Source organism: Chionomys nivalis, chromosome X (genome assembly GCF_950005125.1).
Source record: "Chionomys nivalis chromosome X, mChiNiv1.1, whole genome shotgun sequence".
Lineage (NCBI taxonomy): Eukaryota > Metazoa > Chordata > Mammalia > Rodentia > Cricetidae > Chionomys > Chionomys nivalis.
In genome coordinates this window covers 37105148-37393505 of record NC_080112.1, presented here as the reverse complement: position 1 = coordinate 37393505, position 288358 = coordinate 37105148, and the positions used below count along the sequence as shown (strand labels likewise).

The following is a 288358-nucleotide window of genomic DNA, read 5'->3' as shown; positions in this document are numbered from 1 at the left end:
TCTAACTTTTGGGGAGTATTATTTCTCTCAGATATTTGTCACAATGAGAGAAAGGTAACTAGCACAAATATAAGGGGATGGCACAGGAAGTCTCTTTGTGGTCATGCCACAGTGTCTTAATGCAAATATGGTTGCATGAACATACACTGTGCATTATATTCTTGAAATAAACACATGCAAAAAATGGTGAAATCCCAATCATATCTGCAATGTCAGGTTTTGATTTTATAGTATGTTCATGTGAACATGTGGAAAGCTGGCTGCACAGGGCCAATTTATAGCATTTGTCTTCACTCTATAGTATTTGTGTTACTACTTTCTGAGATAAAATGTTAAAAACCAAATTAATGAGAAATTGGTGAAGTAGATGAAAAATAGAGAGGCCAAAAGAATAATCTTTTATATAGACTTACTTAACCTAGGCTTTGTTTGCATGGAAGTTGTCAAGGACTTAGGTGGTAAGGATTCTGATACAGAGGTAGGGACAATACCCTGACTGGAGTGTGTTTGAGACAAACCAGTAGAGGAAGCAGGAACAATGATTATAGTGTGGAATAGTGAAGGTGTGCTTTGTAAGAAGCACAACGAAATAAAGTAAAACAAAACAAAAAAAAACAGTTAATAATTTTCATCCCTGTTTCCATGTTCCAAGTTTCGTGTGTAAATTGTTCATTGTCATTAAATGCCTGATTAACTTTACTAGCAGTCTCTGCTGTTGTAAAATATGTTGTTCTTTCCTGCTTTGTTTTGTAGTTCTGAATTATGTCACTCTGGGGGCCTCTAAGGAATAAACTATGCTACTTGTTAATAACCAGGGTGGCAAGGGGCTGTATTTGAAGATAAGATGGAAAAATAGTGCTGCTGATTAATTAATAATGTGACACATCTGGATGTTTTCAGCTCCTAGATTCTAGTGATGATACTATCTCCTTGACTACTAGCAGTTGTTCATACCTAAAAAACAAAAACAGAGTCTTGCAGAAGCTTTGATATAGTACATAGAACATTGTCTTTTTTTCTGCAACAAGCAAGCAAAAAGCCTCACTTTTATGGTTTTTCCCATAACAGAATTTGTTATAGACAGATAAGTTAAAAATGAAAGCCTTCTAAAAGATACAATTTAGAGATTTATGTGTCACTTTCAGATGTAGAATTAACTAAGATCCTAAGTATAGCATCTGTGTTAGAAGAAAATAATCAAAATAAAAAATCATAAGCAAGAAATCATATTTAAGCTGTCTATGATATCATTATCTAATCAGGATCTGGAGACAACTTCATCTCATTGTTAAAATAAATGGAGTTAATAAATACCTAAAACCTTACTGTTAAGGAAGAAGTCAGCACCAATCCATATTATTCATTCATTCATTAATTCATATATTCATCAATTATGTGCACCTAGTATGCTAGACACTGGAGATATAAGTATGAATAAAGTGTGCCATCCTCATAGAGTTTGGAGTCTAGATGAAAAACATACAAGCAATTAGAAAACAAGATAGTAATTATTCCCATTTTTGTGGTGCTGGTATCAAACCCAGGACCTCTCAATGCACTGTACCACTGAAAAATATATCACCCTTCATTTTGTTATTAGTAATATTTACTTTGTGATGTTCACAGTTGATCTCAGCACAGTCATACATCAGCTGAAAAGTTTCTGTATCCCGATAAACCTCTCTGCCAATGCAATAATCGGAATCAGAACAAATCAAACTGAATTAGAAAAAGGCCAGGTTAAATGGATACCAGTGCTCCCAGATGGCTTTCCAGTCCCCCAGAGAGGATCCAGGGGAGACTGGAAAACCACATGTTTGTTCTCTGGGGGGCAGTTTAAATATTCTGTGGGTGTTTATCTCTGGTAAGGGGGTCATCATTTGGCGGGCTTTCTTGGGGGCAAAGTCTAGACTGAGGCAACTCCCAGACTACACCTCTTACTACTGTTGCTTTGGTGATTCAGTTTTGAAATTAATTTTTGGAAAGGATGTCATTGTTCAAACCATAGCACCCAACCAGTAAAACCGTAACTAAAAATAAGAATGCTAAAATCAAGAGGCTAGAGAGATGGCTTGTGAGCCTCCTTCCTCCGAGATTGGGATCTTTGGCCGTCCGTTCGAGAGGGGAGAGGGAGCAGAAGCAGGGAACAGTGTTCAGAAGGCTGTGAGCACGATGGAGTTCTGGGAGTCTGCTTCAGTGTTACAGTTCAACTTTATTCCAGAGTGAGGGTAAATATACAATAGGGAAACTGCAGCTGGGGAATCATCACCTCATTTGCGTTTGTCGGCAAAGTTTTATCATACAGATGGAGCACACCTAGTTACCATATGTGGCAGCATGGTCCTACCATACAGCTGGGAGCACAAAACCTAATTATCATATAGGCAGCAGGGGAGAGCATCTACAGGGATCTATGTCAAAGGCCTTGCTTGAGGTAATCAGGCATCCAGGCTTAGGGACAGCTTCCAGATAAGGTCAGACTTCTGAGCCTAGAGACATTATCCAAGTAGGGAGAGGGAGCCTTGTTGGAAATGGAGTCCTCCATTTTGCTGTCTGGACCTTAAAGAGCTGTCTGGACATGATACAACCTTAAGTGTAGTGTACTCCAAAAACGACTCAGCAGTCAAAAGTGTGCACCGCTATTATAGGACTGAAGTTTGCTTCCCAGTATCCATATTGGGATGCTCACAACCCACAATGGTCTGTAACTCCAGTTCCATGTGATCCAATACCTCCTTTTGGCTTCCACAAGCACTGTCACTCATGTACCCATACACAGACATACATATACACATAATTAAAAATGAAACAAAATCTTTTAAAAAGTCAAAATTCTAACATAGAATGAGAAATTTTCTACAACCTTGGTAGATAAGACTTTGCAATACTAAAAAATTCAAAGTTTTAGTATAGATGTGGTATTCGTGGATGTTTAGGATGTGTTTGGTGGTTCATGCTTGTAATATTAGCACCTGGGAAAGATGGAGGAAGGGAGGGAGGGAGGAGTAGGAAGATCAGGTAGGTTTGAAGCAAGCCTGGGCTACATGACATCCTGTTTCAAAAAGAACTACAAGCTTGCAACATTCAAATTTAAAGGTGAGTAAGATTATAAGTGAAACCAGAAGCCACATTTAAACAAACAGATTCCAAAACTGATATGAGAACAGTCTGAAGTATACAAAAGCAAAGATAGAGAGCCAGAATAAAATATTAAAGCATAAAACTTTACGAATGGAACGAGCTACTCACATACTAGTGAGGAGGCAGACCAATATACAAGAAGAGAAAGCCCAGAAATGGACACTGATGTAGAATTAAGTCTCTGGGGAAAATATGAAGTTGGTAGGTTCCAATCATGGAAAGGAACAATGAGAATGACTCACCCTAGCTACAAGCAACAAGAGTGTTCATTTTCTAGAGCATTCAAAATCATGATAGGGCGGGGAGATGACTCAATGGGTAAAAACATATGTTTTACAAGCCCGATGACTTGAATGCAATCTCTAGAATCCACAGTGAAAAACGAAAACTGACTCCTGAAGTTGTCCTCTGATCTCTATATATACACCATGGCACACAAATGCACCATGCCACACACACTGATAATAATAAAAAAATTTAAGTCAACAATAAGCAGTGTTTGGTGATGCACATCTATATATCCATAAGAATGTAACATCTACTAAATCAGCATGACTTTTACTCCATCCTGCATTAGTAATGTTAAACAATACCAATGATATATTCCCTCCAACTTCAGCTGTTTGGTGGACTGTCCAGATCATTCTTTGCATTACTACTTGAGTGGAATATTTAATATAGCATATTGGGCAAGTGGATAGTACCAAAGAAAAAGACAAACAATTTTGAATAGACACCTCAGAAACATCTCAACTTTACCTTGAGCCAAGGCAGTTGGAGTTGTCATAGGTAAGAAGACAAAACTCATATATGACTTTGGTCTTGTCCCAGGTTGCACACTTCTTAATTTGCAAGTACTATCAAGTTTACAGCAAGAAAGTGTACGATAGGTATAAATGTTTTTGTTGGCATTATATATGACTATTCTCTGAGCCAAACTGTCACCATCTTCAGGAGTGTGACTGGGCCTACTCACCAAAGATCACCACAGCTGGTTTTAATGATTGTTAATGTTACCTTTTGGAAGGAGGGGGCTTGGAGAGACCTGAGACCCTCACCTGAGTACCCAGTCACTCCTCCCTACAACTATATACAACTCTGCCCTAATTGCATGTCATATGAGAGAAGCTAGAAAGGGCTAGAGGATATAGGTGGGGGAAAATGAAGGGTGATGGAGGAAGGTCATTGGTTAAAAATAAAGAAACTGCTTGTCCCTCATAGGTTAGAACATAGGTGGGTGGAATAAACAGAACAGAATGCGGGGAGGAAGAGGAAGTGAGCTCAGACACCATTTCCTCTCCTCTCTGGGGCAGATGCCATGCCAGTGTGCTCCAGAGTAGATGCGATGAAGCTCCGACCCAGGATGGACGTAGGCTAGAATCTTCCTGGTAAGCGCACCTTAAGGTGCTACACACATGAATAGAAATGGGCCAGGCAGTGTTTAAAAGAATACAGTTTCCGTGTAATTATTTCGGGTATAAAGCTAGCCGTACAGGTGGCCAGGAGCCGGGCAGGACGAAAAGCAGGCCCGCAACTCCCACTACAGAGGGGAGGGGAATCCATATACAAGGCATGGGTGAATCATTATCCATGCTGGATTTAGACCTTCCAGTGTGCTTTCTTTAAGTCACCCATGCTTCTTCCACAAACCCCTCTCTCACTGCTTTGTAAGTAAGCCTAATAAATTTGCTGCTTTCCTAGAGTGAACTTTGGTGGAATCATACATACCTTGGTTTGTTATTGGGCTAAGGTGAAGGCTAAATTAAAAGGAAAAAAGGAGACAGCAAGCTTAGTACCAGCACTTCTCTCTCTGACAAGTTGTCTCATACTTCTACTGTCTCATCCACCATGATGGATTGTGTCACTTCATAAATTGTGAGTCAAAAATAAATTCTTCAATTAAGTTGCTTCTGTCATGTGCTTTGTCATAGCAATGAGAAAATAAACCAATATAACCACCTTCAAAAATAGTATTTCTAATGCCACTGATCTTGGATGTCTGTCAGAACATGACATGGAAAAATAAATTTAAAGTGAAGTGGAAAGACAAAGGATAACCCCAAGGGAAAGATAAAGGAAATATGTAAATATATAAAGATGAGTTACAAATACCAGATTCTATTCCTTTACTTTCCAATACCAAGGCTTGTTGCTTCTGGGTTTTCACTGTTGTTGTTTGTTATTTTGTTTCATTTTTAATTTTTCCGATTCACAAATTCATTTAGTCCATTTTGCTAGTTAGCTGATGCTGTGACAAATACATACAATAAAGGGATTGGAAAGGAGGATGGGTTTGTTCAGTCCATGGTCACTATAGCCTGTTGCTTTAGGCCCGTGGTAGCAGTGAATCGTGATGGGAGTGCGTGGTAGATAGTGATTAGGAAGCAAAAGAGGGGCATAAGAGGGAGCCCCAGTTTTTTTTCACAATGACTTAACTTCCTCTGAGAGGGTCACATTCCTTAAGGGTTCTACTATGCCCCAAGAGCATCACAGACTGTTGATCATGCATTTAATAAATGGTTTACAGGGGACCTTCCAAATTCAAGCCATAATATCGATAAGTCCTCAAAACTGCTTTTTAAAAATAAGATTTCACTATGTAGTCCTGGCTGGCCTGGAATTTGCTATGTAGATTAAGCTGGCCTCAGACTGAGAGAGATCAACCCACTGTATTGCTCATGGATGTCCTGGGTGGTATAAGAAGGCGGGTTGAGCAAGCCATGGGAAGCATGCTATTAGGCAGCACTCCTCCGCGGTCTCTGCCTCAGTTCCATCTTTCAGGTGCCTTCCTTGCTTGAGATTCTGCCTCAGTTTCCCCTGAGAATGGACTATGATTTGGACCTGTAAGTCAATAAATCCTTTCCTCTTCATTGGTCATGGTCTTTATCATAGCAAATGAAAGCAAAATATTAAGATTATTCATCTTGACTATAACATAACTAATATCATAAAGCTAATGAAAAGTAATATATATTATATATACTAATATATGTATATACTCATAAATATATACTCTTTTTTTGTTTTTTCTTTTTATTTATTTATTTATTAAAGATTTCTGCCTCCTCCCCACCACCACCTCCCATTTCCCTCCCCCAATCAAGTCCCCCTCCCTCGTCAGTCCTAACAGCAATCAGGGTTCCCTGCCCTGTGGGAAGTCCAAAGACCATCCACCTCCATCCCGGTCTAGTAAGAGGAGTATCCAAACTGCCTAGGCTCCCACAAAGCTAGTACGTGCAGTAGGATCAAAAACCTATTGCCATTGTTCTTGAGTTCTCAGTAAGTCCTCATTGTCCACTATGTTCAGCGAGTCCAGATTTATCCCATGCTTTTTGCTGACCGAGGTCAGCTGGCCTTGGTGAGTTCCCGATAGAACATCCCCATTTTCTCAGTGTGTGGGTGCACCCCTCTCGGTCCTGAGTTCCTTGCTCATGCTCTCTCTCCTTCTGCTCCTGATTTGGACCTTGAGATTTCAGTCCGGTGCTCCAATGTGGGTCTTTGTATCTGTCTCCTTTAATCAGCCTTTCAGGAGGATGCCTATATGTTTTTCTTTGGGTTCACCTTCTTATTTAGCTTCTCTAGGATCACGAATTCTAGGGTCAATGTCCTTTATTTATGGCGAGAAACCAAATATGAGTGAGTACATCCCATGTTCCTCTTTTTGGGTCTGGCTTACCTCACTCAGGATAGTGTTTTCTATTTCCGTCCATTTGCATGCAAAATTCAAGAAGTCATTGTTTTTTACTGCTGAGTAGTACTCTAATATGTATATATTCCGTACTTTCTTCATCCATTCTTCCATTGAAGGGCATCTAGGTTGTTTCCAGGTTCTGGCTATTACAAACAATGCTGCTATGAACATAGTTGAGCATATACTTTTGTTGTATGATAAGGCATCTCTTGGGTATATTCCCAAGAGTGGTATTGCTGGGTCCAGAGGTAGGTTGATCCCGAATTTTCTGAGGAACCGCCACACTGCTTTCCAAAGTGGTTGCACAAGTTTGCATTCCCACCAGCAATGGATGAGTGTACCCCTTTCCCCACAACCTATCCAGCAAAGGCTATCATGGGTGCTTTTTATTTTAGCCATTCTGACAGGTGTAAGATGGTATCTTAAAGTTGTCTTAATTTGCATTTCCCAGATGGCTAAGGAAGTTGAGCATGACCTTAAGTGTTTTTTGGCCATTTGAAATTCTTCTGTTGAGAATTCTCTGTTCAGCTCAGTGCCCCATTTTATAATTGGGTTGATTAGCCTTTTACGGTCTAGTTTCTTGAGTTCTTTATATATTTTGGAGATCAGACCTTTGTCAGTTGCGGGGTTGGTGAAGATCTTCTCCCAGTCAGTGGGTTCCCTTTTTGTCTTAGTGACAGTGTCCTTTGCTTTACAGAAGCTTCTCAGTCTCAGGAGGTCCCATTTATTCAATGATGCCCTTACTGTCTGTGCTGCTGGGGTTATACGTAAGAAGTGGTCTCCTGTGCCCATGTGTTGTAAAGTACTTCCCACTTTCCCTTCTATCAGGTTCAGTGTGTTCAGACTGATATTGAGGTCTTTAATCCATTTGGACTTGAGTTTTGTGCATGGTGATAGATATGGATCTATTTTCATTCTTCTACAGATTGACATCCAGTTTTGCCAGCACAGTTTGTTGAAGATGCTCTCTTTTTTCCATTGTATACTTTTAGCTCCTTTGTCGAAAATCAGGTGTTCATAGGTTTGTGGGTTAAAGTCGGGGTCTTCTATTCGATTCCATTGGTCGACTTCTCTGTTTTTATGCCAGTACCAAGCTGTGTTCAATACTGTAGCTCTGTAATAGAGTTTGAAGTCAGGGATGGTAGTGCCTCCAGACAGTCCTTTACTGTATAAGATTGTTTTGGCTATCCTGGGTTTTTTGTTTTTCCATATAAACTTGATTATTGTCTTCTCCATATCTGTGAAGAATTTTGATGGGGATTGCATTGAATCTATAGATTGCTTTTAGTAGAATTGCCATTTTTACTATATTGATTCTCCCAATCCAAGAGCAAGAGAGATCCTTCCATTTTCTGGTGTCCTCTTCAATTTCTTTCTTCAAAGACTTAAAGTTCTTTTCAAATAGATCTTTCACTTCCTTGGTCAGAGTTACCCCAAGATATTTTATGCTATTTGTGGCTATCGTGAAAGGTGATGCTTCTCTGATTTTCCTCTCTGCTTCCTTATCCTTAGTGTATAGGAAGGCAACTGATTTTTTTGAGTTGATCTTGTTTCCTGCCACATTACTAAAGGTGATTATGAGCTGCAGGAGTTCTTTGGTAGAGTTTTTGGCGTTGCTTATGTATACTATCATATCATCAGCAAATAACGAAAGCTTAACTTCTTCCTTTCCAATACGAATCCCCTTGATCCCCTTATGTTGTCTTATTGCTATTGCTAGAACTTCAAGCCCTATATTGAAGAAGTATGGATAGAGTGGACATCCTTGTCGTGTTCCTGATTTTAGTGGGATGGCCTTGAGTTTTTCTCCTTTTAATTTAATGTTAGCTGTTGGCTTGCTGTAAATAGCTTTTATTACATTTATGTGTGACCCTTGTATCCCTAATCTCTCCAAGACCTTTATCATAAAGGGGTGTTGAATTTTGTCGAATGCTTTTTCAGCATCTAATGAAATGATCATATGGTTTTTTTCTTTCAGTTTATTTATATGGTGGATTACATTGATAGATTTGCGTATGTTGAACCAGCCCTGCCTCTCTGGGATGAAGCCTACTTGATCATAATGGATAATTTTTCTAATGTGTTCTTGGATTCGGTTTGCCAGTATTTTATTGAGAATTTTTACGTCGATATTCATGAGTGAGATAGGCCTGTAATTCTCTTTCTTGGTTGGGTCTTTGTGTGGTTTTGGTGTCAGGGTAACTGTAGCTTCATAAAAGGAATTTGGCAATGACTCTTCTGTTTCTATATTGTGAAATACCTTAAGGAGTATAGGTATTAGCTCTTCTTGGAAGTTTTGGTAGAATTCTGCATTGAAACTATCTGGTCCTGGGCTTTTTTTTGGAAGGGAGATTTTTGATAACAGTTTCTAGTTCTTCGCGACTAACAGGTCTATTTAGATCGTTTACCTGGTCTTGGTTTAGGTTTGGTATATGGTACTTATCTAAAAAAGTGTCCATTTCTTTTGCATTTTCCAGTTTTGTGGCATACAGGCTCTTGTAGTAAGATCTAATAATTTGCTGAATTTCCTCTGTGTCTGTGGTTATGTCCCCCTTTTCATTTCTGATCTTATTTATTTGTGTGTTCTCTCTCTGTTGTTTAATTAGTTTGGATAGGGGTATGTCGATCTTGTTGATTTTCTTCAAGAACCAACTTTTTGTTTCATTAATTCTTTGGACTGTTTTCTGTGTTTCTATTTTGTTGATTTCTGCCCTCAGTTTGATTATTTCCAGTCTTCTACTCCTCCTGGGCGCATCTGCTTCTTTTTTTTCTAGAGCTTTCAGGTGTGCTGTTAAGTCCCCAATGTATGCTTTCTCCGTTTTCTTTAAGTGGGCACTTAGTGCTATGAACTTTCCTCTTAGCACTGTTTTCATCGTGTCCCATAGGTTTGAGCATGTTGTCTCTTTATTTTCATTAAATTCAAGGAAGACTTTAATTTCTTTCTTAATTTCTTCCTTGACCCAGGTGTGGTTCAGTAGTTGACTGTTCAGTTTCCATGAGTTTGTCGGCTTTCTGGGGGTAGCATTGTTGTTGCCTTCTAACTTTAATCCGTGGTAATCTGATAAGACAGAGGAGGACACTGATATTTTTTTGTATCTGTGGAGGTTTCCTTTGTTTCCAAGTATGTGGTCAATTTTTGAGAAGGTTCCATGAGCTGCAGAGAAGAAGGTATATTCTTTCCTATTTGGGTGGAGTGTTCTATAGATGTCTGTTAAGTCCATTTGCTTCATTACCTCCAATAATTCTTTTAATTCTGTATTTGGTTTCTGTCTGATTGACTTGTCCATTGGTGAGAGAAGTTGAAGTCTCCCACTACTAGTGTGTGTGGTTTGATGTCTGCCTTGAGTTCTAGTAATATTTCTTTTACATAAGTGGGTGCTTTTATATTAGGGGCGTAGATATTCAGGATTGAGACTTCATCCTGATGGATTGTTCCTGTTATGTGTATAAAGTGTCCATCTCGATCTCTTCTGATTGATTTTAGTTTGAAGTCAGTTTTGTTAGAAATTAGTATGGCCACGCTTGCTTTTTTCTTAGGACCATTTGCTTGAAAAACCTTTTCCCAACCCTTTACTCTGAGTAGATGCCTGTCTTTGTGGTTTAGATGTGTTTCTTGCAAACAGCAGAATGTTGGATCCTGTTTTTGTATCCAATGTCTTAGCCTGTGCCTTTTTATAGGTGAATTGAGACCATTAATATTAAGTGATATTACTGACCAGTGGTTGTTTACTCTGGCTATTCTTCTTGTTTTTGGTAGTAGAGTTTGTGTGTCTCCCTTCTTTGAGTTGTGCTGTTGAAGGGTCGCTAGATACCTGAGTTATTGTAGGCAGTGTTGGCAATGTTGGATTCCTTGGGTTGTGATTTTCCTTCTATTACTTTCTGTAGGGCTGGATTTGTGGCTACGTATTGTTTAAATTTGTTCTTATCCTGGAATGTCTTGTTTTCTCCATTGATAGTGAACGATAGCTTGGCTGGGTATAGTAGTTTGGGTTTGCATCCATGGTCTCTTAGTTTCTGCAGTACCTCTATCCAGGACCTTCTGGCTTTCATGGTTTCCATAGAGAAGTCAGGTGTAAGTCTGATCAGTTTACCTTTATAAGTTATTTGGCCTTTTTCCTTTGCAGCTTTTAATATTCTTTCTTTAACCTGTATATTTTGTGTTTTGATTATTATATGGAGAGGGAATGTTTTTCTTTGATCCAGTCTGTTTGGTTTTCTGTATGCTTCTTGAATATTCAAAGGAATATCTTTCTTTATGTTGGGAAAGTTTTCTTCTATAATTTTGTTAAAAATATTTTCTGGGCCGGGCGATGGTGGCGCACGCCTTTAATCCCAGCACTCGGGAGGCAGAGGCCGGCGGATCTCTGTGAGTTCGAGTCCAGCCTGGTCTACAGAGCTAGTTCCAGGACAGGCTCCAAAGCCACAGAGAAACCCTGTCTCGAAAAACCAAAAAAAAAAAAATTTTTTTTCTAGGCCTTTGAGGTGTGTCTCTTCTTCTTCTATCCCTATTATTCTTAGGTTTGGTCTTTTTATTGTGTCCCATATTTCCTGAATGTTTTGTGATGAGAATTTGTTGGCTTTGCTGTTTTCTTTGTTTAGTGCATTTATTTTCTCTATGGTGTCCTCAGAATCTGAGAGTCTTTCTTCTATCTCTTGTATTCTATTGATTATGCTTGTTTCTGTAGACTCTGCTCTGATGGAGGAAGGTCACTGGCTAATAAAGAAACTGCCTTGGCCCATTTGATTGGCCAGCCTTTAGGTGGGTGGAGTAAACAGAACAGAATGCTGGGAGGAAGAGGAAGTGAGCTCAGATGCAGGCCAGCTCCTCTCGGAGCCAGACGCCATGCAGCTGTTCTTCAGAGCAGATGCAATGAAGCTCCAACCCAGGATGGACATAGGCTAGAATCTTCCCGGTAAGTGCACCTTGGGGTGTTACATACATGAATAGAAATGGGACAAGCAGTGTTTAAATGAATACAATTTGTATTTTGTTATTTTGGGGCATAAGCTTGCCAGGCAGCCATGAGCTGGGCTGTGGGAAGAGGCCTGCAGCTCCCCACTATAGATGGCACCAACGTGTTTATAACTGAATCCACAGAAACCCTGAGAAAGCTTGGGAAAGAATAAAGTAAAGCATGTTTTCTTGGTAGCAACAATTTCTTGGGTCTGCTCTGCTTGCTAGAGGCAAGCAAGCACTCTCATCTAAGAGAGACTTCCTGACTCAGTTTTAGCTGCAAAACCCTGCAGCTATTTAAGAGGTCCTGACACGAAACACTTAAATGGTGTTGATGAAAAGCTGACTGAATGCTTGTTTGTTTTCGGCCGTAGGAAAAAAAAAAGTTGTGCTGTTTTAAAATGCTGACTTTCTGGGTCTGTCCTGCCAGGGCAAACTCTGACTCTTTCAGGCAGACAGTCTGGTCTGACTGAGTGTGATCTATGAGCAGAATGCTGCAGCTTACTTGCTGGCAGGGACTTTGAAACACCATAGAGTTGTGGCAATAAAGATGGCTACAGCCAGTACCTCAGCCATGAGGCTGGAAAGCTAAGGAATGGGCTGGATCCAGCCGCCAAAGCCATGGCTTTAATCCTACCTATATTGCTTGGTAAATTAAAAACTCATGTGGTCAGAAAAACAGAGAGAGATACAGTAAAGAGAGCGGAGCGTCAAAAACAAAGAAAACCTTTAAATGATTTGCAGTGTGTTTAAAAATATATGTAGGCTAAAAGTTAAAGTTTTTAAAATAAAAAAAATAAGAAAGAAAGAAAGTAGTTGGGTGTGATAGTACACACCTTTAATCCCAACACTTTGGAGGCAGAGGGAGATTGACCTCTGTGACTTCAAGTTGTGGTAGCACACGCCTTTAATCCCAATGCCTGGGAGGCAGAGACAGATGGATCTCTGAGAGTTCAAGGACAGCCTGGTGTAAAGAGTTATTCCAGGACGACGATATACCGAAAATATAAAATAAAAGTAAAAGTAAACGAAATAGAGGTTAAAATAAAGCCGCACAAAGATGGAAAATACAATGAGAATCTTGATACTATACGCTATTATGCTCTGTTTGAATTGTTTGAATGCTGAGGAAGGAGCAACAGCTGCTAAAAGATATTTGTTCATAAATGTTGCTGAACTAATCCAACATAGATATTTTGAAAATACCTTGACTTCAGAATTTGGATCTAAGGATATGATACTTTGGAAAAGAGATTCTTCTTTTGTTTTCACAGATGATGACACCCTGCGGATTGCTTCCATCCCAATATGGTATGATAGACCATGCCCTCCTGAAAGGTTGCTGTGAACACCTTCAAAAAATTACTTCACTCGACTGCTGACTGAGATGAACCTAGCAGACAGGCTATCCCATAAAAGACCTGAATAACAGCGCCCCCATTCAGCAGGAAGCAGTTTGGAGAGAAATAACTGCACCCATATTCCCAAATATTGTTTATAAATGTTCTTTTACATTTAAAGGGGGATATGATATAGATATGAATAATTTGCAACAGTATGGATTTGACTTTATTGATATAAATTTATGGTCAATTTTGTTATATGTATTTCTGATCTTGATTAAGGTATTGTGATTGTGTAGTTCAAATAAAAATGTAATGTATATAGGTTGTTAATAGATAATCATCTATAATAGTCAAGTTTGTATTCATGTTAGTTAGATTTTCTAGATGTGCATGGATATATTTCAGATAGGCATTCATCATATCTTTCAAAGGCTAGAGAATATGGCATTTTAAATGTTTTAATAACGTATGGCTTTTTTCATGAGAATGAGACATGTCTGCTCCTGGCAGCACCAATCTACTTCAAGAGGAAGATGAGCATCGAAGAGGATCCTTATGGAGTTTGATAGCCATTTGGGCAAGAAACTGCTCTTGCCTGGACTATTGCATAAACTGGACACAAAGAACCTGCAGAGAGAGGACTGCTGAACTTGCCTAAAGGTGAGATGATCTTTCGGGGTTCCTGATTCATGAAGGAGTCTGCGAGACATTCTGCAGGATACAGCAGATAGTGACTGAACTTCCTTTGAAATTTCCTGCTTCATGGAAATGTCTCTGGATACTATGGACCTGTAGGCCAAAGATTGACGCCCCAACGGTACAGAGGAACTTTGGGTGACTGTCCAGGCAGTGAGATGTCTCTGATTTCTAGAGTTTTGTAAGTTGCTTACTTCTCATTTACTTAGGTAATATTATATCCTTCTGGAGTCTTTGATGGAGTCGAAGAATAGATAGATAGTTATAGCTGTTTTCCTTTGTTATGATAAAAGATAAAATAGATGTAAATATTGTAACTGTAATTCTTGCTTGATAACTGTTTTGTTATATGTAATTTTGCTATGTTAAAGTGAATGCCTTTCCTTTTTGTTTAAACAGAAAAAGGGGAAATGATGGAGGAAGGTCATTGGCTAATAAAGAAACTGCCTTGGCCCATTTGATTGGCCAGCCTTTAGGTGGGTGGAGTAAACAGAACAGAATGTTGGGAGGAAGAGGAAGTGAGCTCAGATGCAGGCCAGCTCCTCTCGGAGCCAGACGCCATGCAGCTGCTCTTCAGGGCAGATGCGATGAAGCTCCGACCCAGGATGGACATAGGCTAGAATCTTCCTGGTAAGCGCACCTTGGGGTGCTACATACATGAATAGAAATGGGCCAAGCAGTGTTTAAATGAATACAATTTGTATGTTGTTATTTTGGGGCATAAGCTAGCCAGGCGACCAGGAGCTGGGGCGGCAGGAACACAGCCCGCAGCTCCCACTACACTGCTCATTGACCTAGACTTTCCATATCCAGCTGGTCATCAGTTTGTGTTTTCTTGCTTCCATTTCAGTTTTCAATTCTTGAACTGTTTCCATTACCTGTTTGATCTTTTTTTTCTTGGTTTCCCAGGGTATCATGTACGTATTTACTCATTTCTTCAAACTTTTTGTTATACTTCTCATCCATTTCTATAAGGGCGTTTTTTACATGTTGTGTAAGGGACTCTATTGCTTTCATAAAGTCAATTTTTTCCACTTCTTCTGTGTTAGGGTGTTCAAGTCCTTGTGTTGTAAGATCATTGGGTTCTGGTGTTTTCATGTTGTTTTTCAGATTGTTGGGTGAATTCTTGCCTTGGCGCCTGCCCATCTCCTCCTATCGATGCTATCTAATGGGTCTTTTAAAACTGAATCAGATTTCCCTGCTGGCCAGGGGCTTACAAAATGCCCTCACTCCATTTCCTGTCTCCTGTCGCGGGCCAAGATCCCGCTCACCACTCAGAAGGGTCTTCAGGAACAGGACCCGGCTCCCCATTTGCCAGAGACCTCGCCAACAAAAGGTTTACCTCTTTGATTTAATTGTAGTGGGACGATCTGCTCTTGGAATTGCGTGCTGGTTCCTGCTGCTTGGCTGTCTGCGCCCGCGCCTGTCCCTGCCCTTTGCTGTTTTCTTTGATCAGTCCGTTTATTTTCTCTATGTTGTCTTCAGAATCTGAGATTCTTTCTTCTATCTCTTGTATTGAATTGATTATGCTTGTTTCTGTAGTCTCTGCTTGTTGACCTAGATTTTCCATATCCAGCTGGTCCTCAGTTTGTGTTTTCTTCCTTGCTTCCATTTCAGTTTTCAATTCTTGGACTGTTTCCATTACCTGTTTGATCGTTTTTCTTGGTTTCCCAGGGTATCATGTACGTACTCATTTCTTCAAAGTTTTTGTTATACTTCTCATCCATTTCTATGAGGGCGTTTTTTACATGTTGTTTAAGGGACTCTATTGCTTTCTTAAAGTCAGTTTTTTCCTCTTCTTCTGTGTTAGGGTGTTCAAGTCCTTGTGTTGTAAGATTATTGGGTTCTGGTGTTTTCATGTTGTTTTTCAGATTGTTGGGTGAATTCTTGCCTTGGCGCCTGCCCATCTCCTCCTATCGATGCTATCTAATGGGTTTGATTTAATTGTAGTGGGGCGATCTGCTCTCAGTGTGGGCTTCACTGTTTCATGCTTGTACTATCCCGCATCTGCCGAGTCTGCTCGCTGGTGTCTCCGCCGCTTGGCTTGCCCACCGTTGCCTCTGCCACCTGGGCCTGCCTGCCTGTCCGTGCCTCCGCCACCTGGGCCTCTGAGCAGCTGCAGCTCCCCTCCGAGGTCTCGCGTTCTCCGGAGTGTCTTCTCCCGCGGTTCTCGAGGCGTGGGTGCCCTTGCTGCACCCTGCGCTGAGCTGGAGCCTCCACTCCTGCGGGCTACCTGTAACTGATCTTTCCATTTTCTGATGTCTTAAATTTCTTTCTTAAATTTTAAAGTTCATACCATACAAGTTTTTTCATTTGTGTGGTTAGAGTTACTCCAAGATATTTTATGGTATTTATGGCTATTGTAAAGGATGATGCCTCTCATTTATCATATGTATAGAAGAGGTGGATTTTGGGTTGTTTTCAGTTTCTGTTTATGACAAAATAATTCTACTGTAATCACAATTGAGCACATGTCCTTATGGTATGGCTGAGCATCTTTTGTGTATAGGCCCAAAAGGGGTATTTTTACAGGGATAATACAGAATCTCAGAGTTTTAAATTTGCATTTCTCTAATGGTTAAAAATGTTATGCTGAATTTACAAATGGCTCTTCCAATGGCTCTTCCATGGTTACTAATGAAAAGGAATTGTGGAGCATGATATGGCTCCTTGAAAACAACTTAAGAGGATAAAATTTGCAAACAGATCTGCTGCAGACAGATCTGGCATGCTGGTACCAAGGTGACCTTTGCTAAAGCTAGGTGAAAAATAGCCCTTGCAATGAATTATGAAAAGACCCAACATATATGGGGTCGAGGATGTGTTTGTTCTTTTTTCACAGAAAGAAAATAAAGCTAGGTGAGATGACTGCATGTACAGTAAAGGAATAGCAGACCTGATGACATCGTAGCTGCAAATGCCCCCATAGAGGAGTTGGAGAAAGAGTCCATGTGGTCCAGTCTTCCCTGCCCCCACAGAGATGAGTGCCTGGTTGCAGGACCTGCTACTGACACTCTACATTGCGGGGTGCCATGCTGCACTGAGGAACAGATGCTGAGCCGCTTCCAGACACTTGGGACACACACAGACCCAGAGGCCCTGCTGAGATGACCTGACTGCAATGACTACAATTTTCTGCAGTTTGAATCCTGTTTGCTTTTGAGCTGATATGCAGACTGAACATCTGACTGTTTTAAGCTTTAACACACAGAATTCATTAAACTATTGAACCTAAGAAATAAGACTTAAGCTTTCCCTCAGGGAAAGAAAGACTCAAAATAAGAAGTGACTGAAACCCCTCGTCACTTAAGAAGGAGGCAACCTAAGGATTTAATGGCTGCTCAGAGACTGGAACTGGTATTTGATAACAGCAATGTCATTGTACTCTTAATGGTATTGACCTGGTATTTGTAACTGCATGTAAGATGTTGAGAAAAGTTGGTATTGACCAATAATGCTGAGAATTATGGTATTGACCTGATAATGTCTGAAACTGCTTATAAGATGTTGAGAAAGGTTTGACACACCCTGTAAATGTTTGTGTTTAATGCATATGTTAAGAATTTTAGACTTGGATACAATGTAAGAAATTTAAGAGGTGCTCTAACCTAGCTGAAGAAGCATTCTCAACTCACTTTAAATAGGAGAATATAGTCTTTAGGGGCATGGTTATTCATAAAACATTATAATTTATCCTGACAAGAAAGTATGGCTCAGAGACATAGAGCCCAAAGGTATCTCTCTCTTTTAATCTCTTTTCTTTACAGAGATCAGCAGTCAATGATGGGTTTGAAGCTTCTTCTTCCCAGATGCCTAAGGCAAGAGCTTGCATATATAAATGCCTATTCCAGAGATGGGAAAATTTGGGTGAATGGAGAAGTCTTTGCCCAAGCCAGGCTTGATCATCTGTCCTGTTGCAGAAGCACAGGTTTTTATTAAAATTAATAAGAGAGAGTGGATTGTAGGCCCATATTTCTATATGGTACGGCAGCCAGCCTCTAAGGATCACATAACTTTCCAGACAAAGGGTCAGGATGTTGTTTTGCTCCTCTGTAATTTGGAGGATGCCTGAATAGAGTTGCTAATTCAGCCTACATGACAAAGATAGCATACTGACCAGGAAGACGATCTAGCAATCACAAGTAGAGGTGGATGTGACTAAAAGCAATTCACCTGGTTACCTAGGAAACAGAATGCTAATGTATTTTCCCCTCAGTTTGCGTTTTGGTATAAAGGCTGTTTGGAGAATAAACAAGAGAAAATTCTTCAGGCTGTGAACTCAGGATTTCATGAGGGATCACTGAGAATCTCCCTCCCGATAAAGCCATGTAAGTTATGTCTTTATTCCTGTGCCTCCACGCCAGTCCAAAGAGAGATAGTTTATACTGGGGTCTGGTTCAGAAAAATAATTTATGGTCTGGGCTAGCACCAGACCCTGACACAGACCTTCAATGACAACGTCATTTATTCGTACTTTTTTTTAAACATTACCTTTTTTTATTTTTTAAATATTTATTTATTATGTATACAATATTCTGTCTTGTTTGTCTGCCTGCAGGCCAGAAGAGGGCATCAGATCTCATTTCAGATGGTTGTGAGCCACCATGTGGTTGCTGGGAATTGAACTCAGGACCTCTGGAACAGCAGTCAGTGCTCTTAACCTCTGAGCCATCTCTCCAGCCCCCTATTCGTACTTTTAATTTTGGTCTTTGTTCATTTATAGATGTTTGCCAAAACACTCACTTTATGGTTTCTTCTGATTGTTTTGTTCTCTCTTCTATTATACAGAACAGTATGGTTTCTTACTATAGGCATTAGGTTCTTTCATTGCTCTGGGAATGAGTTTATTCTATGACTGAACTGGATTTGGAATAGGGGCCTGTGAGAGACCATTCACAGAGTTTCCCAGTGGGAAATGATTACTTTGAACATTCCTCATTGTCCTCTATTCATTAGTCCACTGCCTGCCTTTGCCATATTTTCTGCATAATCCAGAAGGGAGGAGTGTCCTGAATGAATTATTCTTAGAAAAAACATTGTTTCTAGGAATTTCCTGTCTACAGTCCCTTTTAAGATAATCTTGTCTGCCACAATTATAACAATTGACATTTCAATTTTTCCTTAAGCCTCTAAAAATTACCTCTCCTATCCATGCATTATCATGGTCATGAGATTCAACATTAATTATATTTTAGATTCATTCTTCCAAAGTTGCTAGCCTTGCCTTAACAGCCTGATTATCCTTTTGCACACAGAATTTTCATTTTCAAAAGTCAGAGATTCAATTATTATTTCTCTAGCTTCTGAAGTTGCTATCATTCTTTTTACTGTTGAGATCAATCATTGTAATAAATCCATAAAGGCTTCATTTGGGTCCTGTATAACTTTAGTATATGACTCAATTTTCTTTCCTATTTCTCCATTTCTATCCCAAACACTCAGAACTGCTGGGCAGCATAAATGCAGGGTGTGGTCATCATATACAGTCTGCCTTTCTATATTAGCATAGTCTCCTCTAAGAATTTGGTCTTGGGAGATTTCCCTATCTCTAGCTTTACTCTCTTGTTCAATAATTTTAGCCTCTTCTCTGAATCAGGTACCCCATTACCCCATTGTAATTGTGGATCAGGCTCTAAAACACCTTTAACCAACTCTGTCCTTCATTAAGGATAATTCTATTACAAACTTACCACGAGTTTAACTTTTTTTTTTTTTTTTGCTTCACAAAAGCTGAATCCATGCCATATGAGACTATTGCTTCCTTGAATCTCCTTAAATTTTACTTTGGCACAGGAGTCCATTTAGCTGCAACAGAGCCTCTGCCATTTGACAATTCCTGTAAGGTTACTGGAAATATTAAGGATAGTTATCCAAAAGACTCTTCCTCTCTGTTCTCATAATGCAACACTGAAATTGGTTAAATTAAATTTCTCTGGAATTGAATATCTCTGTGATCTGCTTTTCTAAGTTCTGTATCTTAGCACTCATATTAACCAACTTTTTAGTGATAAAACAAAAATGATAAAATTGATAGTTTATAATTGACATTACATAAATCCCATCTAAATTAGATATCCTCTCATTTCATCATTCCATTTTCAAACTGTTAACATATTATCATATAGAGACCCAAATCCCTTCATTGTAATGTGTTCAGAAAAATCAGGTGTGTTGGGGGACTACCTGAAGTCAGAACCAGCCAGTCTAGGGTGGATGAGTCCTGTGCCATTTGGAGTCCAGGTGCTTCTGGAGTTTGGGTAGCAGCTGAAAACTGTTTCAGAGCGGCTACAACAGGAATATCCTAAACTTGATCAGAGGCTTGGGGAAGAAAGAAAAGAAAACCTAACCAGGTGTGGCTAGAGCCCCATGTGCATCTCTGGCCTGTGGCAGTGTCTAAAATGCTACAGGCAAATGTCTTTTCATGAATTCGTACCCCAAATGTTGGGCACCTAATGTAGCATGAATAATAAAAGCCCAGAGACAGATATTAGGGTTCAACCCGAAGATCAGAAAAGCAAAGCAATCTAGCCACTGGAGAGTTCTTACCTCTATGAAATCTTCAGACTGAAAGCCATTTCCTCTCTCATCCTGCCTTATATTTCTCTCTAGTGCTATAATTAGAGTTGTGCACCACCACCACCAGGCCTCTATGACGACTGACTAGTGTGGCTGCTGGGATTAAAGGTGTGTGCCACCCCTGCCTGGTTTGTGTGGCTGACTAACGAGGCTGCTTTGCACTGACCTTCAGGCAAGCTTTATTTATTAAAACACAAATAGTATATCACTATACTTTGTTTTATTGTCTTTTTGTATTGTTCTCTTTGTTTCTATTTTATTGATTTCAGCTCTCAGTTTTATTATTTCTTGCTGTCTACTCCTTCTGGGTGAGTTTGTTTCTTTTTGTTTTAGAGGTTTAGGGTGTGCTGTTAAGTTGCTACTTAGTATCAGATTTCTCCAATTTTTTTTTATGAAGGTACACAGTTCTGTGAACTTTCCTCTTAGCACTGCTTTCATTGTGCGCCTTAAGTTTGGGTATACTGTGCTTTCATTTTCATTAAATTCTAGGAAGTCTTTCATTACTTTTTTTTATTCAGTGACCCAGTGTTTATTCAGTTGAGAATTGTTCAGTTTTCATGAGTTTTGCAGGCTTTCCATTGTTTCTGTTGTTGAAATCCAGCTTTAATCCATGGTGGTCTGACAGGATACAGGGGATTACCTCAATTTTCTTGTATCTGTGGAGAGTTGCTTTGTGCCTGAGTTTGTGGTCAACTTTGTAGAAAGTTCTGTAAGGTACTGAAAAGAAAGTATATTCTTTTGTATTTAGCTAGAATGTTCTGTAGTTATCTGCTAGGTCCATTTGTTTCACAACACCTGTTTATTCCATTATTTTTCTGTTTAGTTTCTGTCTGGGTGCCCTGTCAATTGGTGAGGGTGTGGTATTGAAGTCTCCCACTCAGTGTTGAGGTGGATGTGCGATTTAAGCTTTAGTAATGTTTCTCTTACAAATGTAGGTGCCCTTGCATTTGGGGCATAGATGTTATGAGTTGAAAGATTATCTGTGTGGACTTTTTCCTTTTATAAGTGTGAAACATCCTTCCCTACCTCTTGTTTTGATGTCTGTTTTATTAACTATTAGAATGGCCACACTAGCTTGTTATGTTCATTTGCTTGGAAAGTCTTTTCCCCACCATTTACTCTGAGGTAATGTCTGTCTTTGGTGCTCTGGTGTGTTTCTTGTATGTAGCATAAAGATGGATCCTGTTTTTGCATCCATTCTGTTACTTTGTCTTTTCATGGGGAAATTGACTCCTCTGATATTGAGATATATCATGACCAATGATTGTTAATTCCTGTTATTTTATTGGTGTTCTTGGTGTTGATGGTGGTGGTGGTGGTGTGTGTATGTGTGTTTTCTTTTTTTGGTTTAGCTGGTCTGAGATTATTTCCTATATTTTCAGGGGTATAGTTAACCTCCTTTGGTTGGATTTTTCCTTCTAGTAGCTTCTCTAGGTATAGATTTGTGGATGAATATTGATCAACAAATTTGACTTTGTCATGAAATAACTTGTTTTCTCCATCTATGGTGATTGAAAGCTTTGCTGGGTATAACAGTCTGGGCTGGCATCCATGGTCTCTTAGTCTGCAAGATTTCTGCCAGGCTCTTCTTCATTGAAAAGTTGGGTGTAATTCTAATAGGTCTGCCTTTATATATTACTTTGTCTTTTTCCTTTGCAGCTTTTAATATTCTTTCTTTGTTCTGTATATTTAGTGTTTTGATTATTTTGTGCCAAGGGGATTTTCTCTTCTGTTCCAATTTATATGCTGTTCTGTGTGCTTCTTTTACCTTTATAGGCATCTCCTTCTTTAGGTTAGGAAATTTTTCTTCTATGATTTTGCTGAAAATATTTTCTGAACCTTTGAGCTGAGATTCTTCTTCCCCTATTTCTATTATTCTTAGGTTTGATTTTTTTCATAGTGTCCCAGATTTCCTGGATGTTTTGTGTTATGAAGTTTTTTTAGATTTAACATTTTCTTTGACCAATGTAACTATTTCTTCTATTGTATCTTCAACACCTGGGATCTTATCTCCCATCTCTTGTTTTTCTGTTTGTGATTCTTGTGTCTGTAGTTCCTGTTCACTTACCTAAATTTTCTATTTCCAGAATTCCCTCAGTTTGTGTTTTCTTTATTGCTTCTATTTCTATTTTCAGTTCTTGAGTAGTTTTATTTGTTTTCTTCAACTGTTAGTTTTTTCTTGGCGTCCTTTAAGGGATTTATTAATCTTCTCCAGTTTTTTTGTCTTTTCCTGGATTTCTTTAAGGAATTTACTAATTTCCTCTTTAAGGACTTCTATCATCTTCATAATGTTGGTTTTAATGTCTTTTTATTGTGCTTCACCTGTGTTGGGTTTGCTGTAGTAGGGTTGCTGAGCTCTGGTGGCACAATTTTGTATTGGCTGTTATTGATTGTGTTCTTACATTGGTGTCTAGGCATCTAGATTTGGAGTGATTATAGGTCTAGGTACCAATTTCTGAGTTTGTTCTTGTTGGATGGGTGTTTTCTTCCTTGGTTTTTGTTTCCCCTCTGGTCTTTTGGCCAGAGTGGCCTGTGATTGAGACCCAAGTTGGGTGGAGACCCAAGTTGGGGGCTGGACTTCTAATAACCAGTGTGGCCTGTGGCAGAAAAGGATCTATTGTTCAGTGTTGTGATCTTTTGGTCAGAGTTCTGGAGGCCAGTCTAGCCTATTTTTCAGCTGGAAGTCCTCTGATTGAGTTGGGGGCAGGGATATGGTGATGGGGAGGAGTGGAATGATTGGGGGTAGGCTGGGTGGTCACTGAGTGAGGCTAGTTCAAGGGCAGGTGGCCTAGCTTGAGTTCTGGTGGCCGGTGCATCCTCTCATTGGGGGGGAATGCTTTTGCTGAAGTTGGGGGAAGGATTCTGTGGCAAGGGAGAGAAGGTAGTTTGGGGTTGTCTGGGCAGTCACTGAGAGAGTAGGGGCAGTCCAAGGAAAGGCAGTCTACCTGGAGGTCTGCAGGCTGGCTGGCATCTCATCCTGAAGGGTGCCTTCACTGCATTTGGGGGCTAGGATGTGGTGACAAGGAGAGGAGGATCCATTGGGAGTAGGCTCGGTGAGCACTGATAGAGTGAGGGCTGTTTGCTTGCAAGGTGCTTACCTGTGATTCTGGCTACTGTTGTGGCCTCTGGTGGAACGGGGGCTTTCAAGGGAGTTATGGGTAAGTATATGGTGATGAGAGAGTTTGGGCTGTTGAGGGTGGGCTTGGTGGATACTGGAGTTGGAGCAGGCTACCTTTAGAGGGCATACCAGGGTACTGGAGACCAGAATGATCTCTGGTAGAGCAGGGGTCTTCTGTCAAACTGTCTTGCTTCTTGAGAAGATGATTCTGTATTTATACCCTAGTTAACACATCCATGAATTTTCCCTATGGACTGTTTGACCTAGCCCTGCCATCAACAAAAAGTGGTGCACTGCAGTGGGACCTCTGCATGCAAGCCCAAAACTAGAGGAGGCAGAAAGGACTTTAAGTATTCAATATCTATATTTTGATTAATGTAGTGAGATAGGGATGGGCAGATAGAAAGAATAGCATGAACTATTTGTAAAATCTTAAATGAGAGTCTTGTATTCCTAATAAACTATTCTATTCTTGATTTTAAAATATTTTGTTAATAAGGGCATTATCTCAAGCATTGGCTGAAATATTTTACAATCACTTTAAGAAAATTAAATAAGAATCTGGAGACTTTTTTTAGATTCTTTTATTTATTTATTTATTAAAAATTTCCACCTCCTCCCCTCCTCCCATTTCTCTCCCCCTTCCCCCTCCCCCTCCCTCTCCAGTTCAAAGAGCAGTCAGGGTTCCCTGCCCTGTGTGAAGTCCATCCAGGTCTAGGAAGGTGAGCATCCAGGTCTAGGAAGGTGAGCATCCAAACAGACTAGGCTTCCATAAAGCCAGTACATGCAGTAGGATCAAAACCCAGTGCCATTGTCCTTGGCTTCTCAGTCAGCCCTCCTTGTCTGATACATTCAGAGAGTCCGGTTTGATCACATGCTCCATTAGTCCCAGTCCAGCTTGCTTTGGAGGAGGACATGAGCAAGGAAGTCAGGACTGCAAGGGGTGTGCCCACCCACTGAGACCATGGGGCGATTCTGGAGACTTTTAAAAAATGACACACAGAGGAAGTTCAGTGTGTACAATGAGACACATAAAACACAACTAAAAGTATCTGGAAGTGACTTTGCTTTTGTTCTAGAGTGCCTCAAATGAGACTGTATTTTACAGTTGAGTCAAAAGGGGATCTTGGTTTTTGGAAATACAATAAAGAGTGAATAGCTCTGACTTGTGGATGATAAGACAGTTGAAGAAAAAAATCTTTCATTTTATACTTTAAAGTACTTGTTATTTAATTTGTTACAGGTTATAGGGATACTTTAGTACTAAATATAAAAGATATTAAAACTCTTTCCCTTTCTTAGTACTGCTCTGAATTGTAACAATACATATTTACCTACATAGACCAGGAAAGTGAATTTTGATAGCAATGGATATAAGAAGGGGTACAGAATATATGCTATAAAAAGCAAATGATAATCTGAATTCGAGACCAGCCTGGTCTACAAGAGCTAGTTTCAGGACAGGCCCCAAAGCTACAGAGAAACCCTGTCTTGAAAAACCAAAAGCAAATGATAATTAAAATGTCATAAATTCTAAATAAAGTAGATGATCAGTTGTCCATATGACATATGTTAGAAAAATGTAAGATGGCACAAATAACTCCCAATTAAATTGTGATATGCAACAGAGAATCCTGCTGAGCTGGCCAGAGGGTTAACTAGCAACCTAGGTTAGCCATGAACCCCCATGGGTCATATCTAGCCTAGCTCCTGAGTCAGCACTCTAATCCATGCTTTGTGTTACAGATACCTTTGGCTGCCCTATGTGAATCTTGCCTGGGAGTTTCCCATGGATACAAAGCCAATGCAAACCTTGGTTAAGAGAGAGCCTGGAAAACTGTGATACCTCATAAATCAGATATTTGCACTTAGCATTGTATTTTTGGAAGCTTCAGTCAGTTTTTTTGAGATATGGAAATCTACTAGCTAAAGTTTAAACATAGAAAAAATAAAAATAACAAGGGAGCAATTTTCAAGGGAGCATGTCTGAACCAGAGACCTCTGTGGGACCAGGCACAAGCCAGGAACTTCTGTAGCAGCAGGCCTGAGCCAGCGACCTTCACAGGAGCAGGTACAAAGTAGTGACCACTGAGGGAACAGGCCCTAGTATGAGACCTCTGTGAAACTGGGCCCAAGCCAGGGACCTCCACAGAAACAGGCCTGACTGAGCAAGCTACATCTATAAGAACAGGCCTGAATGACCTCTGGGATTGCAGAGCAACCCACAGAAGCACCGAGCAAGGTTCAAGAACACCAAGTAACCTCTGGGTTGACTGGAACCACGACCTTGACTGTACCATGAGGAGCAACCATCTGAGCCTTGGATTCACTGGCACCTGGAAGACTGTTTATCAAAGACACAGACCCAACTACACCAATCAGAGGAAAAGATGGTTAGTCAAGGTAAGAACACACTCAATGCCACAAAGAGCAACACAACACCAACAAAAACTAGTGACTCTAAAACAGCAAGTCTTGAACACCCCAATATAGATGAAGTAGAAGAAAATGACCTAAAAAAAATAACTTTAGGAAAATGTTTGAGGACCTTAAAGAGGAAATGAAAACTTCCCTCAAAAAAAAAAAATGGAGATAAAGACAATCAAAAATTTGGAAGAAATCAACAAATCCCTCAAAGAAAATCAAGAAAAAGCAGCAAACAGATGAAAGAAACTATTCAAGACTTGAAAACTGAAATAGAGACAATAAAGAAAACAAAAACCAAGGGAATTATGGAAATGGGAAATATAAGAAAACAATAAAGAACCACAAATGCAAGCATAAGCAGCAGAATGTAAGAGATGGAAGAGAGAATCTTAAATTCTAAAGATACACTAGAGGAAATAGACTAATCGGTCAAAGAAAACATTAAACCTAACAAAGGCTTAACCCAAAATATCCAGGAAATATAGAACACCATGAAAAGACCAAACCTAAGAATAATAGGAATAGAGGAAGTCCAACTCAAAAGCATAGAAAATATATTCGACAAAATCATAGAAGAAAACTTTCTCAACCTAAAAAGAGATACAAAAAGCTTACAGAACATCAAATAGACAGGATTAAAAAAAAGTCCCCTTGCCACATAATAATCAAAACACTAAACATACAGAATAAAGAAAGAATATTGAGAACTGCAAAGGAGAAAGGCCAAGTAACATATAAAGGCAGACCTATCAGAAATTATACCTTACTTCTCAATGAAGTCAGGAAACAGTGAAAACCAGAAGGTTCTGGTCAGGCATTATGCAGACACTAAGAGACCAGGGATGCCAACCCAGACTACTATATCCAGCAAAACTTTCAATCACCATAGATGGACAAAATAAGATATTACATGACAGAACCAGATTTAACCAATACCTAGCCACAAACCCAGCCCTACACAAAGTACTAGAAGGAAAACTCTACCCCAGGAAAGTTGGCTACATCCACAAAAACACAGACAGTAGATGATCACACACCAGCAAATCCCAAAGAAGGGAAAAATACACACAATAATATCACCAACAATGAAAACTAAAATAATAAGAACTAGTAATCACTGGTCATTAATATCCCTTAATATAAATGGACTCAACTCACCTATAAAAAGACACAGGCTAAGCTGGGCAGTGGTGGCGCATGCCTTTAATCCCAGCACTTGGGAGGCAGAGGCAGGCGGATCTCTGTGAGTTTGAGACCAGCCTGGTCTACAAGAGCTAGCTCCAGGACAGGCTCCAAAACCACAGAGAAACCCTGTCTCAAAAAAAAAAAAGACACAGGCTAGCAGATTGGATATGAAAACAGAATCCATCCTTCTGCTGCATTCAAGAAACACACTGTTTAGTTGGGGGACTACACTCCAGCCCCCTGACATCCATCATAAAATGTTGGGTGGAAAGTTCCATTTCAAAGTGTGCTCCCCTGGGAGTGGCCTTGGTCCAAACTCCACCTCTGATAAAGTCCACCAAATGGTGACCCCTCCCCAGGGAGGGTCAAGACCATTCCCACAGGCTATGTAAACTGCCTCCCAGAGAATAAACACATGGTCTACCCTTTTCCCTCTCTAGTGGTCATTCCAGTTCTCTTTCCCCCACTCCATGTTTTCTCAGGGATCATGCAGGAGCGCTGGCAGCCATGAAACCTGGGCATCTTTTAATTTGACCTGATTTGGTCTGATTGGGATTATTGTGTCTGCAGAGAGCTTGTTGGTTGGAAAATACTTAACACATACTTTAACCTCAAAGACAGACATTGCCTCAGAGTAAAGGGTTGGGAAAAATTTTCCAATCAAATGGACCTAAAAATAACAAGCTGGTGTAGCTATTCTAATATCTAACAAAATAGACTTCAAACTAAAATCAATCAGAAGAGATAACAAACGAACATTTCATATTAATCACAGGGGAAATCCATCAAGATGAAGTCTCAATCCTGAACACCTATGTGTTTCAGGAGGTCCTTCCGCTCCTTCAGACAATAACCGCTGAGATACCAGCCCATTGGGGCGTGGTCTCTCTCTTTAAAAAAGCGACCACTTCCTTCCTCGCTCTCTCTTACTTCCTGCTCTGCTTCCGGCGACTAGACTTCCTTCCTGATTGCGCAGAGGGCTGTTGTCTGGGACCATGATTTGTAAGTTTTTCCCCTTTAAATAAATAACCATTCTATTAATCATAATTCCAAACTGGTGTGGGATTGTTTGTGACTTACGCCTTCTCCTTCATCTGGTGCCCAACGTTTGGTTTTAGGACCTCTCCTTTCTCCGCTCGGCTGCCTGCTGCCAGTTTGGCTTGGCGCGAGCCTTCCCTCCCTCAGCCACACGGCCTGTGCCTTGCGACCTGTGCCTTGTGCGTGGAGCCAGCAGTTTAACATAAATTATCACGCAGTGGCTTTTCTTGCTGCAGTTCTTTATATACCCTTTAGATACCTCAGATTGACTTCAAGTCCCTACGCACCCTATCGTTTGCCTCTCCACGTGGATTTAAACTCCACAGGCCCACGTAGTCTCTGCCCACGTAGTTTGCTCTTTTCTGAGTCGTTTTTAAATCTCCCTTGCAAGCACAGCGCTTGAGTGGCGCGAACCAGAGTGCAAGCAGCTGCCGAAAGCTGCAACCCCTCGGGGCGACTCTGTCACGTGGAGGCTTAACCTCTTAATATAGTTACAGATTACAATATGCAGAAAGAGTTATCTTGCTTATTGAAACCACTGAATTTATACCAGATGACACAGAGTTGACTTCATTGTTTATCCAGGTACAAGACATAATCAGGAACAGGCTTTGTCCCATAACACACATCCGGTCCCATACAGGTCTGCCTGGGCCTCTAGCACAAGGCAACGCTGAGATTGATCAATTATTGATTGGAAGTGTGTTGCAGGCCTCAGAATTTCATAAAAAGCATCATGTCAATAGTAAAGGCCTAAAGAAAGAATTTTTTTCCATTACATGGCAACAAGCTAAGGACATTATGAAGAGATGTCCTACTTGTTCTTTCTATAATCAAACACCGTTGCCTGCAGGGAGTAACCCAAAGGGTACTAAGAGAAATGAAATCTGGCAGACGGATATGTTCCACTTTATGGAATTTGGTAAATTAAAATATGTACACCACACCATAGACACGTATTCAGGTTTTCAATGGGCTACTGCCCTGAGCTCAGAAAAGGCTGATTCAGTAATCACACATCTATTGGAAGTTATGGCCATCATGGGTATACCTGCACAAATAAAGACAGACAATGGTCCAGCATATGTATCTAAGAAAATGAAACGCTTTTTGCTTATTATTATATAAAACACATTACAGGTATACCAAATAATCCTACAGGTCAGGCAGTTACAGAAAGATCAAATCATACTATAAAGGATATGCTGAACAAACAGAAAGGGACCGAAATACCCCCAGAAATAGATTACATAATGCTTAATTAACCTTGAATTTTCTTAACGCTAATGAGAAAGGAATGACAGTGGCAGAAAGACATTGGATAATGGAAAAGTCTGCTGAACTACATCAACTGATTTATTTCAAAGATGTGCTGACCTCTCAATGGAAGCCAGGAGATGTGTTACGTTGGGGAAGGGGTTTTGCTCTTCTTTCCACAGGAGAAGAAAAATTGTGAATACCATCAAAATTAATAAAGTTTCGATTTGAAGAGGAGAAACCTCTTGGAAAGGAGAAATGACAGCTCATCCACAATGATGATATTCATACAGGTGGTAAGAAAAACATATAGAATGGGGGCAGGGTTCTTTTCTTATCTCTGCAGGAAAACACTCCTCTTCAAAAAATTCAAGCGACCCTGGATATTTGAATACTGACAGATGGAAACTCTTTACAACCCAATAAGAATCGGCAAGAAAATCAAATAGGTTCCGTAAGTAATATTATTCTACTCTTATCTTTAAATATGTATTAATGTGCATTTATTTATTAATATATAGAGCTGGTTTTGAAGTTGGACACTGGCTCAGTCCCTCTCCAATTCCAAGCCTGTTGGTAAGAAAAAAAATTCAGAGTTTCTGGAGTTTCTGTCTCATGTCAAGAGCCATGATATGGGACAGAAAGAAATGATGAGTTTAGAAAACATCTTTGCTTTTCTTCATATCTATCATACCTTTCATTGAATATATCTATCATGCCTTTCATTGAATATATGTATGTGTATATATGTCTATATGATTAATGTTTAAGTTTTTCACAATGAACAATGAGTTTTTCCTGAAGTGACATTTGAAGTTTCCAGGAAGAATATGGGGCCCCATAACAACAACTCCACCTGGTTGATATGACGTCATGATACTGATAACGCTACTACAAGACCTGTTTTGGGTACCAGCTGCCCAAGACGGTTCCAACTTGGTTAGCTGAAATGGTGCACATCTTGTACAACATTCTGGCCAGACCTCCACAAAATACTCAGAGACTATTTGCAATTTTAAAAGACATTGATCTTGAAATTTAACCATCATTTTACTTTCATAGGATCCCCCAGAAAGAACGTCGCCCCCATGACAGCTGGAAGTAATTCTAGAGGACGACGTCCCCTCTCCCAGTAAAGTTTGCCCTTGGTTTTAGGGACATCATTTAGGGGTTGATTATAATTAGTATACGGTTGAGGATTGGGGGAGGAATTTTATAAGCTCAGGGATCATTTGAAAACAAAAAGAGGGATAATGGGATGATGGTATAATAGATTGGTACTTGTTGGTACTTGTGAGTTATTGTTTTGAGACAAATTTATTGGTATCGATTCTTATATATTGATCAAAGTTAAATTATATTGACTATTATATGCATGCATACTTCTACCTCTGTTTAAAACATTTTTTATGTATTGATATATACATTGTATTGATATTGTATATTTACCATATTGCAGTGTACACTTCTACCTCTGATTAAGATACTTATGATATTGTATATTTACCATATTGCAGTGTACATTTCTACCTCTGATTAAGATACTTACATTGTCTGTGTATTGATATATATTTACCATACTGCAATGTATATTTGTACATTGTTTATATTTGGAGGTCATTGTCCTCATTTGTTTAACAGTGGTTTATTGTCTTAGTCTTTAAGTTAGATAGGTATTAAGAATTATATAGACCAATAGTATTCTGAGTTTGTCATTTATAATTAGACTAATGAGGTTCTTTAGATACATAGAGATTATACTCAGTATAGATAGGTAATCTTCAAACTCTTCAAAAAGCTTTAGAAAATGGCCTTTAATCTAACTAAGAGTTTTGTGGTAGTGAGACACAAATTGCTCCTGGCAACACTGCTCTGTTCCCGAGAGAATGTTGAACACCAAAGACCCTCCACCTGGAGCCTTTCTTCTTGGCTGAACTGGCCTTTGGGCCAAGAAATGCCCATACCTCAACCACTGATAGAGATACAGAGTATCCATAAATGGAAAAAACAGGACTGTAATATCCTGCCAAGACAGGGTAAGATAGTTTTGACAAGTTTATTTTTTTTTTATTGAAAAAAAATTTTTTTCCCACTTCCTCCTCACCTCCCATTTCCCTCCCCTTCCTCCTGCCCCTCTCCCCCTCCCCCCACTCCTCTTCTCCTCCCTCTCCAGTCCCAAGAGCAGTCAGGGTTCCCTGCCCTGTGGAAAGTCCAAGGTCCACCCCCCTCCATCCAGGTCTAGGAAGGTGACCATCCAAACTGTCTAGGCTCCCACAAAGCCAGAACATGAAGTAGGATCAAAACCCTGTGCCATTCTCCTTGGCCTCTCGTCAGCTCTCATTGTCCTCCATGTTCAGAGAGTCCGGTTTTATCCCATGCTTTTTCAGTCGCAGTCCAGCTGGCCTTGGTGAGCTCCCAATAGATCGGCCCCACTGTCTCAGTGGGTGGGTATACCCCTCATGGTCCTGACTTCCTTGTTCATGTTCTCCCTCCTTCTGCTCCTCATTAGAACCTTGGGAGCTCAGTCCGGTGCTCCAGTGTGGGTCTCTGTCTCTATCTCCATCCATTGCTAGATGAAGTTTCTATGGTGATATGCAAGATATTCATCAGTATGGTTATAGGATAGGTTCATTTCAGGTTCCCTATCCTCAGGTGCCCCAAGGAACTAACTGGGGACATTGCCCTGGGCACCTGGTAGCCATTCCACGTTCAAGTCTCTTGCCAACCCTTAGGTGGCTCCCTTAACTAAGATATGAGTTTCCCTGCTCCCCTATCCAACCTTCCTTTATCCCCAATCACCCCGATTTCCCCAGTTCCCCTCATCCTCTCATTCACACTTTTCTCTCCCCATCTCCCCTCACCCCCATCCCACTCCACCCCCAAGATTCCAATTTTTTGCCCGGCAATCTTGTCTATTTCCCATAGCTGGGAGGATAACTATATGTTTTTCCTGGGTTTACCCTCTTGTTTAGCTTCTTTAGGATCACAAATTATAGACTCAGTGGCCCCTATCCATGGCTAGAAACCAATTATGAATGAGTACATCCCATGATCTTATTTTTGGGTCTGGGTTACCTCACTCAGGATAGTATTTTCTATTTCCATCCATTTGCATGCAAAATTCGAGAAGTCATTTTTTTTTTTTACCACAGAGTAGTACTCTAATGTGTATATATTCCACACTTTCTTCATCCATTCTTCCATTGAAGGACATCTAGGTTGCTTCCAGGTTCTGCCTATTACAAATAATGCTGCTATGAACATAGTTGAACAAATGCTTTTGTCATATGATAGGGCATCTCTTGGGTATATTCCCAAGAGTGGTATTGCTGGGTCCAGGGGTAGGTTGATCCCAATTTATCTGAGAAACCGCCACACTGATTTCCAAAGTGGTTGCACAAGTTTGCATTCCCACCAGCAATGGATGAGTGTACCCCTTTCTCCACAACCTCTCCAGCAAAGGCTATCCTTGGTGTTTTTGATTTTAGCCATTCTGACAGGTGTAAGATGATATCTCAAAGTTGTTTTGATTTGCATTTCTCTGATCGCTAAGGAGGTTGAGCATGACCTTAAGTATCTTTTGGCCATTTGAACTTCTTCTGTTGGGAATTCTCTGTTCAGTTCAGTGCCCCATTTTTAATTGGGTTAATTATCATTTTAAAGTCTAGTTTCTTGAGTTCTTTATCTATTTTGGAGATCAGACCTTTGTCTGTTGCGGGGTTGGTGAAGATCTTCTCCCAGTCAGTAGGCTGCCTTTTTGTCTTAATGACAGTGTCCTTTGCTTTACAGAAGCTTCTCAGTTTCAGGAGGTCCCATTTATTCAATGTTGCCCTTAATGTCTGTGCTGCTGGGGTTATACATAGGAAGCGATCTCCTGTGCCCATATGTTGTAGGGTACTTCGAATTTTCTCTTCTATCAGGTTCAGTGTGTTCAGATTGATATTGAGGTCTTTGATCCATTTGGACTTGAGTTTTGTGCATGGTGATAGATATGGGTCTATTTTCATTCTTCTACAGGTTGACATCCAATTGTCCCAGCACCATTTGTTGAAGATGCTTTCTTTCTTCCATTGTATACTTTTAGCTCCTTTATCGAAAATCAGTTGTTCATAGGTTTGTGGGTTAAAATCCGGGTCTTCTATACAATTCCATTGGTCGACTTCTCTGTTTTTATTCCAGTACCATGCTGTTTTCATTACTGTAGCTCTGTAATAGAGTTTGAAATCAGGGATGGTAATGCCTCCAGAAGTTCCTTTATTGTATAAGATTGTTTTGGCTATCCTGGGTTTTTTGTTTTTCCATATAAAGTTGATTATTGTCCTCTCAAGATCTGTGAAGAATTTTGATGGGACCTTGATGGGGATTGCATTGAATCTATAGATTGCCTTTGGTAGAATTGCCATTTTTACTATGTTGATCCTCCCAATCCAAGAGCAAGGGAGATCCTTCCATTTTCTGGTATCCTCTTCAATTTCTTTCTACAATGTCTTAAAGTTCTTGTCAAATAGATCTTTCACTTCCTTGGTTAGAGTTACCCCAAGATATTTTATGCTGTTTGTGGCTATCATGAAAGGTTATGATTCTCTTATTTCCCTCTCTGCTTCCATATCCTTTGTGTATAAGAGGGCAACTGATTTTTTGGAGTTGATCTTGTATCCTGCCACATTACTAAAGGTGTTTATTAACTGTAGGAGTTCTTTGGTGGAGTTTTTGGGGTCGCTTATGTACACTATCATATCATCTGCAAATAATGCAAGTTTAACTTCTTCCTTTCCAATTTGAATCCCCTTTATCCCCTTATGTTGTCTTATTGCTATTGCTAAAACTTCAAGAACTATATTGAAGAGGTATGGAGAGAGTGGACAACCTTGGCGTGTTCCTGATTTTAGTGGGATGGCTTTAAGTTTCTCTTCGTTTAATTTGATATTAGCTGTCGACTTGCTGTAGATAGCTTTAATTATATTTAGGTATGACCCTTGTATCCCTAATCTCTCCAAGACTTTTATCATAAAGGGATGTTGAATTTTGTCAAATGCTTTTTCAGCATCTAATGAGACGATCATATGTTTTTTTTCTTTCAGTTTATTAATATGATGGATTACATTGATAGATTTGCGTATGTTAAACCAGCCCTGCATCTCTGGGATGAAGCCTACTTGATCATAATGGATAATTTTTCTAATGTGTTCTTGGATTCGGTTTGCCAGTATTTTGTTGAGGATTTTTGCGTCGATGTTCATGAGTGAGACTGGCCTGTAATTTTCTTTCTTGGTTGGGTCTTTGTGTGGTTTTGGTATCAGAGTTACTGTAGCTTCATAAAAGGAATTTGGCAATGACTCTTCTGTTTCTATATTGTGAAATACATTAAGGAGTATAGGTATTAGGTCTTCTTGGAAGTTCTGGTAGAATTCTGCATTGAAACCATCTGGTCCTGGACTTTTTTTGGAAGGGAGGTTTTTGATAACAGCTTCTAATTATTCGCGACTCACAGGTCTATTTAGGTTGTTCACCTGGTCCTGGTTTAACTTTGGTATATGGTATTTATCTAAAAATTGTCCATTTCTTTTACATTTTCCAGTTTTGTGGCATACAGGCTTTTGTAGTAAGATCTAATGATTCTCTGAATTTCCTCTGTGTCTGTAGTTATGTCCCCCTTTTCATTTCTGATCTTATTAATTTGCAAATTCTCTCTCTGCCGTTTGATTAGTTTGGATAGGGGTTTATCAATTTTGTTGATTTTCTCCAGGAACCAGCTTTTTGTTTCATTGATTCTTTCAATTGTTTTCTGTGTTTCTATTTTGTTGATTTCAGCCCTCAGTTTGATTATTTCCATTCTTCTACTCATTCCAGGTGAGTCTGCTTCTTTTTTTTCTAGAGCTTTCAGGTGGGCTGTTAAGTCTCCAATGTGTGCTTTCTCTGTTTTCTTTAAGTGGGCACTTAGTGCTATGAACTTTCCTCTCAGGACTGCTTTCATAGTGTCCCATAGGTTTGAGTATGTTGTTTTTTTATTTTCATTGACTTCAAGGAAGACTTTAATTTCTTTCTTTATTTCTTCCTTAATCCAGGTAAGGTTCAGTAATTGACTTCAGTTTCCATGAGTTTGTAGGCTTTCTGGGGGTAGCATTGTTGTTGAATTCTAGCTTTAATCCATGGTGATCTGATAAGATACAGGTGGTTATTAATATTTTTTTGTACCTGTGGATGTTTGCTTTGTTACCGAGTATGTGGTCAATTTTTGAGAAGGTTCCATGAGCTGCAGAGAAGAAGGTATATTCTTTCCTATTTGGGTGGAATATTCTATAGATGTCTGTTAAGTCCATTTGATTCATTACCTCCATTAATTCTCTTATTTCTCTGTTAGGTTTCTGTCTAATTGACCTGTCCATTGGTGAGAGAGGAGTATTAAAGTCTCCTACTATTAATGTGTGCGGTTTGATGGCTGCCTTGAGTTTTAGAAATGTTTCTTTTACGTACGTGGGTGCTTTTGTATTAGGGGCATAGATATTCAAGATTGAGACTTCATCCTGATGAATTGTTCCTGTTATGAGTAGAAAATGTCCCTCTCCATCTCTTCTGATTGATTTAAGTTTGAAGTCAACTTTGTTAGAAATTAGTATGGCCACACCTGCTTGTTTCTTAGGTCCATTTACTTGATAACCTTATCCCAACCCTTTACTCTGAGTATGTGCCTGTCTTTGTGGTTGAGGTGTGTTTCTTGTAAACAGCAGAATGTTGGATCCTATTTTCATATCCAATCTCTTAGTCTGTGCCTTTTTATAGGTGAGTTGAGTCCATTGACATTAAGTGATATTAATGACCAGTGGTTGTTAACTCTGGTCACTCTTTTAGTAGTAGAGTTTGTGTGTTTCCCTTCTTTGAGTTGTGCTGGTGAAGGGTCTCTAGATGTCTGAGTTATTGTGGTCATTGTTGGACTCCTTGGTTAGTGATTTTCCTTCTATTACTTTTTGTAAGGCTGGATTTGTGGCTATATATTGTTTAAATTTGTTTTTATCCTGGAATATTTTGTTTTCTCCATTTGTAGTGAACGAAAGCTTGGCTGGGTATAGTAGTCTGGGCTTGCATCCGTGGTCTCTTAGTTTCTACAGTACCTCCATCCAGGACCTTCTGGCTTTCATGGTTTCCATAGAGAAGTCAGGTGTAAGTCTGATAGGTTTACCTTTATAAGTAACTTAGCCTTTTTCCTTTGCTTCTCTTAATATTTTTTCTTTATTCTGTATGTTTTGTGTTTTGATTATTATATGGCAAGGGGATTTTTTTTTGATCCAGCCTATTCGGTGTTCTGTAAGCTTCTTGAAACTTCATAGGTATATCTTTCTTTAGGTTGGGAAAGTTTTCTTCTATAATTTTATTACATATATTTTCTGGACCATTGAGCTGCGCTTCTTCTCATTCTTCTATTCCTATTATTCTTAGGTTTGGTCTTTTTATTGTGTCCCTTATTTCCTGAATGTTTTGTGATGAGAATTTGTTGGCCTTGCTGTTTTCTTTGATCAGAGAGTTTATTTTCTCTATGGTATCTTCAGAATCTGAGATTCTTTCTTCTATCTCTTGTATTCTGCTGGTTATGCTTGATTCTGTAGTCTCTATTTGTTTACCTAGATTTACCCTGTCCAGCCGGCCTTCTGTTTGTGTTTTCTTCTTTGCCTCCATTTCAGTTTTCAAGTCTTGAACTGTTTCCATTATCTGTTTGATTGTTTTTCCTTGGTTTCCTAGGGTATCATTCACTGATTTACTCAATTCTTCAAACTTTCTGTTATTCTTCTCATCCATTTCTATAAGGGCATTTTTTACATGCTGTTTAAGGGCGTCAATCACTTTCATAAAGTCAATTTTTTCTACTTCTTCATGATTAAGGTGTTCATGTCCTCCTGTTGTGAGGTCGCTGGGTTCTGGTGGTTTCATATTGTTTTTCAGATTGTTGGGTGAATTCTTGTATTGGCGCCTGCCCATCTCTTCCTCTGAATGCTCCCCTATGGATCTTCTTTTACCGGATCAGGTCTCCTTGCCTACTGATGTACCTTCCCAGTGATGGCACTCCCCAGTGACGGCTCTCCTGGTGCTCCAGTGATGTCTCTCCTGGTACCAATATCAGATCTCCGTGCCCACTGATGGCTCTCCTGGTGCCGAGATCAGATCTCCGTGCAGGTTGGGTAGTTTGTAAACAAAGCACCTACCTTGCTTGGTGCAGGCAGGCCAGTGAAACAAAAGAAGTCTCGCCTGCCTACTTGCCCTGAGGATTCGCCCCCAGCGCCCAGACAGACTGAGCTGGATGGTGTTATGTGCCCAAAGAGGAAAGGGTGCAGAAGGAAGAAGGGTTTTGGATGCAAGCTGGGTGGGATAGGAAGAGAGAGGCAGTATGCGGGGAGTAGAGTCCCTGCAGGAAGCCCAGGAAGTATAGGGTGGGGGATGAGGGACTTCAGAGTTCCCTGTCCAGGGCTGCTGCCGCGGGTCACAAACTCACCCCACTGATGGCTCTCCTGGTGCCGAGATCAGATCTCCGTGCAGGTTGGGGAGTTCGTAAACAAAGCGCCTACCTTGCTTGGTGCAGGCAGGCCAGTGAAACAAAGTAAGTCTCGCCTGCCTACTTGCCCTGAGGATTTGCCCCCAGCGCCCAGACAGACTGAGCTGGATGGTTTTATGTGCCCAAAGAGGAAAGGGGGCAGAAGGAAGAAGGGTTCTGGATGCAAGCTGGGTGGGAAAGGAAGCTTGACAAGTTTCTTGCCTTTGAAAATGGTATGTCAGTTATGTTAGACCTTAGCCAAAGTTGGTTGCTTCAACGCTGCAAACGTGACCTTGGGTGATTGCCCAGTTGTCTCTGTGATTTGTTGCATGTTTTGGAAGTTGTTTGATTGCACTTCCTAATTACCCAGGTAACATTATTTCCCTTCTCAGATCTTCAATGGGGTTGAAGACTATATAAATGTAGTTACTTTTCTCTCATGACTTGGCCAAGTTATTTATTATACAAGACCTAAGCTAGTTAGAATAGGATATTTGTACTTATTGTATATAATTTCGTAGTAGGTTTAGAACTCTCTTACTTAAACAAAAGGGGGAGGTGTTGCGGGAGGTCCTTCTGTTCCTCCAGCCAATAGCCGCTGAGATACCAGCCCATTGGGGCATGGTCTCTCTCTTTAAAAAAGCGGCCACTTCCCTCCTCACTCTCTCTTACTTCCTGCTCCGCTTCTGGTGACTAGTCTCCCTTCCTGATTGTGCAGAGGGCTGTTGTCTGGGACGGTGATCTGTAAGTTTTTTCCCTTTTAAATAAATAAACATTCTATTAATCATAATTCCAAACTGGTGTGGAATTGCTTGTGACTTACACCTTTGCCTTCACCTATATCTGAAATACAAGGGCACCATTATAAGTAAAAGAAACCCGACTAAAGCTTAAATCACACGTTAATCCCCACACACTAATAGTGGGAGACTTCAACACCCTACTCTCACCACTGGACAGGTCTAACAGATAGAAAATTAACAGAGAAATAAGGAAACTAACAGATGTTATGATTCAAATGGACTTAACAGATATATATAGAATATTCCATCCAAACATAAAAGAATATACCTTCTCAGCACATCATGGAACCTTCTCAAAAATTGACCACATACTTGGTAACAAAGAAAACCTCAACATATACAAAAAATTGAAATAACCCCATGATCATATTGGATCACCATGGCTTAAAATTAGAATTCAACAGCAACACTAATTTCAGAAAGCCCACAAACACATGGAAATTAAACAATGTTCACCTGAATCGTCAATGGGTCAATGAAGAAATAAAGGAAGAAATAAAAGACTTTCTAAAATTCAATGAAAATGACCACACAACATACCCAAATTTATGGGACACAATGAAAGCAGTGTTAAGAGGAAATTCATAGCACTAAATGCCTACATGAAGAAGTTGGTAAAATCCCACACTAGCGAGTTAACAGAATACCTGAAAACTCTAGAACAAAAAGAAGAAAACTCACCCAGAAGGACTAGATGGCAGGAAATAATCAAATTGAGATCTGAAATAAAATAGAAACAAAGAAAACAATACAAAGAATCAATGAAACAAAGAGTTGTTTCTTTGAGAAAAATCAATGAGATAGAAAAACTTTTATCCAAACTAAACAGAAGGCAGAGAGAGAATATCCAAATTAACAAAATCAGGAATGAAAACCGTGACAGAACAACAGACACGGAAGAAATCATTAGGTCATATTTCAAAAATATGTACTCCACAAAATTGGAAAACTTAAAGGAAATGGACAACTTTCTCGATAAATATTACTTACCAAAATTAAATCAAGACCAGATAAGCAAATTAAATAGACTTATAACTGCTAAAGAAATAGAAACAATCATCAAAAGTCTTCCAACCAAAAAAGTCCAAAGATAGATGGTTTCAGCTCAGAATTCTACAAGATTTTCAAAGAACTAATACCAATACTTCTCAAATTGTTCCACCCAATAGAAACAGAGGGAACATTGTCAAACTCTTTTTATGAAACTAGAATTACCCTGATACCCAAACCACACAAAGACATTACTAAGGAAGAAAATTACAGACCAATCTCACCCATGTACATTGATGCAAAGATACTCAATAAAATACTGGCAAATGAAATCCAAGAACACATCAGAAAAATCATCCACCATGACCAAAAAGCTTCATTGCAAAGATGCAGGGATGGTTAACATAAGAAATTCTGTCAATGTAGTCCACCATATAAACAAACCGAAAAAAAAAAAGAATGCATGATCATCTCATTAGATGCTGAAAAAGCTTTCGACAAAATACAACATCATGATAAAGGTTTGGAGAGAGCAGGTATACAAGTAATATACCTAATCATAATAAAGGCAATATACAGCCAACAGCCAACATCAAACCAAATGGAGAGAAACTCAAAGCGGTCTCACTGAATTCAAGACAAGGGTGTCCACTCTTTACATATCTGTTCAATATAGTACTTGAGGTTCTAGCTAGAGCAATAAAACAACAAAAGGAGATCAAAGGGATAACAAAACAAAAAAGAAGTCAAATTGTTCGCTGATGATATGATAGGTTACATAAGTAATTTTACCAAGGAACTTCTACAACTCATAAATACCTTTAGTAATGTGGCAGGATACCAGATTAACTAAAAAAAAAAACAAAACAAATCAGTAGCCCTCCTTTACATAGATGATAAATGAGCTGAGAAAGAAATCAGAGAAACATCACCCTTCACAATAGCCACAAATAGCATAAAATATCTCAGAGTAACTCTAACCAAACATGTGGAAGACATGTATGACAAGAAATTTAAATCTTCGAAGAAAGAAGTTGAAGAAGACACCAGAAAGTGGAAAGATTTCCCATGCTCTTGGATTGGTAGAACTAACATATTAAAAGTGGCAATCTTACCAAAAGCAATCTGCAGATTCAATGCAATGCCTATCAGAATCTCAGCAAAATTCTTCACAGACCTCTTAACATACTCAACTTTATATGGAAAAGCAAAAACCCAGGATAGTCAAAACAATCCTATACAATAAAGGAACTTCTGGAGGCATCACAATCCCTGACTTCAAACTCTGCTACAGAACTACAGTTTTTAAAACAGCCTGGTATTGGCATAAAAACAGACAGGAGGACCAATGGAATGGAATCTAAGACCCAGATATCAATCCACATACCTATGAACACCTATTTTTTGACAAAGAAGCAAAAAATATAAAATGTAAAAAAGAAAGCATATTCAACAAATGGTACCAGCATAACTGCATATCAACATGTAGAAGAATGGAAATAGATCCACATCTATCACCATGCACAAAATTCAAGTCCAAATGGATCAAAGACTCAACATACTGAACCTCATAGAAGAGAAAGTGGGAAGTACACTTGAATGTATTGGCACAGGAGACCACTTCCTAAATATAACCCCAGTAGCACAGACACCGAGAGAAACAATTAATAAATGGAACCTCCTGAAACTTAAAAGCTTCTGTAAAGCAAAGGACGTGGTCAACAAGACAAAATGACAGCCTACAATGGAGAAAGGTCTTCACAAACTCCACATCAGACATAGGGCTGAACTCCAGAATATACAAAGAACTCAAGAAACTGGTCATCAAAAGAACACATAATTCAATAAAATAATGGAGTACAGACCTAAACAGAGAACTCTCAAAAGAGGAATCTAAAATGGCTGAAAGACACTTAAGGAAATGTTCAATATCCTTAGTCATCAGAGAAATGCAAATCAAAACAATTCTGAGATTCCATCTTATACCTCTACAAATGGCCAAGATCAAAAACACTGATGACAACTTATGCTGGAGAGGATATGGAGTAAAGGGAACACTTCTGCATTGCTCGTGGGAGTGCAAACTGGTACAGCTTCTTTGGAAATCATTATGGTGATTTCTCAGAAAATTAGGAAACAATCTACCTCAAGACCCAGCAATACCACTTTTGGGTATATATCCAAAGTATGCTCAATCATACCACAAGGACATGTGCTCAACTATGTTCATAGCATATTTATTTATCATAGACAGAGCCTGTAAACAACCTAAATGCCTCTCAACCAAGGAATGGATAAGGAAAATGTGGCACATTTACACAGTGGAGTATTATACAGCAGAAAAAAATAATGGCATCTTGAAATTTGTGGGCAAATGGATGGATCTAGAAAATATCATATTGAGTAAGGTAGCTCAGACACAGAAAGACAATTATCACATGTACTCACTCATAAGTGGCTTTTAGACATAAAGCAAAGAAAAACCAGCCTACAATTCACAATCCCAGAGAACCTAGACAACAATGAGTACCCTAAGGGAGACTTATATAGATGTATTCTATATGGGAAGTAGAAAAATACAAGATGTCCTGAGTAAATTGGGAGCATGGGGATCATGCAAGAGGGAAGAAGGGGGGGGCTAGAAAAGAGGGGAGAACAATTAAAAGAACAATTAAAAAAACAAAAAATAAAAATGCCTAGAGACAAAGGGAAAAGCACTTCAGTTCACAGAGGCTACCCCACCCCCATGACCTAAAGTATAAATTAATTCTCAAGGTGTTTCTGTGTCTCATTTCACGAATCAGCGTGAACCCACACACTGGTGGGTGGCCGTGTTACCTGAGACACCTGGTTTAGAGGAAAGAGGCAATCCCAACTATGAACCTCTCTCTCCTCTTTATGGCTCCAGCCTGTGGCCTTCTAGTGCACTACATTGTGACCTTGTTAACATCTCAGCTCTTTTATCACTTATAGATCCTTTTATCTGCCTTCAATTTTCTCTGGTCAGAATACCCAAAGCAGTTGTAGACTTTCTTGTTAAATTCTGTGTAAATTAGTCCCTCCCTGCTTTGTCACAGAGCTTCCTGCCCCGTTCTTGGTTTTCCATTAGAGAAAAGCAGGCCTCTGACCACCATCCTAGGATTCATGCTTGTGCATTTCATTATGTCCTGCTGCTTATGTGTGAATTTTAGGCTTCAGTTTTCCTCTTTACTACTTCCTGCCACACTTCATGCTTACTGAAGTCAGGGCACATCAGTAAAGAATTTCTTAAGGCCGTTACTATCTATTTAAACCAACCCCAAATTGGAAACTACGTAAGAGTGTAATCAAAGAGAGGATTTGACCTATAACTACAGTTAGATCAATTTAACACATGTGCTGATTCATATTACCACCGTCACAATTACGATACATAACAGGTCCACCCCCACCTTCCTTGACTCATATGTCCTAATTATACCTGAAAGATTTTTAGCAGGTCTCATTGCAGGTGGGGTACCGTGGGTAGGAAACAGAATTAGCCATGCAGAGAGAGCTTGGGGAGGATGAAATTTTATTTAGGAAGAGGGTATTGGGAGGGTTTGGGAGGATATCGGGGAGGAAGGGAGAGGTACAGAGTCAGAGAAAGAGAGAGGGAGAGAGACAGAGAGGGAGAAGGAGAGAGAAGAGGAGTGGGGAGAGACAGAGTGCTGCCTCTTCTGAAGAACAGCAGAGTGAGAGAGAGGAAGGGGGCTGAGGCAAACTTGCCTTCGTGGGGAGAGAGAGAAAGAGAGAGAGAGAGAGAGAGAGAGAGAGAGAGAGAGAGAGAGAGAGAGAGAGAGAGAGAGACTGAAGACTAGGCAAAGCTTGTCTCTTAGAGGGACAGGGTACTGGCTGACAGGGAGGGCCAGCATAATCATAACATTGCCCTCCCTCCTTTTCCATTGACTTTCTAGAAACTACTGGTCTGTTCAACAGAATAATAGTTTTGATTTTCAAGATTGTCTTCCTATTGGGGATGTCAAAGAGAAAAGAAGCAATGAATATGATCAAAGTATGTTATATTCACATATGGAAATGTCATAATGAAACACATTTCTTTGTTTAATGAATATACTACAGTAGAATTCATTTAATATATGACCCCCTAAAAGAATCTTTTGAGCAGGGTTTGGTGGCACACATCTCAGCACTTGGGAAGCAGAGGAAGGTTGATCTCTATGAGTTTCAGGATACCAAGAGCTACATCATGAGACCCTGCCTCAAAAACAAAACAAAACAACAGCAACAACAAAAACGATTTTTTGTTTCTGGGTATGGTAGTGCACACTTAATCAGCACTTGAGAGGCAGAGGCAGGCAGATCTCTGTAAATTCGAAGTTGTTTTGGTTTGCATAGTGAGACTCTGGGATCAAATGGAAAAGAAAAAAAATATTCTTTTGCAAAAGCTGAACATGAGGGCTCATGGTTGTAATTACAGTCCTTCCTTGAAACCCTGACAGTGATACCCTTAAAAAGTAAGTAGAAAAATATTCAAGTTTGATGCAGTCAAATCATCAACATTTGTGTTGGATAATTGTGCTTTTGGAGTCTTGTTTATGCACTCTCTGAGTAGCCCCAAGTTAGGCAGCTTTTTTTTTTTTTTTGTCTAAAAGTTTTACGGGTTTCCATGTTAGATTTAGATCTATAATCCACTGAAATTGAGTTTTGAATAAGGTATAAAGTTCAGCTCAAGGTATAGTCCTTTCTCATAGTTCCAAATACACTGATTTGATTATCTTATACATTATTGCTTTAACACTACTTTTAGAGTGAGTCTTAAATTGGTAGTTGTATTTTTTTTCAAAATTGTTTTGGCTGGTCTAGTTGCTTTAACTTTCCTAGTCATTTAAAATTTCCCTGTTATAGTTACCAAAAATTTACTGGACATTTTATTGGGGTTGCATTATGTATGTACATAACTGTGGGAGAGAATTCCTGTCTCTACTAACTTTAGTTTTCCAATCCATTAACAAGGCATGTTTATTTATTTAAGCATCCTTTGATTTATGTAATTAGTGTTTTATAGCTTTCAGCATATAGATACTAAACATCTTTATCTAAGAGCTTTCTTCCATTTTCTAATGTGAATGGTATGTTTGAAAACTTTTATCTCTAATTATGCATTGCTTGGATTTGGAAATATTACTAGATTTCACATCAACCTTATGTCCTGAGATATTACTGAACTTAAATATTTGCTTCTTGGATTACTTGGGGTTTTCTAAAAAAAAATATTATCTGATAAGAAGAAAAATTCAAGTATCCATTAAAAATCTCTTCATTTTTTTCCTTACTCTTACTTCTATTTTTGGTTCTGTCTTGCCAATGAATCATTGAAATATCTATGTACAAGTTTTGATATATCTTTTTGCCCTTTGCTTCCTTTTATCTTGCCTTACTGCACTGATTAGGATTACAGTATAATCCTGAACATGAGTGGTGATGTGGACTTTCTTGAATTTTTCATGATCTTATGGGAAAAGATTTCATATTTTTCACCTTAAGAATGATGCTGTGTTTTAAGCATGTTATCTATCTGTGCTGTTTTGCTGAATGTTGTCATCATGAGTGGATATTGAATTTTGCCAAACATCTTTTTACATCAGTGAAGATATGATAGTGTAGCTTTTCTTCTTTAGACATTTAATATGCTAGACTGTATTGCTTGATTTTCTCATGGTGAGTCAGTCCTGAAACCCCTAAAAGGAAGAACACCCACTTGGCCACAGTATATGCTTCTTTTTATTTATTACTAGATACAATTTGTTAAGATTTTGTTGAGATTTTTTGTGTTCATGAGAGATATTGTGCCCTACACCTTTATTTTCTTCAGCTCTCCGATTTTGGTATCAGGGTAATGCTGACCTCAAAATGAGAAGTGTTTACCTTTTGCTTTCTAGAAGAGATTATATCATCTTGGTATCATTTCTTCACCTTGAAAGTTATTATGATGGACACATTTCTTTGTAAAGATAGTCCTTTGATCACATTAAAATGTTTTACACTTCTTATGACCTGATTAATTTCTAATGAGAAACCCATAGGCATTTAAATTATTACTCTATACATAGCATTAATTTTTTTTTGAAGAGGCCCTTAAACTGGCAGGTTCATGTCTCTTGCTCAGTTTGGAATAATTTTAGTTATTACGTATTCACATATTTTTTCCTCAACATTATTTACTCGCTCCTTCAGCATCTCTAGAAACAAAATGTTAGGTTTTATTGTATCATCCTACAGATTATTGTAGCTCTGTATATTTTTTCTCACCTTTTCCCTCTCTATTGTTCAACTTAGCTAATTTCTATTGATCTATCCTTAAATTTATTGTCGCTTTCAAATCCACTCTTCTATTGTACCCTGCAAGTTTCTGTTACTGTATTTTTCAGTCTTACAATTTCAATTTTCTATTACTTCTTACTTCTCTGCTGAAACTTTTCTTTTTGGTTTTTCAAAACAAAGGTTTCTGTGTGTATCCTTGGCTGTCCTTGGACTCATATGTAGATCAAGCTGGCCATGAAATCACAGAGATCCGTCTGCTTTTGCCTTCTGAGTGCTGGGATTAAAGGTGTGCGCCACCACTGCCTGGTTTTTGTTAAAACTTCTAATGTTTACATTCATTTAAAGATCATTTGTCACCGGGCGGTAGTGGCACAGGCCTTTAGTTCCAACACTTACAAGTCAGAGGCAGGCTGAATCCTTGTGAGTTCGAGACCAGCCTGGTCTACAGAGTAGGTTCCAGGACAGCCAAGGCTACACAGAGAAACCTTGTCTCAAAATTTTGTTATGTAGAAATATTTACACTTTTGTTTTAACTTGTAATCAACATGGTTTGGTTTAGAACACAAATTCTGACCTGCAGTGTATGGATTATAGTGCCAAAGCTAATTCAAGTTTTGAAAATTATGCAGGACTCTCATATCTGTCTTGTATTTTTGTTTGTTTGGTTGGATTTTTTGAGTTAGTGTCTCATTGTGTAACCCAGCCTGACCAGGAAATTGCTATTAACCTAGGCAAGTCTTAATCTCAGTATCCTCCTGCCTCAGTCTCCTAAATGTTGTGATCACACACATATTATATTTTAATCAGCAGCTTGTCTACAATCAGGAGGTTTCTTAATTATCATAGTCTTTTGTATGCTGTTCCGTGTTCATTTAGGTTGGAGTGAATTTAGGAATTCATAAACAACATTTTTCTTTTGAGATTCTTCTCCATGGTCTCCCTGGTAATCTGGAATTCCTTGGAGTGCCTTTATTGGGTTCTTAGAGAGAAATCTACATATTTACTTTTCTCTACTAGTAACTTCTTGTAACTTTGTCTGACACTAAGCAGTAGAAGAAAGGACAGATGAAGAGGGAGGGAAGGGGGAGAGTGGGGAGGAGGAAGACACAACCACACACAGACACATATACACATAGAGAGACAGAGATGGAGACAGAGACAGAGAGACACACAGAGAGACAGAGATAGAGAAACACACAGAGACAAAGAGACACACAGAGAGACAGAGATGGAGGAACACACGGAGACAGAGAGACACACAGAGAGACAGACATAGAGAAATGAATACGAACCATTGGGGAACAGCCCCCAGTGTCTTGGGATCACAGCCACTCTAGGCAGAGAGAAAGACAGTCCCCACTCCTGTCAGTCTGAGTCCATGAGGGTACGGCATTTTTTTTAAACCAATGCAGCTGCCACAGTACAGGAAAAAACAAAGGAAAAAATTAAATGGTATTTCTTCTATGTTCTTTGAACGTTAGGAGACCTATTTCCCCCTCTTTCTGGAGTTCTTTTTGTCCATGTCTATTCACCTTTCTAGGTTTGCTTGAGTCTGGTATTGAGTTGGCTTCAACTCCAGTGTTCTTCATGAAGTTACCTGTTGTCTTCATTTCAGAATGTTTAAATGGCTTCACTATGCGTTCTGCTCAGGTGTTTTGGGCTGCGGTGGATCTTGCTTTGTTGCCCAGGCTAGCCTTGAAATTCCTGATTCAATTCTTCTCACCTCAGCCTCTCGAGTAAGCTGGGATTTATAGAGGTGTGCCACCACACCCAGAGAGAATCACACAGTTGAGTGTATTAATCTGTGTTAATTGGAATCAGAATCTCTGGGTTGAATAAGATAGATTGCATATATAAATATGTATAACTAATGGAGTCTTTGGTGTATATGTGTGAATATCAGGTGAGTTTTTTCATGTTCTTCCTGAGGCAATCACTTTATGTAATGATTAATCTTTTGGTTGTCTATTGCTTTGGAAGAAGCTGTCTTCAAATAGTAAGGTCTATGAAAATAGCACCAATCATTTCATTATCTCGGTTTCAGGCATTGCCTAGGCTCAGCTAGATGGTTCTTATTTGCAGTTTCTTTTGTATTTATGGTGGAGTAGGAAAAGATCCTGGCTAAAATCAAGATGAAGAGATTCCATGATGTGAAGAGGCACTAAGTAGTCTTGGCTAAATGCTCACCTAGAGGAGGGTGGTGGTGTTCTGAACAAATTTCCTATCTTCTTCAGCAAATCCTCTTGCTGCAAACTCCTCTGGAGGAGAGAGCATGGGCAGTTGGTGGGGATAGAGATTCAGTAAATGTGAATAGAGTGCTCGACAACAGGCAGTGACTGATGTGTTCAGCTTTCTTTTCTTTCTTGACTAGAAAAACAAGGTGGGTTGAAAACGCTGGTTATTAGGATTTCTTCTGAAGACCTTTTCATAATTCTGCGTTGGGCTTGACCCTAATGTTTAACTAAAGACTCATCTGTTTTCTGAGTTAACAGGAAGATAACATTAAAAGTATCATCATGATAATTGCCCCTCCCACCCTCCTTAGGGCTGACCACTGGTCACTCTTCTACTCAGAATGGCAAGAGTTCTTAGTTCCCTCCAATTCAACCCTCTTTCCCGCAAGGAATTAGTTGAAGTCTAATGATGGAGTTATTTATTTCATCGCGCTCACCGATTGCCATTACCTATCCTTATTTGAATAATGCCTGGAAGACTCTGGGGGAGTCCCTATACTCTGAAAGGTGACAAAAAGGGGCATCTCTCTCTCTCTCTCTCTCTCTCTCTCTCTCTCTCTCTCTCTCTCTCTCTGTGTGTGTGTGTGTGTGTGTGTGTGTGTGTGTGAACAGTAATATGGTTTTGTAACTCCTGGGAGGCCCCACTTTGCTGGGCTCACAGAGGCCACACCCTCGCGTAACACCAAACTCCTAGCGGTGGCGCTAGGAACAGGACTGGAGATCTTGCAGCGAGTCAGTCCTAGCTGATGTTTCTTGCCAGGAGCAAATGACCTCTGCAGTCCCTTTTAGATAGCGTGAGGGCTACTACCCAGAAACTGGTTAGCAGACCCCAGACGGTCTGACCAGGTACTCCTGGACAGGATGGTCAGCGCGGCGCCACCAAAGGGATGGCTGCCCTCCTGGCGAAGGAGGATAGAGCCCGCCCCACCCGGACAGCCGGGTGGCCGTGCTCTAGGCCAGGGCGGGGGTGAGGTGGGGGAGGAGGGGAGACGACGACAACAACGACGAACAGGTGCGCGGGCGGGGGGCGGTGCTTGGGGATCCTGCGCACTGCGAGCGCCCCTCCCCCGCAGCTTGGCGCAGCCCTGGCCGGCGCTAGCGGCAGGAGGAGGAGCTGCGGCTGTAGCCACGGGCTAGGTCGGCACCGCGGGAAGCTGCCGACGACTGCGCGGGCTGTTGCTGGTCCCTGCGTGAAAGAGGCGCGGGCAGCCCCGGAGTCATGGAGCCTAGTGACTCGGCGCACCCCGGTCCTGGGAGGGCTGTTTGGACGCTGGCGCCGCGGCTGCTGCTGCTGCCACTGTTGCCAGTGCTGCTGGGTCGGGGGCTGCGGCTCGGGGCCGCGGCCTCCTCCTCTGGGGCGGCGGCTAAGGACAGCAGCGCCATGGAGGAGCTCGCCACCGAGAAGGAGGCGGAGGAAAGCCACCGGCAGGACAGTGTGAGCCTGCTCACCTTCATCCTGCTGCTCACCCTCACCATCCTCACCATCTGGCTCTTCAAGCACCGCCGGGTGCGCTTCCTGCACGAGACCGGGCTGGCCATGATCTATGGTGAGTTCCCTGCCACTGCCCGGCCAACATCCCTTGGGCGGCCGGCTGTGCTCCTCCGGGTTGCCGCACAGTTCTCCGGCTTCACTTCCCGAGGAGTTTCTTCTTTTACGTTTCCAGCTGAGACGCTGTGGCTTTCCAAGGTCAACTGTCTGCATTTTTATGACTTTGTGCTATGCTTAAAAGCATTTTTGTCCCATTTCAACGTTTCTTTACCAGGAACCAAGATGAAAGACACAGAGGAGATCTCTTAGCCCCTCTGCTTGATTATGTCTCTGTTGTGCCCCTCTCCATCAGCCTTGACCCCCTTTCCTACCCCAATTTAGATCTGTAGAGGACACAGGGGTAGGAGGTGGGTGATTTCTCAGGGAGCTGTGCCGCGCCAGGGGACAAGCCACAGAGGGGTGAGAAAGAGGTCTGAATCTAAGTCTTGACTTTGGGCTGCCCATGACTGTCATTCCAGGTAGGGGCTCACTTCTGAGGGCTGTGTTCCTTTTATCTCTTGTCAATAATGTCCGAGGAGGAATGAAAGGTGAGTGTGGTCTAGGACTCATTGTAGTGACACCACTATGTCAGGCCTAACTATTGAGACAGGAATCCTTAATGTCCCTTGGGAAGTTATACCTATTTCCTTGCTTTCTGCAAGCCAAGGGTAGCTCTTCTACCCCTAAATTGGTAACAAGGAGCAACTTTGAAGAAACATTTCTGAGTGTATGGAGGGAAAAGTGATGGTTTTGATTCTTTTGTTAAGGATGGGCTGATATCACTTTCCTTTCTGGATTGAATAGTACACAGCATGTTGCGTGGACAGGGTTATGACGTGGATAATAACAGTCACAATCTGAGTCATCCTTTTTTCTCTCTGTGCCTCCTGTCATTCTCTCCTTACTCCCACCCCAGTCACTCCAAACTGGAGCCAAGCATTCTTTTTAAACTTAATTCAGGGCTGTGAAAGCCCCAAACCAGCATTCTCCAATGAAATAAAAGAGCCCCCCTTCAGAACTGTCTCCCAAGCCAGAGCATTATTCTTCATCACAGTATACTCCAGTTTTTACCCAGGGATCCCTGACAGAATAGAAATTAATCTTTAATTTCTTAACTTTAAATGTGTGAATTACCCTTGGTCCTGGGCCTTTTAGGTCTCATGGTTCTTGGTTAGTTATTAATAACCAGGGCTTATAGCTACCAAACCCTTTCAAACAAATTGTATAAGGGACTAGTTGGGAGTCTTTCAGTTTGGAAGTAGTGACCTAAACAGATTTTGAAACCATAAAATCAAAAATCTAGGTGATTATGGGAAATCACAAGTCTCAGGCCAGACTTTGACCTCCATACTTGATCAAGGAGCCTCTGTGGTTTGTTTTAGTTGGTAACAAATGAATGACATGAAGAAAGCATGTAAACCGAGATGTTTCCTGGGCAGATAGTGAATGAGGAATTGAAATATGCTGCCATCTTAGATGATTGCCTCAGAGCCATGTTGGAAATGAAGGACTGCCTTTGTATGTTTATACAAAGCTATGAGCATATGTTTATCTTATAGGTCTCAGAACCAACTCCTTAAAGAACAGTGAGAAATAGGTAGTACATTTGACAGACTCATAAATGCAAGCTCAAAGACAGAAAATAAATGGGGATAAAAATATGTGTTCTGAGGATTATTCTATGTTCATAGAATTCAGTAATTTTTATCTTTGGATTTTGTTCGAGACAGGGTCTTGCAGAGTAGCCTAGACTGTCCTGAAATTCACTGTATAGCCTTGTTTGGCCTTGAATTTAGAGCAGTCCTCCTGCCTCAGCCTTCTGAGTACTGGGATTACGTGCATGAGCTACCACACCCAGCTCCAGTCATCTTTATCATAAGGCTTAAAAACAACAATAGGCTTTTCTTGCACTGATATATACTTCAGAAAGTCACCTCACTTTTTCAGTAATTGGGACCACATGCCAGTGTGCTCTTTCATTTTGTGGATAGTCATGTTATAAATCTCATGATATACCTGTGTAATTTTGTTCTATGTCTTTGGGTCTTCTTGCTGCTTTTAAATGTATTGAGAAATTTATTTTGTCAAAGTGTGATTTCCTGGGTTATGTCAAATATTAATATGTTGATTTGGGTTGTTTGTAACTGTGAGAAAACATTTCTTTCCAGGACATTTGATCTTCTGTTTCAATTCTTGATCAAAATCTGAATTCTAATTTTAATTGATTACTAAATTTTCCACTATGTACTTAAGATTATTGGAGTAATAAGGCAGGAGACTCTGACTCTGCAGATGTGCCTTAGTGTACATACATGAACACACCTGTGCACACACATGCATCTGCCCACAGACAAAGAAATCTGATTTTATTTCTCAGTATCCGTAGAGGAATTGAGTAGTTGTCCTCTTGTCTATGAATAATAAAGGTCAGGGAGGCTTAGGGATATACTTGTTGAGGATCTGCTCTGTTCTGGGTATGTATATTAATTTCTGGAAGCTACAATTTAACTTTAGAAATTTTTTTATGAATAAATTTTTATGAATTAAAATGTTCAATTTTGAAATCCAAAACCCTTCAAGTTTTTGAAAGTCTCTTTCCTGTCATCTATTTTATTGGCATATATTCATTGTATATATTACTGGTTTTCTTAAGAACATTTGACACAAGTAATTAATGTTTTTTGACAGTGTTTTCCTCATACCCTGCTATCTTCTACTTTTTTCTCCTCCTGCTGTTTCCCTTTCTTCCCCCAGAGCAGTGGTTCTCAGCCTTCCTAATGCTGTGACCCTTTAATACAGTTCCTCACATTGTGGTGACCCCCACCCCAAAATGCTACTTCATAACTGTAATTTTGCTATTGTTATGAATTCTAATGTAAGTAGTTTTGGAGACAGAGGTTTGCCAAAGGGATCACAGGTCACATCTTGAGAACCACTGTTTTAGACATTCAAGCTTCTATTTTCATATCATGAGTTTTTGTTATATCTATAAAGTCTGGGATTCACAAATGAGAGAAAATATGCAATATTTGTCTTCTTGAGTCTTACTTAATTTACTTATTGTGATAATCTGCTACTGCACACATTTTCCTGCAAACCACATAATTTCATTATTTATGGATGAGTAAAATTCCATTGTGTATATATAGCACATTTTCTTTATCCACTTTTTCTGATGACAGACACCTAAGTTGGTTCCATAGTTTAGCTGTTGTGAGTCCTGCTGCAGTAAGCATGAATGTGCAGGGATCTCTTGTCTTGGAGTCCTTTGAGTTTCCCACCTTTTTCCATTGAACTGATATTTAATCTGAGAGGAATAGCTTTAGTATTAAACAAATAAACTAGTATAGTTATAGATATCTATGTAATGGACTATTCATTGGTTTCCTTAGGGGACAGAACCTTGGTAGCTGTGACTTTTGAGTGGAAGGGAGATGTCATTATGTACTTATTTGTGCATTTTGGTTTTTGAACTGTAGAAGTGTAATTACCCAGTAGCATGTCTATGCCTCCTTTCTGTATCAGTTGTGATGTGTGTGCTTCTTAAATCACTGAATGTGACACCCACTTCTCCCTATTTATATCATGGTATGTCATCCCATTGTCCCCAGGGAGTAGTTATTTTGTTGGGAATTTACACTAATAGATCTTGTAGTAGTAAGTATTTTTTTTCGGTACAAAGGACCTAAAGACAGTAAGAGATATATTGTGAATGTTTAGTATTTGTAGTAAAAGACAAGTACTAAGGATAGTGCATTCATCCCTGACAAGAGGCCAAGGTGCTACTAGGCACAGTATTCCCAGACCTGACTTTCTAGGGAGTTTGAAAGCAGTCCCCAGACCTTAACATGCCAGCTGTAGATATCTGTGTGAAGCATTAGCATGGCACCAGTCTAACCTGTTCCATTAGACTAGGGAGCTTCCAGTTGTCTCTGTAGGTGATTAAGCACCATCCTGAAGTTACAGGGTCCTGCATGTCTGCACAGCCAAAATAACAAATTTTTGAGGCAGGGGAAGATGGCATAAATAGCCTGTCAGTTAATTGTGGTTCTCATGTTTACAGTAGTTCTACTTCCTCTATAGTGTTTTTGTGACAAATGACATGTATCCAAAATAATATCTCTAGACTACACTAGCCTGCCACCTGCTTCTTAATTCTCCTTTTTCCATGTCTGCCAGCTTTCTGAAGACTTATTGGTCAGCCATTGCAAAGTTTTTTGGGTTGTGGGTTCCTTGCTGCCGCTCTGTTGATGACTGTAGCTAGATTGCTAAGCACAGCCTGAGAGTAGACCTTCCAGACAAAGTATGAAAGGATCAAATATGATGTAGGAACTTACATTTGGGCATCTGTGTTGGTGAGATTCTCATTGCTTTGACCAAATACCAGAGAGAAACAACTTAAGGGAGAAGGATTGGTTTTATCTCCATGATTTCAGCCTGTCACAGTGTGGAGGGCTTAGTGGAGCACAGGGGTTTTCGTTATGTTGCCCAGGAAGCAGAGAGTGTGCCTGCTGCATTGGCTACTTCTCCCTCCCCCCTTTTTATTTAATCCAGTTCCCCATCCATGGAATAGTGTTGCCTACTTTCAGAGAAAGTCTTTCTTAGATTATCCTCTCTGGAAACACCTTCACAGATACATCCAAAGGTACATTTCAGTATTCTAGGTGCTTCTCTGTCCAGTCATATGATTGATCATAGTTAACCCCCCTTTACAAGTTTATTGGTTGAGCCACAGTACACAAACACATCTCTTTCATTCATAACATTGCACCACTAAAGGCTCATAACTCATATTGTAAAATAGTTTTAGTCCATCTCCAAAACCCCCAGTCTCAATAGTTCCAGTACTGCTTAAATGTTCAAGTCCAAAATTTCCTCTGAACAATGAAATCAACTCTTAGCTGTGAGCCCCTGTAGAATAATGGCACAGAGGAGATTTCCTATTCTAAAAAGGAGGATAGGGAAATAGAAAAGAAGGATCAGACAAGAGCAAGACTGAAACCCTGCAGGGAAACCCTTGAGCTTTATGTCTAGCACCTGTGACATGTGGTGATGTGGCATGTGTTGTGGTGTGACATGAGGTAGGAGGGGTTGGTAGCCCTACCCCTATAGCCTTGCTGGTTGTATAGCACATGGATTTTCTCTTGAGCTGGCTGTGCTTCCTGCTTCCAACCTACCTAGTCATCTCCAATATTCTGGGCTCTGCATTGCAACTTTTATTTAATTCTCACAATTTCATACATTGCCCTCTTGAGGGCTGCCTGCTGCACATTACTGAGCTTCCCAGGTATTCCTTTGAAGTCTGGGAGGAAGCTTCAATGACTCTGAAGCTCATTCCACTTACATACAAAACTAGAAAAGTGACAAACTCCCTTTGAGACTCCAATTTGGGAGCGGGTTTGGTCAATTCCAAAGATACCCTCTGTATTTTTTTCTCATTTTTTTGTTACAAAATACGTGGAGTCTTTGAAATCATTGAGTTTCATGTTGGGCTTGGATTGCATACTTGTGTACTCTTTATGAGAGTGATGCAAGTTTTCTATTTGCTGCTGAACCTAATTGTAATGTTTATGTCAAGCTTTTAGTGTTACTTGAATTTAAATGGGAAACATGGGGTGTTTTGAGGAGCTGATGCAAATGTTCATAGCTACCATGCATATGGTACTTCTTGGAGTTCTACTGGAAAATGAAGAGTAGACAGGAGTCCACAGAAATAGTTTGAGGAAGGCTTCAGGTTTTAAGCTCCACTTAAAGCACATTTGGTAACTGTTTTAGGCATCTGACAACTACCTGCATATTAGGTGAAAAGATCTAGAATTAAGACACAATTTTACTCATGGCTGTGACTTATTACAGTGAAAGGGGACACAGAAGGATCAGCAAGGGAAAGACTCATAATGAGTGGAGTCTGGAAGAGTTTAGTTTGAGCTTCTTAAGTACTTCCATAGGGGAGTTGAGTGTGAGTTTGTAACTCCAGCTGTACAGGACAAGCTTCATCCTCTGGCAACACACACTCACATTTCTGCTTAGGTAGGCTCTCTTGAGCCCTGCAGCAGAGGAGGTCTAATTCAGGATCGTGTACATTCTAGGCAGGTACCCTACAATTGAGCCCTCTCTCTGAAATGGCACTCAGGTGGAAAACAGGTATTTACTATATATTGCATTTGTGAAAACAATCTTCCTAGGACAGTATAACAGAATTTAGTGTTACTGGCACACAAATCACGTTGTCTATCAACCAGCAGCATAGAGAACATTTCAAAGACACATTTTCAGGAACTATTGTAAGGATTGCTCATATAAAGTAGTCCCTTCCAGGGCTAGCAACATCAGGCCTGTTGTATGAACTTTTTTCCTGTAGACTAAGGTGATGTCAGCTGACTGTTGTTAGATTTTTGTGTTTATGAGACTGCCTTAGTTTTATACCTATGCCCTCTTTATTTGTTATTGTTTTTTAGTTTTTAATTTTATTTTAAAAGTCATCATAAAGAAAATGAACTTTTTTACATGCAGTTTTATGAATTTCAACATACATATAGATATGTGTAACCACAACTATAACAAAGATCACACAAGGCTAGTTCCGTCACCCTTTAAAAAAACCGTATTAAACTGGACTGATGGCTCAGTCGTTAAGAGCATTTGCTGATCTCCCAGTGGACTTGAGTGTGGGTGTCAGCATCTACATCTAATAGCTGACAACTGCCTATAACTCTACTCTCTTCTGATACCCCCAACATGTGATATTCTCTCTCTCTCTCTCTCTCTCTCTCTCTCTCTCTCTCTCTCCCTCTCCCTCTCCCTCTCCCTCTCCCTCCCTCCCTCCCTCCCTCCCTCCCTCCCTCCCTCCCTCCCTCCCTCTCTCTGTCTCACACACACACACACACACACACACACACACACACGCAAATTACAAGGAAACTGTCATACTATGGGTTCAATCAGACTATCATAGGTGTGCTGTTTATCACTTTAGTGTTGTGTTTTCAAGTGTAATATGTAAATGGAGCCAAATAGTATATAATGTTTAGGGATTAATATTGTCAGTGTAATGCCTTTGAGAATCACTCTTCTGTATGATTCTCTAATAAATGAATATTTATTGTCTAAATTTGTTTTTATTTATTGGAGTATTTGTTGTCTAAAATTGACAAAAGGATTAATTATTTTATAAAATGAGTATTATTGCCTAAAATACATTATGGGATTGTCTTTGGTGAATATACCACAGTTGAAGGATGCTGGGATTATTTTCAATCTGGAATGGTTATGACTAGGGCTACTATATTAGTTTTTGTATGAATGAATGTAAGTTTTCATTTTTATAGTAAGTTATGAAGAACGAAGTTGCTGGGCAGTAGATTAATCATTGGTTTCATTTCACATGAAAACTGCCAAACTGTTTACTAGAGCAGCTGTACAGCTCACCTAGCACCACCACACCCAGCTTAACCATGTCCATTTTTAGAGCTAAACTTTTCTTGGTTTAATGGTAGAATTGTCTGACAGATGTCTAAAAAGCTATAGTTGACTAAACCCAGGTTTAAAAGATTGTCTCTTGTTTTCATCTAAATATTTTATACCTTTGCATCTAGATCTAGAATTTGTTTTCAGTTAGTTTTTGTAGATGGTATGACATTTTGGTTTAGATTCAAGTTTTTTTTTTTGTGTAAGGACATTCAGTTGTTTCAGTAATTTTGTTGAAAGTTGCTGTTTCTATTGAGTTACATTTGCATCGTTGTCAAAAATCAATTACCTGTAGTTATGTAGCTCTGCCTCTGAATTGTTCGTTATAGATCTACTAATCTTTGTATTTGTCTTTGCCAGTACTGCAGTTTTTTTTACTGCTGGTTTATAATGGGTCTTCCAATTGGACAGTGTGAGTCTTTATTCTTTCTTTGTAAGATTGCTTGAGCTGTTCCAGTTCTTTGACCTTTCCACGTCAATTTCAGAGTCAGCTTATTTCTCTCTGTAAAATGTCTTGGTGGTGTTTTGATTGACATAGTCAATTGGTACTTAATTTGAGGAGAATGATCATTATAGACACATCTCTTCACTTACTTAGGGTTTCTGTAGCATTGGGGTTTCATCTCAACATTGTTTTCTAGGGTTTTTTTTTTTTTTTTTTTTTTCCTGGAACTAGCTCTGTAGACCAGACTGGCCTCAAATGTTTTCTAGTTTTAAATGTACAGGTCTTCATGTATTTGGTGAACTGATATCCTTAAGTATTTTAGCTGGCATTACAATTGTTTTTTTATGATTTTTAATTTCCAGTTCTTTGTTGCAAATATATAAAAATATAATAGATTTTTGCACCTAAATCATATATCCTGTAGTGTTGCTAAATTCATATTTTAATTTCAGTAGCTTTTTGATTATTCTATCAGATTTTATATGTATTCAATCATATTGTGAGTACTGATAGTTTTATTTCTCTCTAATCTGCAGGGTATTTCTTTTGCTTTCTTTTTTTTTTTTCTTTTCTATGCAGTCCTAGCTAGCCTAGAACTCAGTCTGTAGACCAGGCTAGCTTCAAACTCATAGAGATCTGCCTGTGTCTGCCTCCCATGTGCTGTGATTAAAGGTGGCATTTCTTTTTTGTTGCCTGGCTGTGCCAGGTAGAACATTTTATTACAATAGTAGAGCTGGTGTGGTAAGTCTTTTCTTGAACTATTAATGTTAACTGTGTATTTTTACAAGTGTTTATCAAATAGAGGAAACACCTTTCTATTTCTACACTGCTGAGAGGGTTAGCAGGAGTGACTGTGAGAGACTTTCAAGTGCCCCTCATGTGTTTGTTGGGATGGTTGTGTATTTTTCATTTCCTGGTTATGAATACAGTATAGTATATACTTTTGAATAGCAAACTTTGGATTCCTGGTATAAACTCCACTTGGTTATGATGTACCACTCTTTTAATACATTATAGAAATGGTTTGTTAAAATTTTGGTTAGAATTTTCATGCTTATGAATGATAGGGTCTGCTTTGGTGTGTTGGGGTAACATTAGCTTTATAGAATGAATTGAGTAGTCTTTCCTGCTTTTATTTGCTTGTTTGTATATTTTAGTACAGTGTCTAAATATGTAGCCCAGACTGGGCTCAAAGTTGTGATTTTCCTGCCATAGCCTTCCAAGCGCTAAAATTATAGGCATGTGCCACCTTGCCTGGCCTGTGTTTCATTTTGAGCTGTGTCTATTGCTTTGCCCTCCAGTTAAAGTTTTTTTTTTCCTGTAACTTGATTTGCCATGAGTGTAATCCAGTATGTTATTTTATTTCTTAAAATTCTTGTCCTTATACTCTGAAGTTCCATTTAGCTCTTATATCTCTGTTTAACTTTTTGAATATATGGGATATCTTATGTTTTTAAATACCTGTCTTTGCTTTGTGCTTCTAGCATTTGGGTCAGTTTCACTTGACTATTTTTGTAGGTTTTATTTTCCTCCCTTTTTACATGCCCAGCAGTCTTCAAGAGTTTTTCTTCGTTGGACACTTCGTCATTTTTTGGCATCTATAAATTGCTAGGTGCAGTACATTTGCTTGGAAATGATTTGATCTTTTATGACTTGTTAGGTGTGTCTGAAACAATCATTGCTCACAGGCTGTTAACCCTCACTTCTGAGGCAAGACCATGTTCCTTCTGTTGTACAGGGCCTTGTAAATCAAACATCATTCCAGTTTGTTTGGTTAGAGCCACTCTTGCTGGGTGTATTGTCCTCTTTACATTCGTTTTGCTCTCCCCTCTTATATGCATGTGAGAATCTGCCTTTAATACTTGAAGGAAAGCCCCTCTGTGGATTTCCAGAATTCTGTCCTTGTTTAGCTAGATTAAATTTCTCTGTCAAGTGACATTTAGGTGATTTTGTGTCTGTACTCTTGAGTTTCTTGACTTGGGCAGCTGTCAGGCTTCACTTACTCCCCCTCTCTTTGTCCTGTGACCCTCAAACTCAATACAGTAGGCTGGGAAGTCGCAGAATTTGCCTCATATTTCCATCTCCCAGGGATCGTTGACATCCACTACTTGATGGTTACTGTTTTGAAAACCACCACGTTATATATTTTGTGTAAAAAGGTATAAACCCTGTTCCATTTTCTATCTTGTCTGGAAGTAGAAGCTTTTGTTTATAAAGAAATTTTGATCTCTCAGTGAATTGTGCACTTTTTATGTATGTTTATGTGGTTAGATATGATTATGTATTTACAGACACACGTGAAGCAGGCTTACCATGAACTGTCTTTTTCTAGTCTACGACTCTTTTGGCTACATTTTAGCTCTGAGAGAACTAGAGAAAGAAAAGATGGCTTTCATTCAGAGGTAGGCTATGAACTAGCCACAATCATTCTCTTCAGTAGTATGAATAAAAGAATTGTTTTTTTTTTTTTTTTCAATGGCAGTACTGTGCAGATTGTATATGATGGCATGGAAGAGAGATAGACAAGGTGGTAATAGTGTGATGACTTTTTTTTTTTCAAGACAAGTTTTCTCTGTGTAGCCCTGGCTGTCCTGGAACTCACTCTGTAGACCAGGCTGACCTCAAACTCGCAGAGAAACTGTGGTGATTTTCTAGTACAGAGTAATTTGGTAGAGGTCTGATGTGGCTGATGAAGACCTATCAGTCTAGCCAGGAGAAAACCAGCAGGTAGTTTAGTAGGAGGCAACTGTTAGATAAAAAATCAGAAGAATAATGATGCCAGTTAGACTGTTGAAGCAACTTAGAGATGACTACCAACCCCCGTACTAACACCAAAACAAGGTAGTTGTTTTTATTAGAACTCAGGGATAAGGCCTCTTGTGAGGACCTGGAACACTAAGAAGACATCTAGGAAAGCATGGGACCTGGAGAGAGGACTGTGTTGTGAGAGCTTCAGCTATGAGAATATGTAGCCAGGGAGTGTGAGAGCAAGACAGATGTGGAGACTGACAGAGAGGGAGAGAGAATGGAGAGACAGAGGAAGAATTACCTGCCTTGGCTTCTCCTTCCCTACCACCTTCTAGTGTCTTACTCGTGCCTCTCATTGAATGCATATAGGCAGCCACTTGGAAGGGGACCTTAAAACGTACTGTCCCCCTGCCGTTTCTCCTTGCAACATGTAGCAGAGCAAGAAAAGGCAGAAAACTGGCTGAGTCCCTTAAGTTCAAGGAGTATAAAATCCACTCTCAAGGGCTTCGTCTGCTGTGCCGTAGATGCAGTGTCTAGATATGACTAGAAGAGAGGAGAAAAGTTGTATGATCCAGGTCAGGAAGCATTATCCGTATTAGCAAACTTGGAAGAAAGGAATTTGGGTGCTGAGGCACTAGCTGCAGCTACTCTAGAAGTTTCTGTAAAAGGTGAAGTGAGGTAATTATAAGAAACATCTGTTTGGGTTTAATATGTTGAATCCATGCATTAAAGAAAATTCACATGAGAGGCTGGGAATATGTCTTAGTCATAGAGCATGCATGTAAAGCTCTGGGTTTGATTCCCAATACCACAAAAAGAAACAAAAATTCTCACCTGAGTTATTTTTGTAAACTTACCTACCAATGGTATATTTTTTGAAATTTGGGGAGAGAATGTGGTGGTAGATAGGACAGAAGGAAGGACCTTTTATAATATAACTAACCATACATGCAGTTTCACGTTCATATTAATCTGAAGAAGCAGAATGATAGCCATTTTTGTTACAATGGCTTTTTGTCATGGAGCCATGTTAACAGTGATATCCTGGTACTTCCAAATTACGAAATTACTCTGCTGGATGAACTCAGTCAGGGAGACTGCATGGGGGAAGGTACTAATCCCTTGGAATTGGTGTTATTTGCTTTTATAATGATGACTTCACATTTCTGCAGTACAGGGACTGCTAGAAGATTCCCTGGTTAAAGCTGAGTTTCTGTGAGAGGCATCTCCAGGGGATAAGGGCTGCTTAGTCTCTGCTATTCTTAGGTTTCCCTATTGCTATGGAGGACCTGACTGGGACAGTGATGCACTTCACGATGTTAAGGTACAGGGTTCGACCATTTTGTCCCCCTAAGATGCCAAATGGAAATCAAGAATTTTGTGTATTGCAACAGTATATAAGTTAATAAAATAAATGTTGTCTTTAATTGCAACTGGAACTGATCAGAATCCTTTATTAGATATTAATACTATTGGGCTTTCCAAATTTTTAATGTCTGTCTGATTAGCAGAGCATTTAGTGAATTGTTATTTTGTACAATTTACTTATTACACTCTTTCATATTGCAAATATCCAACCTTTATGAGGAAACCTTATTGAGAAAACCTTATGAGAGACTGTGGATGTGGCTTAGCCATATAGCATTTGTCATATATGTAAGGTGTAAATATGTATATGAACATACATACACACATATGTATTTGAAACTAATATACAGAAATCTGGTTGTGGCTCAGAGAGAGATACAGCTAGAAGCTGCTGGATAAGTAGCAAATTAAAGACTTTCTTGAATCCAAGCAGAAACTGGGTGAGAGACACAGGTGGCACATCAGCATTTGCTTACCCAGGGCAGACCCTGCTGAAAGCTGGGTAAACCATTAAGAAGGTTGAAGCAGGATTTTAAGGGCTTGCCAGAGATTGGGGGTGCAGAGATTCTCGTTCTTGTGCAAGCTTTTCATCTAGGATTCCCACCAGGTGCTTTTAATGAAGGTCAGAGAGAACTCTGAGAAAGTTTGCCTACAGTAGTAGGGGGACAGCAAACACTGCCAAAATCTGCTCAGGTGTCTCTCCAGCCCATCCCTGCTAGCTCCCAAGAATGAAAAGTCTTAATCCTTGGGACAGGAAAATATGGAGGGTTTTGGTGGAAACCCACTGACCACAGGGCAGTACAATAAGTGCAATACTTTCTGCCTGACTCATCATTGCACGTGGGGGATCAAGGACATGTGTGTTGTGGGTTACCAGCCCAAGACCCAGATTCCATATCTGCCTAATGTTGAGAATTTATCAGAACGTCAGAGAATCCCCTCACCACCTATTACCAAGCTAACAAACATCAAATAATAACAATAATGGAATTCAGGTGGCTGCAGGAGAGAGCTGGGCAACAGCGCACAGATTTCAGAGTCAAGGGGAGATTCAAAGTCAAGGGAGGGAAAGAAGACACTGAGAAAAGTCTTGTGGCAATTTATCCTACTTCATAAAGATGAGGCATTTGAAAGTGCCTGTACTCTGAATGTAACCATGGAAACCAAGGCTTTCAAAATCAGCCTACACCCTAATTGTATTAACAGAAAGATCAACAACAAAAAGATAGTCTGACAGTGTTAAAATAGTCATTATAGGTTCATAATGTGTGGGTGCCTCTAAATAATATATTGTTTAGTTTTGCCTAAACAATTTTTTTTAAAAAAATTTTGCCTTCCTTGAGTCTTTATTGCAATATTTTTCTTTTGGGTTGAGGTTTTGCTATGTTGTCCAGGCTATCTCTGAACTCCTGGGCTCAACTGATCCTTCTGCTTTAGACTTCTGAATAGCTGGAAGAACAGGCACGTGACAGGACTTTTTTTTTAATGTTATTTTAAAAATAGATAATACATTCACATGATCCTCATGTAAAATAAATTCTCTTTATATCTGCTTGACACTGTCATTGGCTTCTTGTTCCAGTGGGTTTGTGGTTTTGTTTTTCATAAATGCTAGCAAATAAACACATAAGTGCTAATTTCCACTTATTATGTTACAAAAGGCTGATGGCCCTGCACGCTAATGTGTTTTTTCATTTAAGTTGTTCTGGTGTTGTCCTATTTCATCCAAGGAGTTGTTTCTCATCATTCTTTAAAGTTTCACGATTTTCTGTGTGGATGAACTACAAAGGAGTCCTCTGTTGGTGGCCACTAGGGTTGTTTCTGGTGTTACAGTAAACAATACCTTGTGGATAACCTCAAGGTTGTTATTTGTGTTCAGGTGTATCATGTGGTAGAGGTCTAGACCTGAGATTATTGTATTGAAGGAGTAATGGCTTATAATTTGGAATAAATATGGTATATTCTTCTCATTTTAGACTGGGTATTTAGACTCTCACTAACAGCTATGCTGTCAAACTTTGGGATGTTTTTGTTATCATGAGAGAATAGTATCATCCTGTTAGAATTTGCTTTTCTTTTATTAGTAAGAATGGATTTTTTTTTTAAGTTTACAGGTGATTCATATATTTTTCCTGTCAATTGCTTATAGTTTTTCTAGTTTTCATATGGGCTTTTTCTTTATTCTAATAGCTTTTTCTGTGTATCAGGGAGGTTAACTCTATCCATTATGAGTTACACCTTCTCTTCAGTTGGAACCCTGTCCACACACTGTTTATGTGTTCTGCTCTGTTGTTATCAGATTGTTACATTTTTATGTTTTAAATGATGTCTAGACTTTGTCATTAGATATTCTCCCACATGGTTACTCTTTGTTCTAACAGAGTAGCTAAAAAGTTCAGGTTGGCCCCACTAAAACAGCTATGTGCATTTCTAGGCTTCCCATCCTGGTCTGTTGCTGTCTAATATCACAATAGTTACTGTTGAGACCCTTAGATTGCATATTAAATGTGCTTGGGCCAGTGCCCTTTTCTTGCCCTTCTCCCCCCCGCCCCCCCCCCCCCGCCTGCATTTTCCTGGTTTTTGTTTGTTTGGTTTGGCATGTGACTCTAGAATCAGTTTGCCTACCTCCTGGCTAAACATGTTTGGCATTTTTATTAGAAGAGCAGTGGATTTCTGAGGCAACATGGGCGGTATCATTTTTATGATTCTTTCTAGTCAGGGACCTTCTATGCCTTCTTTTGCTCTATGCTTGAATTTTCTTAAGTTTTGCACATTTCTCAAGTTTATTCATAGATATTTTGTATTTTTGTTACACTTATGTTTTTTATATTGGATTACTTTATTTCTGACACTTATAATTTTGATATTTATAAATGAGATCTCATCCGTTATCCTTTATTTATTGGGAGAGACAGGGTCTCATATATCTCTGTCTTGTGCATCTGAGGATAACCTTGAACTTCTGATTCTTTGGCCTCCACTTCTGGAATTACAGGTGGATGTGAGCCCCCTCTGGTTTATTCAGTACTGGGGATCAAACCCACACATGCTAAGAGAACTGAAACATACTAGCTCTACCAAGTGATCTACATCTCCAGCACATCCACAACCCCTTTAAACTGTATGACTATTCTGAATTTTTTTTGTAAAAGTTGATCTGAGTCTGCAGATTATGTGAAGGCATGTGGAAGGTCCTGGGTTCCATCCCTAGCATCCCAGAACAATTAAGAATGTAAAATGAAAAGACAAGGAAATGGATTTGGGTTTTGAGTTGAGAACAAGTCTTTGAAAACAGGGAAGGCTAAACCAAAGTATATCTTGATAGTCAATTGGTGGAGACTTGCCAAGCATTACTTAGAGCTTGAAAAGATTGATAGCTTGGTCACTGAATAACTTTGTTAGCTACATGTTGAATGGCAACATTAAAAATCAATATTTGATCAAGATCAAACCAAAATATCATCAACAGAAGGAATCTCTGAATTAAAAAATCAGAAATTTTATTGAGATCCACTATTATTACATTAAAATGTTAATCATGTTTTGAAGTTTGAAATTACAGAGTAAATTGCAAGTTCTCAGAATCATATTCTGTTAGATTGCATAAGTGTGATACTAAAGAGGGAGCAAGCACTTTGTGTTGTGTTGTAATTTTATAAATGCTAACATTACAAATGCACCAAACCCTTCTGATGAAATCAGATTTAAGTTAAAATATTATATACATTATCTTCTAGTTTTAGATATTTGTCAACTTATCCAGATACACTGTTTTCCTTAAGTTCTTTAACTACCAAGCTCTCAACTCATTAATTCATCCAACAGATATCTACTGTTTAATTATTTTTTACTGTATTCTTTAAAAAAACTTATTTATTTATTTTTTGTGTGTATGTGTGTATATACTTGCTTCTGTATATTTATAAATGTATGTGTGTAGGCACATGTGCCATGGTACTTATGGAAGTTATAAGACAACTTGCAGTCATAGGTCATGTTCTTTATTTCCTTTCACCATTTGGCTTCTGGAAATTAAAATAGGTAGACCCCTTACCAGCTGAACAATCTTGCTGGTCTTCAATATATTCTTTTTAAAAAGACATGTTTATCAAGGAAGCAAGCGCCACAGGAACGGGAGTAGATTTACATCAGAGACATTGGCAGACCAGGATTGAGCCAGCGACCTGGGCCAGAGCAGACTTGAGACAGCGAACTCCACAGGAACAGGTACAGGGGAGCAACCACTGAGTGAGTGAGCCAGAGCCAGAGACCACTGAGGGTCCGGACATGAATCTGGGACCTTCAAGGGACTAGACCTAAGCCAGGACCCCTGTGTGTCTGGGTATGAGTCCAGGACTTCTGAGGAACTAGGCTTTAGTTGGGTCTGCCATGGGTCTGGGCATAAATCTGGGACCTCAGAGGGAGTAGGCAGAATACAGAGATCTATGCTGGTTAAGGCATGAGTCTGGGACCTCAGAGGGAGTAGGCTTGAGCCAGGACCTCTGTGCGTCCAGGCGTTGGTCTGATACATCAAAGGGAATAGGCAGGAACCAGAAACCTCTGTGGGTTCGAGCATGAGTCTGGGACCTCTGAGGGAGTAAACCTGAGCCAGTTCCTCTGTTCCTCTGTGGGTCTGGGTGACCCCAAACCAGGGAACTCCAAGGGAGTAGACCAGAGCCAGAAACTTTTGCAGGACCAACTCCAAGCCAGGGACCTCTGCCAGAGTGGATACAGACCAGGATTTACAGAAACAGGTCAAAGCCAACAACCTAGGCTAGAGCAGGCCTGAGACAGCAAACTCCAAGGGAGTGGAGCAAAGCCCAGGAGCGCTGAGCGGCCTACAGGAACACAGAGTGACCAAAGAGGTAACTAGAACCTTGGCACTAACTGTACAATGAAGAGCCTTGGATTCACTGGAACCCATAAGATTAATCAACAGAATTTCAGACAGCCCCAACCATACCTACTAGAGGAAAAGATGAGTAGAAAAGGTAAGAACACACGCAACACCACAAAGAGCAACATGACATCAGTAAAACCTAAAGACCCTACAACAGCAAGACTTGAACAACCAAATATAGATGAAGCAGAAGAAAATGACTTAAGAAATAACTTTAGGAGAATGTTTGAAACTTTTAAAGAGAAAATGAGAAATTCCCTCAAAGAAATGGAGGAAAAGGCAAACAAAAAATTGGAAGACATCAGCAAATCCCTTAAAGAAAACCAAGAAAAAGAAATCAAACGTATGAAAGAAACTATTCAAGACTTGAAGACTGAAATAGAGACAATAAAGAAAACACAAGCCGAGAATATTATAGAAATAGAAGTCATGAGAAAATGATCAGGAACCCAAAATGCAAGCCTGAACAGCAGAATACAAGAGATGGAAGAGAAAATATCAAGCGCTGAAGATACAATAAAGGAAATAGACTCGTCAGTCAAAGAAAACATTAAATCTAACAAAAACTTAACCCAAAATATCCAGGAAATATGGGACACCATGTAAAGACCAAACCTAAGAATAATAGTGATAGAAGAAGAAGGAGTTCGACACAAAAACACAGAAAATATATTTAACAAAATCATAGAACAAAACTTTCCCAAGCTAAAGAAAGATATGCCTATGAATACACAAGCTTACAGAGCACCAAATAGACTGGATCCAAACAAAAGTCCCCTCACCACATAATAATCAAAACACTAAACATTAAGAGTAAAGAAAGAATATTAAGAGCTGCAAAGGAAAAAGGCCAAGTAACATATAAAGGCAGACATATCAGAATTACACCTGACTTTTCATTGGAGACAATAAAAGCCAGAAGGTCATGGTCAAGCATTATGCAGACATTAAGGGACCATGGATGCCAACCCAGACTACTATACCCAGCAAAACTGTCAGTCACCATAGAAGGACAAAACAAGTATTCCATGACAAAGCCAGATTTAACCAATACCTAGTCACAAACCCAGCCCTACACAAAATATTAGAAGAAAACTCCAACTCAAGGAAGTTGGCTATACCAACAAAAACACAAAATGGTCTCATAGCAGCAAATCCTAAAGAAAGGAAAAACTCACAAATTAACATCACCAACAATGAAAACTAAATTAACAGGAGATAGCAATCACTGGTCATTAATATATCTTAATATAAATTTTCATTAATATCTCTTAATATAAATGGTCTCAACTCACCTATAAAAAGGCACAGGCTATCAGATTGGATGTGAAAACAGAATCCATCCTTCTTCTGCATACAAGAAACACACCTTAACCTCAAAGACAGACATTGTCTCAGAGTAAAGAATTGGGAAAACATATACCAATCAAATGGACGTGATGTGGGAGTGTCATCTATCAATCTGTTGCTTTCATTGGTTAATTAATAAACTGCTTGGCCTTTGATAGGCCAGTTCTTAGGTGGGTGGAGTAGACAGAACAGAATTCTGGGAGAAAGAAAGCCGAGTCAGGCAGACACCATGCCTCTCCTCTCCAAGATGGATGCATGTTAAGATCCTTCCCGGTAAGGCACCACCTTGTGGTGCTACACAGATTATTAGAAATGGGTTAATCAAGATGTGAGAATTAGCCAGTAAGAGGCTGAAACTAATGGGCCAAGCAGTGTTTAAAAGAATACAGTTTCTGTCTAATTATATCAGGGCATAAGCTAGCCAGGCGGCCGGGAGCTGGGGCGGCAGGAACGCAGCCCGCCGCTCATACTACATGGACCTAAGAAACAAGTGGGTGTAGCTATCCTAATATTAACAAAGGAGTCTTCAAACTAAAATCAATCAAAAGAGACAAAGACGGACATTTCATATTAGTCACAGGAAATTCCATCTAGAGGAAATCTCAATACTGACCATCTATTCCCCAAATACAAGGGCACCCTCATATGTAAAAGAAACACTTCCAAAGCATAAATCATACATCAAACCCCACACACTAGTAGTGGGAGACTTCAACACTCCCCTCTCACCACTGGACAGGTCAGACAAAAAATGAACAGAGAAATAAGGGAAGTAACAGATGTTATGACTCAAATGGACTTAACAGACATCTATAGAATATTCCATCTAAACAGAAAAGAATATACCTTCTTCTCAGCACCTCATGGAACCTTCTCAAAAACTGACCACATACTCGGTAACAAAACAAACCTCAGCAAATAAAAACATATTGGAATAACCCAATGTACCTTATCAGATCACAATGGTTTAAAACTAGAAGTCAACAGTAATACTAATTCCAGAAAACCCACAAACACATGAAAATTAAACAGTGCTCACCTGAATCATCAATGGGTCAAGGAAGAAATAAAGGAAGAAATAAAAGACTTCCTAAAATTCAATGGAAATGACCACACTACATATCCAAATTTATGGGACAGAATGAAAGCAGTGTTAAGAGGAAAGTTCATAGCACTAAATGCCTACATAAAGAAGCTGGAAAAATCCCACACTAGTGAATTAGCAGAACATTTGAAAACTTTAGGACAAAAAGAAGGAAACTCACCTAAGAGAGCTAGAGGGTAGGAAATAATCAAATTGAGAGCTGAAATCAACAAAATAGAAACAAAGAAAACAATACAAAGATTCAATGAGACAAAGATTTGGTTCTTTGAGAAAAATCACAATTGACAAACCATTATCCAAACTAACCAAAAGGCAGAAAGAGAATATACAAATTAACAAAATCAGAAGTGAAAAGGGGGACAAAACAACAGACATGGAGGAAATACAGAGAATCATCAGGTCATATTTCAAAAAATTGTACTCCACAAAATTGGAAAACTTAAAGGAAATGGACAACTTTCTGAATAAATACCACTTACCAAAATAAATCAAAACCATATATACAAATTAAACAGACCTATAACTGCTGAAGAAATAGAAACAGTCATCAAAACTCTCCCAAAGAAAAAAAGCCCAGGACCAGATGGTTTCAGCTCAGAATTCTACAAGAATTTCAAAGAAGAACTAATACCAATACTCCTCAAATTATTCCACATAATAGAAATGGAAGGAACTTTGCCAAACTCTTTTTATGAGGCTACAATTACCCTCATACCCCAAAACATAAAGACATTACTAAGAAAAAGAATTACAGACCAATCTCACTCATGAACATTGATGCTAAAATACTGGCAAATCGAATCCAAGAACACATCAGAACCATTATCCACTATGATCAAGTCGGCTTCATCCCAGAGATGCAGGGATGGTTCAACATACGATAATGTGCCAACGTAATCCATTATATAAAAAACCTGAAAAATAAATTTACATGATCATCTTATTAGATGTCCAAAAAGCTTTCGACAAAATACAACATTCCTTCATGATAAAGGTCTTGGAGAGAGCAGGAATACAATGAACATACCTAAACATAGTAAAGGCAATATACAGCAAGTCAACAGCCAACATCAAACTAAATGGAGAGAAACTCCCAGTGATCCCACTGAAATCAGGAACAAAACAAGGTTGTTCACTCTCCCCATATCTATTTAATATAGTTCTTGAGGACCTAGCTAGGGCAATAAGACACCAAGAGGAGATCAAGGGTATATAAATCAGAAAAGAAGAAGTCAACATCTCACTGTTTGCTGATGATAAGATAGTTTACATGAGCAATCCCAAAATTTCTACCAAGGACCTTATACTATTCATAAACACTTTTCGTAATGTAGCAGGATAGATGATTAACTCAAAATTACCAGTAGCCCTCCTGTACATAGATGATAAAATGACTGGGAAAGAAATCAGAGAAACAACTCCCTTTACAATAGCCACAAGTAGCATAAAATATCTCAGAGTAACTCTAACCAAACATGTAGAAGACATGCATGACAAGAACGTTAAATCTTTAAGAAAGAATTTGAAGAAGACATCATAAAGTGGAAAGATCTCCCATGCTCTTGGCTAGGTAGAATTAATATAGTAAAAATGGCAGTCTTACCAAAAGCAATCTACAGATTCAATGCAATGCCCATCAAAATCCCAAGCAAAATTTATCACAGACCTCGAAAGAACGGTACTCAACTTCATATGGAAAAGAAAAAAAACCCAGGATAGCCAAAATAATCATGTACAATAAAAGAACTTCTGGAAGCATCACAATCTCTGACCTCAAACTCTACTACAGAGCTACAGTACTGAAAACAGCCTGGTATTGGTATAAAAACAGACAGGAGGACCAATGGAACTAAATAGAAGACCAGAATATTAATCCACAAACCTTCAAACACCTAATTTTTGACAAAGAAGTAAAAAAAATCAAATGGAAAAAAGAAAGCATATTTAACAAATGGTGCTGGCATAACTGGATATCAACACATAGAAGAATGAAAATAGACCCATATCTTTCACCATGCACAATACTCAAGTTCAAATGGATCAATGATCTCAATATAAAGCCAACCACAAAGAACCTTATAGAAGGGAAAGTGGGAAATACACTGAATGCATTGACGCAGGAGACTGAGCCCAACAACACAGACAGTGAGAGAAACAATTACTAAATGGGACCTCCTAAAACTGAAAAGCTTTTGGAAAGCAAAGGACACGGTCATCAAGAATGGGAAAAGATCTTCACTTACCCCACATCAGACAGAGGTCTGATCTTCAATATGCAAAAACTCAAGAAATTGGTCATCAAAAGAACACATAATCCAATAAAAACAATGGACTACAGACCTAGACAGAGAACTTTCAACAGAGGAATCTAAAATGGTTGAAAGACACTTAAGGAAAAGTTCAGCATCCTTAGTCATCAGAAAAATGCAAATCAAGACAACTCTGAGATTCCATCTTACACCTGTAAGGATGGCCAAGATCAAAAACACTGATGACAACTTATGCTGGAGAGGTTGTATGGTAATGGGAACATTTCTACATTGCTGGTGGGAATGCAAGCTGGTACAGCCCCTTTGGATGTCAGTGTGGTGATTTCTCAGAAAATTAGAAACAACCTTCCTCAAGACCCACTTTTGGGTATATATCCAAAGGATGCTCAATCGTGCCACAAGGACATGTGTTCAGCTATGTTCATAGCAGCATTGTTTGTCATAGCCAGAACCTGGAAACAACCTAAATGCCCCTTGACCGAAGAATGGATAAGGAAAATGTACATTTACACAGTGGAGTACTACACAGCAGAAAAAACTAACGACATCTTGAATTTTGCAGGCAAATGGATGGAGCTAGAAAATATCATTTTGAGTGAGGTAACCCAGACACAGAAAGACAATTATCACATGTACTCACTCATAGGTGGTTTTTAAACATAAAGCAAAGAAAACCAGCCTACAAACCACAATTCCAGAGATCTTAGACAACAATTAGGACACTAAGAGAGTCTTACATAGACCTAATCTACATAGGAAGTAGAAAAAGACAAGATCTCCTGAGTAAATTGGGAGCATGGGGACCTTCGAGGAGGTTTGAGGGGGGGGAGGAGAGAGGCAGGGAGGGGAACAGAGAAAAATGTAGAGCTCAATAAAAATCAATTTAAAAAGGTTTAAAAAGCCAAAAATTAAAAATAAAAAATAGTTTAAAATAAAGCCATGTAAAGATTTAAAAAATACACAGAGAGTGTTGTCTTTAAATTGTTTGATGGCTGAAGGAGTAAAAGCTACTAAAAGACATTTGATTATAAATGCTGCTGGATTAATCTAACATGTATATTTTGAAAATGCCTTGACTTCAACATTTAAGTCAAAATGTATGTTACTTTGGAGAAGAGATTTTGCTTTTGTTTCCACAGGAAATGAGAGGCTGTGGATTTATTCTGGGTTAAGAAAAATCAGGTTTGATCAAGGAAGACCCCCCCTCTGAAGAATCTCCAATAGAAGCAGATGGTCCTCTATTGGAGTTTCCTCTGAGTTCTACATCCAGAACAGTTTCAAATTGCTGGCTGAGATGATCAAGCCTCACAGAATTTTCCAGTCAGGACTTGACCATAATTCAAAATTTTCTTTAGGTCCCCATAAAATTATTAGTGCCCCCAATCAGCAGGAAGTATCCTGGAAAACTCTGTCCACATTCCCCGCCCCCCCCCCAAAAAATGGATTAAGGATGTTTGCCTTTCTTTAGAATTTTGGTTACAAATTGTTGTAGATAATGGTCAGGAGAAAAGCTAACCAAAGGAGATTCAATTCAGAGTTCTTGTTTTGCAAAAACGCGGGGAGGGTGCTATGAGAGAGTCAGTTTTCTTGCTCCAGTGAATGGCCCCACATCCACACCGATATGGGCAGCAATAATTAGACTCAGTTTTTAAAAACTGACTTTATTTTCTTAAGGGGGAAAAAAGAAATAACATAAAGTAGGTAGGAAGTTGTAGTGAGGATTTAGGAGGAGTGGAAGGGGAAGAGTAGGGAGTAAATATCAAAATACATTGTGTGCGTGAATAAAATTCTAAAAGAATAAAAATATTCTATTTTAAAAGAAGTACCTATTTCTTTAGAGATTTTTATAAATATAACTCAGCAATCTGTAGTTTTAAAAAGCACTTTCTGAACTCCACCTAATATTTGGCTGTGGGTCTGCATCTGTTTCCATCAAGTGCTGGATGATGCCTCTGATGACAGTTGGGCTAGGCAACAATCTGGTCCCAGGAGATGGCCAGTTTAGGCTACATATCCATTATTGCTAGAAGTCTTAACTGGGGTCCTCCTTATAGATTCCTGGGAGATTCGCTTGCACCAGGTTTTTACCTGACCCTAAAATATCTCCCCTTCCAGTAGTCTCTGGGGAATTCTGCAGAAGAGGGGGAGAAAATATTGTAGGAGTCAGAAAGTGTAGACGGATTTTTCTTTGGGCTGTCAACTCACCAAAAAAAAAATGACACAGAGACTTATTAATTGATTATAAAAGCTTGGTCGAGGCCAGCCTGATCTACAGAGTGAGTTCCAGAACAGCCAAGTAGTTTCACTGAGAAACCCTGTCTTGGGAAACCAAAAAATTAAAAAAGCTTGGCCTATACCTTAGGCTTATTCCCCTAGGTTTTCTAATAACCCATTTATATTAATCTATGTTTTATCTCACGTCTTTTTACCTTTCTTCCACCTTGCACCTCCTGTTTCCCCTCGGTGTCCTCTGGCATCTCTCTCACACCTAGATTCATTTTTTTTCATTTCCTCTCTCTCTTCCTAGAAGTCCCACCTAAGCTCTTCCTGCCTAGCTATTGGTCATTCAGTTCTTTATTAAACCAATCAGAAGGTACTTTGGCAAAGACACATCATCACAGTATACAAAATGATTATTTCAAAGCAAGAATGATCAAGGACACCAAGAAAACCCACAGAATCAATTAACCTGGGCTCATAGGGGCCCACAGAGACTGAACGGAAAACCATAAACCCTCCACGGGACTGACCTAGGTACTCTGAATATATGTTACAATTATGTAGCTTGGTTCTCTTGTGGGACTTCTAACAGTGGGAAAGGGACTGTCTCTGACTCTTTTATTGGCTTTTTGGACCTTCTCAGACTGGGTCACATTGCCCAGTCTTAATGCATGGGAAGGTGCTTAGTCTTACTGCAACTTTTTTTAATATTTATTTATTTATTATTTAGACAATATTCTGTCTTATGTATGCCTGCAGGCCAGAAGAGGGCACCAGACCCCATTACAGATGGTTGTGAGCCACCGTGTGGTTGCTGGGAATTGAACTCAGGACCTTTGGAAGAGCAGGCAATACTCTTAACCTCTGAGCCATCTCTCCAGCCCCTTACTGCAACTTGATATGCCATGTTTTGTTGATACTCATGAGAGACTCATCCTTTCCTGAACAGAAACAGAAGATTATGGGGTGGGAACGGGTGATGGGCTGGGGGTAGAGGAGGGAGTGGAAACTGTGGTCAGAATGTAAAATAAATAAATAAATTTATTTTTTTTTAAAGTACATTCTTACAGGTATGGTAGAGCACACCTTTAATCCCAGCATTCAGGAGGCAGACAGATAGATGTCTATGAGTAGGCTAGCCTGGTCTACAAAGTGGGTACCACATCAGTTAAGTTTATAAGTCTCAAAACAAAAACATAACAAAGAAAACCAGTTTCTAAGATAATCTAGATAATATGGCTATTTGCAAAAAGAAAAAGAATTAAAAGGGGTTAGCAAAAAAAAATTTAGTTGCTTGAATTATTCTAAGGTTATTAGTAAAACCTAAAATTCTGTGTAGCAAGGAAAAAAACCTTTCATCAATGTCATTTATGCTGTGTTACACATAAAGAATTGAAGTATTAAAGTAACAAAATAAGAACTGGGTGTTTAAATAACACTAAATTGTTGATCTGAGAATTACAATGCGACAAAATGAGTCCTTACTTGTGGCTGCAGGCCATTGTAACACTGGGTTTATAATATACTACCTGCTTTATGCTAGTTCAGTTACAGGTTCAAAACACAGGCACTTTCTTAATTAGCAGGTAATATTCTGTCATTTTCAGTCACTGCACAGATCCATTTGTCACTCACAGCTTCTGGCACAGTAGAATATGCCATGCTGCTCTACTGTGAAAAATATAATAGGAAGGAGAAAATGTGTTCTGTTTCCATAGCTTCTGTCCAACTAGCAATTATGAGGAGCTGTAATAAAATAGTAGGCTGCTTACCATGCTGACTTAAAAACCAAAGAAGTGCTATACAGCAAGGAATGACAGCCATGATGAAAAAGTAAATCACTCTACCCAGCTAGCAAAGATAGGTACAAAATAATCTCTGCATGGAGTCTTGGGTCTTAAATAAGGCCTAATTATGCACATGCCATAAGGCTCATCTTAGAGAAAGGACCATTTCCTTTCTTTTGCTATCTAACGAGCCCAGGCAGGATAGCCCAGGTACTGACAATGAGATTTCTTTTAAAATGAAGGAAAACTGTGTGATGAGGCATGTCTGTATTCACAAGAAAGGCACAAGTGCATATCCATGGATCAAGCCTAATTTCCTCCCTAAATTCATTTCCGTATGAAAAAGCAAGGGAGGAAGAAGCCTGCAGAAGCCTTTGCCAAGGATGCTGAAAGGAAGGGAAAATGTGCTTTTGGACACAAGGAGTTGGGGAAAGAACTCAGTAACAAAGAAGGTCAACAGACATGATAGGAGGTACATAAACCATAGTACAGCCCTGCCTTGTTAGAACAGGAATGTAAGGCACAGGATATTACTATCTTCCTCTAGGCTCCCCACAAGCTGAGCATTGGCACAACCCAGTGCAGCTGCAACCTGTGTGAGAGTTCCCTCATTCTCACAGTATGAGAAAGAATGGAGGAAAGTAGTTCCTGGATTCAAAAGGCTCAGAACAGAGAGTGTGAGTCAGACAGCTTTAAAGCTCTGCTTTACAATTTAATAAGCTGGGTGACCTGGGCAAACCTCTCAATGTCTCTCATTTTTCTCATCAAAAAACTAAAATGGTGTTGAGGTACTATGAGAAATTAAGGAAGTTAATAATTATAAAATTCCTAGAATAGGGTTTAGCACACCCCTTGACTTATAATAGCTCAACTTATAATATTTCTTAATAAGACCTGCAACTATCCAGGCTCAGAACCAGGGTTATGGGTTGGCCCACCCTAATATCCACCCCATCTAGAGCATGTGAAGGAACTGGTCCTACAGACCCAAAACTTCAGGATCTCCACGACACAGAGCAACACCAGGATAACCAAGAGGAGTCCCAGTGAAGGTCCAGCATCCTTAGTGTAGCAGAAACCAGAGAGGCCTCGAACCAGATCAATGAAATGACTGTCTGCAATGAGCATGTACAAGCAAACATGTATGGACTAAAGGGTATACTGCATGACTCACTGTATCACACCACAGTTTCCACAATGAAGATTCCTTCCCTCCCGCCCTTTGTTCTTTTTTCTCTTAAATTTTATTGGGGGTGGGCACCGTAAGGGCAGAGGGCAGATATGCAGGGACTGAAAATGAATGGGATCAAGACATAAAGAATAAATAAATAAAAAGGAAGTCTTTAAAAAAAATAACAGAGAAATGATGATATCCCACAGAAATTATACTTGTACTGTATTCTGAATTTGGATCATTACCCAGAGTAGCAGAACTATTCTCTCTCGGGGTACTGGGATGCACCTCCCAGTCACCTCTGAACCCATGAAGAGAACAGCTGGCATCCTAAAGTACACTAAAGGCTAAGATGGGGGTTGCAGGACATTAGGTAGATTCAATTCATTTGATGGGTTTATCAACATTTGTATTAAGAACTCTTGCATACATTTTAAAAAAAATGACAACTTGAAGAGTTCCTGGTCCTGCCTAGGCCCCTCACCTGAGATGTAATTGAAGTTCTGTCCTCCCTCCTCATCTGGATTTCCAGCAGGAGCACTGTGGCTTGCCCTCAGAGAAGATGCTCCTCATTCTCCTACTTTTTCATTGTCCTAGTCACAATTCAGATCTCTCAGCCATGACACAATCCCACTTTGTCCTGCCAGCTTTTCAGCTTAAGGAGGCATAGCAAGCAACATAGATGTGGTAATGGGGTCCAGAGGCAAACAGACTCCCAGGACACAACCAGGTTGCCGCTGGTTACATTTATTGTGCTTTGCAAAAGGATGAAAGACAGAAATAAACAAGGGATAGCAGCTACATTTCAGCGTGAGGGCTAAGCAGCTTCCCGTCTACCCTTCACTCACGTGGGTCACATATGACTGCGAGAGGACATGAAAAATGTTTGTAGGTCTTGTTAACAAACGACAACAACAACCAAAAAACCCCAAAACCCACAGTCTCTTTTCCTGCACTCTCAGACAAGCCAACTAACATGCTTCCTGACCCAGGGTAGCCCTAGACAAAAAACAAATCAGACACCAAAGCCCCAAAATACCTTAACTCTATTGATCTGTGTGTTTTGAGATCGTATTCACGTATTTCAAACTGACCTTAAATTTAGTATGCAATCAAGGGTGATCTTGAACTTCTGACCATTCTGCCTCTGACTCCCAAGTGCTGGGTATAGGCATTCATGTATCAACAGGTCTGTTCTAGACAGTGTTGGATACCAAACTAAGGGCTTTTCATAATCTAAACAAAAATCCTACCAAGTAGGTATATCACCAGCCCCAACTCCACCATTTTCAAAGAATTCAGGTGATCAAAATCATCCAAAGACAAGCCCAAAACATCCCAAGACTTCAATCATGAATGTTAATTCACGTTGTTAAGAGAATGGTGCTTCAAGCCCCAAAGGGCAACTAAAGGTCCCCACAATCCTGCCTTATCTTACATACCTGATCACCATATACCTAATTCTGGCCATATAACATCCCTTGACTTTTGGTTAACCATACACAGTTTATTCCATTTAGGATGTCACTTGTTGGTGGCAGAAATGTTTTCTTTTCTCTTTCTATCATCCAGCAATCAAGCATATTTGTTTAAATACAAAAACTGGGCAAAATATCAATTGCATCTAAGCAACCAATGAATTCATTACTATTATTCAGCTACAGTGAAGAAAAGTTGATGTGGAATGTCCTTCTGTATATGTGTTGCTTTTATTGGTTAATGAATAAAGCTGTTTAATTTTCTTAGAGACATATGCTGGAGCATTGTCTGTTTTTATTTGTGCAGGTACCCATGATGGCCATAACTAAGAAGATCAGAGATTAAAACATCCCGACCTGAGTACAAGTAATAAAAACCCAAATGTAGCATAATTAATAAAAACTCAGAGTCAGATATTGGGGTTCAACCAGAAGGTCAGAAAAGAAAACAGCCAGCCACTGGCTCTTACCTCTACCTCAGTCCCAAATGGCGATCCTGCCTCCAGGAATCTCAGGATGCGGCTGTGTCTGAGAGCTTTTTCCTCCCATTTTATAATCCTCTCTAGGGCTGGAATTAAAAGCATACACCACTACTGCCTGGTTTCTATGGCATGGCAAGCAGGTGTGGCTACTGGCTCAGTTCAGTTGTCATTTGTATATAGGAGGGATGCTTATTATTTGACTTAAGTTTGTATCCCGCTTCTTTCCTGAAGGTGTTTATCAGTAGTAGGAGTTCTCTGGTAGAATTTTTGGGGTCACTTATATATACAGTATCATATCATCTCCAAATAATCGTACTTTGATTTCTTTCTTTCGAATTTGTATCCCCTTGATCTCCTTCAGTTTTATTGCTATAACTAAAACTTCAACTACTAGATTGAATAGGTATGTAGAGAGTGGACAACCATGTCTTGGTCCTGATTTTAATAGAATTGTTTTGAGTTTCTTTCTTTTAAGTTGATTTCTATGGACTTGCTGGAAATCACCTTTATTAGGTTGAGGTATATCCATTGTTTCTCTTCAGAACTAATATGAAGGGGTGTTGGATTTTTATCAAAGTCCTTTTCTGCATCTAATGAGATAATCATATGTTTTTTGTCTTTCAGTTTGTTTCTATGGTGGATTTCATTTATCAATTTAAGTATGTTGAACCATCATCCCTGCATCTCTGGGATGAAGCCTACTTTATTGATCTTGGATTTATTTTGCAAGTATTTTATCGAGAAATTTTGCATCTATTTTCATAAGGGAAATTGGTCTGTAATTCTTTATTTATTGGGTCTTTATGTGGTTTGGGTATCAGGGTAACTGTGGCCTCATATAGCAAATTGGGCAATGTTTCTTCTGTTTCTATTTTGTTATAATTTGGGGAGTATTGGCATTATCTCTCCTTTGAAAACCTGTGCTAGAATTCTGTGCTTCAACCATCTGGCCCTAGGTGTTTGGTTTGGAGAATTTTAATGAATGCTTCTATTTCACTAGTGGCTATGGGTCTATTTAAATTGTTCATCTGATCTTGATTTAACTTTGGTAAGTGGTACCTATCAAGAAAATTATCCATTTTTTTAGATTTTCCAATTTGGTAGAGTATAGGTTTTCAAAATATATTTATGATTCTCTGGATTCCCTTAGTGTCTCTTGTTATGTTCCCTTTTTTGTTTCTAGTTTTATTAATTTGGATAGTCTCTCTTCACCTTCTAGTTAATTTGAAGAAGGGTTTGTCAATCATACTGATTTTCTCAAAGACTCAACTAGTTTCATTGATTCTTTTTATTATTTGTTTGTTTCAATTTTATTGATTTCAGCCCTGAGTTTGATTATTTCCTCTTGTCTACTCATTTTAGGTATGATTTCTTTGTTTTTGTTCTCACTTTCAGATGTTGATAGTATGAGATTGCACCATTTTTTTCTTTAAATATTTATTTATTTAATGTATATGAGTGACCTGTCTTCACAAACACCAGAAGAGGGAATCAGATCCCATTACAGATGGTTGTAAGCTACCATATGGTTGCTGGGAATTGAACTCAGGACCTCTGGAAGAACAGTCAGTGCTCTTAACAGTTGAGCCATTTCTCCAGCCCTCCTGCACCATTTGTTTTTGAAAAATATAAACACTTAGTGCTAGGAACTTGCCTTTTAGAATTGACCTCATTTCGTTCCATAGGTTTGGCTATGTTGTGTATTCATTTTCATTCAACTCTAGAAAGTCATAAATTTCTTTATTTCTCTCTTGACCCGTTTTTCATTCAGTAGAGGGTTGTTCAGTTTTCATGAGTCTGTAAGCTTTTTGTTGTTGATGTCCAGTTTTAATCCACTGTGACCAAATAGCATTTGGGATGTCACTTTGATTATCTTATATCTGTTGAGACTTGCTTTGTATCCAAGTATGTGGTCAGTGTTGGAGAAAGTTCCATGAGGTGCTGAGAAGAAAGTGCATTTTTTGTGTTTGGGTGTTCTGTAAATATCTGTCAGGTCCATTTGGTTTATAACATCCATTAGCACAAGCATTTGTCTGGTTAGTTTTTGTTGCATGACCTGTCTATTGGCAAGAGTGTGGTATTGAAGTCCCTCACTATCAGTCTGTGAGGGTCAATATGTGATTTAAACTATAGTGGTGGGTTTTTTTTAAAAATGAAATTTGGTGCCCTTGTGTTTAGTGCATAGATGTTAAAGAATTGTAATGTCCTCTTAGTGAATTTTTGCTTTAATGTGTATATAGTGATGTGGTGGTTTGAGTAAGAATGGCCCCCCCATTGGCTCATATATTTGGATGATTAGTCATCAGGGAGTGGCACTACTTGAGAAGGATTAGTAAAAATATGTCACTGGGATTGGGCTTTGTGGTTTCAAAAACCCAAGCGAGGTCCAATGTCTCTTCCTGCTGCTTGTAGATCTGGATGTAGAATACTTAGCTACCTCTCCAGCACTAAGTCTGCCTGCATGCTGCCATGCTCCCCAACATGATGATAATGGACTAAACCTCTGAAACTGTAAGGAAGCCCATTTAAATGCTTTCTTTATAAGAATTCCCTTGGCCATTGTGTCTCATCACAGCAATAGAACAGTAATTAAGACAAGTGTCCTCTATCTGTTCTGATTAGTTTTGTTTGAAGTCTTTTTTTGTTTCAGATATTAAAATGGCTATACTAGCTTGCTTCTTAGGTCCATTTGCTTAGATTTTTTTTATCCTTTTAATCTGAGGTAGTGTCTATCCTTGATGTTAATGTGTGTTTCTTGGATGCAGCAGAAGCATGGATCTTGTTTTTGTATTCATTCTATTAGTCTGTGTCTTTTAATTGGGGAATTGAGACCATTGATGTTGTGAGATATCAATGACCAATGACTATTGATTTTCTGTTATTTTGTGTTGTTGTGATGGTAGTTGTGGTAGTGGTAGTGTTGTTGTTGATGTGGTCTCTCTCTCTCTCTCTCTCTCTCTCTCTCTCTCTCTCTCTCTGTTCCTTAATTTGATGGTCTGGGATTATTTATATTTTCTCGGGTGAGGTTAGCTCTTGAGGTTGGATTTTTTTCCTAGTGCCTTCTGTAGTGCTGTATTTTATATAGATACTATGTAAATTTGTTTTTTTTTTTTTATCTTGGGATGTCTTATTTTCTCTACCTATTCTGATGGAAAGTTTTCCTGGATATAGTAATCTGGGCTGACATCTGTGGTCTCTTAGAACCTGTAGAACATCTGTCCAGGTCCTTCTGGCTTTTAGAATCTCCACTGAGAAATTGGGCGTTGTAATAAGCCTGCCTTTATATATTACTTGTTCTTTTTCCCTTGCAACTTTTAATATTCTGTCTTTGTGCTGTCCATTTAGTGTTTTGGTTATTATGTGCCAAGGGGGGGGTTTCTCTGTTTTCTAGTCCAGTCTACTTGGGGTTCTGTATGCTTCTTTTACCTTTATAGACATCTCCTTCTTTAGGTTAAGGGAATACATGATTCGTTGATAATATTTTCTGTGCCCTTGAGCTGGGTTTCTTCTCTTTCCTCTATTCCTATTATTCTTTGATTTGCTCTCTTCATGTCCTAGATTTCCTGGATGTTTGGATTTTTTGAGGTTTAACATTTTCTTTGATCAAGGTGTGTGTGTGTGTGTGTGTGTGTGTTCTATCCTGTCTTCAGTGTCTGAGATTCTTTTTTCCATCTCTTGTATTTTGTTGGTGAAGCTTGCTTCTCAGGTTCTTGTTCAAGTTCCTAACTTTTCATTTCCAGATTCCACTCAGCTTTCTTTATTGATCCGGGTTGTCCTTATTGATTCTATTTCCATTTTCAGGTCCTGAACTTTTTCAGTAATATCCTTCCACTGTTTGTGCTTTCATATATTTCTTTAAGAGATTAATTAATTTTCTCATTATGGACCTCTATCATGTTCATCAAAGCTATCTTTGGGTCTTATTCTTGTGCCTCTGCTATGTTACAATACTCAGGTCCTGCTGTGGTAGAGTTGGTGGGCTCTAGTGGAGACCTATTGCCTTGGCTGTTACTGATTGTGTTTTTATGCTGGAATCTAGGCATCTGGGTTTTGCAAAATTATAATTCTAGGTGCTGATATCTGGTCTCATCTTTGTTGAGTGGTTGTTTTGTCCTTGCTTTATGCTTCTCTGGTTCTTAGGAAAGTGTGGCAGCCATGTCTTTCCTAGTAGGAACTTCTTCTTGGATTTTGATAGCTGAACTGGGGGTTCCAGATAAAATGTCTTTCTAGGAATTGGGACCATTCACTTAGGAATGGAGATGGGCAAAGAGTGGGATGCTGGGAAATCCATAGGAGGGAGGAAAGCAAGGTATTCTATCAGGAACTGCTTAGCCCCCAGAGAATGGGAGCCAAGTGCAGAGGGGCCACAGCAGGTGGTCTGTTGTCAATCTGGGGATGAGACTGGAGAATGGATTTGGGAGAGGTAAATATCTGCACTTAGCCTACCTGCTTCATTGGCTGAAGTGGCCTGTGAGTTACCAGGAAATGCATGCTGGAGCTGGTGGCTAGGATAAAGCAATGAGTGGGTGGAGGGAAGTTAGGACGGGAAGATATGTGTGATCCACTGGAGGTGGGGGTAGAGGGGCAAGGTTGACCTCAACAGGTATTCTCTTGCAGAGATTTGGGGATTGAATTTGGAGAAAAGCCTACCTGCTTCCCTGGCTGGAGTGTGACACTTTTTATTTCTACAGACAGTGTTAGAAATCTATCTTGGTTTTGCATCTGGCCACATACTAGAAGTATACATATGTTCTACGAGATCAGGAATTTCTCTTTGTTTCTTCACTTATATATGTATCCAAACACTGGAACAGTGCCTGAGGCACAGACGGATCTTAAAACATTTGTTGACTGAATGTATTTTTATGTAATTGTGGAGGCAATGGTGAAAGCTGGGAGTTCAGATACTGGTGCGGATGGAGGTCTTTGTAGAATAGGTAGGAAAGAAGATTTTTGGAGGGAGTTCAGTCTGCCCAGATTATATCTACTAACTTGCTTTGGGGGAAGACTTGAGGTTTCTATACAGTAGACTCATGTATTATTGACAGGTGAGTTAAATTTTAGCCATAATTTACTTGCCATCTGAATATCTGCAGCTATTAGAAAGTTTGGAATTGGAAGTATGTGAAATTGGATATAAGCTCTGTTTAGAGTTTGCCAGCCATGTGATTTTTTACATAGATCATTTACTCTTCAATACCCAGTTTCCTTAACTGGAAAGTGGTGTTAGTAATCCCTACATCATGAAGTTGTAGTGAGGTTTAAGGGCTGTTATTATAAGTAGCATCCATAGTATATATAAACTGGGTGTTCGATATACTGTCCAAGATGATTTGAAACAGTATACAAATGTACTGATTCTATTTGCAGGAAAATTCTTAGAGTAATAGGAAAAAGCATGAAGCATAAAGGGTAGTATATTGGGGTAAGATACTGTAGCCATAATTTAATTTTAAAGTTTTTAAAGATTGAAGAGTCAGAAATGTTAATTTCTTTGACTAGGTCATTATGAACTGTATATACGACATCCCATAAATTTTTGCAATTCAAATAATAATTTTAAAATATGCTTAAAGAAAAAAAAACTACCAAAATGCATGTAAAAATGGGAAGGATGCTATATTTGGTTGTTCACAGTTGTGAAAAAAAAAGCCACAGAAATAGCCAGTTTCTTTCACTTCTCTAAAATGGGTTGAAATCTTGAATTAATTACAGGAGACTCAAAAAGCCTTTGACACCAAAGTACCTAATAGTGTGATCTTGTAAAATACCAAGCTACAAGGAAACTATCAAACTCTGGAAGAGTCTTGGTCCATTCCTCCTAGATGACCACTTCTTGCCAGAACTAACATGTTAACCTACATATGGACATTACCCTGGCCCCGTATAGAAACTTTCCCCCTTATTTTATACTGTACTGAGTATGAAACGTAGGGCCTTGTACATGCTAGGCAAGCTCTGTACCATTGAGCTACATCCTTAACCTGAAAAACTGGGAACACTAAGTCCTTTACTTGTTAAGGGTAAAATGAGAATACTTCTAGATAAGTCTTGTCTTGTTTTATACAACTGGTTGTTAGTGGCATTAACTTGTCCTGCTAACTGAGCTTTGTAAAATAAGACAATGTTGTTTTAGAATGTGGAATTGAGCAAACACCTACCTATTTATTTATTCTTGATGATGAGGAATGAATGACACACCATGCTTCCTCTTTGTTTCAGTTGTCAAGAAACTCAGAACACCATGCAATGTTTAATTACAATAGCAGAAACTCTAGGTGAACCACAGACTTATTTCTTCTTTTTATGTAATTCAGCATTGTTAAGTTTCTGTTTTGACCGACTTGGTGTAGAGCCTTTAAAAGCTTTGCAAAATAACAAGAGTGTACCTGAGACTGAACCATATAATTTAGCATTTAACTAATTTAACATTTTCCCTGAAGTGATTCAAACAGTCAGGAAATATATTGTGTTTAAAAGGCCCAGGTGTCTTGAAGTAGAGGCATGGTTGAATACATTGTGGTATAGTCATGCTGCACAGTTAGAATTTAAATCCTCAATTCTAAAGCAAACCTGTCACCCAAGCTCATATATGCACACAACTGAACAGCAATGCACATGCATGACTTTGTATGTCTCACCCTGAGTAAGTCTTAAAAGATTGTATTCAGCAAAAAAGGGAGATGCTGCGAAACTTGTCTAGAAAATATGATTTCCAGTAATGAAATTTTAAAAGGATAAATGGCCTCCCAGAGAAAAGGACTATTTTTTCCTTCTCTTGTAGCCAGGTATGACCATGTGACTAAGTATGACTGAGTACTGGCTAGTAAGATGTATATAGAGTAGTGTACGCAAATTGGAAGTCATGCCCTTAAAAGGAAAGAGAATGCCTTCCTTTGTCCCCTCACTTCCTTCTGCCTAAATGACAATATGTACAGACAGGGAGCTGGGGTTCATCCCAGGAATGTTTACTCCACCTTCTACATGAGGGGAAAAACCCTTTGGCCTGTTTAAGTTATTATTATTTTGGTCGTTGTTCCACAGCTACAACCTCCTAGTTTTAGAAAATATTATTTGTGTAAATTAAAACCAGGAAAGGGGACTGGGGAGATGGCTCAATCAGTAAAGTGCCTACCATGCAAGCATGAGAACCTGACTTCAGATTCCAGAACCCATATGAAAAGCCAGACAAAATGGTACATACCTGCAACCACAGCACTGGGAATGGGGAGAGGGGGATGGTAATTGGCAGGTCCCTGATGCACTTTGGACAGCCAGTATAACCAAATTCATGAGCTTCGGGTATAGTCAGACCCTGTCTCAAAAATAAATATGGAAAGTGATCAATGAGAGAGAACCGACAACTGTCTCTGGCCTCCATACTGGGGTGCACATACCTGCATACACACCGACATGCACATGTGCACACACCTATACAGTAAATGCACATGTTGCACAACCACTACAAAATATACACACCCAAATGAAAGATAAACAAGAAAATGACTTACATATTTATAGATAATCTTAGTAAATCTTAGACTAGGAATACAAACAAAATTGAAATAGTGGTTGTCTCAGAGGCAGAAGGAAAGTACTAGGGTTAGGAATGAGGAGGTGTAGTCTTCTCATTAACCCATGAGCAAGTCTGTCTTTTATGTGTGCAATGCTCAGTTGTGTTGAGTAGGCTAGTTAAGCAATGCATACCTGAGATTTTTTGTGATTTCTTTATGTGAAGCTGTTTTCAGATGGCTTTTAATAGTGACATTTACTCTGTATGAAGTGATTGGAATAGGAAAAAAAGGTCACAGTCATAGGTAGCACTATAGAGTTAGCTGTCAAATAGAACAAGGAAAATAGATATTGCAGTTGTATGTTAAGGCCTGTAGCACATGTGCTGCAAGAGGTCACACAGGCAGCATAGCACCTGCCTTGGTAGAAAATTAAAACAATGACATTGCTAGCTCAAAAGCAGAAATGTCTGGCTCGGAGGATTGGCTCGAATTAACCAGGTTCATAACCTAAGGCCAGTAGATTCATTTCTAATGAGATATTTACTGGGTAAGCCAAGCAGAATGTAGGCTTAGATGGAGCAGTGTTTTCTCTTATATATGCAAGTGGCAGGGACCCCTGTGTTGGCAATAGGCTGCTAAGAAAGAACAGAGCAAGCACAGAAGCAGTGGCTATGGTGTGCTTATACATAGAGATTAGTGGGTCGATCTCCTTGCTGTGATGGCTTTGCCCCCTTTCCACCCTTGGCCAGCCTGAGATAGTCCCTATATCTTTGGATGGATGACCTCACCCTCTGATTGTCGGTTGCTACTACTATTTCCTTGCATGCACTTCAGGTACATTCCAGGTGAGTCACCCCGTGGTTTGGGGATTCACATGCCCTTAAGAGCATACAAACAGCTAAACCCCTTCATTATGCCAATAGTTTGTCACTCACATCCAATACATGAGAAATGACTAGGAAGTGTTAAAGGAAACTTTCATTTTCTTACCTTTAAATCTGGGGGATGGATGACCCTAACTGTCCTCTCCTTTATTTCAGGTACATTCGTTAATACATTTATTACTTGTAATTCCGAATGAATTCTTCTAGTCACATAAGTGTGCTTCATCCACTCCGTGTCCCTGTGTTTAGCTAAATGTAGCTGTGCCCAAGAGGTACTCTGCTCTGATGACTTTTGGTCTCATAATTATGACCTTAGATATAATTTTTGCATAGCTGGTTTCTGATTTCTTTGTATTCAACCTTGAACTTTGACTTTGTTCTTTTACTCCTCTCTGACCATGTGTCTCATTCTTACCTTATTAATCACCACATTCCATCACTGTAATCCTGGCTCTGCATTTTGCAGCAGACCTGTCATTTTGTTATGCTACACTGCCATCCACATCCAGCCAGACCCTCCCTCCCCAGACAACATTTAACTGACGATAGTTCCCCTGAGAGCCTTGAGCATCCCACTGCTATAATACAAACTACCAGGACTGTTGATAGTCTTTTCTAGTGCTTTTTTTTCTCTCTTTGGCGCAATTGGCTGACTCTGAGTGGGCTTTAGACTGTCAGAGGATAGGAACCATTGTATAACATTTCTGGCCTGTTCCCCTTTTTGGTGCCTTGCACTTTCTTATAGAGTTATAGAGTAATTTCTCATCTATTTGTCCAATTGATGCAGGTAGAAGGCAGAAGAAAATAAAGGGGATATGGGAAGGGAAAGGAACACCCTCTTCCCTATCTGAATGAAGTCTCTCTCCGAATGAGAGTAAAGAATTCCCAAGACAACTAACAAATTTTGCTATGAATATTGCCTGTATAGAGACAATATTACCTTTCTCTAGAGTTATTTGAAATATACAATGTTTAAAAAGCAACAAATCTGCTTAAGGCCTAAGCATTCAGGACCAGGTATAGCCTTTCTCCTTTCCCAACTCTAAACTCTCAATTTTTAAAGGAATTTCACAAGACACTTCCCTTACAGTGAAAGGTAAGCCTCAATGCACTTGTGCAACCCTTGTGACCTGTGTGGCTTTATTTCGTCTGATTGTAACCCTATCCAACTCACCTTAGGTACCACTCTTTGATCTCACTTACCAAGAAAAGTTGGAAAGGGCAGAAATAAGTTCCTTAGAAACTCTTTGAACAATGTAATTTCATCTGTTGGACTACTAACATATTTAAGGGAAACTTTTTCTTGCGAAGTCCACACCCATGCTTTATGATGTACAATTCTTTCCCTCAGCGTCTCTCTTGGCAACGAAAGAAACAGCTCTTGTCCCCAGAGGAAAAAATGAGATGGTTTATTCTGGAACCCAATATGGCCTAGGAACATAGATTTATTCAAATACCATGTTCTAATGTGGTAACAATTACATGAAGTTTTTATAGTAACAGACACTTAAATCTTGAGACAAGACACCTTTTGAACGTATTGGTAGGTATATCAGGTAGGTGGGTTGCAGACCAACAGGGAAATATCAGCTATAGGTCTCAGATGCTGACAGCTTTTTTGGTTGATAGAAATGGGGGTGTGTGCCTGGTGTCCAAAGGTTGTGTCTGGTGATTACAAGGATGTTAAGTCATATCCAGAGGCAGGTAATAAATGACAAGGGGAGATAAAGATATCCCCAAATAATTTAGCTCTTGACCCACTACATTCCAATTTTCAATATCACTGAAGTTCTCATTAATTAGCCTTTGTAGTCATAGCTTCCTTGCAGGAGCTCATGTTCCCACTACTAACCTCTGTTTTAAAATCCATAGTAAATTCTTCCCCTCCACAAACACCAACTCTGCTTCATATTGTCTGTCAATCCTGAAACTCTCTTCTCTGACCAAGTTTTATCTGGGCTTTGTCTGAAGAGAAGTCTCTGTACAAAACTCCTTAGGCTGCTGCAGGTGGCAGCATAGAACTGTGTCTCTCTCTGTACCATGCCCCCCTGCCCCTGACAAAATGATGTGACAAACACTGAGTATTGTTCAAGTAATTGATGTGGGCATCTTATTTTTAAACTCACTGGAAAATGTGATTGTTAGCAGAAAATTGAATGATAAGGAGCTGAGTAGCTGGCTCATATTTGATGTTGTATCCTCTCTTTGTTTCCATTGAAACCTTTTTTCTGGCCTCTAATATTTCACTGTCCTACCTTGGCATCTCCTCCAACTCTCCTTGTGCCATTTTACCTCCTTTATTTTCATCTTTTCCTGTTTAGCTTAGATATTTTATCTGAAAAGTTTTTTTCCCTGTCAGAATATGAGGCCTGTGAAGAGAGAGAATTTGTATACGCCTTATTGACTGCTACATTCATATTTACTGTGTATATCATCTGGGGAGGTACTGGTTGCTGGGTTGTCACTAAATAGATTATTGTCACTGTCTTCGTCAATGTTCTATTTCTGGGAAGAAACATTACCACAACTACTCTTATAAAGGAAATCATTTAATTAGGGCTCGCTTACAGGTTGAGAGGCTTAGTCCATTTTTGTCATGGTAGGGAGCCTGGTGACACACAGTACTGGAGAGGGTGCTGGAGAGGCATCCCAGAGTTCTACATCTGGATCTGCAGGTAGCAGGAGGAGCCTTGCTTGGGCTTCTGAAACCTTCCTGCCCTCCAACAGTGACACACTTCCTCCCACAAGGTCACATCCCCTAATCTCTCAAGTACTGCCACTCCCTAATGACCACTTCTTCAAATATTTGAACCAATGGGGGGGTATTCCTATTTAAATCACTATAGTCACCAATCCTAGATTTCTCTATGTTCTGTTTGGAATTGTTGAATCATGTGGCTTTGAAGCCAGGGAGACATTTGTCATCTCTCTGTGAGCATAAATTTTAGTTTGGAGCTGAGCAACTGAGAGGTATGTAGAAAGAAGAAACAGACACCATAATGGATGGGCCTCTGCTTTTGGTGCTGTCATATGGCCTACCCTCTCTCAACACTTCCAGTTTGCATTTTTCTTACCTTATTTGGGTACCTTTATGTGGCAGAAATTCATATTGGCTCAGCGCCAGAGGGTTAGCAAGTAATCCTCCCTAGCCATGAACTCGCCACTGGGTTGTTCTTGGCCTAGCTCCGGGAGGCAGCTCTCAGCCTCTAATCCATCCTTTGTGTTACAGATACCTTTTGTTGCCCGATGTGAATCTTGTATCCCCATGGATATAAAGCATTTGCAAACTTGGTTTAGAGGAAACCGGGAAAACCGTGGTATCTCGTGAACCAGATATTTGCACCTGGCATTGTATTTTCGGAAACTTCATCCAGTTTGTTTTGTGATATGAAAATCTGCTAGCTAAAGTGTAAATACAGGAAAAAATAAAGATGCCAAGAATCAAAGGGAAAGGCTTCAGTTCACCGAGACTGAGCCCTCTGAGTTCATTCTCATGTGTCTCTGAGTCTTCATTTCACGGACCCATGTGAACACACACACCTGCACTGAGTTATACATGACACCCTTAAGAAGTGTGATTCATAGCTCTGTAATTCTCATTGTTGAGTGTTTCTTTTGCTGGTGTTTTATTTCTTTATGTTTTATGGTTAATATTTTTTGTTTCTTTGGTTTGATGCTGTTAGTCTCATACTGAGGAAGATGCTAGTAGATTGTGTTTGATTTTGAGGCTTCATCATGTCATTTAGACTCTGATGTATGACCATAGTTTGCTCTTCTGGCAACTGCCTTGGGTTCTAGCTCCTGAAAGACAAACCAGGTAGGCCTTGGCTTGGGCACAGTACTGAGAACAAGCTGACTGGTGAGGCTGGCTTTCTATATTGGCTGAGTGGCCATTTTGCCTTAAGGGGTCCTATACTATGACTGTGGATGTTACATGCAAGATGGTTCTATCACTCATTAATCTGTTTCTTAATTAGCTCTAAAACAGCTTTCACATCTTTTGTGGGAATTAAATTCACTCAGATGGGCGTGATTAAGGGGATCCTGCTTTGCTGCTCAGCAGTTGGGCTTTTGCTTTTGTCCTCTGGCTGTCAAGGAGTCACCAGTGTCTTTAAGCTAGAGCAGTGGTGGTTCTTTTAGAGTTACAGACATTGTGGTGGTTTTGAGGTAGACTGCTAAGCAGTGTGTGATGGATGCAGAGGGATGAAGAGACTCTGAAGAAAAGTTCCAGAGAGAATGGCTGCCAATGTGCAGAACCTTGATGGTGCCTGTGAATGTAAATGAGTTTAAGAGTGACTCACAGGGAGCTGACTGTGGCAAGGACAGGGAATGGGGAAGAGAAACAATGCTGACCTGGAGGAGTAAGAGGTACCTCTGGGACCTGTTGCGTTTGAGGTGTTAAGAGAGCTGGTGAGCAGACAATTGGACAGAGGTTCAAGAGTGATGGGTGGGGCAGGGGAATCTGTACTCACCCTCTGGTTGCTAGAATGATACCATTAAAGCGTTATACTGGTTAGGTGATGTTTATATTGGTGAGTTTCAAATTCATAAAAGTAAAGTCAATAATATAATAAATGAAACCCATGAGTTCATTACCTGTTTCATTAATCACCAACTTGTAGTCCATTTTATTTCATTTATGCCTTCCAACCAGCTTATCCCATATATGATTTTGATCCAAATCCCTCACATTATATTATTAGATTTGTAAATATTTCAGAAGACAAGGGATATTTTAATAATGCGGCTATAATAGATTATTAACTCTTAAAATCCATACTAATTTTGTGATACTTGTCAAATATACAGTGAGTTCATATTTCTCCAGTTAACTTTTTGTTTAGTTTGACTTAAGATCCAAATTAGGCCCCCCAATAACATTTGGCTGATATATCTTGATTTATCATAAATCTTTTATCGATAGGTTTGAGTAAGTAACTTTTTAGAATATTCTGAGACCTGTTGTCTGAACCTGAACCGCAGCCATCAAATGAATGAAAGAAAGCAGTCAGGATGTAGGATAATGGGGGACTCTTCAGCAGAGGAATGATTTTGACTCTCCACCCCTACACGGGATTGAAGGCGTAAGTCACAAACAATTCCACACCAGTTTGGAATTATGATTAATAGGGTGGTATTTATTTAAAGGGGAAAAAGCTTACAGATAACCGCCCAGACAACAGCCCTCTGTGCAATCAGGAAGGAGTCTAGTCGCCGGAAGTGGAACAGGAAGTAAGAGAGCCCTAGGAGGGAAGTGGCCGCTTTTTTAAAGGGAGAGAGACCACGCCCCAATGGGCTGGTATCTCAACGGCTATTGGCTGGAGGAGTGGAAGGACCTCCTGCAACACCTCCCCCTTTTGTTTAAGTAAGAGAATTCTAAACCTACTATGAAATTATATACAATAAGTACAAATACCCTATTCTAACTAGCTTAGGTCTTATATAATAAATAGCTTGGCCAAGTCATGAGTGGAAAGTAACTACATTTATATAGTCTTCAACCCCATCGAAGATCTGAGAAGGGAAATAATGTTACCTGAGTAATTAGGAAGTGCAATCAAACAACTTCCAAAACATGCAACAAATCACAGAGACAACTAGCTACCTGAGCAATCACCCAAGGTCCTGTTTGCAGCGTTGAAGCAACCAACTTTGGCTAAGGCCTAACATAACTGACATACCATTTTCAAAGGCAAGAAACTTGTCAAAACTATCTTACCCTGTCTTGGCAGGATATGACAATCCTGTTTTTTCCATTCATGGATACTCTGTATCTCTGTCAGTGGTTGAGGTATGGGCATTTCTTTGCCCAAAGGCCAGTTCAGCCAAGAAGAAAGGCTCCAGGTGGAGGGTCTTTGGTGTTCAACATTCTCTTGGGAATAGAGCGGTGTTGCCAGGACTAATTTGTATTTCACTACCACAAAACTCTGAGTTAGATTAAAGGTCATTTTCTACAGCTCTTTGAAGAGGTTGGAGATTATCTATACTGAGTATAATCTCTATGTATCTAAAGAACCTGATTAGTCTAATTATAAATGACAAACTTAGAATACTATTAATCTATATAATTCTCAATACCTATCTAACTTAAAGACTAAGACAATAAACGAGTGTGAAACAAATGAGGACAATGACCTCCAAATATAAACAATGTACAAATATACATTGCAGTATGGTAAATATATATCAATACACAAACAATATGTAAGTATCTTAATCAGAGGTAGAAATGTACACTGCAATATGGTAAATATATACAATATATCAATACAATATATGTTAATACATAAAAAATGTTTTAAACAGAGGTAGAAACATGCATGTATACAATAGTCAATATAATTTCACTTTGTATCAATATATAAGAATTGATACCAATATATTTGTCTCAAAACAATAACTCACAAGTACCAACAAGTACCAATTTATTATCCCATCATCCCATTATCCCTCTTTTTTTTAAATGATCCCTGAGCTTATAAAATTCCTCCCCCAACCCTCAACCGTATACCAATTATAATCAACCCCTAAATGATGTCCCTAATCCCAAGGGCAAACTTTACTGGGAGAGGGGACGTCGTCCTCTAGAATTACTTCCAGCTGTCATGGGGGCAACGTTCTTTCTGGGGGATCCTGTGAAAGTAAAATGATGGTTAAATTTCAAGATCAATGTCTTTTAAAATTGCAAATAGTCTCTGAGTATTTTGTGCAGGTCTGGCCAGAATATTGTATAAGATGTGCACCGTTTCAGCTAACCAAGTTGGAACTGTCTTGTACAGCTGGTACCCAAAACAGGTCTTGTAGTAGCGCTATCAGTATCATGACGTCATATCAACCAGGTGGAGTTGTTGTTATGGGGCCCCATCTTCTTCCTGGAAACTTCAAATGTCACTTCAGGAAAAACTCATCGTTCATTGTGAAAAACGTAAACATTAATCATATAGACATATGTAGAAATATATATATATTCAATGAAAGACATGATAGATATATTCAATGAAAAGTATGATAGATATGAAGAAAAGCAAAGATATTTTTTAAACTCATATTTCTTTCTGTCCCATATCATAGTTCTTGACATGAGACAGAAACTCTAGAAACTCTGGGTTTTTCTCTTACCATCAGGCTTGGAATTGGAGAGGGACTGAGCCAGAGTCCAACTTCAAAACCAGCTCTATAAATTTAGAAATATGGTTTAGTATATTTTACTTACACAACCTATTCAGTTTTCTTGATAGTTCCTATTGAGCAAGTGTTTTTCCATCTGTCAGTATCCAAACATTCCGGGTCCCTTGAATTTTTTAAAGATGAGTGTTTTCCTGTGGAGATAAGAAAGGAACCCTGCCCCCATTCTATATGTTTTTCTTACCACCTGTATGAATATGATCATTGTAGATGAGTTGTCATTTCTCCTTTCCAAGAGGTTTTTTCTCTTCAAATAGAAACTTTATTAATTTAGTTCAGCAGACTTTTCCATTATCCAATGTCTTTCTGCTGCTGTTGTTCCTTTCTCATTAGCGTTAAGAAAATTCAAGGTTAATAAAGCATTATGTAATCTATTTCTGGGGGTATTTTCGGTCCCTTTCTGTTTGTTCAGCATGTCCTTTATAGTACGATTTGATCTCTCTGTAACTGCCTGACTTGTAGGATTATTTGGTATACCTGTAATATTATAATAATCAAAAAAGCATTTCATTTTCTTAGATACATATGCTGGACCATTATCTGTCTTTATTTGTGCAGGTATACCCATGATGGCCATAACTTCCAATAAATGTGTGATTACTGAATCAGCCTTTTCTGAGCTCAGGGCAGTAGCCCATTGAAAACCTGAATACGTGTCTATGGTGTGGTGTACATATTTTAATTTACCAAATTCCATAAAGTGGAACATATCCGTCTGCCAGATTTCATTTCTCTTAGTACCCTTTGGGTTACTCCCTGCAGGCAACGGTGTTTGATTATAGAAAGAACAAGTAGGACATCTCTTCATAATGTCCTTAGCTTGTTGCCATGTAATGGAAAATTCTTTCTTTACGCCTTTACTATTGACATGACGCTTCTTATGAAATTCTGAGGCCTGCAACACGCTTCCAATTAATAATTGATCAATCTCAGTGTTACCTTGTGCTAGAGGACCAGGCAGACCTGTATGGGACCGGATGTGTGTTATGTACATCGGACAAAGCCTATTCCTGATTATGTCTTGTACCTGGATAAACAATGAAGTCAACTCTGTGTCATCTGGTATAAATTCAGCGGTTTCAATATGCAAGATAACTCTTTCTGCATATTGTGAATCTGTAACTATATTAAGAGGTTCTTTAAAATCCCTTAGCACCATAAGAATGGCATATAATTCTGCCTTCTGGACAGAATTATAAGGGCTTTGTTCCACCTTACTCAATTCATCTGACTTGTAACCTGCTTTCCCTGATTTATTTGCATCAGTATAGAACGTACGGGCTCCAGTTATTGGAGCATCACGTACAATTCTAGGAAGAATCCAAGAAGTTCTCTTTATGAGGTTAAGTCTACCACTTTTGGGACAGTTGCTATTAATTTCTCCCAAAAAATTAGCACAAGCTCTTTGCCACGGTTCATTGTCTTCCCATAAGTTTTTTATTTCTTCAGTAGTAAAAGGCACTATAATTTCTGCTGGGTCTATACCTGCTAGTTGACGAAGTCTCAGCTTACCTTTTATAATTAATTCAGAGACTTTTTCCACATAAGTTTTTAATTTTTTACTTGGTTTATTAGGTATAAATATCCACTCTAAAATAATATCTTTCCTCTGCATTAGAATCCCTGTAAGAGAAATTCTGGAAGGCAATATGACTAGGATGCAGCTAAGATTTGGGTTCACCCTATCCACATGTGCCTCCTGTAATTTTTCCTCAATCATTGTCAGTTCCTTTTCTGCTTCAGCTTTCAGTTTTCTTGGACTATTCAAGTCTTTATCACCATCTATAGTTTTGTTTAAATGAACTATTAGATTAGGTATTATCCCAACAGCTGGTCGTAGACTGGAAATGTCTCCTAACAATCTTTGGAAGTCATTAAGAGTCTTTAACTGGTCTCTCCTAGTTTGTGCCTTTTGCGTTTTAATTTTCTCTAACCCTATTCTGTAACCTAGGTAATTAATAGAATTCCCTCTTTGAATCTTTTCAGGGGCAATTTGTAATCCCCACCTAGGCAAGACTTTCTTTACTTCTTCAAACATCCTTTCTAAAGTATCTTTGTTTGAATCAGATAACAAGATGTCATCCATGTAATGATAAATTATGGACTTGGGGAATTGTTTACGAATTATTTTCAATGGCTTACTTACAAAATACAGGCACAATGTAGGACTATTGAGCATACCCTGTGGGAGGATAGTCCATTGATATCTCCTATTAGGCTGAGAATTATTATAAGTAGGCACTGTGAAGGCAAATTTTTCTCTATCCTTTTCTTGTAACGGTATAGTGAAAAAACAATCTTTCAAATCAATAACTATAAGAGGCCATCCTTTTGGTAATAGAGAAGGCAAAGGAATTCCAGATTGTAGTGGGCCCATAGGTTGAATTACCTTGTTGACAGCTCTTAAATCTGTCACCATTCTCCATTTACCAGATTTCTTTTTTACAACAAACACAAGAGAATTCCAAGGGCTGGTTGATTTTTCAATATGGTGAGCATCTAGTTGCTCTTGCACCAGCTGTTCCAATGCCTGTAATTTATCTTCAGCTAGAGGCCACTGTTTGATCCATATTGGTTTCTCAGTTAGCCATTTTAAAGGTAGGGCTGTTGGTACCTCTAAAGGTTTGGTATTTGCTGTATGTTCTTGTACAGCCTTAACGGCTGGTGACCTTTTTCCATAATACCTCATCATATCCTTCCCAGAATTATGAGTTCCTGGAACTACAGGAATGTTAATCTGGGTATTCCATTGCTGTAGCAGGTCATGGCCCCATAAATTTATTGCAATATTGGCTATATATGGCCTTAGTCTTCCTATTTGCCCTTCAGGCCCTATGCATTCAACCCATCTTGTGCTTTGTTTTACACGAGATAGGGTTCCAAGTCCCAGGAACTGAACATCTACCTCTTGAAGAGGCCAATTCGGATGCCAGGATTCTGGAGTAATGATACTTACATCCGCACCTGTGTCTAAAAAGCCTTCAATAAAAGTGCCATTTATATAGACTCTTAGCTTTGGTCTTTGATCGTTAATAGAAGTCTGCGAAAATATACGTTTACTCTGTCCTACTGGGTTTTTTGAATCATCCTCCACGCGTAATTCATCATTTAGACCAGTATTACTTTTTACAGCAGAAATTGGAGCTTTTAATTTTCTTGGTGAGGCATATTCTCCACTGTGACTGGGAATGACTGGGCCACTGTCGGTTTGGGGGCCTGAGAGACGCCCCTCGAGGAGTTTCCCGACGTATCGGGTTGCCTTATCTGTCTGTTGTTGACTTGCATTCGTTGGACCAATGTTGGCCTTTACCGCATGTCCTACATATACCTGAAGGCTGAGGTCTCCTATTTTTGTCATTTCCAGAGGAGATATTATTCCTAGAAATTCTGTGCCTGCAATCCCTTTTCAGATGTCCTAATTTACCACAATTAAAACATCTGGCAGTTTGATAACTCCTCATTGCTTTGCAAATCGCTTCTCCTACCCAAGATTCATCATTATAGCTAAATGTCTCAGTATTCATTGTATGCTGAATCCATTCATCCATAGGTGCTGATCTAGATCTTAAAGGCCCAATTATCTTTTTGCATTCTATGTTTGCATTCTCAAAAGCTAGAGATTCAAAAGAAGTAGTCGTCTAGCTTCTGGGTCTTTTACCCCTATGTCCAGAGCCTTAATTAATCTTTGCAAAAAGTCAATAAAGGGTTCTCTCTGTCTCTGCCTAATTCTGGTATATGATTCAACCCTTTTTGCTGGATCTTGTAGCCTATTCCAAGCATTTAAAGCTGCTTGGTGACATAGACACAGTACTTCATCGTCATAAAGAGCTTGGACCTGTGGATCAACATATTCTCCTGCACCAAGAATTTGATCTTGGGAAACCTCCACACCTTTTGCTCTTCCTTGCTGTTCCATATGCTTGGATTCTTCTCTGAAATAGATTGCAAACATCAAGGAAGGTCCATTATCTAAAACTGCAGACACTAACTGATGGAAATCGTGGGGGTAGCTCTAGCATTAGAAGCCCATGTCCTTGTCATTTCCTTAACATATGCAGAGTGCAAGCCAAAATTAACAATAGCTTGCTTAATTTCTTTTAGATCATTCATTGCTATTGGCATCGATCTAGCTTCTCTGACTCCCTTTGAACCTTTAGAAGTTGACGCTTTGTCAGAATGAATTACAGGGCATGTCGCTAAAACCCTGGGTAAGTCAGTTCTAATAGCTGGTGGTGGCATTGTATCCATTCCTTGTGCCTTCTTACTCTGTTCACCAGCTCCAATGATTTCTTCAATCATTTCAATTCTTTTTATTATTGTCTCTCTTAAATCCTGAATCTCCTCACCTGCATGTGTTTCTAGTGATTTCACTGAGGTATCAATTTTTTGGTCCCCATTCTGCACCTGTGATTCCAAAGCTTTTGAATCCTGAATCTCCTGACCTGCATGAGTTTCTAGTAAAGACTGTATGGTTCTTAGGAGTGCCATAATCTTCCTAAATGATAGAATATGCAAAAGAATACTGAAACCTAGTTACCAGTAAATTAAGTTATCCCCATAGTCATATAAACCTTGCATGATGTAATCTATTGTTTTGGTAACCAAAACAGTAAAATTTGTGTTGGAAACGAAAACTGCCATACTACCTATTATCCAGCAGGTGGCCCTGTTGCCAAGTCACGACGAAAACGGGGTCCTGTTTCAGTGTCCGCCTAGCATTTGTTAAAAACTGGGAAATGCAAGTTGCTCAACAAAGTAAATGTAATTAAATCAATTCTGTACACGGAACCATAAACCCAGAATCCAGGGGTAGAGAAGAGTAACCCGGAAGCCGTGTATGCCTCCACGTGATAGAGTCGTCCCGAGGGGTTGCGGGGTTGCAGCTTTCGGCAACCAGTAACCGTGTGCTCTGGTTTGTGCTGCTTAAGAGCTGCGCTTGCAAGTGAGATTTGAAAACGACTCAGAAAAGAGCAAACCACGCAGGCAGAGACTACGCGGGCCTGTGGAGTTTAAATCCACGTGGGGAGGCAGACGATAGGGTGCGTGGGGACTTGAAGTCAATCTGAGGTGTCTAAAGGGAAAATATAAAGAACTGCAGCAAGAAAAGCCACTGCATGATGATTTATGTTAAACTGCTGGCTCCACGCACAAGGCACAGGCCCCAAGGCACAGGCCGCAAGGCACAGGCCGCAAGGCACAGGACATGGCTGAGGGAGGGAGGGCTCGCTCCAAGCCGAACTGGCAGGCAGCCGAGAAGGGGAAGGAGGGGTCCTAAAACCAAACGTTCGGGCGCCAGATGAAGGCATAAGTCACTGTTGTAAAAAGAGCGGCGGGGCTGCGTCCCCGGCACCCGGCCGCCCGCATGGCTAGCTTATGCCCCGAAATAATTACACGGAAACTGTATTCTTTTAATCACTGCCTGGCCCATTATTTTCAGCCTCTTATTGGCTAGCTCTTACATATTGATCTAACCCATTTCTAATATTCTGTGTAGCACCATGAGCTGGCTTACCAGGGAAGATCTTAACCTGCGTCTGTCTGGAGTGGGAGAATCATGGCGACTCCCTGACTCTGCTTCTTTCTCCCAGCATTCTGTCTGTTTACTCCACCCACCTAAGGGCTGGCCTATAAATGGGCCAAGGCAGTTTCTTTATTAAATGAAAATAACTCCTCCATCATTTCCCCTTTTTTTTTGTTTAAACAAAAAGAAAGGCTTTAACTTTAACATAGTAAAATTACATATAACAAAATGGTTATCAAGTAAAAATTACAGTTATAATATTTATATCTATTTTATCTCTTATCATAACTAAGGAAAACTATAACTATCTATCCATTCTTTAACTCTATCAAAGACTCCAGAAGGATATAATATTACCTAAGTAAACAAGAAATCCAAAACTCTAGAAATGACAGAGACATCTCATTGTCTGGACAGTCACTCAAAGTTCCTCTGTACCTTTGGGGCATCCATCTTTAGCCTGCAGGCCCATAGTATCCAGCAGACATTTTCATCAAGCAGGAAGCAGACCATTATAGAAAGTCACAGCTGGTAAAAATATAGGAGTCAACTGATTGTGTGCTGCCCAGTCCCAGTTGATATAACTACAACGTAACTCCTGCACCTAAAGCTCAGGGAACATTGCAGAAGATGGGGAAGGAAAGACTATATGAGCCAGAGGACCATGAAGTCTATTGTGATATGATGTCATTTAGCTACAACAGGAAACTACAACAATGAAATCTCAACAACATGATTGCCTAAACAACTCCAACAATAGTTAACATCCCAACTTAAATGGGGGTAATCTCACAGGACCCCATGTTGATGAAGAGCTATAAGCAATTAACAGGTGCTGAGAGGGGAAGAATTAGCCTTCCCTAAGGATAAACCCATTGATTGAGTATCCAATGGACCAAAGAATTATTAATAGCTACATTTTTCTAAACCCCAAATATTGAACCCCAGTTTTTGGTGCTGGAGATTGAATCGAAGGCCTTGCCCATGCTTAGCATTCCCTGTATCTATGAGATGTATAGCTACAGCATCTGGCCTTTTGTAATATGAGTTCTGTATATTGTACAAAAAAGTGAGATGGGTTTACAGAAATTTCTTTATTTTGGTAATTATTGAGAAGGTGTCTTAGTTAGGTTTCTATAGCTAAGTTAAAGATCATGACCATAAGCAACTTTGGGGGAAGGAAAGGGTTTGTTTGGATTACAGATTACAGTCCTTTATGAAGGGAAGTCAAAGCAAGAACTCAAGGCAGGAACTGAAGGAGAGACCATGTAGGAATTCTGCTTACTGCTTGCTCCTCAGGTTCATGTTCTTCTACCTTCTATCTAGGACAACCTGCCTAGGGATAGCACCACCCACAGTGGATTGGGCCCTCCCACATCCATCCTTAATCAAGGTATATCCTGGAGATTTGCCTACAGGCTAATCTGATGGAGGCATTTTATCAGCTGAGGTTCCCTCTTCCCAGAGTGACTCTAGTTTGTATCAAGTTGCTAAAAATCTAATCAGGTTGAAGGGTATATATGTATTGTTTCTCAGTACTTAAAAAGTCAAACCTTAAACCTTAAAATGGCTAGCTGATAGCTACAGGAGGCCTGCCCTTTTCTAAAGAGAAACAGAGGAGGATGGGAGAGGGGAAAAGGTAATGTAGATGGGAGGTACTGGGAAGGGAGGAGTTAGAGGAAGCTGTGGTCAGGATGTAAGAATGAAAAAATAAAAAAAGAAAGCAAAAGTTCTCATTTCTAAATGTGCATAGAACTGGACTAAAAATCAAAACAAACAAACCCAAACTTACAACCCAGACCAAAACATCAAAAGCTATACGGAAGACCTTGGGGCCTGTATTCCAGCTGATTCCCTAGGTGACTCTGAATACCACAGCTTAAGACAGTATTTTTTTAAAATGTGATGCATATCTTATATATCTCTTGTAATTGTGATATGAGATCTGGATAAAATAAATGTGGGGATATTATAGCTATTCCTTAGGTGTGTAGTAAACAAAAGCAGAGGACTTCTCAGTGAACAAGCAGTTAAGGATTTATGGCTCTGTTCATGTTGGGCTTCAGAACTGATGGTTTAATGCCAAGACTGAATCTCACGCAATTCTGAAATATCAGCTGAATTTAAGGGAACTGAACAGTTTGCAGAAATTGTGTAATAAAACCACTAGTGTGTGACTCTTATTATCAGGTTAAACCTTTAAAAAATAGAATGGACAATTATTCACCATTTAAGTGGAATTTTTTGCATTGAGTATTTTGTTTTTTTTTTAATTTTTCAATATATTTTGATCTTATTCTTTCTCTTTTCTCAACTCATCCCAGATCTTCCCCACCTCCCTACCCACCCAACTTACTCTTTCTAATAACTCTTAAATGGGAATTTTTAATAATGACATTATTGGCTTCATGCAGCCCATCTTCCTTATAGTTTTTAATTCTGTGGGTTTATATTATGTATGCATATATGGTCATCATATAGGTGTGTGTACATGTACATGTGGAAGCATATGGAGACATCAGAGGTGGTTGTCGGATGTTTTTCTCAATTGCTCTCCACCTTTGAGATAGAGTCTCACTAGCTCATCAGTTGCTAGGCTGGCTGTATGGCCAGTGAGCTCCAAGGATCCAGCTGACTCTGCTTTTGTTCTCCCCTGCGTCAGTGCTGGTATTACAGGCATGTGCTGCTGTATCTGGCTTTTATATGAATGCTGGGGAGTCTAAAATCAGGTCCTCATGCTTGCACAGCAAGCACTTTACTGACTGAACCATCTCTGCAGCCCTACAGTCCTTTATTTCTTCTATAGAGAACAATCTTACTTACTGTAGGAAAACTGGTAGAGTTGCTTCTTTTCTGTTTGTTTACCAAGCTAGAGTGCTGCATGCTGATGCATCATATGGCTATATCGTTTTATTACTGACTTTTGCCTACTTGTATGTCTGTGTAAGGGTGTCAGGTCCCCTGAAACTCGAATTACAGACAGTTGTGAGCTTCCACGTGGGTGATGGGAACTGAATCCGGGTCCTCTGGAAGAGCAGTCACTGCTCTTAACCACTGAGCCATCTCTCCAGCCCTATTACTGACTTTCTGTTTTGATAAATCCATGGGACAATTTTCTAAAATAAATATCAACATTTATCGAGAATTATGCTTATTCTCAAAATACTTCTCTAGTCAAAACCTTTGAGAATGGTAAATTTTTATACAAATGTTCATTTTACTGACACTCATGAAGCTGGTGGTCAAATAAATTATGGCACCTGTCTCCTACATTGGACAGGGTGACTTCAATAAGAGATAGCATTATAGCTGCTTCTCTGGAGTAGATTTCCTACTCTGCTCCAGCCCATACATCAACTCCATTCCAAATCCCTGATTCTCTAATATGTGGTATTTTATAGCAACTGTGATAATGTAAGGGAAGTGATTCATCCAAAAGACTTGTAGAAAAGCAGCACCTGGGCAGCGGTTAGTACTTTGCAAAGGATTTTGGCACAGTGTACTCATTCTTCCAACAGCCAGATCTTAGGAGGGAATAGTGGAGGCACCTTACTTTATATGGCAGCTGAGGTGTAAGTGATGCAACACACCCAGGACTCCCGTGAAGCCCACAAAATTCTCCTTTCTGCTGCTTGGTAGAGCATGTTGTTAGGATGGGTGATCAGTAGCAACAAAATTGAACAAAACTCTTAAAAATAACTATTTAAAATATATAAAAATGGACAAATAGTCAAGTAACAAATTGGGGAACATGTATTAAAGAAAACTGCTGAACATCAACAAAGACAATGGTCGCCTGTGGCTTTTAGCCTAGAGATGACATCCATCTCCCCAGATATGTGTTCAAAAGACTTACTTTAGGCAGGTGGAGGAGACTGTGATGACTCTCAGTTACTGCTCCCCGCCCAGCCCATATCAGTGATTAGCACAGCTGTATAAATAGCAGAGTGAGTAGAAGACATTGAAGAGAACCATAGCAATCCATTCTCAAAGCCAAAGTCCTGCCAACCACCCCTAACCCTGAAAAGTGATGATTACTGCTAGAATCTATTGGGTTCTTTTTTGTTAAATTTGATGTGTGGGTTGAGCATTCCTAAACTGAAAACCTAAAATCCAGGATCTTTTGAGTTCTGATATGACAAGTAAAAAAGATTTGCATTTTGGAACATAGTAAATTTTGGATTCCAGATTAGGGATACTCAATTTGATAGAGTCTGTGCAAGAATCCCAATCAAATGACTCTGAAATCAGAAACACCTCTAGTCCCAACCATTTCAGGTAACACATTCTCAACCAATAGTTATTTCTACTCTTTTGTGTGTGTGCATGCATGATAGTACACATATAGGTGTGAGTATAGACATGTGTGCATGGTGTACACATGGATGCCAGATGGCAACCTAGGGTATAGTTCTTTGCTTTCTACCTTATCTTTGGCAAGGTCTCTTGTTTGTTGCCATGTATGCCTGGTTAGCTGGCCTGTTAGCTTCTTGGGATTTTTCTTATCTCTTGCCACCTCATTGTAAGAACACTGGATATCACTATTTTCAAATGCTTTGTGATTTGATACTTTCTTTTCTTATTATGTCAAATGAAGCTTTAGAACTCAGAATCCTTATTATACACTACACAGTAACATGGTGGTGGCCAAATCACTACCACGTAATGGTGATCCTTTACCCTCAGTAGCATGCATAAGTGATGTTCTCATTGAGTAGAGAACAGTACATTCATGTACCGGCCCTTCTTGCCTTTGATAAAGTCCCCTTTTTTTTGAGGCAGGATATATTTATGTAGATTTGGAGCCTGTCCTGGAATTCCCTCTTTAGACCAGACTGGCCTCGAACTCACAGATATTCACCTGTCTCTGCCTCCAAGTTCTGGGATTAAAGGCGTGTACCACCACTGCCAACCCACCTTATAAAGCCTTATTAATATTGGCATTTTTATAATGCAGCTGATGGATGATTGTCTAGAATTACATCTCTCCCCTGTCTACTTGTTCAACCGTTCTCTCAACAGCCTTAGTTATGAAAGAGAAACTGACTCCATACCAGTCGGGGTTGGCATCTTTATGACCCTCTGGAATTTGCAGTCACACTTGGCTCATATTCCTTTCTCATTCTACCAAAGTTTAGATGAACACATATATAAACTATCCATTCATATATATATATGTTCACAGTCCTTTGGCTATATCTTAAAATTGGAAGAGCTGCCAGTTATATACTGTAGTTAGAGTTGGGAAGTAGGTTTGTTTATACCCACAAGTTAAAATCTTGAATTTTTGTACTTTTGAGTTCACCGTTTGCTTTCAGCCACATAAAATGTCAAAGTAATTCCATCTCTATTTTATTTCTGTAAAATTTGAAATTAAATTATTTCCTGAAGTTAGTCATATGCCTGTGAAATCAGTGACCATCCATTCCTCAGCTGGTATCTGCTGTGACTCTTTTTTCACAGACATTTATTTTTTTCTGTAATCGGGAGCACTGTGCTGTTGAGCCAGTGTGATCAATACCTCTGTGGCTCTCTGCATTGTTTTTGTTTTTGTTTTGGTGTATGTACTGAACTTTTTGAGCTTTAAATAGAATTCCTTACATGTTTTTACTCTTTGCAGTCAAGGTCTTTTCAGAGTTTTATATCAGAGGATGTCTTCAGATCTGGCACATGAACTAGGATATTCATGTTGTCTCCAGATTTTTAAAAAATAATTTATTCAAACATAAAGCAACAACAAAAAGCCCTCTGCAGTCCTGATATCCTGCTTTTTCGTCAATCAGAAAATGCTCATTGTGAACTTCATATAATGGTCTGGAGTGTGATGATAGTAAATAGAAATCTGAACTGAGGATTATTCAGCGTAGCACGAGTGAGCAGTATACTCTGCGGCTTGGTTAGGTCAAGCTCTGAGCATGGGGCTAACCATTTACATTTGCTGTACTTGGCTATGCTGCTATGTTTAAACATAGTGTCATTTCTCTCACTGTTTCCCTTTATTTGTATGGGTGCATTGGGCCCAGAGCACAGTCGATAAGATTTTCTAAATTTAAGCACCAGTATTCAACATCTACTAATGAATCTAAACGTTTCCTGGAATAAAAGAATTCATATACAATTGTATGCCTCTTATTTAAAGATTTATTTTACATATATATGTATATATGTGTGTGCTTGTGTGTGTGCATATGCATCTGTGTGTGTGACATGTGTGTAAGTACTTGTGAACGCCAGAAGAGGAGGCCGCTAAATACCCTGGAGTTGAAGTTACAGGCAGTTGTGAGCTGCCTGAAGACAATATGGGTTCCAGGAGTAGTTCTTGGATCCTCTGGAAGAGTAGAATGTGCTCTTAATCACGTGACCATCTCTCTAGCCCCTAAACCTCTTTCTTTGTCAGTATTCATTGTGAGGACCTAGAAGAGAACAGTTTACTTTCTTCATCAGCTCAGCTGAGGAGGTTGATAAAGTCGAGAAGCAGTGACAAATGTAAAGCAAATTTTAATATAAGCAGTTTTTGTAAATACTATGTTTTGGTTTTTCTTTTCTTCATGAACCTGTTTAGTATAAACTGTGTGACAGGCTACTTTTTTTTTTTTTAAACAACAGAAACTAATTTCTTTCTTTCCAAAGACTGCAGTAAGTATAGGATAGAGAAGGAATGTGTAGTATTCCTATCAACACAGTCTTAATCCTACTCTTTGGGATATTAACCTAGTCTTACACTACAGGGACATTCACATCATTATTAGCTTAGTTTTTATTGCAAAATATCACCCTGTTGACCCAAAAAGGCTTCCACTCGAAGCAGAGGCTCATAACACTTGGCATAATTTTGCTGCTCCTCAATTTCTCCTTTAAGGATAGTTATTTTCCTTGCTGTACATTCTACTGCCCACTTCCATCTTCCTCCTTCGAAGCTCAGCCCCTTATGGGAGCTCCCACTCAGCGTTGATTTCCAGCATGAAAGGTACTGTTTGGTCTCTGCTCACTGCAGAGATGACTAATACATCTTTTTGGCTGTGACAGGTCACTTTTTAAGGCAATATAGACCATTGTGTATCATGATAAATGCTGAAGATCTGTCAACTGCTTTGTCAAGTAAAACGTCATCAGAACATGACTGCCTAACCAAGGACTGAAATGAGACTAAAAGACACTATAAAGATCTGGACAGTAAAGCCCTGAGAGCACCCAGCAGTCCCCACCCTCCTGCCCGCAGTTCTGCCAGCAGCCTTGGAAGGAAGTACTGTTGCTACAGCTAATCTTAGTCATTATCAACATGACCTCAACTATGAGTAATAAGACTGAGACACTCAGCCTGGCACCATGGGCACAAACTGTCACTGTAATGGAAGTTTAAAAACAATAAGATGGTTCTATATAAGAAGCATATGCTTCTGGGATGTGGCTCAGTGGGCAAAGCAAGTCTGAAGATCTAAGTTCAAATCCACAGAACCCACATGAAAGCTGATTGTGGTGGTATATCTGTAATCCCATTGCTTCTAGAGATGAGAGGTGGAGAGAACAGGTTTCCCAGAAGCTTACAGGCCAACTAGCCTGGTGAATGCAGCAACAAAAAGAAAGGTCCCATCTCAAACAAAGTAGAAGGCAAGGACTGACACCCAAAGTTGTTCTCTGATCTCCATGCATATCTCCTGTATTCTCATTCATTCTCCCCCTCTCCCTTTCTCCCTCTCTCTCCCTCCTGCCTTCTCTCACACACACAGATATATGGTTTCACCCACAGGATACTAATAGATGTAACTTGTTCACGAGATTGTCACCAAGAAGAATAACTCCCAAGGAACATCCTTACAACAAAGAAGATAGAACATTTGTGGAGTTCTGTGTTATTAAAGGAGAAAAGGGTGCACAGGCAGCAATGATACAGGACCTGGTGGAGTTCTAATGTTGGGATGATGGAGGAAGGTCATTGGTTAAAAATAAAGAAACTACTTGACTCTCATAGGTTAGAATATAGGTGGGTAGAGTAAACAGAACAGAATGCTGGGAGGAAGAGGAAGTGAGCTCAGATGCAGGGCAGCTCCTCTGAGAGACAGACGCCATGCTCTCCTCTCCAGAGCCAGACGCGATGAAGAACGCCACCAGGTCAGACATGCTGAATCTTTCCTGGTAAGCACACCTAGCGGTGCTACATACATTATTAGAAATGGGCTAGTCCAGGTGCGAGAGTTAGCTGAGAAGAGGCTAGATATAATGGGCCAAGCAGTGTTTAAAAGAATACAATTTGTGTGTTGTTATTTTGGGGCATAAGTTAGCTAGGCAACCAGGAGCTGGGGCGGCAGGAACACAGCCTGCAGCTCCCCCCAACAAATGGCGCCTGATGTGGTAGCAGCAATTTCTCGGGTCTGCTCTGCTTGCTAGAGGCAAACAAGCGCTCTCATCTAAGAGAGGCTTCCTGACTCAGCTTTAGCTGCAAAACCCTCAGCTCTTTTAAGAGGTCCTGCCATGAAACACTTAAAACGGTGTTGGTGAAAAGCTGACTGCATGCTTGTTTGTTTTCAGCCAGAGCAGGAAAAAAGTTGTGCTGTTTTAAAATGCTGGCTTTCTGGTCCGTCCTGCCAGGGCAAACTTTGACTCTTTCAAGCAGGCGATCCTGACTACGGAGCTTTTTGAGTGTTGCTTAATAACTGTTGCAGTTTGCTTGCTGGCAGGGACCTTGAAATGCCTAGAGTTGTAGCGATAAACGTGGCTACAGTCGGTACCTCAGCCACGAGGCTGGAAAGCTAAGGAATGGGCTGGATCTAGCCGTCAAAGCCATGGCTTAGTCCTACTGAGATTGCTTGATAAATTAAAGACTCATGTGGTCAGAAAAACAGAGAGAGATACAGTAAAGAGAGTGTCAAAAACAAAGAAAACTTCTAAATGGTTTGCAGTATGTTAAAAATATATGCAGCCTAAAAGTTAAAATTCTTAAAGTAAAAAAAAAAAACAAAAATAAGGAAGAAAGAGAGTAGTTGGGTGTGGTAGTACACACCTTTAATCCCAACACTTGGGAGGTAGAGGGAGATTGACCTCTGTGACTTCAAGGTGTGGTAGCACATGCCTTTAATCCCAATGCCTGGGAGGCAGAGACAGATGGATCTCTGAGAGTTCAAGGACAGCCTGGTCTACAGAGTTATTTCAGAACAAAGATATACAGAAAACCTATCTCAAAAAATAAAAATAAACAAAATAGAGTTAAAATAAAGCTGCACAAAGATGGAAAATACACAGAGAATCTTGATACTGTATGCTATTATGCTCTGTTTGAATTGTTTGAATGCTGAGGAAGGAGCAACAGATGCTAAAAGATATTTGTTTATAAATGCTGCTGAACTAATCCAAGATAGATATTTTCAAAATACCTTGACTTCAGAATTTGGATCTAAGGATATGATACTTTGGAAAAGAGTTTCTTCTTTTGTTTTCACAGATGATGAGACACTGTGGATTGCTTTTATCCCAATATGGTATGATGGACCACGTCCTCCTGAAGGGTTGCTGTGAACACCTTCAAAAAATTACTTTGCTCAACTGCCAACTGAGATGAACCTAGCAGACAGGTTATACCATGGAAGACCTGATTAACAGCGCCCCCATTCAGCAGGAAGCAGTTTGGAGAGAAAAAACTGCACCCATGTTCCCAAATATTGTTTATAAATGTTCTTTTACATTTAAAGAGGGAGATGATATAGATGTGAGTAATTTTCATTGATATGAATCTTGGTTTATTGATATAAATTTAAGGTCAATTTTGTTATATGTATATGTATTTCTGATATTGATTAAGGTATTATGATTTTGTAGCTCATGTAAAAATGTTATGTATATAAGTTGTTAATGGATAATCATCTATAATAGTCAAGTTTGTAGTCATGTTAGATTTTTCTAGATGTACATAGATATATTTTAGATAGACATTCTTCATATCTTTCAAAGACTACGGAATATGCTATTTAATGTTTTAATAACTTAAGACTTTGCATGACAATAAGGCACTCTGCTCCTGGCAGCACCAATCTACTTTAAGAGGAAGATGGGCATCGAAGAGGATCCTTATGGAGTTTGATAGCCATTTGGGCAAGAAACTGTTCTTGCCTGGACTATTGCATAAACTGGACACAGAGAACCCTCAGAGAGAGGACTGCTGAAATTGCCTAAAGGTGAGATGACCTTTTGGGGTTCCTGATTCATGAAGGAGTCTGCGAGACATTCTGCAGGACACAGCAGATAGTGACTGAACTGACTTTGAAATTTCCTGCTTCATGGAAATGTCTCTGGATACTATGGGCCTGTAGGCCGAAGATGGATGCCCCAACGGTACAGAGAAACTTTGGGTGACTGTCAAGGCAGTGAGATGTCTCTGTCATTTCTAGAGTTTAGAAGTTGCTTATTTCTTGTTTGCTTAGGTAATATTGTATCTTTCTGGAGTCTTTGATGGAGTTGAAGAATAGTTAGTTATAGTTATAGTTTTCCTTAATTATGATAACGATAAAATAGATGTAAATATTGTAATTTTTACTTGATAACTGTTTTGTTATATGTAATTTTGCTATGTTAAAGTTAAAGCCTTCCTTTTTTTGTTTAAACAGAAAAAGGGGAAATGATGGAGGAAGGTCATTGGTTAAAAATAAAGAAACTGCTTGGCCCTCATAGGTTAGAACATAGGTGGGTAGAGTAAACAGAACAGAATGCTGGGAGGAAGAGGAAGTGAGCTCAGATGCAGGGCAGCTCCTCTGAGAGACAGACGCCATGCTCTCCTCTCCAGAGCCAGACGCGATGAAGAACGCCACCAGGTCAGACATGCTGAATCTTTCCCGGTAAGCACACCTAGCGGTGCTACATACATTATTAGAAATGGGCTAGTCCAGGTGCGAGAGTTAGCCGAGAAGAGGCTAGATATAATGGGCCAAGCAGTGTTTAAAAGAATACTATTTGTGTGTTGTTATTTCGGGGCATAAGCTAGCCAGGCAACCAGGAGCTGGGGCGGCAGGAACACAGCCCACAGCTCCCCACAACATTGGGATGTAAACATGGTAACCTTGAAAGATATCATCTGTGGCATGGGACCTTCCACACAATCATCAGAAGAATGAGCAGAATAATGTAAATGGGGCTATATGACTTTTCTTCACTTTAGATAGGGCTCTGATAAAAGTCAAAGAAATAATTCGACTGGTGTAGCTTAGTGAGCCAGTGAGTTTAATTGGGGTTATTTATAGGATCATGAATGAAAGACTTGCCTATATGAGCATGGGCAACTTAGAGACAGCTGCACTGGTGAAGAAGAGCCCTTCCCTTCCAGAAAGTAACTTATTTTTGACCTAATCTTGTGAGGGTCTTGTATGAGTAATCACAGCTGCTCTGATTTCAAGATGACGATTTCCATATCACACCTAGAGGACAGAGTTTCACAGCAAAGGGATGGTTCACCGAGGACTGACTAGAAAACACTAGGACTGACTACTACATATGACATACTCTCTTCCTGTTCCATTCATAGGAGCCCTAAGTAGTTACCAGAGTTCTCAAAGCATCCTATGAGGGAGAATTGATAGAAACTGACAATTTATCCTACCTTCCTTGCTGGAACAGGAATGAAGATCAAAAATAAAAAGATGTGAGCCACAGCCATCTTTCTGTAGGTAGCTCACAACTTTACTTCCCAGCACAGAAACCCAGAAAACCTGAAGCAAGATAGCCATGACAGTGCCAGCTGAGAACATGCTCCCAAGGATGAGCAACTTCTGGCTGGCCATCTCTGCCATCATCTGATTTATCACCGGATGTGAAGAAATGAATGGAAATTCATCTATTAGAACTGGCTAGAAGACTGATACTGCCTGTTCACCAGATAACTTGAAGCATGTGCATTATGGACACCTTCGTTTTCTTTAGATATCTCTTTTTTGGTAATGATAAATATACTTTTTAAGATTAAGCCTGCCTTTTCTTATACCTTTAAGATTGTTTCACAGGTGGTCAGGATGAGATTATTAAGAACATCATTTTAAATGTGTAGCCTCAAGAAGCAGCTCCCTGGCCCCCGGATCATGACTGCTTAAGTTTACACTACAGTATTTAGCCTCTTAGTGGGTATAGTTACTTTCTCCATGATATTCAGTGCTTGGAATGATCTAAGAAAAACCATTTTGTTTCCCCTCTTCTACCTCTGGTGTGTGGCAAAGCATGTTCCATTTATAGCAACTAAAAATTCCAGTGACTTGGTCCACCTTAGCAGATGACAGCAGGGCTGGTTTGAGGGATGCGCTGGGGGAAAAAAAGGCTCAGTAGTTCTTCCTCATTCTGAAAATGTTACACTGTTTCTCCACCTCATCCTTCTCTACTAAAAGCCTCAGAAATACGACATGAAGCACAAGCAGGTATTAATTCTGTTCATGGGGTCATATTAACCACTATCCTGTTTAATCCTTCTCGTGACTGAGGGACTTAAATCAACAGTGGTATCACTTCCATACTTTCTGTTCTGCCACATGACTGGCCTTTTCAGAGTTCAGCAATGTTTTTTATTAGTGTTTAAAACTCTAGAATAGGCAATCTGGAAATCTCACTCAGCATCTGCCCAGAGGAGGTAGATGGAGAAGAGGAAGAGAGAAACCTATGTCTTTTTAAGTTAGGCATGGAAGTTGGGCAAGCAGGCACATGGCAAAATGGAGGTAGCTTCAGAGTAAAAAAGAATACCGGAGAAAGCATACTGAGACTCTGGCCAGTATCTGAAAGAGAGAAACCAAAAGGGAAAATGACTTTTCTGAATGATTCAGAAAACTGGGCAGGTTTAACACAGCTGCGCCTCTGTAAATGACTGGACAGTTAACCAGGACTGATTCTTTTTATATGTGTCACCCTATTTCAGGGCTCATTGTTGGAGTGATCCTGAGGTATGGCACCCCTGCTACCAGTGGACATGACAAGTCACTCAGCTGTACTCAGGAAGATAGAGCCTTTAGCACCTTATTAGTGAATGTCAGTGGCAAGTTCTTTGAATACACTTTGAAAGGAGAAATCAGCCCTGGCAAGATCAATAATGTGGAGCAGAATGACATGCTGCGGAAGGTGAGCTGGTACCAGACTGTCTGGGACAAAGTTACAGATTCCCTAGCTTCATCTTGACCTTTAGGAGAAAAACCCTTTCTAACTGCTGGAACTTCAGTCACATTCCTGGCTCACTGACTGCTTGAACTTATTAGTGACGGATGCCAAAGACTTAGCTAATCTTCAAAGGAAGAAAGGCTTGTTTTAGGGAGAATTTAAGTGCAAGTATTGTTTTTCAATTTTAAAAAAATCTATTTTTTTCTTTTGAGAAAGCCTCTTAAAATGTAGCTCAGGCTGATCTCAAAATCAGTCTTCCTGCCTCAGCCTCCGGAGTGCTAGAATTATAGGCATTCTTCACTATGCCTAGCTTAAACATTGTTTTTCATTTGATTATGGAGTAGCAAAAATGCTTGAAAAAAGATTATAAGCCTCTCATGTAAGTGATTTCCAGGATAGACAAGAAATCAATATTAAAAGATTTATTCATGTGGGTAGATTAATTGACTTTTATTTCAGTTAATTATTTTAAATATTTAGCCTACCCTTTGTCCCTCCTAAAAAGGTTAGCATGTTTAGAAATGCGTAGTTTCTTTGGCTGTACTATGATTAGCTCTGTAGAAGTTTCAGTGTGAATTCCTTATATCAACAACTGATTTCAGTCTCTGTAAAGTTACTGAACTTCTGTTGATGATCAGGAAGCTACTGACCTCACTGATAACTTTGTCTAGGCCACATGAAGGATTTCAGAAGACTGTTTCCTCAAAAGAGACTTAAATGTAGTAGGATTGCATTTAGAAAAGAGCACATTAATAGTCTGGAAATTAATAAAGACTCAATTGCAATTAAACCTTCATGAATATGTGATAAAAATCAAGATGTTTTTCTTTTCTGTTGAAAAACATTGGCAGCAGCTTTCTGTGAGTTCCTGAAATTGCCTCAAACTGTTAGGACTTAATATGTATTAAGCTAGAACACTGGAATCTTATTCAGAAGTGCTGGGGGAGGAAGAGATAGAGAGGAAGAACATACCAGTCAATAGGGAAATTGTGGCTTCACTGCTGTAATGATTTAACACATTGGTGACTTTTGTTTTAATCAGGCACTTTAGTCAATGGCTTTCAATGTTTAATAAATATTTTCAGTTTATCTTTATCTAAATTTTGACTTTTTTTCTTTTTAAAATTTCAGGTAACATTTGATCCAGAGGTATTTTTCAACATTCTGCTGCCTCCAATTATTTTCCATGCTGGATACAGTTTAAAAAAGGTATGAGCATTTGCTTGTAATTTCTTAAGAGTCTCAGTGTTAATTGACCTAAATAATTTTCTAGTGTTTCCCCTTAAACTCTCAGATTTCTGTGCTCTGTACCCACTCAGAGATCATAGGTGGCTTCATCATCTGTGATTCATTTCTGTTTTAAAATCTAGAGCTCTTTTATACCACCAGCAGGAATGTAACATGATATAGCCACTTTGGCAAGCAAGGTGATAGTTTCTTGTAAAACTGAAGTCCAAGTTGTTTTAAGGGAACAGCTTCACTGCTGAGGATTTCTTGAAGAGAAAGTAAACTTACATTCACACAAAAACTTATGCCACATTCTTCATACAAAACCAAAAAAAAAAAAAAAACTAAAATAAATGCCTTCCTGTGGGTAATGGTTAATTAAACTGTAGTAAATCCATACCATAGAAAAATCTTCAGCGATCACATGGAAAAAATGTTTGCTGTATAGTCAGAAAATCCACATTCAAGGTTATATGCTGTATTACTTTATGTAGCATTACAGGAATGACAAAATTATAGAACTACAGAACAAATTTGTGGTTGCCTGGGATTAGGGATGATGGTAAAGTAGAGTTTGGGGAGAGAGGTCACAAGGGATATTTTTGTAGTCATGGAATATTTCTGTATGTCCAAGGATGGGGTTCAGAGCCTTTCATACACGCTAGATGAGTGTGATGCTCCAGGTCAGTTCTGTATCTTGACTGTGGCAGTAGTTATACAATCTGCACATCTGATAAAATTACACTGATATTGTACTAATGATAGTTTCCTGGTTTTAGATACTTTCCTATAGTTACATATGTTACCATCAGTGTAGGAAAGTGGATGAAGGATACACAACCCTTTCTTTTTTTTTTTTTTTTTTTTTTTCTTTTTTTTGGATTTTTCGAGTCAGGGTTTCTCTGTGGTTTTGGTTCCTGTCCTGGAACTAGCTCTTGTAGACCAGGCTGGTCTCGAACTCACAGAGTTCCGCCTGCCTCTGCCTCCCGAGTGCTGGGATTAAAGGCGTGCGCCACCACCGCCCAGCTACAGAAACCCTTTCTATACTGTCTTTGTAACTTCAGTAAATCCATTGTTAGTTCATAAATAAAAAAAAGTTTTAAAGAACTTGACTATCCCCCTTATTGAGGATCACTGTACTTGACAGCATCTTAAACCTAAACTACTGTTTATTTGAAAAACCAAGTATGTTTACAAAACATAGGTAGATCTTTCTTTCTCTCTTACCCCATCCCTCTCTCCCTCCATCCCCCCTCTCTCTTTCTCATTGTGGGAGTATTGTGTGAAGATTACCTCCCCAAAGGCCTTCCTAGGATAATAGCCCATTTCAACTCTAAAGGAAGACTTGAGACAAACCTTCCAGGTCCAGAGAAGAGAGATCTTGGCTGACAGTAAACATAACATCTTTATGAACTAGAAAATAACTTTTAAATGAGGAAACTCTGGATAGATTAATTGGGAAAACTGTATTAGGAATATAAGAGAGGGTATCACTATAGAATATTCCGACATTCAGCTGATAATAAAGGAGTACTCAGAATAGTTTCGTGCCAGGAAATTGTATGGGGAGGGAGGAGTTAATCTCAGGTATGATTCAGGCACTGTATACCTCATTATTTTTGAGACAGGGTCTTTTATTGGCCTGAAACTCTGTAAGTAGACTAGACTGTCTGGTTAGGGAGTTCCAGGGATCTGCTTTTTTCAACCTCCTCAGTACTGGGATCACAAGTGTGCACCATCATGCCCACCTTGGTTTTTTCTTGTGTGTGTGTATGGCTGTCTGTCTGTGTCTGTTTGTCTTTGTCTCTGTGTGTGTCTGTGTGTGTGCATTTGTGTGGTGTATACATGAGTGAAATTACCTGGTGCGAGTGAGAAGGAACCACAAAACACACAACAAACTTGTTTATGAGTTTATTAGAGAGGGCGTGTACAGGCCTGGGGAATCTGTGCAGAGAGAGAAAGATGGTGAGTCCAGCTTTTTAAAAGCTGCCTAGCGCATGCGCACAGGGAATTGGCGTGACTACGTATTGTACGACAGGGCTCACACGTGCGTGCGTGCAAGGGCTTAGCTGAGCCATATGTGGATCTTGCAGGGGGCCCTTTAACATCCCTTGGGGCCATTAGGCACTTCTTTTGCCCGAGGGCTTGTCTGTACTTGCATGACCCCTAGAACTCGGAAGTATCAGCCTTATGTAGCAAACAGTATGTACTTGTTTGCTTGCATGCAGAGGCCAGAGGAGGGTGTCAAATGTTTCCTTTTGTTGCTCTCTGTCTTGTTGCATTGAGATAGGATTTTTTATTTCATGGAACCAGAAACTCACTATTTGGCTAGGGTGGCTGATCAGCAAGATCTCATGAGCTACCTGTCTTCCACCTCCCAATGCTGGGGCTACAGGAAGACACAGATTTTTTCATGTGTGCTCTAGAGATTAAAATTCAGGTACTTGTGCTAACAAAGCAAGAGACTTTACACCTGAGCCATCTCCCCCTTTTGTTTTATGTGATATCTTCCTAGCCCTTGCACTAATAAATTTGACAAGTGAAATGAACAAATTCTCAAATTAATAAAACTGACCAGAGATAATATGGAAAATTCTATATTAAACAATAAACTGAATTAATAATTAAAAACCTACTACAAACCTACCTGGCTTCATTAGTGGACTCTACCAAGCATTTAAGGAAGAAATAAAACTGTCCCTGCAGAAGCTCTTTCAGAAAATAGAAGACAGAACACTTCCCAATTCCCAAATGCCTGCTCAACAGACTATATTTATTATTACAACAAAACAACAACAACACCCCCAAAACCACGGATAGCCAAAGCAATTCCATACAATAAAGGAACTTCTGGAGGCATTATAATCCCTGACTTCAAACTCTACTACAGAGCTACAGTACTGGAAACATGTAGTGGGATGAGTATCGGGCTGCATCCTGCCTCCCGGCTAGCTTAGCCCCTGAAATAATCATATGAAAATTGTATTAATTAAATTACTGCCTGGCCCATTAGCTCTAGCCTGTTATTGGCTAACTCTCACATCTTGATTAACCCATTTCTATTAAATCTGTGTATCACCACGTGATTGTGGCTTACCTGTAAGATTCTCACCTACATCCATCTCAGGCCAGAGATTCATGGTGTCTGCCACACTTCCCTTCTTCCCAGCCTTCTGTTCTGTCTCCTCCGTCCACCTAAAGGTTGCCCTATCAAAAGGCCAAGGCAGTCTCTTTATTCAACCAATGAAAGCAATACAACAGAAGGACCTCCTACTTAAAAAAAAAAAAACAGCCTGGTATTGGCATAAAAACAGACAGGAGGACCAATGAAACCAAGTAGAAGATACAGATATCAATCCACACACCTATGAACACCTGGTTTTTGACAAAGAAGTAAAAAAAAATATAAAATGGAAAAAAGAAAGCATATTCAACAAATGGTGCTGGCATAACTGGATATCAACATGTAGAAGAATGAAAATAGATCCATATCTATCACCGAGCACAAAATTCAAGTCCAAACGGATCAAGTACCTCAACATAAAGCCAACCACACTGAACCTCACAGAGGAGAAAGTGGTAAGTATGCTTGAACACATTGGCATAGGAGATCACTACCTAAATATAACCCCCATGGCACAAACAATTAATAAATTTGGGAGAAACAATTAATAAATGGGACCTACTGAAACTGAGAAGCTTCCGTAAAGCGAAGGACAAGGTCAATAAGACAAAATGGCAGCCTACAGAATGGGAAAAAATCTTCACCAACCCCACTTAGGACAGAGGTCTGATCTCCAAAATATACAAAGAACTCAAGAAACTGGTCATCCAAAGAACAAATAATCCAATAAAAAAGTGGAGTACAGACCAAAACAGAGAACTCTCAACAGATGAATCTAAAATGGCTGAAAGACACTTAAGAAAATGTTTAGCATCCTTAGTCATCAGAGAAATGCAAATCAAGACAACTCTGAGATTCCATCTTACACTTGTAAGAATGGCCACGATCAAAAACACTGATGACAACTTATGCTGGAGAGGTTGTGGAGTAAAGGGAACACTCCTGTGTTGCTGGTAGGAATGCAAGCTGGTACAGCCCCTTTGGATGTCAGTGTGACGATTTATCAGAAAATTAGGAAACAGCCTTCCTCAAGATCCAGCAATACCACTTCTGGGTATATACCCAAAAGATGTTCAATCATACCACAAGGACATGTGCTCAACTATTTTCAAAGCAGCATTGTTAGCCGGGCGGTGGTGGTGCACGCCTTTAATCCCAGCACTCGGGAGGCAGAGGCAGGCGGATCTCTGTGAGTTCAAGGCCAGCCTGGTCTACAAAAGCTAGTTCTAGGACAGGCTCCAAAGCCACAGACAAACCCTGTCTCAAAAAAATCAAAAAAAAAAAAAGCAGCATTGTTTGTCATAGCCACAACTTGGAAACTACCTAAGTGCCCCTTGACTGAAGAATGGATAAGAAAAATGTTTTACATTTACACAATGGAGTACTTACACAGCAGAAGAAGAAACTAATGACATCTTGAAATTTGTGGGCAAATGGATGGAACTAGAAAACATCATATTGAGTGAGGTAACCCAGATCCAGAAAAACAAATACCATATGTACTCACTCATAAGTGGCTTTTAGACATAAAGCAAAGAAAACCAGCCTACAATTCACAATCCCAGAGAACCTAGACAACAATGAGGACCCTAAAAGAGACAAACAGATCTAATGTACATGGGAAGTAGAAAAAGACTCGATCTCCTGAGTAAATTGGGAGCATGGGGACCATGGGAGAGGGTTGAAGGGGAGGGGAAAGGAAAGGAGAGGAACAGAGAAAAATGTAGAGCTCAATAAAAACAATAAAAAATAATGGCTAACATTTTGATAATCTTTGTTTAATTGTGGGTGTTTGGAGGATTTTTGCTTGTCTATTCCCATTAAGTACTTCTGAATCTCAAATAGAAATTGCCTTTGCCTGTTTTTAAAAGATCTTATGAACAGGTATAACCTTCTCTTCATCAGGAGACCCCATGGACCTGATGACTTGTAAGAAGTGAGCATGTGTGCATATGTGTTTGTGGTGTTCATTTTGAAGCTAACTTTTGAAAATGCAGAACCCCATCAGAGGGATATTTAGGAGTCTGCTTTCTGCAATCAAATTAAGTAGAAAGTTTCTCAGATGATACTTTTTCATTTATTTGTTTCAGACTTTTATCTTTAATGACCTTCTAAGATCCCACTAAAGTAGGGAGTACTTGGCAGAACTGTGAAATAAGCTGGCTTTTGTCCAGTCAAAAAAATTGGTTTACATATATAAACACTCAATTCAGTTCATTATTTTTAGCCTGAATTGTTTTGTCTGAAATTCATCAGGTTCTTGGTAACTTGGTTAGTGATCAATAGTGCAAAGGATATTTTAAAACCACGCTGTTTAAGACTGAATAGCATTATTTCGGAGTGACTCCTGATATTGCTAGATGTATAAACCGTGTGACATAGTAGGTTTTAGAGGCTTTTAATGTAAAGTTTTTGCTTATATGTTTGATTTTTTATTTGGCTTGCTACCAATAATTACTATAATTTCTATTTTTTTGTTTTATTCAGAGACACTTTTTCAGAAATCTTGGATCAATTCTGGCCTACGCCTTCTTTGGGACAGCGGTTTCCTGCTTCATTATTGGGTAAGTCTTCCTTTGTGGTATAACCAGTCTAACATACTACCCAAAGGAATGAGATTCATCAATATAGTGTAGAAAGCAGTATTTTAATATTGTATGAGGATGGAAATTAGTATAGAGCATTATCCTGTGTAATATGGTAGTTGTTAGCTGCATGTGGACATTAAATTTAAATTAAGATGCTCAACATCCTTAACCATCAGAGAAATGCAAATCAAGACAACTCTGAGATTCCATCTTACACCTGTAAGAATGACCAAGATCAAAAACACTGATGACAACTTATGCTGGAGAGGTTGTGGGGAAAAGGGGACACTCCTGTGTGGCTGGTAGGAATGCAAGCTGGTACAGCCTCATTGGATGTCAGTGTGGCAATTTCTCAGAAAATTAGAAAACAACCTTCCTCAGACCCAGCAATACCATTTTTGGTATATTTCCAAAGAATACTTAATCGTGCCACAAGGACATGTGCTCAACTATGTTTATAGTAGCATTTTTTGTAATTGCCAGAACCTGGAAACAACCTAAATGCCCATCGACTGAAGAATGGATAAGGAAAATGTGGTATATCACACAATGGAGTACTGCACAGCAGAAAAAATGACATTTTGAAATTTGTGGACAAATGGATGGATCTAGAAAACATCATATTGAGTAAGGGAACAAAGATCCAGAAAGACAAATATCATATGTACTCACTCATACTTTTAGACATAAAGAAAAAAAAACAGTCTACAGTTCACAATCCCAGAGAACCTAGACAATAATTAGGAGCCTAAGAGAAACATACATGGATCTAATCTACATGGGAAGTAGAAAACGACAAGATCTCCTGAGTAAATTGGGAGCATGGGGAGGGTAGAAATGTGGCAGGAGGAAGAGAGGAGAGGAGGGGAGTAGAGAAAATATATAGCTCAATAAAACAAAAAAATTAAGAAAAATTAAAATTAACTAAAATTACTAGATCATAATTTCTTGTAGCATTCTATGATAAAAACATAGTGTCTCTTAGTCTAGGGCAGAAGCATGAAATTTACATGAACAAGGAGCATCTTTTTTTTTTAAAAATCTGTCTTTTCTCAGTTTACATGCCAAATCCATTTCCCACTCCTTCCCCTCCTCCTGCTCCTTCCACCTTCCCCCCACCCCTCGTTCCACTCCCCATTCACCCCCCAGAGAGGGTAAGGCTTCCCACGTGGAGTCAACAGAGTCTAGCACATTGATTTGAGGCAGAACCAGGGTCCTCCCCACTATATCTAGGCTGAGCAAGGTATCCCTCCAGAGAGAATAGGTTCCAAAAACCCAGAACAAGCAGTAGGGCTAAATCCTAGCCTCACTGCCAGTGGCCCCATAGTCTGCCCCAGCCATAAAACTGTCAGCCACATTCAGAGGACCTAGTTTGGTCCTATGCTGGTTCCCCCACTGTCCGGTTGGTGTTGGAAGGCTTCATTATTAGCTCAGGTAAGCTGATTCAGTGGGTATCTCCATAATGGTCTTGACCTCTTTGTTCATATTCTCACTTCTCCCACTCTTCAACTGGACTTTGGGAGCTCAGCCCAATGCTGTTGGAGCATCTTTCAATACAGAAAGTAAGCTAACGCTCAAAGGACAGACAACCATAAATATACAAGTCATGTCAAAGGAACTCAAAAGCTAACCTGAAGTTCTCACCATAGCCAGAACCCATAAGTATCTGAAACACAACAAGATAAATAACTTTCAATTAGATTATCATACAGAATATAAAATAAATATTCCTGTGTCTATACATAGAGAGATCATTTAATGAAGAAATAAACAAGAAGAGACATTTCACATGCCAAATTGTAGTTAAGTGTTATAGATACATTCCCTTCAAATGTTAGAACTTAGTCCCCTTATCCCCAGCTCTTCATTCCAACCTAGCTTTGAGTGTGGGCTGCATGTTGTGACTTCTTATGATGAGGATGGTACAGGAAGTAGGGAAAGAAGAGAGTAGCTGAAAAATAGAAAGCATGGAAGACACTGTAAGCCTTGTTGTTATTATATATCCTTGAGATTTGTAGGAAGAAGGGCACTTCGCCTCCCTGATCATTTACCCCAAACACATCAGCTTTATCTGGAAAAAAAGCCAGACAAATCTCAACTGAAGGGTACCCTGCAAACTTTCTGTCCAGCAGTGTTCAGAATTGCCAAGATCGTCAAAAACAAGCAGTGGATGAGAAACTGTCACAACCAAAAGGGGACCAGGAGATTTAATGACTAAATGTCATCTGGTAGTTTCGATGGGATCTTAGAATAGAAAGGTGATATTTTTAAAAATGTACAAGCAAATCTAAATGTAATACGGACTTTAACAAAAAAATTAGTTGGAAAACTGGTGATAAAGGCAAGGACCTTCTGTTTTATTCTTTAAAAGGATGGTCTTGAAGTCTCTCCTTAATGGGGTGACAGATCACTGAAGGACACCAGGTTCTCTGGCATGCATTAATGATGATGGGAAGCAAAATGGTGGTAAGGCTGGCAGACAGAAATGTACCATGTAGGTGTAGGTTTTTACTAAAAAGGAATGGAGAAGAAATTCTACTTTTAAGAAATATTTGAAAGGTATGAACGTGAAAACCTTTGATAAGCAGCGAAGAACAAATCATATCTGTTCCATGGAGTGGTCATGGACTGAAGTTGAACTGATTGGAGCAACACCTGGGCACACACTAGGCAAGCATTAAGTTCTAGTCAATTCTTCTCATAAGGATTCCAGTCTACAGTGCAAGCAATTCTTTCACCACTAGCCAGTCCACTGTTCTAGTCACTAAAGACATAAGGGAAGACAGTGACATTGTCTTTACTATCACACATCTTATTAAATGGTTGGCCTTGGCCTTAGTGTACGTGGAGTTAATTCTATGTTATTTTTATTCTTTTAAACCTTGCATTTGCTGTTATTATTGGTACATGCACACAGATACATATACACATGTGTAATACATGATAGGCTATTTTTCAATACTCATTACTGTTTCCGATTATAATCTGCCATGTAGGAAGTTTGCTCCAGCCAAACTGAAATATTGAACTTGGTGATCCCTGTTAGACCATGTCGCATTCTGCCCAATATGAGAGGGGCTATAGCTAGCCTGCTTCACCCAAAGAGAGCAAGAGGCCAGATATATCAGTGGGGACACTGGTGATCTACTAGGACATTTCAAGAGGGTTGTGTCTTTACCTTCTTTGCACTACTTCTTGATGGAGATATTAGTAATGTCAGTCTCTCTAGCTTCACCCAGCCCCTTAGTTTTTATGACTTGAGCTATACTATCTTATAAGTCTACATTGTAGTCATTTATTATACATTATTTGAGGCTCTACCTTCTATTCTCCTCTATCACCCAGTTGATCCTTTAACTTCATGACTCATCAAAGATCATACCTCACAGATGATATAGTTGTTAATGAGAACAACTTTTAAGAGTGAAATATTCAGAGATTGGGATGTAATTCAGTTAGTGCAGTTTACCTAAAATGCACAAAGCTTTGGGTGGTGGTGGGTTATATCTGTAATTATAGCACTTGAAAGGCAGAGGCAAGAGAATCAGTTCAGGGCCATCGTTGAGTGGATCAAAAGTTGAAGGTCATCCTCTGCTACATAGCAAGTCAAGGCTAGATTAGTCAATGCGAGACTTTCTCTCAGTGCCCCACCCCCATGCATGCACAAAAAAGCAACAATAACAAAAGAAGTATTTAGATACTTCTGCAAGATAATAACTATAAACCATTGTTAGGTGTCAAAGTTCTATTTGCCTAGGTTCCTGGTAAGTGTCCAACCATAGCAACTGCCCATACTTTCCTGAATCTCCCTTAAAGTACAATGTTCTAATATCACTCTATTACTGTTTATATGTCAGCAAAATGTTCCCCTGACACTGTTTACCTCTCATCCTACAGAAATCTTATGTATGGGGTGGTGAAACTCATGAAGATTGTGGGCCAGCTCTCTGATAAATTTTACTACACGGATTGTCTCTTTTTTGGAGCAATTATCTCTGCCACTGACCCAGGTAATTTGACATTTGGCTTGATCATTGTGTTACTATATTATGTAAATCTTATAAAGTTAAGAGCAGTTGTTGACTTTTTTACAGTAGAGAGACTGTGGCATTAAGAGATGATGGAGGAAGTGAATGGTAGTTAGATCTGGTCTACAGAGCTAGTTCCAGGACAGACTCCAAAGCTACAGAGAAACTCTGTCTCAAAACATCAGAAAAAAGAAATGGAATTAATTTATAGACCTTCTTTCCTGTACCTCAAAAACAAATAAGATAGCTTGACTCCAAGTTAGAGTATATAAAGCAGAGCAGGGGACTGGAGAGATGACTCAGTGGTTAAAAGCACTTGCTGCTTGTGTAGAGGACCCAGGTTTGATTCCCAATATTCACATGGTGGCTCACAACCATCTGTAGCCCCAGTTACAGGGAAAATACCCATACACATAAATTTTTAAAGTTTCCCAAAGTATCAGCTATTACTTTCTCTAATGCCAGCTATTACAACTGTGTTTTCCATGTCTGGGTTCAGATGCAGCTTTAAAAAAATCCACATGAATATATGTATTCACACATACATATATATTCCTAAATATAATCTTCTGGGTTCATATAATGTTACTTGTATGTACGATTTCAGGGCTGTGAAAACAGAGACCATGAATTTGAAGGAGAGTAGGGATGGATATTTGGAATGAGGAAAAGGAAGGGGGAAGTGTTGTAATTAAGTTGCAGTCTCAAAAATAAAAAAAAAAACAATTGCACATGTACTGAATGTGTAAGAGAGTTCTGTTCTTGTCTCATTCCCTAACCAATATAGTATAACAACTACTTACATAGCATTTACCTTGAATTAACTATTACAACCAGTTTAGCTATACTTTCAAATGCAACAGGGTACACATAGGTTTTATATACACTTATCATTTTATATAAGGGACTTCAACATTTATAGATTTTGGTATCTCTGTGAAGAAGTTCCTGGAACTGATTCTCTTCACATAATGAGGATTGACTGACTATACATCTTAGAAATAAATTACAGAGAAAGGGTTGGTCTAGTCCTAACAATGGAAGTATAAAAATCTTGATGTTTCTGTTCTTGCTTAGATGTGCAGAAGCATGCATGTGTAAAATACTCTCTAACATTCTGAATAGTGATAATCTTTTATTTTTATTTTTTAAAAAGAAAACAAACGATTTCCGGGAATCCACAAGGATGACCCCACCTAAGACCCTAAGCAATAGAGGAGAGGGGGCCCGAACTGGCCTTGCCCTATTGAATAGCATGGTGCTAGACAGTTGTATAGTTGAGGACTTGGTGCTATGAACAAAAATGGCCTTGAAGTTAGTACTTTGTCTTCTGCTATTATTGTGACCTCTGTTTGAGAGATATTACCTGCATGAAACTAGTATGGGGGTTAATAACTTACAATAATATAGTTTAGTTGTGTGAATTCCAAAATTAGTGATTTTAAAACTCAACAGAGCCAGTGGTGGTGGTGGTGTTTGCCTTTAATCCCAGTACTCAGGAGGCAAGTGGGGCAGGCAGATCGCTGAGTTTGAGGCCAGCTTTGTCTATAGAGCAAGTTCTAGGATGGCCAGAACTGTTACACAGAGAATAAAAAGAAAAAGAAAAAAAAAAACAAAAAAGGAAAAAAACCCTCAACTGAAAGCAAGTAACTAAGTGGGAATGTGGAGGGACAGAATAGCAGAAGTCAGTGTTGGTGGGCATAAAGGGAACTAGACCAGCTGCACTTGTTTGATTGTTTGCTTTTGGAGACAGGGTCTCTCATTGTAGCCCAGGATGGCTTAGAACTCACTTGTATAGCACAGACCGACTTCATTACTGCCTCGACCTTCTTAATGCTGGCATTACAGGTGTGAGCTAGCACATCTAGCTGTTTGCTTAATGATTAAATTTGGGAGTCTGTTCTGAGAAGTCTTGGAGATTGAAGTTTTTTGATAGTCCTGAGAATGGTTCTTTCTCAAGAAAGCCACTGAGATGTTTCTGAGCAGCAAAATACACATATTTACAACTGTAACCACTCTTTTGATAAATGCCCAACTGATGATTATGGCCCATAGAGCAAGAAGTTGGTTTTAAGGGGATGACTAGATCAGATTGGCTTTTTGTTCCTAAGTCATCAAACACAAATTCTAGTATGGAGTGGTATTGACTGGCAGGAAAAAAATAAGCTTCTTATCCTTGATTATACTGTACCTGACTTAACATATCAATCTTCGGTTTTCTCATTGAAAATGGCACCATATATGTGGGGTTACAGCCCTCTCCACTTGTGGTTGGTATCATGGGATCCATATTTCATCTTTTTAGAAGGCCATTTTACGGCCGTGCTGTGGTGGCGCACGTCTTTAATCCCAGCACTCAGGAGGCAGAGGCAGGCAGACCTCAATGAGTTCGAGGCCAGCCTGGTCTATAAGAGTTAGCTCCAGGACAGGCTCCAAAGCTACAGAGAAACCCTGTCTTGAAAAACAAACAAACAAACAAACAAAAAACAACATAAAAAGGGCCAATTTAGATTGATCTGTCATTGAGGAAAGGAAATATAGGATGCCATCTTCTAGTATATCGATAGAAAATGAGTGCTATTTCTTCTTGTGACACAGTACGAAATGATTCTCCTAGTCTTTTCCCCCCTTCGACACAGGGCTTCTCTGTAGCTTTGGAGCCTGTCCTGGAACTAGCTCTGTAGACCAGGCTGGTCTCGAACTCATTGAGGTCTGCCTGCCTCTGCCTCCCAAGTGCTGGGATTAAAGGCGTGTGACACAATGACCTGGCTTCCCCCAGTCTTAATTTGTGTGTACATGCATGTATGGAGGGAGTTGCTGAGAATCAAACTCTGAGCACACTAGGCAAGTGTCTCGCCCATTGAGATATACTACTAACTAACCCTGTTACCCTCCATTTTAATCCTGTTTCTTATGTACCCCTCAGAGTCAATCAGCATAGCAGATTTTAAAATCTCTGATCCAAATTAGTTGTCCAAAACTAATTCTCTAGTTATACCACTCAGTTGTCACCTTTTGAGATGTTTCCAGTGTGCCACCTACCTGGTCACTCTTCCTAGACCTCTTTTTTTGAGACAGGATTTCTCAATAACTGTGAAGCTAGTCCTGGAACTAGATCTTGTGGACTAGGCTGACCTCGAACTCACAGAGATCCACCTGCCTCTGCCTCCCGAGTGCTGGGATTAAAGGCGTGCGCCACCACGGCCCAGCTATTTCTCTTTATAGCTCTTGGAATTAAGTCCATTTTGTACATAGAGATATGGGTACTTTATAGTGAGCATTCACAAATATTAAATGATATTTCATAAATAAGTGATGTGTTCAAGAAAAGTCAATTGAATGAACAGATCAGGTTCTAAAGATGCTTTTCTTCTTCCTGTGTGTGCCAGCTATTCTGTGATCTGTAAAGGGTCTTGCAGTGGTGGGAAAGTCTGTTGCATACTGTATTAGTAGCTTTGCATCACTACAGGAAAATGTTGGAGACAGTAACTTAAGAAAGAGAAATGATTTTTCTTTGTTCATTTTGTTTTGTTTTGTTGTTTGTTTGTTTGTTTTTGAGACAGGGCTTCTCTGTATAGCCCAGGCTGTCCCACACTTGCTTTATAGACTAGACTGGCCTTCAACTCAGAGATCTGCCTGCCTCTGCCTCCTGAGTGCTGGGACTAAAAACATGCACCACCACCACTCACTTAAAAAACCTCACTTTGGGGGGTTTAGGTTGAAAATCAGGTATTCCACAATGGTTTGGCCATCTGATAAGTGTGTAGGATGGTGATGGTGGGGGTATATTCTTAAGTAGGTGGTAATATCTCAAGCCAAGAGCTCAGAAATGGTGAGAAACTAGGGTCCCCCAGAACAGTAATTGAAGTCCCTTCTCTCAAAGTTCCTCAGCATCACCTAATGCTGCTTCCTAGAGGACCAACCCATTTTATGTGAAAGTTTACAGGAAATTCAAATTACATCCAAAAAAAGGGCAAATCCCTTTCCCAGCCTGCTATCCCTACATCATTCTCTTTTGGATGCTGCCATCTACTGTGGATATTTCCTCACTGTTGTCTGGCATAGACTTGTACCACAAAGTTCCTGACTTGCTTTCTAAGATGATAGCAGGAATAAAGAGGAGTTAAGATTCATAACAGATCTAGGTAACTGTCCGTTGTTAATGGTATTAGACATGCTTTCATTGTCATGAGCAATTAACTATGTTTTGTTTTTACTATTGGTAATTATAACATTTTAGGCAAGTTATGTTTAAAAGTCAAAAAGGCTTTTTGAAGTTATATAATATAATCCTCCACTTAGTCAAATATGATAGTTATTTTTAACTACTCACTGATTGGTTTAAGAAACACTAGGGCATTAATAAAGAATACCTTTGAGTATGCCTATGAGGGTGTTTCCAGAGTAGATTAATGGAGGGGGTTAAGACATGACCTGAGTGTGGGTGGCATTACTCCATTGAAAAGAGACAAAATCAGCTAACACGAGTATTCATCTCTCTTTGCTTCCTGATTGTAAACACAGTATGATTAGCCATCTCATGCTCTTGGTAACATTCCTTCCCAGCAACGACAGACTATATTGATCAAACCATGGGCCAGAATAAACCTTTCCTCCCCTAAGTTGTGCTTTTCAAGTCACAGGTATGAGAAAAGTAACCAATCCACCAAATCTTTGGACTTTGCTGTGTGCTGAATTCTTTAACAGTTGATGGCTGTTGTATGTCTTCTGCTTGCCCCTTCACAATTACCTGCTGCCCTTTCCTCTTCCTCAGCCCTAGAAGCTGGCTTATATGGAACGTCAAAGGTTCCTTTGCTTTCTGATTTCCCATTGGATTTGTCTATAGTGAATGCCACTGGAAGGAGGATGGAAGTATAGGAATCCTTCAGACCAGTTGTACCTCTTCATCAGAAGTAACAGCTCCTTTCAAGGAACCCAGTCCCTACAACTCCAGATTCTTTTAACTACTCCTTGCTCTTGAGCCTTCAGACCTATGGATGTAAGTTCCCTGGTTCTGGCCTCAAGCACTGTCTTCTCCCTTCTGTTTTCCTGTACTCTTCCTACATTTTTATAAATAACCTCTTTATAAAGCTTTTTTTAAATTCTTGTTTTTTCCAGACAAGGTTTCTCTGTGTAACAGTCCTGGCTGTCCTGGAACTCCCTCTTTAGACCAGGTTGGCTTTGAACTCACAGAGCTCTGCCTACCCCTGCCTCCCAGAGTGCTGGGATTAAAGGAATGCACCACCATCTAAAGCTCTTCTTAGTTTGCTGTTTGAGTGTGCCATTTGTTTTCTTCTAAGACCCTCTCTGACTGATAGAGTCTGATGCCCAGGATCTCCTGCTCCTAGACTGCCAACTCTAGATACTGTTTATTTTTATTTGCTTCCATCAGTGTTGAGTCCCTGAATCCTCAATGTATGTGATGTGGATAGAGCCCCCCACACAACAGTCTACAGTGGACAGATGATGTAACTGAGGAATGAAGCCTCTCGTTTCATCATTGAGATTTGGTGGATTTCATTAATGAAGTATAGAGAAGCCCATGCATTGCAGAGTTTTGTTTTCTTACCCTTAAATGGTAATATTAGCCGCCTCATAAGGTTTTATATGAACTGAATTAAATTAAAAAATGCTTAACATGGTTATCTGTTTTATGGTAACTCATCAGCATTTGTGATTATCATTGTTAAATTTTCTTCAGCAGCTGGATTTTTTTTAAAAGGCAATTCTTATAGTATATACTAGTAAACTTCTAGAGTCAAAGTTTTGCATGAGGAGGCCATAAATTTAATTCATGTAATAAATTATATGGAACAAAGCTTTTTTTTTTTTTTTTGGTTTTTCAAGACAGGGTTTCTCTGTGGTTTTGGAGCCTGTCCTTGTAGACCAGGCTGGTCTCGAACTCACAGAGATTCACCTGCCTCTGCCTCCCAAGTGCTGGGATTAAAGGCATGCGCCACCACCGCCCGGCTTGGAACAAAGCTTTTTAAAAAGTCTTATCCCTAATGGTTTCCATGTTGTGTAAGCTGTCGCATCAGGCCAAATGGGAGAAGTTGACTTTGTGTCTTGAGATAGCATCAGTGTTGTAAGAATATGTCCTCTAAGAAGCATTGCTGGCAGGCATGTAGCCTGTTCCTACTAGTTTATGTCATGATAAAGAGGTTATTCTGTTATTCTTCAAATCCAAATTAGGTGTTTATCTTTTGTAAATGAATTAAAAGTTTTGAAAAAGAAAGCATGTTGGATGGAATGTTACTTCAAGATGTCCTTTAGTCCCTAACAAAAATAGAGAAAACAGGACAGCAAAAGAAAAAAACACCCATAAAGGAAATAGCAGACTATTGCAGTAGAAACAGTGAGGCTTGGATATAAAAATAGCACCTCTGCAGAGGAAAAGAAGGAGTGCTGATCATTTTGAGTGCTATGAAAGCCAGAAATTTCCCTCCAATATTTACACACTAAAGTAAGAGTCCCCACTGAGAATAAATACTGTTAGCCTGTATGGTGACACTTGAAGCTGATAGGGACATTCAATGTTCAGATTTGCTGATGAGTATACGGAGACTAAAGTAGGTCAGAGGCTGTGCGAGTGATCTGAGTTATGAGGGCTCTTAGAAACACACAGAAAATGACCATCAGATGGTGCAGTGAGTAAAGATTCTTGTACAAGTTTGGTAAATTGAGTTCCAAACCTGGAATCCGTGTAAAGGTGGGGAGAGAGAACTGACTTCATAAAATTGTGTTACAACCTCCACACATATGTGTGACACACAATAACAATTTTTTGAGACTGAGTCTTACTGTGTAGTCTTGGCCAGCCTGAAACCCATTGTATAGACCAGGTTGGCCTCTAACCCATTGAGGTCCACCTGCCTCTGCCTCTTGAGTGCTGGGATTAAAGGCATGTGACACTGTACATAACTAATAATATTTTTTTATAAAAATAAATGCCCACGAAAGATATTTCTGGAAGAATTGACCCATTCCCCAAAGAGGAACTGCTGGGGCTATTGAGTTTGATTGACAGGTCATTAAAAGAGGAAGATAGATTGAATTCTAGTTGGGGTGGGATGGAAAATGCTGGAATCAGTGGATCTCAGAAAGTATTGGGGAAATGGTCATATTTATTAGTTGTTTGTAACTGCTGTGAGAAAATTCCATAGCCGACGGTAAAATAAGGAAGACCGAGTTTATTTTCGTGTATGATCCTAGAGTGACAGAGTCTGTTGATATTGGGAATGCATGGCATGGTAGCAGGAGCAGGAAGCTGGATAATTGCATTTTCTTTCTTTTATATTTGCATGTGCACCCAGGAAGTTGGGGGGAGGGGAGAAGTGGAACAAGCCTGCAAACCTTCAAAGTTTGCTGCCCCAGTGATGTATTTCCAGCAAGGTTCCACCTGCTAAAGGTTCCATAGCCTCCCCCAAACCACCATCTGGATACCAAGTATTTAAATACACGAGCCTATGGAGGTCATTCTCATTCATTACACTGCATCAGAAAAAGGAACCCATACACTAACCTTGCCACACCTTCATTAAATATAAGCAACACTGTCAAGTTGAGGTTGAATAGCATGTAAACCTAAGGAAAAATGAAGTTATCCCCTTGAATAAGAAAACTACAGTAATGAGGTTAGACTATGAAAATATGACTCCATCCTAACGGATGCAACTTTCTTCTGATTCCAAAAGATGCTAAGGTGAATTAAGAGAGTGATAGACAACCTGTTGTAGCTTCTATCCCAGTACTTGGGAGACAGAGTCAAGTAGTTTTTTATGAGTTCAAGGTCAATCTATATAGTGAGATCCTATCTTTATTATTATTATATTATTACTACTACTACTACTACTACTAATAGCCAGGCGATAGTGGTGCACACCTTTAATCAGAGGCAGGTGGATCTCTGTGAGTTTGAGGCCAGCCTGGTCTACAGAGTGAGTTTTAGGACAGCTAGAGCTACACAGAGAAACCCTGTCTCAAAAATCCTCCCTAACAGAAAGCAATAGGCATTACAAAAGAGCTGTCTATGCCCCTGGCTTGGAAGAACTAAAGAACTAAATCATAAGGCACCTTGAGAAAAGAGCTCACAGAAGGGGATCAAGGAGGAACCTAGCAGAGAGAAAGGTTTTATTTATTTATTTATTTATTTATTTATTTATTTATTTATATTCTTTTTTTAATTAAAATTTCCACCTGCTCCCCGTTTCCCATTTCCCTCCCCCTCCTCCCACATATTGCCCCCTCCCCCCACTCCCCCATCCCCACTCCTCTTCTCCTCCCCCCACTCCATTCCCCCTCCCTCTCGATACTGAAGAGCAGTTCAGATTCCCTGCCCTGCGGGAAGACCAAGGTCTTCCCCCTTCTATCTAGGTCCAGGAAGGTGAGCGTCTAAATAGGCTAAGCTCCCACAAAGCCAGTTCATGTATCAGGATCGAAACCTAGTGCCATTGTCCTTGGCTTCTCATCAGCCTTCATTGTCCGCCATGCTCAGAGAGTCCAGTTTCAACCCATGCTTATTCAGTCCCAGTCCAGCTGGCCTTGGTGGGCTCACAATAAATCAGTTCCACTGTCACAGTGGGTGGGTGCATCCCTCGTGGTCCTGACTTCCTTGCTCATGTTCTCCCTCCTTCTGCTCTTCATTTGGACCTTAAGAGCTCAGACCGTTGCTCCAAATTGGGTCTCTGTCTCTATCTCGATCCATCGCCAGATGAAGGTTCTAAGGTGATATGCAAGATATTCATCAGTATAAGATAGAGGTTATTTTAAAGTCCATTCTCTTTAAAATGGGCAGACTGAAACGATAGTTTCAAACAGTGTGTGTTTGGGTTGTTACACTATAAAGAAAGGGGGGAAATCACTGTAAAATTCACACAATGGGTTATTTTTAGTGAAGGGGGCTTGAGATTGGGATGGGACACATGTATATGAAGGGGGCTGGCAAATTCTTGGATTGGTAAGCAAACTGACTTTTTTCTAATTACTCACTGAACTAAGCATTTGGTTTGGTGTTCTATTTCTCTAAGTAGTAGTACTTTTGGCTACAAATACCAGAAAACCTGGCTGATGCAAGCTTAAACAAAATTAGATGTTTATCTTGAATCCTACCCGTGGCCTAGTACCATGAGTTCTCTCCTAGCTGGGAGCACCTAGGACCTTCTTAATCTTTCTACTATATTACTTTGGGTTTCAGTGGTACTTCCATTGCCTTGTCGAGGTAAGCTGGATGCATGTGTCTTTCTCTATCATCTTCTGCAGATAGAGGCCAGGGATATGGTATGCAGGTCAACCCCCACAGCAAAGCAATTATCTGGTCCCAAATACGAGTAAGGCTGAAGTTGAGAAACCATGTTCTAGCAGTAAGTCTCAGTGTGTATGAACTGAGAATACTTGGGGTTCCCCAAAACCCTTTCAAGGGGCCCATCAGGTCAAAACTGATTTCATAATAACAGCAGTACCTTATTTGTCTTTTTACTCTCATCTTTCCCACATGTACAGTGGGGTCTTCCAGAGGCTGCACAAGAACATAGTATTATTATCTGTCCCTTAGATATAGAAACAGCTGTGAGAAACATCTGGTAATCCAAGAGTTTAAAGGGATACCCTTTTTCTTTCCAGATTTTTATTTCAGAAAGTGTAGTTTTTATTAAAATATTTCATGTTAGTATATAAAAGTTATTATTTAAAATGCACAAATACCTAATTTTATGCTGTATTCAATAAATATCAGTATTAGGAGCACAGGTCTTAGAATATAAAGGAGTTTAGAGGTTAAAAGTTTCAGATATTGATCCAGAGAATCATTGGTTTTTAAATGCTTCAGAAGTGTGAAAACTGGGGAAAGTGTAATTATGGCCTGAGCATGGCAGTGCATGTCTGTAATCTTAACATTCAGGGGACTGAGGCAGGAGGGTTGTAAGTTCTACGACAACCTGGGCTATATAAAAGACCCTTTCTTAGTTATTTCTTCCCTAACAAGTATAATTACAGGTGATTTGTCATGGAGAAAGCCTTTATCAGTCTATTCTACACCCTGACTCTGTGCTGAGTTCTGGGAGTACTAAGGTTAAAAAAAAAAAAAAGGATTTCTATCTTCAAAAAATTGCCAACTCACAAAAAGAGACAAATTATATAAGTGGCTCTACCCCGCCACCCCCCAATTTCTATACAAGGTATTTTCAGTATGTTGGCGTTATTAGGGCTGTGTACTTTGGCGCAGACAGCAGTGTACTTCGGTGCAGGGATCATCAGACTCAATGATCACATCAAACCTCATCTAGATTAGAAGCTTAACATTTTCCCTTTTATCATTTACTAGACAGGTATTATTAGATGGTACCAAACCACCTTGTACCATCTAATAGACAATTAGCCTCTATAAACCTGTAATCTGTAGTTTGACGGCAGAAGCCAAAACTAATTTCTATGCTTTGGGCCTCTATTTCAGTGACTGTGTTGGCAATCTTTAATGAACTGCATGCAGATGTGGATCTTTATGCTCTTCTGTTTGGAGAGAGTGTCCTGAATGATGCTGTTGCCATTGTACTGTCCTCGTAAGTAACTGGTTCTGGAGGGAGGTGGGGTAGGGGTAGGATAATGTTTCTGGCTTTGTCCCTTAGCAGCATTCAGGATGCTGGTGCCAGCATAGCATGGTGGCTGCAGCTTAAATTAAATGTAGTTGCTCCGGGCAGTGCTTGTTAGACTCCATGTTTGTTGTTATTTTCAGTTCCAGTGAGTCTCCTTATCCCTCGGGGATACAGTTTAAGACCCCTTGTGGATGCTTGAAACCATACTGAACCCTGTTGATGATTTTCACATACATACAAATACATATCTATAATAATAAAGTTCAGTATATAAATTAGACAAGTAGAAAGTTAGCAATAACTAATATTAAAGTAGAACAATTAAAATAATGTTTCAGTTGTAATAAAATTACACAACAAGCTTACTCTTTCAAAATATTATTGAACTTTTCACTAACGTAATAAATATTTTATGACATCTCTTTGGCAGATTCAAATTTTCAGCAACACTACTTTTTCTTGTTGGAAACATTATTAAGTAAAATAAAGGTTGTTTGAACATAAATGCTATAGTCTGATAATCTCAATGGTTTCTAATGGACTAATAGTCAGTTAGCATATACCACGTGGATACATTAGTGAAAGTAGTGATTCATGTCATGGACAGGATCCAGCTGAATGGTTGGAGATTTCATCATGCTGTTGAGAACAGTATATAATTTAGAACTTATAAATAGTTTATTTCTGGATTTTTCTATTTCATGTTTTTAGTTTGAGGTTGACCTCAGGTAACTAAAACCACAGAAGGTAAAATAGTGAAGGAGGGTCGGGACTGTTTAGTGAGTCGTGATGTAGAACCAGTGTGGTCATCTTTTCAAAAATAAAAACAAAAACAAAACTTTCTCTCTCTTTGTTTTTAAACTCCAGGTCTATTGTTGCCTATCAGCCAGCAGGACTAAATACCCACGCTTTTGACGCTGCTGCCTTTTTTAAGTCAGTTGGCATTTTTCTAGGTATATTTAGTGGCTCTTTTACGATGGGAGCTGTAACTGGTGTTGTGACTGCTTTAATATCCTTTTAAAAAAAGTTTTGGTCCCTGCCTGGCTACACATACATGATATTGTGTTTGCAAAGAGAAAGTTCTCAGTTCCTCCTTTCAGCTCAGAATCTTAAATTGATTGTTCTCCTGAGATGTGGTACTTCCTCATCTGGGTCAGGCACAGTGATTGGGCCCCTAAGTAATAATCTGAGAAAAACACTGGGAAATTGGACTCTGAGAATTACAAAAGAAGAGGTATTGAAAATGGGGTTGGGGATATGTTGAGGTATCTGAAGTGGGATGTAGGGAGTTGGGGTACATATGATCAGAATGCTAGCATGCATGAAATTGTTAAAGACTAAGTAAAGCAAATTTTCTCAAGAGTGTGAAAGAAGGAAATACGATCAATGAAACATAAGATATACTAAATAAAGATGGGGAATTCAACTCTAGATTTTGCTTTGTCCTTACCATTGCTTCTTCTCTCCCTTCCTTATAACCCAGTTGGAACACTAATTTTAGGGGATGAAGAGACTGAGGAACCCAGAGGAGGCTTGTAGTCAGTGACCACTGGGTCAGGCTGTACTTTAGCTTCTGGTTACTGGTGCTGTCTGCTGTTCAGGGACTATGAACATTAAGGTAGCCATAACTAACCCGGAGTAATTGGTGAATGTAGTGTGAGCTGTGGGCTGCGTTCCCACCCAGCTCCGCACGGCTAGCTTTATCTGAAATAATTACATGGAGACTGTATTCTTTTAAACACTGCCTGGCCCATTAGTTCCAGCCTCTTATTGGCTAACTCTCACATCTTGCTTTAGCCCATATTTAATAATCTGTGTAACACCACAAGGTGGCTTACCAGGAAAGATCTTAACCTGCATCTGTCTGGAGTGGGAGAATCATGGTGACTGCCTTACTTGGCTTCTTTATCCCAGCATTCTGTTCTGTCTACTCTGCCTACCTAATTTTCTGTCCTATCAGGGCCAAGGCAGTTTCTTTATTAATTAACCAATGAAAGGAACACATAGAAAGCAACATCTACATCAGGTGAGAATTATTGAACTTTCCACTGTGTCTTCCATGACAAAGGATAGTATATTTAGTTTAAAATAACCAAACATAAAGAGAAAACCATGGAAAGAGCTAGCAGTCCCTCTACATATGTGCTGAATCCTCCATCACAGTACTCTCTTTGATTGGCATTACTAATGAATGTAATACAAACCACATTCATTTTATGTGTAACCAGTATAGATAATATGGAAAATTATTAGTGAGATTTTTTTTAGCTGTTTGATTTTTTTTTTTAGTCTTTGAGATATGTATCCTTTGTTCTTTGCAAAATCGCAGCTATGCCTAACTACATTTTAAATGTTGAGAGTAGCTAGCAGCTACTTTGTTATAAAACACACATCAAGCTAGCTTTATTTAAAGGCCCTGGTACTGAGGGCTTAATTGCTCAGTGAACTTGTTTGTGAGTTGCTTCTATGTTGATGGCATATTGAATGGTTGTGATAGGAGGAAGATTCCCTTTGTTCTCAAAAGGAGACCTCAGGACTTCATTGCTGTTCCAGGAATTATAGATTTCTTTTTTTTCTGTCACATACATGGGTCAGGCCTTAATCATGGAAATTAGAGACTTAAGAGCCTGTCTTCCCAGATCTGCCCAAGGCCTTCCCAGTCCTATGAGAACTAACCTGTCAGTCAAGCCTGCAGCCAGAAATTTATTCTTAGAATCATAGTAATTCATTTCCTATAGAGTTCACCCATTTAAAGCATGCAACTCAATTGTTTGCATTCCTTATATCATTAATTTTTAAAATCATGGTAATATATAATAAAATTTGCCTCAGTACACAGTTTAAAGTAAGTACAGGATCTGACAAAATGACTCAACAGGTAAGGAGTTTTTCCACCAAGCCTGATGACTTGAGCTTGATTCCTGGAACCCACATGGTAGAAGAAACTACTCCCTACGGGTTGTCCTCTGACCTTCACTTGCTTGCTTAGCAGGGACGTGTCCCCCCTCTTACACACACACACACACACACACACACACACACACACACCATTTTAAGTTATTAAATACACATTTTAAGTTTTTAAATACATTCACAGTGTTGATTATCCCTTCCTACTGCCTGTTTCCAGAATGCTATTCCTCATCTCAGACAGAAACTCTGTACCAATTCAACAACTCTGCACTCCAGCTCTGACTCTGGTAACCTGTATTCTACTGTAAAGTTTCTTTTATTTTGTATGGTGGTGGGGTGATCAAACCCAGGACTGCAAACATGCAAGGCACCATTCAGCTACACCACCAGCCCTTGGAAAGCTGATATTTTTAAAATTTTGTTACTTGAAAATTGAGCTCAGGGCTGGAGAGATGGCTCAGCAGTTAAGAGCACTGACTGCTCTTCTGAGAACCTGGGTTCAATTTCCAGCACCCTTATGGCAGCTCAACTCTGTCTGTAATCCCATTTCCAGGGTATCTGACACCCTCACACAGATGTACATGCAAGCAGAACACTAATGTACATACAATAAAAATAAATAACTTAAAGAAAGAAGTAAAATTGAGCTGTATGTGGTGGCGCATACCTTTAATCCCAGCACTTGGGAGGTAGAGGCTGGTAGATCTCTGAGTTTGAGGCCAACCTGATCTACATTGTGAGTTCCCGGCCAGCCAAGGCTAATTAAAGAAACCCTATGGGGGGGGCGGGGGGGAGAGGAAAAGGAAGAAAGAAAAAAGAACTAACAAAGCATGTGTGGCAGAGTGGTCGAGAACCAGCCTAGCATGTTCAGGGCTCTTAAGTTCCATCCTGACACTGTAACATTTAAAAAACAGAGATAAAACTCCCTCCAAGGAGGTGTAGGGGATGGGTGGCCCTTTGAGAGGGCTAAAAGAATGGGGACTTCAAGTGTCCCTGCTGCCCATGCCCAGAGCTGCTGTCCTTAACCTGGTGCTGACGTGACCAAGTTTACTAAGCTGCACTGCTTCCCCCTGCTGGAGACAGCGCTCTTTTTCCTGATGTCCTGGAGCACGTTTCTTTTGGCTGAAGCCTGTGGATTTACAGGTAGGTTTACTGCTGGTCTCAGCAGAGCCTGTAAGAGAGGAAGAGGGGAGGTAGGCTGTATGGCTCACCTGCTGTAAATTGTCAGTTGAATTTTTTTTCTTGCCTCTTCTTTCTCACTGATTTTTAGCAACTCTTTTGACAGGTGTTGTAGCTGTCCTTTTCTGTGGGATTACACAGGCTCATTATACGTACAACAATCTGTCAGTAGAATCAAGAAGTCGAAGCAAGCAGGTAAGAGAGGCCCTTGAGCCTGATGGACTGCCAGGTAGCACAGCAGGAGGACTGCAGAGTTCATGGCCTCCTCTTTTCTTCTTCATGCAGCTTTTTGAGGTGTTACACTTTCTGGCGGAGAACTTCATCTTCTCCTATATGGGCCTAGCACTGTTCACCTTCCAGAAGCACGTTTTCAGCCCCATTTTCATCATTGGTGCTTTTGTATCCTTTTCTCACTTATTCCACATTGTAGACAGAGAGGTGACCTCTGTATAACCACTAAGAATAATCATTTGATTACCATCTCTGTTTTGAATGGATAAGCGGGTCAGTTCTAGTTCAGGATACTTGGGGGGAAATTCTTAAAGCAGAATGTATTTCATTTCAAGTCTGGCTTTTTTTCTGGTATTTTCTGTTCTAATTTAGTGCTTGACAGGCTATCATTTGTTTTGTAGAACTCTGTCCCGAGTAGACCTAAAAGTCAACAACCCTGTCAGTCCCCACAATTATTTTTAACATGTCATTGCCATGTTAATGTAACCCAGGCAGTTAGTTCCCTGATTTTAGTGACTAGAAGGTTCTAATCCTCTTGCTGTCGGCTGCATAGTCCCACTTGGCTAGCTATACCCCCATGCTGCCCTCACATGTGAGTAGACAGTGACCATGTCCTCACCCAAGCTGCCCTGCTGCTGTGGATTATTCTCAGAGAGACTCCTTTGGTTTGCTAAAACAAGAAGGAAGGGAGGTTTGCAAGGAGGAAGAGAGGAGAAAAAAGAACAGATAAAAATAATTGATAAGATTAGAGGGAAAGAGGAAGGAGAAAAGAGAAGAAAAGACAAAATAAAATATGTAGTTCTTTGACTTTGGCTGTTGAGAATACAGTGTTTAGAGAGGGGACACTTTGGATGCTTGACTTAGAAAGGACAGATGTTACTTGAGGGAACAGGATAGTCGAGATAGAGGAAAGGCAGAGATGAGAGCAATGAAAGAGGGAGCTACTTTGGGGTTAGCAAGAAACCTGGCATTAGAGAAATTCCCAGGAATCCACAAGGATGACCCCAGCTAAGACCCTAAACAGTAGTGGAGAGGGGGCCTGAACTGGCCTTGCCCTGTAGTCAGATTAATGTATATCTTAAATATCACTATAGAACCTTCATCCAGCAATTGATGGAAACAGAGGCAGAGACCCACAGTGGAGCACTCCCAAAGTCCAGTTAAAGAGTGGGAGGAGTGAGAATATGAGCAAAGAGGTCAAGACCATGATGGGGACACCCACTGAAACAGTCTACCTGAGCTAATGGGAGCTCACCAACTCCAGCCAGACAGGGAAAGAACCAGCATAGGACCAAACTAGTCTCTCTGAATGTGGTTGACAGTTGTATGGCTGGGGCAGACTGAGGGACCACTGGCAGTAGCACCGGGATTTGTCCCTACTGCTGGTACTGGCGTTTTGGGAACTCATTCTCTTTGGATGTATACCTTGCTCAGCCTTGATATAGTAGGTAGGGCCTTGGACCTTCCCCAAAGCAATGTGACTTACCCTCTCTGAGGAGTGAATGGGGGGTTGGGGGACAGGTGGAGGGGAGGAAGTGGGAACTGGGATTTGTATGTAAAATGAAAAAAGATAGTTTGTTTTCTTTTTAAGAAAAAAAAATAAAAAAGGATAGTACAACCAAAGAATAAAAATAATAAAAAAAGAGAAACAAAAAACAAAAAGGGCGGATGTTGAGTACCTAGCAATGGCTCAGTGGCCAAGGGTTTGGCTCACTTGGTGTTAGATACTATTGTTTTCATTAAAGTAAGCTTTTCTGGCCCTGGATTTCAAGATTCTATCCTCATTGTTGGACATTTGCTCTTTCTTTCTTTCTTTCTTTCTTTCTTTCTTTCTTTCTTTCTTTCTTTCTTTCTTTCTTTCTTTCTTTCTTCTCTCTCTCTCTCTCTCTCTCTCTCTCTCTCTCTCTCTCTCCCCCTCTTCTCTTTCTTTCTGCCTTTTTTAGGCCTCCTGGGATTCCTTAACTCTTAAATGTTGTCTTCAAAGAGTATTTTTTTTCCCTGGGATTTTTATTTCATGTGCAAGAATGTGGGGGCTGTCCCCTCTTGACTGCTAGCGAGTGACAGTGCTGGAATCCTAGTTTAGGATCTTCTTAATGGCTTCACACACTAGAGGAACAGCTTAGAATCTGTTAGATTAGTTTTTCTTCACTCAGACTTAGCTTGTTGCTCTGATTTGTATTTCCTGCACGTCATAGTGGAAGAGATAGTGGAGGAAGGCCTTGTTTATAGAACAGGGCCTGTTGGCTGGGTGAGCCACATCCTCTGGAAATCCTAAAGGCTGCTGACCACTTGAGGATTTTTCCTTCACCTCTGAGATAGAATATGCTTTACAAGCACTACCCATTTCCTTTTGTTAAAAACAAAACCAAACAAGGAAAGGAAGAAAGACAAAAAAGCAGGAAAACAGTTTACACTACCCTGGAGGAAGCTAGTTTGGCTCTGGTTTCTGTCTGAAACAGCTGTGGCTCTTGCAGCTGGTGCATTGCTTGGCGGAAGCTCTCTATTTGCTGGCTCCTGCTTGCATTTCCTTCTCTGACCAGGGGATTGTGCAGCTCTCTCTGTTGGGTGCTCTTTAAACTTGGCAAGGAAAAGATGACTGGTTTCTCTGAATTCTTTGCTTTTCACGGTAGAGTTCGTTTTTCACATTCATCCTTTTCTACTTCTAACATCCCCAAAGGACATTTAAGCTACATAGGAGAAACTTTCTCTGAGTTCATTTGTGTGAGTGAATGTCTCTTTGTGGTAAGACTTCTTGAGGGTTCCTCACATCTATTTTTGTGTGCTCCCTAGGCATTGAAGTCCCTAATGTTTTCTTGCGAATGAAACTTGCTGGCTCTTTCCCTCTAGTAGAGCCCAACATAGTATGTGCCTTGTCCAGTTCTCAATCTTTTTTATTTTTATTTATTTATTTATTTATTTATTTATTTATTTATTTATTTATTTATTTTTTGGTTTTTCGAGACAGGGTTTCTCTGTGGTTTTGGAGCCTGTCCTGGAACTAGCTCTTGTAGACCAGGCTGGTCTCGAACTCACAGAGATCCGCCTGCCTCTGCCTCCCGAGTGCTGGGATTAAAGGCGTGCGCCACCACCGCCCGGCTCCCAGTTCTCAATCTTATGGTACTTTAGATTACTTCTGGAGTTAGTTGTAGAGAAATTGGCAAGCCTGTCAATTGAACCAGTTCAATTCAGTTCAAAAGTTACAACCATGTGTTGATAAGCTGTATAATGAACCAAGAAGTGGGAAAGTTGACCAAAGGACTGCCATTTTGTTGCTGAGAGATTTGCGATGGGGGAGTCCAGGCATTCTGACTTCTTTGGGCAGCCCTGCATCACAGCACTGCTAAAGTTCGGTGCTCAACCAGAGTATTTGAAGTGCCATTCTGGAAACGTGTGGGCTCCTTAACCTCGCCTGGTGGTCAGGTTGCCATCTTCCTGGGCAGAGCTGCGCATATCTACCCTCTCTCCTTCTTCCTCAACCTGGGCAGAAGGCACAAGATTGGTTGGAATTTTCAACACATGATGATGTTTTCAGGTAAAATATATTTATATAATATATAAAGAAAATAAATTTTATTTAGCAAACAATGATAATATGACTAAAATATAAACAACTTGGCTTTAAAGCACACATCTGTAATTCCAGACTAAGAAAGGGGGAGGCAGAAAGATCAGAAGTTCAAGGTCATGCTTGGGTGCATATTGAGTTTGAGGCTAGCTTGGGCTAAATGAGACCCTGTCTCAAGATCCTGTTACACATCAACCTATCTTTCTACTCTTCTGTGTGGTACCCCTTCCTTTACTAAGAAAAATACTGCCCTGCTTTCCACAAATGTACAGTTTCACACATTCATAGTCAGCCAACATTTCTGTTGACTGTGTGGTATTTGGATAGAAGACTTAGAGCTTGTTATTATTCAAGCTTCTTTTTCTTTTAGGTCATTAGGAGAAGATTCATTTAAATAATAAGAGCAGTTAGTATTCTGCCATACAAAGTGGTGCTGTTTTTCTTCGTATATGCAAGCCAGCTTCAAAGGTGCTTTAAGGTGCTTCTACCTGGCTTAAGCAGCTGGGCTCCCAAAGCATATGGCTAGGGTTCTATTATCCCCACAGTGGCAGTGCATTCTGAAGAATTGTCACCAGGTTCCCACATCACCAGAAGATCTTCCTGTTTGGTCCCATAGGCCTGAGGGGAGCAATGGCATTTGCACTTGCCATCCGTGACACAGCATCCTATGCCCGTCAGATGATGTTCACAACCACGCTGCTCATTGTCTTCTTCACTGTATGGGTCATCGGTGGAGGCACCACGCCAATGCTGTCATGGCTCAATATAAGGTCAGTTTGAATCCAAGCCAATTTTGCGTCCAAATGTGTCAGTTGTCATAATTCTTGAGAACGCTCAAGGTGCTGTGTAGGCTGTGCTTGTGAAAGATTTTCATTCTTTTGGTTTAAGCAATGTGTGTAGGGGGGAGGTGTTTTAGATTTTTTTAAATTAAAATTTAGAGTATTGAGATTTTTCAGGATACAAAATTGTCATTGAATTATAAAAAAACAATCGAAAATAGGATTATCAGTACACACAGGAAACTAGGATGAGCTGGCTCTTACTAACGTAGAAGAAGCTCCTTAGCCAGCAACCAAAAGAGGCAAGTAGAGTTTCGCTTTCTTAGGATTTTGTATGCAGTGCCTTTTCTTGCTTCTGTGCAAAAAACGGATGGCATTTTCTTTTTCTTTTCTTTTTTGAGCTTTTTTTATTAAAAATTTCCACCTCCTCCCCTCCTCCCATTTCCCTCCCACTTCCCCCACTCTTCCCCCCCCCCCCCGCCCTCTCCAGTCTGAAGAGCAATCAGGGCACCCTGCCCTGTGGGAAGTCCAAGGCCCTCCCTCCTCCATCCAGGTCTAGGAAGGTGTGTATCCAAATGTCCAAATGGAATAAGATTCCAAAAAGCCAGAACATGCAATAGAATCAAATCCCAGTGTCATTATCAATGGCTTCTCAGTCAGCCCTCATTGTCAGCCACATTCAGAGAGTCCAGTTTGATCACATGTTTGTTCAGTTCCAGTCAAGCTGGCCTTGGTGAGCTCCCTTTAGATCAGCCCCACCGTCTCAGTGGGTGGGTGCACCCTTCGCGGTCCTGACTCCCTTGCTCATGTTCTCCCTCCTTCTGCTCTTCAACTGGACCCTGGGAGCTCAGTCCAGTGCTCCAATGTGGGTCTCTGTCTCTATCTCCATCCATCGCTGGATGAAGGTTCTATGGTGATATTCAAGATATTCATCAGTGTGGCTATGGGACAAGGCCAGTTGGGCACCCTCTCCTCTGCTGCCCAAGGACCTAGCTGGGGACATCCCCTTGGACAACTGGAAACCCCTCTAGAGCCAAGTCTCTTGCCAACCCTAAAATGGCTCTTTTAATGTAGATATCTTCTTCCCTGCTCCTATATCCACCCTTCCTCCATCTCAACCATCCCACTCCCCCAAGCTCTCCCCAGTCCTCCCCTTCTCCCTTCTCTCTCCCCCTTTCCCCTTCCCTCATCCCACCCCCACCCCATGTTCCCAACTTTTGCCTGACGATCTTGTCTACTTCCAATTTCCAGGAAGATAAATATATGTTTTTCTTTGGGTTCACCTTATTATTTAGTTTCTCTAGGATCACGAACTATAGGCTGCAATTCTAATGCTTGGGAAGTAGAGTCGGGAGAATTAAGGGAATATAAAAAATCAAACTCAGGTCAACATCCCTCTGTTATTTGTTAGACAAAGCTACAGATTACACACAAAAGATGTCATGGGGTTATATAACAGATGAAAGTTACATAGAAAATGCCATATCCATCCATTTTGGTATGTCTCCCCCCCACCCCCACCCCAGACTGTCTTAGGGTTTCTATTGCTGTGAAGAGACTTCATGACCACAAGTAATGCAAATGCCTGAAGAGTCACTCTCCAAAGAGCCACAAGGTGGCAGTATATCTTTCTCTATTGGTCTTTAGTTTGTTTTCCCTCTAGAATGTAGAATGCCAAAGACAGCTGGAGCTCCTACACATTTCAGAGGAAAGAAGTGGGATTTGAGAAAATGGCCTCTTCCACCTGAGGCTATTATACTAATGGTAGGCAGGGATTCCTGGGTTTGGCCACTGCCAGCTATGCCATTTCTGGGCTAGTATGTCTCAGTTTGCAGATCAAGGCTTCTTGGTGACAATCAGGGTCCTCACTCATGCTTACATTGCAGGTGCCATTTGCATTTCCATGCCTATGTATTAAGATATGGTTCTCAGAACATTCCCATAGTGGAGATAATACTGCAATCTCTATTGTAGAGTTGGGGAAAGGAGACACAGGGCAACGATTTGGCTGCAGGTAGCAGAGTATTAAGAGGATGAGGTGGATTGGAATTCAGGAAGTCTTCCCAAGACTTGCTCACTGTGCCTTCCATCTATAAGAAGGGTTGTGGTGCTAAAGACTGCCTTCCCCATAAAATTTGGAGTGTTTAGAATTTCAGCTTCCTAGCATTATAATACTAAAGGTCGGATTAAATAACACAGTCTATCCTTGAGAATATAAACCTGAAAAAAGAAATTTTAATTCTGTAACATTCAACTTGAGACATCAGATAGTACTGTCTTTGTTTTTGTGGTAGCATGAGGATAAGACAGGTGGTTGATCCTGGGTATAATTGCAGGGTATGATTGACCTGTGAAGTTACTTTTTGCCAGATGAAGATTTTTGTAATAGAGATGCTCATTTTGTATAGAAAATTGTCAGGCAACAAATAAAATTTCATAACCTCCTCAGACTCTTTGATATTTGTATTTATCATGGGCTTTTGAAAATACTGAACAATACTATGTAGCTTATCAGGAGTTTTTGGAAACTTTGAAGACTATTATGATTTATTTCTCATTCTACTCATAAAAATGTATTTTATGTATTCAGAAAACATTCACACTTATGCCTAACTTTATATGAATAATTTAAAGCAGATCTCTAAATGCTTATCATTTTTTTGCTATTCCCAGGAATTGTAATAAGCTGCATAAGAACATAGACTTCAAAGATGCATTAAAAACCGTAACTCACCATCATGTAATTAAGAACAAAGGCAAGATAGCTGGGTTTTTAAATGTGCTACAAGTGATAGAACTAATGGTTTCAAGCATGCTAGGCAAGTGCTGTACCAGTGAGATACGTCCTCATTGTCTAACCTCTGTAATTCTCTGTACCAGTGAGACACGTCCTCATTGTCTAACCTCTGTAATTCTCTGTACCAGTGAGACACGTCCTCATTGTCTAACCTCTGTAATTCTTTTCTTACCTACAGAACACTTATAACATCACAAATATATGCACGAATATATAATTGGTGTTTGAAAATGTTGTTCCAGGACTCTCTATGAATAATAAACCCTACAGATGCTCAAGGCCCTTATAAAAATGGGGTATTTGTTCAGAACCCATGCCCATCATCTTAAATACTTTAGGTGGTCTCTAAAAGCCTTTGATATTTCCTACAATGTAAATGTTATGTAAACAACTGTAGTGCCACATTGTTTGGGGAATCATGACAAGAAAAAAGGTCTATATGCTCAGTACAGAAGCAATTTGAGGGGGGGGATATTTTTAATTTGGGATAGATTGAATTCCCCGCCCCTCCCCCTGTACATAAGGAGGGCCAACTGAACACACAAAACCAAGAGGCATTACTTGTTGGACATAGTGAGTGATCACAAAAGGACTCTTCAAGCAAGAACTGCTGGTTAGCAGACAGCTAATAAGCAGCATTTTGTAATTTTCTCAGACTCTGCGATATTGGTATTTATCATGGGCTTTTGAAAATATTGAAGAATATTATATAACTTATCAGGAGTTTATGAAAACTTTGAAGTCTGTCATAATTCCTCACCCTATTAATAAAACTCACTTTTATATGTTCATAAAATATTCATATTTATGCTTAATTTAAAGTAGCTCCATAAACTATATAAAATCCTAGCCCCCTCAGGAATTGTCTGGTCACCCTGTCCCCTGACTATTCAGGACCAGATTAAATCATGTGTATTTCATAAGTCCTTTTCTTTTTTCAACCCATAAACATATCTGGTACAAATATAACCAAGTGATTTTCCACTGAGAGTAGAGAGTTGACATTTTTGCACTTCCTCATGACCTTTTCAAAATGTGGGCCATGAAAACAGTCCTTCCCAGAGCTGAATATGTGGGCAGCTTTCTGAGAAGCATGTGATGGCTCAACTCGACTGGAGTTGGTAAGAAGTGAGCAATTCTGTTGAGCAGAAAACCAACAGTTCCTGTAATACTTCTTTTCTGCTTTTCATCTGTCTACTTTTTGGTCCCTTCATCATGAAATTTTGTCATATTATCCTTAGATAATATATAGAAATAAAAATCTTTGGAGGATGGGTGATCAAAACTTGCTATTATTACTATTTTAGAAAAGATTCAGTTTCACTTTTCTTCATTGGTAATGTCATATGAGTTTTTTTGAATTGTCAAATTTTGAGAAATCTCAAGTTTCTTTGACATGTGAGCCAGAATATTTATGCTTTCGTGTGCTTCCATCTTGCATAATTGTATTTTATTACAGCCATGACCCGAAGTGGTACATGTAGTTGTTTTTGGTTTTTTGAGACAGGATTTCTCTGTGTAGCCCTGGCTGTCCTGGCACTTGCTCTGTAGACCAGGCTGGCCTCAAATCACAGAGATCCACCTGCCTCTGCCTCCCAAGATTAAAAGTGTTCTCCACCTCCACCCAGTTTACATATAGGTTTTTTTGTAAGTACCACTGTGTTCAAGGTAAAGAGCTGCTCCAATACAAAGGCGTCATCTCAGCTCTATCCTTTATCACACTCACGTCCTATCCTTACCAATCCCTTAGTCCAACACCCTCAAATTTGTTCTCCATCTATATACTTTCGTCATTTTGATAATTAAGGAGCTCAAATCATAGCACATGATCTTTTGAGATTGGCTTTTTCTTCCATTCAGCATATGCCTTGAAGAGATCCATGAAGGCCATTGTACATGTCAATTGTTTGTTTCATTTTGTTTCTGGATAATATTCTATAACATGAATGTATCAGGGCTTGTTTAATCATTCACATCTTAAAGGTCATTTGCTTAGTTTCCAGTTGATGACTATTATAAATAAAGCTATTGCTAACATTTCTGGGTAAGTTTTTATATCAGTATAGACTTCCATATACCTAAAATACATGTCCAGGACTATGCTTGCCAGATGAGATAGTAAATGCATATTTAACTTTCTAAGGAACTACTTAACACTTTTCTGGAAGTGGCTGTGCTAGTGGTGTGTGAGAATCGGGTTTCCCGGTATTCTCAGCAGTGCTGCTTTGCATTCTCTAGCTGTTCTAATAGGTGTGTGGTGCTGTCTCATCCTGCTCTTAATTTGCATCTTTTTTTGTGCCCTAATGATGTTGAATATCTCTCCATGTCTTATCTATTGCTTTTCTGCTCAAGTCTTTTGTTTGCTTTATAATTGGAGTTAGTTGTTGTTACTGACTTTTAAAATGTTTTTATTCTAGATACTAATGTTTGAAAGATAACATGTTTGTAAGTCTTTTCTCGCTTTCTTATAGCTTGTCTTGAAGGCTTTTTGGTAGAATCTTTCATAGATCAGAAGTCACAATTTGAAGTATTGTAATCTGTCTTTTTGGATCATATATTTGATGCCATGTCTAAAAAACTCACCAAACCCTCTTGAAACTTTCTTCTTTGTTGCTACCTTAAACACTTAGTTTTATAGCTTACTTTTAAGTCTATGAGCTGTTGTTGGTTAATGTTTGTATGAGATGTAAAGTTTTGTCTTATTTATCTATGGCTATCCAGTTGTTCCATTATGGTATAATAAAAAGACTATGGCTATCCAGTTGTTCCAGTATGATATAATAAAAAGACCGTGATATTCTATTGAATTGCTTTAGCTCATTTATCAGAAATTAAGTTTTCTGTTTATCGATGGATCAGTTTCTGTTCTGGTTCATTGATTTATGTGTCTGACTTTCCAAAAATGATGACTATAGTTAAACAGTATGTCTGAGCATTAGGCACACAGATTGCAACTACTTTTTTTCCCAATGTAGCTATTCTAGTTTTATTCCATATAATTTTTTGAATAAGCTTGTCTATCTCTAAAGTAAAAATTTTTTTTCTATAGTCAGGCATGCTTGTAATTTTAACAATCAGGAGGCCAAGGCGGGAGTTCAAGGCTAGCCTAGGAGTTATAAAGAGACCCTGTCTCAAAAAAATTGAATAAAACAAAAGTAAACAAAATCTTTCTGTGCTTTTCATAGGAACTGTATTTTATATACTATCAACCACGGAGATTAACATCTTCATCATGTTGTTCTTCCAATTCATGAATGTAGTATGTTTCCAAATTTATTTTGGCCTCTTTTTGTTTCTTTATATTAGTATTTTGTCATTTTTAGTGTATAAATCATATGCAAGTTTTATTAGATTTATATCCTGTAACTGTGCTGAATTCCTTTTTTTTTAATTCTAGGAGCTGTTTTATTTTGTTTTTATAGTCTTTGGGATTTTCTACATAGATAAAATTTTCTGGATTATCTGCATAATTATACAAAGTTAAAGTTTTATTTTTTATTTTTCAACCAACCAATTTACCTTTGGCTTTCTTTTCATGTGTTATTGCTCTGACTGTCTTTCAGTCCTATTTTTAATAAAAGTAGTGCTAATGGATATCTTCACCCAGCTCCCAACATTAAGAGAGACATCTTGCCCTTCATTATCGGGTGTCATAATAGCTTATAAGGATTTTGTAGATAGTCATCATCATATTTAGTAAATTTCTATCTCATGTTTAGTCTACTTTTTTTTTAACTATATTTTATTTGGGGGCAGGGAACACATGTGTAGGCCAGATGACAGCTATTTGGGAGTCGATTCTTTTCTTCTACCATGTTTGTCCTCGGGATGGAACTCAGGTCATCAGACTTGGCAAGAAATGCATTTACTCATTGAGACATCTTGCTGGCCCTCATATTTATTTTCTTAAAGTTTTTGTCTTGGATGGGCATGGGTTTTAACAAATTCATTTTCTGCATCAGTTGGTGTGATCATTTGCTTTTTTTGTTTAGCTCTTTACTCTGGTGGATTACATTGTTCAATTCCAAATACTGAACCAGTCCAGCTTTTCTGAAATAGCTCCTACTTGATTATGGTATATTATTTTAATACTGCTTAACTCTATGAATAAATACTTGCTTAAGAATTTTTCTGTGTTCATAGGGATATAGTCTGTAGCTCTCTTTTTTGCATGCACTTTTCTGGTTTAGGTATCAGGGTAACACGACCTCACAACATGAACTGGAATGTGTTCTCTACCCTTCTTTATAGTTGGTGTTATTTTCTTTTACTTTTTGGTAGAATTCTCCAGTGGAACCAGCTAGGTCTAAAGACTACTTTTTCAAAACTCTTTAAACTGTGTAATGGATGAGGCTTTTCAAATTACATATTTTATATTGAGTGAACTGTGATAGTTTGTGAAATTTTTCAGTTTGACCTAGATTTTCAAGTTAATGTTATTCATATTTTTATGTCGACTTGACACAATTTATAACTAGAACCATCATCAGAGAGGAGGGAGCCTCAGTTGAGAAAATGCCTCCGTAATGTTCAGCTGGAAGACATTTTCTTAATTAGTGATTGATGGAGAGGGCCCAGCCTGTGGTGGGTGGTTCCACCCCTAGGCTGGTGGTTCTGGATTCTATAAGAAAGCAGGTTGATTAAGCCATGAGGACCAAGTCAGTAAGCAGCACCCTTCCATGGCCTCTGTATCATCATCTCCTGCCTCCAGGTTCCAGCCCTGTTTGAGTTCCTGTCCTAACTGCTTTTGGTGATGAACTGTTGTGTAGAATTGTGATCAAAATAAATCCTTTCCTCCTCAAGTTGCTTTGGTCATGGTGTTTCATCACAGCAATAGTAACCCTAAGACACACGGTATTTCCTGATTGTTCTTTAGATATTTCTGGATCTGCAGTGATCTAATGTTTTGTTTTTTCTTTTTACATTTTGTTCCTAATAATGTGTGTCATTATCTTTTTTGTCAGACTTGCTAAAGGTTTGGTAGAAGGGGTTTTGCTATTTTTGTTTGAACATAGGGTCTCATTATGTAGCCTAAGCTGTCCTGGAACTCACTGTGTAGACCAGGCTGGCATAGAACTCACAAAAAGCCTTCGCCTTTGTCTCTCTAGTGCTGGGTTTAAAGGTGTATGCTACCAAGCCCAGCTATTAGATTTTTTATGTAAGCATTTTTGTTGCTCTTTTAAAAATTACCTTTTATTCTACTTACTTTACTATACTGCTTATCTGATTTTCATTGTACTGATTTCTGCTTCTGTATTTTGTTTCCATCTTTCTTGTTTGTGCCCAGCTCTACCTAGACACCCAAGTGAAACAACATGTACTATTGTTGAAAAATAAATATGGTGCTAGCTCATTGTATTTTTCCAGATGTGTATAAATAATGATTATTTAAGTATAGACACTGACATTTACAGAAATTGCATCAAAACAAGTTCCTTCCAAAATAAGGTAATGAGAGTGATTGGTTTCTCTTGGCTTTTGGCTTGTGATGTTATTTGGTGGCCTCACGTAATTTCTGTAACACAGTTCTTATTTTAAACTGACTCAGAAATCCCCTGATACTTATTGTGGTGTATTGAACCCTGAAAACTCAGTAGGATCGGAGCTTACTTTCTTACTTGTTCCTTATTTCTTCAGCAGCTGATGAGTAGTTAGGTAGCTGCTCAGAAATAGGACCAAGGAAAGTCTTGGAGTTCTACTGTACATAACTAGAGGTTAGCTGTGATTCCTTCCTTCCTTCTTCCCTTCCATTGCCTTCCCTTCCGTTCCCTTCCATTCCCTTCTGTTCCCTTCCTCTTTCCTTCTTCTTTTTCCCTCTTTCCCTCTTTTTCCCTCTTTCCCTCCTTCCACAGTGCCTCTCTACATAGTCCTGGCTGACCTGGAAATCACTATGCAGACCAGGCTGGCCTTCAAACTCACAGAGATCCACCCACCCCTGCTGCCAGAATGCTGGGTGGGATTAAAGGTATATGCCACCATGCATAGCTAGCTGTAATTTCTTGACCATGACTAACTTCAAGTCTGTTTATGAAGAAAAAAAATTAATAAAACTACAATTTCAAAGCCAGGTCACTTCTTTCCATAAGTCTAAATTATATTTTTAAATTAATGTTTTGTGATTGATATTTTAAAATGTAATGGGAAATTCTCCAATATTTTAGTTAATATACAAGCTGTGTATTTTTTAGACTCTTGAATAAGTGCTGTTATTCACAAATGACATAATTTTGGCAACTTAGAGGGGTTATGAAATTATATCAACAGATGAACATATGTATCCCAAACACATTATGTTGGTGCGATAACTATTTTCTTGGAGTACATACATGAAATGGTAGTGAGGACTGGGTAGAGAGGTAGTAGAAAGACATACATCCAGCTAGCCAAATGAACAGGGAAGTAAAACAATTGTTCAAGGGCAAGTAAGAACACTCTGGTATTAATCTTATTAGACTGAGAAATTATGGTAACATTCTCTTCAAGATAGCATAAAGAATAAACATGAGAAGAAACCCTGGGCTATTTATGTAGCAGTGTTTGTTACTTGATTTTTAAAATGATGCAGCCTTATACTTAGAAATCTTAGCAGAAATAACTAGGGTCCCTGAGTCTGCAGGTCTATGTTGGAATTGTGCCTGTACAGTTTCTACCTTTTGCTTATTTGTTGTGCTTGGTTGGGCTTTTTTTTATTATTATTTTAAGACAGGGTCTCTCTCTATATAACAGTTCTGGTTGTTCTGGAGCTCACTTTTGTAGACCAGGCTGGCCTTGAACTCACTGAGATCTGCCTGCCTCTGACTCCCAAGTGCTGGAATTAAAGGTGTATGCCACCACTGCCCTGCTCTTTTCTATTTTCGTGACTGTAGGCAAATTGTTTTACCTCGAACTCTCAGTTTTCTCACCAATTAAATAGTGACAATCATTGTGTGTTGATTTGATGAAGAATTCTTGCACTAGGGCTACAGGGTGCAACTCAGTGTTTGCCCAGCATGTGCAAGGTCCTCATTTTTATCCCCAGTGTTATCACCACTACTTCCAGAACCCCCCAAACATTCTCTCATTAAATATGCTGTTTGACACATGATACTCTCTAAGTTTTAGCTGTTTATATCATGTTATTAATATTATTATTACAATCCCCCAAGCAATAATAAAACTGACATTAAAAAAATCCTGGTTTGTCTTTCTGGTATTTGTTACAGTTTTTAATATGCTATAGTAATTTAGAAAGTATAGTTTAAGCCGTATTCTTATCTGACCATGTAACTAATTGAAAGAATCATTTTATGAGACATCATTATCTCTCACATTTTTTCAAGGGAGACAATGGAATGAGAATTTTGAGCATTGCCTATCACGATATTTCTCAATTTTTCCAATTAACTGTAGTGAAAATTTAGTACCAGAGATTTGCTATATCTCTTTATATTTTATAGTGCTTTTTGATGGCTTCAAACTTACCCAGTATGTTTCTGTGTGTGTCCCACAGGAACCAGTTTTTACACTCATAGGGATGATATTACTCCCACCAAAAGTACATGATTTAGTGCAGTGTTCTGAACTAAGGGTGATTTTACTACCTGGAAGACGTCTATGAATTTTTGGAGGTCTTTTTGAGTTGTTATATCCTGGGGCAGTTGGGGTTGTTGCTGTTGGCATCCTGTAAGTAGAAAGCAGGATCCCACAGTGCACAGGAGAATGGCTCCCTACAACAAATATTCATTGTGGATTCAAAAGCCCTTAATGCTGAGTTTGTAGAACCATATTGTAGCATGTCGTAAAGTTCAATGTTGTCTGAATAATCCAGAAATCATTAAGGAAAGTGAAAAGCCACAACAAGCCAGAGACCTCAAAGAAAAGATAAGAGCCAGAGTTGGGTTCTTGGCCTTCAGATTGAAGCAGTGGACAATGTGGTTTTTCTTCTGTAGAAAAAAAGTGGCCATCTCTATCTTCTAAGTATTGTTTTGTTTTAGTAATACAGTGGGTTTTGTTCTTCCTATTAACCATGTATAAAATATACACATGCTTTAAGTATATGTTCATTGTTTAGTAACATGTACTTACTACATGTTTCTGCTTTCTTTTTTATGGATTCATCTTGCTTTATGAAACTGATGAACTCCTGGAATTTTTGTAGATTAATTTTATACGCTATACATTTATTCATCTGATTTTGTTGTGTTATATTTTTAGGGGCTTGATGTCATTCTCAATCGTTCCTCATTTGATCTAGCTCTTAAAATTGCTGTTTTTTTTTTTTTTTGGTTCCTGTCCTGGAACTAGCTCTTATAGACCAGGCTGGCCTCGAACTCACAGAGATCCGCCTGCCTCTGCCTCCTGAGTGCTGGGATTAAAGGCGTGCGCCACCACCGCCCAGCTAACATTGTTGTTTTAAATTTAGCAATTTCTCTGCCTCTTTGGTTTTAGAGAATAGGGACAACCAGATTGTTATGCAGCCTCCATGGTTGGCACTTACATAGTGTTTTCAAGACTTTGGGTTCCATTCCCAGCACTGACCAAAAAAGGGACTATGAATTTCTGTTGAAGGTGAGATAGCTTTCTTCATGGACATGGTCCAGGTCGGATGCCAGAGCTCCTGGTACCTGTGTTGTCCTATCATGTTCACATTTCCTTCTTCTGATGCCCAGAGTTGGTGTGGAAGAGCTCTCCGAAGAGGACCAGAATGAACATCGCTGGCAGTACTTCAGGTGACGCAGACACTACTAAGAAAATAATTCAATGGGCTTTTCTTTTCTCTTCTAACTCGAATGGTTTCTCTTTATGCTGTTTGCTTTTTCTTTCCTGAATGTGCCAATCCTCACTCCATGGGAAACAGGGAAATAAGTTCTAATCATTCTTTCCTTTCTTCCTCCATGTTGATTGGTGTGTCAATGTTATTGGGACTATGTGCTTTCCTCCCACATTTTGGGTCATGTGTTTTCAACCTCAGAGCCTGAGGTTGGTACAGCTGAGCTTAGTGTTAAGGACAGCTTATTTTCAGAGTAACCTATACATTCCCCCAGAAAACCCTCCTTCTGATATGGTAAGCAAGGCTTATAACAAATTCAGAGAACTAGAATTTCATATTTCAGCCTTGACTACAGCATACCTAACATGATCTTAAATGCCAGTGTTGTGTATTTTTAAGTATGTATTTGTATATCTGTACTTTCTCACGATGGTTCAGATGACATGAAGAACATTGATTTTTAATAAATGAAAGGTTGAAGTTTCCACTAACACAGTTTGTTTCTAGGTCTACATCCAACTTTGTGTGATGAAATTGTTTAAGAGTGGTGATGAAGGAGAAAAGTAAAAACCTCCAGTGTTCATTTTTGCCTTTCTGGATCTCCAATTGATATATTCTCTTTCTGGTCTGATCTGTAGATACATTAAATGCAAAATCATCTTGAACTCAGATCTTGTGAAAATATTTTGTTCCCTGTAGACAGGATGAAATATATATATATATATATATATATATATATATATATATATATATATATATATGGGCATAGATATATGCTCTAATGGCATGCATCAAATTTATGGAAGTGTTGATATATCTCACTGGTTCCTGCTTCTTATTACCATTACACACACACACACACACACACACACACACACACACTAAAATGTTTACTAGTGGAGTTGCAGAGGAACCTTTTCTACTAAAGTGTCCTGCCTTCAAGGAAAAAGGTATATTAGGCCAGTGTTAAGTTATCACACCAGTCCTTCTGTGCAATCCAGCAGGTCATAGATGAGAATCTGTTAGGGTGGGTCATTTCAAGGCCCAGGATGTGGATCTGGGTGGTAGCTGAACTGGTAGATCTGGGCCATTGGGACCACCCCCTGAGGTGAGGGGCAGAGCCAGGTCTCCTAGGCTCATGCCAATGGACCAGCAGCTCTCATGCCTGTAGTGAGGGATCTCTCACCACATGCCTGTGGTGTGCCATCTCTCCCAAGTGCTGGGGGTCAGCTCTCCCGTGGTAGTGGTAGGGAATTAAGTACTTTCTTAATTGAGGTTCCCTCCTTTCAGATAACTCTAGTTTGTGTGTCAAGTTGACATATGACTACTACGTTGAACCACTTCATCCTTGGAAAGGACAATGCTTTGTCCTTACTGGAGTAGACACTTATTCTGGTTATGGATTTGCATTTCCTACACATATGCTTCTGCCAAAACCACCATCCATGCACTTACAGAACGCCTTATCCACCAACATGATATTCTACGCAGTACTGCTTCTGACCAAGGAACTCACTTCACAGCCAGAGAAGTGTGACAGTGGGCCCACGATCATGGAATCCATTGGTCTTATCATGTTCCCTACCATCCCGAATCAGCTGGCCTGATAGAAAGATGGAATGGACTTTCGAAGACTCAGTTACAGTGCCAGTTAGGTGGCAGCAGCCAGGAGGAGTGGGGCAGGGTTCTCCAGAAGGCAGTATACACTCTGAATTAACACCCAATATATAGTACAGTTTCTCCCATAGCCAGGATCCATGGGTCCAGGGAATCAAGGCTTAGAAAAGGGTAAATAATTCCACTCACTCTCACCCCTTGTAACCCACTAGAAAAGTTTTTGCTTACTGTTCCTACTACCTAGAGGTTTGGGTTCCAGAGGGGAGCATTCCTGTCAAGAGCCACAACAAACATTCCATTGAACTGGAAACCAGCTTTCCCCTGGTTACTTTGCCTTCTGATGCCCTTAAACCAACAGACTAAGAAAGGAATAAAAGAGTTAGGAGGGATGATTGATCCAGATTACCCTGGGGAAATTGGATTGAGTCTCCACAAATGGTGATAAGAACGATTATGTCTGGAGTGTAGGAGATACTCTAAGGCATCTCTTGGTGCTATTATGTTCTGTGGTTAAGTCAGTGGGAAACTACAGCAGCCTAAGGCAGACAGGATAACAAAGGCACAGACCCTTCAGGAATGATGGTATATGAAGGTATGGGCCACTCCTCCAGGAAAAGAGCTTAGGTCTGCTGAGGTTCTTGCAGAGGGTGGAGGGAATACAGAGTGGGTAGTAGAGGAAGGTAGTTCTAAATACCAGCTGAGGCTACATGACCAATCACAGAAACGGGGATTAAGTTGACATGAGTGTGTCTGTTGTATCTTGATAACAATGCATTTGTACAGATATTTGTGTTTTCTTTCAATTTCTTTATCATACGTTGTAATATCAACAAAAAGAATATCAATGGTTATATTTAAGCTTGAGCTACTAAAAAGATGTCCCCCAAGGGACGTTGTCACCCATTATAAATTTATAATGCATTTATATTTGTAGGAAAGATAGTTATATCATGTTAGGCTTCATTATGACCTGGTTAAATATATAATGTGTTTGTGATTGTATGTGGTATAGTTATGTGTAGGAGTTATTATGACCTGGTTATTGTTTTCATTTGAAAATTATTCATGACATGAGGAGATATCATTGTGTGTCAAGTTGACAAGGGGTGATTATGATGGCTGTTCTCGGTTGTCAACTTGACTATATCTGGAATTAACTCTAATCCAGAAATGGGGATACACCTGTGAGAGATTTTCTGCTTGTTTTTAAGTAGCTGAATCTTCTGGTTTGGACCTTTGAGGTAGTAAGATATGTACCTTAGATCTGGATTTTAAGGCTGGAAAACACAGGCCTTAAATTCATATCTTGAGGCAAAAAGACATATGTCTTTAACTCAGATCTTGAGGCAGGAAGGCATACCTTTAATATGGACTATACCTTCTGCTGGAAGTCTATATAAGGACATAGAAGAAGGAATCTGTTGCTCTTGGCCTGCTTGCTCTTGCCTTGCTAGCAATCCATTCCTTCATTGGCTTTGGAGCTCATTTCTTCCAGCACATCCAGAAGGTCAGCTGAGACACCTAGCCTGTGGGCAGAGCAACTACTAGATTCTTGGACTTTCTGTTCACAGCTAGCCATTGTTGAACTAGCTGGACCACAGCGTGTAAGTCATTACAATAAATCCCCTATACATATGGAATTTGTGAGTGTGTGCGCGTGGGTGTGTGTAGAGAAAGATTCATTCCATAAGTTCTGTAATCCTAGGGAACACCGACTAATACAGTACGGTAGACAAATAATTGTTCTAGAACGAAAGTTATTAACTTTGAGGTTATTTATCCATTCCTGAAAACCACATCTATTTGACTTCTTTGTGTTCTCATTTGGTACAGAATTTCCACATTTGTCTCATTCTTAATGAAACTAAAGATAATTCAATTCATTCTGGAGGAAAAGATGGCAGTGTCTGTTACAGTGTGCTCTGCCTAGGTGTATCTGAATGCTGAAATGTGACATAATAAAGCTCCAGATTTCTGCAATGTCCCAGGTGTTACAATCCAGGAGATAAATACATTATAAACAGTTGCCAACCCAGGAATTCTAGGAAGCTAAGTATTATGGGGCTCTGAATCTTTCATCAAAAGCCTGTGTCTTGTCTTTCTTGTTGCTTAACATCACTCCAAATGTCTTGGCCCCTTGCTGTACTCTTGTTCACATTGGCCAGTTTGATTCTGGGCTGTGACCCAAGGATGGAGTCCTTTATAGGAATCCCAGCATAAGTGTGTCATCCTTGGGGATTAGTCCAAGGGCCCATCCAGATGCCAAAAAAAGTAATTATTGAATCTCTCTAAAGTAAATATTCTCAAATGGGAAAAATTATAGAATAACCTTCATGCCCATGCCCCATGTCTGTCTTCTGAGGGGTCATTTATAAAGCCGTGGCAAGCTGGAAAGCAGATGTTGACTTCCCTTCTTGAATTTGCCTACTAAACACTTATAACAGTAGTTGGTACCTTCATGAGACCAGAATGAGTCTTCATGAGTCAGAATGGGAGAGCCAGGCAGTCCCCATAGTTCCTGTGCAGTTAGGCTCTGTGCATTTCAGACATATGGTTGATAGCAAGTGATTCCAGTGAAGACTGGACCTTCCACACAGAAGACTGATACAAGTAAGGAAAGCAGGTGTTGAGTAGGACTGTATCCAGAACTTAAGTCTCCAGGGAGTGAACAACCAGATCTGAACATGGCTACATTGCTTAGTACTTCGTTAACTGTGTCTCATTCTACTTGAGACTTTCTCCATGCCCATTACTTCGAGGGGAAAGAGAAAACATTTCTGAAATTATTAAGAAGAAAATCTTGCATAATTATGAGAATCTTTAGTTCCCATTGCCTGTCCTTACCAATTCTAGTACCTTATGTTAGGAATCTTTACAATGTCTGGTTTTGAGACCCTAAAATGTAATGAGCTTATAAATCGTCAGTATTAATTAATTAGAGATAGGAAAATAAGCTGGTGTGCTTTTGAAACATCTTTACCAAAGTTATCATTAAATATTCTTAACTGTGGCATTTAAAATTCTTCCCCCAGAAGCAAAGAATGGAGCAGTGAATACCTAGGTACTAACTTGCACTCACCACATAACTAACATTTGTCATGTTTTTCCCACTTCAGAGTCAGGTTTCCTGAGTCCACTCCTAAATGCAATCTCCTCAGTAACCACATCTAAGAAAAGCAACATGAATTTTACACACTTAGGATCCAACAAAAGTTTATGCTTTTTGGCATGCCTGTTTACTCTCTTTCTACAATCCAGTCCATTTTCATTTTTTCTTATAACATTGAGTTTTAAGTATTCTTGATAGTTACTTAACAGAATGTCCTATCATCTGGATTTTTCTGATATCCCATTATGACAAGTGGCAAATAATCATTTTTTTTTGTCAAAAAATACTGTAAAAGTATGGTCACACGTTTCTTGCTGTATCCTTTCAGGTGGCACATGTTGTCAAGCTGTCCATTTTTTAGTGATATTCCATTTGATTAGTTAGCTAGCATAGAATACTGATCCTAGGTCTCTCTCTAGTTTCAAAGTGCCACGTTTCTTTATGCAATTAAAAAGTTATCAGTAGAGTGATTTTCCCACCATATGAATGGCCAGATTCTTAATGAGCCAACAGTGAAATCATCCACTAGTGGTTACTCTGAGGACAGTAGCATTAAGACTTTCCTAATTCTCCCATTTCTTCAAGATTCGTGTTCCCCATAAAGAACTTTAGAAAGTTTGGGGATTTATTTTGCGTATTGATGAAGTTAACAGTCTTTTCATTGTCTTAGTATTCAGTTCAAAAGAGTTTAACTTACTGTGTGGCATTGGAGTTGTGGCCCTACAGGACCATAACAGGAATCTGGGTGTTAGCACTGACAAAGAGTTAGCAAAAAGAAGGAAAAAGTGATGACAATATGGAACCTTGGCTGAAATTAGGGTTTATTCTAGAATCTACACTTCCATTGTCCACATATTTAAATCTTTAATTAGTTAAAAATAAGGTGTAAAATGTAGTTCCTCACTCATACTATGAGTGCTCAGTGACCACATGTGGCCAGCAGGTGCTAATAATGACATTGCAGGTACAGAACACTGCAAAAAGTTCTGTTGTATAGTGCTGACTTAGACTCTCAGGTTCCCCCATAACAAATTGTGAGCATCATGAGCTTGTAGTCAAGATAAGATGGTTCTAATTTCCTAGGTTCACCATAAAATGTTTTGAATACAGTATTTTAGGCTCTGTTTGGAATTCTGGCCTGCCACATGGGTCTAATGCAAATGGATGAGTCTCATTGGTATTTCTGTGCTTTGAGTGACAATAGATCAATCTTAGTCATTATAAGTAGTTATTTTAAAATAGAATCAATTTAAAGCTTTGCTGGAACTCAGGAGGCAGAGGCAGGAGGATTGACACAAGTTCAAGGTATAGTATGCACAGTAAATTCCAGGTCAGGCAAGGCTAGCTACATTGGCTGCCCACAAACCAAAATGATTTTGTTAAACATTATTTTCTTCTTATAGTAAAGATTTGAGGTTAGCTAAATTTCCTCTGGCAGCTCTTATTACATTTAATTTTACTTTCCTCATATGGTCCAGTGTTTCCTGTGGGCCTCCTGTTTCATCCGGGCTGATATGCAGTAAGTTTGCTTCACCAGAACTGATGCAGAAGCCTTTTAAGAAGCAAACTTCTTTCACAGTTGTAAGTGCAGGGAAGAGAGATTCTTAGTGGCAGATCTGAAGTGCCATATTCTTGGTTACCCCATATTCTTTAGCAGCCTTTCTGTCGTTTGCCTGAGGATAACATGCCACCTGCTTTTCTGAGAGGCCTTGCACCTCTGAGTCTGTATCCAGCAGTTCAGTTTCAGTAGATTTGTCTGGCACAAAGTATTTTTGTGCTGCTTCATAAGGTTTAATAGTATATTATTGCCCATTGGCCTTATAAATGCTACCATAGATACCTTATAGAACACCATCTAGGGGATGTTTCTGTATGGAATGTACATTAAAGGGCTCTAAAAACAGGTCAGAGTTGAAGAATAGCTAGGAGTTCCTAATGCGATCTTGCCTCCAGTTACTTCCATATATTAGATTATTTGCATGCCTTTAGGGTCTTAGGTAACTTCTTTGGTCAGCTTTTGAGCCCCTGAAGTAGATGGTTTACTTGTCAAAATATTGGTCTCTGAGATTTGATGTTCAAACATTACCAGATAAGGTCTCGTTGCAAGATCCCAGATGCCAGAATTCTCTGCCAGGAAATAGCCTCTAACATAGAGCAAAATCTGTGTAATTCAGTGCAAACAGCCCATCTAGTCCCAGGTTAACAGAGAAGAATCTGGTGCCAGGTCCAGTATTAAATTTTATCAAGTGTCCAGAACACTGCCTGGCCCTAAATGCAAATATTACTGTGTATGTGAATTCATCTTGTGGCTAAAACTTTGCCTCCAACAGAAAATGAGGTAGCTGCTTCTTTTTATTCTGTCCCCCTTCCCAAGGGCACAAGGGTGAGACAGGACAGAATAAAGGTTGGCTTTGAGAGGCTGGGTCTGTCTGTGCTATCACTTACTTCTTAATTACATGTAGTCTCTTTTCTCTAGAAAGATCCCAAGTGTTACAGGTGATGGGGAGGAATAAGAAAAGTAAGTATGTACTTAGGGCTTCGTATGTTCAGCCCAGTATCTGCTTGCTGGACTAGGACAGCTTGTACTCGACAACAGAGCATCCCTCTTCAAGCTTAGAATGGCCTAATCTGCTGAAGACTTGATGTTCTATTACATTTTATGATGCTGTCCATATTTTTGAGATAGTGGGAAGTTGAAAGGAGTACAGGACTTTCTTGGTGTCTATTTTTTCTCTCATGATCCATGTTATCTATGTTATTTGTGTTACAATTCTCTGTCTCAGAATTGTAAGTTATGATATAAATAGTTAACAGATGCATGCAACAATAGGTAGCATATGGCAAAGCTAAGACAACCGTCCTAGTGTTTCTCAGGAATTAATTGTAAGTGGATTTTTGCCAGTTGGTATTTTTTCTTTTATTTTCAGTTCTTTTCAAATGTGTGTGTTTTCTCAGATGTGTGAGTTCTCTGTTCATCTTTGATAAAGAGAGTGTGGGGACACAAGGACAAAAGCATACCAGGACTCCAGTTAATAATACTGATCAATAAAGCATTGTGATACTTGTTAGGACAGGACAGCCTTTAGTGAAGATCACTGCGACTGACATAGAGTTCTACTGTGATGGGGTTTTGCAGTGTGAGAGAGTGATAAAAATTGATGGATGAAATTTGCCAAAAGGAAATATCAGGGATAAGTGGGTATTCTTGCTAAAGGCTGGCTGTGGAGATCAGATACCACTTGAGAGATGGCAGGAGCATCAGGTATTGAGAGGGATCAGATAACAAAGGTGGGAGTTCTAGCTAAACCAGCTTAAGGAGATTTTTGATAAAACTTGGTGATGCAAAGGGAAGAAGCCCAAAAGTTAGGTCCTAATTGGGAAGGTGATTCAAAAAAAAAAAAAAAACCTGACTCAAATTTGGAAGAAGGAGAGATTCTATCATTATGCATACTAAAAATGTCAGGGAAGGGAGGCTTGGCAGATGGCTGTCAGTGAAGTGTTTACTGTGCAAGTATAAGGATCTGAGTTTACTCTCCAGAATCCATGTCAAAAGCTGGATACAGTGGTGCATGTTTCTAACCCCAACACTGGGGAGATAGGCTTTGCTGAGCAGCCAGCATAACCTAATTTGTGATTTCTAGGCCAAACGAGAGTACCAATCTTGAAAAACAACATGGCTGGCTTCTGAACACCTAAGTTTGACTTCTGGCCTACCACACATACACAGATGTTTGCACATGTAAGCACATGTACAAACATACACACAAGAGAGTTAGAAGAAATATATTGATATCACTGCTGTATCTGTATCAAAAAATAAGATGTGGGATGGAGAAATGGGAAGATGGTAATAAAGAACCTATAATAAATGGTAATGTAGAATCTTGGTGGCTCTGCAGGTGTTTACTACAAATTCCTCCCATGCTTCTTTGTATATCTGCCTAATTTCATAGTAAAATATTGTGGGCATCAAAGCAGTTCAGGGAAGAAGTGAGGAAGCAGCCAAGCAGAAGGGACCTAGGATTTAGTAGTGGGGACTGCTTGGTACAGGAAGGCAGGTGGAAAACTGCCAGCTTATTTCCCAGAGACCTTGCTAAGGGCATGTGTACTTATAATATCTCACTCTTTGGGATCTGCTTTGATGTGGACCTGACTTATGCATGATGGCCTTTCTCTCCTTGAAGCTAACCACTCCTGCTTTGGGAAGATAGTCACTGACTAAGCTAGCAAGGCTGCCATGGCCTAAGCTAATGCTTTCTGTTTTTCTCTTTGTCTTTTTCCCTGGTGACTTTTAGAGTTGGTGTTGACCCAGATCAAGACCCGCCACCTAACAATGACAGCTTTCAAGTCTTACAAGGGGTAAGTCACAAGTGGCTGTCTTCTGAGTAATATATGATTTGAAAATTACTAAAACTGAGCATTTGCTCTCCATGCTGTGCATTGTTGTCTTGACAACAATCTTTTAGGTTGCTGCCATAAATTCTGGTTTATAGATTAGAAGCTGAAAATTGAGTCTTAAGTGAGTTACCTAAGGCCAGATAATGAGAAAGTGGTGCATTTTGTAAGTAAAAAAGGCCAGGAACAGCTAACTACCAAGATGAGGAGATTCCATCTAGATAGTTATATACCTGTCAAAACAGCTCCATTCTCGGTTTCACATTGCCTCTCCCTCTACACTCAAACACCTGCAAAAAGAATTAAATGAGGTGACTGGGTTGGTGTCATGCAGCATTGCTTACTGTATGTCTCTTAAGACCTGCAGGCTGAAATATTAACAAGAGGTACAAGTCAACTTTGTTGACAGTGTGGCCCCAGGAGTCCCCATCAAGTCTTGGGACATCTACTCAGGTGCATCCAGATGTTTGACATCTACCAGAAAAGAACTTGAGACTGAGTCCAACCAAGTTAGCAGGTTTTGTCAATTGAGCAGAAGACAAAATGGGTAAGAAGGGAGTCAAATGTGAATGGTAGGAGATAAATACAGTCAAGTGACTCAGGAATAGCTATGTGTGACTTGGTGGTTTTGAAACTGCTTCATCTGCAAATGAGCTTAGCTATTGGGGACAACATATAGTTGGATACTTAGTTATATTTTCCACAGAATTCTGACCTTGAAGTAGAAACTTCTTTGTAAATTTCACTGGCTTACAGGTGGAGAAAGGGTAGAGAAAAAATAATCATCAAGGAATCCTTATACAGATAGGTCACAAAGGGATTAGACTTAAGGTACATGTAATAAGTAATAAGGCACAGTTTTAACACTTCCATGTGTGAGAAACTGTATTCATTAAATCACTACTTGGCCCATTAGCACTAGTTTCTTATGGGCTAATTCTTACATCTTAATTTAACCCATTTCTATTAATCTGTGTATTGCCATGTGATTGTGGCTTTCTGGCAAGATTCTAACCAGCGTTTATCTCAGGCAGAAGATCCACGGCGTCTCTCACTCTGCCCTTCTTCCTCCCAGCATTCAGTTCTGTTTTCCCTGCCTACCTAAGTTCTGCCCTATCAACTAAGCAGTTTCTTTATTTATTAACCAATGAAAGCAACACACAAACAGAAGGAACTCCTACACCAGTGTGTCACAGCTTCCCTTGACCTTCTCTTCCCAAGTTTCACATTAAATCATGGAGGTATTTTCAGAGTCAGTTCTGCTCACCTTTTGAAATCATTTAAGGTTACTGATAGGATGGGAAAAGTGATCAGACTTCCAATGTGGTTTCCCAAGTTCCTTGCTTCGACTCAATCCCCACACAGAAAGGGCTTCCAATACATATTCCTTAGCTTTCTTGAAACATACCCTGGAACATTTAATGACCTTGAGTAACTAGAGCAATCAGGGGCCTCTCATTTGTAGATGAAACCCTAGGTTCTTGTTGTTTTTCCTGATGCACCTTCAATGCTAGGTGATGTCATGAAACTTGAATTAAAGGTGGGGGAAATCCAGATATTTGTCCTCTTCTAGAAAGGGTAGATCTCTTAACCTTGTCTTCTAAATGGATGCCTACAAGTAAAGACACTGATGTCATATAGGAAGGAAAATCTCTTTTATTTTTTGCAATAAAGACAGTTTCCTTACTGGTTCTAGAAGACAGTTTTCTTGCAGGTTCTAGAAACAAAGAGAACAGTGCAAAAAATCAATGAAACAAAGAGTTGGCTCTTTGAGAAAATCAACAAGACAGACAAACCTTTATCCAAAATAACCAAAGGGCAAAAAGAGAATATCTAATTTAACAAGACCAGAAATGAAAAGGGGGACATTAACAACAGAAACTGAGGAAATCCAGAGAATCATTAGATCATATTTCAAAGCCCTATACTTTACAAAATTGAAAAATTTAAAGAAATTGACAAATTTCTTGATAGATACCAGTTGCCAAAGTTAAATCAAGATCAGATAAACAATTTAAATAGACCTAAAAGGCCTAAAGAAATAGAAACAGTCATTAAAAGTCTTCAAACCAAAACCAAAACCAAAACAAAACAAAACACACACACACACACACACACACACACACACACACACACCCACACACACACACAAACAAGCCCAGGGTCAGAATTGTAGCTGACTATCAAAGAAGAGCTAATACCAATACTCCTCAAATTATTTCACAAAATAGAAACAGAAGAGAAGGAACATCACCAAATTCATTTTCTGGGGCCACAGTTACCCTGAGACCCAAATAACACATAGGTACAAAAAAGAGAATTACAGACCAATTTTCCTCATAAACATTGACACAGAAATGCTCAATAAAATACAAACTAAATCCAAGGACACATCAAAAAGATCACCCACCATTAGCAAGTAGGCTTTATTCCAGAGATGCAGGGATGATTCAAAATAGGAAAATTAGTCAATATAATCCACCATATAAACAAACTGAAAGGAAAAAAAACCCACATGATCTTGTGGTATGATTGAGCATCCTTTGAGTATATGCACAAAAGTGATAGCTTGGTCCTCTTGTAAGACTCCTAACAGTGGGAATATGGGCCAGTCTCCAAATCTTTTACTGGCTTTTGGGACCCTACTTCTCATACTGGGTCACTTTGCCCAGCCTTAATACATGGAGAGGTACTTAGTCTTACTGCAACTTGATGTGCTTTGCTTTGTTGATACCCATGGGACATCTGCCCTTTCCTAAACAAAAATGGAGGAGGAGTGGATTATGGGGTGAGAACAGAGGGGCGGGGTGAGAGGTAGGGACTGAGAGGAGAGGAGGGAGGGGAAAAGGTGGCTGGAATGTAAAATAAATAAATTTATAAAATAACAGCAACCTCATGATCATCTCATTAGATGCTGGAAAAGCCTTCAACAAAATCCAACACACCTTTGTGATGAAAGTCTTGAAGAGATCAGGGATACAAGGAACATACCTAAACATAAGCATAAAGGCAGTTTACAGCAAGCTGATTGCCAGCATCAGATTAAATGGAGAGAAACTCAAAGCGATTCTGCTAAAATAAAGACAAAACAAGGCTGTCCATGCTCTCCATATCTATTCAGTATAATATTTGAAGTTCTAGCTAGAGCAATAAGATAATAAAGGAGATCAAGGGGATACAGATTGGAAAAGAAGAAGTAAAAGTATTACTATTCACAGATGATATGGTAGTATACAAAAGTAACCATAAAAGTTCTCTCAGGGAACTCCTACAACTTTTAACCTTTAGTCAAGTGGCTGGATACAAGATTAACTGAAAAAAAAAATCAGTAGCCCTCCAATATACAAATGTTAAATAACTGAGAAAGAAATCAGGGGAACAACAATGTTCACAATAGCCACAAATCATATAAAATGTTTTGGTTTAACTCTACCCAAGCAAGTGAAAGACCTGTATGATTAGAACTACAAGTCTATAAAGAAATAAATTGTATATTGGGAAAAAAAGATATTAGAAAATGGAAAACTCTCCCATGCTCATGGATTGGTAGGATTATTGTAGTAAAAATGGACATCTTACCAAAATCAGTTTACAGAGTCAATGCAATCCCCCATTTAAATCCCAACACAAGTCTTTATAGATCTTGAAACAATATGTAACTTCCTATGGAAAAGCAAACAAAAATAACAGGATAGCAAAAACGACTCTGTTCAATAAAAGAACTGTATGTAAGAGGTATTATGATCCCTGATTTCTAGCTCTACTATAAAACTATAGTAATAAGAACTACATGGTATTGGCATAAAATAGACAGATGGATCAATGGATTTGAATCAAAAACCCAGACATAAGTCCATGTGGATACCTGATTTTCAACAAAGGCCAAAATTATAAAATGAAAAAAATAAAGCATTTTCAACAAATGGTGGGGTCTAAGTGGGTGTTGGCATGTAGAAAAATGCAAATAGATCCATATATATCATCTTGAACAAAACTCAAGTCTATGTGGATCAAAGACCTCAACATAAATCTAGATGTTGTGGGTGAGGCACTTGTTGGTTTCCAACCACTCAGACCCAAAACAATCACACAGAAACCATATTAATTAAATCACTGCTTGGTTTATTAGCTCTAACTTCTTATTGGCTAACTCTTAGATATTAATTTAACCCATTTCTATTAATCTGTGTATTACCACGTGGCTGTGGCTTACCAGCTAAAGTTCTAGCGTCCATCTCTGTTGGGGCTGCAGGGCTTCTCCCTAAACTCTGCATTCTTCTTCCCAGCATTCAGTCCAGCCTTCCCCGCATACCTCTGTTCTGCCCTGCTCTGCTATAGGCTCAAAGCAGTTCTTTATTAACATGGCATTCACAGCATACAGAGGGGAATCCCACATCATCCAGATACATTGAACCTGATAGAAGAGGAAGTGGGGAATAGCATTGGTACAGGAGACAACTTCCTGAACAGAACATTAATAGTGCTGACACCAAGATTGACAATTAGTAAATAGGAACTCCTGAAACTGAGAAGCTTTTGTAAGGCAAAGGACACTGTCTAAAGGACAAAACTGCAGCTTACCGAATGGGATGTGATTTCACCAACCCCACATCTAACAGAGGGCTAATCTCTAAAATATATAAAGTACTCAAGAAACAGATATCAACAAACTAAATAATCCAATTAAAAATGGGGTACAGATCTAAATAGAAGCCAGAGAGACCAAGGATATCACAAGAAAACTCACAGAATTAACTAATCTGGGATCATAGGAGCTCACAGAGTCTGAGTCTGAACGAACAACCAGGGAGCCTGCATGGGACTGACTTAGACCTTCTGCATATATGTTACAACTGTATAGCTTGGTCTTCTTGTGGGACTCCTACCAGTGTGAGCAAAGGCTATCTCTGACTCTTGACAGACCTGCACTTTTCTAAACAGAAATGAAGAAGGAGTGGATTGGGGGTTGGGAACAGAGAGGGGAGAGAGACTGGGAGGAGAGGAGTGAGGGGAAACTGCAGTTGGGATGTTAAAAAAAATAACAAAAACAAAACCAGAAAACAATAAAGACAGTTTTCCTTACTGTTTCTAGAAGCCCTGAGCTGTAAACAGTGTCACAGCTACAAGCTCATGTAGGAGATGGGAAGGAGCAGTTGGCTGAAACTTTTGGCTCTGTGAGGGAAGCATATGAATATTGTGGGCAGACTCCAACTTTGTGTTTCTGGCAAGTTGGACTCATCAGAACAAAAACAATGCCTGAAAACACAGTTGTTTTGTTTCTCTAGAGGTCTTGGCAACTTTGCAACCCAAACAAAAACATGCTCAGCTGGAAGCAAGCTGCCTGGCCCCAGGGGTAGTAGCTTCTCATCCAGTTAGAGAGGGACTTTCCTGCCAGATCAGACATAGCTGAGATTTCTGTTGGCTAGACATGATGATACATCATTCACTTCCTTCCTCAAGTTTTCCAGAAGATCACTTATTGATGAGGCCCCTCTAGGCAACAAAGAGAGTGACTCCTGCCTTCATCATATCAACAAGGGCAGCACACAAACGGATGTGCTAATGGAGTCTGGAAGGAAGGAAGTGTGTGTGTGTGTGTGTGTGTCTATACCATTGAAAGTCAGATGTTTAGAGTTCCATTGACAGAGAACTTCGTGAGCAAGTTAGATTCATATGTCCCTGAATGGAACCTCCCCGCTGGCTAAAATCTGATACTTTAGCCACACAAATTTTTAACTTCAAACAGTTGGTGAAGTCACTTTCTTCAAATTACTGTTCTCTGATCCTTTGCTCTACCCCATTTTTCAATTTTTCTTTTTCCTTCCTTACCCCCTCTCAACCTCCCTATCTCCTTCCTTCCTTTCTTCCTTGTTATAATACAGTGCAAAGTGGCACCGTGGCAGGTAAGCCCAGGATAGATGAGGGACAAACATGATTGTCAGATAGAATTCAAGTGGGAAGTTTTATTGGGGGAAGGTAAAGGAGTAGGGAAAGTGAAGCAAGAGAGGAGAAGAGGAGAGAGTGGGAGAGAGAGAGAGAGAGAGAGAGAGAGAGAGAGAGAGAGAGAGGAAGAAAAAGAGAAGAGAAGAAAATAAGAGGCAGGAAAAGTCCTGCCTGCCCCTTCAGAAGAGCAGTGGGGAAAGCAGAGATTGGGAGTGGGTGGAGCTTGTCTCTTAAAGGGACCTTTGGAAAAAAAAGGGGGACCTTTGCACCTATGTACAGACTAGGACCCTGGGATGACGAGGGCACTGCCAAAGTGCATCGTGCCAGATGATAGGGCAAGCCAGCATAATGCCTGAATCCTAACATTCCCATCTTTTTCTTATTATAAAAGGTGGGGAAAGTCATTATCTGATATCTGATAGACTTCTTCCTGCTGATTTGTGGATGTTGAAATTTTGGAGGACCTGAGAAAGCTGGTATGCTGGCCATATCTTAGGGTATCTGGTTGTTTCACTGCTGTCCAGGCTCTCTGGTGTTTCTTGGACCTGGTGAGGTGCTGGCAGAGGAGAGGACAAGGCTAAGTTTAGGGTAAATTTCTTTTTCTTTATATCCTGGTGATTGAGGGAGAGAGTGCCAGGAATAGGGAAAGGTGGGGAGGCTTGGGCTCTTAGAGCCTAATAATTGAGGGAGGTGTGCATCTGACCTGTTTGAGGTGAATCCTCCAAGTTGGCTCCCTGGAACTTACAAGGATTCTTTGAATTTTTGAAAATGTTTAGACACATTAGCATTTTTATTGTTTATAATGTGTACTGAAATTTGTTTTGTAGGAACAGCAGTATACTCATGTCAGAAATGATTTTGCACAATGAAACGTATCTTTGAAGTCTATAGTTAGAAAATGAAAGGAGGGACAGATTGCTGAGGGAAGGCATGCTTGTTGAGGGTGGTGTGGAGAGGAAAACATTCCAGATTCCCTTGAGGTTATTAGTCCTTACCAGACAGCTGCTGTGGAATGGTACATGATTTTACAGTGTACCTTAATAATTGACTATTTTCTTGCATTTAGTGAAGTCTAATTTCTAACCTTGGCTTATGACCAGATTGTCCTGTGAGAAGAGTTTTCAAGTGACAGGCACTGCAATGGCTCTTAGCTGCTCAACCAGTGCATATAATCTGGAGTGACACTTCTCAGGTGCCTCCAGAATGAGTGGAATGTCTAGCAATTTCATAATGTGGATCTTACCTCCTAACTGGTCTGTCAGCTGATATTAGTAGATATCAGGGTTTAGGGGGCACTTCTAAAGGGCTTCCAGGCTTTTGCATCCCCAATAAAAGTATTGAGCAGAGACATAGTTGCAGCAGAATCCGATGGTTTATTAAGAGATAGTACACTTCCAAGGGAGGGAGTGGGCTGGAGAAGGGAGGAAGTTTAGCACTCAAAGGGACCTGCTTTACAGAGAGTTGGGGCTTGTTTGGTACCTTAAGGAGGGGTGTTTGCATTTGCATAGTGTGGGAGTTGGAACACATTTGCATATTATAAGTTTTTCCACATGTGCTCTGTTCCATGTAGTTCAGCATTTAACTTCATGCATTATATGTCTCATTGGCATCTGAAATCTCCAGCAGAAATGTGCCCTTTAGTATTATAATTACTATGAGTTACTTTTGGACCCTTTGGACTGCATATGTGCCTGAGCCAGTGGTGCCAACACACTTTAGTGGGCCTCAGCCAGATAGTTTCCAGCCTTTCTCTTTGTCAACTTTAGTTCTTGGTCTTCTGAACCTACACCCTATTCTGCCTTAGTGGGACTAAGGTGTGGTGTCTTTTCTGTTTGTTTGCTGGGGTTCATGTTTGGTTCCTAGAAGCCACTCATATTTCCTGGCTTATGCCCCTTTTCCATCTTTAAAGCTAGCAACAGCAAGGCAAGGCCCTTGCCACTCTCTTCCATTAAATTCTTCTGAGTTTCACATTCCTTATCCAAACAGGGCTCATGTGATTGCTCTTAACCACTTTCATAGCCTTCCTTACCTTCTTCCTCAAAGCCCTTCTGCCCTATGTATAACATACCTGCAGATTCTGGAGATTAGGATGTAAGAGGAATATGGTGGTCACTGTTCTACTTCCAGTGTCTGTCCCGGGAGAACAATAAGCTTTCTCATTAGTGCACCTTAAAATGTCTAACATTATATAATAATAGAATAAAATACAATTCATTAGTTCTAGAAAAATTATCTCAAAAATAGTACTGCTTGTTATTGTTTAGTTATTGAATCAACTTTCAACTTTTTTTTCTTCATGATATTTGTCTTCCCCCCTCTCTTGTGTGTGTATGTGTGTGTTTGCTCTTTTCTGAAAAGAGGTAGATGCTAAGTTTTTCTCCTCTGTGTATCTAGAACCCTTTATAATGCCTGGTACTTAATAAGCACTTAATGAATATATAAAAGGGCTCTAAATATATAAGTGCTCTAAACAGGGTTAAAAGATTAATAATTCCTAGAATAAGAAGTTGTATGAGATACCCCAATGACATTAATGACTAGATATTTTCCAACAAGTGTATACAATATCTAGTCATTATCTGATATGTGATATAAACTCATCAGATAATGTCTTAGGATCTCTTGTTTGTTTGTTAGTTGGTTGTTGTTTGGTTTGTTTTTAGATAGGGTATCATCTGTGGAGTCCTAGATGCCTGGGATCCGCTATTAGACCAGGCTGGCCTCAAACTCAAAGATCTACTTGCCTCTACCTCCTTAGCACTGGAATTAAAGGTATATACCATCTCACCTAGTTGTGTGTTAGGTTCTTTAAAGATCATGTGGGCTCTAAAAAGAAAGACAAAAGAAAACAAAAAACCAAAACCCACAAAACCTTTTTAAAAAATCTGTACTTATGGTACTTCAAATACTAAACACATTTTTCTTCATACTAATCCTCTCACTGTCAGTGGACACTAAACTGGGTAGGTAGGTGGAGTGTGGCCCAGTACAACAAAGAACATAGGTTCAATTGCTCAGCATATCCTAAACTAGTCTATGGCATGCAGACAAGCCTGCCATCCCCTCAGAGCATCAGGAGTTTCAACCAGGTTTGAGAAAGGATCTGTAGCCTAGGTGGACTAGGAGCTGCCTGAAGGCTAGAGGATCTTAGAACTCCTGATCAGCATGTTAGATGCCTGCTTTTTTTCTGGCCTTCTGTTCTTCAAAGCCCTCTAAGTTCTCGTAATCAACTCATCGGCCAAGGCTGGATCAATCCATTCTTCATTCTGTACTACTCTGTCTCCTAAGGGGATATACCAGTTTTTTCCCTATCACCCTGTAAACTGCATAACTTAAAAGCATACTCTTAATAGTTGGCATTGCTTATTTCTTGTTCTCATATCCCCTTTCTGCTTCCTATAGCAGAAAGGTACCATGGAGAAATTCCAGATGATGATCCTAATGGACATCAGATGTCAGTTGCAAATCCCAGGTTGTGACTTATACTTCTGAGTGACTGGCAATAAACCAGGATTTTCCACAACTTCCTTCTCAGGTTCTCTGATTTACTACAATGGTTCACAGAGGTCAGGAAGGCACTCTGATTACCATTACTAGTGTACTATAAACAACACAACTTAAGAATAAGCAAATGGAATAAATAGATTAATAAGACTGGTAGGGAGGGCTACCTGGAGCTTCCATGTCCTTTGCTGCTACACCACTCTTAGAATATCACCAGCCCACAAAGCTCTCTAGATCCCATCACTTATGGGGTTTTTGTTTGTTTGAGGTTCTATTACACAGACATGGTTGATTAAATCGCTGACTTCCAGTGACTGACTTCAGTACCCCTTCTCTTAATGGAGGTTGGGGATAGGATCAAAGGTTGATTCTTTCTTTTTTGCTTCTTATTTTTTAATTGATTTTTATTGAGCTCTACATTTTTCTCTGCTCCTCTCTGCCTCTCCCCTCCCCTTCAACCCTCTCCCATGGTCCCCATGATCCCAATTTACTAGGAGATCTTGTCTTTTTATACATCCCATGTAGATTAGATCTATGTATGTCTCTCTTAGGGTCCTCATTGTTGTCTAGGTTCACTGGGATTGTGAATTGTAGGCTGCTTTTCTTTGCTTTATGTTTAGAAACTACTTATGAGTGAGTACATGTGATAATTGTCTTTCTGGGTCTGGATTACCTCACTCAAAATGATATTTTCTAGCTCCATCCATTTGCCTGCAAAATTCAAGATGTCGTTATTTTTTTTCTGCTGTGTAGTACTCCATTGTGTAAATGTACCACATCTTCCTTATCCTTCATTCTTCGGTCGAGGGGCATTTAGGTTGTTTCCAGTTTCTAGCTATGACAAACAATGCTGCTATGAACATAGTTGAGCACATGTCTTTGTGGCATGATTGAGCATCCTTTGATACATACCCAAAACTGGTATTACTGGGTCTTGAGGAAGGTTGTTTGAAGATGTAAGTCCCTAAACAATCCCACACCAGTTTGGAATTATGATTAATAAAAGGGTTATTTATTTAAGGGGAAAACTTACAGAACACTGTCCTAGACAACAGCCCTCCGAGTGAACAGGAACAGGGTCTAGCAGCCAGAAGTAGGAGCCCAAAGCAAGAGAGCAAGAGCAGGGCTACTGTTGCTTTTTAAAGCAAAAGAGACCATGCCCAAGTAGGCTGGTATCTTAAAGGCTATTGGCTGAAGGAGTGGAAGGAGCTCCCACAACACCTCCCCCTTTTAAGAGAGTTCCAAACCCAATACAAAACAATATACACTAGGAACAGATATCAAGTGTACGATTAGAATTATAAGGATAAACAATATTAAGCAAGGAACATAGGCTAAATGTTTTAATAAACATTTTATCCTAAGGAGTCTAAGTCTTATACTGGAAATGGCTTGGCTAAGAGGACGGTAACTACGACTATTTAATCTTCAACCCTATCGAAGGCCTGAGAAGGGAGATGATATTACTTGAGCAGGCAGGAAGTACAATCAAGTAGCTTCCAAAGCAAGCAATATATGACAGAAACAATTAGCTACCTGAGCAATCACCCAAAGCCTCATTTTACAACATTGAAGCAACCAACTTTGGCTATGGCCTAATATAATTGACAGGCCATTTTCAGAGGCAGGATATTTTTCAAAACCATCTTATCCTGTATTGGCAAGATTTGACAGTCCTGCTTATCCATTTCTGGATATCATGTAACTTGTCACTGGTTGAAGCATTGTCAGTTCCTTGCCCAAAGGCCAGTTTTGCCAAGAAGAAAATAAGCTCCAAGTGGAGTGTCTTTGGTGTTCAACATTCTCTCGGGAATAGATTAGTGCTGTCAGAAGCAGTTATGTCTCATGTCAACAGAACCCTAAGTTATTTAAATGTCACATTCCACAGATCCTTGAAGTTGTTGAAGATTACTTACCTATCTAGACAGAATACAATCTCTGTGTATCCAAAGAACCTAATTGATCTAACTGTACGTACAACAAACATGAACAACTATTGACCTATAATAATCAATACCTGTATAACTTAGAGAGTAAAACTTCATGTCACAATATTAAATAATCTGTAAACAAATGTGCAACAAATGAGGACAATGACCTCAAAATGTAAACAATCTATATGTATCTTGATCAGAGGTAGGAGTAATATGTAATGTAATATGAAAATATATTCTAAAAGTTGTATCAATATACAAAATGTCCTAAACAGAGATAAGAACATACATATATAAAATCTTTTATTTATTTATTTATTTATTTATTTATTTATTTATTTCCATTAAAAAATTTACACTTCCTCCTCTCCTCCCATTCCCCTTCCGCTTCCCCCACTCACCCTCCTCCCTCCACCTCCCCCCTTAAGAGAGGGCAGGGAGCCCTACCCTGTGGGAAGTCCAAGGCCCTCCCTGATACATCCAGGCCTAGGAAGCTTTGCATCCAAATAGACTAGGATCCCAAAAAGCCAGTACATGCAGTAGAAATATGTCCCATTGCCTTTATCAATGGCTTCTCAGTCAGCCCCCATTGTCAGCCACATTCAGAGAGTTTGGTTTGATCGCATGCTCATTCATTCCTGGTCCAGCTGGATTTGGTGAGCTCTCATTAGAACAGGCATACTGTCTCAGTGGGTGGACCAACCCCTTGCGGTCTAGACTTCCTTGCTCATCTTCTCCCTCCTTCTGCTCTTCAACTGGACCTTGGGAGTTCAGTTGCTCTGATGAGGGTCTCTGTCTCTATCTCCATCCATCGCTGGACAAAGATTCTATGGTGATATTCAAGATATTCATTAGTGTGATAGTGGGGCAAGGCCAGTTCAGGCACCCTCTGCTCTGCTGACCAAGGACCTATCTGGGGACATCCCTGTGGATGCCTGGGATCCCCTCAAGAACCAAGTCTCTTGTCAACCCTAAAATGGCTTCCTTAATGTAGATATCTTCTTCCCTGTTCCTATATCTGCCCTCCCACTTCCCCAAGCTCTCTCCAGTCTTTTCTCCCTTCTCTCTCCCCCTCTCCCCTTCCCCCACCCCCACCCCCACTCCCATGCTCCCAACTTTTGCCCAGCAATCTTGTTTCCTTCCAATTTCCAGGAGGATCTATATATGTTTTATCTTTGGGATCACCTAGTTATTTGGCTTCTCTAGGATCACGAATTATAGGCTTAATATCCTTTGTTTATGGCTAGAGTCCACTAATGAGTGAGTACATACCATATTCATCTTTTTGGGTCTGGGTTATCTCACTCAGGATATTTTTTTTCTATTTCCATCCATTTGCATGCATAATTCAAGATGTTATTGTTTTTTTTTACTGCTGAGTAGTACTCTAATGTGTATATATTCCACACTTTCTTTATCCATTCTTCCATTGAGGTGCATCTAGGTTGTTTCCAGGTTCTGGCTATTACAAATAATGCTGCTATGAACATAGCTGAACAAATGCTTTTGTAGTATGATTGGATATTTTCCCAAGAGTGGTATTGCTGGATCCTGAGGTAGATTGATTCCTAATTTCCTGAGAAACCACTACACTGATTTCCAAAGTGGTCGCATAAGTTTGCATTCCCACCAGCAATGGATGAGTGTTCCTGTTATTCCACATCCTCTCCAGCATAGGCTATCATTGGTGTTTTTGATTTTAGGCATTCTGACAGGTATATGATGGTATCTCAAAGTTGTTTTGATTTGTATTTCCCTGATCACTAAGGAGGTTGGACAAGACCTTAAGTGTCTTTTGGCCATTTGAACTTCATCTGATGAGAATTCTCTTTTCTGTTCAGTACCCCATATTTTAATTGGGTTAATTAGAATTTTCATGTCAAGTTTCTTGAGTTCTTTATATATTTTGGAGATTGGACCTTTGTCTGATGCGGGGTTGGTGAAGATCTTCTCCCATTCTGTAGGATGCCTTTTTGTCTTAATGACAATATCCTTTGCTTTACAGAAGGTTCTCAGTTTCAGGAGGCCCCATTTATTCACTGTTGCTCTTGTTGTCTATGCTACTGGGGTTATACATAGAAAGTGGTCTCCTGTGCTCATGTGTTGCAGTCTACTTCCCACTTTCTCTTCTGTCAGGTTCAATGTGGTCGGATTTATATTGAGGTCTTTGATCCCTTTGGACTTGAATTTTCTGCATGGTAATAGGGATCTATTTTCATTCTTCTACAGGTTGACATCCAGTTATGCCAGCACCATTTGTTGAAGATGCATTCTTTATTCCATTGTATAATTTTAGCTCCTTTGTCGAAAATCAGGTGTTCATAGGTTTGTGGGTTAATATCTGGGTCTTCGATTTGATTCCATTGGTCGACTTCTCTGTTTTTATGCCAATACCAAGCTGTTTTCATTACTGTAGCTCTGTAATACAGCTTGAAGTCAGGGATGGTAATGCCTCTAGAAGTTCCTTTATTGTATAGGATTTTTTGGCTATTCTGGGTTTTTTGTTTTTCCATATAAAGTTGATTATTGTTCTCCCAAGGTCTGTGAAGGATTTTGTTGGGATTTTGATAGGGATTGCGTTGAATTTATAGATTGCCTTTGGTAGAACTGCCATTTTTACTATGTTGATCCTACCCATCCAAGAGCATGGGAGATCCTTCCATTTTCTGGTGTCCTCTTCAATTTCTTTCTTCAAAGGCTTAAAGTTCTTGTCAAGTAAATCTTTCACTTCCTTGGTTAGTGTAACCGCAAGATACTTTATGCTATTTGTGGCTATCGTGAAAGGCGAAGTTTCTCTGATTTCCCTCTCTGCTTCTCTATCCTTTGTGTATAGAAGGGCAACTGATTTTTTTTTTTGAGTTGATCTTGTATCCTACCACATCACTGAAGGTATTTATCAGCTGTAGGAGTTCATTGGAAGAGTTTTTGGGGTCACTGATGTACACAATCATATCATCTGTAGTTAACGAAAGTTTGACTTCTTCCTTTTCGATTCGAATCCCCTTGATCTCCTTATGTTGTCCTATCGCTATTGCTAGAACTTCAAGCACTATATTGAAGAGATATGGTGAGAGTGGACAGCCTTGTCTTGTTCCTGATTTTAGTGGCATGGCTTTGAGTTTCTCTCCATTCCATTTGATATTAGCTGTTGGTTTGCTGTACATTACTTTTATTTTATTTAGATATGATCCTTGTATCCCTAATCTCTCTAAGATCTTTATCATAAAGGGGTGTTGAATTTTGTCAAATGGTTTTTTAGCATCTAATGAAATGATCATATTTTTTTTCTTTCAGTTTATTTATATGATGGATGACATTGATAGATTTTCGTATGTGAATTAGCCCTGCATCTCTGGGACGAAGCCTACTTGATCGTAATGGATTATTATTATTATTTTTTTGATGTGTTCTTGGATTCGGTTTGCCAGTATTTTGAGAATTTTTGCATCGATGTTCATGAGCAAGATTGGTCTGTAATTCTCTATCTTGGTTGAGTCTTTGTGTGGTTTTGGTGTCAAGGTAACTGTAGCTTCATAAAAAGAGTTTGGCAATGACTCTTCTGTTTCTATTATGTGGAATACCTTAAGGAGTATAGGTATCAGCTGTTCTTGGAATTTCCGGTAAAACTCTGCATTATAACCATCTGGTCTGGGGCTTTTTTTGGTTGGGTTTTTTTTTTTTTTATGACAGCTTCTATTTCCTCACAACTTATAGGTCTATTTAAATTGTTCACCTGGTCTTGTTTAATTGTGGTATATGGTATTTATCTAAAAACAAGTCCATTTCTTTTACATTTTCCAACTTTGTGGCATATAGGCCTTCTCAGTGTCTGTTGTTATGTCCCCCATTTCATTTCTGATCTTGCTAATTTGCATGTTCTCTCTCTGTTTTTTGATTAGTTTGGATAGGGGCTTGTCAATCTTTTTGATTTTTCTCAAAGAACCAGCTCTTTGTTTCATTGATTCTTTGGATTGTTTTCTGTGTTTCTATTTTGTTGATTTTAGCCCTCAGTTTGATTATTTCCAGTCTTCTACTCTTCCTGGGCGAGTCTATTTCTTTTTTTTCTAGAGCTTTCAGGTGCGCTGTTAAGTCTCTAATGTGAACTTTCTCCATTTTTTTTTTTTAATGTGGGCACTTAGTGCTATGAACTTTCCTCTTAGCACTGCTTTCATAGTGTCCCATAGGTTTGGGTATGTTGTGTCTTTATTTTTGTTGAATTCAAGGAAGACTTTATTTTCTTTCTTTGTTTCTTCCCTGACCCATGGGTGGTTCAGTAGTTGACTGTTCAGTTTCCATGAGTTTGTGGGCTTTCTGGGGGTAGAATTGTTGTTAAATTCTAACTTTATTCCATGGTGATCCAATAAGACACAGGTAGTTACTAATTTTTTTTTGTATCTGTGGAAGTTTGCTTTGTTACTGAGTATGTGATCAATTTTTGAGAAGGTTCCATGAGATGCTGAGAAGAAGGTATATTCTTTCCTATTTTTGTGGAATGTTCTATAGATGTCTGTTAAATCCATTTGATTCATTACCTCCATTACTTCTCTTATTTCTCTGTTAGGTTTCTGTCTGGTTGATCTGTCCATTGGTGAGAGAGGAATGTTGAAGTCTCCTACTATTAGTGTGTGGAGTTTGACGTATGGTTTGAGTTCTAGTAATGTTTCTTTTACATATGTGGGTGCTTTTATATTAGGGGCATAGATATTCAGGATTGAGACTTCATCCTGATGAATTGTTCCTTTTGTGGTATAAAGTGTCCATCTCCATCTCTTCTGATTGATTTTAGTTTGAAGTCAATTTTGTTAGATATTAGAATAGCCACACCCACTTGTTTCTTAGGCCTGTTTGATTGATAAACCTCTTCCGAACCCTTAACTCTGAGTAAATGTCTGTCTTTGTATTTGAGGTGTGTTTCTTGTAAGCAGCAGAATATTGGATCCTGCTTTCACATCCATTCTCTTAACCTGTGCCTTTTTATAGGTGAATTGAGACCATTGATATTAAGTTATATTAATGACCAGTGGTTGTTAACTCTGGTTATTTATTTATTTATTTATTTATTTATTTATTTATTGGTGGTAGAGTTTGTGTGTTTCCCTTCTTTGGGTTGTGCTTGTGAAGGGTTATTAGATATCTAAGTTATTGTGAGTGTTGTTGGGTTCCTTGGGTTGTGATTTTCCTTCTGTTACTTTCTGTAAGTCTGGGTTTGTGGCTACATTTTGTTTAAATTTGTTTTTATCCTGGAATACCTTGTTTTCTCCATTGATGGTGAAAGAAAGCTTAGCTGTGTATAATAATTTGAGCTTGCATCCATGGTCTCTTAGTGTCTGCAGCACATCTATCCAAGACCTTCTGGCTTTTATGGTTTCCATGGAGAAGTCAGGTGTAATTCTGATAGGTTAAACTTTCTATGTTACTTGGCCTTTTTCCTTTGCAGCTCTTAATATTCTTTCTTTATTCTGTATGTTTTGTGTTTTGATTATTATATGGTGAGGGAATTTTTTTTTTTTTTGATTCAGTCTATTCGGTGTTCTGTATGCTTCTTGTACCTTCATAGGAATAGACTTCTTTAGGTTGGGAAAGTTTTCTTCTATAATTTTGTTGAATATATTTTCTGAGTCTTTGAGCTGGAATTCTTCTCCTCCTTCTATCCCTATTATTCTTAGGTTTGGTCTTTTCATGGTGTCCCAGATTTCCTGGATGTTTTTTGTTAAGAATTTGTTGTATTTGCTGTTTTCTTTGATCAGTAAGCTTATTTCCTCTACAGTATCTTCAGCATCTGAGATTCTTTCTTCTGTCTCTTCTATTCTGTTGGTCATACCTCTCTCTGTAGTCCCTGTTTGTTTACCCAGATTTTTCATATCCAGCCATCCTTCAATTGTGATGTCTTCATTACTTCCATTTCAGTTTTCAAACCTTGAACTGTTTCCATTACCTGTTTGATTGTTTTTTCTTGGTTTCCTTTGAGGGATTTATTCATTTTTTCAAGCTTTTTGTTATTCTTCTCATTTTTTAAGGGAATCTTTCACATCCTGTTTAAGGTACTCTATCACTTTCATAATGTTACATTTAAAGTCTATTTCTTCTACTTCTTCTGGATTAGGGTATTTAAGTCTTCCTGTTGTATGTTTGCTGGATTCTGGTGTTATCATGTTGTTTTTCAGATTGTTGGAGGAATTCTTGCATTGGCACCTGCCCATCTCTTCCTTCAAATGCAGCCAGGAGAGTCTTATTGTCTTTGTTCAATCTATGCTGTGACTGACTCTCTGGGTGGATCTCCTCAGTGCAGGAGCATGAACTGTTCCTGGGCCAAGGATCTTGCAGACAATAGGGCAGGCTTGGGGGAGGCAGGGTCGTGTGGAACAAAGAAGTCCTTGAAGCCGGAGCTGGAGGGGCCTTGTGCTCTGTTCTTGGACCATCTGCCCCGGGATGGCACACACTCACCAGTCTGGATTGATCTCTTTAGCATAGGAACAGGGGTTCCTGGTAGTCCAAGGACCCTGCAGACAAAAGGACATATATAAAGTCTTATGGAATAACTTTGCATAGGTGTACAAATAATGTAAACAAAAATAAGAAATATAATTTGAAGTTGTATTAATATACAAAAACCATACCAATGTAAATTACCCATGAATAATAGCTCACAAGTATTCACTCTATTACCCACTATTACTATCCCCCCCCTTTTTTTTGAACAAACATAGTTTTCTTTTTAACCCTCTATCTAATACATGTAATAATCAACAACCCCGAAACAGTATTCCCAACCCTATGGACAAACTTTTTTTGGGATGGGGGTGTTGTCTTCTAGAATTGCTTCCTCCTGTCGTGGGGGTGATGTTCTCTTAATGGGATCCTGCAAAATTAAAGTGATGGTTAAGTTTCAAAATTACTGTCTAGTATAGTTGCAAACAATTTCCAAGCAGTTGATATTTTTTTTTTCTTCAAAGTTCTTATTTGGAGTTCTGGCCAGAGTGTCATGAGAAGGTGTACCATTTTAGCAGCTGGTACCCAAAAATAAAGAAGCGGTCTTATAGTAGTGCTGTCTGCATCACAATGTCATCTCAACTAGAGTTTTTGCTGTGGGGCCCCATCCTATTCAAAGATTACTGCAGGAAAAGGATCTGTAGGAAAATCTATTGTTCATCATGAAAAACTTAAACATCATTCATATAAACATTCAATGAAGAATGTAGAAGGCAAAAAAGGCATGTTGAAAGTAAAACTTTTCCTAAAGCCTTCCTTCTGTCCCATACCAGATGGCTCCTGATATGAGACAAAAACTCTGAATGTTCCTTTTAACAACATGCTTGAATTTAGAGAAGTACAGAGCCATTGTCCAACACCAAAATCAGCTGAATATATTAATATATATATGTGTGTGTGTGTGTGTTTGTAAATGTAAGTGTAACCCACACCTGGATTCATAAACCATATTCTGTTTTCTAGATGCTCCTTAGTGGATGGTTATTTTTTCTTCTGTCAGCATTCAAACATTCAGGGTCTCTTGAATTTTTGATGATGTGTATTTTTCTGTAAAGATAAGAGCAGAGCCCTGCACTAACCCTTATGAGCTTTACTTACCACCTGTATGATTGTCACCATTGTAGATGAGGTATCATTTCTATTTTTAATAGGTTTCTCCTTTTCAGAATGAATCTTTATTAATTTTGATGGTATCCATAATTTTTCTTCTCCTGTGGAAACAAGAGCAAAACCCCTTCTCCAATGTAGTACATCTCCTGGGTTCCATTGTGAGGTCAACACATCCTTGAAATATACTGGTTGGTTCAATTCAGAAGTTTTTCCAATTATTTAATGCCTCTCCGCTGCTGTTGTTCCTTTCTTATTAGCATTAAGAAAATTCAAGGTTAATAAAACATTGTGCAATCTATTTCTGGGAGTATTTTACATCCCTTTCTGTTTATTCAGCATCTCTTTTATAATACAGTTTGACCTTTCTATAATTGCCTAACCTGTAGGATTATTTGGTATACCTATAATGTGCTTTATATTATAATAAGCAAAAAACCACATTATTTTCTTAGATACATATGCTGGACCATTGTCTGTCTTTATTTGTGCAGGTTTACCCATGATGGCCATAACTTCCAATAAATGTGTGATTACTGAATCAGCCTTTTTTTGAGCTCAAGGCAGTTGCCCATTGAAAACCTGAATACATGTCTATGGCGTGGTGTACATATTTCAATTTACCTAATTCCGTAAAGTGGAACACATCCATCTGCCAGATTTTATTCCTTTGAGTACCATTTGGGTTACTCCCTGCAGGCAACAGTGTTTGATTATAGAAAGAACAAGTAGGACACCTCTTTATAATCTCCTTAGCTTGTTGCCATGTAATAGAAAACTCTTTCTTTAAACCTTTGGTATTGACATCATGTATTTTATGAAATTCAGAGGCCTGCAACACACTTCCAAACAATAATTGATCAATTTCTGCATTACCTTGTTCTAGAGGACCTAGCAGACCCATAACAATCAGATGTGTGTTATGTATATAGGACAAAGCCTATTCCTGATATGTCTTGCACCTGGATGAATAATGAAGTCAATTCTGTATCATCTGGTATAAATTCAGCAGTTTCAATATGCAAGATAACTCTTTCTGCATATTGTGAATCAGTAACTATATTGAGAGGTTCTTTAAAATCCCTTAGTACCATAAGAATAGCATATAATTCTGCCTTCTGGACAAAATTATAAGGGCTTTGTTTAATCTTACTTACTTAATTCTTCTGATTTGTAACCCACCTTCCCTGATTTATTTGTATCAGTATAAAATGTATGGGCTCCAGTTATTGGTGCATCACGTACAATTCAGGAAAGAATTCAAGAAGTTCTCTTTGTAAGGTTAAGTCTATCACTTTTGGGATAATTGCTATTAATTTCTCCAAAAAATTAGCACAAGCCCTTTGCAAGTTTCATTGTCTTCCCATAACATTTTTTTTATTTCATCAACAGTAAAAGGTACTATAATCTCTGCTGGGTGTATACCTGCTAATTGACAAAGTCTCAATTTACCTTTTATAATTAATTCAGAGACTTTTCCACTTAAGTTTTTAATTTTTTGCTTGGTTTATATGGTAAAAAGATCCATTATAAGATAATATTATCCCTCTGTATTAAAATTCCTGTAGGAGAAATTCTGGAAGGCAATATGACTAGAATACAATTAAGATTTGGATTCACCCTATCTACATGTGCCTCCTGCAATTTCTCCTCAACAATTGTTTTAATTCCTTTTCCACTTCAGCTGTTAATTCTCTGGGACTATCTAAGTCTTTATCACCATCTAAGGTTTTGTTCAAATGAATTATTAGATCAGGTGTTATCCCAACAGCCAGTCGTAGACTGTAAATGTCTCCTAATAATCTTTGATGTCTTCTCTTACATTGGAAATTGGTTCTACTACCCATGCTTCAGTACCATAATCAAGTGTCTCAACAATCATTGTATGTACCTATTCATCCATGGGTGCTGATCTGATCTTTAAAGCCCCAAGAATCCATTTGCACTCAATGTTGGCATTCTCATAAGCCAAAGATTCAATTATTGTATGTCTAGCTGTTGGATCAGTTACCCTTATTTGTACAGCCCTAGTTAGTCTTTGCAAAAAGTCACTAGAAGGTTCTCTCTGACCCTGTTTAATCCTAAAATATGGTTCAACTGTGTTTCCTAGTTCCTGAATCCTGTCCCAAGCCTTTAAAGCTGCTGTGCTACAAGGTGTGGTCATTATAAAAAGCTTGATCCTTAGGATCAGAGTAAGGTCCTTCACCTAGAATTTGATCTAGGGAAATCTCAAGTCCATTTCTTTTTCTTGTTGCTCTGAAATTTTCAGCTCCTCTTTAAAAAAGCATCTCCAAAGTAATTGCTGATATTAACTGAGCCCAATCTTGAGACGTTACTTTGTTACTGAAAGCTCAGGTTTTGACCATCTCCCTAACAAAGGATGAATATAGCCCATAAGCTACAATTGCTTGTTTAATTTCCTTTAGATCAGTCATAGGTATGGGTTCCATGTATATTCTTTGACAACTTTAGGGTACTTGGGGCCAGATACTTTTTCTTTTGTTATTACTGGAAAGGCAGGCAGAACTCTGGGGAAGCTATCCCGGAGATTTTTGTGTACTGACTAGGTTAAATTTTGCCTTTGTCATCAAATTTGATAATTTCCTCATTTTTTTTTCAAATCTGTTTACCATTGCCTTTTGTAATGTCTGGATTTCCTGTTCTGCTCTAATTGAGGATTCCAAGGTATGGAGTCTGTCCAGTAGAGATAATCTTTTATCCTTGGACATAATCTTTATAGCATACATATTACCTTCCTGTAGAGACATTCTATCAGTCTATCTGTCATACCCCTTTGACAGAGTTCTATTAATACATTCAACAGTGCGAATTCTCTCAAATAATGTTTCAGCACCCACTGTCATTTATTGGATTTTATGTGACAAATCATCTGTTTCCTTCTCCAGAGTGCTTAATTTTCTATTAAATGAAGTCATATCCTTCTTCAGAGTCCAAAACTCTTTCTTGAGAAACGTGCTTTCAGTCTGTAAAGACTGCACCATTTCTAAAAACGCTTAATTCTTAGGCCTATTGTCAAACCATTTTTTTTAAGAAAAATATACTGAGGACAAATCTAATCCCCAGAATTAAGATTAATGATGTAGAAGGGACATCATATAAGTCTTGTGAAACCTCACACATGCTGTAAGTAAAGAGGCTATTGAAACCTTGGATGGTTAGGTTGTCTAACTTATTGCCCTTTTAAATTAAGAACTTATGATCTGTATTTAGGATATTAAATCTTACTGTGGTTTAATTAGCTAGATTAGGAGCAATAACTATAACATGTCAATAGGTGTCTCGGGCCACCTACAAAACTAACCCTGCTGGGTGTGGCAACGCAGTTGGAGTCATGTGACCTGTATGAATCTGATTTTAGTATAAAATGCTGAAAGATATGCTTAGATCAAAAAATAGTTATTAATAGAAATCACAAACTGTGTACCGCAGTGGCCTCTGATCAGTCAGCAGCCACAGGAGCACAAGGATAACAAGAAAACAGCAGGCACCCAGGAAAGCCTGTATCCTGTCTGAATTTCTGTGCACTGTGCAGTGGCGGGAGGATTGAAAGCTGCTCTGAGGTGAGTAATGAGATATTATAAAGAACTGTGGCCAATCTGCAGTAAGAAAAACCATTGCTTCATGAAAATTCTATATCCAAATGAACTGCTTGCTCCACGCACAGGCTGCAGCTGGCTGAGGGAGGGCCTAGCCAGGTGCACTCTGAGCTGGCAGGTGGGTAGTAGAGCTGGGGGGTTCTAAAACCAAACATCCGTTGGGCCCCAAATGAAGGTGTAAGTCACAAAACAATCCCACACCAGTGTGGAATTATGATTAATAAAAGGGTTATTTATTTAAGGGGAAAACTTACAGATCACTGTCCTAAACAACAGCCCTTCGAACAAACAGGAACAGAGTCTGGCATCCGGAAATGAGAGCCAGAAGCAAGAGAGCAAGAGCAGGTCTATTGCTGCTTTTTAAAGCAAAAGAGACCACACCCAAGTGAGCTGGTATCTTAAAGGCTATTGGCTGAAGGAGCAGAAGGAGCTCCCACAGCAGTTTTTTCCTAATTTTCTAAGAAATCAACACGTTGACATTCAAAGTGGCTGTACCAGCTTGCACTCCCACCAGCAATGAAGAAGTGTTCCCTTTTCCCCACAACCTCTCCAGCATAAGTTGTCATCAGTGTTTTTCATCTTGGCCATTCTTACAGGTGTAAGATGGAATGTCAAATTTGTTTTGATTTGCATTTCTCTGATGGCTAAGGATGTTGAACATTTCCTTAATCGTCTTTCAGCCATTTTAGATTCCTCTGTTGATAGGGCTCTGTTTAGGTCTGTACTCCATTTTTATTGGATTATTTGTTCTTTTGATAACCAGTTCTTGAGTTCTTTGTATATTTTGGAGATCAGACCTCTGTCTGATGTGGGGTTGGTGAAGATCTTTTCCCATTCTGTAGGCTGCTGTTTTGTCTTGTTGACCATGTCCTTTGCTTTACAGAAGCTTTTCAGTTTCAGGAGGTCCCATTTATTAATTGTTTCTCTCAGTGTCTATGCTACTAGGGTTATATTTAGGAAGTGGTCTCTTGTGCCAGTGTGTTTAAGTGTACTTCCCACTTTCTCTTTCTGTGAGGTTCAGTGTGGCTGGCTTTATGTTGAAGTCCTTGATCCATTTGAACTTGAGTTTTGTGCATGGTGATAGATATGGGTCTATTTTCATTCTTCTACATGTTGATGTCCAGTTATTCCAGCACCAATTGTTAAATATGCTTTCTTTTTTCCATTTGATATTTTTTGTTTCTGTGACAAAAAGCAGGTGTTCAAAAGTGTATAGATTAATATCCAGGTCTTTGATTCAGTTCAAAGGTTGATTCTTAGTCACATAATTGGTGCCTCTGGCAACCACTTCTCAGCTTTTAAACATGGTCTTAATAAGATAAACTTAGGCATGGGTGAACTCTACTTAATAGAAATAGCAAAAAAGGATCAGCTTTGATTAGGAAATCCCCTTTTTTAGGAGTTTTGTGCCAGGGAATAGTGTGAAGACTATATAAATATTTCTTTGTCATATTGCAGTATCACAACCCCATAATGACCCCACAAGGTAGGTAGTTATTAATTGTTACTCTTTTTAAAGATATAAGGGAGGGAAGACTGGTCCCTTGAGGGGTGGCAGTTCCATGAGGGGCAGCTGGTCCCATGAGGGTTAGTGGCTGGTGACCTGAGGCCTCAGCAGGTCCCCCAGGCCTCAAAAAGTCCTGTGAGGCTTTGGTGGGCCACCTTGGCAGGTGGGAGACTGTGGTGGGTGAGAGACAGACAGATACATCATGCAGAGAGTTTGGGTATAGAATTTTTTAATAGGTTATGGGGATAGAAAGAATAGAAGTTACCTGTTCAGGAGAGAGACGGGGTGGGGGGGAGTACAGGCTAGAGGAGGCGGGAGATCAACTTGCCTCAGTAGGAGGAGAGGGTTGGGAATGGGCGGGGCTTGTCTCTTAAAGGGACAGGGTACCCAGGTGACAGACCAGGCCAGCAGATCATAACATTCCCATCTCTTTCTTATAATAAAAAAGCAAGAAGCTAGGCATAGCAGGTTAAAGGAACTGGAATGGCCGATTCTCAAAACTGCTTCCTGCTTATTTGTGGGCACGATCTTGCGGGGAGGCACCTGAGAAAGCTAGGTGCTGGTCACATCTTGGATAGCTGGTCTCTTTACTTCTGTCCAGGGTTTGTAGTATGGAACTGTCTGGTGTTTCTTGGATCTTGCAAGGTGTTGGCAGAATAGAGGACAAAGTTAAGTTTAGGAAGAAATATATTTCAGGACCAGGGAATTGAGAAGGGTGTATCTGACCTATTTAAAGTGGATGCTTCAATCCGGCTCCCTGGAACTCACAAGAATTGTTTGGGTTTGTGAAAGCATAAGTTTTAAACAGCAGCATATTTATACCATGATGCATTGTATAACAGTAGGATATTTATGTCAGAATGACTATGACAGATATTTTTGCATAATGAAAAGTATCTTTAAGACTATGAAAGGCAGCGTGAGAGAGAATTTTGATAACTTGTATTTGTCCTCATACCTTTATTACTTGCATGTGCACACCTTAATAACTTGTATTTTACCAAAATTTGTTTGGTGAAGTTGTCCTTTTTGACTGACAAAACTTCTTAGCTGTCGGATTGCATCAGAGATCTCCAAGAAGGATTGCGGGAGAATTGTCTGTATTCTGTCAATCATGTTATAAATAAATGCTGATTGGCCAGGCAGGAAATATAGGCAGGAAAACCAGACAGGAAGTAGAAATGATGTAATGAGAACAGGAGAATTCTGGGAAGGAAGAAGTTGATTCCTCCTACTCCTGCTCAGATCACAGAAGCAGCAGGATGTGATCTGCCCCACTGAGAAAAGGTACTGAGCCACATGGCTAACATAAATCTGAAAAATGTGTTAATCAAGATGTGAGAGTTAGCCAGCGAGAGGTTAGAGCTTAATGGACCAATCAGCTTTATAACTTATAGAGATCTATGTGTGATTTTTCTCTGGGACTAAACAGCTGGGATACCGGGTGGGACAAAAACCCCAATAAGCCAGGCTCGTTCATATTACAAAGGTTAAAATTTTACTTGAGTTATTAATTAAAAAATGACAGAGAACTTACTTGGTTGGCACCTAGAGCTACTCCTCAACGTCCTCCATGGTCATTGAGGGTCATATCTGCCTTTTGCTGTTTAGCACAGGGCCTGCCAGGCTTTAGAAGATCCTGTGGGTTAGAAATCTCTAGGAAGATAAGTCTACCTTGACCTGAGCAGCTAGGCTATTGTGAGTGGTGTGGTCACTCTGTTTCAAATGTAATTCTGTTTCAAATGTATGTTCACATGGCCTCTATGTCTCTCTTGTTATTATTTTAAAATTCCTGTGACTCTAGAAATGTAGTTTCTCCATACAACATGTGACTACTGCCATTTTGACTAAGGTCAGGTGACCTCACCACCATCTTATGTAAGAGCTGGTCAAGTGACTAAGTCCCACCATCTTTATGGAGGTATTTCTTGCCTATTCTTATGGTATACTTAATGTTTTTATCTCTAAATTTCTTTTATTCTTCCCCCTTCCCTCTCTCTATCTCTCTGCCCTTCTTCTGGAGAAGCAACTTCTGCCTCTCTCCTTCCCCCCTTTCTTACCTCCTCCCACCCTTATGTCTTTAAAAAAGAACAGCATTAATATTTTCTAGTTAATGAGGTCCCTGAAGCACAGAAATGTGAAGTAACTTTTCTAGAGTTACAAAGTGAGGGAGCAGCACATTCAGGACCTACCATCTTTTGAGAGGACTTTTGATGTTTACGTCTACTCTTCTTGGAGTGCCTTATTACCCATGGAACAGTAGGAGAGGAAGAGGAAGAAAGGGGTGTATCACGCGCTAGAAGGAGCCTGAGCTAAAGACATGATATGCACTCTTCTAGTGGACAATTATGAAAGGGTGTGGTGACAGAATCAAGTTTTGCTTGTTTTATGGGCAACAAAGGAATGGGAATCCCAGTCTCCAAGTATAGGGGAAGGAAGCCCCTCCTGTCTCCACAGTGGCTACCCCCCTCAGCCCTGGTCTGTTCCAAGTCCACAGGAAAGGGTCTCTTGACTTCTGTGTGCTAAAGTAGTTGAAAATTGCTCTGATTTCCTCAGAGCCACAACATGCAGATTGAAGCTCTTCCTGTCTCTAATCATGCTCCAGGCACCATCTCTTTGGAACTAGAAAGTATTAAACATCTATTTTAAAAAGTTAATACTACTATTTTTTCCCAGTTTATACTTCTGACTCAGTTTTCTTCCATTTGAGTTTTCCTGTGGAACCTGAGGTCATTTATCTTTCTTGTGGGTTGCAAGCATATTCCTTTGTGACTTGCAAGACTTTTTGTCAGTTTGAGTTGCTGCCTTCAATTTCATAGAAAAAAGTTACATGAATTTTGATTTAGGATTAGGCAGAATTTCCACCAATTTCTGAAATGATCTTAATATACTTTTGTTGTTTTGTGCTATATATTTATGTGAAACAGCATTCTCTATATTAACAAAAAAAATTAATAGTGACCTAAAAATTGTTGAAGATTCTCTGTGTCCATAAGTGTCAAATAATCACCCAAGATTTATATTAAAAGAAGTATATCCATTTCATTAGTATGAAAATTAATTTCATCTTTATTATTAGAAATGGTCAATTATATGTAAATCAAAGAACTGTTTTAAGATAAGTTTATGATTTATTATCAGTAAATATTTGATTTTTCTATGCATCCAGGGCCATGTAAAATATTCTAAGGTAAAAAGAGGACACTGTTGATGCAAACTGCTCTCTGCAGATGCAAAAATCCCAATCAAGCAAAATCAAAACAAACCAAATTAAAAGATATCCAGATTTGATTGGACTCCTGTACTTTCAGGTGACCCCAAGGGGAACGGAAAAGCCGCCAACCAGGGGCAGAGAAAGAGGAAAAACACGTGTTTATTTTTGGGGGAGCAGTTTAAATAGTTTGGGGATGTAGTCTTGACCTTTTCTGGTGAAGGGTCAAGGTTTGGTGGGCTACCTTGATCCTCCTCGGGGAGGAGTCAGGGTGCAAGGGGCACAGGAGTGGGGCCTCCAAAAATGGAGGCCGGAGACTGGGAATTACTTTCCAGACTGTTTGTTAAGGGGTGACAGGAAGCTGAGGTGATATTTATGACCAACATTTAGGCCCTCTTTGGATAAAGGGGCATCCATTCAAGTCTGGCTATTTCCTGAGAGCTGGGTGTTGGGGGGTCCACACTCAGTGAGAGGTGTGGCTGGAAAGGCATCCTGTTTACTGTCATACCGGAGATGCCAGGCATCTGTTCCCTGGGGGAGGTAAGAAGGCAGGTGACTGGAGAAAAAAATATTGTTATTACCCATCTTGTTTGTATCAGTAGAGATGAGTGTGCCAGAATGAGGAGCAGGTAGGCCCTTCTTTGTGGCATCCTGGAATAGTGGAGGGTGGAAGGTCCTGTCTGCTGGACAGACCAAGTGTCCTGAGAAGATGCCCGCTTGAACCTGGAGAGATGGTACCAGCATGTGTGTCCCAAGAGCTTGGCAGCTGAAGGGGTGGTGAGGATTACCGTGTGAGGTCCTGTCCATTGAGGTTCGAGAGACCTGGGAGTTAGTTGTTTGAGGAGTATTCTGTCCCCTGGGGAGAGCAGGGCAGATTCAGGGGCATTAGGGTCCACTGTGTGGGGACAGGTAGACAACTGTCCATGTGTGAATGGAGAAGGGACCTTAAAAGGGAGAGGTAGAGTAGGTATACTGCCAGTGGAGGAGTTTGAACTGGGAGGTGATGGTTAAGGAGAAAGGGCCTGCCATAAAGCAGGTCAACAGGAGTCAGACTCATAGGGGAACGTGGGGTGGCCCTGAGGCGAGTAAGGGCAATGAGGAGAAGGGAGGGCCAAGATAACCTGAGTTCAATGGAGAGCTTGGTTAGTTGTTGTTTGATGAGTCCATTGGTCCTCTCTTCCATTCCCGAGGATTGTGGATGATAGGGGGTGTGGAAATACAGGAGATGTTGAGAGCTTGTAACACAAGCTTCATGACCCTGGAAGTGAAGGCTGGCCCATTGTTAGTCTAGATGATCCGTGGGGCGCCAAGCCAAGGAATGATGTGGTCCAGGAGTACCTGAGCCACCACATCTGCTGTTTCCCTGGAGACCTGAAACACTTCTATCCATCCTATAAAAGTGTCCACACGTGTTAAGAGATAACAGAGTTTTTTTATGAGTAAGCACATGAGTGAAATCAACCTGCCAATCTTCACCTAGTTGGCGTCTGCAAAGCTGGTGTAGAGACTGACCTATGTGGAGAGCCCCCTGTGGGTTGGCCTGGGCACGTCTGACAGGAGGAGTGAACCTGTAAAATAGACTCTCAGAGATGGGTGAGGTCAGAAAGGGGCTCCAAGAAGCAAAACAAAGCTTTGGGGCCTATGTGTAAGATCTGGTGGATGTCTGAAATGATTGACAATGCCTGGTCTTGAGGAAGGATGAGACGGTTATTTAAATAGGACCATCCATCCTTGGTTTTTGTGGCCCCCCTTTTTATAAGCTTGTCCCTCTCTTTAAGTTGGTAACAGAGCTGATAGGAGGGAGTCAAGAACAAAATATATTATGTGGAATCTGAGGAGCTGGAGGCCAGCCCCCGGGCCACTGAGTCAGCCTTGGCATTGCCTAAGGCCGCTGGGTCCAACAGTGAATAATGGCTACTTCTGCAGGGAGCTGGAGGGCCTCCAAAAGTTTGGCTTTGTTAACTATGTGATCTGTTAACTATGGGAGTGCCCTTGGTAGTAAGGAAGTCCCTTCCCTTCCAGACTGCAGAATGAGTATGGGCTGTTGAGAAGGCATATTTAGAGTCAATGTAGGTATTAGCCCGTTGGGCCTTGGCTATTTGGAGTACCCTAGTCAAGGCAATTAATTTGGCCTTTTGTGAGGAAGTTCCCATTGGCAGGTGGGTTGCTCGTCAGTGGAAGTGACCACTGCATACACTGCCTGTGGGTTTCCTGATCTATGTAGAAGGGAACTTCCATCAACAAACAGGGTGAGTTAGTGATCTGTAAGTGGCTGGTCTAGAAGACCTGGCCTGGGTGAGTTTAAAGCCTCTACAGCCTCTGAGCAAGAATGAGAGGAGGTACCAGAGGGGAGGGAACAGGAAGGAGAGTTGCGGGGTTTATGGCAGGACTGGAAGCCAAAGTAGTTTGGGGGGTTTCTAGAAACAGTAAGTGAAAAGCCTGGACTCATGAAGGTCCAAGGAGAGAGAGGAGTGTATCTCAGAAGGTCTGAGAGGCGGTGGGTAGAATATACTGTGATTGACCCAGACAAGGCCATCTTGAGAGCTTCCCGAGTGAGTTCAGCTGCTGCTGCCAGGGCATAGTTGCCATCCACAGACAGTGAGGTCCAGCTGTTTGGATAAAAAGGCAACAGCCAGATTTAAAGGCCCAGCCTGTTGGGTTAGAACTCCCATGGCCACTCCTGACCTCTCATCTATATGGCAAAGCTTTCTGGGGTCTGGAAGAGCAAGAGCAGGGGCTGAGCCCCTGTGGTTGGAGGCTGTAAATTCCGCAGTGCCTGGACCCTGTCAGAGGTGAGAGTTTTAGACCCTGGGCTAGGTTGAACACCCAAATATACCACTGTAGGAGAGCATAGCTGAGCCTTGTCTGGTGAAACTCGATATCCCAGGGATCTGAGGAAGTTCCAGAGTTCAGAGGTGGCCTTTGGGACAGAGACAATGTAGGACTGCAGAGAAGTAGGTTATCCACGTACTGGAGGAGTGTGCTAGAAAATGTGTCAAAGTTTGAGAGATCTCGAGCCAGACTTGGCCAAATAAATGGGGCTGTCTCAAAAACCCTGAGGGAGAACAGTCCATGTAAGCTGTCTGGAGGACTGGGAGTCAGGGTCCTCCCAGGTGAAGGCAAAGAGGAAGTATGAGTCAGGGTGTAAAGGGACAGTAAAGAAGGCATCTTTTAGGTCTAGAACTGTAAAGTAGGAGGTGGTAGGAGGGACGTTAGACAGGAGATTGTATGAGGGTGAACTGGAATGACTGCCCAAGGGCTTATGCACAAGAAGAATTGGAGTATTGCAATGTGAGTTGTTAGGCATTAAAAGTCCTTGAGATAGGAGATGGGTGATAATAGGCTGGAGACCTTGGTGGTGGGTTTTAGAAATAGGAAACTGGGGTCTGGAAGGGAAGGATGAAGGCTCTTTAAGGTGAACTAGAACTGGCTGGTGGTGAGTAACAATCACAGGAGTAGAAGTGACCCACACTTGGGGATCTACTGGATAAGGGAGAGTAGGGACAGAATAGTTTGGGGTAGGAACCTGTAAGGCCTTTAAAGTGAGAAGAAAGTGTGACTCAGGAGAGTGGGGGTGCTTAATGTGAGCCCTGAAGCAGCTAAGGATATCTCAACCCAGTAAAGGTGCTAAGCAAGCAGGTATCACTAAGAAAGAATTTGAGAAAAATTGTCCTGCAAGAATGCAGGGCAGTGACAAAGTTTTAAGTGGGGAGGAATGGGTCCTATCTACCCCATAACTGAAATTGGTGAGGTGAACGTAAGGCTTAAGTAAAATGTTAAAACAGAATATGTAGCTTCTGTGTCTAAAAGAAAAGTAATGGACTTACCCGCTACCTGCAGCTTTATCCTAGACTCGGACAGGGTTACAGGATATACCAAGTCTGGGCAGTGTCAATCCTCTGCAAGGCTGAGAAGTTTGAAGGCTGGCACAGTCTCACTTGTTGTTGTTGGTGAGGCTGGACCTCTGTGGTGTGACATAGAGGACAAGCCCGCACAAGGGCATTGTGATTTCCAGTGGCCAGGTTGCTGGCAGATAGGGCATGGCCTTGTAGGAGGTTTAGTGCAGTATCGTGCCATATGGCCATTTAGGCCACACTTGTAACAGCTTGCCTGTGAGATTGACTTAGGCTAGAGCCTTGTGGTTGGCTTCCCTTGTCCCCCTTTTTGTGATCTTAGGACAGTTGCTAAGGCCTGAGCCTGCAGATTAACTGCTTGTTGTAGCCTTGTCTGTCGGAAAGACTCAGCTGTTTCATCTTGGGTGTTAAAAACTTTAAAGGCTATTTTCACCAATTCCTGTATAGGTGTTTTGGGACCCTCCTCAGGCTTTCTTATTTTTTTTCTAATATCTGGTGCTGACTGAGAAATAAAATGGGTAGCCAGGACCATGGCTCCTGCTGGGGAGGCTGGATCTAGCCTGGTATATTGGGCCATGGTAGTAGACGCATGGATGACTTAGTAGTCTGGTTAGATCATAGGCCTGGGACAAATAATGAAACTCTTTAATATAAGCAGAAGAATTAGTAGAAAAGGAACCCAGCCACTTCTCTGAGAGAGATCTGGAAGAGAAAAGGGAACATGGACTTTCATAATGCCATTGACTACTGCCATTTTCCAGAGAGGGCAGAGACTGGTGGAGTTATGGTGGGATCTGATGTAGGAGGAGACTGGGGAGGATTGGGAGGGGCTAGCCCAGTGCACCGAGGGGGTCCAAGGGTGGGAAGATGTGGTAGGAGTGGGGAGGGAGGGAGGAAGGTAGGTAAGGGGGAAGTTGACCTAGAACTTCAGTTTGGCTAGGGAGAGGGGTAGGTGAGGACAGGGAAGGAGAGGGATGTGGAGAATGTTGCTTCACAGGAGGGGGTGGGTAGTGAGGATTTGAGGGAGTGGGGGAGGGGCCAGTGCCTCTGGCTGCATGGTCCAGCTAGAATTATTGGGGTCCTAATTACCAGATGACAGGGAATTTGGAGGCATCACGATCCTAGCGACCAAGACCCGTGTTGCGAGGCACTGGCTACTGAGGGAAGTTCTGTCCACTTATCCCCACAGTGACAAATATTTTCTAGGCCTTGGAGGGACGGTAAGCTCAAGGCTTTTCTCTGGTGACCAATGCATCCCATTGTCAAGATCGTATTGAGGTCAAATCTTAGTCCATAGGGAAATTAGTTGTTTAGGACATATTGTATCCGACAAGCCTAAAAAAATTTTGTAAGAGGCATCCCAGGGGCGACAGTGTATCTGGCTTTGAACTGCAAGCACCATTTTAAAGTCTATGCCCAACTGTGTGGCCTAAGTCATTACAGAGCTTCTGCCAAAATAGCTCTTTGACAAAAATGGGGCCGTGAAAATTGAATGCTAGGCCTATCTAACTAAAACAAAATTCACCTCAGCTAAGCCTGGCTCAACAGCTGGGATTAGGCCCTTGGTGCAGCCCGTGTCTTTAGCAAGAGCCTGATAATTGACAAAAAGTAAATAGGAACTGTTTCCCCAAAACCCTATATCATGGACAAGGAAAAAGGGACTCACCAAGACGCATTCACATTAGCTGTAGTCCAGGAGCTGGTTTTAGCCTGGTGTGAAGAGCTTGGGTTGTGGACAAGGTTGCTTTTGATGTGTGTCTGTAGGCCGTAGGAAGGGCCGCCCTACCTGGTGGGACCTCCAGATGTTAGGAATATTTTCAAACAGGAATATTTCCAATCAAGCCAAATCAAAACAAACCAAATTAAAAGGTTTAACTGGACTCCTGCACTCTTGTGTGGCCCTGAGGGGAAGCAGAAAGCCGCCAATTTGACCACAGGGGATGAGGAGAGGGAAAAACCATGTGTTTACTTTTTGGGGAGCAGTTTAAATAGCTTGGGGGAGTGGTCTTGATCTTTTCTGGGGAGGGGTCAAGGTTTGGCAGGCAGTCTTGACCCTCCTTGGGAAGGGGTCAAGGGTCAAGGGGCACAGGGGCGGGGCCTCCAAAGATGGAGGCCAGAGACCAGAATTTACAGACACAAATGGAAAAGTTTAAGACGCCCTGGTTATAGTGTCCCTTATGATGTTTATTATTTTCCTATAGTAAAATTGAGAATGGAGAGGTAGCTTAGCAGACAAGAGCACTTGCTGCTCTAAAGATCCAAGTTCAGTTCTGGGCACCTATATAGCATGGCTCACAGTCATCTATAACTCCAGCCACAAAGAATCCATGGGTACCAGCCTGTGCGCGTGCACACAAACACACACACACACAGACACACAGACACACACACACTCAGAGAGAGAGAGAGAGGCAGACAGACAGACAGATACAGAGGTTGTAAATCTTTTTTAAAAACTTAGAAACATACTTAGGATTTTTTTTTCATAGAAAGGCTATCTGCCACTTTTCCACTCAGTCATATAGCATTTTGAAATTTTTCTATCATTGTCATTAGTTAGCAATTACTCAGAGAAACAACTATCAGCAAATGCCCCCTTTCTCCCATATTTGTCTGTCCAGTTTCTCCTTATGTATATTTCTCATCCACAGAAGGACATATTTAACTGGACCATTTCCATATCCATTCATAAGCATTCCTCAGATACCATGGCAACTATTTTTTAAAATGATTTTTGATAGTGGAATGTTGGAAGACATTGCTGGTTGGTCAGAGGTCACAGCCTCCCTATGGCCTAGCAGCTTATCTCAATAAGCTCAGCAACAGGGAGCTCCCTCCCTCCAGCAGCACTTCCTGCCTCTATCTGCCCTTATCTGGAGAATGTCCCTGGACTTGGAGGACTGACCTATCTAAAAGCTGTTCCTAAAGCATCTGCCTGATTTATATTTAGCTTGATCCTTGACACAGATGCCTGCTAAGAAGATTTGCTCTAGGAGCTCTGTTTTAGGACCCTACTGCCAAATACTGAACCCTGTGATAGGAGCATGCCACCTAATGCAAATTAGGGTTTTTCCCCAGACTCCTCAGTCCTTTATATTCCTATATACTCTAGAATAAAATTGAGCTGATTTACTGAAATCTGTCTCCTGGAGGGCTGTATTTGGCCATGCTCATGGGCCGTAGACAAAGCTTTCTGCCTCTTTCCCCTCTTGATCTGGTGGCCAACAGGCTGAGAGGGAAAGAGAACCCCCACAGTGGAATTTAAACAGTACTTGCACATATCATATAGAAGGTTATTCTATATGCTCATCTGACTAACTTTGTTATTGCTATAGAATTACACTCACTGTGATTTAGAATTTCTTGTAATTAGTTTTAGTATATATTGTTGATTGTTTCTCACTTTCAGACTTGCCTCTCTCTGTAGTATTAAAGAGGGTGGTGATAAAAATAGGTGTGTTTCATCAACTGTTTGTACTTGGAGAACCTGTCATCTAGCAATATAGAATCCAAGCAGTGCCCTCAAACTGGTGAAGTCAATCTCATTTTTATATTAATTGTACTGTTTATAATATACTTGTATAGGAAAGACATCTTGAACCTCAAATAAATGTCTGATTTATAGCTAACTGAAAATTAATTGGTGAGGATGTTTGAGAGAAATGATAAGGAACTTGCTACTTTATAGTAGATAGAAATCCCACAATTCCTAGCCTGACTCTCATCTCCTTGGTCATTGGCCCCTAAAGCTAGTCGAGAGATATATAATTATGTAACTGAAAACCTGTGCTAAGACCACAAAGAGCTCTTGGGCTAGTTTGTCAGGAAATTAGCATTGTCGTCTATCTAGGTCGATACTGGGAAAAATGAACTGGAAAGTTCATTTTGCACAGGCTTTTTTTTTTTTTTTAACCATTGGCCACGTACAATTTTGTCCTGCAAGGATCTAGACTACAGTAAGGTAATTAACTCCTGAAAGGTACTTGGAAGTACTTTCATTTATTAAAATAAAATGCCAAAGAGATTTTATGCTAATATTGGTTCCATCTACCCACAAACATGACTAGAACTTTTTACTTTAGGAATTCAGTTTTGTCCTTTGCTGTTTGCTTAATTTCTGCTAGAATATTGCTTCTCAATATATCTCTATATGTGTGGTTCTGGGCATTAAACTCAGTACCCTGTGTATGCTACACAAATCCTCTACCATTGAGCTGTATCTTTGAAGCTATGGTAGTGTGTGGTTCTCCACTGTGAGCTCTAGCTCTGGGAAAGTAGTTATATGAGCCCATGCATGTTTTTTTTTTCATTTTTCTTTCTTTCTTTTTTAAAAAAATATTTATTTATTTATTTATTTTTATGTACACAGTAGTCTATCTGTGTGTATGTCTGCAGTCCAGAAGAGGGCACCAGACCTTATTACAGATGGTTGTGAGCCACCATGTGGTTGCTGGGAATTGAACTCAGGACCTTTGGAAGAGCAGGCAATGCTCTTAACCACTGAGCCATCTCTCCAGCCCTCATTTTTCTTTTTATTATTATTATTACAAATTTTCACCTCCTTCCCTCCTCCCATTTCCCTCCCCCCTCCCCCTATCGCCCCTTCCCCTCCCTCTCCAGTCCAAAGAGCAGTCAGGGTTCCCTGCCCCGTGGGAAGTCCAAGGACCTCCCCCCTCCATCCAGGTCTAGGAAGTTGAGGATCCAAACAGACTAGGTTCCCACGAAGCCAGTACATGAAGTACAATAAAAACCAAGTGCCTTTCCTTGGCTTCTCAGTCAGCCCTCATTGTCAGCCACATTCAGAGAGTCCGGTTTGATCACATGCTCCATCAGTCCCAGTCCAGCGGGCCTTGGTGAGTTCCCATTAGATCGGCCCCACTGTCACAGTGGATGGGCACACCCCTCGCGGCCCTGACTTCCTTGCTCATGTTCTCCCTCCTTCTGCTCCTCATCTGGACCTTGGGAGCTCAGTCCAGTGCTCCAATGTGGGTCTCTGTCTCTATCTCCATCCATCGCCAGATGAAGGTTCTACGGTGATCTGCAAGATACTCATCAGAGTGAGCCCATACATGTTGAGAGCAACACTTGTGCAAGGCTCTGAGGTCAATCTTAAGCACTGCAAAACACAACAGTTACAACTTTAAAACTAGCCTTTCCCCCATCTCTCATTATCCCTTTCCCTAATCAGCATTCTCTGGTTTGTTCTAGGATGGCCTGGATTCTGCTGGAGGAAGCCGGACAAAGCAGGAGAGTGCATGGATATTCAGGCTGTGGTATGGCTTTGATCACAAGTATCCTTTAGCCTTTTCCTGGGCTCAGGAGACATTGGTGACAACATCCATTGTCCGAGCCACACATGGGGGCGGCATCTGTTGGGGTCCAGCCTTGACAGGGTTCACATATTCCAGGGTAGGGGTGTGTAGATTAGAAAAATTAGGTAGGAGGAACAGATATGAAAGAAATACAGAGACATAGGCTAGAACCAGGAGGGCTACCCAGTGAATACTGAATACGCCTGTGTTTATTTTTCCTGTGTTTATATACCCCAATCCAAAAAGGGGGGAAAGAAGACAAAAGACTGCTTTAATATGACACAAAGGACAAACAGAACAATCACCTGCTTCAATACCTGAGACATCAAGCCACTATTTCCTGAGTTAAGCATTCTGATGTTTTTTTGGCAGGACGTGCAGTGACAACACCTTAGACCAAGTTCCCTGTAGGAAACCACTCCCTGTCTTATCCTTGAAGGAGCAGGAATAGGCTTGAATTCTCTGACATTTGGTCAAGGTGGATAGGATTCAGCTCTATGGGCCGTCTTAATACCCAAAACATCCTAGGTCAGGATATCTTGTTTGTAGCCACTCCTTAAGACATGTGTAAGTTCAGTGTTAGAAAACAGTTTTCCAAGGTAATACTATTTCACACATTCCTCGTGTTTGAATGTTCTAGTTGCTCCACATGCTCCACATGTGTTGTTGTTGTTATTGTCAGTCTTTTGATTTTTCTTATTGTATATTTTACTGTGGCTTTAATTTGTATTTCTGTGACAGCTCATGGGATTGAGGACTCTCTTCACACATTTACTGGCCATTAACTATGTTCCTTTATGAAATGCTTGTACATTTCTTGCCCATTTGTCTATTGGGCTGTGTGCAATTTTCTTAATAATTGGTAAGAGTTTTTTATATAGCTGAATTTGTAACTTTTGCTGGTTATATTTGATAAAATTACTTTTCCTCTTATCTGTTTACTTTCCAAATTAAGTCTTTTGAAGAACAGAAACTCTTAATCTGGTTGATTGATCCTATTCTTTTTAGTGTCTTGTGTACTGCTTCAGAAATCATTGCATCTCAAAGTCATACACCCAGTGTCCTAAATTGTCTTTTTTTGTGTATATGTCTTCTTTTCTGACTGACAAACATGAGCAAAGTCAACATCTAGACATAACTTGAGTTGCTCTGGATGATGTTTCTCCTTCAGAGATGATTTAAGTATTTCAGTTTAGGACTGCTCCCAGTTAGCATCAGCTATAGGGATTCAAGATCATCTTAACCCAATCAACAAGAAAGGTTAAAGATGGATTCAATTCCTGTGAGGGTTAGTGTCTCTTTTTGCATTTTCATCTAGGGTTTCAACCTAAAGCTTGGACTGTTCACATCTCTTTCCTCAGTACGCCCTCCAGTCTCTGTCAGTCTCAGTCTGTTACATCTGAGTCTGCCAGATTCTCTCCTCAGCGTCTCAGGTGTCTGAGGGAACTGGGGCTCATGAAGTGTGGGGCTCACACATTTGGTGTTTCCTTCCCAGACTTTAGCCCTCTTCACTGCCTTAGTCACTTTCTGAAGCCATCAGACGATGAGCTTTGCCTTGTTTCATTTTCTGTTGTGTAGGTTTTCTCGTTGGTCTAGTTAATATTTTCTATTAACTGAAACAGAACTTCTAGGGATTTCTTTAAAGTCATGTGAATTTTGTCTAAATGGTAATTCAGAAAGCATGTTGTTCCTTAGGCTTGGAGAGGATAGAGAACATTGAAGAGTAGCTGCAGAAGGACAAATGCTAAAGTGATAATTGATGGTTTGAAGAGAAACAGAAATGAGTTCCAGAATCCCATCTAAGTAACATGAGAGTTTAGAAGGGAGTTGATTTGTACATGAATGACTCCTACTGATTTACAGGACCCCCTCCCCCACAAGCCTTAAAATGGGGTAGACAGGCTTCCAGTTTAAGATGTGTCCACATACTCTCCCTTCTTTTCCCAGGCCTTACAGAAATCACAAAAGAGGTATTTTTGGTCACTTGAAAAGCCAAAGGAAGGTATAAGGAATTAGAGCAGGCAAAATAGAGTCAAAGACCATCATGAGTTTTAGCCAGTTTGTTTAGCTGATTTATTCAAGACTGTTGTTGGGAACGTTGTAGTGGTTCCTTCTTGTTAACAGATTGACTAATAGCTGTTAGTTTTCTTAGACATCTAGAGAAGGTAGAAACCCTTCTTGGGGTGGGGTGGCATTAGTAGGGAAACAGATCTTGAGGACAACAGATTTTTCTGCCCAGAATAATCTTCTCTGGTTTTGATTTTTAATACCATAATAGGGGTTCCCATCCTACCTGATGAACCAAGATACTGAATAAATACATGAAGGAGTGGGGATGCCGAAATAATCAAACAACTGCAGATGTTTACTGTTAAAAAAAAACCTTCAGCGAGGCATGTGATGTAAACCCATATAAAAGTTCCCTGCCAACACAGCCTATATAATGAGTTATAAGCCAACCTGAGCTTCAAGGTGTGAGACCTTATCTCAGAAGTCAAAAAAAAAAAAAACCAAACAAATAAACAGAAACCACAAGAAACACCCAAAATATTTCCTGATAAAATGTTTAGAAAGAAATGGGGGATTTTTTTTCCAGTCATGAAATAAGGGCAAGTTGTTAGAAAATAGTTCAAAAAGAAAAGAAAAAATCTTGGAAATTAAAAATTAGTTTTATAGCCAGGCAGTGGTGGCGCACGCCTTTAATCCCAGCTCTCGGGAGGTAGAGGCAAGCTGATCTCTGTGAGTTTGAGGCCAGCCTGGTCTACAAGAGCTAGTTCCAGGACAGGAACCAAAGCTGTAGAGAAACCCTGTCTCAAAACACCAAAAAAATTAGTTTTATGGCTAGGGATGGTGATGCATGCTTATAATTTCAGCACGCGAGAAACAGAGGGAAGAGAGTCAGGATTTCAAGAACAGCCTGGACTTCATAAGACCCTATCTCAAGTTTTTCAGAAAATAACGCCCCCCCCCCCCAAATGTAATGAATGGTTGTACATAGCAAAGACCAAATTGTTGATTTGGAAAATAAAGTTGGAGAAAAAACTTCAAGAATTAGCAAAAGTTTAGCGACATGTTGAGAGAAGAGTGTCAGCTCCGGATGATTCGCATCACTCAGCCTCCATGGGATTTACTTCTAACTCACATGAATTTTTCCATGTTTTAATGACAGGTATGCGTATAAAAGTATGTTCTCTAGTGAAAGTGTAAAATCCAGTGTGAAACTCTATAGCTTTAGAATGGCTATTCTAACCATACAGAAGTTCATTCTGATGAACTTTATTTTGGTGTGTAATATTTTTTATTTGCAAGTTCTTTATAATAAAGTTTTAATTAAAATAGAGAATAATAGAATATATATGACATGACAGCAAAAACAGGGAGTATTTGGGGGAGGTAGGGAACCAGCAAAAAATAGGATAGGAGGGATGGGGAAAAGGGACAAATAGGAACAAAGTAAAATGATATACATGCATGAAAATGCCACAGTGAAACACATTACTTTGTTTACTAACTTAAAATATAAACCCATTTTAAGAAACTATATACACATTTGCATATGTGTTTTTAAAGGGCATTGTTCCAGGACTTCTCAACATGAATTAAAAAGGGCTAGTCTTTGAAGTGCCCAAAGCAGGAAACAGAAAGGAAGCTTCTGGCTTGACCCTTGACATGGTAGAGATTGAAGCTCTTGCCACCTTCCTAACTAAAGACAGGAGAGAAACGACTGCCCTGTAGTGGCCCACATCAATACCAGAGCCTGCTCTTTAAAGCCAGCAATCACACAGCAGCATGTTTTGTCTGCAGAGAACTCCAGCAGAACCCTTGTTTCTGTCTTTTAGCAAAGAGTTTTTCTATTATTTAAAAGAGTTAAATAATTCACAACTAGAAGCATACATTGGTTTCTTCTCCATAAAGCAACCAAATTAGGTAAGGAATATGTACTGTAATGAATCCAGTGTTCTTTTTGCTTGCTTGTTTGCTTGCTGGCTGGCTTTGGATTGATTGTTCGGAGGCTTTATTATTTGAGTCAAGCTCATAGTGTTGCCCAGGTCGCCATTAAACTCTTTATCTTCCTGCCTCAGCCTCCCAGGTGCTGGGATTCCAGATGTGTGTACCGTTGTGCTTGACTGAATTATTTCACTATTCTTCTAACTGACTATTAGATATCATTACCCTAAGAGTTACCCACGTGCACTTAGACACCATGGAGACATCTTCATCTTTTGTTCCTATAGATGTAAGGGTTACCTGTGTTGTACTGAGAAAATGGGAGGCAGGCAGACTTTGTGGGTAGAATGTCAGATAATCTATTTTTCTTTGGGTTTTAAAAATGCATTCTGTTTTGTGTATATTTTCATTGCAGCCATTTTTCCTTAATTTCCTCTTTAAAGTTACTTGAAGCCCATTCTCACCCACAGTGGTCCCCCGCTAACTACCACTCTCCCAGCCTGGTGTGGCTTGCTAGCTCGATGTCTGACCAGTCCCCAGGTGTATGATGTAAGTACTGCATTTAGGTCCATGTTCCTGCTCAATGGGTAGTCTCTTCCTTAGGAAAAACCACCACACTCCAAACTCTAGATCCATAGATTTGGCTCATCTAATAAGATGATCAGAAATGGTGTGTGTGCATTTGTGTGTGTGTGCATATGTGCATGTATGTACATACGTAAGTACATATGCATGTATTATGTATGTTCATTTGTTTGGCACAATAACAGGGAAATCTTTTAACAGGGTTATATGGCTTCCCAGTGTGGGTAGCTGTGATTGGGAATTCAAGTGACCAGACTGCAATTCAAGCCCTCACAGGATACTGAAAGTGCTCTATATCCTTTTTCTTAATTGTACTATGGGCCTACTAGTGCCACCTGGTGTGAGCATTAAATAAGGTTCATCAAGACACACCACAAACCACAAAGCAGCACACCAAGTATTCCTTTCTAAGTAGTTTATTTATGGGTGTGGTTAGGTCCTCCCTTCCCTTTTTCTGGTGTTAGAAATGGAGTCATCACACTTAGGAAAAGAATGGTTCTGCCATGGATATCTCAGACTTAGGGCTGAACTTGAGTCCCCAATGTGGGTTGCAGGGCAGATAGGTAAAGAGAGCAACCAGCTGTCTATACTCGAAGCAGTAGAAAGGAAGATAGAGCTTCCCTCTCTCCATTTCTCTCTCACCATCCCAAGATGATAGCCTGGAAGGAAAAGAGCCTCACAGCTGTCAAAGGCTTGTTTCATTCTCAGCACACTGCGAAAGAACAAATACTGCAGCAATATAGTTGAGGAGAGCATGTAATCTCAGGGATAATGCAGGCTGTCCGTGGCCCATGATTAGTAATACACAAAACTGAGACCTTAAGACAGGTCTCCAAACAATCTGCAGTTGATTTCATCAGTGACAAGAAAGTAGAAGGCCAACCAAGATCTGAGGGAGGAGGGCCCTCAACAATGGGGCCAGGAAACGTGGTACGCATTCAGAAAGGAGAAATAACAGAAAGGGATATGCATGCCATAGCTAGCATAGTTGGGATATCAGATAAGTGCAACCATACCAAAAGACTCAAGATGAAAACAGGGTTCTTAGATGCCATGCTCTTCCTTGAGAACAAGGATTACAGTTATCAAGTCACCGTGCATCTGTAACTCCGTGCTGCTGTGCAATGGGAGAGACCAACAGAAACTAAGGTTCTTACTTATATCCCTTTGAGGAAGGCTACCATTGAAAATGTGACAGATAGGCTGTCAGTAAGTGCCTGCCATACAAGCATGAGGAATTCACTTTGGATCTCCAGCACTCACATAAAAAACTGGGCATGATGCTGCAAGTCTATAACCTCAACCCTGGAACTCACTGGCATGATGACCTAATCAATAAGCGAGCTCTAAGTTTAGTGAGAGAACTTGTCTCAAAAGATAAGGTAGGGAACAATCAAAGAATCAACCGCTGCCCTCCATGTGCAGGTGCACGCACACGCACACATGCATCATGAATACAGGTGACAGAACTTTGTGCTTGTAAAGCAGCTGGGTTGTCTCTTTGGGAGAGTGGGTTGTGCCATGGAAGAATATAATTCTGCCTCAGTCTTTTTTCTCACATATTCACCTACTGTGAAGAAAACAACATTCATACCTCCTTGTCTTAAAGATATCTGAGCCTCCTAGCATCCCCAGCTCTTCCTCCCATATTCAAGTGAGACTTTTGTGACCCCTGGAATAGACTACTTTAAGTTATAAGAAAAAGGCCTTTGAGGATGTAGCTCAGTGGAAGAATGCCTGCTTAGTGATTATGAAACCCTGGGTTCCATTCCAGGGGAAAAGACTGTGAATGGGGCATTTAAACCCAAAGCTTCAGCCGCTTAAAACAAACCTTCTCTGGTCTGAAGCCTATTAATTGCCCCCTTTCTCAGAGGTTAGGGATATTTGGAATAGTCTGATGACAGTATAAGCTCACTAAGGTTCTTGCAGTCACAGAAACCAAGTGTCTTTCAGCACTTCAAGAGACTACTCAAGGTTTGCTCTAGGAATAATATTTGGGCTCTGGGCTCCACACACCTATCCAATCTTGAACTACCAAGACAAGAACCACCCTTGTTGCTGATGCTGTTCATTTGGGCTGAGGTTCTTTGGCTCAGCATCTTAGCTACCTCCAGATATGGTGAGGCCTCCTGTTGAGTGAAAACAGTCTTATCAATTGTATTAGCAATTGATACGTATTATAAATTGAGGAATCCAAAGTTGAGAAAGATAGAGGGGCTTCCTCTAGTTGGTGCCAGGTGAGAGTTGCTGACTGGGTGGGTCTCATGGCCATTTAACACCTGTTGTGTGGGTCCCTACTCATCATCTATAGGTTTTTGTTTGTTTGTTTGTTTTTTGTTTTTTTTTTTTGAGACAGGGTTTCTCTGTAGCTTTGGTTCCTGTCCTGGAACTCGCTCTTGTAGACCAGGCTGGTCTCGAACTCACAGATATCTGCCTGCTTCTGCCTCCCAAGTGCTGGAATTAAAGGCATGTGCCACCACCACCCGGCTCTATCGGCTATTTTTAATAGGTGAAATTTATTTGGAGAGCTTTGAGGTGTTCATCATCTATTATTTACATTAACCGTAACTCATTTATGTCTCAAATATACCTTGTACACATAGCTTAAACTTAGTTTTATATTTACAATAATTTCATACATGAAACAATATTTGAACCATGAGACTTTTGGCATTATGTCATGATGTTATGATAAAACCTGTTGTTTTATACAATTAATAAAAACTGTAAAAAGGTGGAGATAGTACTCAAAAAGCTTGGATTATGGCTCAATTTTGGCTTGGGAGTCTTGTACTAAAGAAGCCTTTGTCAGCTAAGCATCACTTAGGAAGACAAGAAGAAAACCATGGGTGTTATCATTGAAGTGGGGAGTTCACATGCCAACCGGGGGGTGGGCACCCATAGTTTTGCACAGCGTGACTTAAGGAGGCTGGATAGAAGAGGTTCTGATGTCAGACTACAGGACACAAGACTTCAGAAGAGTTTGGAAGGGCTGATGGGAAATGATAGAACATCTCAGGTGTCCTGACACACTGCTTGCCATTTGAGAAAGCCTCTCCTAGTATTGGAAAGATAACAGCACAGACAGGAGCAAGGTCATGGTTTCTTTTGCTGCTGGAGAATGCTAAAGTCTGTGTGAACTAGCACTGTCTCCGGACTCTCTCCCCACTATCTGATAACTTCAAGGAGTTATGACCTTGTTAAGCCTCCCTTGTTTATTCTTATCCATTCTGAGCCTTTTCCTGACCCACTAATTTTTTCCACATCTTTTATGTGGATCAAACTAGGCTGAAGGCAACACAAATTCTAGCTCTACTTCCTGTCAGCTGGACAACTTTTTGGCACATTCTATGAGTTCTCACAGCATGGGTTTCTTCCTGTGATGCTGGTGCCCATGCCCTTTATTGGCAGGTGAGCTTATGTGAGGGTTCCAGCAGGTATTTAATAAAGGCTTATTAAAGTGCATTCTCCCTATCAATCAGTCACTTCATCCAGCTGAAGATGTGGAGATAGTAGAGGGAAAAGAAGGAAGAAAACCCACTATGGTTCACTCCCACCCTTGCAGGCTGGGGGAAAAGCTTGCTTACATGTAAACAGTCAGCAGAGCCACCCAGAAGACCTGCTCAGTAGGAGAGAAGCAGAGCCTATTTGAAGTGTTTATTCACAACCTTCCCAGTAATATCATGTCTGTATGTGTGGGGAAGTTGAGAATGCAGCCAGCCCACTTTCTTCTCTTAGATAATAACCCCTGAACTATCATGCATCTGAAATCTAATTTGCCTGGTTTAGGCAACATTGCTTTGATTGAAAACACCATAGTGTCTATCCAGTGACTATACTAAGGGCGTAGGTAAGCAAGTTTCATAAAATCCTTAGGTTTTATTTTTTAAGATTTTTTTTAATGTATGTGTATTTGGGTATTTTTAGTATATGTGTATTTGTGTGCCTGGGTATATGTATGTACACATACTAAATGTGTGCAGGTACCCACTGAAGCCAGAGGGTTTTGGATCCCCTAGAACTGGAATCACAGGTAGTTGTGAATTGCCTAATTTGGGTGCTAGGAATTGAACCTGGGTCCTCTGCAAGAGCAACAAATGTTCTTAACTGCTATACTGTAGCCTCCCCCCAAAGCCTTGGTTTTCTGATATGAGGATTTGAGGTTAGGTTGCCCCAGCTTTGAAAAATCTCAGGCTCCTCTTTTATTGGTTGTACCTTTCAGAATCAAGAGCCGCTGAGAGAAGATGACTCTGATTTCATCCTGACGGAGGGTGACCTCACTTTGACCTACGGAGACAGCACTGTGACGGCAAATGGCTCCTCGAGCTCCTACACAGCCTCCACAAGTCTCGAGGGCGGTCGGAGAACAAAAAGCAGCTCGGAGGAAGTGTTTGAACGAGACCTGGGAATGGGAGATCACAAGGTTTCCAGTCGGGGTACCCGCCTTGTGTTTCCACTACAGGAAAATGCATGACTTCACCCTAAATCCTGAAGGGTCAGGGAGGCTCTCATGAGGATGAGGATGAGGATGGCCGAATGCCCCAGTGTGTTTGAGGTGTGACATTGACTGGGTTAAACTAATGCTTCTATTTCATTGGGCCCTGAAACTATCATCACTTAAAACTTAACCCAAAACTCGGATGCTGGAGCTAAAACGTCTCTAAATTAAGACAAATGCAGACCTATTCCCACTTTTTCACATAGTAGTATACTGTTTCAGAGTTCAACAAAGATTATAATAGCATGCTTTAATGGTTTCTCACTTCACTTCCTGCAGCATCTGACAATGGTGGGGCAGATGTGGGGCAGATACGGGGCTGTAGTGCCAGTCTAGCTGGCCTTAAGGAACATTAAGTTGGGAGGACAAATTAGACAAAAAGACGGTGAAGAAAGGAAACTGAAATCAGACTCAGTGGTGCTAGATGCTGGTGTTACATCAGACAGTAGAGCCCCTGGCTCTGAGGACTTACACAGCTGCATCCTCCTGTCAGAGTCCTAGCTGTTCCGTCTGTGTTGCTCCTAGACTGAAGATTAGGAAGCATGTCCATAGGCTGGGGCATTAGCTCAACGACAGAATGCTAGAGTGCTTGCCTACAATGCACAAGACCCTGGGTTCCATTGCCAGCACGCAAAAAGTGTGTGTGTGGTGGGGAGGTTCCAAGAGCATTTCAGTATGGGGAAAAGAAGTCTAGTTCCTTCTCTGGAAATCTTTATAAAAGAGTTACTGAAATGTTTAAAACTAAAGGCAAATCATGTTCTGTTCTTTTTTAATTAATATGAAGACACGAGGTGTTGAGAACCTGCTGACAATAGCACTGCAATACTCACTTGACTTTGGAGGCTACTGTGTGAGCCTACTGCCTGGAAGGTCACTGCTAGACTGAGGTATATCTACCACATGGTTTGAGATAACATGGATATTGCTGTTATCTAGAGAAGAGAAGGCAGGAAGAAACGCAAGAGGCCACAGACTGTGGTTAGAGGAAAGAAATTTCATTGTGAATAATAACCTGCAAAGAAAAGATAGAAATCTTCATTATTGTTTTACATAAATTTAATTTTGAAACATCCAAAAGAGGTAATTCCAAAATCACACTCAACAGAATATAGAACTTGATTTGTTATAAATTATGTAAATGTATATGTTCAAGTAAAGGCTGAGTTTCCAAAGCCACCTATCTTTAGGACAAAAACTTCAATATTTTTAATAATTCCTTTCCCATTGGTACTATTTTCAATACCTAGAAGATGAAAATCATTCTGATGCTTTTATTTTGATCTGAACTTTTGTTGCTAAATGTAAATATCCAAAGCCCTTTAAATGATTTAACATTTCTGCTCTTCCAGGGAAGACAGGGAACTCTAGATGAACTATTAGATGACTGGCATTCTGACCTCTGACCACCCCTTTCTTTGTGTAGTCTGATAACTCCAGGAATCTTTGTATGTGAGAGGTGGCATTGGTGAAGGAGCATCCCTGTAGCAACCTTCTCGTAGTCTAGGTCTTATTGCCATGCTCCATTCTGATTTCTGAACTTTTTCTTCCACACAGCCTGATTTGGTTTACTTTCTTCAGGAATTATCTTTGGCATACTTAGCTACGTTTAGATATAGAGGATTATGTCTGGCTCAAGTCTGAAGTAGAAGGTGAGGAGGGTGAGACTTTAGGCAGATCCATCAGGCAAACTGGAGAACTTCTGGACAGGCTGTAAGGCTTACTTTGCTGTGGCCAATGACCGTGCCCCAAGATTGTCCAAATCAGACAATCAAAGGTCAAAAGTAGTCCTATTTTTAAAATGTTGCTTTAATCAACTGGCTCTTTCTTCATGGGATGCCTTTTCCTCCAATCCCAGATGAAAACTGCCTTCTGGAAAGTTTCTTCATCTAAAAATTATTTTCCTGGTGGTGAAGTAGTACCAGCATCACATGCTGTAGTGAGTAACTGCTGGAAATGCTGCTCTTTTCATCAGTTCTTTACGTTGCTGAATCTGTAACTCCAGCATCTTGAGTTTTTGAAAGTTCACAGTCTTATCATGAGGTTACATCTTCATCATTCAGATCTTCTCAGTGTATCTTGTATAACTCGGTTATCAAGTTTTCAATGTGATTTCAATATTCTCTACTGCTTTCTTGTATTATATTAAGCTGTTCTTGAGGTTTTACAGGGGAGGTCCCACATGTTGGTCCTGGTCAGGTCTCCAGTGTGATCTCCTCTGTCTGATATCAGAATCTGGTAACAGTTTCTGTATCACCTACCATATTTTGTGTTTCCTTTGTGTGTGGGGGGAAGAAATTCAGCATTTTCCATTAGAATTTGTTCCTGATGATCAATTTATAATCATTCAAGCAGTTTCCTTTTTGTTCCTGGATTCTGTTTTGCCCACTCACTGGGAGCCTATGTATGCAGAATTTATAATAGCTGTGGTTGGTTTTCCTATTCATAACAAGTTGATGGTTTCATGCTCTTGTTCTTTTTGTGTTGTGGTTATACTGAGTAGCTTAGCCTGCAACATTAGTTTGAAAATTCTATACCTCATCTTTCTCATATTTTAGGAGATTCTTATTCTTGCATAATAAGCCCCTCTCTCCTGAAGTCTACACTTCTCTCCTGGGAGATTCTAGTTGCTCCCTGAGTTGCTTAGCAGGCCTACAGAGGCCCATAGCACTTTCCAGTTTCAGATTATGTGTTTTCACATTTTTCTAAACTGCAAAGTTCTTCCTGTGAAGTACAAGCAGCTTACCCAGAGTTTAAAACAAACTATACTTAATTATCTGTCTTTTTATTGTTAGATTTTTCGTATAATAAATGAAACTAAAAGTAGTCAACTCTTAATCAACATGTAGAATATTTTAGTCAATATTCTCTTCTGTGCATACTTGGTAAGAAAGGCATTTGCCATTGAGAATATGTTTGATTGAGATATTCTTATTTCCGAGGTATATTGAGAGATATTTTTGCCTTCTGCCATCAGACCTGGAACTATTCCATTCATCCAGTTTCCAGAGTCAGGGTACCCAAGGAGCCCATTACAGCAATGAAAGTCTTAGAGCACCTGCTTGTCATACAGACATCTCCATCAAGGCCCCAGAGCTGCAGAGTCAATACCATCTTCTTTAGCAGTCCTATAGGCAGCACAGGCACCAAAGGAAACAGGAAGGAGCTGCCTGCTCTTACTGCACTGTTGACTCCTGCTTACTCAATGAGGCCAGTTGTGCTCCATAGAAAGAAGTCTTAAGATTTAGAACTTCTGACATTGAACTGATGCATGCTGCAATATTAGTGGCTACATGAGGAATCAGAAGCAAAGCAATGGAACATAATCCAGTAGAAAATGCTGTCTTCTATAAGTTTAGGAATTCATGTGTCTCTTGAGTACTATGCAAAGAGATATCATTTTGTTTTTGGTGGAGAGGCTACTGTACCAGCTTAGTATGAACATGATTTGAAATATGGCATTTCAGTTTAAATTTTTTTTCTGGATGAGCTATCCTAATTTACCTACTCTTAAAGTAGGTAAAATACTGAAAGAAATCTTAGAGTTGCCGACTGGGTGGGTCTCATGGCCATTTAACACCTGTTGTGTGGGTCCCTACTCATCATCTATAGGTTTTTGTTTTTGTTTGTTTGTTTGTTTGTTTGTTTGTTTTTTGAGACAGGGTTTCTCTGTGGTTTTGGAGCCTGTCCTGGAACTCGCTCTTGTAGACCAGGCTGGTCTTGAACTCACAGAGATCCGCCTGCCTCTGCCTCCCGAGTGCTGGGATTAAAGGCGTGCGCCACCACCGCCCGGCAGTAACTCCATTTTTAAAAGATGTTTTATAATGTGGTGGTTTTTCTCCTCACTCCATACAAATTAGTGCCCACAAGCACTAGGCCAACAACCTTATTAACCTTATTAACAGCCCAGTCTTAGCATAATCCTGCTGTGCTGTGTTCCTCTTAAAGGCTCTTATAATCTTCATTATTTTGAAAAGTAGCCCTGATCTTTGTTTGCAAAATGTGGAGACTAACCCTGACTTCCCAACAGTTCTCAAAGATGAAGCTACCTGGGTTGGAGAGATGGCCCAGTGGTTAAAAGCACTGAGCGCTCTTTTAAAGGTCCTGAGTTCAATTTCCAGCAACCACATGATGGCTCACAACCATCTGCAATGACATTTAGTGCCCTCTTCTGGCCTGCAAGCATACGTGTAGGCAAAGGACTGTATACATAATAAATAAATAAAATCTTAAAAAAAAAAGATGAAGCTATCTATAGAAGTTTTGCATTGAAGTGTTGTCCGCAGGCTGAATGGAAAAAAGTAGGGGTGCCACAAAGCACTGAAACTGCCTGCTTCAAAGGCAGCTATCTGGAAATGAGACTGGAATTGCTGAGTAATGGTCAGGTTTATCTCAGAAAGTAATCCAAGTCATCTTCCAAACCTGTTCATTCTGAGTTGAGGGAGATGACAGCTCTGAGGACTGGAATATTCTAGATCAGGCATTCTGAACTCAGACTGCTGTTGCCTTTGTCTGATCTTGAATTTAAAAAATGCAGGACCATGGGTTTGGATTAGCTGTAGAGCACTTCCTAGTATGCCAAGGCCCTGGGTTCTATTCCCAGGTACGAAAATAAAAAGGCCAGTTAAAGGCATAGTACCCTCAAGATTTGGATTCTGCAGCTTCAGGGTGGGGTCTGGCATGTGTGGTTTGTTTTGAAAGTTCTAGGATGCCTCCTGTTTAGAAGGTTGAGCCTTTTGCATGTTTGCAAGGAACCCTTTAAAAGCTTAGTTAAAGGAATGTTTGTTTAGTAATTGTTAGTGACAAAACCCGAAACTGATTGCTAATACTGACTAGGCCTCTGGAAAACGGTCCTGCTCATTTTGCAGAATTCAGGGTTGTCTTCCACATGAAAACAAAGACTTGAAGGAGAGCTGAGAGTAACTTGAGTATGTGTGTAGAAGAATTTCATACTTGTCATCTTTATTAGCACTTGTGATTGGGCAAGGGAGTTTTTGTCTTTGATCTGCTGAGTAGTTCAACACAAAAAGATTCTGGGAAGCTGTCCTTTCAATTCAGTATGGAATCAATAGTTCCTTTTTATGGCCAAACTTTGTCTTGTTGGTCCACATGCCTTATCCACAGAATATGGGTCGGCCCATTTACTGCCAGCAGCATGGGCAAAGGTTGTGGTTACTCTTTTGTCACATGTCAGCAGTGGCACAGCTCTGATAGAAGAGTTTTCATAATGCTCTCGTGGGAACGACCTGGAAAGCCTAAGCTTTCCTAGAGAATGAATTTTGGAACTTAAAAAGCGTGTGTGTTTCTTCCTACCAACCCTGTAGAAAGGGCATACCAACTCTGTCATCCAGGATACTTCTTAGAGTGACCATGATGCCTTGGAGCCAAACAAATCATGTTATGATATCAAACGTCTCATCAAGCAAACAGCAAGGTGCACTCTTGGTTGGATCCTCTAGACCTCTAACCTTGTGGTCTAACCTTGTGGTTCCATAGAAAAATAAGATCTCTTTTGATTAAAAAGGGAAAAAAAGGTTATCTCATCTGTATGGGAGCAGTTTCATCTAGAGCAAAGACCAGTCCCTACCAAAACAAAGATCTGCTTCCCATTGCCCTCCACCATCTCTCCCTTGCCTTGTCTCCAGTACAAGTGAATGTAATCATGTCAGATAGTTAATGTGAACCATTGGTTCCCTGGTACAGAAACACCACTGAGATCAGAGGACAATTGAGCAACTCATCAGAGGTGCAGATCATCCTCTTGTAACCTGCCTTGTTCTCTCTGTGAGTTTGAAGAAAACTCAAAGTAGCCCAGAGATGACATCACCATTCATCTAAAAGAGAGGGCTGCTGGGGTGGCAGCTTGCTGAGCTGATCCTTACAGCGGAGAAACTTGGGTGCTTGAGAGCCTCACTCCTGCATTTTGATGTTGACTCTTAAGATAGGGCAGGCCCTCTCCTGTGTGTTGAGTTCGAGCTCCTCGGTTTTTTTAAAGTGACTTTGCTTTGCCAGCATCAGCTGCTGTGTTGTAAGGCAGTAAGTTAAATAAAACTCGTGGCCAAGAGTTTACTTTAGAGACAACACATCTGACAGCTAAAATGACTTCACCCTCTTTTGAAAACATAGTTTGACAGTCCATAGAAAAGTATCATAGGAATGAATGTGATTGCATCAAACAGAAAAACATTCTCTGACGATTCTTTCAAAATAGGACCAAAACACAAACTTTATCCTCCTTTCAGTTTTCATACACATTTGTCAAATTAGCAGATATCTCTTATTACTAACTGCTGGCAAATTATAAAGAGCAAAACTAAAGTTTTTAGTGTTCATTTTCTATTCCTAAGCAGGGCATGCTATAGCTGTGGCCCATTTGAAACATGTGGGCAGCAAGCCTTGGGGAACATTAAAAAGAGGGTCTATCTGTTGTGCTGCTTTTTGAGAAGGCCTAAAATAGGTATGAGAACACACATCATCATTAAAAGGGCACAAGAGAATCTCTAAATGTTCTGGTCTACCTTCAACTCTTGGCCAGTGGGATATGTTTCTGACTATATATGCTGTATATGCTGAAGAAACTGAGCCGGCAAAAGAAGTGACTAGCGTGAGGCACTGAGGGTTTTCTACTGAAAGCACTTTCAGAAAGTGGCCATCCTGGCCTTTGTGGATAGGTCCATGCCAGAGCAGATGGGGGCTCCTTATGATCATTCTACTTGGAGGCCGTAGAAGAACAGAGGATCGATGCTTTTCCGTTTTGTGGGTATTCAATCTGTGGATATATAAGTTAGTGCTGGAAGCGCTTTATTTAAAATATAACTTCACAGTAGGGTCATTTCCTTCTAGCCTTTCTTTTCTTTTTTCTTTTCTAACCTAAATCCACCTGATCCTTCTTTTTTGGCATGTTTTACTATGCCCACTATGATAATGAAATAAGAAGACCACAAAGATTCAGTTGCTGGAAAGCAATTTTGAAACAGAGTAGGGGGAATTCAACTTGCAATGATTGGACTTTCTGGTGAACTTTTTCTAGAGGGCTGACAGTGTATTTGGGAGAATTTTATAGAAAATGACATTAAAGTGTTTTAACTGTGAACATTACAGATTAGGAATTATCTGCTACATTTCTGTGCAATCAGGAAAACTGCAGTAGGAACCCTAAAGTGTTCTCTCCTCCTCACCTTTTACTTAATGCTCACCTTTGGATAGCTGTTTAGATTGCTATTTATTGTAAATTTATTGTAAACCTAGCCTCGTGGTTTCCTGTCCTTTACTAATATTTAACATGTTGTTTTTCTCTAAGCTCTTTTTTTTTAAAAAAAAAATTCAAAATAAAAGGATGAACTGGCCGAGCTAATGGTGTCTTGTGTTTTCAGAGCTCCTCTGTTATATGTATACAGTGTGCTCTTATTTCCAGCATTTCTTTTTCTCGCTCAGAAGTTACTTTTTTTTTTTTAAAGAATATTTCTCTCCAGGGGAATTCGTTCAAACTATAGTTAGTAAGATATACTTGGACCTGAGCAAATTCAGTCCACAGCCTTGTTTGTAAATGGGATTTTACTGGCATCCATTACACTACTTGCTTGGCCTACTATCTGGAGTTTGTTTATGCTATAGTGACAGAGCTGAGGAGTTGTGATATTCTGTGGTACATAAAGCCTGAATTATTTACTATCTGACCTTTTACTAAGAAAATCTTTGCCAATCCCAAATTTAGGTACTTCTAAATTTAACTTCAGTGGTTAAGAGCACTTACTGCTCTTGCAGAAGATCAAGAATCAGTTCCCAGAACCTACATAGGCCAGTGTATACCACCTATAACTCCAATTCCAGGGGATTCAACGCCCTCTTCTGGATTCTGCAAGTACTTCATAAAGGTAGTGCACATAATCTCATACAGGCAAACACATATACATAAGCCTTTAGGGGGAAGAGAGAATAGGGTGTCATTTGGATATCCTAGTACACATCTGGAACCCAACATTTAGTAGGCAGGTACAAGTTTGAGACCAGCTTTAGCTGCACAGACAGGTTAACACTGGGGTCTGAACCTCCATGCTAACATCTTTTTGAGATTTTTAGACTTAAAAGAAATGGTTTAAATGTGGTCTCAGCCTGGGATTCCTCCTGCCCCTAAGAGTCTCACAGGCTGTGAGTGCAGAACCCTAAAGAACACATCACCAGGAGTTGACAACATGAATCTGTGAGACTGAAGGGTATAAACTTGACATTGTAATTTAATAGTTTCTTGTAGAATGACTGCTAAAATTCTTGAATCCAAATGGCATAGAGATGGCTCAGTAGTTAAGAACATTGGCTTCTCTTCCAGAGGACTGGGATTTGATTCTCACATGTCAGTTTACAAAGCTCACAACTATCTGTAACTCCATTTCCAGTGGATCTGATTCCCTCTTCTGGCCTCCATGGGAACTAGGCATGCACATGGCACACAGACATACATGCAGATAATACACCCATACAGGTAAAATGAAATTTAAAAAGAAAATTCTTGAACCCTATATACAGTTTCCTTGGTTCTTATATTCCTTTTATATAGACTATTGAACTCATGCAATTGAGCCATTTCCCAAAATCTGCTTAGCAAAACAAGCCCTGTCATTAGCATGATGCTTGTGTCATTTAACTGTATAGTTAAAAAACTACTAAATAGAACAATTTGAAAGCAAAAAAAAAGTTTCAATTTCTTTAGATCTCCTATCCCCAGGGAAAACTGGTTCTACAGGAGGAGGGCTGGGGATAACTGGTTCTACAGGAGGAGGGCTAATGGAAAGAAACCTAGACACAAAACCACCAAGACCTTTTATTTAATATAAAGTAATTTATTCAAGAAAGGCACAACTGCACTTGGCCCTTATTCACATTGATGACTTTTGTCTAGACATCTGCTGATGTGAAATGGAATCATGTCACATCTTCTTTGTTGTCAGGATGCCTTGTTGAAATGTCTCAAGCAGAGCCAAGTTCAGCCTGGGAACTAAAACTTTTCCTATTTTATGACCATAAATATCCACATTGCACTGTCACTTCCTTTCAGGAAACTTCATCTCAGCCAATGTGTCCGTCATTACTTAACAGCTTGTGATGTTTCTGACCAGCAGATTTGTACAGCAGTTGGTACCAAATTGGTCCCAGTCTCTGACAGTATGATAGATTGCCTCCACCTCGCAGCCTCTCCACTGTTGGTGCAGCGTGCTGAGCTCACCTGTTTGTGGCCACTGACCTGGAAGGGAAAGAACAAAAGATGTTTGACCTTCATAGAAATTCACAATCTGGCCAGGTGGAGGTGGCGCATGCCTTTAATCCCAGCACTTGAGAGACAGAGACAGGCAGATCTCTGTGAGTTTGAGACCAGCCTAGGCTACAAGAGCTAGTTCCAAGATAGGGAGCAAAGCTACAGAGAAACTCTATCTCGAAAAACCAAAAGAAAGAAATTCACAGTCTGTTGAACCCTAGTGATTTTTAACTACAGTTTTCTTTTCCAAGACAGGGTTTTTCTGTAGTTTTGGAGCCTGTCCTGGAACTAGACCAGGCTGGCCTCGAACTCACAGAGATCCGCCTGCCTCTGCCTCCCAAGTGCTGGGATTAAAGGCGTGCGCCACCACCGCCCGGGTAACTACAGTTTTCTTTATCCAAGTTATGTTATCAAGTATTGAAAGTGCATAGCAAATCAGTGCCTGTTATTTCTGGTTTGTAAAAGACACAAGGAGAAAATGTTACTTGAGGTGTTCAATGAATGGGAAAAGAAGATAACACAGGCCCCTCTACAAATATTGCTGTGTTTTATACAGCTACCAAGGTGGGATGTCTGCTGAAAAAAAGCCTTCTGGCACTCTGGCCAGGGAAGCAGGTAGACTAACTGCAGAAATTCACCTCTTCTGCTCCTCCAAATCCACTCCCCCAGTTTAATCCCCAGCTCTGCTGCAGAACACCTTCTGCAGCCTCCCTTCCCCAAGTGCTTCCACCTCCAGTGGCTCCTACAGATCTTCCACCAACTCATTGCTTTATCCCAGCCTCCCAACCACTCCAGCAGGTGCTCCCTGGAAACACACAGGTCACCCCTGCTAGGGAAGCAGGTAGGCTAACTGCAGATCTTCACTTCCCTTCTCTATCACTTCCTTCAAGTCCAATACCCCAGTCTCATCCCTGGCTCTGTAGCACACCACCTATAGACTCCCTTGTGGAAGGAAATTAATAAAACAGTTCATGATATGGAAGTGGAAACAAATCAATAAAAGAAACCCAAATTGAGGGAAATCTGGAAGTGAAAAATTTAGGAGCTTGAACAGGAACCACAGAGGCAAGCTTTACAGGAGATGGAAGAGTCTTAGGTGTTGAAGATACGATTGAAAAAATGATAAATAGGTCAGAAAGTGTTAAATATAAAACTCCTGGCTCAAAAGATCCAGGAAATCTGGGACACTATGAAAAGACCAAATCCAAGAATATGAACAGAGGAAGGAAAAGGAACATGAGCCAAAGGCACAGGAAGTATTTTCAACAGGATCTTAGTAAACTTCCCTAACATAAAAAAGTAGGTGTGTATGAAGGTACAAGAAGCATATAGAGCAGATTGGACCAGAAAAGAAAGTCCCCTCGGCACATAGTAATCAAAATAGTAAATTTACAGAGCAAAGAAAGAATATTAAAAGCTACAATGAGAAAGACCAAGTAACATATAAAAGCAGACTTACTAGAATTACACCTGACTTCTCAATGGAGACTCTAAAAGCCAGAAGGGCCTTGAGAGATGTGCTGCAGATGCCAAGAGACAACAGATGTAAGCCCAGATTACTATATGCAGCAAAACTTTCAATTACCATAGATGGAAAAATAACAAGATATTCCATGCTAAAAGTAAATTTAAACAATATCTATCCAAAATATAGCCTCACAGAAGGGGCTAGAAGGAAAACTTCAACCTAAAGAGATTGACTGCACCCAAGAAAACACTGGGAATAAATAATCCCAGACCAGCTAAATGAAGAGATGGGAAACACACACATAGACACACCCCGCAACCACCACCAACAACAACATCAAAATCACAGGAGACAACAATCAATTGTCATTTATATCTTTCATCAGTGGTCTCAATTATTTAATAAAAAGACACAGACAAACAGAAGGATGTTAAAACAGGATCCATTCTTTTGATGCATCCAAGAAACATACCTCAATATCAAAGATAGATATTACCTCAGAGTAAAGTGTTGAAAAAAGTTATTCCAAATAAATGCAAGTGAGTGTAGCTATTTTAATATTTAACAAAATAGAACAAATGAGAACTAATCAGAAGAAATAGGGTAGAACACTACATACTCATTAGAGGAAAAATCTACCAAGAAAGACATTTTACTTCTTAGCATCTAAGCACCCAGCATAACATCCAAATTCACAAAGAAACACTAAATACTGCTTAAATCACATATTGACCCTCACACACCGATAGTGGGAGACTTCAATACTCCACTCTTGCCAATAGACAAGTCATCAAAATCCCCCAAAAAATCTAAACAGAGAAATATTAGAGCTAATAGATATTATAAGCCAAATAAGCCTAACAGATATTTGCAGAACATTTCATTCAAACACAAAAGAATACACCTTTTCAGCACTTCATAGATTTTGGACACAAACAAGTACCAACAGATACAAAAAAATAAAGACAAGTCCTCTGCTTCTTATCTGACCACATGCATTAAAGCTGTATGTCAACAACAACAGAAACAACAGAAAGCTTAGAAACTCAAGGAAAATGAACAACTCTATACTGAATGAAAAATGAGTCAAGAGAGAAATAAATAAGACTTTCTAAAGTTGAGTGAAAATGAATACACAATATACCCAAACTTATAGGACACAATGATAGTGGTTCTAAGAAGTAAGTTCTTAGCACTAAGTGCCTACATAAAAAAATACCGAAGAGATTTCATATTAACAAATTAACAGCACACCTGAAAGCTCTAGAACAAGACGAAAAGAAAAAAAATGCCCAAAAGGAGTAGATGACAAGAAATAATCAAACTCCAGGCTAAAATCATAAACAAATAAAAACACAATACAAATGATCAAGAAACAAATGGTTGATTCTTTGAGAAAAATCACTATGCCTGAAAAAACCCTTATGAAAATTAACTAAAAGGTAGAGAGAAAATATCCAAATTATCAAAATCAAAAAATAAATGGGGGTGGGACAGAACAACAGACACCAAGGAAATCCAGCGAATCATAAGGACATTAAAAACCTGTACTCCACCAAATTGGAAAATATAAAAGAAATGGATAATTTGCTTGATAGGTACCACTTACCCAGGACCAGATAGTTTTAGTGCAGAATTCTACCAGACTTTCAAAGAAGAGTTAATGCCAATACTATTTAAATTATTCCACAAAATAGAAGCAAAAGGAACATTGCCCAATTCATTTTATGAGGCCATAGTTATCCTGATACCCAAACTACATAAAGACCCAACAAAAAGAATTACAGACTAATTCTCCCTATAAACACAGTTGGGAAAATACTTGCAAACCAAATCCAAGAACACATCAAAAAAGATCATACACCATGGTCAAGTAGGCTTCTTCCTAGAGATGCAGGAATGGTTCAATATATGAAAATCTATCAGTGTAATCCACCATATAAACTAAAGGGAAAAAAACATAATCTCAGAAGCTGAAAAAGCCTTTGATAAAATCCATTATCCCTTCATGATAAATGTCCTGGAGAGATGAGGAATATAATGAGTCTATCTAAACATAATAAAAACAATTTACAGCAAGGCCATTGCCAACATCAAATTAAATGGAGAGAAACTCAAAGCAGTTGTACTAAAATCAGGAACAAGACAATGTTGCTCACTCTCTATATATCTATTTGTAGTATTTAGAGTTTCTGTTGATGTAAAGAGACACCATGGCCACAGCAACTGTTATAAAGTAGCTCAATATAAAATTAACTCACAAAAAATCAGTAGTCCTACTATATACAATGATAAATGATATACTCCTCCTATATACAAATGATAAACAGACTGAGAAAGAGATCAAAGAAACAACACCTTTCACAACAGGCTCAAATAATGCATAGTATCTAATGAAGTAAGTGAAAGGTTTGTATGATAAAACTTCAGTATTGAAGAAATAAATTGAATACGATATCAGAAGTTGGAAAGAACTCCCATACCCATGAATCACTAGGATTAATTGCCATCCTACCAAAAAGTATATGCATTTATTGCAATACTTTTCAAAATTCCAACAGAATTCATAGATCTTGAAAGGACAATTTTCAGCTTCCATATGGGAAAACAGGAAAACTAGGATAGCTAACAATCCTGAAAACAAAAGAACTGTGAGAGGTATTACTATCTCTGTTTTCAAGCTGTACTTTGGAACTATAATAATACAATAGCATGGTACTGGCACAAAAACAGACACGTTGATTAATGGAATAGAACTGAAGACCCAGACATAAATCCACAAAACTATAAACACTCGATTTTTTATACATAAGGAAGTCAGAAACACACACTGGAAAACCCACCTTCAACAAATGGTGCTGGCCAAAATGGATGTAGGCATGTAAAAGTATGCAAATAGATCCATATCTATCATTTTGCACAAAACTCAATCCAAGTGAATCAAGAACCTCAACTTAAAACCAGGTACACTGAACCTGATAGAAGAGAAAGTTGGGAATAGCCTTGAACACATTGGCACAGAAGACAACTACCTGAACAGAACACCAGTCGTGCACACACTAAGATCGACAATTAATAAATTGGACCTCATGAAACTGAAAAACTCCTGTGTTGCCAATGATACTTATTCAGACAAAGCAACAGTCTACAGAATGGGAAAGGAGTTTTACCAACTACACATCTGATAGAGGTTTAATGACACCTAGGGTAAAACCAAATATTACTTGTCTTAAAAATTGATGAAATAACTCCCAATGATATCCTGCTGTACTCATAGATCAGTGCCTTCCTCAGCCATCATCAGAGAAGCTTCCTAGTGCAACAGATGGGAACAAATGCAGAGATCCACAGCCAGACATTACAGAGAGAGAAAGAGAGAGAGACTGACCTTGGATCACAGAGCTCTAAATGGGAAGTCTCCATCAAATCCCTCCCCTCAGAGCTCAGAGAACGCTGCAGAAAAAGAGGTGGAAAGAATGGAGGAGACTAGGAGAATAAAGCCCTTTAAATAAACATGAGCAAAGCTCACAGATACTAAAGCAGCATACACAGGGCCTGCAGGGGTCTGCACCAGGCCCTCTAAATATATATTACAGCTTTCAGTTTAGCATTTTTGTGTGACTCCCAAGAGTATGAATGAGTGGGTCTCTGATTCCTGTGCATTCTCTTGGGCTCTTTTCCTTGGGGGTTGCCTTGTCAAACTTCAATGTGATGGCTTTTGTTTTATCTTATTGCTGTGAATATATTTTATTACCATTGGTTAATAAAGAAGCTTCTTTAGCCTATGGTAGAGCAGAATATAGCTAGGCAGGAAATCCAGATACAGGGAGAAAGAAGGCAGGATCAGGGAGTCACCAGGAGCCTCTAGAGAAGCAAGATGGGAGGTAACAAGCCACAAGCCTTGTGGTAAAATATAGAATAATAAAAATGAGTTTTAAGTTGTAAAAGCTAATTAATAATAAACCTGATCTAATAGACCAAACAGTTTGTAATTAATATTAAGAGTGGTTATTTGGGAACTGGCGGGTGGGAGAGAAACCTCCAATTACATTTTATTATATTTTATGTTATCATGTTTGGTTGTTATCTCCTAGAAGCCTATTACTTTTCTAATGGGAGACAGAAAAGGAGTGGATTGGGGTTGGGAAGGAACTGGGAAGAGCAGAGGGAGGAGTAACTATAATCAGGATATATTGTATGAACAAAGAATTTATTTTCATTAAAAGGGGAGGGGAGAAAAAAAGCGCTTTCAGAGGCATGTTGGGAAGATGTGGGGAGGAGCTGGGATTGAAGCCACATCTTTAGGTAAACAGGGTAACTCTATTTAAACCCTTTTCATATATGTATGCAAATATGTTTTAGGAAGTTTCCATAGTAGTAATTTCCATATAGTTCTTTCAAAGGTCCTTAGTGTTAGTTATCCTTGCCCATACTCTCTCCTCTCCTCTTCCTTCCTTCCCCCACCCCATTTAACTCTTTCTGTATCATTATACCCCCTTTCCCTTCACAGCTATGTACTATTCCCCCTTTCTTTGAAATTGCCCTCATAGCCCCCTTAACAGTTTTTGAAGGCACTCCAATTTAAACACTCTTATCTAAATTCAAATCTAGCATCCACACAGGAGAGAGATCATGTGACATTTATCATTCTGAGTGTGGGTTATCTGACTCAGTATGATTATTTTCAGCTCCATTCATTTGCCAGCAAATGTTATAATTTTATCTTTAGAACTGTCTAGTATCCCATTGTGTTATGAACCACTCTTTCATTATCCATTCCAATCATTTGTTAATGGACATCTAGGCTGTTTCCATTTCCTGGCTATTATGAATAGAGCAGTCATGAATATGGATGACCAAGTGTCTCTGTAATAAGATGTAGCGTCCTTTGAAAATATGTCCAGGAGTGGTATTGCTGGATCATGTTGTAGATCTATTTCTAATTTTTTTGAGGAACCTACATACTGATTTCCATGAAACCATACCAGTTTACACTCCTGCAAACAGTGAATAAGTGTTTCTCTTTTCCCAATCCATGCTAGTATTTGTTGTCATTTGTTTGTTCTTATATATTCTAGATACCAAACCACTATCAGATGTATAGCTGGTAAAGACTTTTCATTCTGTACGCTGCCTCATCACTTAAATGATGTTTTGCTGTATTAAAGCTTTTTAGTCTCATAAGAACACATTTGTCAACTCTCTACCACCCTGAACATGCCTGATCTTGCTACTAGCTTCTTGATTTGGGGGTCTTCACTCTGATATTAAATGTGTATGAAGTTTAGCATTTTTTCTATTGTGCAAAGATATCTATCAGTTTAATAGAACTACTGGTGCTGGGCATTTAATCCCAACACTCAGGTGGAAGAGGCAGGTGAATCTCTGAGTTCAAGGCCAGTCTGTTCTTCATAGTGTGTTGCAGGGCATCCAGGGCTACATAACAGGGAGAGCTGTCTCAAAAACAAAACAAAACAAAAACTGAAAATTATCGATGAAGAGTTTGGGGAGAAAGATTTTTCAAAATGATTAGAAATGTACAATACAAGCTTCTCTTTTAACTGGCCAGATAGCCCAGTGCCAAGCCTGACCATTTGAAGTCATTCCTGGGACCCTCCTGCACACATTTGCTGTGCCGTGCACATGCCCCCATCCACAATGTTCCAATGTTCACAACATACAATCAAAATGTAGTGTTAAAAAAAATCTTAAATAGAAAACACTATCCTGAGTGAGGTAAGCCAGACCCAAAAAGAGGAACATGGGATGTACTCACTCATATTTGGTTTCTAGCCATAAATAAAGGTCATTGAGCCTAGAATTCGTGATCCTAGAGAAGCTAAATAAGAAGGTGAACCCAAAGAAAAACATATAGGCATCCTCCTGAACAGTAACCTTCATCAGACGATGAAAGGAGACAGATACAAAGACCCACATTGGAGCACCGGACTGAAATTTCAAGGTCCAAATCAGGAGCAGGAGAGAGAGCACGAGCAAGGAACTCAGGACCGCGAGGGGGGCACCCACACACTGAGACAATGGGGATGTTCTATCGGGAACTCACTAAGGCCAGCTGGCCTGGGTCAGAAAAAGCATGGGATAAAACCGGACTCGCTGAACATAGCAGACAATGAGGACTACTGAGAACTCAAGAACAATGGCAATGGGTTTTTGATCCTACTGCACGTACTGGCTTTGTGGGAGCCTAGGCAGTTTGGATACTCCTCATACTAGACCGGGATGGAGGTGGATGGTCTTTGGACTTCCCACAGGGCAGGGAACCCTGATTGCTCTTAGGGCTGACAAGGGGGGGGACTTGATTGGGGGAGGGAAATGGGAGGTGGTGGTGGGGAGGAGGCAGAAATCTTTAATAAATAAATAAATTAATTAAAAAAAATCTTAAAACTTGGAGGTGGGGTGGAGTACCTTTTTTTTTTTTTTTTTTTTTTTGACCTGGGTTCAGCTCCCAGCATCCACCTGGCAGTCACAAGTTTGATGCATTTCTGACCTCTGAAGGTGTTGTATGCCCTGTGATGGCTAGTTTGATGTCAACTTGACATAAGCTATATATGAGAGGAGGGAATCTTAATTAAGAAAATGCCTCTATGAGGGCAGACTGTAGGCAAGCCTGTAGGGCCTAGCCAGGGCTGGTGGTCCTGGGTTCTATAAGAGAGCAGGCTGAACAAGTCATGGCAGTAGGCTAGTAAGCAGCACCCTCCATGGCATCTGCATCAGCTCCTGCCTGCAGGTTCCTGCCCTGTTTGAGTTCCTGTCCTGACTTCCTTCGATGATGAACAATGTTGTGGAAGTGTAAGCCAAATAAACCCTTTCCTCCCAAATTTCTTTTAGTTCTGGTGTTTCATCCCAGCGACTAAGACACCTCCTTTCAGATAATTCTAGCTTGTGTCAAGTTGACATAAAACTAGGCAGCAGTCATCAACCCTATCCTGGCTGTAACCAAATAGGGTGCCAGTGTCCTGCTAGTGGAGATTTGCTAAAAATGATTGAGACAAGAGTCAGAGATAAAGAGCACAAGACCCTAAACGTGCAAAAGAAAATGAAAAGAGCACTCACTTTTCAAACAAAAAACCAAGAAAATTTCACCTTGAATGAGAAAGAATACTTGACACAGCACTGTTATTAAAATAACCAGAAGCAAGCTTAAAGCAGTGTTATGGCTAATCGTGGTTGTCAGCTTGACCTGGATGTGGAGTCAAGTAAAAGGCAAGCTGATGGGCATATCTGGGAAGTAGTTTTATAACTAGATTACTTGAAGTGGAATGCCTGCACTAAATGGGGGTGCTGGCCCACATAAAAAGAAAGACTGAGAGAGGAAAAAAAGGTTTTGCCTTCTTCCACTCTTGCCAGCAACTTCGTCTACACTACACTGCTGCTGCTTCTTCTTTTGCATGTGTTGCTAATAGCAGAACCTAGCCTCTTCAGGCTTCCAACTTGGAGTGACGACCTGGAACTCTCTAGAAATTTTTCCTACCTTCAGCACCAGACTGGAAGTGCTGAGGCATTCTGTCCCATGGGTGAAGAAGCTACTGTGTTCTCAACTTCTCCCAGTAGGAAGCTAGCCATTGTTAGATGACTCAGACCACATAAAATAAGACAATCTAATAAAACTTCTAATATATATTCATTCTATAGGTTGTTCCTCTAGAGAACCCTGATGAATACAGGCAGTTATCATTAAAGTAGTGCTTCAACTAACACTTATAAACACCATTAAAATAAAAAATGATAAATGTTCAAAGAAATATATATATATAGTTTTTCTAGATAGGGTTTCTTTGTAGTTCTTGAGCCTGTCCTGGAACTTGCTCTGTAGACCAGAGTGGTCTCAAACTCAGAGATCCATCTGCCTTGGCTCCCAAGTGCTGGGATTAAAGGTATGTGCCATCACTACCTGACTTTTTTGGGGGGTAAGGGGGCGTATTTTTAAGGAATCAAATGGAAAACAAAATTTTTGAGACAATGTTTTACTATGTGACTCAGGTTAGCCTTGACTTTGTGATCCTCGTGCCTTAGACTTTTGAGTTCTGGAATTACAGATATGTGAAACCATACCTGACAACCAGTTGGAAATTTTAGAAGTGTAAAATACAATACATCCCCCCAAAAAACTCTCTGGGTGGGCTGAACTGCAAAACATGCTGACTGAGTAAATAATTACAAAATTCTGGGGCAGGAGGTATAGCTTGGTGTTTAAGAGCACATGCTACTCTTGCAGAGGACCAAAGTTTGGTTCCCAATCTACATGGTGGTTCAAAAATACCTGTAATTCAAGTTCCAGAGTTAACTTATGCCCACTTCCAGCCTCCATACAGGTGGTGCCCATACATACATGCAGGCACTCATGCATACACATAAAATAATAAATACTTTAAAAAAAGAATTACTGGGTCTGGAGAGATGTCTTAGAGGTTAAGAGTACTGGCTGCTCTTCCAGAGGTCCCGAGTTCAATTCCCAGCAATCACATGGCAGGTCACAACATCTATAATGAGATCTGGTGCCCTCTTTCTGGCATGTATGCATACATGCAGGAGGAACACTGCATAATAATAAAAAATTTTAAAAAAGAATTGAGTAGACTCAATGTAAACAAAAGAAAACAGAGTGAAAAAGGATGAACAGAGGGCCAGGTGTGGTGACCCTGACACTTGTTGGCAGAGGCAGGCAAATCTCTGAGCACCAGGCCTTGCAGAGTACATAGAGAGACCCTGTCTCAAAACAAAATAAGACAAAAAAAGATGAATTGAGCTGAAAAGTCTGGTGTACTCCAATAACTGATCTACCTTCATGCCAGCAGAGTTCCAGTAAGATGCTGAAAGTGTACTTGAACAAATATGCTTGAAATTTCCACAAATTTGACAAATGGCATAAGTTCACAGATTCAGTAATGTTCACAGATTCAGTAATGTCTGAGAATGTTAATCAATAAAGACCCAAAGAAACCTACCCACAAACAAAGCACGATCAAGTTTCAGAAAAGTAACTTCTAGCCAGGGATGGTGATGCATACCTATAATACCAGCACTTGAGTGGTGTAAACAGAAAATCATGAATTTGAAGTTATCCTGGGCTAATTAGAAAAACTATCTTTTAGTAATTTAATTAGATTAATTGATTCATCAAATTAAGAAAAGTTTAAGAAAAAATTCTTGAAAGTATCTAGAGATAAATGACATCATTTATGGGAAAGTGTAATGGATTTAATACCTGAAAGCATGGAGGTTTGAAGTGTCACATATTTTCAGTGATGGAAAGAAAGTAACTGTAAACCCAGATTTCTATATCCCATAATAATATCCTTCAGGAGTGATTTTGAAATAATGACTTCCTCAGTGGAAAACAGTTTGTTGATGTACAATAAGAGCTAAAGGAAGTTTTTCCAGCTGAAAGCAAATGATAAAAGAAGAGTACACATCCCTAACAAATGGAGACAGAACAGAGTAAGGAAATACAAGGAAACAAATAGACAATTTTCTTATATTTTAGAAATTGTTGTGTGTATGTGTGTGTATGTCTGCACACACCCCCATGTGGGAGGGCTATGCATGCTCATGAATGCAAAAGATAAAAGAGGATGTTGGATGTCCTGCTCTATCACTCTTTATTCCTTTGAGACTGGGTCCTGAACCTGTAGCTAGGCTGGCAACCAGCCAAGTCCAGCCATCCTCCTGTCTCCACACCACTAGGGGTTGTAGACATACATGCCCCACTTTTTACATGGGCTCTATGTATCTGCACTCAGTTTTATTTTTTGTTTGTTTGTTTGGTTGGTTTTGTTTTGTCAAGACAGGGTTTTCCTGTTTAGTCTTGGCTGTCCCAAAACTCAGGCTGACCTCAAACTCAGAGATCTACCTGCCTCTGCCTCGCAAGTGTTGGTATTAAAGGAGTGAGCCACCACTGCCTGGCTGCACTCAGGTTCATTATTATTATTATTATTATTATTATTATTATTATTATTATTATTTAATGTTTCATTTATTTTAATACCACCCACGGTTTCCCCTCCTTCTCTTCCCATTTCCTTCCCCACCTCCCCTATAACTCCCCCCATCTACTCAGTGCAGCAAAAGCTCTTATCTGATGAGCCATTTTCCCCAGATCACAAATTACATTGGATTTTAAGGCAAATTTAAACTGTATGATTTTGTTTTCAATACATACAGAGAAACTATTTAAGAGAATCATGAAAAGGGAACAAGTTAAAGAGACCCCAATGCAAATGGCTGCTCTAGATGCATCAAATAGTTGACTCAAGTAGGCTAGAGTAAGTTGCATATGTATAAGCCAAAGGAGCCACTGAAATAAACATACATAGAGGTCTGCTCAGAAATACTGCAGGGAAATTGAAGTGAAGTTTTGAAAAAATATTCAAATAAGAAAAGGCAGAAAGGGGAAATGAGAAAAATAATGGAAAAACAGCAGATGAAAGCCCTAAAAATATCAATAATCATTTTACAAGTAGTTTCAATACTTGATAACCTGGGTAAATTGCACTAATTCCTCAAAAGCACAAAACTACCCTAACTCTGCCCATATGAAATGGATAATGTGAAAAGTTCAAAAACAATAAAAACCGGAGTTAATAGTAAAGACTCTTCCAAAGAAAATTTCCTGGCCCATCTAGTTTCAATGGATAATTCTACCAAATAATTAAAGTAGAATTGACATCAATATGATACAATGTTTTTCATACAATTTTAGGTCAGTTTTATCCAGATACTAAAGCCAGACAACCCTGGGGAAATCTGTCAGTCAGTAGCTCTCATAAATTTACATGTGATTGTTTTTGCATTTTTTTTTTGCTGTTCTTTGAAACAGGGTGTCTTTTTTTTTTTTTTTTTTTTTTGGTTTTTCGAGACAAGGTTTCTCTGTGATTTTGGAGCCTGTCCTGGAACTAGCTCTTGTAGACCAGGCTGGTCTCGAACTCACAGAGATCCGCCTGCCTCTGCCTCCCGAGTGCTGGGATTAAAGGCGTGCGCCACCACCGCCCGGCCAGGGTGTCTTTTTTTATTATTATTATTTTTATTCTTTTTAAATTAAAATTTCCACCTGTCCCCGTTTCCCATTTCCCTCCCCCTCCTCGCAAATATTGCCCCCTGTAGTAGGAGCTGTGGGCCTCTTCCCACAGCCTGGCTCATGGCTGCCTAGCTAGCTTATGACCCGAAATAATTACATGGAAACTGTATTCTTTGGCCTATAAATGGGCCAAGGCAGTTTCTTTATTAAATGAAAGTAACTCCTCCATCAGCCCCCTCCCCCCACTCCCCTTTCCCTATCCCCACTCCTCTTCTCCTCCCCTCACTCCATTCCCCCTCGATACTGAAGCACAGTACAGATTCCCTGCCCTGCAGGAAGACCAAGGTCCTCCCACTTCTATCTAGGTCCAGGTCCAGCCTTACAGGGTGTCTTTTTTATTGAAAATAGATTCTTCTCTCATACAATACATCCAGACCACAGTTTTCCTTCCCTCAGTTCTCCCCAGCTCCCCCAAACTTCCCCTCTCTTCCAGACCCACTCCCCGCTTCATTTCACTTCAGAAAAGAGCAGGTCTCCAAGAGACAACCACCAAACACGACAAAAAAAGATACAATAAGACGAGACAAAAGCCGTCATATTGAGACTGGACAATGTAAGCCATTCTGTAGCCCAGGATGTCCTGGAAATGCCTAGGTAGCCCAGACTGACCGGGAACACATGGTCTTCCACATGCTAAGATTAGCACATATGAAGGCGTAAGTCATAAACAATCCCACACCAGTTTGGAATTATGATTAATAGGGTGGTATTTATTTAAAGGGGAAAATACTTACAGATCACTGTCCCAGACAACAGCCCTCTGCGCAATCAGGAACAAGTCTAGTCGCCGGAACCAGAGCAGGAAGTAAAGAAAGAGCGAGGAGGGAAGTAGCCGCTTTTTTAAAGGGAGAGAGACCATGCCCCAATGGGCTGGTATCTCAGCGGCTATTGGCTGCAGGAGGGAAGGACCTCCCACAACACCTCCCCCTTTTGTTTAAGTAAGAGAGTTCTAAACCTACTACGAAATTATATACAGTAAGTACAAATGTCCTATTCTAACTAGCTTAGGTCTTGTATAATAAATAGCCTGGCCAAGTCATGAGTGGAAAGTAACTACATTTATATAGTCTTCAACCCCATTGAAGATCTGAGAAGGGAAATAATGTTACCTGAGTAATTAGGAAGTGCAATCAAACAACTTCCAAAACATGCAACAAATCACAGAGACAACTAGCTACCTGGGCAATCACCCAAGGTCACGTTTGAAGCGTTGAAGCAACTAACTTTGGCTAAGGCCTAACATAACTGACATACCATTTTCAAAGGCAAGAAACTTGTCAAAACTATCTTACCCTGTCTTGGCAGGATATGACAGTCCTGTTTTTTCCATTCACAGATACTCTGTATTTCTGTCAGTGGTTGAGGTATGGGCATTTCTTTGCCTAAAGGCCAGTTCAGCCAAGAAGAAAGGCTCCAGGTGGAGTGTCTTTGGTGTTCAACATTCTCTTGGGAATAGAGCAGTGTTGCCAGGAGCAATTGTGTCTCACTACCACAAAACTCTGAGTTAGATTAAAGGCCATTTTCTACAGCTCTTTGAAGAGGTTGAAGATTATCTATACTGAGTATAATCTCTATGTATCTAAAGAACCTGATTAGTCTAATTATAAATGACAAACTTAGAATATTATTGATCTATATAATTCTCAATACATATCTAACTTAAAGACTAAGACAATAAATGACTGTGAAACAAATGAGGACAATGACCTCCAAATATAAACAATATACAAATATACATTGCAGTATGGTAAATATATATCAATACACAAACAATATATAAGTATCTTAATCAAAGGTAGAAATGTACACTGCAATATGGTAAATATATACAATATATATATCAATACAATATATGTCAATACATAAAAAATGTTTTAAACAGAGGTAGAAACATGCATGCATACAATAGTCAATATAATTTCACTTTGTATCAATATATAAGAATTGATACCAATATATTTGTCTCAAAACAATAACTCACAAGTACCAACAAGTACCAATCTATTATCCCATCATCCCATTATCCCTCTTTTTTTTCAAATGATCCCTGAGCTTATAAAATCCCTCCCCCAACCATCAACCGTATACTAATTATAATCAACCCCTAAATAATGTTCCTAATCCCAAGGGCAAACTTTACTGGGAGAGGGGATGTCGTCCTCTAGATTTACTTCCAGCTGTCATGGGGGTGACATTCTTTCTGGGGGATCCTGTGAAAGTAAAATGATGGTTAAATTTCAAGATCAATGTCTTTTAAAATTGCAAATAGTCTCTGAGTATTTTGTGCAGGTCTGGCTAGAATGTTGTATAAGATATGCACCGTTTCAGCTAACCAAGTTGGAACAGTCTTGTGCAGCTGGTACCCAAAACAGGTCTTGTAGTAGCGCTATCAGTATCATGATGTCATATCAACCAGGTGGAGTTGTTGTTATGGGGCCCCATCTTCTTCCTGGAAACTTCAAATGTCACTTCAGGAAAAACTCATTGTTCATTGTGAAAAACTTAAACATTAATCATATAGACATATATAGACATATATATATATATTCAATGAAAGGCATGATAGATATATTCAATGAAAAGTATGATAGATATGAAGAAAAGCAAAGATGTTTTCTAAACTCATATTTCTTTCTGTCCCCTATCATGGCTCTTGACATGAGACAGAAATTCCAGAAACTCTGGGTTTTTCTCTTACCAACAGGCTTGGAATTGGAGAGGGACTGAGCCAGAGTCCAACGAAAAACCAGCTCTATAAATTTAGAAATATGGTTTAATATATTGTACTTACACAACCTATTCAGTTTTTTGATAGTTCCTATTGGGCAGGTATTTTTCCATCTGTCAGTATCCAAACATCCAGGGTCCCTTGAATTTTTCAAAGATGAGTGTTTTCCTGTGGAGATAAGAACAGAACCCTGCTCCCATTCTATATGTTTTTCTTACCACCTGTATGAATATGATCATTGTGGATGAGTTGTCATTTCTCCTTTCCAAGAGGTTTCTCCTCTTTAAATCGAAACTTTATTAATTTTGATGGTATCCATAATTTTTCTTCTCCTGTGGAAACAAGAGCTAAACCCCTTCCCCAACCTAGCACATCTCCTGGCTTCCATTGAGAGGTTAGCACATCTTTGAAATAAATCGGTTGATTTAGTTCAGCAGACTTTTCCATTATCCAATGTCTTTCTGCTGCTGTCGTTCCTTTCTCATTAGCGTTAAGAAAATTCAAGGTCAATAAAGCATTATGTAATCTATTTCTGGGGATATTTTCAGTCCCTTTCTGTTTGTTAAGCATATCCTTTATAGTACGATTTGACCTTTCTATAACTGCCTGACCTGTGGGATTATGTGGTATACCTGTAATGTATTTTATATTATAATAAGCAAAAAAGCATTTCATTTTCTTAGATACATATGCTGGACCATTGTCTGTCTTTATTTGTGCAGGTATTCCCATGATGGCCATAACGTCCAATAGATGTGTGATTACTGAATCAGCCTTTTCTGAGCTCAGGGAAGTAGCCCACTGAAAACCTGAATACATGTCTATGGTGTGGTGTACATATTTTAATTTACCAAATTCCATAAAGTGGAACACATCCATCTGCCAGATTTCATTTCTCTTAGTACCCTTTGGGTTACTCCCTGTAGGCAACGGTGTTTGATTATAGAAAGAACAAGTGGACATCTCTTTATAATGTCCTTAGCTTGTTGCCATGTAATGGAAAAAAATCTTTCTTTAGGCCTTTACTATTGACATGATGCTTCTTATGACATTCTGAGGCCTGCAACACGCTTCCAATCAATAATTGATCAATCTCAGCATTGCCTTGTGCTAGAGGACCAGGCAGACCTGTATGGGACCGCATGTGTGTTATGTACATCGGACAAAGCCTGTTACTGATTATGTCTTGTACCTGGATAAACAATGAAGTCAACTCTGTGTCATCTGGTATAAATTCAGCGGTTTCAATATGCAAGATAACTCTTTCTGCATATTGTGAATCTGTAACTATATTAAGAGGTTCTTTAAAATCCCTTAGCACCATAAGAATGGCATATAATTCTGCCTTCTGGACAGAATTATAAGGGCTTTGTTCCACCTTACTCAATTCATCTGACTTGTAACCTGCTTTCCCTGATTTATTTGCATCAGTATAGAACGTACGGGCTCCAGTTATTGGAGCATCACATACAATTCTAGGAAGAATCCAAGAAGTTCTCTTTATGAGGTTAAGTCTACCACTTTTGGGAAAGTTGCTATTAATTTCTCCCAAAAAACTAGCACAAGCTCTTTGCCATGGTTCATTGTCTTCCCATAACTTTTTTATTTCTTCAGTAGCAAAAGGCACTATAATTTCTGCTGGGTCTATACCTGCTAGTTGATGAAGTCTCAGCTTACCTTTTATAATTAATTCAGAGATTTTTCCACATAAGTTTTTAATTTTTACTTGGTTTATTAGGTATAAATATCCACTCTAAAATAATATCTTCCCTCTGCATTAGAATCCCTGTAGGAGAAATTCTGGAAGGCAATATGACTAGGATGCAGCTAAGATTTAGGTTCACCCTATCCACATGTGCCTCCTGTAATTTTTCCTCAATCATTGTCAGTTCCTTTTCTGCTTCAGCTGTCAGTTTTCTTGGACTATTCAAATCTTTATCACCATCTAAGGTTTTGTTTAAATGAACTATTAAATCAGGTGTTATCCCAACAGCTGGTCGTAGACTGGAAATGTCTCCTAACAATCTTTGTAAGTCATTAAGAGTCTTTAACCGGTCTCTCCTAGTTTGTGCCTTTTGCGTTTTAATTTTCTCTAACCCTATTCTGTAACCTAGGTAATTAATAGAGTTTCCTCTTTGAATCTTTTCAGGGGCAATTTTTAATCCCCACCTAGGCTAGACTTTCTTTACTTCTTTAAACATCCTTTCTAAAGTATCTTTATTTGAATCAGATAACAAGATGTGCAGGGGCAATTTGTAATCCCCACCTAGGCAAGACTTTCTTTACTTCTTCAAACATCCTTTCTAAAGTATCTTTGTTTGAATTAGATAACAAGATGTCATCCATGTAATGATAAATTATGGACTTGGGGAATTGTTTACAAATTATTTCCAATGGCTTACTTACAAAATATTGACACAATGTAGGACTATTGAGCATACCCTGTGGGAGGATAGTCCATTGATATCTCCTATTAGGCTGAGAATTATTATAAGTAGGCACTGTGAAGGCAAATTTTTCTCTATCCTTTTCTTGTAACGGTATAGTGAAAAAACATTCTTTCAAATCAATAACTATAAGAGGCCATCCTTTTGGTAATAGAGAAGGCAAAGGAATTCCAGATTGTAGTGGGCCCATAGGTTGAATTACCTTGTTGACAGCTCTTAAATCTGTGACCATTCTCCATTTACCAGATTTCTTTTTTTACAACAAACACAGGAGAATTCCAAGGGCTGGTTGATTCTTCAATATGGTGAGCATCTAGTTGCTCTTGGACCAGCTGTTCCAATGCCTGTAATTTATTTTCAGCTAGAGGCCACTGTTTGATCCATATTGGCTTGTCAGTTAGCCATTTTAAAGGTAGGGCTGTTGGTACCTCTAAAGGTTTGGTATTTGCTGTATGTTCTTGTACGGCCTGAATGGCTGGTGACCTTTTCCCATAATACCTCATCATATCCTTCCCAGAATTTTGAGTTCCTGGAACTACAGGAATGTTAATCTGGGTATTCCATTGCTGTAGCAGGTCATGGCCCCATAAATTTATTGCAATTTTGGCAATATATGGCCTTAGTCTTCCTATTTGCCCTTCAGGCTCTATGCATTCAACCCATCTTGTACTTTGTTTTACACGAGATAGGGTTCCAATTCCCAGGACTGAACATCTACCTCTTGAAGAGGCCAATTCGGATGCCAAGATTCTGGAGTAATGATACTTACATTTGTACCTGTGTCTAATAAAATGTGCCATTTATACAGACTCTTAGCTTTGGTCTTTGATCGTTAATAGAAGTCTGCCAAAATATACGTTTACTCTGTCCTACTGGGTTTTTTTGACTCATCCTCCATGCGTAATTAATCATTTAGACCAGTAATATTTTTTACAGCAGAAATTGGAGCTTTTAATTTTCTTGGTGAGGCACATTCTGCAGTGTGATTGGGAATGACTGGGCCACTGTTGGCTTGGGGACCTGCAAGAGGCCCCTCAAGGAGTTTCCCAACGGAATTGGGTTGCCTTGTCTGTCTGTTGTTGACCTGCATTCATTGGACCAATGTCAGCCTTTACCGCATCTCCTACATATACCTGAAGGCCGAGGTCTTCTATTTTTGTCATTCCCAGAAGGGATATTATTCCTAGACATCCTTTGCCTGCAATCCCTTTTCAGATGTCCTAATTTACCACAATTAAAACACCTGGCAGTTTGATGTCTCCTCATTGCTTTGGAAATTGCTTCTCCTACCCAAGATTCATCATTATAGCTGAACGTCTCAACATTCATTGTGTGCTGAATCTATTCATCCATAGGTGCTGATCTAAACTTTAAAGGCCCAATTATCTTTTTGCATTCTATGTTTTCATTCTCAAAAGCTAGAGATTCAAGAAGTAGTTGTCTAGCTTCTGGTTCTGTTACCCCTATGTCCAGAGCCTTAATTAATCTTTGCAAAAAGTCAATAAAGGGTTCTCTCTGTCCCTGCCTAATTCTGGTACATGATTCAACCCTTTTTGCTGGATCTTGTAGCCTATTCCAAGCATTTAAAGCTGCTTGGTGACATAGACACAGTACTTCATCATCATAAAGAGCTTGGACCTGTGGATCAGCATATTCTCCTGCACCAAGAATTTGATCTTGGGAAACCGCCACACCTTTTGCTCTTCCTTGCTGTTCCATATGTTTGGATTCTTCTCTGAAATAGATTGCAAACATCAAGGAAGGTCCATTATCTAAAACTGCAAACACTAACTGATAGAAATCGTGGGGGGTAGCTCTAGCATTAGAAGCCCAAGTACTTATCATTTCCTTAACATATGCAGAGTGCAAGCCAAAGGTAACAATAGCTTGCTTAATTTCTTTTAGATAATTCATTGCTATTGGCATCCATCTAGCTTCTCTGACTCCCTTTGAGCCTTTTGAAGTTGATGCTTTGTCAGAATGAATTACAGGGTATGTCACTAAAACCCTGGGTAAGCCAGTTCTAATAGCTGATGGTGACATTGTATCCTGTCCTTGTGCCTTCTTACTCTGTTCACCAGCTCCAATAATTTCTTTAATCATTTCAAGTCTTTTTATTATTGTCTCTCTTAAATCCTGAATCTCCTCACCTGCATGTGTTTCTAGTGATTTCACTGAGGTATCAATTTTTTGGTCCCCATTCTGCCCCTGTGATTCCAAAGCTTTTGAATCCTGAATCTCCTGACCTGCATGAGTTTCTATTAAAGATTGTATGGTTCTTAGGAGTGCTATAATCTTCCTAAATGATAAAATATTCAAAAGAATACTGAAACCTAGTTACCAGTAAATTAAGTTATCCCCATAGTCATATAAACCTTGCATTATATAACCCATTGTTTTGGTAACCAAAACAGTAAAATTCGTGTTGGAAACGAAAACTCCCATACTACCTATTATCCAGCACGTGGCGCTGTTGCCAAGTCGCGACGAAAACGGGTCCTGTTTCAGTGTCCACCTAGTATTTGTTAAAAACTGGGAAATGCAAGTTGCTCAACAAAGTAAATGTAATTAAATCAATTCCGTACACAGAACCATAAACCCAGAATCCAGGGGTAGAGAAGAGTAATCCGGAAGCCGTGTATGCCTCCACGTGACAGAGTCATCCCAAGGGGTTGCAGCTTTTGGCAACTGGTAACCGCGTGCTCTGGTTCGCGCCTCTTAAGAGCTGCGCTTGCAAGGGAGATTTGAAAATGACTCCGAAAAGAGCAAACCATGTGGACAGAGACTATGTGGGCCTGTGGAGTTTAAAGCCATGTAGGGAGGCAAACGATAGGCTGCGTGGGGACTTGAAGTCAATCTGAGGTGTCTAAAGGGAAAATATAAAGAACTGCAGCAAGAAAAGCCACTGCATGATGATTTATGTTAATCTGCTGGCTCCACACACAAGGCACAGGCTGCAAGGCACAGGCTGCGGTCGAACTGGCGGCAGGCAGCCGAGCGGGGGAAGGAGGGGTCCTAAAACCAAACGTTGGGTGCCAGATGAAGGCGTAAGTAATAAACAATCCCACACCAGTTGGAATTATGATTAATAGGGTGGTATTCATTTAAAGGGGAAAAAACTTACAGATCACCGTCCCAGACAACAGCCCTCTGCGCAATCAGGAAGAAGTCTAGTCGCTGGAACCAGAGCAGGAAGTAAAGAAAGAGCAAGGAGGGAAGTAGCCGCTTTTTTAAAGGGAGAGAGACCACGCCCCAATGGGCTGGTTTCTCAGTGGCTATTGGCTGGAGGAGCGGAAGGACCTCCCGCAACACACATGCTCAGAATAGAATTGTGCACAATCACATCCAGCTTAGACATTTGGGGTTTTTTTTTTGTTGTTGTTTGTTTTTTAAAGACAGGATTCCTCTGTGTGTATCTGGCTGTCCTGGAACATGCTGTGTAGATCAGGGTGGCCTTGAACTCACAGAGATTCACCTGCCTCTGCCTCTTAAGTGTTGGGATTAAAAGTGTGCACCACCACATCTGGTTTCTAGCTTAGAATTTTTTATCAAAAGATCAGCAACTCAAGGTCAACAAAATATAAATGAATTTATATATTATGAACAAATTGGGTCATTTGAGTCTGGTTTAATATTTAATCATCACTTCATGTAATATTAATAGACTAAAGAAGAAAAAAATTACATTTGTTTCTGATCAGTTGATTCAGAAAATGATGACAACTTTTAGCACCCTTTCATGATAAAAAAATTATCAAACTAGGCATAAAGAGAACTTTCTCAACTTGATAAAGAACATTTGCATAAACCTACATATATACTTGTTCTTTTTGGTTAAAGACCAAAGGCTTCCTCTTAAGATCAAGAATAATATGTTTGCACTTATCAACTTTTCACTCTTGGATAACCCACTATCACTGAATCAGACAGATTCTTATTCAACACAGTACATAGTCCTAGCCAATGCAACAAGGACAGGAAGGGGAAAGCCATATTTACTTGAAAGGAAAATATATTCCTCTTTGCAGGTGACATGATTATATAGAGAGAAATACTGTGAATGTATTAAACAGTAAAATAAGTGAATTTAGTAAGTTGTAAATATACTCATGGAGGCCAGAAGTTGACACTGGATGTCTACTTCTATCACTCTGAGCCTTTTTATTGATTTTTATGTCTATGGGTATTTTGTCTGTGTGTCAGTATACCATATTCATGCCTAGTACCTGCAGAAGTCAAAAGAGGGGGTCAGATTCCCTGGAACTGCAGTTATAGATGCTTGTGATGTGGGTACTGGGAATTGAACTCCTAATGCTCTGGAAGAACAGCTAGTGCTCCTAACTTCATAACCATTTCTCCAGTTCCTCTGGCCTTACGCTTTAAAAAGGGTATCTTACCAAACCTGAAACTCACTATTTTAACTAGACTGGCTAGCCAATAAGTCTCTTGGATCTTCCAGTTTCTGTTGTCATAGTACTGGGTTTACAGACATGTGCCATGTGTCCAACTTTTACATGGGGGCTGGGGATCAGACTGTGTCAAGTACTTTATCAATTGAACTATGTTCCCAGCCACAAGTTCAATCATTTTTTAAATCTTATTTTCAAGATTAGAAATGATCATGTTAAAGTCAAATTTTAAAAATTCATAGTATATATAGTAACTTAAAGTAAATGTAATGACTATAACTCTAATAAATTGTCCTGAAACCTATAAATACCATAGAAAGAAGCTGGATAATAGTTAAAACAATAGAGGTGTACTGTGTTAGTGAAGTCAAAGACTCAGTTTCAGCTGGGTGTGGTGGTGCTCATTTGTAATCCCATAACTATGCAAATATAGTCAGGGGATTGGGAGTTCAAGGCCAGCCTGTGGTACATAGAGAAATCCTATTTCAAAATAATAAAAGGTATTTATTTATTCAAACTGGTGTCTAAGACCACAAAATTCCTGTCAGATTCTATCAATGATATTTATAGTTACAGAAAAGTTTATTCTAAAATACATGGAAAAGGACAGAAACCAGAGGCTAGGGGACTAGTTCAATTGCCAACGTCCTTACCTTGTAAACATGAAGACTGAGTTTGGTCCCTAAAACTCATATAATAATGTTGGGTGGGGTGAGACAAGATTTATAATCCCAGTGCTGAGGAGGCAGAGATAGACTGGAGTTCAATGGCCAACCAGTCTACCCTAATTGGTGAGCTCCAGGTCAATGAGAAACATCCTTTCAAAAGAGATAAAGAACATTTTTTTTAAGATTACACCTGAAGTTTTCCTCTGACTTTTACATATACTTGCACATGCACTTAAAACAACAACAACAACCAACTTCCCAAGGTCTGCACAAATTAAAAGGCAGAAGTCTAGGAATGTATTTCACATAGTCAGCCAAAAACCTGTCAAGGCTAAAAACGAAACAAAACTGGTTACTATTTAAGAAAATAAACATGGATGATGAAAAGGTTATCAGAATGAAGAGAGCTTTTGTAACTATATAGACAGAACTTAACAAGGTTTTCAAAAAGCCTCTTTCAACCTGTGCAGAAAGAGCTGATCCATCCCTTGGCAGCACCATGAAAATGAACCAACTTAAGTTGGTCAATGGCTCAGATGTACCAGAGTGATGATGTATCAAATTCCCCCAAAGACCAATAAATTAAATGTTTTATAAATAATGATAATAATAATAATAATAATAATAATAATAATAATAATAAAAGGGGGACTGAAGAGATGGCTCATCAGTTATGAACACTTGTGGTTCTTGCAGAAGAGGTGAGTTCAGATCCCAGCATCCACAAGGCAGTTAACATATGCCTGTAACTCCAGTTCCAGTGGATCTGACACTCTCTTCTGACTTCTGCAGGCACCAGGTACCAACATAAAGCACATATATCCATGCAAGAAAAACACTCATACACACAAAAAAATAAAATATTTTTTTTTAAAAAGGAGGAGGAAAACAGGAAAACTCTGATAGCTAGTACATTTTGAGGGAAAAAATAAAGTTTGATGAATCATTCTAAATAATGTTAGATACTATATAACCATGGTAAATACTATGTGGAACAGAAGGGCACAGTCCCAGTCAATGGAGCAGAAGGAGAAGCCAGAGATAGATATGGATTGTATAGCTGCTTTTATACAAAGGTGCAGATGAAGAATTATCTTCTCAACAAATGATGCTATAGCAATTAGATATCCACAAGAAAAAACTAAACCTTCATTTAAAATGTATGTACTGTGTTTAAAAAAAGCTTAAAATAAAAGCAAAATATAACACACACACATAACATTTTAAAGAAAACATAGGAGAAATCTATAGAACACTAGGATCAGACAGTTCTTAAGCATGGTATGAGATGGATTGTACAAAAGGGAAAAAATGATAAATTAGACAACAAAATTAAATAATGTTTGGGAGAGTCTTTTCCTTTAGGGACAGCAATGAATAAGCCTGTTTCTTTTAATCATTGTCTATCTCTTGAAATTTTGGTATCAGGGCTAGGAGTGCAGACATTAGTGTAGTCAGATTCTAACAACAATACATTTTGCCTTTCTAAAAGTACTTCAGGTTGGGCTGTGGTGGTATGTTGTAAGGAGGCCACTTGTTCATTTCCCAGATGCCCAGACTCCTGAAATAACCACACAGAAACTTTATTAATGAAATCACGGCTTGGCCCATTAGTTCTAGCTTCTTAATGGCTAACTCTCATGTATTAATTTAAACCATGTTCTGTATAGCGCCACATGGCAGTGGCTTACTGACAAAGGTTCAGCTTATCTGGCTCTGGCAGCAGCTCCATGACTTCTGCTTCTCTGCCTCCTTTCTCCCAGTATACAGTTTAATTTCCCCTGCCTAGCAAAGTTCTGCCCTACTATAAGTCCAAAGCAGTACTTTATTTACCCCACTGGTAATCAGAGCATAGAGGTAAATCCCACATTGCCTCCCCCTCTCTGTTTAAATAAAAAGAAAGGTTTTAACTTTAACATAGTAAAATTACATATAACAAAACAGTTATCAAGCAAGAAATACAATTACAATATTTATATCTACTGTCTCTTTCATGATAACTAAGAAAAACTATAACTACATATTCTTCAACTCCATCAAAGACTCCAAAAGGATATATTAAGTGAACAAGAAGCACATCATAAGCAACTTCCAAAATCCTAGAATTGACAGAGACATGTCCCTGCCTGGACAGTCACCCAAAGTTCTTCTGTGTTGTTGTGGCATTCTATCTTCAGCCCACAGGCCCATAGTGTCCAGCATACTTTTCCATGAAGCAGGAAATTTGACAATCTGTTCTGCCTTGCAATGGCAAAGTTGCTTCCTTCTGTAACCTGAAGAATGTCTGGCAAACTCTTTCATGAAGCAGGGACCCTGACATTTCAAGCAGTCCAGGCAAGAGCAGTTTCTTGCCTAAATAGCTAACAAACTCCATAAGGAGCCTCTTTGATGCCCATCTTCCTCTTGAAGCAATTGGTGCTGCCAGGAGCAGATGTGTCTCATTGTCATGAAAATTCCTAAGTTTTTAAACATTTTAAATGCCAAATTCTGTAGTCTTTGAAAGATTTGAAGAATTCCTATCCATCTGAAAAACATCTTTGTACATCTAGAAAATCTAACTAACATGACTACAAGCTTGACTATTATAGATGACTCTCTATTTACCTGTATTTTTTAATTATACATTACATTTTTAAATGAGCTGCAAACATAATACCTTAATCAAGAACAGAAATACACATATAACAAAAATGATCTTAAATTTTAATCAGTAAACCAAACTCATACCAATGCAAATCTCTATAACATTTATCTAAATCTAAATTTATCTAAATCTAAACAAACATTTATTAACAATATTTGGGAATATGGGTGTAGTTCTCTCCAAACTGCTTCCTGCTGTTTATTGGGCAAAGTAATTTTTGAGAAATTTTCAAAGTGACCTTTCAGGGGGTCTTGGTCCATCAAATCACATTAGTCTGGAAGGATTCCACAGGTTCTCATCTTCTGTGGTAATAAAAGCAGAAACTCTTTTCCAAAGCAACAAATCCTTAGACCCAAATTTGGAAGTCATGATACCTTTAGAACATACATGCTGGTTTAGTTTATACAGCACATATAATGAAATGTCTCTCTGTACTTTTACAGTCAAAAATTCAAAGAAAACACAATAATATACATAATCCAGACCCTTTTTGTATATTTTATCTTTATGTGGCTTGTTTTTATTCTATTACTCTTTAGTATTTATTTTATTATATTTACTCCTTTAATCTATGACTGTTTGTGTTCTGTCTCTTTAAAGACTTTGTTTTTTTAAAATGATTTACTTCTTTCCCAAATCTCTATATTCTTTTTCTTCTCTCTCCAAAGCCTATGTACATTTATCCAACAAGGTGACCCATTTAGAGGTCTTTTTTTTAAATCTAGATTTGTCTTTATTGCGTATCTGTAATCCTTTTCTGACCAGAACTGCTTCTTAAAATGCTAAGCCCTTCTTATGAACTTAAGCAGTGATATGGCCCTGCTGCTTGCCCTGCCCAGTCCAGCATGGTGGAGCTGTTTGCTACCACTGAGAGCCATGTACATTGTTCCATTTTTAGGCACACAGCTGGTCTATGTTGCCATTAAGCAAGTTGTAGCATGTTGCTCATAAATCCCATTTAAATGCTCCTTGGCTGAACCTCCCGAAAGAGCCAGAGTCATTTGTGCTAGAGAACCAGAAAACTGCCGTTTTGAAACTGTGCAATTTTTTTCTGTTACTGCTAAATCAGGAAGACCTCTCTTAAGGGAGCTGCCGCAAGCTTCCAGCTGAAAAAAATGCAGCTAAATTTTGTTTGTTGTGTCTAGAGTGTTGAAGGAGCTGCGGGCCTGCTTTCTGTCGCCTGGCTTCCGGCCACCTGGCTAGCGTATGCCCCAAAATAACAACACACAAACTGTATTCATATAAACACTGCTTGGCCCATTTCTATTAATGTGTGTAGCACCACGAGGTGGTGACTTACCAGGGAGATTCTAGCCTACATCCATCTTGGGTCGGAGCTTCATCGCATCTGCCCTGGAGAAGAGCGGCATCATGTCTGAGCTCACTTCCCTTCTTCCCAGCATTCTGTTCTGTCTACTCCGCCTACCTAATTTTCTGTCCTATCAGGGCCAAGGCAGTTTCTTTATTTAACCAATGACCTTCCTCCATCATTTCCCCTTTTTCTGTTTAAACAAAAAGGAAGGAAGGCTTTAACTTTAACATAACTTTAACTTTAATATAACAAAACAGTTATCAAGCAAGAATTACAGTTACAATATTTACATCTATTTTATCTTTTATCATAACAATGGAAAGCTATAACTATAACTATCTATCTATTCTCCAACTCCATCAAAGACTCCAGAAGGATATATTATTACCTAAGTAAATGAGAAGTAAGCAACTTACAAAACTCTAGAAATCACAGAGACATCTTGCTGCCTGGATAGTTACCCAAAGTTCCTCTGTACCGTTGAGGCATCCATCTTCGGCCTAAAGGCTGGTAGTATCTAGAGACATTTCCATGAAGCAGGAAATTTCAAAGGCAGTTCAGTCACTATCTGCTGTATCCTGCAGAATGTCTCGCAGACTCTTTCATGAATCAGGAACCCTGAAAGATCATCTCACTTTAGGCAAGTTCAGCAGTCCTCTCTCTGTGGGTTCTCTGTGTCCAGTTTATGCAATAGTCTAGGCAAGAGCAGTTTCTTACCCAAATGGCTATCAAACTCCATAAGGTGCCTCTTTGATGCCCTTCCTCTTGAAGTAGCTGGTGCTGCCAGAAGCAGATGTGTCTCATTGTCATGAAAAACCCAAAGTTATTAAAACATTAAATGTCCTACTCTGTAGTCTTTGAAAGATATGAAGAATGTCTACCTAAAATATATCTATGTACATCTAGAAAATCTAACATGACTACAAACTTGACTATTATAGATGACTATCCATTAACAACTGTCAGGAGCCATTCCTCCCCCCCCCCAAATCATTATAGAGAGCATCGCCCTGAGGAGGTTGCAGAGGGCTCCACTTTCCAATTGTATTGAGAATTGTTTTATTCACAAAGCCTATCCCACACCCAAATTAACTGTCAATAGAGAGCTAGCTAGAGTGCCTCACACTCTAATTATCCAGAGAACTAGGTGTGTCAACTTGTGAACTCCTGGCAGAGGAATCGTGATCTGACCAATCGTAACCTCTTGGCCTACATGACCGGCGTGGACCACGAGGCAAGATCCCGTGCCCCAGTCCCCCAAACTCCTCATTCAAAGGATATATAAGCTGTAACAATGACTCTAATAAATGGAGGCTTTGACAAGAGCTCTGGCTTGGCCTCCTTCCTGTCTCCCGCCCATGTCTTTCAGGTAGTGCCTCTCTGTGACCCTGGAATAACTGACCAGCCAGGTGGGTTACAATCCCTAGACTAATGACCCGCCAAGGCTGTCGACAGTGGCGCCCGAACCAGTGACTCGGAGCACAGCTAACTATCGGATGACGACGCGCAGTCCCCGGGATGACAACAAGAAGAAAAAAGAAGATTCTGCGGCTGTAGAACTTGGACAGATCGCAGGATGAGGTAGGCACAGGATCACTGTCGTCCAAAAAGATATGGGACCATCATTTTCAAAGGAAGAGAAATTCATAAAGGAATTTAAGCAATCACTCAGGGTGAGAGGAGTAAGAGTAAAAAGAAAGAGATTTAGTTGCATTTTTCTGTTTTATAGATGAAATATGCCCCTGGTTAGTTTTAACTGGCCCAGAAATACACCCTGTTCTCTGTGTCTTCCTTAGTCAGCCAAAAAGGACTCCACAGCCACCGCCCTATGCTCTGACTGCTCCCGATAGCATGCCTTTGATTCAGGAATTGTTTAATACAAAAGCTGCCCTTAAGGCGCAAATAACAGGTCTCAAGCAAGTGCTTACTTTGCAGCATGAACTCTCAGACCTTTCCTCTCAGATTCGGGACGTACAATTCACTATGGAAAAAGGCAGGATTTTAGACAAACAGGCAAACTCTAGATGGCCTATCCAGTTGTGACTCGGTCGCGAGCTAGACAGGTGAAAGCTACTGAGCTCCACCCTGATACCACAGAAGACCCCCTAGGGCTAGAGAGCCTGTGTCTTAGCCTCCTGCCATGTGGAGCAGAGGCTGCCAGACAGGTTTGCTATAAGGAGGTCTGGACTCAAAAAGTTACAGCTTCAGAACAATAAAAGGAGATAAATGTGCTTCTTTTCCATTTTAAAATTTTGCTTCTTGGTCAAAAGTCTTTAGTTTGTAGGCGTATAAATTTATATCTAAGGTAGGGTAATTTCAGGACTGTGGTTCTGTAGAAAAGTTTTAAAATCAAAGATTGTAATACATTCAAAGGTTTCTTAATTGCATAGGATTTTAAAATTGTTTAGGATATCCTGAGTTTTTATTTCTTTCTTATAAAGTTGAGGATTGTTCTTTCGAGTTCTGTGAAAAGTTTTGCTATAATTTTAATGACAATTTATATTAAATCTGAAGGTGAGTTCTGTGAAGAATGTTGGTATAATTTTTAATGGACATTTACACTGAATCTGTAGATTGCTTTCAGTGAAATTGTCATTTTTGCTGTGTTTCTTCTACTTTCCCAAGAAAATAGGAGATCTTTTTATTTCCTAATGTCTTAATTTTTTCTTAAAAGAGTTAAAGTTCTTATCATACAAGTTTTTTCATGTGTACAGCCCACTCTTGGGTGGGAGTTGTATTCTCTCAGCTTGTGGTTCTTTCCTGCTGCCAGGTGGAATGCTGAGCCTCAGGCCTCAGGCCTCTCACTAAATTTATCGAGGGCCAGAGTTATACTCTAACAAGTGATAATGGTTAAAAATAAAAAAAACATTTTTGCCTTCACAATCAGAGGTAACAGGACTCAAACTTCTGTCCTGCTTGCTTAAAGTTACTCCAAGATATTTTATGGTATTCATGGATATTTAAAAGGATGATGTCTCATTTATCCTAGGTGTAAAAGAGATACACTTGGGTTATTTTCAGATTCTGGCTATGATAAAGTAATTCTGCTGTAAGCATAGCTGAGCACATGTCCTTATGGTATGGTTAAACAACTTTTGTATTTAGGCCCAACAGGGGTATTGCTGAGTTTTAAGGTAGATATTTGCTTAATTTTAAAAAATGACCATAATGAGGGACTCCCAATGCTGGGGAGACTCTCACTCAGGTCTCGGGAGGGCATGGTCCCCCCAGTGACTTGCAGGAGACTGTCCTTGCTGCGATCACATGAGGCTTTGGTTAATGAGATGGTATGGGGGCCAATGCACTGGGGCTGAGGCTCATGGCCCACATGGGGGAAGAGTTCGGCCCCGAGTGACCGGGAGAGGAAGTTTTTGAGTTAAAAAGCCACATCCCAATAATCCAAAGGGGTCATAAAAAATTCCAAAAATCCAGTGATGGTCGCAGGGGGATGACTCCCTGCCTCTCGGGACCACTCCCAGGGTAATTAGCTCGTTTCTAAAACAGTACAGTGATAATCACAGTGGGGAGACTCCCTGTTTCTCAAGATTGTCCTCAGGATTGTGGTCTGGCTTTGTTTTCAGTTGGTTCCTAGGGCAGTGTTGCTGAACAAGCTGGTCCTAGATTTTTGATTCTTCTCTTCCTGCTGGGGAAGTCTGGATTTATTCAGGTTTTTCAATACTAGGTATGACCCAAGAATGGCTGTGCCAGTATGCACTTCCAGCAATGAAGTTTTTTCTTTACTCACATTTTTTAAGCATAAATTGTTAGCAGTAATTTTTAATCTTGGTCATTTTTACAAGGCTAAAATGAAATCTCAGAGTTTTAATTTGCATTTCTCTGATGGCTAAAGGATGTTATGTTTGAGCATTTTTTAAACTGTCTCTCAGTCATTTTTAAGTTTGTCTGTTGAGAGTTTTCAGTTTAGGTTTGTAACAAATATTTTTATTGGATTAAATTTTTTAATAACTAATTTTCTGAGTTCTTCATATATTTTTAAAGTGGGTTTATGATAAGTAAAGATCTTTTCCCATTCTATAGTCTTGTTATACAAAAGCTTCTCAATTCAGGAGATCTCATTGTTTCTCCCAATGTTTGTGCCATTGAGGCTGTGTTTAAGATGTGGCAAAGTGTACTTCAAAAATTTTTTTCTAGCCGGGCGATGGTGGCGCACGCCTTTAATCCCAACACTCGGGAGGCAGAGGCAGGTGGATCTCTGTGAGTTCGGGACCAGCCTGGTCTACAGAGCTAGTTCCAGGACAGGCTCCAAAGCCACAAAGAAACCCTGTCTCGAAAAACCAAAAAAAAAAAAAATTTTTTCTCTGTGAGGTTCAACATAATTTTTAAATGCTGAGGCCTTTGACTCATTTAAACTTGAGTTTTGTACATGGAGATGGATATGGATCTATTTTTATTCTTCTACATGTTGGTGTCTAATGAGGCCAACATCATTAGTTAAAATGCTTCCTTTTTCCATTTTCCTATCTGCGGGGCAGACTTGCAACTTAAGAGAATAGCTTATAAACTTTTAATTAGATATTCAATGGTTAAAGCCCTAGTTATAATATTCTTATGGGAGACCTTGAGCCGATAGGTAAAATTCTTACAAAAAACAGTTTCCGACAGAGAGCTTAGAAAGCTGCCAAACAGGTACTCATGCTGTTTACGGCTAAACCTTCCCAGTTTTTCCAGTTAAGATATTAAACTCTTAATTTACAACAGTAGCCTGTCTAGTACAAAAGGGCAGGATAAAATCTGGAAGATGGTTTAACAAAATATTGACTATGATCAATGTTTCTTATACTAAACAATAGATTCATTGATAATTTTAAGATTGATTCCTGGACAATTGCCTTTGCTCAATTCAAAGACCAAAACAATAATCTTTTCCCAGATGATCATTGCTATTATTCACACAGCTGTATTTTGCTAATGTTATAGCTAAAAATCCCTTAAAGGATTTTATGCTAAATTTTACAAATGGCTCTTCCAATGAAAGAACTGCATATATAGCTAATAATTAATAAAAAGAAATTATGGAGCGTACCAAGGCTCCTTGAAAGCAACTTATAACAGTTGCACACAGATCCTGAGGTAAATGGATCTAGCATGATGACACCAAGTTGACCTTTACTAAGGCAAGGTAAAAAAGCCCTTGCAATGCATTATGAAAAAACCCGACCTATATATATATATTTGGGGTCAAGGAGATGTTTATGCTTTTTTCAAAGAAAGAAAATAAAAGCTAAACCTGATGATGTTGTGGCTGTGGACACCCCATAAAGGAGTTTGAGGAGAAACCAGTTGGAGAGGTCCTTGGTCCAGTCTTCCCTGCCTCCAAGGAGAGTAGTGCCTGATAGAACCTGCTACGCCACTCTGCAGGGTGTCATTCTGCCTCCAGAGTCCAGGGAGACCCGGCTGAGATAAGTGCCAGGATGTGCTTCAGATAGCTGACTCCAGCTCACCTCACCCAGGAATCTCACCTGCCCTGAAGCACAAATGTTGAGCTGCTTCTGCAGTCTAAATTCTGTTTGCTTTGGAGCCAAGGTGCAGACTAAACATCTGACTGTTTTAAACTTTGGGACACAAAACCCATTTTAATTAAAATACTAACCCCTCTTTACTTAAGAAGGGGGAAGATCAGGGTTTTGAGTTGCTCATAAACTGAAACTGGTGGTATTTAATAGCAACAATGTATGTCATTGTATTCTTACTGGAATTGACCTAATGATATTTGTAACTGCTTATAGATGTTGGAAAAAGTTTGACACATGCTGTAAAGTGTTTAAGTTTAATGCATATGTTAAAAATTTTAGATTTTGATCCCTTTACACTGCCCTAATTTTTGGCAGGCAGCACTCATAATCTTGTTGTGGAGTAGGCATTTAGGAAGGAGGATATACCTTAGGCCAGATTAAAAGGTGAATACTGGTTTTGGAAAATGTCCTTTCTTCTTGTCTGGAAGATGGAGCTATTGGTGCCCAAATTATATCATTATACCTTTTATTTGAGGAGCTCCTCACATTATATTTTTAAATGAACTATACAATCACAATACCCTAATCAATATCAGAAATATATATACATATATATACATATAACAAAATTGACCTTAAATTTATATCAACAAAGCAAAACTTATACCAATGTAAATTATCCATATCTACATCATATCCCCCTTTAAATGTAAAAGAACATTTATAAACAATATATGGGAATATGGGCACAGTTATTTCTCTCCAAACTGCTTCCTGCTGAATGGGGGCATTGTAATTTAGGTCTTTTATGGTATAACCTGTGTGCTAGGTTCATCTCAGTTGGCAGTTGAGTGAAGTAATTTTCTGAAGGTGTTCACTGCAACCCTTCAGGAGGGCATGGTCCATCATACCATTTTGGAATAGAAGCAATCCACAGGGTCTCATCCTCTGGAAAAACAAAAGAAGAAATTCCTTTCCAAAGCATCATGTCCTTAGATCCAAATTTTAAAGTCAAGGTATTTTCAAAATATCTATGTTGGATTAGTTCAGCAGCATTTATAAACAAATATCTTTTAGCAGCTGGTGTTCTTTCCTCAGCTTTCAAACAATTCAAAGAGAGCATAATAGCATACAGTATCAAGATTCTCTGTGTATTTTCCATCTTTGTGTGACTTTATTTTAACCTCTATTTAATTTATTTTTACTTTTAACTTTTTGAGACAGGTTCTCTGTATATCTTTGTCCTGGAATAACTCTGTAGACCAGGCTGTCCTTGAACTCTCAGAGATCCGTCTGTCTCTGCCTCCCAGGCATTGGGATTAAAGGCGTGTGCTACCACACCTTGAAGTCTCAGAGGTCAATCTCCCTCTGCCTCCCAAGTGTTGGGATTAAAGGTGTGTACTACCACACCCAACTACTCTCTTTCTTCCTTTTTTTTAACTTTAAGAACTTTAACGTTTAGCCTGTATATATTTTTAACACACTGTAAATCATTTAAAGGTTTTTTTTCTTTGAATCTCTCTTTACTGTATATCTCTCTTTTTCTGACCGCACGAGCCTTTAAATTACTGAGCTAAATGGGTAGGATGAAAGCCGTGGCTTTGCTGGCTAGATTCAGCCCATTCCTTAGCTTTCTAGCCTCATGGCTGAGGTACCGGCTGTAGCCATGTTTATGGCCACAACTCTATGGCATTTCAAGGTCCCTGCCAGCAAGCAAGCTTCAGCAGCGTGTGTTTGTAAACCACATGAACCGCCTGCATGAAAGAGTCAGAGTTTGCCCTGGCAGGATGGCCCAGAAAGCTGGCATTTTGAAATGGCACAACTTTTTTTTTCTGCTACGGCCAAAAACCAAAAAGCGTGCATTCCACTTTTCATCAACACCGTTTAAGTGTTTTGTGGCAGGACCTCTTAAAAAAGCTGAGTCAGGAAGCCTCTCTTAGATGAGAGAGCTTGCTTGTCTCTAGCAAGCAGAGCAGACCCAAGAAATTGCTGCTACCAAGAAAACATGCTTTATTCTATTCTTTCCCAAGCTTTCTCAGACTTTCTGTGGATTCAGTTGTCCACACGTTGGGCAGCCATTCTGTTGAACTTGCTGCGGGCCTGCTTTCTGTCACCCAGCTCCCGGCTGCCTGGCTAGCTTATGCCCCAAAATAACAACACACAAACTGTATTCATATAAACACTGCTTGGCCCATTTCTAATTATGTGTGTAGCACCACAAGATGGTGACTTACCAGGGAGATTCTAGCCTACGTCCATCTTGGGTCGGAGCTTCATCGCATCTGCCCTGGGGAGCAGCGGCATCATGTCTGAGCTCACTTCCCTTCTTCCCAGCATTCTGTTCTGTCTATTCTGCCTACCTAATTTTCTGTCCTATCAGGGCCAAGGCAGTTTCTTTATTTAACCAATGACCTTTCTCCATCATCTAGAGTTCCCTTTTAAGCTTTCTCAGGTTTAATGTGGATATAGTGGACCATATTGGAGAGTCATTTTGCTGTAAGGAGGGCACTTGTTCATTTCATAACTGCCCAGACTCCTGAAATGACCACCTAGAAACTGTATTAATTAAATCACATCTTGGTCCATTAGCTCTAGCTTCTTATTGGCTAACTCTTACATATTAGTGGCACACACTTTTAATCCCAGCACTCAAGAGGTAGAGACAGGTGAATCTCTGTGAGTGTGAGGCCAGCCTAGTCTACAGAATGAGTCCCAGGGCAGGCTCCAAAGCTACAGAGAAATTCCATCTTGAAAAACCAAAAAGAAAGGTTTTGTTTGTTTTAAAGAATACCAAGTCACTAGTCAGGGACTTCCCAGGGAGCAGGCCTCAGTCAGTGATCTCTATAGGACTGGGTCCAATACAGTGATCTCTGCTGGAGCAGGTCCAAGGCAGCAACATCAGTGGAAGCATCCCCAAGCAAGCACCCTCAATAGCAGCAGGCCCAAATGACCTCCAACCTCCAGGATTGCAGAACAGTACTGGGGAGAACCAAGCAACCTCTGGGAACATTGAGTGACGGGAACCATGGTCCTGAGGAACAACCATCTGAGCCTTGGGTCCATTGGCATGTGGAAGACTGATCACCAGAGACACAGCACCAGCTACACCAATCAAAGGAAAAGATGGGTAGACAAGGTAAGAACACAGTCAACACCACAAAGAGCAACACAACACAAACAAAAACTAGGGGCTATACAACAGCAAGAATTGAACACCAAAACATAGATGAAGCAGAAGAAAATGACCAAAAAATAACTTTAGGAGAATGTTTGAGGCCCTTAAAGAGGAAATGAAAAATTTCCTCAAAGAAATGGAAGAAAAGACAAAAAAAAAATTGAAAGAGATCAATAAATCCCTTAAAGAAAACCAAGAAACGGCAATCAAACAAATGAAAGAAATGATTCAAGGCTTGAAAACCAAAATAGAGATTATAAAGAAAACACAAACTGAGGGAATTTTGAAAACAGAAAATATGAAAAAACAATCAGGAACCACAAACGCAAGCATAAACAGCAGAATACCAGAGATGGAAGAGAGAATCTTAAGCACTGAAGATACAATAGAGGAAACAGATTCATCAGTCAAAGAAAACATTAAACCTAACAAAAGCTTAAGACAAAAAAATATCCAGGAAATATGGGACACTGTGAAAAGACCAAACATAAGAATAATAGTGATAGAAGGAGGAGAAGTTCAACTCAAAAGCCAGAAAACATATTCAACAAAATCACAGAACAAAACTTTCCAAACCTAAAGACAGATATGCATATGAAGATACAAGAAACTTACAGAACACCAAACGGACAGGATCAAAAAAAAAAGTCCCCTCGCCACATAATAATCAAAACACTAAACATACACAATAAAGAATATTGAGAGCTACAAAGGAAAAAAACTAAGTAACATATAAAGGCAGACCTATCAGAATTACATCTGACTTCTCAATGGATACACTGAAAGCCTGAGCAAGTATTGCGGAGACACTAAGAGACCACAGATGCCAGCCCAGACTACTATACCCAGCAAAACTTTAATCACCATAGAAGGACAAAACAAGATATTCCATGACAGAACCAGACTTAACCAAAACCTAGCCATAAACCCAGCCCAACACAATTTTAGAAGGAAAATTCCTACCCAAGGAAGTTAGCTACATGCACAAAAACACAGACAATAGATGATTTCACAGCAGTAAATCCCAAAGAAGGGAAAAATACAATAACATCACTCTTGCATTGCTGGTGGGAATGCAAGCTGGTACAACCCCTTTGTGTGTCAGCATGTCAATTTATCAGAAAATTAGGAAACAACCTTCCTCAAGACCCAGTACTAACAGTTTTGGGTATATATCCAAAAGATGCTCAATCGTGCCGCAAGGACATGTGCTCAACTATGTTCATAGCAGCATTGTTTGTCATAACAAGAAACTGGAAACAACCTAAATGCCCCTAGACAGAAGAATGGATAAGGAAAATGTGGTACATTTGTACAATGGAGTCCTACACAGCAGAAAAAAAAAATAACGACATCTTGAATATTGCAGGCAAATGGATGGAGCTAGAAAACATCATTTTGAGTGAGGTAATCCAGACCCAGAAAGACAATTATCACATGTACTCACTCATAAGCATAAAGCAAAGAAAACCAGCCCACAAATCACAATTGCAGAGAACCTAGACAACAATGAGGACCCTAAGAGAGACATACATAGATCTAATCTACAGGGGAAGTAGAGAAAGACAAGATCTCCTGAGTAAATTGGGAGCATGGAGACCTTGAAAGAGGGTTGAAGGGGAGGGGGAGAGGTAGGAAGGGGAACAGAGAAAATTGTAGAACTCAATAAAAATAATAATAATAAAAAGAAATAAAAAAGAAAAACAATAAAAATAATATCTCTTAATATAAATGAACTCAACTCACCTATAAAAAGACACAGGCTAACAGATTGGATACAAAAACAGAATCCATTCTTTTGCTGTCTACAAGAAACACACCTCAACCTCAAAGACAGATATCACCTCAGAGTAAAGGGTTGGGAAAAATTTTCCTGTCAAATGAACATAAGAACAAAGCAGGTGTAGCTATCCTAATATCTAACAAAATAAACTTCAAACTAAAATGAATCAGAAGAGATGTAGAAGGACATTTCATATTAGTCACAGGAATAATCCATAAAGATAAAAATCTCAATACCAAACATCTTTGCCCGAAATAGAAGGGCACCCTCACATGTAAAAGAAACACTTCTGAAGCTTAAATCATACATTAAACCCCACACACTAATAGTGGGAGAATTCAACACCCCACTCTCACCACTGGACAGGTCTATCAGACTGAAAATTAACAGAGAAATAAGGGAACTAACAAATGTTATGAATCAAATGGACTTAACAGACATCTATAAAACTTTCAATCCAAACATAAAATATACCTTCTTCTCAGCACCTCATGGAACCGTCTCAAAAACTGAACACATACTAGGTAAGAAAGCAATCCTCAACAGATACAAAAAAAATTGGAATAGCCCATGTATCATATTGGATCACCATGGTTTAAAATTATAATTCAACAGCAACATTAATTTCAGAAAGCCCACAAACACGTGGAAATAAAGCAATGCTCACCTGAATCATCAATGGGTCAAGGAAGAAATTAAAGAATTCCTAAAATTCAGTGAAAATGAGCACACAACATATCCAAATGATGGCAGGAAATAATCAAATTGAGAGCTGAAATAAACAAAATAGAAACAAAGAAAACAATACAAAGAATCATTTAGAGAAAGAATTGGTTCCTCAAGAAAATCAATAAGATAGACAAACCTTTATCCAAACTAACCAAAAGGCAGAAAGAGAATATCCAACTTAACAAAATCAGAAATGAAAAGGATGACATAACAACAGACACAGAGAAAATCCAGAGAATCATCAAGCCATATTTTGAAAACCTGTACTCCACAAAATTGGAAAACTTTAAGGAAATGGACAATTTTCTTAATAAATATCACTTACCAAAATTAAATTAGGACTAGACAATAAAATTAAATAGACCTATAACTTCTGAAGAAATAGAAACAGTCATCAAAAGTCTCGCAACCAGAAAAAGCCCTGGGCCAGATGGTTTCAACTCAGAATTCTACAAGATTGTCAAAGAAGAACTAATACCAATACTTCTCAAATTGTTCCACACAATAGAAACAAAGGACATATTGCCAACCTCTTTTTATGAATCTAAAATTACCCTGATATCCAAACCAAACAAAGATATTACTAAGAAAGGGAATTACAGACCAATTTTACCAATGAATATCGATGCAAAAATACTAAATAAAATACTTGCAAACCTAATCTAAGAATACATCAGAACCGTCATCCACAATGATTAAGTCGGCTTCATCCCAGAGATGCACGATGGTTCAACATATAAATTTCTGTCAATGTAATCCACCATATAAACAAACTGAAAAATACCACATGATCTTCTCAATAGATGCTGAAAAAGCCTTTGAAAAAATACAACATCCCTTCATGATAAAAGTCTTGGAGAGAGCAGGGATACAAGGAACATATCTAAACATAATAAAGGCAATATACAGCAAGCTGACAGCCAACATCAAACTAAATGGAGAGAAACTCAAAGTGATCCTACTGAAATCAGGAACAAGACAAGGTTGTTTACTCTCTCCATATCTATTCAATATAGTACTTGAGGTTCTAGCTAGAGCAATAAGACAACAAAAGAAGATCAAGGGGATACAATTCAGAAAAGAAGTCAAACTCACTGTTTGCTGATGATATGATAGTTTACATAAGTTACCCCCAAAATTCTACCAAGGAACTTCTACAACTCATAAACACCTTCAGTAATGTAACAGGATACAAGATTAACTTGAAAAATCAGTAGCCCTTCTTTACACAGATGATAAATGTGCTAAGAAAGAAATCAGAGAAATATCACTTTTCACCATAGCCACAAATAACATAAAATATCTTGGAGTAACTCTAACCAAACAAGTGGAAGACTTGCATGACCAGAACTTTAAATCTTTGATGAAAGAAACTGAAGAAGATGCCAGAAAATGGAAAGATCTTCCATGTTCTTGGGTAGGTAGAATTAACATAAGAAAAATCTTACCACACACAATTTATAGATTCAATGCAATGCCCAGCAAAATTCTTCACGGGCCTCGAAAGAACGTTACTCACCTCCATATGGAAAATCAAAACACCCAGGACAGCCCAAACAATCCTGTACAATAAAGGAACTTCTGGAAGCATCACAATCCCTGACTTCGAACTCCACTATAGAGCTACAGTACTGAAAACAACCTGGTATTGGCATAAGAACAGACAGGAGGACCAATGGAACTGAATTGAAGACCTGGATATCAATCCACACATCTACGAACACCTGATTTTTGACAAAGAACTAAAAAATTATAAAATGGAAAAAAGAAAGCATATTCAATAAACGGTGCTGGCATAACTGGATATCAACATGTAGAAGAATGAAAATAGATCCATATCTATCGGCATGCACAAAACTCAAGTCCAAATGGATCAAAGACCTCAACATAAAACCAGCCACACTGAACCTTATAGAAGAGAAAGTGGGAAGTACACTTGAATGCATTGGCACAGGAGACCACTTCCTAAATATAACCCCAGCAGCACAGACACTGAGAGAAACAATTAATAAATGGAACCTCCTGAAACTAAAAAGCTTCTGTAAAGCAAAGAATGTGGTCAACAAGACAAAAGAGCAGCCCACAGAATGGGAAAAGATCTTTACCAACCCCACATCGGACAAAGGTCTGATCTCCAAAATATACAAAGTACTCAAGAAATTGGTCATCCAATGAACAAATAATCCAATACAAAAATGGGGTACCAACTTAAACAGAGAACTCTCAAAAGATAAGTATAAAGTAGCTGAAAGACACTTAAGAAAATCTTCTTGAATTTTGCATACAAATGGACGGAAATAGAAAACACTATCCTGAGTGAGGTAAGCCAGACCCAAAAGGAGGAACATGGGATGTACTCACTCATATTTGGTTTCTAGTCATAAATAAAGGACATTGAGACTATAATTCGTGATTCTAGAGAAGCTAAATAAGAAGGTGAACCCAAAGAAAAACATATAAGCATCCCCCTGAATATTAACCTTCATCAGGCGATGAAAGAAGACAGAGACAGACACCAACATTGGAGCACTGGACTGAAGTCTCACGATCCAAAGGAGGAGCAGAAGGAGAGTGAGCACGAGCAAGGAACTCAGGACTGCGAGGGGTGCACCCACACACTGAGGCAATGGGGATGTTCTATCGGGAACTCACCAAGGCCAGCTGGCCGGGGTCTGAAAAAGCATGGGACAAAACCGGTCTCGCTGAACATAATGGACAATGAGGACTACTGAGAACTGAAGAACAATGGCAATGGATTCTTGACCTTATTGCACGTAATGGCTTTGTGGGAGCCCAGGTAGTTTGGATGCTCACCTTAATAGACCTGGATGGAGGTGGGTGGTCCTTGGACCTCCCACAGGGCAGAGAAAACTGCTTGCTCTTTGGGCTGAGGAGGAAGGAAGACTTGATTGGGGGAGGGGGAGGGAATGGGAGGTGGTGGTGGGGAAGAGGCAGAAATCTTTAATAATTAAATAAATTAATTAATAAAAAAAAGAGAAATAATCCAAAAAAAAAACAAAAAAAAGAAAATATTCAACATCCTTTGTCATCAGAGAAATGCAAATCAAAACAGCTCTGAAATTTCATCTTATACCTGTAAGAATTGCCAAGACTAAAACCACAACTTATGCTGGAGAGGTTGTGGGGTAAAGGGAACACTCCTGCATTGTTGGTGGGAGTGAAAACTGGTGTATCAGTGTGGTAATTTCTCAGAAAATTAGGAAACAACCTTCCTCAAGACCCATTAATACCACTTTTGGGTATACACCCAAAGGATGGTCAATCATACCACAAGTACATGTGCTCAATTATGTTCATAGCAGCATTATTTGTCATAGCCACAACTTGGAAACAACCTAAATGCCCCTAGACATTTAAGTATGGGTAAGGAAAATGTGGTACATTTATACAACGGAGTACTACACAGCAGAGAAAAATAATGACATCTTGAAATTTGTGGGCAAATGGATGAATCTAGAAAACATCATATTGAGTGAGGTAACCCAGACCCAGCAAGACAAATATCAGATGTACTCACTCATAAATGGCTTTTAAGTGTAAAGCAAAGGAAAACCAGCCTATAAATCACAATCCCAGAGAACTTAGACAAGAAAGAAGACCCTAAGAGAGACATGCAAGGATCTAATCTACATGGGAAGTAGAAAAAGACAAGCTCTGAATAAATTAGTAGCATAGGAATCATGGAAGAGGGCAGAAGGGGAGGGGAGAGGAAGTGAGGGGAGCAGAGAAAAATATATAGCTCCATAAAAACAATTTTTAAAAAAGCACTTCAGTCATACTTATCTGTTTTATTATTTTTATGTCTTATGGGTGTTTTGCTTGCATCTTTGTCTGTGTACTGCTTTCATGCCTGGTATCCTCAGACATTGTTCAATCTCCTGAAACTAGCACTAGCATTACAGCCTACTGTGAGCTGCTGTGTGGGTGCTGTAAACAGAATTCAGGTCCTCTGCAATAGCAGCCAGTGCTCTTAACCATTGAGTCATCTACCCAGAAAGATTGCACTGGTCTTTGCTCAAGTTCACTATGCCAAGGTTTTTCCTACCTTGGTACCTTTATAGAACCTATGCAGTCTGTTTGAAATAATCTACCTTTCTTCTCTTTTATAGCTTCAGTTTAAATTTCAGCTCCTTGGAGAAGTATTCCCAGAGCCATCTAAATCTCACAGTTTTCATGTTCTTTACTTAAGCTCTCATTCTCCACTGTAAATCCAATACCTAGCAGGTTTCAGTATAAAGGGAGAAACTTCAACTTTTTCTGAAGAATATCAGAAGATATCAGAAAAATTTCTGAAGATAATAGAAAAAAATTATTACTGGGTTTTCAGCCTCTCTTGCAGGATTAGGAGAAATTACATGACTTTTAAAAAGCTTTGCAAGCCTGGCATAGTGGCTCACACCTATAATACCAACATACAAAAGACTTAGGCAGGAATATGGCTGCCAGGGCAAGGATAGCCTAAGGTGTATAGGTTTAGCACAGCAGGGTTACAAAGTAAAACTCTGACTAACAACAACAACAACAAAAAACCAAAGTCTTTGCAAACAGGGAAATAAAGAATGAACAAGAACAAGCTAGGTTGAGGATGTATTAGAAGAGTTCTGGAGGTAGGAGGAAAGGATCTACACGTTTGAGGGACACAGAAGACATTCTGGGACTGCGTTGCTATTCAGTGGTAGATGACTTTCTTAGTTTGTGTGTGATACTGAGTTTAGTCCTCAGCACTGCAATAAGCAAACAGCGTTTATTTTTTGAAACATCTTAGAATGAAAGGACAAAATTGACACTGGGATAAAATACTTATAATCATATATCTGATGAAGGACTTGTATCTAGAATATATAAATAACCCTCAACATTAGTTAAAAAGTCTAATTAGAAAATGGGCAAAACATCTGGACCAAAAAGAAGAGGTACAGATAGCAAATGAGCACTTGAAAACATGTTCCACATCACCAGCCACCAGGAAAATGCAAATGGAAACTATAATGAGATGTCACTATATACTCTTTAAACAGCTGCAGCATGGTGATGTCAAGTGTGATATCAAGTGTGTCAGTCCATGTACAACTGAGGTTATGTAAATGTGATAGCCGCCCTGGAAAACAGTTTGGTGTATTTTTCAGAAAATTCAAACTATACTTGTCCATAATCTAAAAATTGCTTTCCTGGGAATTTACTTCTAACAATTGAGCACCTTTATCTATAAAAACTTGTACATTCTTCAATAGTCAAAGCAATTTTAAGCAAAAAGAAAATACTGGAAATATCACCAGACTTAATTTCAACTTACACTACATTGTGCTGAGGCACGCGTGCTCGCGCGTGCATGTGCACACGCTCACACACACACACCAAACAAAACCATGTAGAACAATAGAATATAATATTAGATCCAGAATAAGACTGCACTGCTGTAGTTGCCTGATTTTTGACAAAAGGAGTAAAAAACATATCAGATTAAAAAAAAAAAGCCTTTTAACCAAATGGTGCTGGGAAACTGATTGTCTGCATGTAGAAGAATAAAACTTGATCCAGACCTCTTGCCCTGCACAAAAATAACTAAGATGCATCAAAGGCTTGACTTACAAACCTGAAATTCTGGAACTGTTGAACGAAAAAGAAGAGGAAACACATCAAGATATAGGTTTACAAAGGACTTTCTGAAAAATGACACAAATAGCTTAGAAAATAAAATCAAGAACTGAAAAATGGCCTTGCATGAAAGTAGAAAGCTTCTACATAAGCAAAGAATCCAGTCAAAAGAGAATCCAGTAGGTGTGTCCAAGTTTTCTGCATTGCAACACCATGTTCTCATCTAAAACATCATGCTCAAGAACTGCATAATTGAATTACAATAGAAACTGCAAAATGAAATCTCAGAATAGTTCAAGTAAGTTTATGATGTTGTGTTAGGCTGTATTTATAGCTATCGTCTCACACTTGCACAGAATGGAAAAAATTTGTAGTTATACCCTGGACAGAGAATTAATATCTGTAACATATTAAACACGGAGACAACTACTAAGAAGAAACCAAGCAATCTAATGAATAAATAGGCAAAATAAAGAGACAGTACTCAAAAGAGATGTGTGTATGACTAATAAGTATATAAGAAGGTGCTTAATCTGTTTAGCCATCACAGAGCTACAAACTCAAGGTGCACTAAGATTGCATTTCCACTCAATCATTAAGGAATCAAGTAACAAACACTAGTAAGTGTGAAGAGGTTGAAGATTGCCGGTGGCAATATAAAGTTGTGCCACCACTATGGAAATCAGAGAATGAAAAAGAGAAATAAAAAAGGACATGACTGCTCCTAGGTATGGTAGAGGAAGTTTATTGTAGATAAAAGCATAGCCACATCTGGGAGAATCCAGAGTGAGCATGGCCAGACTGAGCTGGGCCATGTGAGGAGGGGGTGGGAGATAGGAGAAAGGAGCCTCTGACCAAGAAGGGCAGCCTGGTCAAGAAATAGACGTAACTAAGATGGCTGAGATATATAGGGGACAGAAGTACTGGGGAGAGGGAAGCCCAGTCCAGTTTGGGTTGGAGAGTTCAGTGTAGGGAATGGGGTATGCCAGCCTTGGGGTCCTTGCAATCAGTAGACTGTGAGTTGCTGGGAGAACCTTCTGCTTTGATAATGTACCTTAGTTAGCCATTTGTCAAGTTTGAGACCTAACAGTCAGTATGGAGGTTCCTCATAAAAAGTAAAACGGAGGTGCTTTTATTAAACTCAGTTGGTCGAGTGTTTGCCTACCACACAGGAAACCCTGGGTTCCATCTCCAGCATTCCAATCAGACCAAATTAAACCAAATTAAAAGATGCCCCTGAGGCAAACAATCCAGACTTTTTGTATAAAGGGGTATTAGGGAGCTGAGGTGATGCTTCCGACCAAACACTCCACTTTTTGTTTGCCTGGGGGCTTCACCCCAGCTCCTGAGAGAAGCCCCCTTCCCTAAGAGTTGCCTCAGTCCAGACTCCACCTCTGAGAAAGCCTGCCAATTGGTGACCAGGTATTTGCACCTGGCATTGTGATTTCAGAAACTTCATTCATTTTGTTTTGAGATATGGAAATCTACTAGCTAAAGTGTAAATATAGGAAAAAATAAAGATGCTAGGAGGCAAAGGGAAGGCACTTCAGTTGACCAAGACTGAGCCCTCTATAGCCACAGAGGATGCATTCATTCTCATGTGTCTCTGAGTCTTCACCTCTCAGACCCATGTGAACCCACACACCAATGACGAATTACACCTGACATGTGACCAAACCCCAGAGATGCTTGCACATTTATACTTAGTGCAGCACTATTCACAATAGCCAACATATGGAATCAACCCCAGTATCCATCAATGGATAAAGAGACTGTAGTGTACATACAAAATGATTTGATCCAGCCATAAAGAAGATTGAAATTGGACTGGAGATATGGCTCAGTGGTTAAGACCATGGGTTTCTCTTTCAAAAGACCCAAGTTCAATGCTCACAGCTGTCTATACTCCAGTTCCAGGGGATCTGATTCCCTCACATAGACATTTCCCTTTTCCTTTCCTTTCCTTTCCTTTCCTTTCCTTTCCTTTCCTTTCCTTTCCTTTCCTTTCCTTTCCTTTCCTTCTTCCCTTCCCTTCCCTTCCCTTCCCTTCCCTTCCCTTCCCTTCCCTTCCCTTCTTCCCTTCCCTTCCCTTCCCTTCCCCCTCTCTTGTTTTGCAAGACTGGGTTTCTCTATGTGTCTTTGGCTGGAACTCATTCTGCCTTTTAGGCTAGCCTTGAACTCACAGAGATCTATCTGCCCTTGCCTCCTGAGTGCTAGAATTACTGGCATGTGCCATCACTGCCCAGATCACACAGACATTCTTGAAAATAAAACCATCATAGAAATGGAGAACAAATTAGTGTTTGCCATGGGAAATGGTAGGATTGGACAGGGTATATAACTACAACCAGTTGCCACTACAATTTCTTTGTGTTGATACAATGATTCTGTCTTGGCTATAATGGTGTTTACAGAAATTTGTGAGTGATGCATTCGCACAGATCTTTGCATATGTATATATATAAAACAAGTGTACATCAAAACTTGAAAGTAGAATGTTAAGTCTTTAGATTACACCAATAATATCCTAGTATTGATGTTAATCTATTTGTAAGACATCCCCTTGGGGGAAAATAGGTGAAGGGTACACTGTACCTGAGTATGTTTTTTGTGCAACTTCCTGTGAGTCTATAATCATTCAAAGAGGAAAGTCAAGAAAAATTTCTTATCACTGTTTCTTTGTGTGGTGTGTTCAGTATGTCACTTGGATTACTTTAAGGACCCAGAAATTAGCTTGGCAAGAACACAGTCTTGTCAATGACTAACCAAGTATTAAATGTTGCCAAGTCAGATCTCATTTCCTAACAACGATTTATGGAAAGTACTCTCAGCTCAACCCCTGGACCATACAATATTTGCATCCTTTTATTAAACATTTTTATGTCCAAATGTTTTATAACTTTTTGCTTAGTTATTTTTGAGACAGGTTCTCATATATACCAAGTGTAATGGTCTGTCCTGTCCCTTCAAGAAACAAGCCCTGCCCACTTCCTCCCCCATCCACTGAGGCAAACAGATCTTCCTTCTGCTTCCAGCCTGAGTCCTTTCCTTTTCCATCTCTCTCCCAAAGAGGCATCTTCTGCCTCTCTCCCTTCTTCCCTTCCCCCCTCTCTTTCTGCCTCTCTCTCTGCCCCTTTCCCCTCCATAACCCACTAAATAAATACTCACTTTCTCTGCATGGTGTGCCTAATAGGTCTCTGTCTCTCACCTGTTATATGGCTCCCTGCCTGGTATGGGCTGCCTTCATGGCCTGCCATGGTCTGATGGCCTGCTGCCCACTGTTGCCACTCAGGGACCTGCAGCATTTTACTTTTACCATAACATTGGTCCTTGTGACTCAGCCAGGCTCTTTCCACCTTTCCTCCTGCCCACGGGTGGGATGGCTGAGGAAACATGCAACCCTGGGCTCAGGAACCAGGTTTCTTTACAACAGCTCTGTGTTCTATCTGCCTGAATGCCGACCTCTACACACACCAGCAGCTTCAGTGGTGAGTTTCCCCCTTACAGTCAGCCAACCACAGCCTTCACTGCTACGGTTGAGCCCACCGCTAACAGTCATCTCTGGTTCCTTCCCATAGCTAAAAATGTGATCGGACAACCCAGGGTTAGTCCACCCGTGCTAGCACTGCACATACTGAGCAGTGTGGTTGCCTTGGGGCCCAGGGTCCCTCAGATTTTCCTTTTTCTTTTGTTTTCTTTTGAACTACTTATCAGTGGTCCCTGCTGTGAGAGACCACTCAGAGCAGCCTATAGCCTCTGGTTTCCAAGTCACCTGGACTGGAGCCAGTCAGGCTTTACCCCCCCACACACACCTGTACAGAGGAGATATCCTTCTATAAGCTCTGTGGTGTTTGTTCACTGTTTTCATGTTTTCAGCTATGGATGGTGTAAACCCTCAAACTATCAGCCACCCACCTGTAAATGCTCTACTGGTGTGCCACCGGCTCTGCTTTTCCTCAAACTATCCCTGCCACAACTACTGCTGATCCCACAGAAATGACAAGATTAGTTGGATCTGTGAGGCAACTGTTTTCAATTCCAGCCTTTGCTCCCTGCCATGGCTTGTTGTGCGGCAGCTCAGCAACAGGGCGGATCACGCCTCTAGGTCTCTCTTGTTATTATGTTTAAATTTCCCACAGTTCAAAAAAAAAAAAAACTTCTCCATTCAACATGTGACTGCCACCATTTTGACTGAGGTTGGGAGATCTTACTGTCATCTTAACTGAGGTCAGGTGACTTCACGGCCATCTTAACTGATACCCAGGTCAGGTGACCAAGTCCTGTCATCTTTACTGAGGTATTCCCTGCCTGGTTCCCGGTGCTGACTCTGTTACAAGTGTGTTTTGTGCAGTGAATGACTTTGGTAGGGCCCACCAAAAGCATCCACTTTGCCCAATTCCTGTTCACTCTGTGTGTGTGTGTGTGTGTGTGTGTGTGTGTGTGTGTATGTAACTTAAATATGCCTATTGTAGTAATAAGAGCAGTGGAGCTGCGTCCCGCCATTGGGAGCAGCGGTGGGCTGCATTGGCTAACTTATACCCTGAGATAATTACACGGAAACTGTATTCTTTTGAACACTGCTTGGCCCATTAGTTTTAACCTCTTATTGGCTAGCTCTTACATATTGATCTAACTCATTTCTAATATTCTGTGTAGCACCACGAGCTGGTGGCTTACCAGGGAAGATCTTTTTAAAAATTAATTAATTAATTTATTTATTTATTAAAGGTTTCTGGCTCCTCCCCGCCACCGCCTCCCATTTTCCTCCCCCTCACCCGATCAAGTTCCCCTCCCTCATCAGCCCTAAGAGCAATCAGGGTTCCCTGCCCTGTGGGAAGTCCAAAGACCACCCACCTCCATCCAGGTCTAGTAAGGTGAGCATCCAAACTGCCTAGGCTCACACAAAGCCAGTAAGTGCAGTAGGATCAAAAACCCATTGCCATTGTTCTTGAGTTCTCAGTAGTCCTCATTGTCCACTATGTTCAGTGAGTCCGGTTTTATCCCATGCTTTTTCAGACCCAGACCAGCTGGCCTTGGTGAGTTCCCGATAGAACATCCCCATTGTCTCAGTGTGTGGTTGCACCCCTCTCAGTCCTGAGTTCCTTGCTCGTGCTCTCTCTCCTGCTCCTGATTTGGACCTTGAGATTTCAGTCCCGTGCTCCAATGTGGGTCTCTGTCTCCTTTCATCGCCTGATGAAGGTTAATATTCAGGAGGATGCAAAACAATGACTTCCTGTATTTTGCATGCAAATGGACAGAAATAGAAAACACTATCCTGAGCGTGGTGAGCCAGACCCAAAAAGAGAAACAGGGGATGTACTCACTCATATTTGGTTTCTAGCCATAAATAAAGGACATTGAGCCTATAATTCGTGATCCTAGAGAAGCTAAATAAGAAGGTGAACCCAAAGAAAAACCAGGGAAGATCTTAACCTGCGTCTGTCTGGAGTGGGAGAATCATGGCGACTGCCTGACTTGGCTTCTTTCTCCCAGCATTCTGTTCTGTCTACTCCGCCTACCTAATTTTCTGTCCTATCAGGGCTAAGAAGTTTTCTTTATTAATTAACCAATGAAAGCAACAGATTAGAAAGAAGTCACTCCCACATCATGCCTATGTTTACTGTTAAGTGTTATAATTGTCTGTTCATTGTATCTCATTCCAGACTGCAAAGCAATAAGTCTCATGTCTTAAATTGGTATGTACTTTTAAGTCTCTTAATCCAACCCTGCTTTACCTGTTAAGTTGACAACCAGTACAGTCAAGCTCAGACTCAGCTCTCTAGGCAGATTCTATACTGTAGTTATAACTCACATATACCCAGTAAACAGCCATCAACTGCTCAGAGAGCTGGGGAATATGACATTTAAGTATTTAATTATTAAAAGACTTTCCATAACAAAAAGAGACAGGTTGGCTCCTAACAGCAGCACTCTGCTTCCTTCAAAGAAGCCAGAAGACAAATGGGTACAGAACAATGTCCATCTGCAATTTGCTTCAATTGCCAAGCACTGACCACTGGGAAAAACTGCCATTCATCTAAACTGAAGATCTCCAGACAGTGGACAGAATTGCTGGAATTGACAGCCTAGCTGCTCAGGTCAACATAGGCCTGTCTTCCTACAGATGTCTTAGCTCTCAGGATCTTCTGGAGCCTGGCAGGCCCTGCATTAAACAGCAAAAGGCATATACGACTCTCAGCGATCATGGAGGACCCTGAGGAGTAGCTCTAGGTGCCAACCAAGTTAGTTCTCTGTTGTTTTTAATCAATAACTCAAGTAAAATTTCTTCCTTCTCAAAGATCTCTGATGCAATCTGACAGCTGAGAGGTTTTGTCAGTTTAAAAGAACAACCTCACCAAACAAATTTCAGTAAAACATAAATACAAGTTATTAAGGTGTGTACCTGCAAGTTATAAAGGTGTGAGGACAAATACAAGTTAATCAAATTTCTCTTTCACTCTGCCTTCCATAGTCTTAATAATACCTTTCATTGTGCAAAAATATCTGTCACAGTCATTCTGACATAAATATCCTACTGCATATGTCTAAATATCCAATGCATATGTCTAAAACTTATATTTTCACAAACCCAAAGAATTCTTGTGAGTTCCAGGGAGCCAAATTGAAGGATCCACCTTAAATTTTTTTCCTAAATTTAATGTTGTCCTTTGTTCTGCCAATACCTGAAACAGGTGTAAGAGATACCAGACATTTCCATAACACAAACACCAGACAGGAGCAAAGAGACCAGATACGTCAGGATGTGGCCAGCACCCAGCCTTCTCAGGTTCCCCCCCTCCGCAAGATGATGCCCACAGATAAGCAGGAAGTAGTCTTGAGAACCCGCTGCCCCAGTGCCTTTAACCTGTTGTGCCTAACCTCCTGCTTTTTTATAATAAAAAAGAGATAGAAATGTAATAGTCTGTCCTGTCCCTTTAAAAGACAAACCCTGCCCACTCCCTCCCCCATCTGCGGAGGCAAGCAGATCTTTCTTCTGCTTCCAGTCTGACTCCTTTCCTTTTCTGTCTCTCTACTGAAAAAGCAGCTTCTGCCTCTCTCCCTTCTCCCCACTTCTCCCCTTTCCCCCTCTGTGTGTGTATTTCTCTTTCTCTCTGCTCTTCTCCCTTATCCCCTTCCCCCTTTCCATTTCCCCTCCATAACCCACTAAATGAATACCCACTTTCTCTGCATGGTGTGCCTCATACGCCTCTGGCTCTCACTTGCTACGCAGCTCCCTGTCTGGGACTGGCTGCCTTCGTAGGCCGCTGTAGTCCCGGGATCTGCTGCCCACTGAAGCCACTCAGGGAATGGTGCCACTTTACTTTTACCATAACACCAAGCTGGCCTCAAATTAGCTATGGAGCCAAGGATAACCCGGAACTCTACCTTCTCCTTCTTCCCAAACACTGGGATTACAGGCATGTGCTACCACATACAACTTACTGCTTTTTAAAAGAATTTTTTTAGTTAGCATAGAAAGTACTTCTTTAACATTTTGAAAATCTACCTGAAAAGTTGCTTGGTGTGATGTTCCCCAAAATCTATTACACCTAATATACCTTAGATATAGATATTAAAAATTTAATTAGCTCCATACTCCAATTCTTTTAATTTTTATTTTATATGTATAGGTATTTTGCTTGCATGTACACTGTGTTTGTAACATGTATTATATATGTAAGCCAGAAGACATGTCAGATCTGCTGGGGCTGGAATTATGGACAGTTGTAAACTGCCATATGGTTTCTGGGAATAAACCTGGGCCTCTAAAAGAAGAGCTAGTGCTCTTAACCACTGGAATGTCTCTCTAGCTCCTATACTCCAATGTAAAACTATAATGGGGCTATGTTCCTACAGAGCAATAAAAGATGAAATTTGGTGTATACTTCTAAAGTAAACACTACTGATCAACAAGCTACACTGACCCCAGCAGCTCACTTTCTCCTGTTTTCCAGCCAGCACACGGGAAACAATAAAAAATTCAATGCTAAGCTCATAAATTTCTTGACCTAGAATCTGGGGAGCATGAAAACATTTGGCATACTGTCTGAAATTAATATAGACCCTCTGGTTGTACATAGGTTCAAATTATTAGAAATCTAGCTTGAATGATAACAGCATACAAATCATTAATAAAAGACAGAGCAACTAATGCAAAAAAATCAAAGAGGTTTCTATATGTTATTGTTTTGAGAAGTACATGTTAAAAGGGTTGGTTTTAATACATGGCATTGACATATGAGGTCATTCCTGAATATTCAATAAAATCACAAATTGGCTTTCACTTTCTAAAGTAGATTTTTTTCTTTTAAAATCAATCCAATTCCAATGAGCTGGCCTACTCATAGCCTTAGTGCCATCAAAAAGAAACTGCCTTCTGGTATGCTGCAGTTGTGTTGCCTGGATTGCAGGGTTTTGGCCTTGCTGAAGTTCTCCTGCTGTAACAGAATAACTCAGGAAGGCAGTCTTAGTGTTTTAAGCATATTATTTCCAACCTTTGAAGCTAGGAAGGGGAGGGGTAAGAATCAACTTCCTGCTGTTTTTAAAGTTTTAGAACAGAAGGCTTAACCAACTGAATTTGGTGCTCCATCTTTCTCTGTGGTCTTCTGTCTCTTTCAGGTCAAGTAAGGAACCACAGTCATGCCAAGTAGATCTCACCGCCCCCATAGATGTCCCACTTCTAAGTTTTGACCTGCCTTTCTTCCTTTCAAATTTTCTGGTCTTTCCTGCAGAGTATGGGTTCTGTGCTGAAGACTGATGTGTCTTTTCCTGTTCCTCTTCACCTACTCATGCCAGGTGAGGAACCATGGAGACTGGCCACCTAAAACTATTTAACAGATGCTCAAAGTGAGAGCTGGCACTTAACACTGGGGCTGAGAGCAGAGATTTCCGGGTATTCAGCAAGTTCCATCCTCAGGGCTATGTTACTACTTCCCAGCTTATTGTCACAGCCTTCCTCCAGGACCACTTCCAGAGCAAATGGGTTGGCAAGTGTGGTACTCTTCATTTCAATGGACAGGAGTTCTGGTGGAGGCTTCCCTTAACTACTCCATTGAGAACCACACTGTGAATGGCACTAACATCTGAGGCTTATCTGATAGCCCAGGTTAAGCTTTCTTAATCTTCCTGCTTGCACTTCAAATCAGTGAAATACTGAGCCAAGGAAAAAGGAAATGACTGATAATGTTGACAATAGAGCCATTAAATTGTTTTGTTGTAAGGGACTTGCTTAGAGGCAATGATAAGATAATTCCCAAAATGCCAACAATGTGGGGGCGTCAGCATATCTTTAGCCTGACTCTGAAACAAAGTATAATTAGAAATGGTTAGTTTGTTGATAGAAACACACACACACACACACACACACACACACACACACGGGAGGGGGGGGGAGAGGGAGAGAGAGAGAGAGAGAGAGAAAGAGAGAGAGAGCTCCCAGAAATGGACATCAAGCAACATAAATGTTAAACATCTGGACTTTCAGTCTGAAAAGTGACAGTGAGAAAAGACGGCTGGTTAATGTCTGCACTAATTCTCCACGGTCTCAGACTTATTTAATTTGAAACAACTTTCAGGTCAAAAAATGGGTTGAGTCAGAAATCAAAGCAGAAAACCATTACCTAGGGAGGGTATGTGGAGGGTGGGGGAAAAGAGGGACCTAGGTAGCCCCAGAGAATGGCTGAGATCTTGGTCTGTCTATCCCTGCTATCTAGGCATCATGGGAGGAATTAAGAGTTAAACTTCAATTACTTGATCACTCAAGTCCTGGGATTGACCAAGGCCAAAATTAAATGCCCATTATATCTCCTCCAATGGAGTAGAATGAAATAATAACATTTTTCAATCTTATTATAATCTCTGCTGTTAAGTTGTGAGCATAGACCCCAGTCCCTCACATCTATCCTAGCCCCCAGACCTGAGAGTTGTATTGATCTGGACTCCAAATCCCAGCATGCCAGGTCCTAGTATCTGGAGGCCCCACTGGGTAGGGTGGCCCTTTCCTCATGGCCCTAGGCCAAGTGTCATAAGCCCCCTAGTCCAAAATCTGCACTCTCCACACCACACTAACTGCTGCGTCTTTTGAATCCCTTTTTCTTGTCTATCCTATAGGGTTTTGGGGGAACCCATTTGTACTTATTTTTGTCAATTATTGGACTCTTGTTAAAGTCATGAGCTCACACCAAGAGTTTGATTCCAGGAGCGGCCAGACCGGCAAGACCAGGCTTGGCTGAGATGGACTTTGTTTGCTTTAGGGACGCCTAGCATTCAATTTCCATGGCCCCATTAGGTCTAAGAGCTACTTTAGCGGACACGCTGTAATAGACTTAGGCCACTTGGTTGGGCACAGACTTTAAAATGGGCACTGGCAGTTCAAAGCCAGATCCGCTGTCTCCCCTGGGATGCCTCTTACAAAATCTTTTTAAATTGAGACTGTCTGATACCATCTGTCCCAAATGGCTAATTTCCCTATGCACTAAGATTTGGCCTCCCTTCTCCCCATTGCCCTTACTTGCCTCAGGGCCACCCTCACATTCCCCCTCCCAGTCCAATCTCCTCCACTGGCAGGGTACCTACCCTACCTCTCCCTTTTAAGGTCCCTTCTCCATTCACGCGCTGACAGTTGTCTACCTGTACCCCCACCAGTGGACTCTAATGCCCCTAAACCTGCCCCGCTCTCAAACAGTTAAATTCTAAGTCTCTTGAATCTTGATGGACAGGACCTCACATGGTAATCCTCACCATCCCCTCAGCTGCCAAGCTCTTGGGACACCCATGCTGGTACCATCTCTTCAGGCTCAAGCGAGCACCTACTCAGGACACTTGATCTGTCCAGCAGACAGGACCTTCCACTCTCCAGTTTTCCAGGATGCCACAATGAAGGGCCTACCTTTTCCTCATCCTGGCACACTTATCTTTGGTAATAACAATATGTTCTTCCTAGACATATGCCTTCTCATCTCCCCCAAGGAACAGATGCCTGACATCTCCAGGATAACAGTACATGGGATGCCTTTCCAGCCACACCTCTTGCTGAGCGTGGACCCACCAACACCTAGCTTTCCCCTTCTCCACGTTGCCCTATACCCGCAGGAAGTAGCCAGACTTTAGTCAATGCCCCTTTTCCCTAGAGAGCCTATAATTATCACTTTGATTTCCTGTAGTGGGAGCTGTGGGCTGTGTTCCTGCCACCCCAGATCCTGGTCGCCTGGCTAGTTTATGCCCCGAAATAACAACACACAAACTGCATTCTTTTAAACACTGCTTGGCCCATTATATCTAGCCTCTTCTCGGCTAACTCTCGCACCTGGACTAGCCCATTTCTAATAATGTGTGTAGCACCCCAAGGTGCGCTTACCGGGAAGATTCTAGCCTACGTCCATCCTGGGTCGGAACTTCATCGCATCTCCCCCAGAGAGAAGAGCTATCGAGTCTGAGCTCACTTTCTCTTCCTCCCAGCATTCTGTTCTGTTTACTCCACCCACCTATGTTCTAACCTATGAGGGCCAAGCAGTTTTTTATTTTTTAACCAATGACCTTCCTCCATCAATTTCCTGTTATCCCTATATCTAAAAAGTCTGGAATGTTAAGTTGTGAGCATAGACCCCAGCCCCTCGCATCTATCCTAGCCCCCAGGCCTGAGAGTTGTATTGATCTGGACTTCAAAACCCAGCATGCCAGGTCCTGGGGGTGGGGGGTCAGGATCACTCCCACGGGGTACTTAAGTGAACTCCCAAAAGAGGAACACGTGGTCCCTTTTCCTTCCTCCTGGTGGTCACGTTCGCGGCCTCCAGGTTCCCCTTCGGGGCCACCCGAGAGCGCAGGAATCCCATTAAACCTGGATATTTTTAAATTTGGCTTGTTTTGATTTGGCTTGATTGGGATTTTGCATTGGCAGAGAGCTCATGTTAGGAAAAATTCCTAACACCCACAACTAAAAATTCCCCAAATTTCTAATGCTACTTGAGAACAAATGAATGCACGCCAAATGAGTATTAATAAAACTGACATTGTTACATGTAATTATGGTTTAAAATTTTTTAATGTATGTGTACATACCTACATGAGTTTATGTGTATCACACATGTAAAGAGGATAGGTGCCCAAGAAGACCACCAGATTCCACGGATGGAGTTACAGTGTATTCAAGCTGCCTGGTTTGTGTGTTAGGAACTGAACCTGGATCCTCTGCAGGAGCCATCTCTTCCTTCAGTCACCAATCCTTAGGTTTTATGTATTTTTGTTTGCTGGGTTCTTGAACTCAGAGCCTCACATATGCTAAGCAAATACTCTACCACTGAGTCAAATCTTCAACCAATATACATCAGTTTTATAACTAAAACTAAAAAACATCAAAAACAATACAAGTGAGAAACAGCTGAGCTTGCCTGTTTGACAGTGTTTTTTTTTTTTTTGTTGAAGAGTTTTCAGAAATTATTTCCATTGGCATGGTGGTTGCTTTTTCTTGAACAAATTGCTCTCTCAACTGAAGTAAAGGAATTGAGCAAATATTTTATAATATGTACTCAGATGTTCACCAGCCACCACTAAGGATGAGAAGGCTAAGGGAAGTGACCAGAGTTTAGACCTATTCAGGGAGTCATTTGGTTTCTACACCAGTGTGAACTAAAGTTGCCAGGGAAAAAAACAGCACTTGTGTGCTACATGCTCTGTAAGGCTGCTTAACTGATCAGAACAACTTGTGTTGTGGAGAGCCAGAAATTTATATAACCAGAGGCAAATTATCTTGCTATCTTTACTTTCCTTAATAGCCATTCACTGGTGTTTGAATGTTAATCCATAGTGTGATCATTAGGTAACAGTGTTTTAGGATGGACAAAGAGACCTTTAGCTTCCAGCAACTCAGATGCTAAGAATGTTATCAGAGAGCCTTTGCAACCTATAGCAGATTTCTCCCCTTTGCTGTAACTTACCTACTCAATATTTCCATCAATGGATCTTGAAAGTGCTTTGATTTATATTTTGTTCTTGTGGTTCTGTTACAGTAAAAACTTCATAAAACTGCTATCATGCTGGTACTTGTGGTAAGCCTGAATCTATGTTCTGGTACCATCATCACACATATTTAGCTCCAAAAGTTTCCTTTGAGGCAAATGCTATGTTTTGGGACTGCCAGATTTTGGCATCCAATTTGATTAGATTTTATCTAAATGCTAAGTTTGTCTGTTTTCCCATTGGGTTGAAGTTTTCCCTCACAAATAGCACTGCCTTAACAGTAGAAAAAATTCTATTAAAATTTACTCATATCTGTGACATTCCTGCTACACTTCATAGTATTTGTAGAACCAATTTTAATGGGTAATATTTAACTTTATCTATAAAATTTGGCCTGTAATACAATTTCCATTGCGCATATAGTCATCTAGATTGATGATTAAATGAACAAATGGCACTAAGGGTCAAAACTGAATAAAGCTTTTGAATTTCTTAGCCAAACACATTCCGATTAGTTTTTCTATATCTAAAACCTACTGTTTTTGGAAAACATTCATTATCACCTAATGTCCTGGTTAGTTTTTTCTGTTAACTTCACACAAGCTAGAGTCTGGGAAGAAAGAACTTCAATTAAGAAAGTGCTTCCATCAGATTGCCGTCCCAGCACCTTGACACCCCAGCTGTAAGGTAATACTTCACAGAAAAGGCTTCAAATCTATAAGTAAAAATATATCACCTCCATGCCTATTTTGGGATGTGATTCTAGGCAGAAGTGACTGTCCTGTTCATCTCATGGGAGATCTGTTGATCCAGCATGCAGTGAGTGCTCAGGTTGAACTGTAGTGGTCCTCTTTCCTAGCCTCTACCCTCTGTACTTCAAAATATTCACCACTGGCTAGCATTCTAATTTATTCTCAGCCTCTAGCAGCATGGTCTTTATTATGAGGAAGGCCAGCTGCAGAAATATCAGTGTGGCTGTTGACTTTATGCCTGTCCATGAAAGGGGAAGGGAACAGAGCTGAAGGGTTCTAATTCTCATGGAAACATCATTGAGCTCTGCAACTTTTTTCCAACTAAAATGGCTTCCTGTTTAGCTTCCAAATAATCCTCCACTTCCCAGTGTTCTTGAACTTTGGCCAGAACTGTTTCTTAGTCTCTACGAATCTTACTCTATACTGCACTCAAGCAGAGACACTGTATTCAGTTAGGGTTAGTTCCTTCAGTTCCATTGGGAACCAAGAGCATGGGAAGCCAGAAGACATGAGAGACTGAGCTTTACTTGGGAGCCACCACATTGGACCAGAATGTCAGACACACATCTCAAGGTCAGAGAGTGTCTTTAGTTTCAATTCCCTCTGGACTGCTCATGCTGGGAGCAGGCTAAGAAGAGGCATATTTAAAGAATTCTAAATAAGCTGCTTGTGTTTTTAGGAAGAATCACTTCCAATTATTTATATTGAATTTGTATTCATGAGGGAAAACCTCAGCCAAAACTAAAAGCAAACTTTTAGAGAATGATCGGAATGCTGTTTTAATAATTGCAAGGAGCTGGGAATTTGCCTAGCTTTGGGCAAGGCCCTGGGTTCCATTCCCAGCACATGGGGAGGGGTGGAGAATGAGGATTCCCAAAGGATGCTCATTAAGTGCACTGTGTTCCCTGCTAAACATATGTTTCTCCTCATCTCAGCTCCGTATTTCGGGGTGATTAAACAAGCTCACACTATTTTTAAAAACTAGTTTTATTAAACTAGTATCTGTCACACGTATAGAAATCATGGAAGCATGAGGTAAGAAAAGAAAAAGAGTATGAAAACCCACCAGTCTCCATTCCTAGAATCAACTAATATACTTCTTGTTATGTTTCATGCAAATTTAAATAAAATATATTGGCATCTTAATACATAAGTAAGACTAAACTATATTTATTGTCCTGTACTTTCCCACCACATTTAGTGTTTTGGTGAGTTTTCTATGTTTTTTTTGTTTTTCTGTGACTATATTATATTTTATTGTAGAAATGTATTATCGCATATTCACCTTGTTCCTGATGCCACACTGTAAACATTTAAGTTGTTCTAGGTTTGGTTTTTGTTTGTTTGTTTGTTTACTGTTTTTCATCGCTTGATGACTGAGCCACATCCTCAGTTAATGACCTCTTATACTTAATAAAGTACCAACCTAGGCCCAGGTCCCAAAGCCTGGGTTCCTGTGTCCTAATGTCAAAACTGACTTCATATAAATCAAGAAATGACTGTTAGTACTTTGGGCTTACACATCACTTTTCAGGAATAGTTTTCTCCCAGTTCTCACTCACCAGACTTGAAGAGTATTACCATTTCCTAAACAAACACCAAACCCACCATCAGCTGAGGGATCTTGCCAAAGAAGACAGTCCCAGAAGGAACTCAGAGAATGTCTGAATCAAAAATAAGCACAAATCTCACTTACAAGGGGGTAGTAATGATTTGGACATGGGTACATTTTACAAAACTGTGTGCTACTGAAGCCCTGTGATTTATATCTACCTATTATTGGTATGAACACACAATCATAACCTATCTATGTGCTTGCATATGCACATAAATATACACACCATCATCACCATCTCAAAGCATCATCTTAATGGCCTTCGGCTCAAACACAGTACACAGCTTAATTTGCTACTGAAAGTCAGAATCGATAAAGGTTCTATATAGAAGCAGTGTTTTTAAATGCCTGTTATTCAGTAGTCTGGGTTTAAACCAAGTGTAGACATTTCAGTGATAATTAATACATAATCTTGCATAGAACTTTGGGGTTCAGTTCACTGATTTAAATGTAATGAGTTCCAAAATAGTGGTGGCTGGTCATTTCTTTTGTTTAGAATGATTTCCTGGGAAAGTTTCCTAATTGTTAGGTGTCTCTGTCTCTAGCTTCTTTCAATGGCAGCATATATCCTATCAAGATCAAAGACCTAAAAATTTAGGGCCTTGTGGTAGAATTATGTTCGGCATGCTTAAGGCTCTGGGTCTATCATCAGTATGTGTATGTATGCACAGACACGCACATGCACACATATAGAGGCAGTATGAATGGAGTCTTGTGTGCTGGCTAGTTTATGCCAACTTGACACAAGCTAGAGTTATCTGAAAGGAAGTTAACCTCAATTGAGAAAAAAACGCTTCTGTCTGTAAGGCATTTTCTTAATTAGTGATTGATGGGGGAGGGCCCACTTCATTGTGGGTAGTATCATCCCTGGGGTGGTGGTCTTGGGTTCTATAAAGAAACAGGCTGAGCAAACCTCATAGTAACAAACCATGTAGAGTAAAGCAGTAAGCAGCACCCTTCCATGGCTTCTATACCAACTCCTGCCCCCAGGACCTGTCCTGTTTGAGTTTCTGTTTTGACTTCCTTCAGTGATAAACAGAAATGCTAAAGTATAAGCCAAATAAACTGCTTCCTCCCCCAACTTGCTTTAGATTGCGGTGTTTCATTGCTGCAATGTCTTGTACCCTACCAAAGGTAGAGGGCAAAGGGGGACATACTGAAAGGACAGGACAGCGCAGCGATCCGCACAGAACAGGAGTAGATAGTGTTTCTGCGATGATGGACTCTGAGATGTGAATCTAAAGACAACCAAACATCTGAAGATGTGCAGGTGCTAAAAAGCCCTGTGTATAATTTCCCTTCCCATAATAACACCTTTATCTGCAAAGAACTTTGTATTTTTAAGTTCTTTCACATAAAACACTGTGGCAGAGTTTGTTGCTTATTAAGAGCCCTTGAGTTCTCATTCTGATCTTGGCCTCATGCCAGTGGCCTGGCACAGGAAATGAATCTTTGGTCCAAGCCAAGTGGTTTGCAGTTTGGCTGTATAGTAGTTGCCTTATGAGCTTTGGAAACCCCAATGTTTGGGTCTGGAGACCCCACCATAGACTGAATGGATCAGATTTCCTGTGTCTACAGTGATAGAGCACCTGCTTATAACATATGCTGGACTATGGGTTCTATCTCCAACACCAAGATCTACCTCACAAACATCTCAGAGTTGGGATCCCAGACATGGGCATTTTCCTAAAAGTTCCTCGGCTGAATATATAGTAATGGCTCTCTCCTGTCCATACGGTTTTCCTTTCTCAGATTCCAGTTACCTACTGTCAACCACAGTCAAGATATAGAAATAGAAAATCGCAGAAATCATTTATAAGCTTTACTATACTGCTCTGAGTATCAGGATGAACTGTCATGCGGTCCTGTTCTGTTCTATCTGAGATGCAAACCATCCTTTATCTAGAATATTCACACTAATCCACAGTGTATACACCATCTGTCTCATGACAGTCCAGAAACAATACACTGATAGAACTTTTATTATAATTCATTATTATAACCATTCCATTTTATTATTGCTGTTAATATTTTAATGTGGCTAATTTATAGATTAAATTTTCTCATAGGTATGCATGAATAAGGAAGATCATGGTACATATAAGGTGCAGTATTATCAAAAGGTTTTAGAAACATACTCACCGAAGAAGTCAACTGTAATTTTCACCTAGGACTGAGAAGTGCTGATAAGAGCCACTCAAGAGACTTCCATTCTTTTATGCTAATTATTGGCCTAGGCCAGACCATGTGAGTTAGCTCTAGCCAGTGAGTAGTAGGTCTAGTAAGTGGTGGGTTCTGAGAAAGACTGTTTTACCAGATTACCTTCCTCCTAGCAATTATAGAAACTGATTTGATTACTGGGAGAAACAAATTCAGTTAGTCAGTTTCCTGAAACCACTTCCTGAACCCTAGGTCTATTAACCAAAAAGAAAAATCCATCTTCATTAACATCTTCAACCTTTGTCCCTTCATCCCATCCTAGGGGAATACTGAATTACACTATAAAAGAATAAATGGAAACTTAAGTCACTTCTGGCATCCGTCCCTTTTCTTCCTCCTCTGGTCTGCACTGTACAGAAGGCAATTCGCAGTGTTTGGGGAAATGCATTCCCATGCCACTGACTAGATTACTATGGTGAGCATCATGCAGAACAAGCTTTCCCTTGGCCCAGTGTTACACAGCATCTGCTAGCCCAACACTGGACACATACAGAGCCTGTTTGAGGCCATTTTAGCAAACCAATGTACAGGGAATGAACAACAACAACAACAACAAAAAAAGAAGAAGTTTACTTGACAAATTGTTAACTGCCCACCCAAGAGCCCACCTATCAAAACGGTGCAAGGGAGTTGGGGGAAAACCCAGCCCAGCCTTCTTAGAGCACTAGAGGAAGTTGACCAAGGAGCTTTTGTGACCTGATACAAACGGGATATGGTCAGATATCCTGCAAACAGCAGTCACCCTCTAGAGAGAGGGGAAAAGAGAAGAGAGACAGGAAGGGAGAAGGGCATCCACAAGCCAGGGAAAATAATGTCAGTTTTACTTCTTTAAAATAGGCTGGAGTCACACAAATGTGCATAAATTGTCACAAGAGTTGGAGTTGCCTGAAAAGTGCTTGCGTGCTGAGTACTCAGGAAGAGAGCTCTGGAGCCTGAGGAGAAGAGAGGCGAAATATCAGGCAGAAAAATTAAGAATAAGTAGGGGAAGAATCCACACTTTTCCGTGACACCTTGTTTTTGGTTTTGGTTTCCCCCTCTGGCAGCAGACACCATGGCAAAAGGCTGCCCCACAGGCCAAACAGCCATCAGTTTCAGAACCATCAGTCTCAAAAGGGTTCTCTAAATCCTATGCTCCACTCTTCCAGTCAGTTTCCAGTCTCAAGTTGCATTAGGAGGCTTTAGGCTTCTCTACTGCCTTTGGACCTCTGACGCCTCATAAGCGGGTATGGGAGAGCAGAGAGCTCTGGATGCTGCTTGAGCTACAATTACACATCTCTCACCTCTAGGTCCTCCTCTGAGAAGGGAGGTGGCTAAGCAAGTGAACCCATTGAAGCAGGACGTGTTCTGACAGCAACCTTCTAACTCCCCTTTCCCCACGCTAGTTGTTTCCCCTAACACTATTCCTTACAATCGCCCTGTCCAGAGCCACCTTACCTGGATCAGCCCTGGGGCAGGGTTTGGGATCAGAATGTTACGTGGCCCAGTTGGCCTTGGTCTCCAGGGGTGTCTCCCTTTCCCTGGCGCTATCCACGTTGCCCTCGTCTCTGCTGCGAGGGTAGGCCAGCAGTCGCATGGCAGGGGCGCAGGCGGCTTCCACCTGGCGCACCTGCTCTTGGCTCAGCCGCTCGCGCCAGGCGTACACAGCCTCTCGGGCGTCCCGGGCAGACAAGTGAAAGGGCCGATCTGCGCCATAAGCTGAACCCCTCGTCATGTTGAAGGCAAAGGCATCGAGCGTGGCGAGCGTCCGCAGCCCGGAGAAGCGCAGCAGGCGGCGCAACTGGGCTTGGGGCTGCCACACCAGGTCCTCGTAGCGCAGCTTCAGGTAGCGACGCCTGAGCCAGGTGGGCGCACCGCGTGCGAATAGCAGGTCGCGCAGCCAGGCCTCGCAGATCACCTCGAGCGCGCTGGTTAGGAAGAAATCGGCTCGGGGCGCGGAGGGCAGCGCACGAGCCTGGGCTCCGGGACGTGCACCCACGCCGTGCGCCAGAAGCACCCGGTGGAAGCGGTCGCCCCTCTGGCGCGTGCGCAGCACCTGGATGCTCTCGCGCAGCAGCCCATGCCTAGACTTGAGACGTGAGTTGTGCACTGCCCGTGGGTCACGGAAGAGTTGCACCACTTTCAGGTTGAGGCCCGGGTCACGTAGGAGGGGCACCAGCACGCCCAGGTCGAGCAGCCGCACGTCCTTGATGACCACCACCGGGTACTTGCGGCACTCGGCCTCCAGGGCACGGAGCGGGACGGGCGGGCAACTGCTTTCACAGGCTTTGTCCTCGACGAGGCCCACCTCGGCGCGAGCGAGAGGCGCGGCAGGACACAGCGGCGGCGAGCAGATGACCTTGTTGGTCCGCCAGCGGAAGAGCATGGTCGTGGTGAGGTTGGCCGAGTCCGGTGCTCGCGCTGCGGGGTCCCCGGGCTGCGCGTAGAGCCGCAGCACAGAGAAGTCACAGCGGAAGAGGGAGCGCAGCATGTCTCTTAGCGCGCCTTGTAGGCTCTCGGCGTCGCCCGGATACAGCGCCTGCCACAGATGCCACATAGGCTCATACAAGTAGAAAACGTCCGGGTGCTGGTTGAAGAGTTCGCCCAGAAAGGACGAGCCAGTACGCCAGGTGGCATGAACATAGATGTGTTGCTTCTCCTGGGCCACCGCCTCCCCGACGGCGCTAAGGTTGCCTGGGGACCCAGGGTATAGACCCGCGTCTCCTTCGGCCCGAGATCGCACCTCCGCGTTCTGCTCACGCTCTCCAGCCGCCGCCGCCTCCAGGCTCCAAACGCCCAAGCTGCGCGGCAGGCCGGGGCAGTTCCTGACGCCCTTGTCCTGCTTGCTGCCACTGTCCAGTACAGAGGGGATGAGCAGTAGCAGAAGCGTGTAGAGCACCAAGAGCAGCGTGAACTTGCAGTACTCTCGGCGCCGCCGCCGCCGGCCCTTCATAGTTCACTGAGCCCCCCTCCCCCCCGCTTCGCCCAGGGCAGAGCAGGCGCCTGGTGGCTGTCTCCTCTGCCTCCGAACTGCAGCTCCCGCCTCTTTGGGTCCCTCTGTGCTGGGTGGAGCAAAGCGGCCAGGCAGTGCGTCCACTAAAGGAAACTTGGGAGGCGGTGGTGCCGGCTTGCTCTATTTGGCTCAACCTCTTGAGAGCACTCATTGGCCGGTTCAGCAGCTGCCCGCCCTGTCCACAGTTCCCGCAACCTCTCCCCTCCCTCTTAGCCTCCCGGGTTCTCTCACTGCATAACCAGATTTGGACTAGGCTGCTACAGGCCGGGGACACTCTCAGGGGTGCACGGAGCCTTATTCCACCTCTCCCAAACTCCTTCAAAACGAAGTTAAGTCTTCGTTAACCAACTGACTTCAGGCGAGGGACGATCCTGGACGTGAACCCTACCCAGAGAACACCACTGTTTTATTGTTGGTTTTGTATCCTCTGCCTTGCCATCCTGGTCCTAGACAAATGATGACTCGTCATGATCTACACTCCTTGGCCCCGCAGTGGGTGTTGTGGAGTTCTGAATAGAGCACTCAGTGAAGATAAAAGGTACCCGCCTGTACCTTATGTGGTGGTTGGTGGAGGCAGGGAGACATTGCTGGATTCATGCAAGAAATTTAATGGGTATGATCAAGTAGCCTTTGTGAAATTCTAAGTGTTCTGTTGTGCACATTTTACAAGCATTCAATTTACTCACTTGCACTATGATTAATTTCCAGTGCCAGTTATCCTAAAGTTCCAGCCCTTAGGGGTTGATGCTACAGTTTAATCCACATGTATACAAGGACATTTGCAGAACCAGAGTGGTAAAATGGTGAATTTTCCCAAGAAATGGGTGTTTAAAAGAACACATAGAGACGTGTGCCAAATGGCAGATGAAAAGGTAACAGGAAATCCAAGAGGCAGATTAAGCTTAAAATTAAAATTTAAAAGAGAACTGAACAAATGTGGTTTTCCTCGGTTTCAGCTGGGTGGAGAACAGGGTAGGCAGAGCTGTCTCTCACCTACCTTGATAAGGCCTGGAAAGATTAAAAGACTGAAAGCGAATGTACTTCTCTCCACCAAGGGCAAGTGTTCAGATGGGAAATGAGAACACCTGTAAATATCTGTCTTCTCTTCACCAAACCTTCCTCATTTGTCAAACCTGACTCAGTAGCTGCTTTCTGTCCACAATTCTCTTATTTTCCAGCCTCTTGTGTATGTATATGTATATATATACATACGTATACACACACACACATATATTCTTTATTTCGGAACTACTTACTTTGGTCTCAAATCTTTCTGTTCAGTTAAAAGATTCTGGGCCATTCTTTCCCTCTTTCTCTTTTTTAATTTCAAATTTTGCATTTGTATGTGTGCAGGTGCATATGGAAGTCAGGGGACGACCCTGAGGAGTGTGTGGATCCTAGGAACGGGGGACTGAACTCAGGTTGCTAGGATCAGCTCAGGCCAGGCGCCCTCACTGAGTCATGGCACTAGATCTGGGTCATTATTTTAATGACCCTTGTGTGAATAAACTAAATCCCCTTGCCCTTTGTCATTTCATTACTAGTCTCGAAAAGCCACTATCCCCCCAAAACCTGCTTTTGGCTCTGTCTGGACTCACAGGCACCAAAAGTTTCCATAAAGGATATATTGGCATCAAGAGAAATTTAACACCATCAGATAGCTTCTGGAATCCCATATTCATCAAGTCAGTTTCAAAATTCAAGTCACCAGTACTATTTCAAATTCTCTGCTCTTCACCAACTAGGGTTACTCCTACACCCCTTTCCCAAAAGTGCCATTATTTTCTACTTTTTTGTCAGAAGAAACCATATTGAACCTCTCCCTTTCCCACCAGTAACATTTGTGTATCCACTCTTGTGCATTAATCTCCTTTGTAGCAAGGATATTATTTTTTAACATAAAATTCATAGCTTCTGGTATGGTTTTGCTTTCCTCATTTTCTTTTTAAGCAAATAATGTGGCTCTTGGCTCACTTGGGGAGAAAAATATGTCTGAACAGAATGTAATTAACTTCTGGTGTTTCCTTCCAAAATCCCCAAGCCCAGTAGTGGAAATATTAAAAATACAATTATCGCACACCAGCTCTGAGGTGGGAGAGAGCCTCTGGAGTCATAGCTCAGTTGATACACTGTTTGCCTCCTGTGCAGGAAACCCTGGTTTTCTCCATCTGGGAAAAGAGGGAATGGGAGGGAGCAGACAGTGTTATTGGACTAGATGATTTACAAGAAGGCACAGATGACGGGTACTGGTAGCTCAAATTACTCTTGAGTGCAATACTTACCAACTGAACTGCTAGTAGAGACAAAGATGAAGCCCTCTTGGTCATCCTCTTGACCTGTCCAGAGCCTAGTTCCAAAGACCTTGTCATAGCCAGAACCTTGGCTGAAAACCCCACAACAGCTTTGGCAGAGTTTTGGAATGAATCGGACTCATTAAGCACATGATGGCCTTGTTACAGTCTGGCCTGGCCATTATAGACATCAAACATGATAGCCATGAGAAGTGGGACTGGAGAAAGTGATTTAGAGATGACCTGGAAACTTCCTCGCTGAGAAATAGTTCTCATAGTATAGGAAGCACTTATGTGCGCTCCACCAGAGAAAAGCAATCAGCAGTCCTATCCAGTTATAAAACCTAAGAACCACAGAGACCAGCAAGGCAAGATATTCAAAAGGAGCATAGTTGCACTTATATTCTGGGCCATCTGTTTCAAGACAGTCACCTCTAAGAAACAAAGCAAAATATGAATGAACAGAATATGAAGTGTGGGGGATAAAGAGGAGGAGATTATGGAAGGGATTGTAGGGGAGGAGGAAAGGGTAAATATGATCAAGACATGTTGTATAAATTTTTCAAAGAATTAATAAAATATTATATGGTAAAAAATGTAGGAAGAGATTCCAGCCAGTGAAGCAGGTAAGCTAAGTGCAGATCTTCACCTCTCTCTCCAAGTCTAGTCTGCCAGTCTCATCCCCAGCTCTGTAGCTGACCATGTACTGCTGCTTCTCCTTACTTTCTACCCTCATTCCCAGGGTACTAACCTGATCCTGGTGGAACATTCTAATTGACTCTCTCCTGCAGAAACACTCAACGCTCCCCATTCTGAGCCCATTGTCATTCTTACGTATCAGCTCCCAATACCTAGAAACACATTTTTTTTACCTAGAAACCCCAGTGGCCACACCTCTCAAGATCTGTCTTAGTCACTGTTCTATTGCTGTGAAGAGACACCATAACCAGGCAATTTCTTTGAAAGAAAGCATTTAACTGGGGGCTTGATTACAGTTTCAAAGGGCTATTAGTCCATTATTATCATGGCAGCAAGCAGGCAGGCTCTGGATCAGTAGCTAACAGCTACATCCTAATTTGTAGGCAAAGAGCAACACTGGTCTGGGATGGGCTTTTAAAAACCTCGAAACACTCCCCCAGAAATACACTTCCTCCAACAAGTCCACATATTCTAATCTTTCTAATCCTTTAAAAAAAAGTTTCACCCCCTGGTGACTAAGCATTCAAATAGATGAGCCTATGGGGGCGGGGTAGTATTCTTATTCAAACCATCACAGAATTCCAGAATTTCCTATCAGGCGGTACACAGCCACCACAATCTTCTAAGAGCCAGAGAAGGCAACAGAAACCAAAGAACCCACCCAACAAAGACAAAACCTTACATCAGTACCTAGAATTACAATCTTGCAAAACACAGGTGCCTAGACTCCAACGTAACAAACACAACCAATAACAGCCAGGATAATATGTCTCCACTAGAGTCCAGCAACCCTACCACAGCAGGACCTGAGTATTGCAACATAGCAGGAGCCCTAGAGAAAAAGACCTTAATATAGCCTTGATGAATATGATGATAGAGATCCATAAAGAGAAAAATAAATTAACACCTTAAAGAAATATATGAAAGCACAAACAGTGGAAGGATATTACTTAAAAAGTTCAAGACCTGAAAGTGGAATTAGAATCAATAAAGACAACCCAAATTAGTGAAAAAAAAAAACTGAGAGGAAACCGGAAATAAAAAATTTAGGAATTCAAATGGGAACCTGAGAGGCAAGCTTCACCAACAGAATACAAGAGAGTGAAGCAAGACTCTCAGGAACTGAAGACAGGATAGAAAAAATGTATACCTTGATTAAAGAAAATGTTAAACCACAACAAAAATCAGGAAATCTGGGACACCATAAAAAGACCAAATCTAAGGTTAATAGGAATAGTGGAAAGAAAAGAAACCCAGATCAAAGATCCAGAAAATGTTTTCAAAAAATTATAGAAGAAAATTTCCCTAACCTAAAGAAGAAGCCTATCATGATACAAGTATATGGAACACCAAATAAATTGGACCAGAAAATAAAGTCCCCTCTATATAATAATCCAAACACTAAGCATACAGAACAAAAAAGATATTAAAAACTGCAAGAGAAAAAGAGCAAACAACATATAAAGGCAACACTCTTAGAATTACACCCAGCTTCTCAATGGAGACTCTAAAAGCCAGAAAGGCCTGGACAGATGTCCTGCAGATTCTAAGAGACCACAGATGCCATTCCAGAATGCTATACATTGCAAAACTTTCAATCACAATAGATGAAGAAAATAAAATATTGCATGCTAAAATCAAATTTAACCAATATCTATCTAAAATATAGCCTTACAGAAGGTATTAGGTGGATAATACCAACCTGAAGAAGTTAACCACACCCAAGAAAACAAAAAATAAATGATACTTTACCAGTAAATCAAGGGAACACACACACACACCACCACCACCACCACCAACAACAACAAAGTAATAGGAATCAGCAGTCATTGGTCAATGATATTGCTCAATATCAATGGTCTCAATTCCTCAATAAAAAGACACAGACTAACAGAATGAATGCCAAAACAGTATCCATCCTTTTGTTACATCCAAGAAACACACTTTAACAGCAAGATATCACCTCAGGGTAAAAAGATGGAAAAAGATATTCCAAGCAGATGGACCTCATAAGCAATCTTGGGTAGCCATTTTAATATCTGACAAAATAGATTTCAAACCAAAACTAATTAGAAGAGATAGGGAAGGACAATATAAACTGGTTAAAGAAAAAATCCACCAAGAGGACATTGCAATTCTTAACATCTATGAACAAAATACTAGGCTAGGGCATACAACTTCATAAAATATTAAAAACACTGGTGCAGCTTAAATCACAATATTTACCCTCACACACTGATTAGTGGGAGGCTTCAATGACCCACTCTTATTAATAGGCCATCCAGACAAAAACTAAACAGAGAAATTCTGGAACTAACTGAAGTTATAAATCAAATGGACCTAACTGATAGTTACAACATTTCACTCAAACATAACAGAACATAACTTCTCAGCACCTCATGGAACTTTTTCCAAAACTGACTTCAAATTATCTCACAAAGTGGGAACAGAAGGAACACTACCAATTTTGTTTTATGAGGCCACAGTTATCCTGATACCAAAACCACATAAAAGCCCAAAATAGAAAGAAAATTATAGACCAATTTCCCTTATTAACATAGTTGCAAAATTTCTCAATAAAATAGCTAAGTTCAAGAACACATCAAAAATATATAATTCCTAGAGATTCAGGGGTGGTGCAATATAAGTAAATCAATAAATGTAATTCACCATATAAGTAAACTGAGGTACAAAAACTGAATGATCATCTCATTAGATGCAGAAAAGACTTTTTACAAAATCCACTACTTCTTCACGATAAAAGTCTTGGAGAGATTAGGGATACAAGGGATATAGCAAAACATAAAGGCAGTTACTGCAAGCCTATA

The 288358-nt window shown here is 39.9% G+C and overlaps 2 protein-coding genes across 4 annotated transcripts; one reads left to right on the top strand and one right to left on the bottom strand.

Moving 5' to 3' along the window:
* Positions 1 to 49398: 49398 nt before the first annotated feature.
* Slc9a7 (solute carrier family 9 member A7) lies at positions 49399 to 216558 on the top strand. 3 transcript variants are annotated; one of them, XM_057759235.1, is made up of 17 exons: positions 49399 to 49827; positions 112584 to 112783; positions 113951 to 114028; positions 119658 to 119734; positions 123656 to 123768; positions 134234 to 134339; positions 135240 to 135381; positions 138323 to 138428; positions 138571 to 138659; positions 138750 to 138863; positions 142116 to 142227; positions 142877 to 143030; positions 154485 to 154544; positions 163607 to 163670; positions 200081 to 200163; positions 204576 to 204681; positions 208940 to 216558. In XM_057759235.1, exons 1-17 carry the CDS (start codon positions 49500 to 49502, stop codon positions 209189 to 209191), a joined length of 2184 nt encoding a protein of 727 aa, XP_057615218.1. In that variant the 5' UTR covers positions 49399 to 49499; the 3' UTR covers positions 209192 to 216558. The 3 variants fall into 3 exon arrangements, with proteins under 3 accessions (XP_057615218.1, XP_057615219.1, XP_057615220.1); XM_057759236.1 differs by lacking the exon at positions 154485 to 154544; XM_057759237.1 differs by lacking the exon at positions 204576 to 204681 and having other exon boundaries at positions 200081 to 200145; positions 208940 to 209043.
* Positions 216559 to 218063: 1505 nt separating this feature from the next.
* On the bottom strand, positions 218064 to 282573 carry Chst7 (carbohydrate sulfotransferase 7). The gene is made up of 2 exons (XM_057760011.1): positions 280986 to 282573; positions 218064 to 218450 (listed from the first exon to the last, which is right to left on the bottom strand). Exon 1 carries the CDS (start codon positions 282478 to 282480, stop codon positions 281023 to 281025), a length of 1458 nt encoding a protein of 485 aa, XP_057615994.1. The 5' UTR covers positions 282481 to 282573; the 3' UTR covers positions 218064 to 218450; positions 280986 to 281022.
* Between the last annotated feature and the right edge of the window lie 5785 nt (positions 282574 to 288358).

What these genes read in the sequence shown, in the direction of transcription:
- Slc9a7 (XM_057759235.1), top strand. Translation starts at nt 49,500, where the DNA reads ATGGAGCCTAGTGACTCGGCGCACCCCGGTCCTGGGAGGGCTGTTTGG. An exon ending in ACACATGATGATGTTTTCAG is followed by an intron (nt 142,228 to 142,876) that starts GTAAAATATATT and finishes TTGGTCCCATAG; the next exon opens with GCCTGAGGGGAGCAATGGCA. An exon ending in CCAGTCCCCAGGTGTATGAT is followed by an intron (nt 204,682 to 208,939) that starts GTAAGTACTGCA and finishes TGTACCTTTCAG; the next exon opens with AATCAAGAGCCGCTGAGAGA.
- Chst7 (XM_057760011.1), bottom strand. Translation starts at nt 282,480, where the DNA reads ATGAAGGGCCGGCGGCGGCGGCGCCGAGAGTACTGCAAGTTCACGCTG.